The sequence below is a fragment of the Mirounga angustirostris genome, unplaced genomic scaffold (genome assembly GCF_029215605.1).
Source record: "Mirounga angustirostris isolate CCGP_5_RB_7025 unplaced genomic scaffold, mMirAng1.0.hap1 SCAF_1, whole genome shotgun sequence".
Taxonomy (NCBI): Eukaryota; Metazoa; Chordata; class Mammalia; order Carnivora; family Phocidae; genus Mirounga; species Mirounga angustirostris.
In genome coordinates, this window is record NW_026991709.1 from 75,442,324 (window position 1) to 75,730,681 (window position 288,358).

The 288,358-nt window shown below is 36.8% G+C and overlaps 1 protein-coding gene across 1 annotated transcript; it reads left to right on the plus strand.

Annotated features, from left to right (window-relative positions):
- The first annotated feature begins 37,421 nt into the window (after positions 1 to 37,421).
- GMNC (geminin coiled-coil domain containing) lies at positions 37,422 to 164,576 on the plus strand. Its single transcript, XM_064589942.1, has 7 exons — positions 37,422 to 37,465; positions 38,120 to 38,265; positions 46,304 to 46,368; positions 158,931 to 159,105; positions 160,792 to 160,880; positions 162,246 to 162,362; positions 163,956 to 164,576. The coding sequence occupies exons 1-7, from the start codon at positions 37,422 to 37,424 to the stop codon at positions 164,574 to 164,576; spliced, it is 1,257 nt and encodes a 418-aa protein (XP_064446012.1).
- Positions 164,577 to 288,358: the final 123,782 nt, after the last annotated feature.

Sequence of the window (288,358 nt, forward strand, 5' to 3'; positions counted from 1 at the left end):
GTTTGAGTGTAGACAGAGGAGAGGGTAGTTTTGTTTCTCCCAATATGACTAAACAACACTAAATATGATGTTTGTGTCTGTCTTTCATTTAATATATGTCCTTAAGAAAACTAAAACCTGTGAGATTCATTTACTTTATCTATAAACTTGGGCAAATAATAGCTTAAGTTTACTTGCAGTATAGTGAGATTTTATATATGCATAGGCACCAGTCTAAGTGGCTCAGAGTCCAAACCACAGTAAGCACAGCCTTCCAGCCCACAGTAGATAGTCTGCTAATGATCAAAGTGATGAAGTGGTTACAGGAAGGTTAATGTGAGAAAAGGTAAAAGAAATCAAAGATAGGAAAGTGACTATTCTTTTAGTAACCAAGCGTAAGAGCAAGGTGGCTTTCATGCTAATAATCAAGAAGGCTTTTGCTGGACGTTCTCTTCTTCCAGGAAAGGAAATAAAATCATTTTTAAGGTCTTGAGCAACAGAAATGCAAATGATTAAATGAAGAGAGCATCATTATAATCAACTGGAAAAGAGGAAGAAGGCAAAGAAGAGGAAAAGTGGAGCCCAAACAAGGGGAATAGAATGACAAGAATTATTTTACAAAATTCTCCAGGAAGACCAGGAATTCCACATTTAATACAATCTCTCCATAAACCTTATTCTTTCTCTATACAAGAGAAAACTTGGATGGGGGGTGGGGGGAGAAACAACCCCAAAACCTGTGAAGCTCCTGATGTGTTTTCCATTACAAATTTCCTGAAATTTCATCTGCTTGTCAACATGTATATCAGTGCCTTTTCACAAAAAGAAAGACCAAAAACTAAACTCATTTGCAGTGTATTCTGGCTTTTCCATTGACCATTGAGAACTATCACTAAAGAAAAAAACCTGACACTCAGTGAAGCTCATTATTATTCTTTAGTATGCATTTCATGAGAGATGATCTCAGTTTACCTAAGCTCTTTCTTCTGAGCCTTCTTTCCAATGGGATAGGTAGTTAATTTACTCTGCAAATCTGAATAATCTTTTTAAAAACACCTGGGGCCTCAAGTGTCATAATCTAAAGCTAAAGCAATTTTAAATGGCAAGTCAGAAGTTCTTTCAAATCTAAATATCACTAGGGTACAACACATTTGGGCTTAATAGTTTGGAGACCGTTTTGCTATACATTTATATAAATATCTGAGTAGCAACTGCTTAATTATCACTAATTTTTGTCAGTGAGAAATTATTATTGGAGAGTACAAATGAAAAATACTAACATTGTAGCTGCATCAGAGTAGGCAAGTTATTTAACCTCAGGGCTTTAATTGAATTATTTTTAAAATGAAGACAAATAATTTACATGGTTGGAAATTTAATGCTTAAGAGTATCAAAATAAACTCCTTCCTTACCTATATGTTGTAGATTTAGATACTTCTATTTATATGATTCAGAAGAGGAAACTAGAGAGAAGAGAAACATAAAAATAAATTACCTGCTTTAATAATATTACATTACATAAATTTTGGTTGTGGGAGTTGGAGGTTATGTCAAAAAGCTAAAAATGTTGATCAGAAATTATTTTGCTCACTGCCTGTCTTTTGGAGAGGGTTAATGACAGACATTACCTTGTTCCAAGCCAAATAGTTGATAGCAGAGACCAGAGATTCAAACTCAGAATCCAATAGTCTTACCACTTGTGAATTAAATCAAGTCCTTTAACTTCAAATTAACTTTTCATTCAATTAGATAAGATGGGGGTGTTCGGTCTGCAAGATTTCTGGCAGGCGCTGCTCTGTGTTCTCAATCATTCACAGAACTTCTGGACCTGCTGCTGAAATACCAACTCCTCATTTTATCTTTGATACCTACGAAAATAATCCTGCCTAAAACTCATTTAGAAAGTGCACCAAGTTCATAAATCACTGTTATCCTTATTATATTAAATATTCCTCATAACTGCACTATGAGGGAGACAAGGAAGATGATCATTCCTGTCACACTGAGGTTAAGTGATCTTCCCCGTTTTGCAGAGAAACCAAGTTTCCTGTCCCTAATTCTATGGTGTTTTCCAAAACCCCAAACTGCTGCAGGGACACCAAGATGGATGACCTGCTGCCACCAAACTGACACATAGCCTATCTACCTCCACAAAGGTAGGCACAGATGACAGAAAAGTTGGAAGCCTGAAATATACAGTCCCTTCTCTAAAAAATATAAACTGAATTACATAATAAATTACACACTCATTTAAAATCTCATTAAAATGTTTTGAAATAATTTTGCTATTTCCAAATAACATCAGTTTTAGCAGAGGAGAAGAAAGGAGAGAGATGATAAGAGTAATAGAGTCTGGCTCTTGGGTTCTGTGTCAGACAAATTCATCACAGAAGAATCAGATATATCCCTTCCCCCTTTTGGGCCTCCTTATTCATCAAATGAAACTAATCAACCTTGACTAATAACTTCATTCTCAGAGCACATTGGTGAAGAATGGCAGACATCAACAAAGAGTCGGAGAGGACACATGCTGCTTTATACCTGCTAAATAGGTGTCTGAACTGTGTAAACCATATTCTCGTTAACTTGTATCTCAGAAAAACTCCATTTTCTAAATGCATTCACATTCATAATGCATTTTACTTTATTTTTTAAGATCCTAAAAGTATATTTCTAACAAAACAGTTAAAACTTGAAAATATATGTTGTTCTGTAAAAAGAATTCCACTTTTCTATTGATTTCTACTATTCCAGAAAGGCTGTTTCTGCATTTATTATGGAACAAAAATTGTCAGGGGGGGTTCTCTTTCATATATTTTAATCTTCACTGCTCATTTTCTTGTGAGAAATATGCTTATTTCTACACAAACATTGAAATAAAGTGAAAAAATAATTTGGGTAAAAAGAACAAAAATATGACTATACATGATCTGCCAGATCTTTTATTTTAATCTCTACAACCAACATGGGGTTCAAATTTACAACCCCGAGATCAAGAGTTGCATGCTCCACTGACTGAGCCAGCCAGGAGCTCCTAAAAGGAGAGCTTTTTTAAAAAAAAATTTTATTTATTTATTAAAGATTTTATTTATTTGACAGAGAGAGACACAGCAAGAGAGGGAACTAACAGGGAGAGTAGGAGAGGGAGAAGCAGGCTTCCTGCTGAGCAGGGAGCCTGGTGAGGGGCTTGATCCCAGGACCAGCTTGGGTTCCCTGGGATGCATGCTGATACAGAGATTAGTGTGCAGGAAATTCATTAGGGAGTGTTCCTGAGATCAACCCCTATGGTTGGGAAGGAAAGGAAGCAGGATTGAGCAGAGGGAGAAGCTGAACTTTGATGGTCTCAACAGAGACTACAGCCAAAAGCCACTAAGTTCTGAAACTGAGATGAACATTCAGAGTTGTCCTGAGATGGGGTAAGGGGAACAGACCTTAATACTCCTGTGTTGGTCGGTTATTAAAAACACACTGAGTGAAGAAGGGCTCAGGACTTTGGGCTAGTTGACACTTTTCAGCCTAGGCAACCTCTTTAAGTTCTAGAGACTTTCTTCTGGCAGTATTTCCAGAGTAAGTGCAACTTCCTTGAAGGGACGTCTGGGCTGTGAATCACTGCATTTGTTGCGGTCACTGTTTTAGATACATTAGTAAATAATGATACTATTTTCCTGTAAACCTGTTCTGAGTCAAATGAAAAATATTAAAACAACTCTTGTGACATCATTGTCTTTCCTCAGTCTTTTTCTTTTCTTAAATGTGGATGCCATTCAATAGGCACTTCCTGCCTTCTACTTACTCTTCTCTCTCTTCCTCAGGCCAGGGAGGGACCGACCCACCTGAAGATTCCAACCATGTGCTGATTAGTCACATTTTTCTATTTCCATCTTTGAACCCACTCCCATATCTCCAACTGTGTTGAGCTTTTTCATACTGGTGAAAGAAAAGAGAAAAAAGAAAAGAAAAGAAAAAAGAAAAAAGAGAAGAGAAGAGAAGAGAAGAGAAGAGAAGAGAGAAAAGAGAAGAAAAGAAAAGAAAAGAAAAGAAAAGAAAAGAAAAGAAAAAGAGCAGCTGCTGATATTTAGCTTCACCACTAGACATGCTATTCTCCTATTAAACATAAGCCATTTCACAGAATACCAACCCCAGAGAAGATTACACTGAAACCATGATGGAATGAGAAAAAGCAAAGTTACTTCATAATTTTGTATAAGCGCAAACAAAAATAAGACCACTGTGCCATCTACAAAACACCAAACTCTAAAACTATAATTTTATCAGTCTAGTCTCTTCTTTATGTAGATAATATTTATTAAGCTACACAATCCTAGAATTACCCTGCTTTCTAAAACTCACACTTCTTTCAACTATCCCCCCAAATTCTCTTCCAAACCATACCCTAAACCCTCTAATTTAAGATTCTTTCTACCACCAGGGAAAATCACGGGGTGTATTCTCCTTCGTGATAATGAATAATAAAACCAATTTGTTGAATAAAAATATGTTCCTGGTGTCCTTTTTCTGCAAAGCACTGATGATGGGTAATTTGTTTCTATCTACTAATGCCAAAATCTAAACTGATAATATGTGCCCTCAGAAGACAGACTTTTGTATGGTAGAAAGACCAGTGAAATTGAATTAGGAAAATCTGGCTTTATCCCATTTGTCCAATTATATTGGCCAGTTATTAATTTCCTCCAATTGTTAGTACCTTAATCTATTCAAGGGTATAATATTACATGGAGAATAATGTGGCTAATCCATTCATCATGCAAGACTTATTGAGTCTACTATATGCCAGATTTTGTTCTAAACACTTGTGATAAAATGGAGGAAAAAACAGATATGGACCTTCTTTCCCAAAGATTAAAACCTAATAGAGGAGACAGACATTAATCACCAAAATCATGTACAAAATTACAATTGTGGTAGGTGGGTAGGTGAAGGAAACACCAAAAAGGAATAAAGCATCTAACAGAGAAACCCAACATGTTTATAGAAGGTTTCCCTGAAAAAAAAAAAAAAAATTTAACCCGATATCCTATGGGTAATTAGGAGTTTATTGATGAAATGAGGTAGTGGGGAAGACTTTTTTTTTTTTTTTAAAGATTTTTATTTATTTATTCATGAGAGACAGAGAGAGAGAGAGAGAGGCAGAGGGAGAAGCAGGCTCCCAAGGAGCAGAGAGCCCGATGCGGGACTCGATCCCAGGACTCCGGGATCATGACCTGAGCCGAAGGCAGACGCTCAACCATCTGAGCCACCCAGGCGCCCGGGGAAGGCTTTATTACACAGAGGGAATAAGACATCTAAAGATGGTACAGTGAGAGGAATTTGAGAAAGAAAAAAATGCCATTGTTACTAAGGTTGAGAGCAAGGTGGTGGGATCCAAGATGATGTCTGAAGAGTAGGCAGCAGGGGAGGAATATGCAGACCATGTTAAAATTTTTGACCTTTACTATAATAAGTTCCAGGAGTTTCTAGTCATTCTGGGTACATAGTAGGTATTCAATAAATTATTCCATTCTTTATTATGCAATTTATGCTTCCCAGTTCAATTCAATTAGCAATAGAACTTGTTCTTCTGAACTTCTGGAATGTATGCAGCAGTTGATAGATAATCAGACAGCAAAGTCAACCTCTGAGAACGCTACTTGGTAATGTTTCCACAAGCCTTTCCTCTGCCTTATAAGGGCATTTTAGTGTGGTTCAGCTAGAAGACCCACTAGCCATTGTATGCAAATGATCAGATGAAATACTTTTCCTATTCGTTCATGTTCATGAATTTAGAACAGTAAACTGGAATGAATAATTTTATCCCTTACCATCCTACTCTCAATTTTATATTTGGTAAATTCAATCTGAATTTGTTTTGAAAATGAGCTTAGCATTCTACCACTGATTCAATTCTGGAAAGAAATGCATTGACCTTTAATGTGTATTTCCGATTCTTCCCTATTCTAGTAAATGGACAGATATCTACCACGAAAGCTTGGAAATGTGTACCACATGAAATGGCTGAAAAAAAATTTAACAATGAAATAAGAGAGGACTGTCCACACACAAAAAAAGGGTGTCGCTGGTATTTTACCATATTCTTTCCTTCAATCTTGACCACTTTTCTTCAGTTCAACTTTGGTGTTTGCTGAGACAATCTTGCAATTCACATTGAATCTCGTGTTCTCTTCCACAGCCAATTTGGTTTGTTACAGTAATGTGATATTCTTTTTTTCCAGAGTAGCAAAAATAGCTTAGATGTTTTGCTCTTAACTTTCACAGTTTGTTCTCTCAGGATCTTAAATGTATTTTGCATGCAACAAAGACTAAATTGTGTTAGAGTTGGCTACTCTTACTATTTTGTTAAGAAGAAAAGAAAACTTGAAAGTTCCAGGTCCTTCAAACTTCCCAGCTGTTTACCTACTGTCCTCCTTTCTCTCTTTATGTTGCTAGTTATGAGCTCATCAAAATTAAACATGAACTTACCAAAAATTATCTTTCCCATATACTTTAATATGATCAACTAATACCTGTTATTTTTAACCTAGTGTGTATCTTGGTAATTCTAAAGGTTGTGTATCTGGAGCTCTCTAAATGGATTAGTGGTTCTTAAATCTGGCTGCATTACTCTAGGGTGAAGCCTAGACATGTTTAATGTTCCTGATGTGATTCTGATGTACAGGAAGTCATGGGAACCAATAGGCCAGAAGACTTTCATGTTCCTTTCCAGTTCTAAGATTTTATGATCCTAAACTCTTAGCTTAAGATAAGGTTCATTTTAAGATGCAAAATTATTCTTTTATTGTGATATACCAGTTTATGAGTTCCCTTTCAATGGGGGATTGCAAGCTTTTCTGGATATTAACGTATTTTGAAATAAGTATCTCACAGTACTTATAAAGTATAAGTTTTAAAATACTAACTGGAAAGCTGTTCTGAATTTTTTAGTCACTGTATCTCATTAATGCTGTGCTGGTTCATTCTAGTGAATACTTTCAAGGATAATATTCTTTATATTCATGGTATTACAGATTAGGAATGGGATGGGGATAACCTAAAAAAGGACAAAAAAAAGTAATTTTCAGAATTTAGGGTAATTATTTTATATTTCTAGTAATATGCAGATGTTTCAATCCAGCCACTGTAGATCAGTCTTTGCCTGAATTTAATTTGTCCCTTTACAATGGTTATTTTATCTCACCAAAAAACCTATACAACTAAGCATTTCAGAAAAGTTTTTAAAGTAAAATTCCAGTTCTATCTGGAAACCACGCCTAATCTCCTCAGGGATGTGATTTCTCACTCAAAACTCTGGTAAGCCATAGTCTATACTTCTCTTTTGACACACTTACCACACCACTGGTATGGTATGCATGATTTGCATTCCTTCTACAGAATCAGTTCTTTAAATGCTGAGAAGGGGGGGTGGGTGTTTGTTTTTTAATCCCTGGGTTCAGTTAAATTAAAGCAGGAGCCAGGTTCTCATCTGAGTATCTGACTTCCATGAATCATTTCCTGTGAGGCTCTCAGAAGTTCATTTAATGTACCAGTCAAAGTGCTTTGTGAGCAACAGAAATTAAATTGGACTAATTTAAGCTGAAAAAGGAAATGACAAAAGGGTGTTTTATAGCTCCAAGAAGACGGAAGATATACTGATACAGCCTAAGATGCTAAAACAAACCTGAAATTATGTTCTAGAAGGGTTTTCTTGAATATATTCCAGACAGACCACAGATTCTAACATTAACACCATCAATACTGGACAGTGCGTTTATTGCCAGCAGAATACCTCCCTTGGAAGAATGGATTCCTTATCTTTTTAAAATAATTAGTTTTTAAGTCTAGACTCGAATCAGTGTACAAGGTCGGGTACCCATACTTTCATTTTTTTAATAAGAGAAGCTGAGGAAATCAGTATTTGGGATTTTTTTGGCTGCTATGGCAGAACATCTCTGTGTTATAAGAGGGAGGAAATGAGACCAGAAAGGAGATATGATTCTGAGTAGCAAAAAAAAAAAAAAAAGAATAAAAATATCCACTCTAGACATCCTTTTTAATTGTCCAAAGTCAGTGTACATCCTTTTCCAAAACAATAAAAATACCCCATCTACCTTAATTCACCTACGCCTTATACAACAAACAATGCACTTATGCTCCATCATCTACATTTCGTTTTCAGTTAGGATTCTTTTGGCTATGAACACCAAAGAACAAGACTCAATTTATAAATTTATAAATTTATACAACAATAAGTCTGGAGATAAAGCTGTTTGTTAATTAAGTAGCACAGTGATTTGGGAGAAAGAGAAAAGAGGACAGTTTCATGGCACTTCTCACCTCTTATTGGAAGAAAATTATTTTGTAGAACCTTCCAACAGACTTTCCTTATAAATCATTGACCAGGATTATGTCTTCTGAATGAATCACTGGCAAAGAAAAATGGAATTACAAGGATTGGTATAGACCCACAGTCACCCCTTGTGGCAGTAGAGGGCTCATCTTTTCCCAGCATGTTGCTATCTGGTAAATGGAGGAAAAACAAACAAAACAAAACAAAAACAGTTTTGAAATGTAGAATTGCCATTTTGCAGGCAGTATCTGCCACTTTTGACATTTCATTTTTTAAAGTTTCTTAATTTATAAAAGAGCTGGCTTAAATTATCTCTAAGTCTGCTTAAATACTAATTTAAATAGACTAAGGAAAATACTTAGATACTTTCTTTAAAGGTCATTGAAATCTATAACTCTAAATCAAGGCAGAATGAATTAATTTATAGTGATACAAACTGCAATGAAATCATATGGAAGAGACATATTTCTTATATGTAGTAATAAATATGGAACAAAGTAAAAATTTATAGACAGAATATATTTCCATTAAGAATAAAGTATGGAAATCTTACAGGATCCTAAAAATTACTGACCTGTTTGAAATTGAAAGAATGTTTTTATACCTTCTGTATTTTGAATTTATAAAATAACAACAGATGGCAAAAATAACTTTTTTTTTTTTTTTGGACATAAGTCTTTTCCTTAAAATTTACATTTACACTGTCAAGAAAAATCTAACCCATGTGAGAGACTGTTTACAATAAATTTGCCTTTACAGAGGTATATCATTTTTCATTTGAGTATCAAAAAATTACTAGAACTGATGCAGGAATTCATCAAAGTCACAGGATATAAAATCAATGCACAGAAGTCTATTGCATTTTTATACACCAACAACGAAGCAGCAGAAAGAGAAATCAAGGAATTGATCCCATTTACAACTGCACCAAAAGCCATAAGATACATAGGAATAAACTTAACCAAAGAGGTAAAAGATCTGTACTCTGAAAACTATAGAAAACTTATGAAAGAAATTGAGGAAAACACAAAGAAATGGGAGACCATTCCATACTCATGGATTGGAAGAACAAATATTGTTAAAATGTCTATACTTCCCAAATCAATCTACATATTTAATGAATCCCTATCAAAATAACACAAGCATTTTTTACAGAGCTAGAATGAACAATTCTAAAATTTGTACACAACAAGAAAACACCCCAAATAGCCAGAGGAATGTTGAAAAAGAAAACCAAACCTGAATGCATCACAATTCCAGACTTCAAGCTGTATTACAAAGCTGTCATCATCAAGACAGTATGGTACTAGCACAAAAACAGACACATAGATCAATGGAACAGAATAGAGAATCTAGAAATGGAACCTCAACTCTATGGTCAATTAATCTTCAACAAAACAGGAAAGAATATCTAATGGGGGGGAAACAACAGTCTCTTCAACAAATGGTGTTAGGAAAACTGGACAGCCACATGCAGAAGAATGAAACTTGACCACTTTCTTACACCATACACAATAATAAACTCAAGATGGATGAAAGACCTAAATGTGAGACAGGAATCCATCAAAATCCTAGAGAAGAACACAGGCAGCAACTTCTTTGACCTTGGCCACAGCCATTTTTTGCTAGACATGTCTTCAGAGGCAAGGGAAACAAAAGCAAAAATGAACTATTGGGAATTCATCAGGATATAAAGCTTTTGTTTCCAGCAAAGGAAATAGCTGACAAAACTAAAAGGCACCCTACAGAATGGGAGAAGATATTTGCAAATGACATATCAGATAAAGGGCTAGTATCCAAAATCTATAAAGAACTTATCAAACTCAACACCTAAAAAACATATAATCCAGTCAAGAAATGGGCAAAAGACATGAACAGACATTTCTCCAAGGATGGCTAACAGACACACAAAATGTTCAACATCACTTGGCATCAGGGAAATACAAATCAAAATCACAATGAGATAACACCTCACAATGGTCAGAATGGCTAAAATTAACAACTCAGGAAACAAAAGATGTTGGCAAGGATGCAGAAAAAGGGGGGGATCCTCCTACACTGTTAGTGGGAATGCAAGCTGGTGCAGGGAATCTGAAAACAGTATGGCGGTTCCTCAAAAAGTTAAAAATAGAATCACCCTATAACCCAGCAATTGCACTACTAGGTATTTATCCAAACGATATAAAAATAGTGGGGCTCCTGGGTGGCTCAGTCAGTTGAGCGTCTGCCTTCAGCTCAGGTCATGCTCTCCAGATCCTGGGAAAGAGCCCTGCATTGGGGTTCCTGCTCAGTGGGGAGTCCACTTCTCTCTCTCTTTCTCCCTCTGCCCCTCCCTCCCACTCATGTTCTCTCTCTCTCATTCAAATAAATAAAATCTTTGACCTGTACCTCTGAAACAAATAATACATTATATGTTAAAAAAAAAAAAAAAAAAAAGATAGGGCACCTGGGTGGCTCAGATGGTTAAGCAACTGCCTTCAGCTCAGGTCATGATCCCGGAGTCCCTGGATTGAGTCCCACATTTGGCTCCCTGCTCAGAGGGGAGTCTGCTTCTCTCTCTGACCCTCTCTCCTCTCATGCTCTCTCTCACTCTCTCTCTCAAATAAATAAAATCTTTAAAAAAAAAAGATAGTAGGAAGGGAAAAATGAAGGGGGGTGGAATCAGAGGGGGAGATGAACCATGAGAGACTATGGACTCTGAGAAAAAACTGAGGGTTCTAGAGGGGAAGGGGTGGGGGGATGGGTTAGCCTGGTGATGGGTATTAAAGAGGGCACATATTGAATGGAGCACTGGGTGTTATACGCAAACAATGAATCATGGAACAATACATCAAAAACTAATGATGTAATATATGGTGATTAACATAATATAATAAAATAAAATTAAAAAAACAAAAAGAGATTAAAAAATAAAATAAAATAAAAAAGGTATAAAAATAGTAATTTGAATGGGCCTGTGCATGCCAATGTTTATAGCAGCAATGTCCACAATAGCCTATAGAAACTATAGAAAGAGCCCAGATGTCCATTGACAAATGAATGAAGAAGATGTTGTGTGTACACACACACACACACACACACACAAATATTATTCAGCCATCAAAAAGAATGAAATCTTGCCATTTTCAATGACGGAATGGATCTAGAGTGTATTATGCTAAGCAAAATAAGTCAAAGAAAGACAAATACCATATGATTTCACTCATATGTGGAATTTAAGAAACAAAACTGATGAATATAGGGGAAGGGAAGGAAAACTAAAGTAGTATAAAAATAGAGAGGGAGGGGCGCCTGGGTAGCTCAGTCGTTAAGCGTCTGCCTTCGGCTCAGGTCATGATCCCAGGGTCCTGGGATCGAGCCCCGCATTGGGCTCCCTGCTCGGCGGGAAGCCTGCTTCTCCCTTTCCCACTCCCCCTGCTTGTGTTCCCTCTCTTGCTGTGTCTCTCTCTGTCAAATAAATAAATAAAATCTTAAAAAAAAATAGAGAGAGGGAGACAAACCATAAGAGATGCTGAACTCCAGGAAACAAAGAGGGTTGCTGGAGGGGAGGTGGGTAGGGGTGGCATAACTGGGTGATAGACATTAAGGAAGGCACTTGATATAATGAGCACTGGGTGTTATATGCAACTGACAAATTACTAAATTCTACCCCCAAATTAATAATACACTATATGTTAACTAACTTGAATTTAAATAAAACAAAAAATATCAAATATTTCTAAGACTTTGGTTTAATTTCAAAGAAATGACTTCACTCCTAAAAATTTTTCTATAAGACTTCAGAGTTTAAAAATTGTTTTCCCATTCACTATATCATGTAAGGTCCATAAGCTAACTCCTTCTCCTCTGCCCTCCCTCTATTTATGAAGAGAGCACACTACAAATGAAGCCAAAGATCAAATAACTGATAACTCACAAATCTCAATGATTAGAAACAAGCTCCACTGACTCTAAGTCTAATGCTCATTGTGCCTCATAAGTTGGATTTTTCCAAAAGGAAAGTGTTTAATTCCAAAGGCCTGTATTCAATTAAACATTCAGAAACAGCTGCAATTGGATGGGACTTTGTCTTTCCTAATACATTGTCCAAAAAATCAATTATCTATGTTTCACTTTAAAAATAAGAGACCTAATAGAACAATTTTCCTTGAATGGAATGTTAAACAAGTTAAAATCATGTTTAATGAAATATAACCTCTAAAACTAATGAAGATTATTACTGGGATGGTTCTGTACTAGGAGGGAAAAATCTTGGTCTGATTGGTAAAAGAATGGGGTTCATGCCAGATTCCTTCTACTTACCATGTGACCCTCACAGAGGTCATTTTCTCTCTTTAGTGTTAGACAAGATTATCTTTAAGGTCTCTTCCAACACTCATATCCTGTTTCCTTACTATAAATGAAGTAAAATGGATCAAAAAGTCATAGAATATTAAAACAAAAAGAGGCTTCCAAGATAATTTAGTCTAACCATCTCTTTTATAGATAGAGATACCCTAGTCTAGAGAGCGGAAGTGGCTGACCCATAGTCACATACAAAATTAACATGCTTTATTCATCTTTTTATAGCTGGCAGAAGTAGCTGTTTCATAGGGCTACTGGTTCTTCTAACTAGAGTAGATACCAAAGTGAGCAAAACTTATCTAAAAGTTATTAGCTTAGTAGTTAGTGTTTGCTCCTAGGAATAAGAGCCATAGTTTCTACTTCAAAGCAACTAACCAATGGTATGGCCTTATTTACCTTGACTTCAACATCCTCATTTGTAAGAGAAGAGATTAAAATAGATGAGGCACGCATATTAAAATAATTTTTATGAGAACTACATTTATTCATCTATTTATTTAATAAGTATATGAGTGCCTGATACATGCCTCCATGGTTCTTGTCTCTGTTCTAGGTATTGTGTTTGCAAAAGCAAACAAAATACACAAGTTTCTTGTCAACAAGGAAGATACAATCTCCTCTGAAAGGAGAAAAATGATTTAAAGAAAAACAAAGGTAAATAAATAATTAAATAAATTCAGAGCTCTAGGTCAAATATTATGAGGGGCATCAAAATATATAAGTCAAAGATCTGTGACCTTATGAAGATTTATAATCTAGAGAAGAGAAGCTCAAAGTAGGTTTTGCGTGGCTTTTGTAGACCATTGTACCATAGGCATCTAGCAATGCCTGCAAATAGTAAGCACCAAATAAGAGTTTAACAAATGAATAAATGGAAGAGACAATAATATTTTAAATGTTTATTTTCACAATTGTTCTTTCTGTATTTATGATTCCTCTTATATGAAAGGTGTGAAATTTGTGGTATGAAAGCATTAATAAGTCTTTAAAAAGGGTTACTCTCATTGCTTGAGAAGTTGAACTGGAAAAGTAGAAAAAAAATTTTTCATGTTCTTTTAGATTCATATCTAGCTCTACATTTTATTCATCCATTTCATCAAAAATATTAATGTTTTAGGAAAGGTTACTTGTTCTGAATTTGTTCCATGCCATTCTGTTTTGTCTTGGCAGAGGGGTAAGTGCCTTATGATGATTAAAAATATTAACTCGGGGCACCTGGGTGGCTCAGTCAGTTAAGCGTCTGCCTTCAGTTCAGGCCATGATCCCAGGGTCCTGGGATCGAGCCCCATATTGGGCTCCTTGCTCAGTGGGAAGCCTGCTTCTCCCTCTCCCTCTGCCTGCCACTCCCCCTGCTTCTGCTCTCTCTTTCACTCTCTCTCTCTGTCAAAAAAATAAATAAAATCTTAAAAAAAATAAAAATATTGACTCAAAGCAAGAGTGAATCCTTCACTCAAAGACTGTGATATTAATTAACAGTTTAGGATATTTGTCATGCACATTTGCAAGGCAAAACATAGTTCTTTGTGAAAACCAAGAGTGCTATAAATAAAACATTCTCTACCATGGGAATATAAAAGTTTTGTATATGTGAAAGTTTAAATTAGAACAATAAACAGTTTTAAAAAATGGAAAAAATAAGCACATAGCCATAATTTTTCTTTGAATTATGTGTAAATTACAAACCTCAAAAGCAGAGATCAAGTAGCTCATAAACGGGATATTTCAGAGATTTGCAATTGTTATTTATTATTTAATACTTAGTACTCTGAAGCATGTAAACTAAGATGTGTGTGTTTTTTCCTAAAATGTTATGCCTCTTATATTTTTATCAAAATGCCAAGTTCCCTCTAACTATGAGTTTAAGGAATTTAAGTTTCATAATTAGAATTTTTCAAAACACATACTTCTGATCAAATGTTAGTAAAGCATTTCAGAGCATGCTATAACTGTGATCAACCTTATTTCATTCCTAATAAGACAAAATTATCATCCCCATTTTAAAACATTTATTAAAATCATGGAACTCTTGCCCCAAATCTCTCAAGATCATAAATAGATATTTTTCCATATTTTCAATCCAGTTAGATCAACTGTTACACAAAAGCATTATGGTATGCAATGTGAAGGATATAGAATTAGTTCTCTGCCTTTCATTAGCTCACAGTATATTAATTTATACCTATATCTTTATCTTCTAAACTCTCTCTTCTTTTTCTATTTCAACAGTTAAATTCATTGTATCTCCCTACTCTTTAAACTGATTAGAACAGGATTAACTGTTACTCAACCCCAGGTTGAGAAAGATCTATCTATGAACTTTGTGTCCTGTGTTGTTTCATGTTTATAATAAAACAAAACACAACACAAAAGAACCCCACAAAACAACCCTAAGATTTAATACAGAGCGGGAATGCACAACCCTTACAAAATTACAAGTCAAGCAGACCAGCATGAAGCAAACTATATGAATTTAAAAATTAGAAAAAATCCATAAATAAAACATTAAAACTATCTCATATTTTTAAAAGCCCATAGACTATTAATAGAAACTCCCACTTGAGCTATGATAAAGCAACAGGGAACAGATTTATCTTTATACTTAAACAATAGACAATTGAGCAAATTTTTGTGAAACAGCACAGGACTGTGATTCCTGAGAGAACGGATACAAGGTAAGCCGTAAAATTTCACCAGCTCAATGCCTACAGTATGTGCCTAGGCTAAACTCAGGAATAACCAAACAGACCCAATGTTCCTAATGAATTAGGGACAACATTTAATTTTCAAAAAGAAGTCAAAGTTAAGAAAGGTCAAATTTGCTAGACTTTGGGGGCAGAGTACCAGAGAAAAGGGGACTGCAGAAATGGAAGATTTTCTGAGAGGTCCTTTAAGTCTTCAGCTGAGTATTCTCCGTATACACCAAAGGAAACAACCAGAGGTTAGGAGAAAACCAACATAAAAAAGCACAACAATAACAATCCTATCATGGGCTGGGGATAATTCAGTAATTCATCCTCCCACCAGCCTGACAGGAAAGACTTTATACATGGAAATGGATAGCATCCTCAGGAGGGTGTCAACCTAGTAATACAGCTAAGTTACATTCAGACTAAAACCTCTGGATCTTCCCCCAAGAAAATTAAAAGTAAACATTAAAAAGGTTCCAATTTATTTCTAGTAACTTAACTAAGCATCTGAAAAATCCAACAGTTTTTAAAGAAATGGAGAAAATAATAAACAACAACAAAACTTAAAATGTCAGACATCTAATTGAAAACTAGCTGACATGCACAAAGTAGGAAAATATTACTAAAATCACGAAAAAAATAAATCAATAGAAACAAATCCAGAAAGAGGTTTAGGGGCGCCTGGGTGGCTCAGTTGGTTAAGCGACTGCCTTCGGCTCAGGTCATGATCCTGGAGTCCTGGGATCGAGTCCCGCATCGGGCTCCCTGCTCGGCGGGGAGCCTGCTTCTCCCTCTCCCACTCCCCCTGCTTGTGTTCCCTCTCTCGCGGTGTCTCTGTCAAATAAATAAATAAAATCTTTAAAAAAACAGAGAGATTGAACACAGGCATTTCCCCTTTCACTCCTCTTGAAACCCCACCAAAACACCAAAGCAATTTTTAAAAACAGATTAGTTCATTAGGACAAAGAACAGAAGACACATGTATCAAAATGCTGGGGGGCGCCTGGGTGGCTCAGTCGGTTAAGCGACTGCCTTCGGCTCAGGTCATGATCCTGGAGTCCCGGGATCGAGTCCCGCATCGGGCTCCCTGCTCGGCGGGGAGTCTGCTTCTCCCTCTGACCCTCCTCCCTCTCATTCTCGCTCTCTCTCAAATAAATAAATAAAATCTTAAAAAAAAAAGAAAGAGGTTTAATGAAACTCACAAACAAGGATGTTAAGATAGGTGTTATTAATGTGCTCTAAATGTTTAAGCAAGTAAAAGAACATAACCGTGGTTAGAAGAAAAAGGAAAGCTATCTCTAAAGACAAAAGGAAACTACTAGAGAAGAAAAAATCTGATGTGACAATTATATTAGAATTTATAACAGTTTAAACACTGTAGAAAAATTGCTACACATACATATGCACATGGACACACGCACACACAAAACTGTCAAAGATAAAGCACATTCAGAGTGAAAAGATCAAAAAAATGAGGAAACACCATGATTTATATGACAACATCATGTATTTCCCACTTACATGAATGGGTAGATCAGTCAGACAGAAAACTGACAAAGGAAACTTTGGTCTTAAACAACGTTAGACTGGATGGACTTAACAGATATTTACAGAACATTCCACCCAAATGCAACAGAATATAATTTTTCTCAAGTGTACATGGAACATTCTCTTGGATAGCTCTTACATTAGGCCACAAGTCTTAATAAATTTAAGAGGGCTGAAAAAATATCAAGCATATTTCCTAACCGTGATGGTATGAAGTTAGAATTACATGAAGAGAAATGGAAAATTCACAAATATGTGAAGATTAAAAACCATGCTACTGAACAACTGATGGGTCAAAGAAGAAATCAAAAGAGAAATAAAATACCTTGACACCAATGAAAATGGAAATGTAACATACCAAAATTTATGGGATGCAACAAAAGGAGTTCTAAGACGGAAGTTCATGGCAATAAATGTCAATCTTAAGAAACAAGACAAGTCTATGGGGAGTCTGGGTGGCTCAGTTGGTTGAGCGACTGCCTTTGGCTCAGGTCATGATCCTGGAGTCCCTGGATCGAGTCCCGCATTGGGCTCCCTGCTCGGCGAGGAGCCTGGTTCTCCCTCTAACCCTCCCCCCTCTCATGTACTCTCTCTCTCTCTCTCTCTCATTCTCGCTCTCTCAAATAAATAAATAAATCTTTAAAAAAAAAAAAAAGAAACAAGACAAGTCTCAAATAACCTAACTTTACACCTCAAGGAACCAGAAAAAGAACAAAGGCCAAAATTAGATGGAGGAAAGAAATAACAAAGATTACAGTGGAAATAAATGAAATAGAGATTAAAAAGACAATAGAAAAATGTCAATGAAACTAAGAGCTGATAAACAAAATTGACAAGTCTTCAGCTAGACTCATCAAGAAAAAAAAAAGAACTCAAAATCAGAAATTAAAGAGGTGATGTTACAACTGATACCACAGAAATACAAAGGATCCTAAGTTACTACTATAAACAATTATGTCAACAAATTGGACAATCTTGAAGAAATGGTAAATTCCTAGAAACATACAACCTACCAAGACTGAATCATGATGAGATAGATAATCTGAACAGGCTGAATACTAGAAAGGAGATTGTTGGGAGGTTTTTGATTATTGACCAAACTCCAGGAGCATGTGGCTTCACTGTTGAATTCTACTGAACATTCAAAGAAAAATTAATATAAATCTTTCTCAAACTCTTCTAAAAAAATAGAAGAGGAGGGAACTCTTCCAGACTAATTTTATAAGACCAGCATTACCCTGATACCAAAACCAGAGAAAGATACCACAAGAAAAGAAAATTATAGGTCAATACCCTGATGAGCATAATAGCAAAAAATCCCCATTAATATTAGCAAACCAATTTCAACATACATTAAAAGAATCATACACCATGATCAAGTGGGATTTATTCCAGGCATGCAAGGATGGTTCAACATCCACAAATCAGTCAATATTATTCACCACAATAACAAAATGAAGGATAGAAACATGATCATTTCAAATAAATGCAAAAAAAGCATTTGACAAAATTCAACATCTGTTTATGATAAAAATTCTCAAAGCAGGAATAGAGGGAATGTGTTTGAACATAATAAAGGCAATATATGACAAACCCACAGCTAACATTACACTCAATGATGAAAAGCTGAAAGCTTTTCCTGTAAGATCAGGAATAGGACAAGGATGTCCATTCTTGCCTCTTTTATTCAACATAGTGTTGGAATTCCTCTCCAGAGCAATTATAAAAGAAAAGAAATAAAAGGCATCCAAATTGGAAAGGAAGTAAAATTGTCATTATTTATAGATGACATGATATTATATATAGAAAACCCTAAAGACTCCATCAAAATGGTTAGAATAAATGAATTTGGTAAAGTTGCAAGATATAAAACCAATATAAAAATATCTTTTGCATTTCTTTTTTTTTTTTTTAAGATTTTATTTATTTATTTGACAGAGAAAGAGAGAGACAGAGAGTGCACAAGCAAGGGGAGTGGCAGGCAGAGGGAGAGGAAGAAGCAGACTCCCCGCTGAGCAGGCAGCCTGATGTGGGACTTGATCCCAGGATCCTGGGACAATGACCTGAGCTGAAGGCAGACGCTTAACCAACTGAGCCACCCAGGTGCCCTATCTTTTGCATTTCTATACACTAATAACGTACTATCAGAATGAGAATTTAAGAAAAGAGTTCCATTTACAGTGGATTCAAAAAGAATAAAATATTTAGGAATAAATTTAGCCAAAGAGTTGAAAGACCTATACTCTGAAAACTATAAGGCATTAAAGAAAGAAAATGAAGAAGACACAAATAAATGGAAAGATATTCTGTACTTATGGATTGAAAGAAAATTGTTAAAATGTCCATATTACCCAAAGTGATATATAGACTCAATGCTACACCTATCAAAAGTCCAATATAACCTTTCACAGAAATAAAACAATCCTAAAATTCATATGGAACTAAAAAAGACCCAGAGTAGCCAAATTCTCAAACAAGATTCTCAAACAATCTTGAGAAAAAACAAAGCTGGGGGCATCATACTTCCTAATTTCAAACTATACTACAAAGCTATAGTAATTAAAATATATAATACCATCATAAAAACAGACATACAGATTGATAGAACTGAACAGAGAGCCCAGAAATAAACCCATGCATATACAGTCAATTAAGTTATGACAAAAGAGCCAAGGATATACAATGGGGAAGGGAGAATCTTTTCAATAAAAAGTTCAGAAAAATTGGACAGCTGCACACAAAAGAATGAAATTAAACCACCATCTTATACCATACACAAAAATCAACTAAAATAGATCAAAGAATAGAATGTAATACCAGAAACCATACAACTCCTAGAAAAAAACATAGGTGGTAAGCTCCTTGACATAGGTCTTGGCCATGAACTTTTGTATCTGACCCCAAAAGCAAAACAACAAAATAAACAGGTGGGACTACATCAAACTAAAAAGGAAACCAACACAATGAAAAGGCAACCCACTGAATAAAAGAAAATATTTGCCAGTCATACCCGATAAAGGGCTAATATCCCAAAAATATAAAGAACTAATACAACTCAATAGCAAAAACAATTTTGGTTAAAAAAAAATGGTCAGAAGATATGCATAGACATTTTTCCAAAGAAGATATAGAGATGGCAAACTGGCATAAAAATATTCTCTATATCATTAATCAAGGAAATGAAAATCAAAATCAAAATGAAACATTACCTGACACCTGTTAGAATGGCTATTATCACAAAGAAGAAATGACAAGAGTTGGCAAGGATGTGGAGTAAAAGGAATCCTTGTGCACTATTGGTGGATATGTAAATTGGTGTAACCACTATAGAAATCAGGATGGAATTTCCTCAAAAAATTAAAACTAGAACTGCCATACAATCTAGCAATTTCACTTTTGAATATTTATCTTAAGAAAACTAAAACACTAACTCATAAAATATATGCATCTTCATGTTCATTGCAGCATTATTTACAGTAGCCAAGGTAACAAACTAAGTGTCCATCAATGGATACATAAAGAAACTGCAGTATATATTATTCAACCATAAAATATTTGGAATATTATTCAGCCATAAAAAAAGTGTGAAATCTTGCCATTTGTAACAACATGGATGGACCTTAGGGTCATTATGCTAAGTGAAGTAAGTCAGGCAAGAAGCAAAAAATACTGTATGATACATGTGGACTCTAAAAATAAACACTTTTTTTAAAAAAAGCTCATAGATACAGAGAACAAATTGGTGATTCCTGGAGGTAGGGAATGGGGAGGGGCATGGGAGAAATGGGTGAAATATTTTTTGTTCTTAGTTTAAATAAATCAAGTATAAATAGTAATAAAGATAATGTATTTAATCTTTGTTGGTCCCTGACCCAAAGAAAGCATCCAATAAAGCCTAGCTATTTTCCTATTAATAAAAAATTTAAATAAATGAAAAATGGCTAATTGGACACCCAGAGGGATTAAGAGTGGGAAGGAAAGAAAAAGTATTTAAAGAAATATTGCCCCCAAGTTTTCCAAATTTGATGGAAACTATAAGCTCAGAGATCAGAGCAGTTCAATTAATACCAAGTAAAAATAAACACAAAGAAACTCATTCCAAGGCATAAAATGATTTGATGAAAACCAGTGATACAGAGAAAATCTTAAATGCAGCTGGAGAAAATTCATTACATGCAGAAGAATAAATATAAGAATGATAGATGACTTTCATAAGAACTATGAAAGCCAGAAGATAATGTAGATATATCTTTGGAGTACTAAAGGAAAAACAAAACAGTAAAATATTAAAACTGGTCGTGAAATAACTTTTTCAGACACTGAGATAATTGCCATTATACCTGAATAAGGAAAAAATGTTAAAGGAAGTTTTTCAGGCAGAAGTAAAATGATACCATACCACTGGAAATTTAGATCTGTGCACACACACACACACACACACACGTGCCACAGACACACACAATGAAAGGCATCAGAAATGGTAAATATGTAAGTAAATATAAAAGATATCTTAGTCTCATGATTAATCTCTTAGAAACATAACCTATAAAAATAGTAACGAGGAATTACAGAGATTATAACATAAAGGTAAAATGTATAAAATCAATAGCATAAAGATCAGAGGGGAAAATGAAAACATACTGATAGAAAATGTTTATATTATACATGAAGTAAAATATTATTGACTATAGACTCTGAGAAGATAAAGATGCATATCTTAATTCACATGGAAACTACTTAAAAATAAAACAGAGTTATAGATAATTAGCCTGTAATGGGGATGAAGAGGGATCATTAAAAATATTCAATCCAAAAAGAGGAAGGAAAAAGAATAAAAAGAATGAATGAATAGGAAAAACGGAAAGCAAGCAGTAAAATGGTTGAAAGAGAAATCAAAGTCCTCTTTGAAGTCTTCAAACTTTTCTCTCACTAATCAATAGGAGAAAATCAACAATATTGTAGAAGACTTGAACAACTTGACCTTAAAGTCCTTTGTAGATCGCTCTGTCCAAACTTAACAGAATATCAGGAATTTCATGTGCACATGGAACATTCACTGAGTTATACTTATTTCTGGCTATAAAAAAATCATAGTAAATTAATGAGGCTTAAGTGATACAAAATATGTTCTCTGACTACAGTGAAGCTAAAGCAGAAATCTATAACAGAAAGATATCTGGGATATCTCCCAAATATTTGGAGATTAAACAATGGCATTCTGTATAATCCAGGAGTCAAAGAAATCATCACAGGCATTATTAGGAAATATTAACTAAAAAAAAAAAAAAAATTTAGAGCATGAAGATAAAGAAGTACAGGGAAATCTATAGCATTGAAATACTTATACTAGTTTTAGGAAAGGTCAAAAATCAATGGTGTAGGCTTCTCAATATTTGTCATAGGGTAATAGAAATCTATGTTCACACAAAGATTTCACTGAAATTCTCATTGCGGCTTTATTTCATTATAATCCTAGACTGGAAACAATCCATGTATCTTATCAACTCACAGATGCATAAATAAATTATGGGGTATATATGCGATAGAATACTACTCAGCAAGAAAATGGACTACTGATAGACACAACAGCCCGTACTTTTAAAAGCATTATGCTAAGTGAAAGAACCCAAACACAAGCTATTATGTACTATATAATTCCATTTATATGAAATTCCAGAACACTCAAAACTATAGTGACTAAAAACAGATCATTAGTTGCCATAAGCCAGATATGAGGAAAGGGTATGGCTGAAAACAACTATAAAAGAACTTATAGTTGGAGAGACTCTATAATAATTTGGGTGGTGGTTACAGGACTGAGAACATTTATCAAAATTCACTAAATTATACACTTAAAATTGCTGAGTTTTATTATAAATTAGACCCCAGTAAAACTAATTTTAAATTATGAGAATCAATTCCAGAAAAAATACGAATCTATGAACCTGTTTGAGATTCCACCCAAGGAACCAAGAACCATTTAAAGCAATATGCAAGAGTATCTTCTCTTTCAGGAAAAGTCTTCCTTAATTCTCAGTAGTGGAAAGTGCATTCATAGTGTTTCTTTTTCATTCTGAGTTGCCATTGGTAGCGCTGCTGCTCCACGAGCAAATGGGAAGTGTTTGACTTGCTTGATTTGCTCTAGGAGTTAGACTAGAAAGTCTGTATCAGAAAGTACAGCTGGGATGCCTCCTGCAGGTGTCTTTTTAGTTTATTTTCATGATCTAAATATGTTACCTAATTTTATTAGCTTAACTGAATTTCCTTAGAAGCATGTATAATATTTTTTCATGCAACATATACTGCACTCTATTTTTGTACCCAAAGGATTTATTTAGGCTAAACTTGAAAATAAAGATATACACACCCTTATGACTCAGCATTATCTAGCTGGATTTCTTCATTTAAATTTATAAGGCCATAATGAAGAACTTTAAATATAAATGAGAAACAGAAGGAGGAATTACACAAGTTGGAAAAATTAGAAAAGTCCTTCAGGAAGAGATGGCAGTGTTTCATTGTGGAAAGAGTGTAGTCTTTGAAATTGGAATATATAGTTTCCGGAGAGCAGATTTCAAATTTTAGCTCTACTCCTTACCACTTGAATGATCGTGAACAAGTCAATGAATATTGCTGAGCCTCAGATCTGCCAGCTTTGCAGGTTATTGTGAAGATGAAAGGAAATAATGTTCGTGAAAATACTTTGGATACTATAAATTAATGTGCTGAAACATTTTTTTTTTGAGATGAACAAACAAATGGATCTTTATTTTTATGTTTCTATCTCAAATTCCCCTTCCTGTTGCTAACAGGAACTTCATCTTAGGGTAAGCTCAGGCAAACCAGAGTTTCTTTCTGTGGCTTTATCCAGAGAGTTCTATGTCCCACTGAATCTTGTAGAGCTCCTCTGATAAGGAGGACATATCTCATCCACAATCACCATCACCTCTGCACCTGACATCCCCTAGGATGAATGTACATCAGCCCCAGTCCTGGTTGCCTGGGGACATCAGCCATAGTCCTGGTTGCCTGGTTGTCTATCTGCCCCAGCATTCCTGAAGATGTCACAGCTCCCTGTGTGGTCACCACATCTGAGTCTTCTTCTGGCCCATTGGTCCTCTCTCAGATTGGTGAGAGAACTTCTCTAAGGTACATTTCATTTCTAATATGGTTATTTCACAAGTTCAACTTGATACTCAGATATTATCCTTTTTTTTAATTCTTAAATCTGCTACACCCAACATAGGAAAAGCTAGAAAATAGATAGCAACCAGTACCTTTCAGATAAAAGAAGTGGTGTGAATAAAGGTCTAAGCATGGAGAAGAAAAATGTGGAGGTATGATCAGGAAGAGTGAAATGAAAGGTGACTGGGATATAGGGTACTGAGAGGCGAAATGGGGGAAATGGAACTAGGGCAGACATACAGTGGTTTCACTGAAAAAATCCTTAAATGCCAGGCTGAATAGTTTTATCCTAATTTAAAGGTAATAAGTGTTTTAAGGAGAGGTGTAACATGAGGAGAGGTGTAACATGATCAATCAGCCTTTGCATGAGAAAGTTTATTCTGGCACTGTAGAAAGGAGAGTGGAGAGAGAGGGGGATGGAAAACCGCTTGTAAGGATGCTGCTTTCATCCAACACAGCACACTGGGGTTTAACACCCATCCCTCTCCACCCCATGCACCACTATATTTCTCTAGGACACCTGCAGATGCTCACTGAAGTCAGGGAAGGCCCAAGGCTTTGAAAAGTTTAGGGGGTGGGAGAACCACAGTGAAACTCTGTATTTATATAAAGAGCTAACCTCCATAGTAGAAAAGATTTTTTTTACACCCTCCTATCCCAGCTGCCCTGCCAGGTTACAGCCTATTTCAACCCAAATAACAAAAGGTATTTCAAGGTACACTATTTTCCTGGGGGCAGTTTGAAACCATTTTTCAACCACCTGTAGTTCTTTTTGTTGTCCTTTCTTAATCAGTTTGTGAAGGACTTTGTAACCTTTGAAAATCAATTTATGGTCTTGTCAGGAAACTGTCCCTTTAAAAAAACGGATGCAGTTGTCCAATTGGACACACCACAAGACAGAAAATTCTCAAGACATCACAAATATAAAGCAATTAAATCAGTTTAACTGTGTCTCCCAAATCTGATTACATCTGAATTTAGAAGCTTTCTTTTTGAAGGCAGAAATTTTTTTCTCAGCTATTTCCATGTTCCTGCCCAGCAAACTTCCATAAACCCCCCCATTAATATTTAATGAGAGCCCATAGTGATATGCCCAATATTTAGATGGCATAGTCAAAAAGTGCTTCTCTTGTGTAGACAGTATATTTGAGATTACATTGTGGGAAAATATAGCAAAGAAAATAATTCAATCTTTTGTTTCAGATGTTCACAGCTCAAGTGCCATAAAAATCTTATAGGCAAAAATTGTCACTGTAACTAACTTCATAAACAGTTTCAGAGAGGCTCAAAAACATATTTGTCCAAAGTCACACAATTAGAACCCATAGTCTTATTCCAGAGCTCACACGCTGACTTGCCATGGTATTCTGCCTGGCATTGAACTAGCTCTAACCTGTCCCAAATCTTACTGCTCTGTGCACTGAATTTTAGTTAAATGTGTCTAGGTTTCTATTTCCAACACGCTGAGAGAGAATGGCATTGAAAAAGCTTACTTAGAAAAGTGCCTGACACTAAATGTGAATTTAATAAATGAAAACCAATATTAATATAATTAATAAAATAGGGGCGCCTGGGTGGCTCAGTCATTAAGCGTCTGCCTTCGGCTCAGGTCATGATCCCAGGGTCCTGGGATCGAGTCCTGCATCGGGCTCCCTGCTCTGCGGGGAGCCTGCTTCTCCCTCTCCCACTCCCCCTGCTTGTGTTCCCTCTCTCGCTGTGTCTCTCTCTGTCAAATAAATAAATAAAATCTTTAAAAAAAATATATATATATAATTAATAAAATAGAGGGGGGAAAAAAAGGCAAATTTTTGTCTGATGTTATCTAGAAGAGCCTGAAATCCTTAAATGCCAGGCTGACCTTCAAATGTCAGAGGGATTTTGATACGTGCTGTAATTCAGCAACCATAGCATTGGTGGTTGTACAGGAAAGGTTCAGAAGACAGGAGAGCCTTGAATATAGGTTCTAGCTCTATCCTGGGATTGCTTCTTTTATTAATTATTTATGATCATAAGGGCCAAATATTATAGCTAGAAGGGACACTAGAAAAAATTTAATCTATTTTAACTCTACTTATAGGTGGACCCATTGAGACCATAGGTAATATTCAAGAAGGCTATAACCTCCCCCCAAACTTGTAGGCAAGCTTTGGAATGTGTTAGTATATGTTGTTGTTGTCTACCCCCCGCCCCCAAGAAAAAACATCTTCATTGTTTTTATGGTACTATAAGAATTAGGAGCCATTTATCTGGGACAACTTATAAAAAGCTTAGTCCCATATAGTAGAGTGATTATTTTTACACAGCTAGTTAATGACAAAGCCAGAACTAAAATGTATATTGTTTTCTTTTTCTTAGGCCAATAAAAATAATTTTAAAAATATGCTTTTGTATTTATTTTAATGTTCAATCTAGTTTGCTTAACCAATGAAAAGGTGAACAGTGAATGTGAAATTTAAGGAATCAGAGGTTGAATTTGTTTTATTTACAGTGTTCCAGTGCCAAGAACATACCCAACACATGATAGGGTCTCAATAAATAGTTGTTGAATGAATTAATGACATTAATTGGTCTGACTCACTGAATTGTTGCCAGGTTAAATTTCTGAGAACAAAATACATATTACAACCACATGGTGGAGCCATTTTATAGTTTATTTGAAAAACGGAGTTTAGAAGAAACCAGATAATCCAACATACCACCTTTTCCTTGATAAAGTGATTTAAATTCAGGGTATGGAATTATTTAAATGATTTATCTGGCAAATCTACTCATTTAGAAATCCTTCAAAGGTAAAATGGCCAGAATCCTTGAATTACTGATAGAGGACAGAAATGTTGCATATGAGCGGTTTTTACTTGTACTGGTTTAGTTCAGAGAATGTTTTAATCCAAATGACATTTACCTAGTAGGCACTATACTACAGCTCTCCTTTGGTCAATAAACACCCTTGGGACTGACAAAAGCATTCACAAAATAGCTGAATCCCACTTGATCTATAAAGGTGCTGACATGTGGGCCACAAAGGTCTCAGAAGGAGAAACAGTAAGAACTGGAGTTTTCCAAGATTTCTACATTTTATCTCATATTAAGGTAAATCAAAGAACTGGCGACTAACAGGTAGGAAATAAACCTTTGTAAGTGGGCTTAGGTGGTAGAGCTATAGGGAAGGGCAGTTACAAAGTCTACTAGCGCCAGTTCAAAGGAGCAGGGGACTCTCATTTATTTTATTTTTCACATTCAATAACAGGGATGGGGAAATATATGAAAATTCCAGCAACCCTACTCAACACTATTTCAGAGTTGACTTTCTGGTTTTTTTCTAATGTTTTCAGGCTGTCTCTGCACATTCACCCTACCTCCAATACACAAAGGTTCTTTTTACGCTCACACGTACAAACACACACACACGCATGCAGGCATGCACCACATTGCCTTTTTCAACTATGGTCACCTGCCTCATCCTCTGCATAGTGCCCTAGGTCTCAGGTTGATATTGATATTTCAGCTACTAAAATATTACTTCCCACATACATCTCTATGTAAGTGACTTTTATCCACTTTTTCTTTCATTTAAGTTACCTGGTAGAAAGCCCATCATTCTGAATTGTGCCAAGACAGATAGACCTCGAATTCCAAACCACCTGGGGTAGATCTTGAAACTACAACCCCTATAAACTATTTGTGACAGGCAAGTGAAAAGAAACATAAAGACAGTCCCTGGATAGACAATAGGGCATGGCTACATAGATTCCATTTTGGAGATTTTCTTTGGTTCTCTTTAATAGCCTGTTCTAAGCCCTGCTCATACATCCTTCCTTCTCTTTTTATTTTTCTACAAAACCATCAAGGTCCTCATGTAGCCTCCTTTTTTATTCAAAGCTCTAAGATACAGATTCCAAAATCTGCTGCATCAATCTAGTAAATAATGCCTCAAAATTAAAAAAAAAATTCCTTTATCCAATCATATGAAAATAGCATTTCCTCAACGATTCACAGTATTACGTTAAAACATCCATCCCATCAGTAAAATCCCCTTAACTTTCTCAGGGGTTTGCAAACTCAACAAATTCCATTTAGAGGAGAAATGGAGGGTGATGAGAAAGTCTGTGTGTGTGTGTGTGCATGTGCACAATTTGACATTGTTGAAATAAATTCCTCTCTTCTTTGAAAGTCTTACAAAAGGATAGGAGAAGATCATCTATAGCTGCGATCTACATTTTTTTAATGGATATTGGATGGGAGCATACAGACGTAAATAGTTGAAAAACTTGCTTCAAAGAACACCATATTAAGAGTTAGCAGTGAAGACAGAATCTGACATTCCCTGCAAAACTCTTAGGAAGTTCCAGAGGTATGGCTGGCAAGGAGAAATAAAGAAGGGTAAAAAAGAAAAAAAATGGAGTTTTTGATTGTCAGAAATTATGAGGATGTTGGTAGGCTAAACTGTAGGCCAATTATCTTACCAGAAAGAACCATGGAAAGAGACAGTTAAGAAGAGCCCTCCTATGGTCAGAACAAACCTTAAAGACTAGTCTTAAAAACTACCTCCGTTTGGATTTATTTCTATCAGGCTGTAATTCCACTTATGCCCCAGGGCATTATTGAAAACAATAGAGCCATCAGTCAGCAATTAGAGGAGCCTAAAATTGAGTGGGATATTAAAGTAAGCAGACAATTCAACAGAGATCAGACAAAATGTATTGAGGTTATGGTTGCATCATTCTGTGAATACACTAAAACCATTAAGTTTTACACGTTAAATCTGAATAGTGTGGTATGTGATTTATATCTCAAAAAAACTGTTAGTTTTTTTTTTTTAAATGATACATCCTCATGGAATTTCATGAAAATGAGAATGACAAACTTCTAAAAGCTTTTAGAGACAAAAAAAAGGTTACCTGTAAAAGAATAGGAGTCAGCATGGTACTCAAAAAACTTAGTCACACAGGAAAGAGTCAAGATTTCAAAATTCTGGAGAAAAATGTAATTTTCCATTTGATTTACACACCAAAGATATTCTCATTCAAGTGTAATTAGTGTATTAGTTTTCTATTACTTAATAACAAATTACCACAAACTTGGTTTAAAATCATGTACACTGAGCAACTTCCCTGTGTCAGAAGCCCAGGCCTGGTTTAACTGGGTTCTCTGCTCAGTCTCACATAGCAGCAATCTAGGTATTAGCTAGGTTATATTCCTTTCTAGAGCTCCAGGTCCTCTCCAAACTCACAGGGTTGTTGGAAGAATTGAGTTCCTCATAGTTACAGGACAAAGGCCCCCACTTTCTTTCTGCTTTCAAATGGGGGCTAATTTTAGCTCTTCCCCACCCCTTAGATCCTTGCGCTGTGGCTCTCACAGACCCTCTTACAACATGGCAGCCTGCTTCATCCAAGTCAGGATACTCTCCCTATCCAGTCATCTAAGGTATCATCTTTTAGTCACGGAAATGACCATTCCATCACCTTTACTAGAAGTGAGTCATATTTTCCCACCCACAATCAAGGGGAGGGGACTGTACAAGAATTTGACTCATCTGAAGGTCATCTTAGAATCCTTTCTACCATACAGGGTATAAGTCTCAGAAAGTTAATCCTCCTTATGCCTTTTCAGAGCAAGTGATGTCAGATACACTCTTACAAAACATGGTAAAAAAACAAAAAAGAGGGAGTTTTGATAGAAAAGAGGGGGTATGCATCACAAGTGTCATTTTGATAGTGTTACAGTCAGTGAACTCTGGGGTAAGCTCATACCAGGTTACCAGAGCTGATTATTAACATTTTAAGAAATTTTCAGGCCTGTTGTTAAATGTGGTCAATATTAAAAATTAAATATACAATTAAATAAGTTATATTTAAAAACAGATAATGCTCAAACTTATCACTTCCTTGTTATTTTTTTTACATTTTCTTACTACTTATGCTCAAGATTACTTACATCTATTGTATCTTTATGGCAGGCATACTGGACCATAATGAACTGGACATCTCTTTCCAACTCTGCCTTCAATGACTTCAGGATGGTAGTTTGAAATTAGCCATATAGAGAATATTCACACCATGGCACTTGGCAAATATTACAAATAAGACCCAATCCCTTATTGCAGAGCTGGTTGTTAAATATTTAGTATATTATTGATTGTAGACAGAAATTTTAGATTTCAAGGTATTATGCCCTATAGCAAAGCAGCAAGAATTGGCTCTTTATAGCTATGAACTTTGAATAAAAAGATGACAGTAAAAGGTTTTGGGAGTTTTGGAATGGGGAAAAATATTCAAAGGACAGAACAAGGGATTCAGATATGGATATAATATAGGACCCTGACTCCATACTCCAACCTAAACCCTCCATTCCAAAGTATTTTGGAATAAGAATTTCTTAATACATTTGATAAAGATGACTACTCATTAATAGTTCCTACTTCTGAAGGACATTACTAGATGGGCTCCATAGTAAATTCTTTACTCTAGCTGATCCTGTGGAGTAACAGGGAGAATAAGGTGGCTGCTGTAGATGGAGCATACATTTATGAAATCATCAGTGCAGAGAACATAATATTCCTTTAAGCTTCACCTTTACTGAAGTATAAGATTATTGTGGGCAGAGGATCAGCCTTGACTGAAAATTTCTTGAGATCAAGCACAGGCCTTGCACAGAATAGATGCTCAGTAAGTATTGTATGTAGATATCAAAGTAAATTGAATTGAGCTGAACTACCTGGCATAGATTAAGGATGTCCAGTACTTTACACTAAAAATGACTTAAGCATCAGAGATAATATACTTAGAATAAATGTTTATGAACAAAAGTAATTTGATGGTCTCAGATTTATGAGCATACTGTCTAAACATTTTATATATAAAGGGTCATAGTGGCACATATTTATACCTAAAATACAATTTTATTTATTTTATGGAAAACAATTAGAAAGCTCTAAAAATTAAGAACACAATTCTTCCCAAATATAAAGTTTCTTTTTTTTATATGCATTTTGAGTATTTTATCTTTTGACCCAGAATGTTAGGAATGTACCTGATTAACATTGTTTGACTTCGGGGCGCCTGGGTGGCTCAGATGGTTAAGCGTCTGCCTTCAGCTCAGGTCATGATCCCGGGGTCCTGGGATCAAGTTCCACGTCGGGCTCCTGACTCAGCAGGGAGTCTGCTTCTTCCTCTCCCTCTGCTTCTCCCACTGCTCATGCTCTCTCTCTCTCTCTCTCTCTCTGTATCTCTGTGTCTCAAATGAATAAATAAAATCTTTAAAAAAAAACCAAAAAAAAACATTGTTTGACTTCTACTTTTGAGGACAAATTTTTTTTTTAAATCAGAGAACATTAAAATTTACAGTAATTTTCTCATGCCGAAAGAATATGGAGGGAACCAAAATATTTGAAGTGTTTCATTCTTCTGCTAATTTCTCAATGAATTCTTGAATCTAATATCTTGTAAGTAGATATCCTTGTGATCCTAATATTTCAATTTTCATTGTACAGGGTGAAATTTCTAATGTTGTCCTGGTAAATGGGTTTCTTGTTCAAGACTCCAATTTGCAACACCTTTTGTCATCTCCACAAATTGTAATTCAGTGCTAAGTTTTGAGCTTTGCAATACACAAGAACCCTGAACTTGATATCTGATTTCGTTTCATTCAAAATTTAATGACTGCTAACAGGTACACTTACAATAGTTCAACCAATTCACGACCTCTAGTCCTTAATGCCTTCATACTTTCTTTTTTTTTTTTTAAGATTTTATTTATTTATTTGAGTGAGAGAGAATGAGAGACAGAGAGCACGAGAGGGAAGAGGGTCAGAGGGAGAAGCAGACCCCCGCTGAGCAGGGAGCCCAATGTGGGACTCGATCCTGGGACTCCAGGATCATGACCTGAGTTGAAGGCAGTCGCTTAACCAACTGAGCCACCCAGGCGCCCACCTTCATACTTTCATTATCCCATCATCTTCATTTTTCCTCGTGACCATCTTAGACTCCATGTTTCACTACTACAACCACTACTTTGAAAACACCCAGAATTTCATTCTCCTTTCTGCCTCCATCATCCTTACAAAAATAACTCAACCACCCATCATTTCTATGAATATGCCAAAGCAGCTAGAGTCATGCAACTAGGTAGAACAGTATATTAATTTCCTAGAACTGCTGTAACAAATCACCACAAATTCTTTGGTCTAAAAGAATAGAAAATCATTCCCTCACAGTTCTGGAGACCGGAAGTCTGAAATTATTATCACTGGACTGAAATCAAGATGTCCTCAGGGCCATTCCCCCTCCAGAGTATACTGTAGAGAATAGGTTCTTTGGCTTTTACAGCTTCTAGTGACTGTTGGCATTACTTACCATGTGGCAGATGAGTTCAATTTCTACCTCTGGGGTCACATTTCCTTCTCTTCTTCAGTGTATAATGTTCCTCTGCTTCATTCTTATGCCATCATCTACATGGACATTCTGGGGTAATTCCCTCAATTCAACATCCTTAATCACATCTTGCAAAAACTTTACCATGTAAATTAACATTCACAGGTTCCAAGATTGAGGATCCGATACCTTCGGGGACCATTTATTAACCTACCACAAATAATTGCAATTTAAATTCATGATCTCAAAATGCAAGTAGGTGCTAACATTGCCTAGTAATTTTACTATATCAACCGACTCTCCAAGAGGACTGTACATGTGCTCTCTCTGAACTCTTTCATATGATCTCTTCCAAACTTCTCTCTTAGCTAAAGACTGAGTCTACACATGATGTTTTCATTTCCTAGCCCTCCAACATCATTCCATGCCACTGCTTAATTGTGCACTATGCACCAGCCACAGCTCATTCAACACCTATAGCTCTTTCTTAATTCAGAACATTTTACACGTACCATTCCCTCTCAATATGTTGCATTCTACTGCTAGTCTTCCTCTCATCTTTCATCCATACCAAAACCAAGACTCTCCTTACATAATACTGCGGTGTCACAAAATATCACTTTCCATGGGCATTTCAGGTAACACTATCTCATTTCCAATTTCCACTATGGCCACACGCTCCCCACCATCTACATACTTTGTCTATTTAATGTAACTAAAGACCATGATTATTTATTCACCATTGTGTATCTTGTATTTAGTCCAATGTCTGGAACTTAAAAGGCACTCAATGATTTTCTAAATGAATTCTAAATGATAAACTGAACTGATACTAAATTTCACAATTTTATGTTGAAGTATGTATATGGCTGAGAGTGTGAACTTGGGAGTCAGAGAAGCTTGTATTTGAATCCTGACTTCCTCATGTCTTAACTGGAAGAACTTGGGCAAATTAAATAATATCTTGATATTCTACCTACCACAGATTAAAAAACAGTGTCAAGTTACAACTCTACCTCTGATTACTTCTGTGATTACGGACCTTGTCAGACCTCAGTCCTTCATCTTTAAAATCGTGGACCTGGATTCAGTGAGGTCTGACATTCAAATCATGTCCAATATTCTATAACTACATTTTTGTGTAAGATTCTAAATGGGAAAATTCAATAGGACAAAAAAATTAAAATTTCTGACAAAATTTATATAACTATGTTGAATATTTATGACTTTTTAAACATTTCAATGTTTGTTTGGAAGTAAAACATAGGACATAAATATTGGTCATCACAATATCTATCTTTCCAGAGTTTACTGTGCTTGATTGAGGGGTTGACAAGCCACACTATTTGCCAATCATCTTTCATCCTACACATCTGACAGACTGGAAAGCTGTGACAAAGAATTAATTTCAGTTCAGCGTGGGTTATTCTTTGAAACTTTCACAGAACTAGATGGATATGCTCCATGTGAAACAGATAATAGTTTTGGACAACCCATCTGTGAGATGGATAGGTAAGAGACTATGAGTTTACTACGAATTTTTATTTTATACAATGTCAGAATATGGAGAAAAAAATTAACCTCTTTGGTACAAGACAATGTCATATGTAGAAACCACTAGCTACTAATTAGAAAAATATTAAAAAAATTTCAGGTCATCTTTCAGGCAAGAGCTGAAGGCAAGCACATATAGATTATAGACTTTGACATCAGACTAAAGAATGTTATTTAAGATATGCATGCACTGAATAACACAGAGGAAAAAACATGAATTTGGAATCAAGATGATCTGGATTCTAGTTTTGGCCCTGCCATGAGCTTGCTTTATAGCAGTATATCATATAAGAGGTATGTGATGCCAAAGTGTTTTCTCCTGCACTAAGATATATGGACTCAAATATTTTGGGTCAACTCTCCACAATATGTATATCAGTTAAAATAATCTAATGCAAGTAGCAGAAGACTTAACTTGAAAAAATTTACATAATAGAAATATTTGTAATTTCATACAATATGAAGTCTTGTGATCAGGCATTTGATGGTTGTTTGATTCAACGAATCAACAATGTCATGAAGGGTCCAGGTTCTTTTCACCTGTGAAGTCTCATCCCCTCTTAGTTATGTGATGGCTGCAGTGATTTCAAAAGTAGTGCTTTCACACAAAATGCTCAAGACCAAAAGTGACTTTCTGATATCTTTTAAAAAATACAAGAATTGAAAACATTTTTATTGAATACATATGTATGAAATAGAGGGAAGGTAGGTATATGAATGTAGGCATATACTCTATTTGATACCTTAGAAAACTTTGGTCAAACTGAATATAATAAAATCGGTTGGTTACTCCTAATTGTGCTAGACAAAGTGGAGAAAGAAAAGGATAAGTCTGGGATTCCAATTCTCATCTCAAGCCCTTCATAACGAACCTGAAGGTTTCTGTGTCTGCCCTAAAAGAAACCCTTATCTTCTTCCTGTAGCTGCAGAGCTGAAATTGTTGAAAACCAAACCCAGAGCCTTATCCTGAGAGTGGCTGGATTATAATGTAAGTTGAATTCCCAATCTCAGAGTGCTGTTAAAATAAGGGCATTGACTGGGATAGAATAGGATTCTCAAAATGGGAATGGAAACATGGGAAGTTCCTCATGAAGCTGGAGACATTAAACCCCTAAATTCTGGTGAATTGTCTTTACCTGTGAAAACTACCATTGCATCCCCATCTAAGAAGATTAACCCTTCTTTGCTGAGAAAACTATAATGGTCTCCCCTGAAATAACTACAACACTGCTAATTCTCTTTAGGTTTCCCCACTCCCATGCTCTTAGTTTCTATACCTATAACTAGACTCAAGTCCCAGCAGGCCCTGCAAACTGAGGTACAAAGTATGGCCTGTGAAGAGGTGTGTTGTACTCCAAAATAACCACATTGACGATGTGGGATTATGGTAGAAGGGACGTAAAATTTACTCAGGCTTAATTTATTGATATCAGCTCTTTAAGCAGGGAATCTGAATGTAATGTTGCAGTGTAGAGGATTAAAAAGGACTCTGTTTGGTTGGCTGAAACATAGACCAAAAGGTGGCATACCCTACATTAACTTGAAATGCCAAAACTGCCTTGGTAAAAGGATACAAGGGCTTAGGGAAATTGGAATGTTAAAGTGTATTTATCATGTAAGACCTCTTACTCACCCCTGTAAGGTCCAGAGTTCACAGCCTACAACATGACTATGAGAGATAAATTTGTTAGGGAAGCCCCAACATCCTTGAAGAGCTTTGTAGTCACTCTTCTCTAGCTTAGAAATTATAATGGGAGCTGCTACCACTAAATTAAGGAGATGCAAAGGCGATAATTGAATTTCAGGGTGACAGACACCAAGTGAAAGTGCTTAATCAAAGGCAAGGTAAGTGTGGTTGTCCTAGGAAGAACAGAGCCAAAGAGGCAATCAGAATAGGGTAACTAGAAGAGACATATGATGTTGGCTAGTTAAGCATGGTTTTCCTAGGAGTCAATAGATGCACAATCTATTAAATACTTACTCGATTTGTATAAGTAGAAGAGTTATAGGACAAGTGAACTACAGTCTGACTTGAATAATAAAAACAGTCATGGTCAATCAATTCCCAGATTTGAGTCAGTGTACAGATCCACAACCTCATGAGTGAAGGGAAGGGTGGGTACTCTTGAGGAAGAACCCTCTTACTTTGTCAAAAATTTGTCTTTCTTTCACCCTTCCCCAAAGGTACTTCCAGCCTTTTGGAGCCAGCATTCCCCATTGGAGTATGCTACTCCAGTCCATTTACTTAGTGACCCCCAAATCTGCTTGCTTTGAATGGGACCCAAACAAACGAAGGCTCTGTGACATGTGTAGGCTGCTGTACCAGCTGTTTCACCACCGGTGTTATATGATCCTGCAAATCTAGTGGTGTTTGAAGTGTCAGTGTCAGATAGGGATGCTGTTTGAATCTTGGGCTGGCACCTAAAGGTCAATCACAGTGCAGACCCAAAAATCTTTCTTTCACCCTTCCCCAAAGGTACTTCTAGCCTTTTACCAAAATGACTGTACCCTAGGGAAAAGAAAATAATCATGGATTATTGGACACTGGCTCTGAACCTGACACTAATTCAAGGAGACCCAAAATTCACTGTGTTCTACCACTCATAGGGCTAACGGAGATCAGGTGATTAATGGATTTTTTAGTTCAGATTTTTCACACAGTATGTCCCCAAACTGATTTTGCGGTCATTTTCCCAGTCCTGAAATTCATAAGTGAATAGACCTACTCAGCAACTAGCACAACCTACACATTAGTTCCTTGACTCATGGAGTGAGGGGTATAATGGTAAGAAAGACCAAGTGGAAACCACTAGAACTGCCTCTACCCAGGAAAATAGTAAACCAAAAGCAATACTGCATCTCAGGGGGTTATAAAAATTAGTGCTATTATCAAAGACTTGAACATGATTCCCACCACATTTCTATTCAACTTGCCTATTTGGCTTGTGCAGAAAACAAGTGGATCTTAGAGAACGACACTGGATTATCAAAAGCTTAACCAGGTGGTGACTCCAATTGCTACTGTCCCAGAAGGGGGTTTCATTGCTTGATCAAATTAACACATGCTCTGGTAGCTGCAGCTATTAATATATAACACGCTCCTTTCTTCATACCTGTCAGTACACCACCAGAAGCTGTTTGATTTCAGCTAGCAATGCCAGCAATACACTTCCATTGTCCTCCCTCAGGGGTCTCCCCACTCTCCAGCCCTAGGTCATAATTTAGTTCACAGGGATCTTGGTTGTTATTTCCCTTATACTGATCCATCACATTGATGACAGGCTGATTGGACCTAGTGAGCAAGAAGTAGAAACCACTGTAGACTTATTGGTAAGATACTTGTGTATCAAAGGGTGGGAAATAAATCTGACAATATTTCAGGGGCCTCTACCTCAGTGATATTTCTGGAGGACATGTGGGATATTTGTGTGGGACATGTGGAGATAACCCTTCTAAGGTAAATAATGAATTCTTGCATCTGGCCCCTCCTACAACCAAAAGAGAGGCACAATGCCTAGTGGAACTCTTTGGATTTTGGAGCCAGGATTCCCCATTGGAGTATGCTACTCCAGTCCATTTACTTAGTGACCCCCAAATCTGCTTGCTTTGAATGGGACCCAAACAAACGAAGGCTCTGTGACATGTGTAGGCTGCTGTACCAGCTGTTTCACCACCGGTGTTATATGATCCTGCAAATCTAGTGGTGTTTGAAGTGTCAGTGTCAGATAGGGATGCTGTTTGAATCTTGGGCTGGCACCTAGAGGTCAATCACAGTGCAGACCCTTAGGATTTTGAAGCAAAGCCCTGGCACTTTCTGTGGATAACTGGATAATCAAGCATCTGGCTTGATAGAATGGTAGAATGGCATTTTTTGAATACTTAATTACCAGTCATGGTGGCAATATCTTGAGGGGCTGAAGCAAGGTTCTTTGGAAGGATGCAAAGGTGTTAAATCAGCACCCAATGTATGGTGCTATGTCTCCCATAGCCAGGATTCATGCAACTAGGAATCAAGGGGTAGAAATGGGGGTCTATACCACTCTCTATAACTCCTAGTGGCCCACCAAAATTTTTGATTCCTTTCTCATGACCTTATGCTCTGCTGCTCTAGAGGTCTTAGTTCCAAAGCAAAGAATGCTTCTACCAGGAGACGCAAAAATGATTTCATTGAACTGGAAGTTAAGACTGACACATGGCTACTTTGGGTGATCGATCCTGAATACCTGGAGAAAACTGAACTGCTACCCCATAATGGAGGTAAGAAAGTATGTCTGGAATACAGGCTATCTCTTAGGACATCTGTTAGTAACATATCATGATTAAAGTTGATAGAAAACTACAACAACCCAATTCAGGCAACATTATCAATGACCCAGATCCCCTTAGGAAACAAAGGTTTGGGTCACCCTCTAGGTAAAGGGCCATGACCAATTCTGGTGCTTCCTGGGGGCAAAGGGAATATGAGCTGTGTAACAGAAGAAGGTAGTTCTACATACTAGCTCTAACTATGTGACCAATTACAGAAACAATATCTGTAATTTATTATGAATATTTGTTCTTTATTCTGTTGTATGTTTGGGTGTATATGTATGGCAAACATATTTTCTTTCCTCTCTTACTCCTTCATATAAAACTTGTTGACCTTATACCATAGTATTTAAGTTACTGGATATCAAGGAGAAGAGTGAACATCACCCAAGCCCTTCCCATCATCTTTCGGGGAAAGGGTTTATATTTTTGGTTGTATACAGGAGAGTTGTATCATGTTAGGTGGAATTATGACCTTGTTATTGCCCTTACTTGGAGATTATATATGATTTAAGGAGATGTGTATGGGTGCTAAGCTGACAAGGGGTAACCTGTGGTGGTTAATTTTATGTGTTAAATCAGTTAGACTATGGTATCCAGGTGTTTGGTCAAATCTCAGTCTGGATATTGCCATGAAGGTATTTTGTTAGATGTAGCTAATGTGTAAATCAGTAGAATATGGGTAAATCAGAGTATACTTACTAATGGGAGTGGGCCTTATCCTATCAGTTGAAGGCCTTAAAAGACTTTGGTGTTCCAAGGAAGAAAGAATATTGCCTTTGGAATCAAAACTGCAACATCAACTCCCTTGGGTCTCCAACCTCCAGATCCTCCTGCCTATAGATTTCAGACTTGCCACAATTGTGTGAGTTAATTTTTTAAATATCTCCCTTGATACAGACATCCCATTAGTTCTGTTTCTCTAGAGAATCCTAATACATATGATATATAGTTAGAAATAGATTTTTATAAAATTTTCTGTGAAATCAGCTTCCAGCAAGCGTAAGTCCACTTGCCCCATATCTACCTAATTATGGTCATTCCCACAACCCTTAATGAGACCACTATCCTAACTTCTAGTAGCAAATATCAATTTGCTTTTTATATATTATTATAGGGCTATATTTTACTTGGCTTATTTTACTCATCACTATATCAGTGAAATTCTTCAATTTTGCATGTGGTTATAGTTCATTCTCATTTAGTATAATATTTCATTTGAATATACTGGTTTTTAAAATTCGTTCTACTGTTAATAGAATTTAGGTAGTTTTAAAATTTTGTTTAATACTAATAATTTTGCTGTGAAAATTTTAGGACATGTCTTTTGGTGAACAAACACATATATACTTAGTAAAATTGCTAGATAAAGTGTATGCATGTCCAGTTTTAGTAGCTACAGCAAAAATTAAAACATTTTGTTAATTTATATTCCCATCAACTGTGTATAAGAAGTCTAGTTGTTCTACATACTTTTTAAAAATTTTTTATTGTTATGTTAATCACCATACATTACATCATTAGTTTTTGATGTAGTGTTCCATGATTCATTGTTTGCGTATAACACCCAGTGCTCCATTCAGAACGTGCCCTCTTTAATACCCATCACTATGCTAACCCATCCCTCCACCCCCATCCCCTCTAGAACCCTCAGTTTGTTTTTCAGAGTCCATCATCTCTCATGGTTCATCTCTCCCTCCGATTCCCCCCCCTTCATTCTTCCCCCCCCCTTTTTTTTTTTTAAACATATATTGTATTATTTAAACACGTAGTATTTTCTCTTTTTAAACATTATCCCTCTGGTAAGTATGTGTTAGCATTCCATCATGACTAATAAGGCTAAACACTTTTTCATATATTATATACTAGACAACATAATATAAATATGAACAAAATATTTTATACAAATATATGTCGATTTTATAAGATTTTATATAGATACAAAAGATTTTATGTTTATGAATTTTATACATACAAATATTTTACTGTTTTATATAGGGACATATATTATTTCTATTTTTTAAATAACTATCATGTTGTAAAGTGTGTGTTCAAAGCTTTCATCTCCCCCCCCACACACACCCCGTTGGGTTGTCTTTTTTATTTAGTCAGAAGGACTTTTTTGTATATTAAAATTTTGTATATAAAATGATTTCATTTAACTGGAAGTTAATATTTAAATTATAAAATATTTAAATTATAAAATATAAAATTAAATTATAAAGTAAGAATATTTTAAACATCTCCTCCATTTCTGTGAACTATTTTTTTAACCATCTTGTAATGATATCTGGTGAACATCATTAAGAATAGTTCTTAATTTAATATAGTTCAATTTACCAATTTTCCCTTCTGATTAGCACTGCTTTCCACCCTGTAAGTCTGGAAAACAAATAAACAACAGACATTACCTACACACTCCCAGCAAATTACCTCTTCTATCTCATTGGCCAAAGTTGCATCTTAGGTTTATTCCAAAACTATTAAATAACAAGAACAGAATTGCCAGGCCTGACCTAAACTAATCAAAATCAACATCCTGAGGCTGGAGAGGGGTCCAGCTTCCATGTGGCTTTTTTTTTTTTTTTAAAGATTTTATTTATTTATTTGAGAGAGAGAGAAAGAGTGAGAGAGAGAGCGCAAGAGGAGGTAGGGTTAGAGGGAGAAGCAGACTCCCCGCCGAGCAGGGAGCCCAATGCGGGACTCGATCCCGGGACTCCAGGATCATGACCTGAGCCGAAGGCAGTCGCTTAACCAACTGAGCCACCCAGGCACCCTTCCATGTGGCTTTTTATCTGGCTTCTGGACACCAGAATACTACCTGCACAAAAGCAGTCAATAAGTAAGTTCTTTCAATAAGGACGAATATAGAGGAAAAGTCTGTTGGATAATCAACTAAAATTAACCATGCAAAACTACATTTAGTATGTGGAGTCCTTGTCTGCCATCTCAATCAGTGTCCTTTTGCTTTTTTTTTTTTTTAAGATTTTATTTATTTATTTGAGACAGAGAGAATGAGATAGAGACAGAGAGAGCATGAGATGGGGGAGCGTCAGAGGGAGAAGCAGACTCCCTGCCAAGCAGGGAGCCCTATGTGGGACTCGATCCCGGGACTCCAGGATCATGACCTGAGCCAAAGGCAGTCGCTTAACCAACTGAGCCACCCAGGCGCCCGTCCTTTTGCTTTTTTATGAGTCAATTGGATCACTAGCCGCAGTCTAGAAACCTAGAGATTCATGAGATGTATTTTCATATATATGGATTTGACATTTTTAGCAAATTGTACTACATACTTTTCCTTTCCATATTCTTTCTCCTCTTTTTTCCATGTGGATTGATGTTGTCATTACCTTATTTTTTTAGGCTTTTTACAATAGTCTTCTCTCCCTACATTGAAATCCCTCCATACATCCCTCACTACACAGAAACCTATCCCCTCATTTTCTTCCTAATGCATTGTTTTCTTTCTAATATACTTCCTGCTTCCAATCTTTCAATGACTCCCAAATGGCAAAGATACTCTGAGGATTCATTTTACGTGTCAACTTGATTGGGCCACAAGGTGCTCAGATATTTGGTAAATATCATTTTAGGAGTTTCTGTATTTTCACATAATACTGACATTCAACTCCATAGAGTAAAGCAGATTGCTCTCCCTCATGCAGTCAGTTGAAGTTCTGACTAGAACATGGCTGACTAACACTTCCCCCAACCAATAAGATAATTCTTCTGTTTTGACTTCCTTCAGAGTGGGACATTGGCTTTTTCCGGTCTTCAGATTCAAACTGAAAACGGGCTCTTCTCAGGTCTCAAGCCCGCCAGCCTTTGCAATGGAAATACACCGTAGGCCTTCCTGTTTCTGAGGCTTTTGACTCAGACGGGAGTTCCAGTGTCAGCTCTCCTGGATCCCAGCTTGCCGACTCACCCTCCAGATCCTGGGATTGTCAGTCTCCACAATGGCATAAGCCAATTTCTTAGATTAAATCTCTTTCTCTCTCTATATATCCTATTGCCTCTGTTTCTCTGGAGAACTCTAATACAAAGTCCAAAATCCTTATCAGAAATTCAGAACTATCACTACTCTCTAAATTTCTAATAAACCATTTTCGATATTATTTCTCACTACCCTCTCACCCTCGAGAATTTTCCACTCTGATTAAAATATATATTTTACCATTATACACCCTGTGAGTTCTCTCTCAATGCTGCTTCTGTCTCTGTTATAATAAAATACACTAACTCATCTTTATTTGCTGAAATGAAGCCCACTTTCTCTTTGAAACCTCCCTGTTTTTTTTCCTCTTCTGTACTTGTGAGGTACACGGTTGTGTGTGTGTGTGTGTGTGTGTGTCATTATTCACTGTACTTGTTACAATGTGTCTTAGAAGTATTTTACTTTTGTTGTTCTTTCCCAACCAATGAAAAGCAAATTTTCACTGAGAAATTATCATGTGCCCACTCTTACACAGAGTTTTGCCTGCATTACTTACTATAACTACATTCTGAATTAGACAGAATTTTATAGATGAGGAATCTGAGGCTCAAGCATGTTGAATAATCTTTCTCCAAAGTGAACAGTGGAGTCAAGACTCAGGTACAATTTTGCCTGACTCCAAAGCTCTTTCTCAATACCACCATTCTGTAGTGGGACTGATATTTGTGTTTTTACCCTATTTATTTACTACAGTTTTCTATATAGCAGAAGCATAATAAATGTTAATTTTTAAAGATTCATTTATTTTTGGGAGGTTACAGAGGGAGAGAGAGAGTCTTAAGCAGACTCCATGCTGAGCTCAGAGCCCAACACAGGGCTCAATCTCAGGACCCCGAGATCACACACGACCTGAGCCAAAACCAAGAGTCAGTCCCTTAACTTACTGCACCACCCAGCTTCCCCATAAATGTTAATTTCTTGATCTTCATAATAGTAAATGAGATTTCAATTTAAAATGGCCTCTGGTGAGCATTCCATGATAGATTCTCCTAGCTTTGCTGCAAAATAACCATGAAGACAAAAACAGACACAGCCCCCCAGGGTTTGGATACAAAATTGTCATATTGCTATTGATTCTCCTAACTGTAAGTACTGTGAAGATGAATTGTGAATCATGATTTGTACCTTGAAGAAATGCTAAAATGTTAGCAAGGAAGGTGAGGTTGCTCATAGGTTTTCATTTTAACTTAGCATTGGTGTTAAATCTCCCAATGCAGACTTCCCTATCTGTTAAAAGCTAGGGAAATAATAACTAATACTTACATAGCTCTTACTCTATGCCAGACACTGTTCTAAGTACCTTAAACATATTAATTCACTTCATTCTCACACCAACGTTATGACGTGAGCACTAATCATATCCCCCTATTAAAGTTGTGGAAACAGAAGCATAGAAACACATTAAATGACATTCTTAGGCACAGACAGATAGTAAGTGGCATAAATGGATTTGAATTCAGAGTCCTAAAGATTATATGTCACATGCTAATCTTCACAATGCATACTCAGAGGTGATTTCCTCCTATGCTACCTGGCCTTACACTGTAAGCGCTACTCCCTGGCCTCCAGTACCATGATCCTTGGAGCTTCTTGGCTCCAGGGAGCCAGCTGCAAAGGTATCCCTCTAGAGGATGCAGGCAGCAAACTCTGACAGTATCCCTGCATGCCTCTCTGCTGATGCTCTAAACCTATGGGCCCGGGATCACGGCTACCTCCACCCAGCTTTCAAAGGGCAGAGCTGCCGATAGCTTGCAACTCAAGTTGGGGAGAACCCTGGGGGCAAGCCTGGCAGAGAGTCTGCTGAAAGGCTAAACATCCAATCAAACATCCAGCCAAAGATAATTGTTCTTTAGCCTTAAGGTCTAGCAAAGGAATTTGCCCTGTTAGGTTTTAGACTTACTCGGGACCTATCACTCATTTTTCCTTTCCTTTTTTTTCTCTTGTGAGATGGGAATGTCTATCCTGTACCTGTCCTACCATTGCATTTTCGAAGCACATAACTTGGTTGGTTTCACAGATCCGCAATTGGAAGGGAATTTTCCCCAGGATGGATTATGCCTTGGGTCTCTCTTATATCTGATTTAGAGGATATTTAAGTAAGACTTTGGACATAGACTTTAAAGTTGATGCTGCAACAAGTTAAGATTTTAGAAGCTACTCAGGTAGAATGAATACATTTTGAATGTGAAAAGAACATGAATTTTGCAGAATCAAGGATGGAATACTATAGACTGAATGCTAGTCTCCCCACTCTCCCCCAAACTCACATGCTGGAACCTAATCTCCAAAGTGATGGTATTTGGAGATGCGACCTGTAGAGTTGAGAGTGGAGCCCTCATGAATGAGATCAATGCCCATTTAAAAGAGAACACACAGAGCTTGTTTGCCTCTTAAACCATGTGAAGACACAGTAACAAGACAGCCATCTATGAACCAAGAAGTAGCTTTTACCAGACACCAAGTCTGCCAGTGCCTTGTTGATCTTTGACTTCCCAGCCTCCAGAACTGAAACAAATAAGTTTCTATTGTAATAAGCCACACAGTCTGCAGTATTCTGTTATTGTAACCCAAGTGGTCTAAGACACAAGGCTCTGAGATGACTCTTCATACAAACACTCTTAAGTTTATATGTCCAACTTGGACCTTTTGCAAACATATCCAACTACCTACCTGATATCTTTACTTGAATATCTAATAAGCATCTCAAACTTAACATATTAAAAATAACCTGCTGATTGTTCTCTAAAACCCAACTTCTGGCAGTCCTCCCATGCAAAAGGGTTCCTCCATTTGCATTCAAGTCAAAAACCTTGCAATTAACCTTGATGTGCTTTATTTTCTCGCTCAGTAGTTTCAACCCATTCCAAGATATTTTTGGCATAACCGTCAAATATTATGTGGACTCATATGAAATCGCTTACCCTTGAACATTTTTCACCTATAAAAACAAATTTCAAATGGTTCAACCTAACGTATATCCAGAATCAAACCACCTCTATCTCTACCACTACTGTCCTGGTTCAAGTCACCATCATTTTCCACCCGAGTATTACAGTAGCCACTTGATAAATAGGCTTCCAACTTGCCTGCAAACTATTTTCTAGCCAGCAACCCTAGTGATCTGTGAAAAGTATAAATCAGATGTCTCAACTTTGTTTAGAATCCTCCAGTGGCTCCCCATCTCCGTTGGATTAAAAGTTACAGTCCTTACAATACCCTACAAGACCCTTTATGATCTTGCCCTCTGCTATCTTTCTGTTTGTGGATAGATCACATCCCTCACACCTCTGCCTGGTCTCTAAATCCCCTCCACCCATTCTAGCCTCCTCTTGTTTCTCAAAAACAGGAAACACACTTCTTTTTGACATGCACAGTCTATTCCATCTGTCTGCAATTCTCTTGTGCAGATATCTGCATGGCTCCTTCCCTCTCTTCCATGGAATCTCTGCTCAAATGTCACCTAAGCAGAAGGGCCTTTCCTGACCACTCCAGGATGGCATGATCCTAGTGCTTTCTTAGTACTTTGCTTCCATAATATTTGTCACTAAAAATTATGCATTTATAAGTTTATTGGCTTCTTGTCTATATTTATATGTTCTCTGAGGGCAGAATTTTGTTGTGTTCATTGTTCTCTCTCCTATCTCCTTATAAGTCAAAATAATATTTGTGAAAGAAAGGAAGGGAGGGCGGAAGATTAAACCAGCAGTATCATTTGAAATAAAGGATATAAGTGAATAAGTGTAGTTCCCTGATCCCTCTCTTGCTTCTTCTTAGGAAATACACCCAAAGTTAAGCTGCCAATACAGTCTGCTAAGAGTGATATATTCAGTGGGATTAGAGCCAACAATATGTATCTGAAAGATCAATATGACAGAAGCAAGACAATCTAGTTTTGAGTCCTTATTCAGGAGGTTGTGATCAGGTCATAGGACATAGAAAAACATACAATGTTCTGTTCACCAGCATTCTCATTACCTATTCTTCTTATTCCAGAAAATGGTGTGAGAATCAATACAGACACTGCATGCGAAAGCACATTATATATTGTACTCTTCCAGGTAAATTCAGGTAGCTGATAATACTTGAAATTTCACAACTAGAATATTAATAAAAATTTTCTACAAGGAAATAAGGAACAGATTGTTCCTCCCATGTGTTTATCATAAGAACTATGCCTGAAATAATCCATTGAGTATGATATCATTTATCCCCATACAACCTCAATTTGAAGTGTGTGTGTGTGTGTGTATTTACATTTAAGAAAGGTAACTATAAAAAAACAATTATAACACAAAAGTATTTACACAGCTGTACTTCCCGAGTTCAGGGTTTTGTGTCAAACATAGTGATTTCCTAAGAATAAGTGATCAGTAAACATTTGCTGAAATGGTAAATTCTGTTATTGTTCCTATCAGTAACCAAGAGAAATCAAGGATTCACAGTGGCCTATATTTTATATATTTTTTCATTAAAATATATATAAAATGAAGTGAATACCAAATTAGGTGTTTGGGTGTTTTCTCTCTTTCTAAAGTTTCTCAGGAAACCGTGAGGGTATTTGGAAAAGATCCATTGCTTTGGGAAGCTGGACATTGCAAAACTGTGGTTTAAATGCCTTTGTGAACACTTTTCATTTTGGGGGGATTGCATTTAGAAGCACCCAAAAGCTAGAGGACTTGGTTAGGCCCTTCCTCCGTTTGTTCTGGAAGACACCATTTAATACCTCTATTGGTCTCACCCTCAATGTGGCTTCACCCTTGCAGTTGTGTCTTTGGAGCTCTGTTCATTTATTTTTTAAAACTCTCTTCTATTTTGTTTTAACATGGAATTCTCTGGCATAATGAATGCCAAGAACAAAACCATGGATTTACCCTTAAACTTTCCCCTGAACCCCTCCCATTTTTTTTAAACATTACCAGTTGCATTCACCCTTATTTGAATAGAAATTTCTTACCCCCTACACAGCCATTGGCAATGACCGCCTCTGCCTACCTCAGCTTTTGAGATTTGTGTTTATTTCAAATTAGTTCCTTTAAAAAAAAAAATAGAGTTCTGATGCTGGAAAAGCTGGAAGGATTTGAGATACTGATTTAAATACTGCCTATCTGATGATATTTCTGGGCTTTTACTCTAGAGAAAGTTATGTGCACTGGGTGAGGGCACCAAGATAGTGGAATAAGGAGAGAGAGAGGGGCACTGGACTTTCCCAAAGATGGAGTGAAGAATCTGGCTTTCCTCATCTCTCAAAGCTGGAGCCACAAGCAAGGGCATCAATATGCTGCAGGCAAAACACTTTGAAATAGCCTTACTCCTGCCCAGTTTTTCTAAGCCTACTTTCTTAAGTATTAATTAGCAAATGAACCAATCCAAAACCACTTAAATGTTGGCTATTTAAACACTCATTCCCATTTTGTGAAGAAAAGGGATAGGTTAAATTACCTTTAAAAAAAAAAAAAGGTATGGTGGTGCCAACATACTTAGTTGTTTAATTTATATTTAATAAGAAAAAGAAAAGAAAAACTAATTGTCTCTATATTCCCCCTCCCTACAACATGCTCCATGTTTCATACTTTCTGTTGACTTTGTATAGGATTATTCAAAGGGAAAGAATTTTCATGGAAAAGCTATTGCTATAATGTGCTGATTGTTACATTAATTTTCCCCCCAGCTCTATTGCTTGGCAGGAATTTTGGACTTTACTCAGGAATTGCTTAGTGAGCTTGTTGGTGGATGGGATTAGTTTAATCTCCTCTCACAAGCTTCTAAGCACTGGGAAAGGCTGGGGTGGAGGAGGAGCACTGGTAAAATGGGGCGGGCAGGAAAAGAAAGGCTGCTGATGACCAATGCCAAGGTTGATTTCATCTCATATTCATCACTTTGAATAGTGAGGGAAGGGTGGGGCACAGTGATGATGAACAAGAGTGTTAACCTGGGGTGATGATGGTGATGTCTTCTTGATTTCCCTGTGCTTGGAGGGTCTCCAAGCTCTGGGGGCAGGCACATATGAGAGGGAAAGAAAGTGGGGGGTGGGCAGGGGAGAGAAGGGTGATTGGAATCCACAAATGTGGAACATAGAGAAGTGGAAAAAAAAGGAGATTCTAGATTTGAAGAGAGTAGAGGGCCCACCTGAGATTTGACTCACTTGCATTAGTATACCTTACCCACCATTGAGATGGCCTCAGTAGGGATCACAGTAAAATTTTAATGTAGAATTCCTAACTTCTTCCTTCTTGATCAAGATTAAATAAGTTGGACTAGACAAGGTTTGGGACACAAAACCTAGGACACAGAAGAAAGCTACTGTGCAAGAGAAAATAAGATGTTATCACTGCCACTGCTGCATCTGGACATACATGAGACAGATCTGGTTTATATACTTAGACACAGTAAATTCACTAATTTAAAGTTTTAACATATACTGCTTCCTGTCCTAAACAACAGATGATGGAATTTCTCTAGTGAAGGAGGTATGCTTTCTTTTATGTGGATCTTTTATAGACAATAGGGCTTGGCGATTTTTTTTTTTTTTTTTTAAGATTTTACTTATTTGACAGAGACACAGTGAGAGAGGGAACACAAGCAGGGGGAGTGGGAGAGGGAGAAGCAGGCTTCTCGCTGAACAGAGAGCCTGATGCAGGGCTCTATCCCAGGACTCTAGGATCAGGACTTGAGTAGAAGGCAGATGCTTAATGACTGAGCCACCCAGGTGCCCCAGGGCTTGGAAATTTTTAAAAATACTCTGCAATATTCAATTTTGAACCTGGATAACAGTAAATACATTAAAAATATATAGTTTTATTCTCAGTCTGAAAAAGACAATTAGATACTCTCCCAAGATTATATAAAACTCAAGAGGGTAAAAAATGGAGAGGTTTATGGAATTTTGTCTTCTAAATTTTCCTATTAATTATAAGTCATACACTTATGCTTTATGTGTACAATTGCTGAATGGTTTAGATACAAATTTGTAAACAGTGGTATTTTGCATAATTTTCCTGCATATTTCTGGTTTCTTAATAAATTAGTCCATTAGAAAAAATTAATTCATAGCTGAAGAGACCCAGCTAATAGCCATAAAAGGGATGAACAATTAAAATATTGAATCTGGGGCGCCTGGGTGGCTCAGTTGGTTGGGCGACTGCCTTCGGCTCAGGTCATGATCCTGGAGTCCCGGGATCGAGTTCCGCATCGGGCTCCCTGCTCGGCAGGGAGTCTGCTTCTCCCTCTGACCCTCCCCCTTCTCATGTGCTCTCTCATTCTCTCTCTCTCTCAGATAAATAAATAAAATCTTAAAAAAAAAAAAAAAATAAAAATAAAATAAAATAAAATAAAATAAAATATTGAATCTGCTTTTGTACACACTGTTCAAAAAGCTAAATGTTTTTGCTTTTTGAGGATTTACTCCTTGATCAGAGGTAATGCAGCAAATGATTTTCCAGATCTGATTTTTTTTCTTCATGTATATTTTTAAGAGTTTTGTCAATTGTATTAGTTTTTCCCAAAAAATCACTGTACTTGTTCATTTTCTTAGATGTGGAGTAGTTCTCTAATCATTATTTTCTCTTCTTACCTTTATTATTTTTGTTTATTCTTTTCTTTTTTCAGTCTATCTTAAATGCACAGCTTACTAATATTTAGGCTTTTCCATCCAAATCTAATTATTTAAACTTCACATTTTTCCGTTACATTTCTCCTTCCACAACACTGCTTTGTTTCTATAGGTTTCACTGGTCTTAATTATCATTCAGTTCTAAGCACTCTTTAATGATTAATTGATCCACTGATTACTTAAAATATTTTTTAAGTTCCAAATATACATTTTTGGTTGAAAAATTTGTCTTCAATATTTTATATTTCTAACAATTTTGTAGAATGTGAGCTCTAGGATATTTTTATAATAAGCTTGCTTTATGGTCTATGTTGTCATCAGTTTGTATGAATGTTCTACGTTTACCTTAAATTAAATGTACATTCACAGATTGCTCAGTATAAGACAATGTATGTGAACAGAATAGGTTAATTCATTGCTTTTATAATATATTTTTAATCGGCATAACCTATCAATTTCTGTGAGATAGGTGATAAAATCTTCACTGCCACGCTCTCCTTGCCTATTCAGCCAAACTGGATCCCTTACATTTCTTTCTTTTTTTTTTTTATAAATTATTTTTTTAAGATTTATTTATTTGACAGAGCGAGTGGGAAAGAGAGCACAAGCAGGGGGAGTGGCAGGCAGAGGGAGAGGGAGAAGTAGGCTCCCCATTGAGCAAAGAGCCTGATGCTGGGCTCATCCCAGGACCCTGGGATCATGACCCAAGCCGGAAGCAAACACTTAACTGACTGAGCCACCCAGGCACCCCACATTTCTTAAACACTCTGAACACAGTCAAAAGGTCTTTGTTTTTGAAGTAGTTTGGAGTGTTTTTGTCTCCAGATTCTGTATAGCTTTTTCCCTCACTTGCTTTAGGTTCCTTGATCTGTTTAGTAAGAACCATTACGTTAGAATCAAGTGAAAGTACCTGGAACTGCCTCCCCCAGCCCTTGGTCTCTAGCCAAAATAATAAAACAGAAGCAATATATCCTGGAATAATTAAAGAGATTAGTTCCACAAACAAAGACTTAAGGACACAGGTGTTGGAGTCCTTATTCCCTATTCAATTTACCTGTTTACTCCTATAAAAACCAGATGGTTTTTGTGGTAGATCATGGTAAATTACTATATACTTAACGGAAAGTCTCAAATGTAGCTGCTCTGATAGATGTGATGTCTTAACGGAAATGGATCTACAAGATATCTGGCATTGGTCTGTGACTGTTGGTCTGCAATGCATTATTCTCAGTTCCCATCAGCCAAGAAGTTCAAAAATAGCTTATGTGGGGAAAAAAGGCATATACATTCATTGTCTTGCCTCCTGTTGTCACACCATTGTCTGCAGAGATTTGGGTTATGTTGGCTTTCTACAGAATATTATACTCTACAACTACATTAATGATATCTCAATCAGACTTTGCATAAAATATTCTAGAAGCCTTTGCAAGACACATATGGGTAGGAGATAATCTCCACGAAGACTCACAGGTCTGCCATATCAGGAAGTATTTAGGGGTCCAATGACCTGATGTCCATCAGGACAAATTTATTTGGATTCTAGAAGAAGCATATATTACATTTGGTATTATTGTTGTAACTAAGTATTGAGTGACTTGGCTTACATTTTGAGTAGGGTTCAGCAATGTTCCCCAGGCTGTAGTGAAAACTGCCCTTTCTATTGGGCCATATGACCCAGCATATCTCATCGTACTACATAAGGATTATTTATGGAGGCTCTAGAGAACTCTAATAGGAGATTACAGTACAGACTCTGGGTTTCTGGAACAAGCATGATTTCTATAGCAGAGGACTACTTGTCATTGAAGACCAGCTTTGGGCATGTTGCCAGGCCCTATAGAAACTGAGCAACTGATTGTAGAAGTAGACTATTCTTGATGAGCAACACTATCAGAACCATCATGACATAAGGTCAGGTGAATGTTACAATAATGCACTGTTGAATGGAAATAGTGCATTTGAAATTAGGCCTGAGTATATCCAGAGGTCCAGACTCCCATATTCTTTACCTCTGTTGCCTGAGGTTATTCACTCAACTTACCCTTATGACTTCATTGGAGACTCCCTATATCTAACTAACAGAAAATATTTATGCCTGGCTCACAGATTGATTCCCTTATAGTGTTGGCCCTAAAGGAAAATGAAGGAAAATCTCAGACAAAACTATGAATTGTGCACTTATTCACCCCTAAGGACTGCCAGTTTAGAAGCTCTCTTTGCTAAGGAAAGGGAAGGAAGCAGTGCTTTCACCAGAGGATACAGAAAGGTTCCACTGATCTCAAAAACCTGCCTATTATTCATTCGACATTTGGAGTTTCTTATGCCTACAGAACAACAGGTAAAAAGGGGTTATCACCCTGTCAGGGATAATTGACCTAGGTTATACAAGGGAGCTAGGGTTGTTGCTATACAAATGGGAAGAAAGGAGTGAGCCTAGAAATTCACTGGGGCATCTCTTGGTGCCTCCTTGACAATTATAATTGTCTGCATATGTGTGCTTTCTTTTTAAATCATGAATAGGTTTGAGCTATACCAGATAATTTTTATATATACTAAGACAATTTTTTTCTCCCTTTCATGGAGAAATATGTTAGTGGGCTTAGTAACACTGATGACATTGATGAATTTTCAAAAATTAAACCAACCTTACACTGAAACCAACTTCTCTTGATTAAGTCTTACCTTCCTATATATACTCATGGATTTATTTTTTTTAAGTTTTTAAAAGTTTAAGTTTTCTTATATTGAAGGATAATATACAAATCTATACAAATATACAAAAGTGTACAAATATACAAAGTTTACAGACCATGAATGAAGCTTTTGGTGCATGGATGCACTCATTTCTATTGTGTTTCTACATAGGAGTAGAATGACCAAATCTTAGGGCATTATATATTCAGATTTAGTAATTACTACTTAAATATATTCAAGATGGGTGTATCCATTAAAGTTCACAACAGAAATGTATGAGAGTTCTACTTGCTTTTTGTCCTTTACATCTATCTTAACACTTGGTGTCTTTTTTTAAATCTAAATCTTAGCCATTGTAATGGGAGGGTAGTGGTAGCCTTTTTTTTTTCTTAAAGGTTTTTATTTATTCATTTGAGAGAGATAGAGAGAAAGAGAGCACAGAAGGAGAAGCAGACTCCCCACTGAGCAGAGGGCCCCATTCAGGGCTCGATTCCAGGACTCTGAGATCATGACCTGAGCTGAAGGCAGACACTTAACCGACTGAGCCACCCAGTGCCCCAGCTTATTGTAGTTCTACTTTGCACTTTCCTGATAACTGAAGATTTAAAGACATTTTTATATACTTACTGGACATTTTGTTTTCTAAAGTGACTGTTTTCTAAAGTGACTATCCTGTTTTCTAAAGTGACTGTTTAGTATTTTGCCCATTCCTTAAATGAGTTTTATATCCTTTTGTTATTTGTAGGGGTTTGTTACAATATGAGTAGGACATGTATATCACAAATACTTTCCCAGTCTTTCAGTTGATTTTCCTCACCCTTAATATCTTTTGATGAATCACAATTTTCAGTTCTAACAAAGCCTAATTTGTTAATAGTTTATGGTTAGTGTTTAAGAAATCTGTTAAAAAAAAAAAAAAAAAGATTAGACTACTCCAAAGACATGAGTTTCTTTTCTGTGTTATCTTCTAGAAGACTTTTTCTTGTTTTATGGTTTACTTTTAGATCTACAATTCTTCTGGAGTTGAATTTGAGGATAGTATGAGGTGATGTTCCGTATTCATGTATTTTAAAAATATGGGTATTCAGGGTAGCCTGGGTAGCTCAGTAGGTTACGCACCCAACTCTTGATTTTGGCTCAGGTCATGATCAGGGGCCTGGGACTGAGCTCCTTGTCAGGCTCTGTGCTCAGCAAGAAGACTGCTTGAAATTGTCCCTCTCCCTCTGCTCCTCCTCCACACTCCCTTTCTCTCTAAAATAAATAAAATCTTAAAAAAAAAAAACAACACACATGGGTATTCAATTGAACCAGTACATGTATGGAAAGACCGTATCTCTACCCACTGTTTTTGTAGTGTATGACACACACACACACACAGTCTTATATTTAGTAAATATTTGTTTTGTTTTGTTTAGTACATTTTGTTTTTTTATCAAGATATTTTTGGTTATTTTTCCTTTACATTTCCATACATATTTTGGAATCACTTCTCAATTTCTAAAAGAAACACAAGAAAAAGTTTTCTGGCATTTGGATTGGGATTAAGTCTATAGATGAATTTCAATAGAAAGGATATCTTCATGATATTGCATCTTTCAATAAATGAATATAGCAGAATCCTCGTGTCATTTAGACTCCTAATTTCTCTCAAAAATGAATCCTCGTACAGATCTTAGATATTTTCTCATTATCTTAAACATTTTATTTTGCTTGTCGCTGTAGCCACTTTTGCATTTTAGCTCTGCCCTCTAATAATTCCATTTAAGTTATTACTAGAAATACTGAATAGGGCAGAAGCAATAATAGATCACTAGGCATACTGTTGGGGAAGCTTCCTCTAGGTTAATATGAAGATTCAATAGCCATTTCCTGAATAAGTTCACTCAATTAATTATTGATTCAGCTATATGAATTTTCATGCAGCCCTTATTTCTCCAACTTGCCTCAAGTAGAGCATGATATGTTTACTAAATTTTGGACAGATTATGACTATATCATTCCTTTGTCAGAAGCTGGGTTAGAGCTTTTAAATCATTTGCACATGAACATTCAGGAATAAGCAGAAGCAATGCTAGGCTGTCTGAAAGAATTCTCTCAGCAGCCTTGTTCATAACCACCTCACTCTTTTATCTCCACACTCTTCCCACTAGCTTTAATCTCCACCCTTGCAGGTTTCTGGGAATACATTTATTCTTTCAATTTGACTTTTTTTTTTTAACAGACTGGAACATCTTTGTTCATTTGATATTAAAGCCTCCAAATATAACACCTGTTTTGTCAACATCCCAAATGATAATCCACCTGGATTCCTACTTAGGTCTAACATTCTATGCTTCCGTACTGTCTCAGATCTTCAAAGTTAACAATTATATGAGAAAAACTGAAATTTAGCTGGTACAACTAATTTATCCCATATTGCTCTTCATTAGCACCATTTCCTACTTCTGGGAAATCTCATGCTATCCTGTTACCGATTTCCCTTCTGTAATCCTACCAAAGACCAATTTCAAGTTCACAGTGGTAGTTTGTGGGATCTATATATCGCATCTATACATAATCATTAAGTACTCTGTTTTCTATAACCTGCTCTTTTTCACTTCAAATATATATCATGAACATCATTCTTGGGTGACACAACTGATGACCACCAATCTTTCTTTCCTGATTATCTCTTCTAAGATAAATCTTCTAATGGCTCTGAATTGAGAAGATTTGATGAACCACAGAGCAGAGACAGCAACTACTTACTACAGAGATTCAATCTGGAGACATCCAGTAGAGTTAAAAACAACTTATAAAAGAGAAAGTAGAATGGTGGTTGCCAGGGGTTGGGTATGGGGAATAGGGAGATGTTGGTCAAAGGGTACAAACTTCCAGTTATAAAACAAACAAGTTCTTGGGATATAATATACAGCATAGCAATTGTAGCTAATAACACTGTATTATATACATGAAAGTTGCTAAGGGAGTACAGTAAACCTTAAATGTTCTCCCCACAAAAAAAAAGAAATGGTAATCATATGACATGATGGAGGTGTTAACCCTATGGTGGTAGTTATTTTGCAATATATAAATATAACAGATCAGTACCTTAAATTTACACAACACTATATGTTAATTATATCTCAAAGCTGGGGAGAAGAGTAGTTCAGCTGATCCCTGAAGTCCATAGAGTAATTCTTGGACACAAAACCCTATGAACTTTACCAGTCCTGATTCCCTGGCCCAGAGCCAAATCATCAGTTGAAAAATAGTTCCAGTTTCTCACGTATCTCTACCAAGTGTACAAATTTGTGGTTATAACTTATTCTCTGGGGCAATTTAGGATTTAGAACCAGATTCTCAAAGAAATCCTACAGTGTCCTAGTTTCCATAACAAAGGGCAGAGAGCAAGTCCTCTCTTTCACCAAGGCAGTCATTTGCTTTCCTGATTCCATTAACCACTGAAATACTGAATGACAGATTTGTCACTTATATAATTTGCCAATTACAGATGAAATTTTTAAAAACTTAATCTCACAAAAGTTTACTTCCACAGATTCTATTGTTTCTAGCACATTCTATCTGCCACCCCATATCAGCTTCTTTCCCTGAAAATCTGTGTAACTTAAAATCTTCAAAGCTTACAGATTCATTATAAAGTGAGAAAGGTATCTTGGAGAACTTTACCTTGCCAATCCTATTGTATTGAAGGGAGTCTGAGACAGAAGGGAAATTAATGGGAATGACATGTAATTTCACTTTTATATGCTGTTTAAATATGTATATTTAGCACACATTTACAGTAAATATATTTGTTACATATATACACATGTGTATGTTTATATAAACATATGCATGTAATACATTTTCTGAATTGGTCATCATCTTGAATGTTTTATCTCCCTGGGTCCTATAATATGATATGTATAGATAAGATATATTGAATTAATTTGAAGAAGGCCTTTGCAAAATTCTACAGAGACCTCCAAGCTATAAATAGATAATATTTGCTGATCATTCTTGGAGAACAGAATATTATTAGATGTAAAAGTCCTCCTTCAAACTCCTCTTTCTTTTTAATCAGGCTAGAAAATAAGAAATGCCAATAGAACAAGCTGAGGTTTAATAGTATTGATCCTGGGTGCCTGGGTGGCTCAGTTGGTTAAGCGACTGCCTTCGGCTCAGGTCATGATCCTGGAGTCCCAGGATGGAGTCCCGCATCAGGCTCCCTGCTCGGCAGGGAGTCTGCTTCTCCCTCTGACCCTCCTCCCTCTCATGCTCTCTGTCTCTCATTCTCTCTGTCTCAAATAAATAATAATAATAAAAAATAGTATTGATCCTGTTCAGAGTTATGTAGAATAGTGTAAAGGGTCCAAGGAAAAGAAAAGGCACATTCTAGCTCCAAGCATAACAAAATGTCTAGGTGGTTTGTCAATGTGCAGTTAAATCCCCCTCTGAATGGAAACTTTAAAAATTCTTCCCACTGTGCCTTTAAAAAGCCTCTTGTGTGTTAGTTTGGACTCTGCTGCCAGGCCTCACTGGGACATTCCTCATCTCTCACCAATGAGATTCTCTCAATGTCTGTCAGCCAGTTACGGCACTTGCTGAATAGGTCAGCGTGACTTCATGCTCACAGAAAAGGTGGCAAAACAAGCTGGTTGTCTGTTCCCTCTGCTTATTATTTATTTTAGGCAAATGTGAGTCCTTAGGTTTGAGACAGAGTGCTGGTGGTAACTAGAGCACAGAATAATAGCTTAAGGGAGGTGAAGGGGAGGAGTTGGCAGCCAGTTCTCACTTGGGGAAGGATGAGGAGGTGGAGTTTGGGGTGAACAGGGGGAGAAACGTGAGTTAAAAGAAAAGCCCAAGTGTGCGTCTGGAATCCTGAAATGGAGGCAGAATACTGACTAGTTAGGCAAATTAAGTCCTTTCGGGGAGGTCCAGATAAATGATTGGTTTGCATTCAAGCAGAAAATAGCATTATTTCTGGCTTCAAGTAGTATATGTTAGAGAAAAGAGAGGACAACTTCTCTGTAACCTGAATGTTTCGAAAGAGAGAAGAAACGTGCAGGGAAGTGAAGAAGTACTGCTTTTTCTTTTTCCTAGAGGAGACTCTGTTGGGGAAGAGTTTTTTAAAATATCAAATTCATGAAAAGTGAAAAGACATATATTCATTCTGTAGAACATCCAGCCTAAACTGCGGCGGAGGGCATAGTAAAGAGCAATAAAGTCTTCAAGTGATGACTTCCGGGTACTCCTGTGGGCTCAGCTGCACATGGGCAGCTAGCTGGTGTAGGCTGCTGGTACTTAGGATCCATCAGTGTCAGGGTTTTGGTATTTTATATGAACTAGAACCTCCTTTGGTAATCTGAATCAGAACAATCTCAATGAAAATCCCCTTCAATAATCTGAATCTCTGAAGTAAGAACAAAATGTTGAAAGGAGACATTTATGTGTTTATGAAGGAACTCATTTCTCATTAAGTTGTAATGGGTGGTGACAGAAATGGGAACAGATTTACTTTGACTCCTGAGCTGAAAAAACCACAGGAAAAAAAAAAAAAAGCAATTATATACAGTCCATAATAAACTTAGTATGTCAAAATGTCAGTGTTAGTTTTTAAAATACAATACTTATATGTGTTCTGGCTTTTAGAGTCTAAATTAAAAGGAAAAGAGTCATTTTAATTTTGAGTAGACTATGGTTTATGTTCTTAGAAGTTTGTAAGAGCAATTTTTTTCCTTATACCCTTAGATCCTAGGAGATAAAACATTCTATGAAACTGAGTGACTTCATCACAGATGTATATATTAAAGTTGAATATTCACTTGTATGAATAATGTTAAAAAGGTGTAATGCACAGCATCGTGACTATAGTTAATAATACTATATTGCATTTCTGGGAGTTGCTAAAAGAGTAAATTTTAAAAGCTCTCCAAATGTGTGTGTGTGTGTGTGTGTTTGTGTGTGTGTGGCTATGTGTGGTGATGGAGATTAACTAGACTTACTGTGATCATCTCATGATGTATATACATAACAAATCAGTATGTTGTACACCCGAGACTAATGTTATAGTCAATTATACCACAATAAGGAGGTTTCGGTGTGAAAAATGAGCTGAAAGGAATATATAAACACATATCTATTCATTTAATAGATGTAGGATGCGGAATGCACACACCTCTATATTTAAATATAGAAACACAGCAGTACACTGTGGAACTGGATTTAAATCTTGGTGTTATTATATATAGTTGTATGTTTGGACTAATTAGTGTCTCTAAGTTACAATCTCCTATGTAAAGTAAGTATAATAATTCTTACCTCAGACTTGCTTAAATGCTTAAATGATATCATATAGATAAAGGGTTTAGCACTGCCTTGTGTGCATGATAAATGCTCAACTGGTTTTTGATACTTTGAGTTTGGTTCATTGTGTTTTTGGTTGTCTGTCTCACTTAATTAAAACCCCCCTATATTAACAATAAAAGGAGTCAACGAAAAGGATAAAAGGCCTTTACCAGTACAGGCATTCATAGGAAAAGACTAAAAGAGCTTGCTTAAATACGTGCTGAATGTTGTATTAATATTAGTGCATGAGAATAAATAAGTGAAGGTAAGGATGGAAGTGTCTAAGTCTGTTTTAATGGCTACAAGAGGACTAGACTGGGTTAAATGTTCACCAAGTACACATGCCTTTTCATTTTTGCCCCCTTTTATTTATCCGAGTACAGTTTTGGGCCTGGCTCATGTATTAGTTGTCAGAGCATACTCTACCCATCATATACACACCAGGACCGGGATATTGCCATGGCAATGGGGAAGGCTGGCCTGGATTCCTTACAGTGTGAGTGCTTCAAAACAAACTTGCACCATGGACCCACGCAGCCTATTTTAATCAGCATTAATGGCTCTGACAACCAGAGGCTCCTTTATCCGCTCTGTTTGCAACAACCTGCTAATGATAATTAAAAATGCCTGGTGTTTGCCAACAATGCCAGAGCCACCTTCTTTGACTTAAAAAATCAAGAGTAGGGAGAAATCTAAGAATACTATCCACATAAGAAATTTTTGTCTGATGAGTTCAAAGAAGTTTGGAAGGGCTGATGCAGAGGGATAACATGGTTTAGGATTCTGAGGAGGGAGGCTCTATTACATCAATTTCAAAGCCCAAACTGTTGCTGGGATAGAAAAGGTATTTATAAATAAAACTAGGAGCTGGCGTGGAATTTTTGTAGAAAACAGCATATTCGTTAAATGACATAACTGATGTGGAAGTATTATATAATTTAAAGCTGTATCCAGAATTCCTAATCTATAATTCACAGAAAATGAACTGGCTCCAGGAAGCTTATCTGCCTCTGAAATTTTAGACAATATTGTGGATTTAGGCCCATCTGAGACACTTTTTTCTGGATAGAAGATCCATAGCTCAAAAGTTTTTAACATGGTTAGTTACCCATAACAGTTATTATTATGGTCATTATTTTTCAGTCTTTGCATTTTGCTAAATAGTTGAATTTTAAAGTTATTATGTTGGAAAGTAATATTAAAACATATTTCAAGTGAGATTAAAAAACTCTACTCAGGAATTTATCCTAACAATCCAATATAAAAATAAATCAACAAACAAGTATATATCAGTCAAAGTTTTTAGCAGCCTCAAAAAATAGCTTTAAGAAAAAGAGTATTTGTCAGGGTGCCTGGGGGGCTCAGTTAGTTAAGCGTCTGCCTTTGGCTCGGGTCATGATCTCAGGGTCCTGGGATGGAGCCTCACATCAGGCTTTCTGCTTAGCAGGGAGTCTGCTTCTCCCTCTCACCTCTCACTCTCCCTCTCTCGCTCTTTCAAATAAATAAATGAAATCTTTAAAAAAAGGAAAAAGAATATTTGTCATCTCACATTACAAGAAATATAAAGCCAACAGTTGCATAGTTCATTAATTCAGTAATTAATTTATCCCTGCCTCCACTTCTCTGCTTTGCTTCTCCATATATTCACTTACCATTTAAGGTCAGTCTCCCCAAGTATCAGGATGCCTGCAGTAGCTCCAGGAAGTCACATGTAGGCGTAGCGAGGCCTAGAAGCAGAAAGGAAAGAATCTTTGTCATGCGTCTTTACTTAAAGCCAGAAGACTTCCCAGAATCCCCTCACATCCCCTCTCATTGACCAGAACTGCATTACACTCCTTTGCCTAAAACAATCATTGGCAAAGAAATCATTAAATTCAGTCCCTACAGATGGGGAGAGTCTCAGCCTACCTGAAGGACAAGGTTGCTCAGAGAAAGGTAAAACAAAAATTAGAGATCTATTAGACAGAAAGAATATAAGGCAATGGTCATTGCACAGGCAAGCATCAGTACTGGTCACAGTGAAAATGCCTAGGGAATTTCTTTTATTCAAAGGTTTGTGTTTTTGTTTTTTAATGGTTAAATATTTCACTCACGCGGACAAGAATTGATAGTAACATAGCCAGCATCTGTGACCCAAACACTCGCTTAAGTACTAAGATTTGCTCAGATTTTCACTGAAGGGAGAAACCATGTATATATTTGTGATCCCCTCTGTACCCAGCATTGATTATTTTTCCTCCTATTCTTCCCCAGCTAGGACTACTAACCTGAATTCCTATTTCTTTTCTCATGCTTAACTTCATATTTATGCTATACATTTATGTACTTTAAGGAAACTCTAAAATTCATTTGTGATTTTCATCCTTTAGTAAAGAAAATAGAAAAATATCAAGTTTGTGGGGAAAATACAAATAATATTAGATTTCCAAGAATATCTGACTACAGGTTTTGGTTTCTTGTGGTCCTAAATTTGCTTCACCAAGCTCCGTGAGACAAAAGAGTCAGTAAAAATTAGGACTACATTTTACTAGAAATTATTTTTCACAAGCAAAAAGCCAATGATAAATAATCTTCCACTTGTGATCCTAAAAATTTAAAGAAACACTTCAGTGACTATCATGTCCCTATTGCATGCAGGAGTAGCAGGAACAAGAGATAAATGAAGTCAAGTTTCATTATATAGAACACTGCCATCAGGATGATGCTTTGAAATCCAACTAAATTCTTATGCTCTCCATTTTACATATGCAACTGAAAATGGGGACCCAGTAGCACAGAGTCCAGGAGAAAGCCTTCATATTGCCTCTATCACCAGCTATTTTTATTCTGTAGGAGAACTCCTAGACTGTAAGTGTTCTTCATGAATGGGCAGGGAGTTGGTGCCCCTATTTGTTGTGCCATGTGCACCATCCAAAAAAACCCAAATATAAGCCATTTTAAGACTTGGGATTTAACAGTTCTCCAACTGGCTACTATGCATAAGATAGAGAGTTTGGGGCTAAGCATAATTGCCCCCTGCCTATAAATTGATTTAACTTGCTTAGGTACCAAGTAGAGTGTGTCTTATTCATCTACTCTATGCAAGTTATATAAGTAGTCAACAAACAATCCAAGATGAAAGAAAAAAACAGTTCACATATTAAGGACATCATTCTCATTGGGCATAAACAATAGTAATGAGATGTGATAAATGCTCTCTTAAGTGAATTTAACAGGGTGATCACATATTAGAAGTTAAGGTCCACCATGGGGATCTGAGGATGTTTCATGGAGAAATGTTTAAGATCATTCTTGAAGAATAAATAAGAGCTCACCAGGTACAGTAGAGAAGAAGAGAATGCCAGATAAATGAAATATAATGTGTTTCAAATAGGAAACCCAATTCTATTTGGCTGCTGGCCTCTTGAATGTGATCTCTTAGAGTGAGTGCTCTTTTACTAGATCCACTTATTTGGCTCTTAACGGACTGCAAATGTCCCATTTTGAGCAAATGTTCTCAGTTCAGCTCCTGAGCTTCTGAAGCTCCCTTTTAGTCAAGCTTTTCATTTATTTCTTCATTCCATCTTCTGATCTCCTTTTGCCTTCCTATTTGTTTCAGAGGTAATTCTCTTCTTAAACCTAATACTCTTACTAATCTTTCATAATAGACCTTGGTAGTTCACTGGGACCAGAGTATGAATCCATAGTAACTGGAAACTCATTTTCCCATCTTTAAGCACAAAGTAAATTTAATCTTCAATGCTTCATCAAAGCTAAAGGAAAATTCTTGCATCTCAAAGAATGAGAAATGACAAAATAATATCCATGGTAAACCATCTGAATGTGCATATCACATGTGGTACCAATCTCTTCCTCTCTCTCTCTCCTTCTCTCTCAGTGTTTTTTAACAATTTTAAAAAAGTTATTTCCTTCCTAAGGATTCTTTTTAGATTTTTTTCAAGTCGTCCTTCCATAAAATTTTAATACCATAGATACATTGTATATCTATTCATGTACTGTATGTATATCTGAGTTTATTAAAAATTAAGATTTTTTTACCCTTCAAAAACCAATTTTTACCCACTGGGGGGTGATATTGCCCTGTTGAGAATTCATGAATGATAGATCTATATATCTATCATCTATCTATTCATCTATTTATGTATCTTCTACTTTTTTCCAAAGGAAAAAAAAATCATTAAACTTTGGTGAACTTTAGTCATCAAGTTTATAAAAAGTGAAACTTACTCTGACTAATTCACAAAGATATTATTATAAAATACTTTGACTTACACAAGTGTAAGATTATACAGATTGAATTTTGAAGAAATGTGGGCAGAATGAACACAAGTTTTGGCCATCATCTTGGCAGCTTTATGTCTCTAGCATTTTCTCTATGACCTTCTTTGACTAATGATTCATTTCCTTACCAATCTTTTATGGAAGACTGTATGTTATGTATGTGGGTGGATGAATAAGTGCATTTTGCTCATAGTTTGTATAAATATTTCAATTATGGACTTATTTCTAGTTACCTGGATAGATTATATAAGAAATCATTGCTAGTTTGTACAATCCTAATTCAAAAACTGAGAAGCAGAATCTCTTTGGGTAGAAGCTCTAGAATTGGTGAGAAAAGAGCTCCCTCCTCAATCCTATAAAAGTGAGGGAATTTCTGAGGAGTGTTCTTATACTAAATGGTGTTTTGGTTACCTCTGATTTGATTATTTCTGAAATATTAAAAAAATATAAAACCTTCTTACCAAACACATGGTAAGTAATCAGAAGCCACCAGATAATGTTATTTTGTTGATTAAGTATTAAAAAGAATAACTTCATGAAAAGGTAAGACAGATTTCATTTCCTTAAACTCTAAGCAATTAAATGTGTAAAATCTGGCTTCCAATCTAATGCAGTCTCTGCATTCAAATATTGCAAAAGGATTCTGATATGGAAGGAACTAAGGAAGAGTCTCATTCAGGATAAACTTATTTCTATATTATTTTCCTTTTGAAATGGACCAATTCTGTTTGTTTGTCAATGATCATATGCTATGTTTAGTGGATCAATAGCACACTTTGGAGCCATGCGTCTAGCCTTGAATCCTGTATCTAGCATAAAATGGTTGCATGTTTGGAGCAAATGATTCTGTCCCTTTGAACTTTAGTTTCTTCATTTGAAATAATGGAGGTAATATTATATATTTCTAAGATTTGGGGGAAGATTAAATGAGATAATGGGCCTAGCACAAAGGAGACACTAAAAAAATGCGAATGTGTTTAATTTTCCCAGCCATATTTCCCTCCAAGTGCAGAGATTGCACCTGATAAGGATTTGTGAATAAACACCTGTGAACCACCTTCTCTATTCTAAACCAAATCTAAACCCCAAATCCTTGGGGGTTTTAGGAGATTGATAAATAGGAGAAAGAGGAAAACAGTCATTGTTATTATTATTAATATCATTATCACATCATATTAATATCATTATCAAGTATTTCCAAAACATATATACTATAGGTCAAGCTTCATTTAGGCCCTGTGAAGATTTTAGGAATTAATAAAACAAAGAGTTCACTAAAAAGTGGAGGAGACAGATATAAAAAGCAATCAACTTTGAAAGGCAAGGCTTGATAATCTACTGTTACAAGGGTTCAAAAAAAAAAAAATGCTATGAGAGCACATAGAAGGGTGTGTAAAGTTGTATCTGCAGGAAATTTTCCCTATTACCAAAAGAAGAAGCAAAGAATCCAAAAACTATGTCCTATTTAGGGTTAGGCCCATGTCATAAAGGCTACCTTCCCCAGAATCCTGACTCACAGAGAGTTTGCATTTGAAAGTATTTTATTCCATATTTCATGTGCTGGTGTTATACACCCCTGCTGCTTTCATGTTTATCCAACTTGTATGGGCATCTAGGAACTATACCATCAACCTTTGCCAAATGTCCACTAGGGCAGATTAGCTAAGGCTGTTAACAAGGAGCAACTGACACAAGCATTCCTCAAAAATGGCTTGCACTTGGGTTTGGGGAGCACGATTTGCCAAAAGGGAAATTTGTGGGTGCTAAATTTAGAAGTGAATAGAAAACTTGTGGACTACACAGTCCCATTTGGCTCCTAAGCCAGACACAACTTCAGAACTGTGTGGGGCTTTTTCTCTCCTTTTTTTTTTTTCCTTTTTCTGTTTTATTCCCATGGCAGTCTTAGAAGAAGGAGCAAGAATTCCTTTCAAGCAAGAATGTTTATTGCCTGCATGATGCAGTCTTCCATTTAGTTAGAAAAACATGTTTTTCAATTAACTTTCCCTTGATAAACAATGATTTAATTTAAAGGGATGGCTGTTTTGCAAATTGCAATAAAATAGATTTTATGTAGGAGAAAACCTTACTTTTTTTAAAAAAAGGGATGATTAGGTGCCAAAGTTTCTAGAAGCAGGGACTAATTTTTTGTCTCTTATTTCTTCTCATGCCACAATATTTTTAGTAGTGTACCTGAAATGCAAAAGCCTGAATAATCTCACTTGAAGTGTCCAAGTGAAAATGGCATTCATCCAATGTAATCCGTTTGATTTTCATTGGTTTGCCTTTTGGTGAACAGATTCTCTTTGTTGATAGCCATTTGCTTTAAAATTGACACCAGATCTTGGCTCAGTTGAAAATGAATGCCTCATTGTTGTACGTCAAATCTTCACGTTTAATTCTCTTGCTCACTTTTTCTCTTTCTCTCTCTCATTCTCTCCCCCTCACTCTTTACCGTATTTGACGTCCAGGTACATGAGGATTATAGAACATGTGTTCCTTCATTGACTTACCAAGCCAAGTAATACAAATGTAAATCTCCTGAATCCCACGCAGTTATCAGCATATATAAATTTTTAGTCATATTCATATATATGAAGCATATAAAAGGGAAAAAGAAACCCCACAAACATAAAGTGTTAACCTCAATGTAAACCATTGCTTAAAAATTTATAGTAAATCTGTCCATAAAGCCAAATGGAAAGTGTGCCAATTTTATAAGTGACAACCATCATGATGACAACAATAACAGCAGTAGCAATTAACTAAAAAGCAAGTTTTGTCCCCAAACATTCCTCTCTTCCTCACCACCAGCAGAAGCTATGAGAGTGATTCTTATCTAACAACTTAAGCTCTTGTAAGTGGCATTTTAGAATCTTTAGCTTGGTGTTTTCACAACTAAGATAGAAATCATCAGGTAGTATTTGGCCCAGGAAAAGGCTTATTTCTTAATTCTGGCATAAGTGTGCAACTTGAGAATGGGAAGGGTGAGAGAATTGCACAATATTTTAAATAATTATATGAAATGCCATCTTTATTGTGATGCAAATGGTCGTACATACTTGGGAAGCTTTAAGGAAAATGTTTTCCACAAAATATGTTTAGATGCTATTTTTATGTCTTTGAGAAATGAGGAAAACATATGTAAGTCTATATATGTTTATAAGAGATCAAATGGGTTACCTGGTGGACATGAAGAAACCCAAAACTGTGTACAGTTCACATATCTAAAAGGAGCAGATTTGATGTGTTCATGCTTGCTCTGGAATGCTCTCCAAGTCTTGGGGTAGCTAAGCAACCTCACAACCCTAAACTATTCTGTGGCTCTAGGAATGCCAAAGCAACCACAGACTGTCTTGGTGACACTCATGGAGTGTGTTCCTTAATGAATAATACAACTAAACAAAGAAGAATAGGTCCTAGAGGGAAATCAATTCTATTGGGTTCATAGTAGGCTTCCTTAAAAAATGAGGAAGACTGGGGAGCCTGGGTGGCTCAGTAGGTTAAGCATCGGACTCTTGATTTTGGTTCAGGTCATGATCTCAGGGTCCTGAGATGGAGCCCCACGTTAGGCCCTGCACACAGCAGAGTCTGCTTGTCCCTCTTCCTCCTGCTCTGCACCCCCCACCCTGCTCCCACTTGTGTGTGTATGCTCTCTCTCTCTCTCAAAAGAAAATAAATAAATAAAGTATTTTTTAAAATGAGGAAGATTTGGGCACCTGGGTGGCTCAACTGGTTGAGTGACTGCCTTTGGCTCCGGTCATGATCCTGGAGTCCCAGGATCAAGTCCCACATCAGGCTCCCTGCTCAGTGGGGAGTCTGCTTCTCCCTCTGACCCTCCTCCCTCTCGTGCTCTCTCTCTCATTCTCTCTCTCTCTCTCAAATAAATAAATAAAATCTTTAAAAGAAATGAGGAAGATTTATAAAGTGAAAGTCAGAAACAGCTGTGAGTTTGGATTCTTTCTAAATGGTAATGTCTGAAGTCAGATCAAGACAGCTATGAGATTCCCCTAGTGAAAGGTTGAACCTTCCTGAAAATTTTTCATTCTGATTATGGGAAAGTCAAGTACAGTGCAATTATAATTGTTAACCTCCCTTACGTGATTTAGCTATCCCAACCATTCAGCAAATTTTAGTATACCTACACAGCAGCATGTGATGGTTTTGCAGAGGAAAGATGCCTGTGGAGAGGGAGAAGCAGTTTACGACAGTGATTATAGTAGTGAGTTTCAGATAATTAAGAGAAGTGATGTGTTTAGTAGACCCCACAATGCTGAAAAGCAACTGTCAGCTAGATGACTCAGAACCATCAAATTCCAACTGAATCTTTGCCAATATATAACAGAAGAACGTGACACTTAAAGGGGAGAGAAAACTGACACTTGAGTTAAATTAAAAATAGCAAACACTTAGTATTTAGTATGTGTTGGGTACTCTGAAAATATGATGTCATTTCACAATTCTGTATTAAAAATAGAAAGCCTATAACTTGACATCTAATAGTAAAACTTACGAGTCTCAGAGACAAAGAGAAAATCCTGAAAGCAGCTTGGGAAAAGAGATCTGTAACCTACAATGGTAGAAACATTAGATTGGCAACAGACCTATCCACAGAGACCTGGCAGGCCAGAAAGGACTGGCATGATATATTCAGAGCAGTAAATGAGAAAAATTTGCAGCCAAGAATACTATACCCAGCTAGGCTGTCATTGAAAATAGAAGGAGAGATAAAAAGCTTCCAGGACAAACAAAAACTAAAGGAATTCGTAAACACAAAACCAACCCTACAAGAAATATTCAAAGGGATCCTCTAAGCAAAGACAGAGCCTAAAAGTAACATAGACCAGAAAGGAACAGAGACAATATACAGTAACAGTCACCTTACAGGCAATACAATGGCACTAAATTCCTATCTTTCAATAGTTACCCTGAATGTAAATGGGCTAAAAGCCCCAATCAAAAGACACAGGCTATCAGATTGGATAAAAAACAACACCCCTTGATATGCTGTCTGCAAGAGACTCAGTTTAGACCCACAGACACTGGATTGACACCCCCAGATTGAAAGTGAGGGGGTGGAAAACCATTTACCATGCTAATGGACACAAAGAGAAAGCTGGGGTGGCAATCCTTATATCAGACAAATTAGATTTTAAACCAAAGACTATAGTAAGAAATGAGGAAGGACACTCTATCATACTTAAGGGGTCTATCCAACAAGAAGATCTAACAATTGTAAATATCTATGCCCCTAACATGGGAGAAGCCAATTATATAAGCTAATTAATAACAAAAGCAAAGAAACACATCAACAACAATACAATAATAGTGGGGGACTTTAACACCCCCCTCACTGAAATGGACAGATCATCTAAGCAAAAGATCAACAAGGAAATAAAGACTTTAAATGACACACTGGACCAAATGGACTTCACAGATATATTCAGCACATTCCATCCCAAAGCAACAGAATACACATCCTTCTCTAGTGCCCATGGAACATTCTCCAGAATAGATCACATGCTGGGTCACAAATCAGGTCTCAACTGGTACCAAAAGATTGGGATAATTCCCTGAATATTTTCAGACCACAATGCTTTGAAACTAGAACTCAATCACAAGAGGAAAGTCAGAAAGAACTCAAATACATGGAGAATAAAGAGCATCCTACTAAAGAATGAATAGTTCAATGAGGAAAATAAAGAAGAATTAAAAAAATTCATGGAAACCAATGAAAAGGAAAACACAACTGTTCAAAACCTTTGGGATGCAGCAAAGGCAGTCCTAAGAGGAAGGTATATAGCAATACAAGCCTTTCTCAAGAAACAAGAAAGGTCTCAAATACACAACCTAACCTTACACCTAAAGGAGCTGGAGAAAGAATAGCAAATAATGCCAAAATCCAGCAGGAGAAGAGAAATAATAAAGATCAGACCGGAAATCAATGAAATAGAAACCAAAAGAACAGTAGAACAGATCAACAAAACTAGGAACTGGTTCTTTGAAAGAATTAACAAGATTGATAAACCCCTGGCCAGACTTATCAAAAAGAAAAATGACCAAAATATTTAAAATCATGAATGAAAGAGGAGAGATCACAACCAACACCAAAGAAATACAAACAATTATAAGAACATATTATGAGCAACTCTATGCCAGCAAATTAGATAACCTGGAAGAAATGGATGCATTCCTAGAGATGTATCAACTACCAAAACTGAACCAGGAAGAAATAGAAAACCTGAACAGACCTATAACCACTAAGGAAATTGAAGCAGTCATCAAAAATCTCCCAACAAACAAGAGCCCAGGGCCAGATGGCTTCCCAGGGGAGTTCTACCAAACATTTCAAGAAGAATTAATACCTATTCTTCTGAAATTGTTCCAAAAAATAGAAATGGAAGGAAAACTTCCAAACTCATTTTATGAGGCCACCATTATCTTGATCCCAAAACCAGAAAAGACCCCATCAAAAAGGAGAATTACAGACCAATATCTTTGATGAACATGGATGCAAAAATTCTCACCAAAATACTAGCCAATAAGATCCAACAGTACATTAAAAGGTTTATTCACCACGATCAAGTGGGATTTATCCCTGGGCTGCAAGGTTGGTTCAACATCCACAAATCAATCAATGTGATACAATACATTAACAAAAGAAAGAACAAGAATCATATGATCCTCTCAATAGATGCAGAAAAAGCATTTGACAAAGTACAGCATCCTTTCTTGATCAAAACTCTTCAGAGTATAGGGATAGAGGGTACATACCTCAATAGCATAAAAGCCATCTATGAAAAACCTACAGTGAATATCATTCTTAATTGGGAAAAACTGAGAGCTTTCCCCCTAAGGTCAGGAATGTGGCAGGGATGTCCATATTCACCACTGCTATTCAACAGAGTACTAGAAGTCCTAGCCACAGCAATCAGACAACAAAAAGAAATCAAAGGCATCCAAATTGGCAAAGAAGAAGTCAAACTCTCACTGTTTGCAGATTATATGATACTTTATGTGGAAAACCCTAAAGAGTCCACCCCATAACTGCTAGAACTCATACAGGAATTCAGTAAAGTGGCAGGATATAAAATCAATGCACAGAAATCAGTGGCATTCCTATACACCAACAACAAGACAGAACAAAGAGAAATTAAGGAGTCGATCCCATTTACAATTGCACCCAAAACCATAAAATACCTAGGAATAAATCTAACCAAAGAGGCAAAGAATCTGTACTCAGAAAACTATAGAATACTCATGAAAGAAATTGAGGAAGACACAAAGAAATAGAAAAATGTTCCATGCTCATGGATTGGAAGAACAAATATTGTGAAGATGTCAATGCTACCTAGAGCAATCTACACATTCAATGCAATCCCTATTAAGATACCATCCACTTTTTCCAAAGAAATGGAACAAAGAATCCTAAAATTTGTATGGAACCAGAAAAGACCCCGCATAGCCAGAGGAATGTTGAAAAAGAAAAGCAAAGCTGGTGGCATCACAATTCCGGACTTCAAGCCCTATTACAAAGCTGTCATCATCAAGACAGTATGGTCCTGGCACAAAAACAGACACATAGATCAATGGAACAAATAGAGAGCCCAGAAATGGACCCTCAACTCTATGGTCCACTAATCTTTGACAAAGCAGGAAAGAATGTCCAATGGAAAAAAGACAGTCTCTTCAACAAATGGTGTTGGGAAAATTGGACAGCCACATGCAGAAGAATGAAACTGGACCATTTCCTTACACCACACACAAAAATAGACTCCAAATGGTTGAAAGACCTCAATGTGAATCAGGAGTTCATCAAAATCCTAAAGGAGAACACAGGCAGCAACCTCTTCAACCTCAGCTGCAGCAACTTCTTCCTAGAAACATCGCCAAAGGTAAGGGAAGCTAGGGCAAAAATGAACATTGGGACTTCATCAAGATAAAAAGCTTTTGCACAGCAAAGGAAACAGTCAACAAAACCAAAAGACAACTGACAGAATGGGAGAAGTGTTTTGCAAATGACATATCAGATAAAGGGCTAGTATCCAAAATCTATAAAGAACTTACCAAACTCAACACCCAAAGAACAAATGATCCAATCACGAAATGGGCAGAAGACATGAACAGACATTTTTCCAAAGAAGACATCCAAATGGCCAACAGACACATGAAAAAGTGCTCAATATCGCTCGGCATCAAGGAAATCCAAATCAAAACCTCAATGAGATACCACCTCACACCAGTCAGAATGGCTAAAATTAACAAGTCAGAAAATGACAGATGTTGGCGGGGATGCAGAGAAAGGGGAACCCTGCTACACTGTTGGTGGGAATGCAAGCTAGTACAGCCACTCTGGAAAACTGTATGGAAGTTCCTCAAAAAGTTGAAAATAGAGCTCCCATACGACCCAGGAATTGAACTACTGGGTATTTACCCCAAAGACACAAATGTAGGGATCCGAAGGGGTAAGTGCACTCTGATATTTATAGCAGCAATGTCCACAATAGCCAAACTATGGAAAGAGCCAAGATGTCCATCGACAGATGAATGGATAAAGAAGATGTGGTGTATATATACAATGGAATATTTTGCAGCCATCAAAAGGAATGAAATCTTGCCATTTGCAATAACGTGGATGGAATTGGAGGGTATTATGCTGAGAGAAATCAATCAGAGAAAGACATGTATCATATGACCTCACTGATATGAGGAATTCTTTTTTTTTAATTTATCTTTTTTAAAATTTTTTATCGTTATGTTAAACACCATACATTACATCATTAGTTTTTGATGTAATGTTCCATGATTCCTCATTTGTGCATAACACCCAGTGCTCCATGCAGAATGTGCCCTTTTTAATACCCATCACCAGGCTAACCCATCCTCCCATCCCCCTCCCCTCTAGAACCCTCAGTTTGTTTTTCAGAGTCCATCATCTCTCATGGTTCATCTCCCCCTCCGATTTCCCCCCTTCATTCTTCCCCTCCTGCTATCTTCTTCTTTTTTTTTTTTCTTAAGATAAATTGCATTATTTGTTTCAGAGGTACAGATCTGTGATTCAACAGTCTTGCACAATTCACAGCACTCACCATAGCACATACGCTCCCCAACGTCTATCACCCAGCCACCCCATTCTTCCCACCCCACCCCCCACTCCAGCAACCCTCAGTTTGTTTCCTGAGGTTGATACGAGGAATTCTTAATCTCAGGAAACAAACTGAGGGTTGCTGGAGTGGTGGGGGGTGGGAGGGATGGGGTGGCTGGGTGATAGACATTGGGGAGGGTATGTGCTATGGTGAGCACTGTGAATTGTGTAGGACTGTTGAATCACAGACCTGTACCTCTGAAACAAATAATATATGTTAAAAAAAAAGAAGAAGAAGAAGATAGTAGGAAGGGAAAAATGAAGGGGGGGAAATCGGAGGGTGAGACGAACCATGAGAGACTATGGACTCTGAGAAACAAACTGGGGGTTCTAGAGGGGAGGGGGGTGGGGGGGATGGGTTAGCCTGGTGATGGGTATTAAAGAGGGCACATACTGAATGGAGCGCTGGGTGTTATACGCAAACAATGAATCATGGAACTCTACATCAGAAACTAATGATGTAATGTATGGTGATTAACATAATAAAAAAAAGAAAAAAACAAAATCTACCAATTTCAGCATTTATTATATTTAATATGTTAGGTTTTAATTTTTAAAGAAGGAAACCACTTCAGATATTTCTGAAATCTGCTGGTAAGCTTCACTGACTCATTCTTTTTATCTGTCTCTCTTTCCAGAAGGAACCAGTGTTCTGAAGTTGAAATTTATCATTCCCATTGGTGTTTTTATAAATTATATTATATATAATATGTATGAATTTAATTATACATGTGTATATATGCATTACACATAAGTATAACATACATATATGTGTATACACAGTTTTGATTGTTTTAACTTTACTACAGGGTATTTTTCTGTACCTAGATTTAAAATAAAAACCTCCAGGTGCCTTGCTGGCTCAGTCAATAGAGCATGTGATTCTAGATCTCAGGGTTGTGAGTTTGAGCCCCTCATTGGGCATGGAGGTTACTTCAAAATAACATCTTTTAAAAAAAGGAAATAAAATAAAAACCTCAACATCTTATTTTTAAATCCTATCTACATTGATAAATGTAGCACTGATTCATTCTTATGCCTGTATAGTAATAACATGTATGAATTCAATGCTATTTATTTGTCTATTCTCCATAGATGGATATTTTTATTATTTCATATTTGTTATTACAAACAATGCCATAATAAATATACCTGCTACTTTTGTGTGCTTGTGCGAGAGTTGCAAGTGTCTAGAAGAGAGATCAATAGGTCATACGGTATATGGGATTAAAACTTTAATAATTGTAACCCTCCTTAGTAGTAAGTAAGAGCTCCTGATACGCCACATCCTTCTTACCAACTGCTATTTTCAGAGGTTTAAACGTCTATCAAACTGATGGATATTCAGCGGTATTTCCTTGTATTATTAATTTTTATTTTCCTGAATTACTATTAAGGTGGCACATGTTTTCTCAAGTCTTTTGGCCTTTAAGGCATCCTCATCAGAGGTGATTTAAAATATGTGGACAATTTTTTGACACACCTGTAAAAGGTGGAGCTTAATTTTCCTCCTCTTGAGTGTGGTATAGACTCTGTGACTCACGTATAACTAATAGAAAAAGAAAAAAGGAAATTATGTTACTTCCGAGACCAAGTATAGAAAGTCACTGTGGCTTCCTGCCTGCATCCTGGGGATGGGGGCGTGTGGAGCCACATCATGAGTCCACTCAAACAATCTATGGACAAGTCTGGGTAGTAAGAAATTGAGAATTCTTGACTACAGGCAACAAACAACTGACACCCCCTGCCAACAACTAGCAAGGAACTAAGGCCTTCTTCCAAGGGTGAGCCATCTTGGAAATGGTCCTTCTAGATCCAGTCAAGGTTCTAACACCTGTAGCCCTGGCTGATATTTTGCCTTAAACCTCATGAGAGATGCTGAGCCAGAACCACCCACCTAAGCCACTCAAACTCCAGACCAAGTGAGTAATGTTTACTGCTTTAAAAAATTAAGTTTTTGGATAATTTGATGTACATCAATACAGCTTTTGAAGCATCCTCATCAGAGATTTGTTAGTTTTTAATCTTTCTCAACTTTGTATTAGATTATTTTTCTTTTTCTAATTGATTTAAAGTTTTTCATCTATTTTAGATATTCATGCAAATAACTTTTCCCAGTCTGAATTTCTTTCCAAGTTTTCTTATGGATTATTTTGTCATATAAAAGGTATAGATTTTAATGCATTCAAATATAACAATAATTTCCCTTATTATTAGTGGCTTTTAAGTCTAGTGTAAGAAAACTTTCCTGGAACAAGTAATGATAAGTACCTTTTAATTTCCTTTTAAGGGCTTAAATTTTTGTTTTTAACATGTAGCTACTTACTATATTTTAAAAGTGTGTGTGTGTGGTGTGTGGTATAAGTCTATTTTTTTAGTATGGATAGCTAATTGTTCCCAAAATGATATATTCTCTTCCCCTTAACCTAAAATGACACTTCTATCATATGTCATTTATATATATATATATATATATAAACACACACATACACATATATATGAATATGTTTCTGATTATTCTATTTTCTTCCAATGTTTTCTATATTTGTACCAATAGCTCACACTATTTTAATTATTTTACAAAAAATTATAAAACTTCCTCACATCATTTTTGTTATTTGAAATATTCTTGACTCATGTTGACCTTTTCCCCTCCATATAAATTCCATTAATATTCTTTTTTATGACGTATTGAATTTATAAATTATCTTTAAAAGAATCGACATAGTTTTATGGAAGGAAGTTTTCTCATCCATGAACATGATATACTTTATTGGGGTGTTATTTTGTTTCAATTAGATTATGTCATGTTAATAAATATTTTGAACATCTTTTGGTAAGATTTATTCCTAAGAAGTTTATAATTTTATTACTCTTTGAAATGTTTCTTATTTTATTATGTCACCTTTTAATTACATTTTCCAATGGATTATTGATTTGGGTGAGTTGATATAGTTTTGAGCAAGCTAGCTGAACTCTACTTTTCTGCCCTATCCCCACCACTGTGGACTCTCTTGTTTTTATATAGATTCTTATATCCATTTCAAATAAGGTTACTTTTATTTCCATTTATACAATTATCATTGTTTTATGCATTGTGATGTCCTACAGTAAAATTTGAAGGAATGTGGGGAGCACAGTGGGTGACTTTGTCTTTGAAGTAAATGTTCTAAAGTTTTACTACTACATGTTAGTTGTGCTTTTTTCTTTGATAGACTCTTTTGTCATATTAAAGAAATTCCCTTGTATTTTAAGTTTGTAATATGATTTTTTCAATTATAATTTAGTGTTGCATAGTATAAGATATTATTTCTACATATCTGTTAGAGACTCATAATTTTGCTTACATGTTTCTTAAAAAGTTCTTCTATTTTCTAAAATCCCTCTTATCTCTGTTTTGTGGGTAAATTCTTTGGTATTATATCCTGTTTCTTCAATCTGCTCAACTACTGTATCCATTCCAGAGTTCATTCTATCAGTTTTTTGATGAAATAAGTATGTTTTAAAATTTTTTCATCTTTTTTTCATTTGTGGTTCTTTTGTTTCATAATATCTTATTCCATTTTTTATATTATTATATCATTTACTTATCCAAAGCTCTCAACCATATAATTTTATAGTTATTTTCATATTGTAGTATTTTCATATCATTTATAGTAAACCCATCTTGAATTGTTGATTTTTAGAAATAGCTTTAGTATTCCGGGTGGTTATTGGCATATTGATTCTAAGGCTCATTTTGAATGGGAGGTCTCTCAGTCTCTTGGCCCCAACATTTTTCCTATCTAATAATCTTGTTGTTATTGTCGTTATACTACTTCATGTAGCCTCTAATCTAGAACATCATTTTCTACGTGGGATTCCCAAATCCTCTCCTGAGACGATAATGGACAATCTCTCAGAGTTGGCCCAGGTTCTCTACCTGAGCCAGTGTCTGCTGCCTCCTGCATCCCACAGCACACATCTCCACATGAGCCCTAGAGAGCTCCAACAGATGCTTTTCTCAGTTTCTTTCATTGAGTTGGAGAGTTCTGCAGAACTCCTAGCTTTAAACCATGCCCCAGGTGTCAGTGCCACACCTCAAGTGTAGAAGTTTTATTCCTTGAGAACAGAAATTCTGGTTGATTCTGATTTTTGACCTAGAGCCAGGGAAAACTTAAGCTGTATTGATTTGTGTCATAGAATGTTTATTGTTTTTAATGTGACCAAATCTTTTTAAAGTTTCATTTTACATTTTATATATCCTTGCTATGTATTTAAAATTTGAAGGTTGAGGGGATGGCTACAAACCAAAAAATTAAAAACACTGAGTAGAAGTCTAAATTATTGTTGAAGGAAAAACAATTATATTAATCTTTATCGAGTCAAATGAGAAAGAAACTGAATTATCACATGTACCATATGTTAAATATTAGTTACATGTTATTTTGTTTAAACTTATAACAATTTGCTGAGGTAAATCTTATCACATTTTATAAATAAATGACTGAATACTACATGATCCTGTAATTCTACTACTGGGTATTTACCCAAAGAAAATTAAAACACTCATTCAAAAAGATATATGCACCCCTATGTTTATGGGGTGGCCAAAATATGGAAGCAACCCAGCTGCACATTGATAGGTGAATGGATAAAGAAAGTGTGCAATATATATATATATATTACATATGATATAATGATACATATAATGGAATATTATTCAGTCATAAAAAAGAACATGATCTTGCCATTTGCCACAACATAAATAGACATAGAGGGTGTTATTCTGAGTGAAATAAGTCAAACAGAGAAAGACAAATACCATATAATACTACTTATATGTGTAATCCAAACAAAACAAATGAATAAAAAATAAACAAAAAGCAGAAACAGGCCCATAAATACAGAGAATAAACTGATGGTTACCAAAGGGAGGGGGTGGGGGATAGGCAAAATGGGTGAAGAGGAGTGGGAGGTACAGGCTTCTAGTTATGGAATGAATAAGTAATGGGGATAAAAGATACAGCATAAGGAATATAGTCATTTATATTGTAATAGCATTGCATGGTAACAGGTAGTAGCTACATTGGTCGTAAACATAGCATAAGGTGTAGACAAGTCAAATTACTATATTGTACACTTGAAACCAATGTACATTGTGTGTCACCTACAATGCAATTAAATAAATAAATAAATAACTGAAAATATTTCAGATTTGAACTCAGTTTTCTTTGTTTCAAAACTAAATGTTTCCCTACTACCCCATGAGTCAATTAGATAATTTTGTTTGCTTTACTTGCATGCAACAATACCTATTAATAAGGAAGATCCAATCCATGGACACATTTATCTTTTAGATATAGTCAGATAAAGAAGTAAGAAAAAAGTCATAAAGAAATATAGAAATAAGAAAAAAAAAAAAAAAAGAAAAGGAGAAAAAAAGGAAAACCCTAACATTTGTACAGCTTTATAGGTTATGGTGAGCTTTTGCATAACTACCCCACCTGGTGATGCTTTCACCAACCCCATGCGGACTGGTACCCCCATTTCACAAGTGAGGCAACTGAGACTCAGAGCAGTAAAGTAACCTGACCAGATCATCTAAGTGGTAAGTAGTAGAAGAGCTGCACTGAAGACCTAAATCTGTTAACCCCAGATATTGTCCTCTTTCTGCTATATCACACATTATGTTTTTTTTTCTCTCTGATATAACCTGACTGGCTTTCCTTGTCTTCCCTTATGTTGGGAAACTTCAGTGATTTACCAGGATACTCATTAAAATTTCAAGGAATATCTTTGAAATGTCTATTTTTATGCTTCTATGATGTTACCACAGTACAAACATGAAATACATTTATAATATATAATAATTTAGGGGTGAGTTGCTGGAGAGGTGTGAGATGCAGAGGCAAAGAACATTCTTTATGAGGCTACCTTGTGGTGATTATTCTTGATAAAATGGTTAGATTACAAAATTTTTAGTGTTTCTAGGTACACAGCTTCCACTTTTAAATGTTTTTTCCCTTTAAAACCCTTCTTCTTTTTTCTGTGAACCAAATGCCCAAATGTCCTTGCTCCTATTCCCAGGCCTTTTACCATACTTTTAAGGCTTCCAGTGTTTAGAACCCACCCCTATACACAGAGATTCTCAGAATAAAGAAATGCCCTGTAAATAACAAGAGGAGTCCTACTTTAGAGTGGCTACCTTTGTGGATGGGAGTCTTTTGATTCCTGAAGGTGTACAAAAAAAGAGGGAAAGAATCAGTTTTCCTCCAACCTCTTTAAAAATTTTCGTAAAGATCAAGCTCTAGAAAGGGTCAATGGAAAAGCACATTGCCCCCACCTGGTGGAGATCCAGGATGGTTACCAGGCTGACTCTGCGTCGTGCATGTACCCTTCCTGGACCATTTTCTAGGGGGTTGGGGAATTTTATACCTATATCCTGAGCTTCTCAGTATGTGCCAGAGTCCTGCCAACTGCTACAGATTGATTTCTCCTCATTCCATCATCTGATGGAATGATGGGTCTATATGATGACCCATATATAAAGTTCTGCCTTCCTGGAGGGGGCTCCCTAGATTGGATACTGCTGGTGTTTTATATCTCTAGCCTTATTTTATCTTCTTAGAATCAAGACTCTACCAGATGAAGTCTAAGGGAAGCATAACACTGACTTTGGGTTTCTGAAGGTGTCCCTACTCTGTTTAATTAAAACTGCCTTAAGGCCTTCTAATCCAATTTTTTTTCTTGGATTCACAATATATTACTAAAATCTGCTGACTGTTTATATTTCAGTAAATAACTTCTCTTGCCTCAGGGAAATAACTTAAGCACCAAGGTATTTGGACAAGTAGAGATTTTTCCTATTTGAATTGAGAATTGTTTCATCCAAGATAATGGCCTAATAATATGATGGAAAATAAAAATTTACTTCAAGAAAATTAAATTTGTCATCCTTAAACTTTGCAAAAGATAAATCAGTAATAAATTGCTATTTCCTGTATGGGGATGAAGCTAAATTTCGTATATTACACAAATATTATCAGAAGCTTTGATCCTGATGGAGATGCGGAAACCAAGATAAAATTATTGATAAGACTTGGTCCAGTTTACATGACTTAGAAGCAGGATGGTGATTGTCTAAATTCAAGTTCGATGGTATGAAGACTCAGGCTTTATTCATTGCACCATGCAACCTTATGTACTGTGATACTGTCAAGACAGGTGTCTGCTTTACTCTTGGAAAACAAATCCCTCTTTCCCAATATAATATATTAAATTTATTACAAATGCTTAAGAAACATGAAGTGCTAGTACAAGATAAGCACAGTCAGTGTGGAACAGCCCCTCTCCATCCCCAAACTCCAGTTATGTGTCTATTCAGTCATAGAGTCCTAGATAAAACCTAGAGTTAAGTCTGTGATTCAGTGTGTTTTGCTTTTCCAACTGACTTGATGTGCAAATTTAGCTACCTTTAACATCTGGTCTTTTAAAGATCGATTGATTGATTAATTTTAGAGGGAGAGAGAGAGAGAGTGAGAAGGGAGCAGGGGCAAAGGGAGAGAGAAACTTAAACATACTCTGTGCTGAACACAGAGCCCAATGTGGGGCTTGATGTCATGTTCCTGAGATCATGACCTGAGCCAAAACCAAGAGTTGGACGCTTAACCGACTGCACAATCCAGGTGCCCCTAACATCTGGTCTTTAAAAACAAAGGTGTAAAGGGTATGTTTGTAAATAACCTAAACACATTTCCCGGGGTCAGAAGTTTTTATCATTGAAAATGATCATGGGCAAAGGATGATAAAGCTGGGTAACACTTAGTTATATAGACATGAAATTTTTATGTGTGTATATATGTGTGTTTTTGAAAACTGGACTCAAACTGGACATAATCTTGGTAGCCTATTATGACTATTTCCCCAGATTCACTTGCTGTTTTAAATTATGAAGAAAGAATATAAAATATCATTATGGTACAAAGTATAGCACATACTACAAAAAGTATGCAATATGATGTAGTAGATAAAAGTGTGGGTTAAAGATGAAAAAAGGCTGACTCTCACTCTCTAGCTATAATGACTGTGGATAAGTGACTTAACTTTCATAGGTAAAAATGCAGATAATAATATCTTCCTCATGGGAATGTTATAAGCATAAAATGAATAAATACACATTAAACTATTAGGACCGTGTCTGCATATAAAAGGCATTTAATAAGTGGTAACTCTTGGATACCATGCTTATACATGTGTGTCTGTATGTGTGTAGTTTAGAAGAGAAGCTGAGTAGGAGTCTCTTGTAAACTGTTATTGGGGGACCCATGTCTTGTTCTCTAGGGCTGAGCCATAGAGGCTAGGGAGGGAGTGCATGTTTCTCTCCACATATTTTGATTTGCTAATAAGTTATCCATTCTTCACAGTTTTCTTTTTCCCAAATCTATACTCTGTATTGAATAATCACGAGGGGAAAATTATATTCTGCGCTTTAGCTTCAAAAGATGGAATAACATGTTAGCTGACTCTGGAATATAGACACACACCCATGAACACAAGTACATGTACACGTGCACACACGCACACACACACAGGTCATATATGCCAAGATATGGTTAAATATAATTCCTATGGTCTAAAGTATTTTAAAAAATCATTATGGCATCACTGAGTAATGAAAACCGAGAGAACCATTTCACTGCTGTGTGAGAATATAGAGCTTTCTCTTAAAATCCAAAAGAGAGTGATAGGGATGCCTGGGTGGTACAGTCAGTTAAGTGACTGACTCTTGGTTTCAGCTCAGGTTGTGATCTCAGGGTTGTGAGATCATGCCCCATTTCAGGCTCTGTTCTCAGTGTGGAGTCTGCTTGAGATTCTCTCTCTCCCTCTGTCCCTCCCATGTGTGCACGCTCTCACTCTCTCTCAAATAAATAAGAAATCTTTCTTTAAAAAAAGAGAGAGAGTAATAATTTTACTTCCCTCAAATTCACAGACTCAAACTTCCACTGAAGGCAATGATATGGACCAACAATCACGTAATGGATAATTCTGCTGTGAACTGACAGCCAATACGGCACTTGCAAAGGTTTTCATAAGACGTCTCATATTTCAGGCAGATGAACAAATGGCTATGCTAATATGCTTGTAGACTCCAAGTTCCATTCCTATACTGTAAAACAATTAGAATTGGAATTTAACTGTTCAGGCTCCTTGATCTCAATCCCTAGGGAAAAAAACTGTCTCTACCACTTTATCATTTATCATTGCTCCTTCAGCCTCTACAGATGGTCTGGATCAGAATTATTCTTTTGATCTAGATGTTGCATAGGACAAAAAAGCCACTACTCATTCTGTCCCATATACAAGAGATCCTTAGGTACATTCTAGTTTGTATTTGGTTTTAAGAAAAACACATTTCTTACGATAAAGGTCTTATCTTTCCTTTTCTAACAAGAAAAATATTTAAATGTTTTTCTTTTCTTCTGCTCTCGGTAATTAAGGATTAATCATATAAAAGTCATTTCAGGTGCTTAATAATTTCATTAAAAGGTTCTTACTTTTTTCCCATATAATCCTTCTGTTTCACAATTTATTATCACTTCTTTATTCTTTTTAATTGGATAAGTTTTTTGGATGTTGGTGGTGCATAAATTCTGAGAGTCAAAGATTTCAACATTTTGCTTTAATTTGTGGCATTTCAAAATCATGCTGAAAAGGGAGAAATCTCTCATTGGAAGTGAATATTAAGATAGTAATTGAAAATTCAAAGTCTCCCATTTAATTTAATTAAATATATAGAAGATAAATTCTCTGCTGCCCCAAAATATCTTCAAGACCTGTGGCATTTTTATGAATTTGTTAATTGGATATATGATACCTGACTTTAAACCCTTGCTTTTCCATGATTGTGTTGAAGAAGTTCAAACAATTTTGAGTGTCAGATGGATATGAATTCAATAATAATTCAAATTAGGAAAATATGGCTTTTTGTTTACTCACACATTTTACTTAATTTGCATAAAAGTTTGGTACTGAAAGAATATTAGTACTCCTTGCTTCCTCTTGCCAATTATAAACTCCCCAAACTTTGCACCACTATTAAACTAAAACATCACTTTTCTAGGTTATGAATGATATTATTATTTATCTACCACTGCATAACAAATTGCCCCAAAACTTAATGGATTAAAACAACAAACATTTACTATATCATAGTTTCTGTGAGTCAGGAATTTGGAAGTGCTTTTTGGCAAGAGGTCTCTTGTGAGGTTGCAAAATGGATGTCAGCCACTATTGTAAGTATCTGAAGATTTGACTAGGGCTACAGGATCCATTTCAATGCTCATTCATGTGACTGTGAAAAGTATGTCTCACTTTCTTGCTGGCTGTTGGCCAGAGGCCTCAGTTCACCACAAAGCCAGCCCCATAGGGCAGTCTGAGTGCTCATAATATGATAGCTGACTTCCCCCAGAGTGAGCCATCCAAGAGAGAACCTGACTTCACAATGTCTTTAATGACCTAGCTTACACACCAGCACTTCTGCCACATGCTATTAGTAAGAAATGAGTCATTAAATCCAGCTGATACTCAAGAGGAACAGGTTGAAATTTACCCTTTGAAAGGAACAATATCAATTTGTAGACACAATTTTGTGGATGCAAATTTGTGGACTACAATCTACCCTCTGGTTACAAATTGTTAACATTTATCTCACATGAAAGATAAACATATGCCTCCTCAAGATCCTCACTTCCCCCACTAATGCTTTTACAGCATTAGTTCAAAGCTTAAATTCTGTCCAGGTGGAGAAGATATTCCTTGGTGCAGATGAAAAACTGTGGGATAAATAGACAAAAACTGTCCCATGGCCCAGTATATCATGATGTAGACATTTGTGTTTAAAAAGGAGGGTGTCTCAGGGCACCTGGGTGGCTCAGTCAGTTAAGCATCTACCCTCAGCTCAGGTCATGATCTCAGGGTCCTGGGATCGAGTCACGTATGGGGTTCCCTACTCAGTGGGAAGCCTGCTTCTCCCTCTGCCTCTGCTGCTCCCCCTGCTTGTGCTCTCTCTGTGTGTCAAATAAATAAATAACATCTTAATAAATAAATAAATAAAAATAAAAAGGAGGGTGTGTCCATCTTTGTACCAGGAAGAGAAGGGTGATTCTAAATCTCTAGAAACTTATCAATGAAGAAGACAAGGTCTTCAATCTTCATAACAACCTAACCCTTGTTACTGTGCTTTTCTTGGTAACCTCCCATAACTGACTACCCACCTCTAGCATCTTCTTTGTCCCTAGCAGGAGATGTTATTTAAGGTGTGCCTTAGGCCATTTCTGGAAGTTACTCAGTTTTCCTGGGTATCTCCCATGTATACATGTTATTAAACTTCTATTTTTCTCCTGTTAATATTTTATTACAGAGGGGTTTCAGCCAAGAACCTAGAAGGGTAGAGGAAAAATTATTTTTCCTCCTCCACAAAACTCTGGTTTGTTATACCATGAAACACTTGTTGTCTTTCTACTTCACCAATTCTGACATGGCCCAAATTACCACTTCTTAGTGCAAATATTCTCACTTGACCACTGATGCTTTACAAAGAATCTTTTCTTTCCCAGGTCACTATTCTTTGCAAGTTGGTTTAAAGAGAATTAAATAAGAAAGGGTGATATTAAGATAGGGAACCAGGTCTACTTCCAATTTGCATTTTTTTCATCTCTTAGGAGCCTCATTTGTCCATTTACTACTCTTTGACCACACAGTGTTCCAGGCTTGATAAAGTTTGTTAAGTATTGAATGAACTAATTCATTAATCTAGCTACTTTCCCGCCCTACCAGCCTATAAGTCTATCATCATACTGAGAAGGATTAAAAACAAAACAAAACCTCAGAATAAGAAAAAAAGTAGACACTACAAGAATGCCTGAGCAGTGAAGGGACTCTGTAAAAAATGTTTCCTGTGAATTTACATCTTTAAGAGGATTACTTCTGGAGGGATATTGGTGCCTTTTTTTCCAGAGTAAGCAGTTGTGGGGCAGTTTGGGCTCACCTTTTAGCCTCTGTTTCATTAAGAGCTCAGCTCCCTGGGTGGAGAACTAGCTGGGCTGTTTGGCACCTGAATGAGAAGAGCTTTATTATACTGTGGAAGGGGAGGAGCCACGTACAACCTTGACCATGCAGCTTTGGACACCAGAAATCCTCAAAAAGCTTTCTAGTGGTTGCTGTTCTTTAAAATAAATTTTATTAAGATAAAATTTAAAAAGAACCATTTTAAGGGTACAGTTTGATGAGTTTGGGCAAATATAGGCATCTTTGGTGTAAATGCCATCACAAGCAAGATCCTAAACAGTTTTTTCATGCTGCTTTGCCTTCAATCCACCCTCACTCCAAACCCAAAATAACCATTGATCTATTTTTTATCACAATAGATTAGTTTTGTCTTTTCTAGAATTACATATGAATAGAATTATCCAGTATATACTCTGTGCCTGGCTATTTTTCTCAGCATAATGTTTTGTGATTCATGCATGTGGTTCCATGTAGTAATAGTTCATTGTTTATTTATTTTCACTGGTGAATACTATTCCCTTATGTATATACTACAATTTACTTAGGTGTTCACTTGGCTTCTAATACTTGGTCATTTCCAATTTTGGTTATTAAATAAAGCTGCCATGTACATTTATGTATAGGTCTTTGAGGGAACTTATTAAAAGTTTTTCCTTGGGTAAAAACCAAGGAATGGAATTGCTAGGTCATATAGTATGTGTATTTTTTTTTTTTTTTTTTTTGCTTTTCTAGAAAGAGAGAGAGCACACACGTGTGCATGCATATGCCTGCAGGGGTGGGGGAGGGGCAGAGGGAAAGGAAAAGAGAGAATCCCAAGCAGGCCCCACACCCAGTGCAGAGCTTGATGCAGGGCTCATCTCATGACCCTGAGATAATGACCTGAGCCAAAATCAAGAGTTGGACACTTTACCAACTGAGCCACCTAGGCATGCCCCAGTATGTATATTTCTTTTTTTTTTCCCAGTATGTATATTTCTAACTTAATAAGTAATTACCAAACTATTTTCCAAACTTGTTTTATAATTTAGCAGTTCCACTGGAAATACGAGAGTACACTTGCATATATTGAGATGATCCTATGTTTTTTTTCCCTTTTTTCTGTCAATATTTAAATAGCATTGATTTATTTCTGAATGTTAAACCAAGTCTACATTTTTAGGTTAAATCTCACTTATCCTATTTATTTATCCTATGATATCAGTTTGTAGTTTTCTTTTCTGGTAATGTTTTTGTCTCATTTTGGTATCATAAGATGACTTGGGAAATTTCCATTCCTCCTTCATTTTCTGAAGGAATTTGTGAAGGATTTGTATTATTGCTACCTTAAAAGATTAATAGAATTCACCAATGATGCCATTGGGTCTGAAATATATTTTTTATTAGGAACCCAGTTTCTTTGAGTTGTACTACATAGGCTTTCTAAACCTTTTTATGTTATATATATATTCGAGGAATTTGTCTATTTCATTTAAGTTGTTGTCTTAGTCAAGTCAGGTTACTATGACAAATTGCCCCAGCCTAGATGGTTTATAAACACATACACTTATTTCTCACAGTTCTAGAGGCTGGAAATCTGAGATCAGAGTGCTGGCATGTTTGGGTTCCAGTGAGAGCCCTCTTCAGGGTTGCAGAATATGGTCTTCTTACCTCACATGATGGAAAAAGAGGGTAAGAGCTCTCTGGAATCCCTCTTATAAAGGCAATAATTCCATTCATAAGGGCTCGACCTTCATGACCTGACTACCACCTAAAGGACAGACTTCCTAATATCATCACATTGGGGAAGGAGGATTTCACCATATGAATTTGGGGGGATACAAATATTCAGTTCATTGCAGTTGTCAAATCTATTGACATAAAGATGTTCATAATGTTCTCTTGCTATCCTCATGTCTGAGGATCTATAGTGACATACATCAGTCACTCCTAGTATTGGTAACCTGAGCTTCTCTATTTTCCTTATCGGTCTCCCTAAAAATATGTCAATTTCATATCTCTTTAAAAACAAACCAGATTTTATTTTATTGATTTTTTTCTATTTTTTTCCAGGTTCTATTTGAATAATTTCTACTATTATCTTTACTATTTTTTCTTCTTCTACTTACTTTCAGTTTAGTTAGGTCTTCATCTAACTACTTAGGTGGAAGCTTAGATCATTGGTTTTCTACCTTTTTTTTGCTAGGTTATTTTCATTTTCATTCAGTTCTAAATGTTGTATTTTCTAATTTCTAAAGTTGGGAGATTTTTTAAAAAATATTTTTCTTTTGTTGATTCTAAACTAATGGAATTTTGATTGGAGAACATACCCTTTTAAATGTATTGATTTTTTCTGTTTTTTGTTTGTTTTGTTTATTTGTTTTATCTATCTTGATGAATGTTTAATGTGGACTTGAAAAGAATGAATTCTGCATTATTCGTTGATAATTGCGTGGAGAAGTTTAAATAAAAACTGAAGAACTTTCTAATAAAGTAAAATTAAGGAACTTCTTTGTTGGTTAGCAACCCATCCAGAAATAACTAAATATTGATCCATGTTTCACCACTATTTACCTCTTGGGATGTCAATCTCACTCAAGATAGAATTGTAGACACTTTTCTTGTTCCTGAAATCAGTGCCATATTCAGTGATAGGAGGGCATCTTCAATCCAAACAATGTCTCACCCTACTTCATCAGTATCTAGTTCAATGTGGAGATCAATAGCAAGGAAGCAACACCCAGGCTACCTATTATTCATTTTTCATAGTCCCTCTTTAGAAAACAGCCCTGTAAAACCATAATGTTTCATATAAGTGATTATTCATATATAAATTCCAGGGAGATGGGTGACATCATCAAGATGACAACATACGTCTTTCCTGACTTCAGTCCCTCTAAGACTAACTAGCAACTGCTTATAGATAAGACACCACTGTGAAGATCCCAGAAACTGGAGAAGAAGCTGAAGCATTCCTTGGAACACAGGGACAGAGAAGGACCATATTAGAAGGGTAAGAGAAGTGGCTATACTCTGATCATATCACTCCCCCAAACCAGGCCAGCATAGCACTGCATCAAGAAACCCCTCCTAAAACTATGGTTTATCCAAAGGGAAAAGAGAGCCCAAAGTGGACATCTGGCTGCCCCAGCATTGTGGGATGCTTCCCAGGAAGCCCAATCAGGTCTTGCCCCATGTGGATCACTGGGGGAATCTGTGGGGTTTGACCTGTGGAGAGCAGATAGAGATGGAGAAGGGGGATGGGATTATAGCAACCAGGGCTCATATCTTGGCCCAATTCATTCCTGCTTATAGCAGCAGTTCCAAAGAGTGAATCTGCCCATCTACAGAGTCCAAATGGTGGTCCAATCTGACCCGGCAGCAGGATTGTTAGTACTGTCTTATTTGGGTCTTCAGCCAACAAGCTGTATTAACCATGGAGCTTGTACTATGGCTCACCTGGGTAAGGAAGCAAATTTGCAGCCTCATTCAACTGTCTAGTATAGTCTTTAGTCCCTCCCAACCAGGAAGCCTGGCCAGAGAACACAGGCAGCCACAGGACCCATCCTAAAGCCCCAGTTGGGCAAAAAGCCAAGCCAGCAGCCTTACCCAACTGTTAAATATAGCCTCTAGCCTGCGTAACCAAACAGCTTGAATAGTGACCCTGGGTAGCCTCAGAGCCCAGCCTAGGGTACTGCCCTGTATCAGAAGCCAGGCTATGGTCTTGCTTGGTTGCTGAACAAAGCCTATTGTCTCTCCCAGTTGAGGAACCCAGCCGGTGACTCCACCCAATCGTGAAGCATAACCTGCAGCTCCACCCATTGAGAGAGCCTAGGTAGTGGCCCTTTGGTAACGCAGAGCACAGTCTCTAGCTCCACCCAACTGCAAGACAGAGCTGAAGGCCCCTCTATACCGGAGAGCCTAGCCAATGACCTTACCCAACAGTGACACACAGCGAGAGATCTACTTAATCATGAAGGCCAGCCTGTGGCCCCACCCAATTTCTCAACACAGAGTCCAGCCAGCAGCACCACGGGAGACCCCATCTGACCAGGAGCAATTGTGGAGCTCAGCCCACAGCCCCCACCCAATAGCAGAGTCCGGCTGGTATACTACCCTATGAGGGAACACAGCCTGTGATCAAGATGTGACTGGAGGTGAATGTAGTCCCCAGCTAGTGACTCCACCTGACCACAGGACACAGCCAACAGCCCTGCTTGAATGTGAAGCCCAGTCAGGAACACCCCTCCTGTATTAACCATGTAGAGCACAGTCAGTAACCTCACCTATACTAGAGACCCCAGTAGCAAGCCCCATCTGTCCATGGACACCACCAACCCATCCAGTACCCCAAGCTGAGCTGACTAGTGAAAGCCTTTCATTATAGTGTTTTCTTTAATCATGAAAGGGGGAAATCGGAGGGGTAGACGAACCATGGGAGACGATGGACTCTGAAAAACAAACTGAGGGTTCTAGAGGGGAGGGGGGTGGGAGGATGGGTTAGCATGGTGGTGGGTAATGAGGAGGGCACATTCCGCATGGAGCACTGGGTGTTATGCACAAACAATGAATCATGGAACACTACATCAAAAACTAATGATGTAATGTATGGGGATTAACATAAGAATAAAAAAAATCATGAAAGTCTTGTATTACATAATTTTATGTGATCTGTCTTCCCTCCTTCCATCCATAGCTTCCCACATAAAATGTTTGAAGTTCAAGTTAAGGATTTATTTACTTAAGAGCTCTATCACAACAAAGATGGGCTGAAATAGGATTCTTTATTTGGCCAAATAAAAACATTTAACTTTTTATGACTTCGTTCACACACCACTATTGAATATTTCAGAGTACTTTTTTTTGCTTAGTACTTATTAAGAACAAACACTCAAATCCTCTATTTTTGTTACCTGGCTTTTTCCTTTGGCACACAAGAATGAGGTCCAGCTTTGGGCTACCACAAATTCCTTGGTAGTAATTTTGTGAAAGTCCATGCACAAAGAGGCACAGAAGATGCAGGTGAGACTGTTTATGAAGCTTGTAATAGTGCGCTCCAGGGCAAGCTGTTAGGATAACCAGCTAAGGAGCAAGCTGCTTGCAAAAGTGAGAAGGTGATGACTGCTGTAGGAAAAATCTCCTGGAAAGTGACGAAAGGTTTCCAAACAGAAAGTGATCTGAGCTTCTCATTTAAACCAGAAAATGCAGTTTTTTGACCTAAAGTGTTAGTTAATAAACCAAAGTAAATATAACTTGAGAACCAATAGACAATGGCCAAGTTTAAGCAGTAGATCACTAACAATTTTTATTTTTATTTTTTAATTTTTTAAAAGATTTATTTATTTAATTTGAGAGAGAGAGAGCGAGCAAGAATGGGAGGGGCAGAGAGAGTGTTAAGCAGACTGCACGCTGTGCGCAGAACCGGAAGCAGGGACTTGATCTCAGGCCCCTGAGATCACCTGACTAGAAACCAGGAGTCCAACGCTTAACAAACTGTACCAACCAGGCACCCCATCACTAACAGTTTTTAGATAGAAAACAGGGACGTCTGGGTGGCTCAGTCGGTTAAGCATCTGCCTTCCGCTTAGGTCATGATCCCAGGGTCCTGGGATGGAGTCTCACACTGGGCTTCTTGCTCGGCGGGGAGTCTGCTTCTCCCTCTGCCTGTCGCTCATCCTGCTTGTGCTCTCTCTCTCTCTCTGACAAATAAATAAATAAAATCTTTAAAAAAAAACCAAACCAAACAAAAACTGAATTCTTAAAAAGCTCACTCAGCTTTTCTCAGAATTAACACGTTGCTGATCATTCCAACTTTGGGGTAATTATAAGCTCACATGAGTCAGGATTCTCCAGAGAATTAGAACCAGTAGGAGATTATATGTATATTTACAATTTTAAGTATATATATATATATATATATATATATATATATATATATATAAAAAATTGGTTTTTATTAAGCAACTCACGAATTGGGAAACATCCCACCCGGCAAGTAGAGGGGAGCTCCAAGGAACTGTACAAAATGGAAGGTTTTCGTGGGCAGGAAGGTGGGGCAAGAAGTTATGAGCAAAAGAAACAAATGGTTGCTTCAGGCAAGGTCACCTTGCCTTCTAGGAAAGAGCAGGGCTCTTTTTATGCAGATTACCTCGTCTTCCTTTGGGTGATGGAGAGGGCCCATGTGACAGATGACCTCATTGATGCTTATCAGAAAATTCCTGACTGACCAGTTGAGACTACATTTTTGCAGGAGGTTGAAACTGCATTTAGGTTAGATACCAAGTCCAGATTTGACAACTTGCTTAAGTGATGCCATTTGGGGCCTGTGCTTGCCTTTTCAAAGAGAGAGAAAAGTTGTAGATTATTTTTGAATATCAATATTTCTTAAAATAATATAGTCAGTGGTCAATGTCAAAGTTTAACCAATGGTTTCTTCCTGCAATTTAGTGAAAATATCAGGTATAGTTTAAAATAAATACTGGACCCAATAAATTTTAGCTTGGATTACTGTTCAAAAAATTTGCCACGGTTAGTCTTTAATAAGTATTTTCAGTTCATTTATTCTCACTAATTTATTCACTTGTTCTAAATTCTAATGTACTAGGAAAGTGTAATAACTCCTCATATTATAATAAGATGACCCTAAAGTGTCCTTTATACTTGGTTGCTCCCATTCAATCATTCAACAATTAAAGATTTATATTGTAATTAATAATCTGAGGTTCTGATAGACAGTGGTACACAAAGTCAATTAAGATGTGCTTCCCATCTATTAAATATTTAAAAATAAAGAGTAGAGAGAATAGCAAAATTTTCATTAGACACAATGCATGACTGATATTGAGTACATACCAGTCTTTTTAAAGTACTGTGTACCTGGCCAAAAATGCAGTGTTACACACACACACACACACACACACACAGCATGCATATAATTTAATAAACATCATACAACATATAACATAGGTAAAATCGTATGTATTATATAACAAATAAAATTATAATAATGTTTTGATATTATAATATTGATTTTGCTCATGAAAATCAGTATCAAATTAACATTAATGTTACTTCCACAAAGCCTTAATTGCCAGCAAATAAAAGATAAAATAAAACATAAGAAAAAAATAATTAAAAACAGTTTTATATATCATATGTTCATGTAAAAAGCATTCAAGCTGACAGATTATTTTAATAACTTAACAGAATATTTGTTTTTTTTAATTCATTCAAGGAATTCTTGAGTGTAAAGGAGAAATTTAATGAAGGAACAATAACTATTAGGAATAACTTATTTATATCACTTCCAAATTATCACCTTCACAAAATACTAAATATTAATTAAATATCTTAGTTTATAGCATATTATTTCATTAAAAGATTGAGAAAGTTATACCTCTACATGAGGAAAAAATTTTTTATGAAATAAAAGATTTTTAATTGGTTATTAATTCTAAAGCCAGTTATTTGATTTCTATTATTCTTTCTGTAAAACCAACAAAAGGCTAATTTGGGGGGACAGAGATCAAGATCAGTTGAAGATTGATGCAATACAAACCACCTAGATTTATTAACATTATGATCATGTTATTAATCTCTTGCTAGTGAAAATTACTTAATATTTTTGAGATTTAGAATAGATTCCTTGGTAACCTTTGTTTTTGAGTTCCAAAAAGCCAATATTTAACAATGGTATTTTATGCTTAAATGACGAGGTTTCATGATTATGCTTTATTACAGTTTACTTTCACCCACTCAGATATTTCAGAGGGGATTAAGGCATAGAAAGGAAACTAAGTCACGATGAACCCAGACCAGGAAACTTAGAGACCGTCATCTTATCACTTCATTACATTGTTTGTTCGAACTTATATTTACATTTCAAAATAAGCGTGTTTGAATATACTTGCCAATAGATCAAAATAATTTATATTTCTTTTAACTCTAGAAACATTTTGAGACCCTTTTTAACAATATATGCAGTCAGTAATGATTGTAAATAATATAAATATGAATTAGGTGTTTAATCATCTGACTTTCTAATTAAGGCAAATGGCCTCAGCCAACAGGGCGGGAGTAGCACCTAAAGCAGTAATCTGTTCCCTTCACACAAATAGCTGCCGAAAGGCAGATGGACGTGCCAGTTGTGTCGGGTGCAGGTGATTACTGCCCAGCCTGCACGCCACCAGGTTGTTTTTCTCTCCACCAGAAAACTGTCCATTAACTTTCCTAAGAGCCAAAAGCAAAAGGAGAGGAATTTATGAAGTCCCTAGTCCATATGGCTGGTAGTGAGTTAATCTGTGTCTGAGCAGCAGGTAGCATGAGCCAGTCTGTCTGTTGGGGCTGTTCGTAACCCAGGGGCAGATCAGAGAACAGCAGGGAACAGGATCAACTCAGGCTGCAAATACAGTCAGGAATGTGGCAGGAAATTATTTCTTGAAAACACACTTTGCAGCATAAGGGCAGTCATCAGATGCTACATGATAATCTGTCTGCACTTTGTATACTTCGATAATGATATAGAACTGTACGTGTAGGAGTAAATTTAACACATAGTTATAGATATATAATTATCATGAGATTTTCCTTTATATAGCTTCTTGCATTAAAATAATCATTTCAAGTGTTCCTTAAAAATCAGATATGTAGGCATTGAGATCTTAGAATTTGGGAAAAAAAGAGAAATTGCTCTAGATTAGCTATATTATAAAAGGAAATGGATTTACTCAAAAGGTGAGCTCTCTGATATATAACCAGGAGAAAATTAGGGTTAAATAACATCCTGTGGATGAAATAGCAAAATAGGGAAGAAAAAAAGCAAAATACTTTAAGAATTGTTTGAAAACACTCAAGGAAGGCCGAGACATGGGAACAATTAAGTACTAATATTTAAATAAGGAACCATGGAAATGGTAGGGTGATTGAATGATGGCCATTAGTTCCTTCCTTCCTTCTTTCTTTCCTGCCTTCCTTCCTTCCTTCCATCTATGTATCTATTATCTATCTATGTATCTATATATATCGATCTACCTACCTATCATCTATCTATTCATCTATTATCTATCTATATATGGTAATGTGAAGACCAATGTTAAGATTTGATATATTCTGTATTCATGGGGTTAAAATTAAGGCATTTACAAAGATGAACTAAAGCAAGGAATATGCTTATAAGTAGTCTTTTGTTTCTTAGTCATGAAAATAGAGCCACTAATTTTAAACTTACTTACATTAAAGAATCAGAACATTGTTGTCATTCTTTAAATATTAAAGAGAAAAGTCAAATGCTTAAATTATTCACAGAGGGAAAGAGAACACTGAATTAGAGTGGCTATCCCCTCCCTACAAAAAGACCTATCTCTTAATTAGATTATTTTAAAATTATTTATAATAACTTCAAATTATCTTTATCAGTATTCCTGTTTTAATGAGTGATTATAGGAATTAGAGTCAGGTTTAGAATGTCACGATATAGAAGAGTCAGGTTTGGAAGTCAAGATACAGAAGAGGAATATTTTACTTCCTTTTTCTCCTTCTATTAGGAAAGGAATTCACTGAGCATCTAACATGTATAGTGTAATGTTCCCAGGCAAATACTATGAGAGATATAGAGATAACCAAGATATTACTAGCCATTGTATAATTCATAGGTAAAAAAATAAATGTGTATTTCTATGACATTCATAATTAATACTGAATGTGATTACTGAAATATTTCTGGAACACTAAAACTGTTATTTGTTTTTAATAATTAACCTTTTTGATGCCATAAACTTTTGCTCAAGCTCAGAACGTATTCAATGGGTGTAAAGGTTCAGTTATGCAAGATGATTAAATTCTAGAGATTTGCTATACAATATTGTGCCTATATTTAACAATACTATATTATACACTGAAAAATTTAAGAGGATAGTTTTCATGTAAAACAAAAAATTCTCCAGACAAGGAAAGAATTGATTAGAAAAGGTCAAGTCTATGCCCCATGGTCCAAATGCAGCACTGTCTTCCTTTTTCTGAGATCTGCAGTCCTTAGTTTCAATGCACTGCATCTCATCTTCTGTTACATCATAGTTAAAAGATGTTTAGCTAAAACTAAAATTTAATTTTAGTTAAAACTAAAATATTTATGGGGCACCTGGGTGGCTCAGTCGGTTAAGCAGCTACCTTCAGCTCAGGTCATGATCTCATGGGTCCTGGTGTGGAGCCCCAAGTCAGGCTCCCTGCTCAGTGGGAAGTCTGCTTCCTCCTTTCCCTCTCACTTTCCCCCTCATGCTCACACACTCTCTCTCAATAAATAAATAAACTCTTTTTTTAAAAAAACTAAAATATTTACTATTTTTATGGCTCTATAATCTGATCCTAGTAATAATGTTTGGCTGTTTCCACCATGAAGCATTTTCTACTTTTCCTAGTAGAAACCGGGAAAGTGAAATCGTTTTACTCCTAGCACATAATAGTTGCTCTGAGATATTTGTTGACTGAATGAAAGAATGAATGAATGAGCCAATAAATGATACCTCTTAACTGTCCTCTGACACTTATGTAATTGGGAGTACTCCCCGGCATGGACCTCAGAGACCAAATCAAATTTTCTTCTCTCATTTTAAATTTGAACAGACCTCCAAACAAATTTTTTAGTGTGGTCTAGAAAGGCATTGTGAGCAAAATGGCAGCTGACCTGGGCCTTGGAGTTTTTGGATAACCAGAATGGAAGGAAATAGATAGTCCAGGTCAATACATTTAAGTAGCAAGGCATAAAGGAGGAAAATACCAGGATGTGTGAGGGGGACAATGCAGAATGGTATGATAGCTAATTTTGTTTATAAATTCTTTCTGAAATTATAATGTAGAGGGTTCCTGAAATATAAATGTCAAATTAGTGATAATTTCAGAAGGATTTTTGAGTGAGAGAGCAACAAACCCTGGAAGTGTTGATTTGGAAGAAGCTTGATGATTCCTGATGATGAAGGAAAAGGACACCAAGAATAACAATCAGAAAGATGCATCCATCACCAACAAGCTTTATGGTAATATTTGTATATGTATGTTTGTAGTAATATTTAGGGGTATGTATCTAAATTTCATAGAAAATATTAAAGTGTACATTGAAGGAGTTTCTATTTTATTAAATGGGAGCACTTTGTCTTTTGTTTGTAGATATATTATTTTCTATGTGTGTATATATATATGGATGCACAGGTTATATAGCAATTTCATATTCATTACGTTTTATTCCTATAATAATAATTTTCCTTAAATCATGACTCTCTAATAAATTCCATTTTATTATAAAAGAGCCGAATTGTGTTTTACAAAAACAACAAAAACTAAAGTTTTTCATCCATGTGATCTCTTTGTTTTTTTTTTTTTTTAAAGATTTTATTTATTTATTTGAGAGAGCGAGAATGAGAGAGAGCACATGAGAGGGGGGAGGGTTAGAGGGAGAAGCAGGCTCCTCGCCGAGCAGGGAGCCCGACGCGGGACTCAATCCAGGGACTCCAGGATCATGACCTGAGCTGAAGGCAGTCGCTTAACCAACTGAGCCACCCAGGCGCCCCCCATGTGATCTCTTTGAAATGCACCAATGTTCTTTGATTTTAAAGTTACCGTCAAAGTAATATACAGGCATGGTTAAAAGCAACACTGCTCACCCATTCCCAATCCTAATTTCTAAAGGCAATGACTTTTATTTAATTTTGTTGTTATTATTTACCTCCATATCTCTAAATAATATGCATGTACAACTACTCTTTGGTTTATGAAAAGATATTTATTGTCTATTGTCTTCCTGGTATGACCAAAAAAACTTGGCACATTTCAATTACCTTCTCATCTCTTCTTTCCATGCACTACCAATATGGCTATATCACTATTTTTAAGTTTTCTTTTTGCTACATTTTTATCACCATCACCTATTTTATCATTATCACCTACCACCTACATGGAAAAAAGACTACAAATTAATATAAAAAATACATATGTGACCACTACCCAGCTTCAGAAATAAAGTATTGTCAATATATTGAGGTCTTTCCTTCTTCTCCCCATAAATTTCCCTCCCCTTAAATTTGGCGTTAGTTATTCCCATACAATTCTTTAATTTTTTTGTGCCTGGCCATCACCTCTTATTCAAACCCTATGTGGTCATATGTATTTTGGAAATCAGCAGTTTTCAGATTTAAGAAAAGTGTTACTTTACAGATATTGTATATTCTGTATACAATATCCCTTGCATGGTCTGGAGCAGACCCTACAATTAAAGTCTTTTACTGTATTTCTTCAGCAAAAAGTATAGATATCCACAACAAATGTGACAAACAAAATTCATAAATAGCCTCATGTTATTTTAATCATATTTTACTATATTTTATTACCAAATGAGTTAAGATCAGGTAAATATTTGTAGCCAATTGACTTAAGAGAAAACAAACTCCTGATTTTCAGAGCTCTTAGGATTTTGGAATTATAGATAAGAAATTGTGGGATTGTATTAAAGAATGTATTTTCTCCTTACTGTCATCACAGAAGTCATTCCGCTCCCCACTTTGAAATGAGGTTACCAGCAACACTCCACTTCTAGTGCTCTTCCCAAATTTGCACCTCTAACTCTTGATCTCTCTGGTCTGATAACACTTGTCTTTTGTATCATCGTAAGTGTGCTTTCTTTTCTACATCTATAGGTTGATTCTGAAGATATGATGTCAATATAATGCTTAGATGACTTTGATTATATGAATATGGGTCATGCAGAGCTGGTGATCACATCCATGTCAGTTTTAATTCTGTTTTGTTTTACTGCATTATTTCCAGGAAATATATCTCTAACTCCATCCAAAAATTTTCATGCAACTATGTTTCCCAATCAACTCCCCCAGAGAGTCCTGAAACTCTCTGGGATTCTGCATTAAAAAGTGATCCCCTTCAAAAAAAAAAGTCATCCTCTTCTTGTTGCCATTGCCTTCTGTGTCTGAGGCAAACTCATCTGTGCAATTTAACCTTTTCTTTCCAGTTTCCCATGATGTCCATAACTACTCTTCCATCTGCATTTTATCATTCAGAAATTTGTTGAAATATATAATTTGCTAATGACCTCTGACTTTTCTATTTATGTTGGGTTCTATTATGTTCTATTTATGGAGTGTACATATATATACTGTATAGTGTGGTCTCAGGAAGGAGAGTAAATAAATTTATATTGCTATCTTATTTCTTCTATTGAATTTAAAAACAAAAATTTCCAAACAACAATAACTGCAAAGGACCATATTATCTAAGAACAAGATGCTGAGGTAGAGAACTCAAAACAATAATTTTTATTTTAAAGTAAGAAATTCAGTACAGAAAGCAATAAAATTGCAGTAAAAATTAAGATGCACTTTGAAAATATGGGTAAATAAAAACAATTTCCTATTTTTTCACAAAGAAATCAAAATGTGAAACTGATTCTAGAGTCCATGTCTATTGTCTCATTTTGACACAATAGAAAGAAAACACAAATACTAAGAAAAATAAAATTATAAAACAAACTGATTCAGTAAAAACTGATCCTTGTTACACATTTCCATTGGTGATTTGAAGTGAATTCAGAATTTCTGAGTTCTCAACTACATGGCTAAGTTCATTTACTTGGGGAAATTATAGCAGTCTATTCAGAAAATATTAAGGAAGTAAAGCAGCTGCTCTTGGCACCCCACTTGTATTTCCTCTTCTTTACCACTGTAGTATTCCTACCCCACTTCTAGAATGTGCACATCTTTATCCGATTGCTAAAGCTCTCTTGCTGACCCGTGTGGTAGTCCAGAAGTGCCAGAAGTGATGGGAAGTGATATATAAATTTCTCAGCTCGTGATAAGAGATTGCATGTTTGTGTCCTTCCAAAATTCATATGTTGAAGGCCTAATTTCCAATGTGACATATTTGGAGACAGAACCTGTGAAGAGGTGATAGAGGTTAAATGAAGTGATAAGTGTGGGGATCTAATCCAGTAGGGTTGGTGTTGTAATGAAAAGAGGAAGAGACTCCAGAGATCTCTCTCAGCTTGTGCTCAGAGGAAAGACCATATGGGGATGCTGAGGCCAACTGCAAGCTAGGAAGAGAGCTCTCACCAGAAACTGGATCCTGCCTGAATCTTGTTATTGGATTCTCCAGTCTCCGGAGCTGTGAGAAGTAAATTTCTAATGTTTAAGCCACCAGTCTTGGTATTCTGTTTTATCAGTCTAAAACAGCCCTTTGTGTGGGATAACTGAGTTGTGTGTTCCTCAGGTGTTAGTTCTTGTCATCTGCACTGAGACTGACCTTCAGTCAGGTGCCTACATAGGACTTGAAGATTTACCTTTGTTGGCTGAAGTCTCTTCTCTATCTTACTTCCCAACTCCTATCAATGTTTTCTTCCACTTCCATTTTCACTCTATCTTTTATCTGAGTTTCTACTTTTGGAGTAACTCAAACTGGGACAAGAAGCATACTCTAGGCCCAGGTCTTTTGAACTCCATATTTGTTGTGCATGAGTGGGCAACCGGTGGCTGGGCATGGACAGAAGAGGCAGGGAGAAGAGCTTGATTATAGCTTACTTTTTCTATATGCCTTATTTCCAAAGGATTCATAAGTAAATAGCATTTTTTTTTCACATACTTACCCAATTACTCTTCAAAATGCAATTTTTTAATAAGGATTTTACTTATTTATTTCAGAGAGAGAGAGAGCATGAGCAGGGACAGAGGCAGAGGGAGAGGGAGAAGCAGACTACTTGCTGAGCAGGGAGCCTGAGGCAGGGCTGGATCCCAGGACCCCAAGATCATGACCTGAGCCAAAGGTAGCTACTTAACTGACTGAGCCACCCAGGTGCCCCTCAAAATGCAGTTCTTAAGGAGTAAATGATCTTCCTCCTCCTCCTCCTCCTCCTCCCCCTCCTTATCCACCTCCTCCTCTTCCATCTTCAGTGCACTGGAAAGAGAAATTCAATAAGAAGTTCAACATAAATAGTTATTTGACAGGAAGAGTGGAAAATAACCATATTTAATTAGAAAGACACTGTCTAAACAATGTGGCTGCTACATTTGTTATGTGATATTCACAGAGAAAGGCAGTTTTAGAGGTAAATAAAATATAATTTTATTAATGCCAGAAGTATTGAAATGCTGGGGCTTTTAAAAAAGACAGATCTTTGATTGAATTTATGCCAATGAACTGCCTGGGTAAATTTTGTCAAAAAATAAGTTACTGAGTGGAACCACTAATGTTCCCTCGGTGTAGCAATGAATTTATCCCTATACTGATAAGAAATGGCCCAGGTATATGATGTAGCCAATACATTGTGATGGTCTTTCTAACCAAAATCTAGTTCTTATTTCTTATCTTCTTAACATCTCTGTATCTCTATATCATCTTAGTCTTTCTAAGAAAAGCATCTTTTTCCTTACTCTCTTTTGCCTTTTCCATTATCCATTCTTTGCTATTGTATACTTCAGAATCAGTGTTGCATTATTCGTGTTTGAAGGATAAATGGAAACTTTATTCTGTGGGATTCCAAGTGCTTTTTTTTCTTTGTTTTCCATTAAAATCATCCAAGTTCTCTATAATTACGTTGGTTAGGGAGTTTTATTCAATAAAATACCACTATTCAAAAGAAGCACATAGAAGGTAGTCTGCTAGGCTGGTTATTGACAGCAAGAGCCTGTTGTCTGTGTTCAAGATTGAGTAATAATCCATTGTTATAGAGTTTATTAATTCCACTAAAGCCTCTAATATAAGCTCATATTAATTGTATCTTTAAGCTTCATTCCTCAGCTTAGCAATGCTGAAATTTCCTAATTGGAATCTGGACTGTAATTATAACTTACTTAGCTGGAATTTACAAAGTATGCTGCGTCTTATAACTCTTAAAGTTGAACCCCAAGTCAAAACTTTTGAAACAAAGGCATGAAAGGGCCTGACCTATGTTTATAAAATGTTGTCATTTTATACACAATATCCTCTCTTAAAGTATGGTCATTTACACTCCTGCAATACTGTCTGCATAGGTAAATGTTCCTTTTCAATTTTTTGAAGAAAAAAAGTCTTACAAATTCAGTAAATAAAGCTGAGAAGATCCTTAAAAATGTTGAAAATACAAAATCCTCTCAAGGAGAGCTCCTTTAACTTGTATCACACATCTCACAACCATCTTATGTGTTGAAGCTTTTCAGATGAGGAACATACCAGCAGGGACTCAAGACTCAAATCCTTGGGATTTGAGACTTATGCTTCACCATCAGCATAGGGAGTTGAAGTCAATAGGACACACTGTTTCTGAAAAATACAATTAACACTGAGAGAATGGCCTCAGACACATGGTGCTACTAAAAATTCAGTGATGGATTTGACCCCTATACATGTGTCTGCTGGCTTCTCCCAAATTCTATAATCTAAAATATAGGCTAGTTAAGATGGTGGTATTTTTATGGCAAGGAGCCATGACAAGAATTCAAAGTGCAAGCATTTCTGATAGTACATTAGAAATACTGTCTTCACCAAAGGAAGACAGTAAATTCAATTAATCTGATTATTCTAAATGATATTTATGTAATCTTCTAATGTATAAAATGATAAATACATGTAGAAAATACCATAGATAAATTTTGAACTAAACATTCAGAGACAAATAGCAAATTTAAATAGGATTGGGATATTATTTGATATGTTCCACTTTCTCTGGTTATTTCTCTTATTTAGAATTATGGAGTGGGGGAAGAGAAGCAAACACAAGATGCTGGGCTAAAATGTATTGACAATTCAAGCTTGATATACTTATCTGTTATTGTTGCCATTGTTAATAATGACTATAATTTACTGAGTATAACTACAGACCAAACATTAAACAAAACACATTTATCATTTGTTAAACAAGTAAAGAAACTAAGGTTCAGAGAGACTAGGTAACATCTTCATATGTATACTTTACTAGATAAAGGTGTATCTGGGTTTGAAGGTAGCCTTTTTGAATTACAAATAATTTTGAATAGTATTTTCAGAGAGAGATAATAAAATTGCTACACCATAGATTATAAGAATCAAATAAAATGATGTGTCTGAATAAGCTTTGTAAATAAGAAAGCATGAAATAACACTACTATTATCCTGCATAAAGAAGACTAAGCGTGCAATCTAGTAGATAAGGCTTACACATGAATACCAGATAAGATGTAAAGACCATTGGAGAGGAACAAGAGAATGTACCACAGTGTTCTGAGGAGGTACAGGTCTTGTCTAGCTAGGGCAAAGGAAGATTTTTCAAGGTATTACTATTTAAGCCAAACATGGGTATTTGAAAATGAAAGTGAGTGAGGAAAGGCAGTGCCAATTAAAGGAAAATACTGAAGGAAAGCTTCTAGTTAAGATATTTAGTGCTATATTTAGTATTGTAAGAGACATAAATAAATTTTAGATATAGCCCCTGATTTCAGGATCAAGGCTTGTTCTCTGAAAAGTGACTTGTATTCATGAAATAATTGGATGATAGTGCATATGCATGCCAGTTGGGTATCTTAATGGATATCTCTAACTAAAGTTCTGAAAAGAAATTTATTTTCTACTGGAATCTGAGGGTACAGTTTGATGACTCCTCCAGCAGAATTAGGCAGTATCATTTTACAAATCATTCAAAGTTCTAAGGTTAGACATTTTCTTTTCCTTCAGCTGGTCCTTATATTTAACTATGTGAATAATTTCATGTCATGGTTGTTTCAGAAATGTAAATAGAATAGTTAAGATTTACAAAGAAATACCCTTGCTAAGTCAAAAACCATAAAAAATTCTGAGCCAAGAGGAGTTCTGGAAGAAAATTTTCTTAGTGAGAATGAAGAGAAGTAAAAGTCTCCAATTTTATCTTCCAGAATATTTCCTTCCCTTTGGGGTTCTCAGACTTTGATTCTTGCTACTTATCTATACTCTATCAAAATGGGGCCTCTCACTATATGTTCTCATACTTCTCTTTCATTTCATTTCATAGTATTTTGTAAATATTAATAATTTACTTTGCATGAGACACCATGCTTTGTTACATTATAAAATTTATCTCATTGAATCCTCACAAAACTGTAAGATATTGTGTACTTTTATATATTATTATAATTTCCATTTTCATCTGAGGAAAATTTAGATTGGAAGAGATTAAGCAACCTGCTCTAAATTACACAGGAAGTAAGTGGTCTTGCTAGGATTCAAATCAAGATATCCTCTTGCTTGCTATTTCACACTCATTTACTCATGATCATATGTGCTTAATACCTATCTCTCAGACTGTCAGTCCCTCAAGGTAGCATGCTTATTTGATTTACTGTTTATTTCCAAGGTCTATCCTGGTGTTTCATACATGGTAGACAAAAAATAAAGATCTGTGTTGCAGGATTAAAAACCGAATAATGGCATAATGAGAAAATGAACTTAAAGGTCATAAAAATGAAAAGGACATTTTGAAAGATTTCCACTTCTGGCCAAGATGGATAAAAAGGGGCCAGATAGATCTCATGACTGAAACAACTCAGGCACTAGATAAATTATATTTTTAAAAATGTTTCTAAAGATATTTGTACATAAGGCAATAAAGGATAGCAGTCCTTAATATGAGAAACAGAAGAGGTTAAGCCCTACAATCATTCTACCTTAATGTCTGAATGTTTCCAGGCAACAACACAGGAAAGGGGAACCCAGGTGGAGCCAGGTAGTCTCCTTGCATTGAGAAAGTAGACCTTAGAGTCCAGAAAGGTCAAGGTAGCTAAAGTTCACAGTGCAGAGACCAGGATAAAAGAGAACTCATCAGAGTAAAAACTCTGGAAATCAGAAAAGGGTCCCCCTTGAAGACTCAGCTGTGTACTGAGTACTGATTAAATGGTACTTAATTGTGGAAGCTATCCAAGAACATAGAAAGAACCACCTGAAAGAGTTAGGAGAAACAATTTCTAAAATTCACACAGAGCACACAATGTTTCTGTTCCTATTCCGCTCAGTCAGAGTAGAAAACCTCATAATCCATAGATCATCAAAGAGAGTATTCATTGGTTTTATCCTCAGTAGTTTTGAAAAATTAGCCCTATGCTAAACATGCTCTGGTCTTGTTTGCCAAATCTTAAAAGTAAGAATGAAAAGGATCAATCAGTTTCCAAGTAACTTAATTGCATCCTCAAAATAATTCAAGGACATTTATAGAAACAAAATATTTTAAATATACTCCTCAATAAGGTAAAATTAATAATCTCTGGAATCCCACCAAACATTCCCTGGCATAAAAAGAAGTAAGAAACACAATTTATGGGACACCTGGGTGGCTCATTCATTAAGCGTCTGCCTCCGGCTCAGGTCATGATCCCGGGGTCCTGGGATGGAGCCCCACATTGGGCTCTGTGCTCAGTGGGGAGTCTGCTTCTCCCTCCCCCTGCTCATGTGTGCTCTCTCTCTCTCCCCCTCTAAAATAAATAAATAAAATCTTTAAAAAAAAAAAAAAAGAAACACAATTTATAAGAAGGGGAAAAAAATCAAATGAAACAGACCCAGAAATGACACAGATGATGGAATTAGTAGATAAGGGCATAAAAACAGTTATTACAACTGTATTCCATATGCACAATAATCTAGAGAAAAAATGAGCATACTAAACAGAAATATGGAAGATATAAAAAGACATAAATCGAATTTGTAAGAATAGAAACTATAATGCCTGAGAAAAAAATATGTGGAATTGGATAAATGGCAAATAGATACTGCAGGAGAATATATTAGTGAATTTGAAGACATAGCAGGGCTATAAACCCACAGAAGCAAGATGCTCCATAAACCCGAATCACAAGAAACATGAAAAAATGAAAAAAAGAAAAAAGAGACAAAACAAAACAAAAACAAACGATAACAAAAAAACTACACCAATGTACTTCAAAACTAACTTACTTTAAAACCAGTGATAAGGCCATTTTATTTTATTTTTATTTATTTATTTATTTATTTAAGGATTTTATTTATTTATTCGACAGAGAGGGAGACATTGAGAGAGGGAACACAAGCAGGGGGAGTGGGAGAGGGAGAAGCAGGCTTCCTGCTGAGCAGGGAGCCTGATGCGGGGCTCGATCCCAGGACCCCGGGATCATGACCTGAGCCGAAGGCAGATGCCTAACCGACTGAGCCACCCAGGCGCCCCTGATAAAGCCATTTTAAAAATGGTTAAATGAGGGGCGCCTGGGTGGCTCAGTCATTAAGCATCTGCCTTCAGCTCAGGTCATGATCCCAGGGTCCTGAGATTGAGCCTCGCATTGGGATCCCTGCTCTGTGGGAAGCCTGTTTTTCCCTCTCCTGCTCCCTCTGCTTGTGTTCCCTCTCTGGCTGTCTCTCTCTCTGTCAAACAAATAAAAATAAAATCTTTAAAAATAAATAAATAAAATAAATAAATAAATAAATAAATAAATAAATAAATAAATAAATAAAATGGTTAAATGAGGGGAAACATTACATATGGAGGAAGAAAAATAAGAATAACAGCAAATATAATCCTGGAAACAATTGAAGCCCAAAGACAGTGGAGCAACATCTTTAAAAAGCTGAAAGGGCACCTGAGTGGCTCAATTGGTTAAGCATCTGCCTTTGCCTCAGGTCATGATCTCAGGGTCCTGGGATCCAGTCCCACATTGGACTCCCTGCTCAGCAGGAGTCTGCTTCTCCCTCTCCCTCTGTCTTTCCTCCCTGCTCGTGCTCTCTTTCTCTCTCTCAAATAAATAAATAAAATCTATAATAATAATAGTAAATAATAAGAAGAAGAAGAATAAAGAACTGAAAGAAAAATACGTAACTACAAAATTCTCTACCCAGCAAAAATATTTAAAAAAAAATAAAGGTGAAGGAAAGACTTATTTTAGACACAGAAGCTAAAGGAATATGTCACCAGAAGACAAGCACAACAAAAATGTAAGGGAAGTGCTTCATGTCAAAAGGAAACTATCTCAGATGGGAATCTGCATCTACATGCATAATGACAATCACCCAAAATGGTAGCTACTTGGCTAAATATAATGTTTTTAGGTAAAATCTCTTTAAAAAATAATTGGCAAAATAATTGAAATATAGTACAAAAGCCTCAACAGAAAAAAAAGAAGTATACTGTTGGAAAGTTCTTATACTATATAAGAAGTTGTATGTTATCACATGGAAATCATACAAATTATACAAAAAGAATGATTATTTAAATTGCCAAAATCAGCAATCAATGAAAGACATCAGTACTGACTGAAATAAATTTTAAAAAATTATAAGAAAAATCATCAACATTTTTTAAAAATTGGACAATTTTGACAAGATGGACAAATTCCTACAAAAGTAAAAATTAGCAAAACTGACTCAAGAGGAAATAGAAAGTCTGAATACATATATAACAAATAAAGAAAATTAAGTAATTAAAAAGCTTCCCACAAAGAAAAGCTGAGGCTTGCATGCTTCAAAGGTGAATTCAATCAAATATTAAATAAAAAGTAGTAACAAGCTTTGACAAATTGTTTCAGAAAACAGAGAAAGCACAATTTCCAACTCGTTGTATGAGCCAATATTACTCTGATATCAAAACTAGACAATGACCTCATAAAAAAAGAAAAATACAGATAAATAACAATTGTGCACATAGATTCATAAATTGTTTAACATAATCCTAGCAAAACAAATCTAACAATATAAAAAATATTATATAAGAAAATACCATTTATAATTGCATCAAAAAGAATAAAAAACCTAGAAATAAATTTAACCAAGGAGGTGAAAGACCTGTATTCTGAAAACTATAAGACATTGATGAAAGAAAGTGAAGATGACACAAACAAATGGAAAGATATATATGTTCATGGATTGGAAGAGTTAATATTAAAATGTCCATACTACCCAGAGCAATCTGCTGGTTCAATATAATCCCTACCGTATATTTGAAGACAAGAAAAGGGAAATTTATGGAGAGAGATATCAAATGTTGGAGTGTGTAGAAATGTTCTCTACTCATTGAAAGATGGGTTTGTAGTAGGCAGATGATCCAGTTACCTATTGCTGCAAAACAAACCACACCCAAACAAAATTATTTTTATCATACTTAAGATTCTGTGCATAAGGAATTAGGGCTGGGCTCAGAAAGCATGGTTTGTCTTTGTGTTCCACAGTGTTTAGAGCTTCAGCCGGGAAGATTTGAAAAGCAGGGAGCTGGAATCATCTGGAGACTTCTTCACTCACATGTCACAGGCTTGGGCAGAGATGACTCAAATGGCTTCCTCCCTCCATATAGTCTCAGATCTTCTGAATGTGGCTGGCCTCTCTATTATCAGCTGTCCAGGGATGGTGGCCTCAATGTAGTAGGATTTCTAACACTGCAGCTCAGGTCTCCAAGAATGAATGTTTCAATGAACAAGATGGAAGCTTCATGGCTTTTTTAAATCCACCCTTACTTCGCACCCCTTCCACCTATTTGTCAAGGAAGTCACAAGCCCATCCAGATTTAAGGGGAGGGAACATAGATACCTACCTAAAACCACAACAATTTTAGAAGAAAATCACAGATTCATGGAAGTGATGGATAATTAGCACCCTCCCCATTTTCTCAGCAAAACACATGACACATTTAATTGTTAAAACATGCATGGGGTCAGGGGGTAGATGAGGATGAGAAAAAGAAGAACTTGTGATTTGATATGAGGGGAAAAGTTCTGGAAAAGCCACTATGATTGAGAAATCAATTAGCAAAATGTGCAAATTCTGAGATTCTTCTGGGACTGAGAAAAATAGTGTAATTAGAAAGAAGTTTAAAATTCAATTTATTAATCAAACTCATGGAGAAAATACCATTAGCAAAGTAAAAATGTAAACAAATTGGGGGAAATACCTAAAAATGGACAGCCATTTTTTAAATATTGAAAGATCTCAAAAGTTAATAAGACCAATAGCCCAAGGTAGAAGAACATAGAGTTCTAATAATGAACTAACATCAGATGTAAGCCTGCAGCATTATGTGAAAACTAGGCATAACTTCTTATATGATTATTAGGTTAGATTAGAAAATAAGAATTAAAAAAGGAGGCTCTTTCTCAGGTTTAAGAATTTCTTTGTTAAGCAGTTTTTAGACGATGACTATGAAGCACAAGAGAAATTTGACATCTTTTCATCATGTTTGCTGAAGGCATCAGGAACATACTTGAGTTTCAAACAAGCCTTGAGTAGCATGTACTTTGTTATAGGAGATTTTATGTGGGAAAGTTGGACAATATTTCTACTGTGAACAGAATAAGAGAAGAACTTCATAAACTTTATTACGAAAAATATGTTTTGAATAATTTTAATTTATTACACTCACAGAACACATGAATATGCACACTGGTAATTGCTGCATTTGTAAGTTCATAAACTCAGGTTTCCCTTTGAATAGCAGAATACAGAGAAACCATCCGTTCCCAAATGCTGCTCTCTCTTTATCCCAACAGGTGGGCTTCAGGCTTTTCTATACACGTAGTTATTGCTGGACAAATCTTTCTCCCTTTCTCTAAGCCATTTGCCCCTCCCTTGAGCTCCAGTTCTTTATGATGAGATGACTCATTAAGCTTTCTTCCCTGCAGGGAGCTGACACCCAATTAATGAGCTGACACTGTTCTGTGTCCGCTCTCACTAGTGCAATAAGGCTCTGTTTACAAACACAGGCTGTTGTGCCTGTTAGGGAGGGCAGGTTAAAATCCCCCTGCTGGGCCAGTTTGTTCAAAATCATAAGGCTTCTTTAAACAATGTCTTTGTGCCTTAAACATCAGACATACTGCTTTCAGCAGGATGCAAGTCACCCTAATGGCAACACCTTGTTTGGCGGGAAAGGGACCAATGGCCAAAGCTTTTTGATTATAAATATTATAAACAGTAATATTTTATTGCAAAATTGTTCTCAATGCTATATAATGGTAGATAATTGTGTACTTTTAAGATGAAATTTCAGGTTTGAAGACTTTTTTTTTCCAACTAAAAGTGTGGTTAAATCTAAACTCCATCTGTGTTTTCCTCCCTCCACTTAAAATTCCATCTGCCCTTCTCCATTTGGCAAACTACTATCTAACCTCAGTCCCCACATAAAATATCATCTCTGTGAAATCCTTCTTGAATTCCTCAGGAAGGGGTAACTCTCTAAAGAGTTTCTGCAAGAATTGTTAAATAGTCCTATAGTGGCATATCACAATTAGCTCCCTTTTAATACTTCTTCATTAAAGAAATGGCTAAGATATAGCATAGTGCATGACACATAATATGTGCTTGCTTAGGATTCCAGTACTGTGAATATGGGTTTCCTACAATTGTGCTCTATATCTATTGGTACCACTGTTATTTCATCTTATACCTAAAGAACTCATTGCTTACTAAAATCATTTCTCTTTCTATTTAGTCTATATTCCATGTCTTTCCCACATGACTAGTTATCTAGATCAACCATATCAGCACCTGTGTAAAACTAGTAGGCAGGTATAGTGCCAGCCATGAGCCTTCTCCTTCCAGCTAAGTTTGGTATAAAGAATGTAACAGACTTCAACAAATTCTGGGCTATGAATGACAATTGGAACTGACCTCTAGCTATGCATGTCACAATTGTCATGTCTCAATCTCTGAGGTCAGTGTAACTGGATTTGAGAGAGAGAGGGAGAGAAAGTGAGAGAGAAAGAATTCAGAAGTGAGAGTCCAAAAGTGCTAGATGTAGATAAAGCACAGGTCATGCTGAGTCTAACAAACTATCTTAAGGATTTTAGTCTTTATCATCAGGACAATGTGAAAATATTAGATGGTTTTAAACAAAGATAGATAATAAGATGAAATTTACATTCTTAAAATATTGTTTTTGTAGCATTGTGGAGTTTGGATTGGAGGAAGGTCTCAGTGGATATGGGAAGACCCAGTTTGGAATCTACCAGCAGATGAAGATTAGGTAGATTGGGCAAGTTTGATGGTGGTGGTGAGTGGTATGGTTGTGACAGAGGTGAAAAGATGTGATAGGTTTGAGACATATTTAGGAGATTTAAGTACCAGTTGTTGGTGATAGATGTTATATGAGAAATAAGGTGGGGAAGTAAGATTTGTCACGATTTCTAGCTTTCATACTTGGCTGGATGGTGGTGTCACTGACTGAGTGAGAACACACTGGATAAGGTCCATATTTAGGGGATGGGAGCGGGATGCAAGAGCAGGGGTGGGGAGTTGCTGACAGATTCCTGAGTTCACTTTTGTATATGTTGGATTTGAAGTGTTTTGAAGATACCTAATTGGATTAGAAGGCGTGGTAGATTTTTGCATCTAGAACTAAGAAAAAAGTCTACACAGAGATATGTATTTATAGTCCCCTGCTTATAGTTGGTAGCTGAAGGCATGGACATTGATGAAAAAACTTAGGAAAAGGGTACAATGTAAAGATAAAAAGGGCTAGGGTTGAGTTTTGAAAAATCTTAATGTATAATGGTCAGATATGGGGGAACAAAGGATTGGTAACAGAGAGGAGTCGCTCAAGGGGAGAAAAACAACTCTAGCTGTATTGCATCAAGAAACAAGGGATGAGGGAATTTCAAAGAGAAAGAAAAAGTTACCAAATGCTGCTGAGAGGTCAGTTAAGGTAAGGATTGAAAATTGCCCATTGAATTTAGCAACATGAACTTATCTGCTACATTAGCAGGAGCTGTTTCTGTGATGGAAGCAAAATCCAGACTGGAGAGAGTTTAAGAATTAGTGCAAGATGAAGAAATAGAAACATTTAACATAAGCAACTTGTTTTGTTTTGTTTTTAATTGTGGTGAAATATATATAAACATAAAACTTACCAATTAAATCATTTTAAGTGGCATTAACTACACATTTTTATACAACCATCACCACCAGCCCTCTCTAGAAGTTTTTTATCTTCCTAAACTGAAACTTAGTATCCACTGAATGCTACCTCCCCATTCCCCTTTCCTCCCAGCAATTTAAAATAAATGAAAACAAAGGGAGGAAATAGGCAAGTGGTAGAAAAGGACAAGGAGTTGGGAGTGCTCCATCACCTTTCTTTTTTCTTTTTCTTCCTTTCTTTTTTTTTTTTTTTGACAGAAAGAGACAAATGTTTAAAAGTTCATGAGAAGAATCCATCTGAGGCAATCAATAATGCAAGCTTCCCAAGAAGAAATAATGAAATGAGATCTATTAACAATGGAAATTAAAGCCTTAAATAGAAAAAGGGACCCTTTCTTTATGGAAGCAAGGAAAAGGAAACTAGAGAAGCTACAGATTTAAGTAAATTAATGTTTGGCATCAAGAAAACTGGGAAAGTCCTCTGTGGCCCTTTATATTCTTTTTATGAATTTCAAGGAGGAGATCATGAAAGAACTTTGAAGGGGTTGGGAGTTTTTGGAATTTTGAACAAAGTAGAGCTGGTTTGATAAAGTTGCTATAGACCGTAGCAGAATGATTTAATCAGAACAGGAAAGTTGCTGAGTTGACAACAGATATTCCATCACAGAGAACTTCTCACATGTTAGATATATGTTCAAACAGTTCTTTTTTTTTTTTTATTTTAAGATTTTATTTATTTATTTGACAGAGAGAGAGGGAACACAAGCAGGGGGAGTGGGAGAGGGAGAAGCAGGCCTCCCAACAAGCAGGGAGCCTACGGGTGGCTCGATCCCAGGACCCTGGGATCATGACCTGAGCTGAAGGCAGATGCTTTAATGACTGAGCCACCCATGTACCCCCAAACAGTTCTTTTATACAACATCTATTAAATGAGCTGCATGACACCAGACAATGTACTACTCACAAGTGATCACAAAGTGAACAAGATAGAGCCCATTCCCTCAAGGATTCCATAAAGTCAGATAACAAATAACTGTCATTTATCTACTTTGTACTGCCTCTGAATACTAAGGCCTGGGTCCCTAAGATATTTCTCTGGAGATAGAGATAAATAATATAGGCAGAAAAACAATTTGTCATGGTGTTTCCACTGGCTGAAAAGTAAAAGCCTAAATAGAATTTGGAGGTTAAAATATTACTGCAATAAAAGTAAAGACTAAGCAATTTGTTTTTCTTTTCCAAAATTCTGATATTGACCAAGTCCAAACAGAGATTCCAATGTATTCAACAGTCTCCCAGTGAATGTGGAGTCAGTGCCCCAATTCCCATTTAGTGTACTCTCCAGTTTCTACAAATCCTGATTATAAAGAAGGCATAGGAACAGTGAAAGAACTCAAAGCTATAAGATTAGAAACAACAAAATGAATTTAAAATTTGAATAAGAATTGTTTTATTCAATGAAATAGCCATGAATTCAAATTAAATCATAATGTATATTGAGTTCATACTGTAAACTAGGAATTAATCTAAAAACCTTACATGAATGAGCTCAATTCTCAGTACATACTTTTGATACTATTTAGATGCTATTCTTATTCTCATTTCACAAATGAGAGAACTGACATTAAGAAAATCTAAGAAATATTTCTTGGGATTCATAGTTAGTGAGTGGTAGAGGCAGACTTTGACCTGAGAAATCTATTTTAGAGTTTGGGTACTTTATACCATCTCTCAGCCACTACTCTATGCTAGATAAATACTGAAAAATATGAGAGCCAGCATATACTTCCTCAAACTGAAAACAGATATATACCTCCCTAAAGGAGATATTCTGGCCCTGAGAGATTCATCCAATAGTCCTTTGGTCAAGACAACGAGATACCACTCTAGACCTTGTTTCACTCAAGAAATCTTAGGTTGGAAGACAAATGAGAATGAGAGAGTTTTTATGATCTTAGACCTAGTCTCTTTTTTATTGAGAAAGTATGTTGGAAGCAAATGGGGAGAAGGAGGAAGAGAAATCTGGAACTTCTAGATCTTAACTTAAAAAATCTGTAGCCAGATGGTTTATAAGTGTCCAAGTCTTAAATCTTAGTTGGCTGTGAACTATGGCTACCATATTGCTGCCACACTTCAGTCTTATTTGAATATCTTGCTAATTTGAAAAGTCCTCTGTGGCCAAGACTATCAGGAAGTTTGGGTTTGGATACTGATTTGATATAGTGATCTGAGTCACATGAATCTCTAATGTTCTTTCCACCACTGAATATCTGTAATTTATTAAATGTATTCTTCAGGTTTCAAAATTTAGGCAATTTATTGCTAATTTGTGCTTTTTCAAAAAGATTTATTTAATTATTTGGGAGAGGGAGAGAGGGAGAGAGAGAGCAAGTAGGGGTAGGGGCAGAGGGAAAGAATCTCAAGCAGACTCCCCACTGAGCACAGAGCCGAACGGGGGGCTCCATCTCATGACCCTGAGATCGTGACCTGAGCAGAAATCAAGAGTTGGATGCTTAATTGTCTGAGCCACCCAGGCACCCCTAAATTTGTGCTTTTTAATTTGATTCTGCAAGAGTCCATTATGGTCATATTGTGTAGTCAATTTGTGTATAATGGAAACATTGATATACAAGTATTTATTTTTCATATATTCCTTCTGCAAAAATTTATTAAGTGAGACTTTAGACATAGTGTTAATTAGTGAAATATAAAGATATATTAAAGTAATATTAATCATATTACAAAATTATAAATGCATGACACTCTGTATATTTTATCATATCATCCTTGCAAGAATCTGTAAGGTTATTAACATTGTTATTTTATGCCAAAAGAGACTGAGACTGAAAAGTTAAGCAACTTGACCAAAGTCCTAGAGGTATTTAGAGACAAAGTCAGAATTTGAATCCAGTTTTATCTACATTCAAAGTTCATGTTCTTAATAATTATAAAATATTTTCTATCCTACATGATTGAAGCTGCTTAAGGATATATAGGGAGACACTTAGAGCTGGCATCAAGGAATGCTTTAAATACACTAACAGAGTTCAGAGAAAAAGGAATGACTGCTTCCTTGCCAAAAAGAGAACTATGGATCTGGGTTTTGAAGAACAAGTAGAAGATTTCCAGTCAGGGAAACAAAACCAAAACCAAAAACAAAACAAAGCAAATCACTGCACATGCAAGAACAAAGGAAAGTGTGGTTTTACTTAGAGAGCATGGAGTGTGGATAGAGAATCGCCAAGCCTGTGAATGATGGAAATATAAGCCAAGACTTGAAAGGAAGTGAGAGCCAGATCATTAAGATTCATGAACACATTACAAAGCAATCAGAGTTTCACTTTTTCTGAGCATAACTATCAAAGCTGTTTAATGGAAACTTCAGGAAATATTGAAAGTGCTTTCTTTGGTTCTTTTTGCTTAACAATGTTTCCACCATATCACATCACACCAACCAGCTTACTTAAATTTGCCAGGCATTGGTATCTCCTCAAGATGCGATTCCTAGTTTTTAATTAGTCTATAATGTAGTTGAAAAGTGACATTACACACACACACACACACACACTACTTAAAACTATGTGTGTATATATATATATATAATGTTTAAAATGAAATCATACAGTATATATAATTTTCTATGAAACAAAAAGTGACACTTATATAACATTAATAAGTGAAATATGGTTCTGTATGCTAGGACCCTACAAATGGTACAGAAAATATATGAGCTACATTAATTCAGGTGCAGGAGCAAGCTCTTTGAATAAAATGGGTCATGGAAATGTGCAAAGTGGTGAAGAGCATGGGTACTAGAATCAGATCTAAGTTCTAACCCCAATAACTTCAAAATTTGTGTGACCTTGAAGAAATTACTTATCTTTCAGTTTCTTCACAAATAAGTTAACAATTATAGTAAATACACTGCTTAAAGTGTAATAAATGATCAATAAATATTGGTTAGAAAGATCGGAAATTGTTGATAGTCATTGAAAAAGGAGGAAAATAGGAAATGAGACAGAGGAGAGAGGTATGTCCAAGGCTGTGAGTAACTGGAGTGAGTAGAGAAGTTGAGAAATCCAGATAGAGTTGGGTATGCCAGGATCATAATGGAGGCAGCCTAGGAGCATAATGGAGAAAAAACTGAATTCCCCACTGGACCATTTTAACAGTTTTCTACCTCAAGCAAGTAGCCATTCTTCTGAAACTTAGTTTGTTGATCTGTAAAATAGGTTTTATTATTCAGAAGCATTTAGGAGAGTATATAGCATAGGAAAAAATGTATTATTAAAACATGTATTATTAAGACATCTGTCTTACACTGAACACTTGTGTGACAACCTTGTTCATATCTATCACTTGCATGTGTATGATCCATTACTATATTGGAAGATAGACCTGGCTCCAACATTTAGCCATTGGTGAAAATGTCTTGCCACCAAATTAGTGGTAAAGAGCTCTTTCCTACTAGTCAGGTCTACAAATTTTAGAAAAGCATCCTACCAAGATTTAGGATCAAATGAAGGCAGTCAAGTCCCTTTAGGTCTAGAATCACCCAGAGCCACAATGTATATATATCATACATGTTAAATAATTTTTGAAATTCTGCAGGAATGAAGTCTTCTGAACTCTGTTTATTCTGACTTCTTCACACTTATTTGAGCCCTGGGCTATTTTTATCATTAAGTATTTACTAATATTTAATGGAACTATGGAACCCGTGGCCCTACTTTGTTAGAACCAAAGGACAGAGCTGCAGTCTTCCTAAAACTTGACTGGGACAGCAGGATCTGCTTCCACATGGCCATTCACAGAGGCTTCAATACTTCACACGGGCCTCTTCCTGTGGCTGCCTGAGTGTCCCCAAGACACGGCTGTTGGCTTCCTCCACAATGAGTGATCCCAGAGAGATGGCAAGGCAGAAGCCATGTTTTTCATGAGGAAGTCTTAAAGTGACCCATGTGATTATGTCTGGCATAATCCATTTGTTCCAAGGAAGTCATTAAGTCTAGTCTTCACTCAAGGACAGAAGCATTGGGCTCCATCTCTTGAAGAAAGGAGTGTCAGAGAAGTTGTGAACATATTTTTAAACTACTGTATTGCCCTTTTGAATGTGAGTGAAGAAACTCAGAAGCCTGCCTGTGTGCTTGGTCACCTCTTTGTTCCTCACTACCACTTTAGGTTTTCACTAGAGAAATCCCAGTCTCCCTCAGAAAGGAGTTTAAAACCATTATTAGCCTAGATAATTCTTAATGCAAAAAATGTTTCAGTTGCAAGTAAATAATGATGTTCCTTGTCTACTTTAACATAAATAATGATTTTTGTGAATTCTGGTAAAATTTTACTGAGAAAGACTTTAATCACTTAGATATTTTCTGAAGTACAATCAGAGGGTCCTAGTTTTGTTTAGTCTTCAACTGAATAAAAAGTTTTACTAGCCATGAAGTCTTGACATCCTGAGACAATTGATAAACGTAGGAAGTTTGATTTAAGAATGGCTCCTATGCTAATCATTAAAACAACAAAACATGCCCTAAGCAAGATAAGGTTCTCTTATTTATACATAAAATTACAGTAATAACAACTTGATTTTTTTTATCATAAGTCTACTGTATATTTCTATCCAATTATTCTAAAAATTTAAATATACATATAGAACTTTTCATGTAAGAAACATGTGACAGACATTCTGGGTTTTGGTCTCAATTGTGTGAACTTGAGCATCACATCACTGTAATCAATCTGGTTCTCTTCTGTAAACATAAAATAAAAAAAAAAATGTTGTTGAATTAAATGATCTAAATGCTCTCTTGGCAAATAGTCTCTGGTCCTAAAATTCCCACTTCTAGTTTAAAGTAAAGCCTGGAAAAATCTTAAAGCTATAGGCAGTTATTTCTAAGGGGACAAGTAGAGGATATATGGTGTGTGTGTGTGTGTGTGTGTGTGTGTGTGTTTTAGAGAGATGGAGAGAGAATGGGGTGGGGGGCAGAAGGAGAGGGAGAGAGAGAATCTTAAGCTGGTTCCACACCCAGCATGGAGCCTGATGTGGGGCTCTCAATCTCATGACCCTGACATCATGACCAGAACTGAAATCAAGAGTTGGACACTTAACCAACTGAGCCACCCAGGTACCCCAAGGATATATGTTTTAAATGAATAAAAATACATGAGATAATATTCAGGAAAGCATATTTTTTAATTTGTCTGTTAAAAGCAAAATATATAATTCAAATGTTACACATGATTCCATGGAAAACACACAGGTATTCTTAATATTGATAGAAAGTTTTATCTTTATACAAGCTTCAAATAGATATTTTCTCCATTAAAATAAACTATCTTAATGATTGAAATGGCTTAATGTAAAAGAACAAACAATAAAGCAAACTACTAGGGTGTAGGTGAGTAATAGACATTTATATATATAAGAAAAAGTGAACTGATTTATGCACCCAGGTCTCAAAATAATACATTGCAGGCACTCGGCCCACAGTTCACTACAAAATAAGCAAACAAAAGTAGATTTAGTAGTAGTTCAACATTAAAGAATTAGGACTCTTTTGGGTATGATCTTATTATTGATCTGCTCAATAAACTTCCATCAGCTGAAATGAAGGCTCTAGAAAAAAGGATTATTTTCAGAAGCAAATATATAACACCTGCTGTAGGCAGGGCACCACGATCAAGTGGCGCCAGTCAGCTAATCAGACCAATCACATAGATAGTCTGATGAAAACCCATCCTCTTTTGGCCCTATTACAGGTGTTTTTCAAAAATTAGAAGCTCTACAGAGATAGAGCACTGATCTGTGAGTTCCCAGTGTCACCTCTTAGTGTGGGGCAGGCAGGTATATTATTGGGAGCAAACTTCCCTTCACCTAAGAGACCCTATTGAACGCTTTTGCTCTGTGCGATTTCTTTACCTAATGACGTAAATAAGTTCTGTTTTTAGACTTGATAGATCCTCAACTTTTTTGGATTCCCTGTTTCTGTGAAATATACTCTGAGGTTTCAGGCCACCTAAAGACAGTTAGAACTATATGAGAATAATGCATGTCACTGTCTGTCTCATTTTTAGTGAACATATATTTGTACAAAAATTGTGCCAGGCCTGATGATAAAAACTTTATGTACATTAACTCAATTCATCCTTACACCCACCACCTGTGGTAAATCAGGTAGGACAGGTGCTATTTACAGATGAGGAAATCGTAACATAAGGAAGTTAACAATTTTCTCAAGGTCACATTGTTGCTAAGTATTACATCCTTGCCCCAAACTAGCAAACTACAGATCCCATGCTCTATACTGTCACATTTCTTGTCTTTCTTATTCCAAGTTTCCTCTGATTATATTTTCATCAAGATGTAGAATTTTGGGTATTTAAACCGAATTATAGTTAATTCATAAAAGAAAGTCTGCATAAACCATAATCAGGAAAACAATAACCATATTCACACACACACACACATACACATATTCACTCACACCCAACACTGTTCATGTGTATTTTATGTAATGGCAGAGCATAGAAATGAGTCTACTTAGTCATATCGGTAACTCTTCTCCCATCTATGAGTTCACTAATAAACGCTGTAAAGTTGTTAGTGACACTCTAGTAAGGGAGGCTACATAATCACTTTTATATAATTATCTATGCTATTTGAAGTGATCTGTAAAACATCTATATTATCTACACTACCCTGAGCAACTAACATAAGAAAATCAGTAAGTAAAGGACAAAGATTTGAAAATATTTAGCAGATCTTTCAAGAGCAGTGTTTCCTGGTAGCTAAACTAATCCTCCATAGACATTGTGGAAGTTTTTGTTTTTTTTGTTTTTTTGTATCCAGGAAATTTAGTTTTAGATTAAGTTGAAAAAACTCAGACAACAGATCTAAGAGTCAATGAACAAAAACTGACGATATCCCTATTGATTATGACTGACTTTGAGTGGAAGTCTTTATGGTACAGAGACTACAACACCCTAAATATATGGGGATAAGTGATGGATACCAAGTACAAGTATGGTATACAAATTTGTGGATAATGGAAAAGATATCTTTCTGGTTACAGCTATGCAGCTGAATACCAAACGTGTGTGATTTTCCAATTTATCTGACAGACATACAATTTAAAGAATATTTCAATCTCCCCAATAAATTCTCAAGAAATCTTCCTTTTCATACAATTGAAAATCCACTTTATTCTTCATCAGACCCAGTCACAATCTAGTCTACTATGTCTCTTCCCTATCCTTTCTACATCTGCCTTTTTCTCTAGGTAATTCAAATACAAATAGTGTACTTGCATGGCTTTTGCTGAAGGCTCTCCTGCAGCCCTTATTCAAGGCTTCTCCTATGGCAATCAGGCCGTAAGAGAATCACGCCAATAAAAGATGACATCTGTGCCTCAGATCATTGTGAACCCTTTCAGGTAGGCCATGTGTTGTACCTTGACCTAAAATCTCATTTCTCTTCCCACCACTGTGGCCAATTAAATGGGGGCCTTGTAAGGAGCCAGTTGACTGGTCGTGTGCCGACTATCACCACAAGAGCTTAAGGGCCACAAATCTCTGTTATTACCAAGCTGTTGCTGCCAGAAGCATGCTGATTCCTGACAAAAAGAATAGATTAGGATCAATCAAATCTCCCCCAGGCTTGTCAGTGGGACTTTTAACCACACCTTCTACCTCAAACTTTCCCCTTTACCTCCTTCCAAACACCTACGCAGCAGCAAGCTAACAAGGTGTCTGCCAAACCATATGTTCATAATTAGTTAACTTCTTGTCTGTCGCTAGAGGCACCACTGATTCAGCAACAGCCCTCAAGGGTGTTGGGCATCCAATAAGACACCACCGACCAGCAAACGGCCCCTCCCCTCAGCGGTAGGAGAAGAGGCATACTTAATTCCAGCTGTGGCATTGTTAAGTGAATTAACTTTATCCTCAATTTAAAAAGCCAGCATGAAATCAAAGGAGACTCCAGAAAAGAAAAATAGAGAAAATGAAAGAAAAAAAAAAAGCTTGTAAAGGTTAACTCAACAAGTCTGATGAATGAAACTCAACTGGTTGGCCCCATTTAGCCAATCACTGCAAAGCAGGTTTCTGGCACCGTTGTCACTTCTGGCATAATTCTTCCTTTTATTTCCCAGTTCTGTGGCTAAGGTCTCTTGTTACACACAGAGGGGACTGATATAATTGTTTATGAGCCAGTGGAACACATTTTTAGTTAGTAGTGAGGTTACCAGGCAATGAGAAATTAATGTTAGAAACAGCAGTGTACGATGCTGGCTAAGAAATCTCATCTCAAGGTAAGAAGTGCTACATGTAAATTATATTTGCAATCTACTCTTTGAGGCTATAAATGTTTGAGTATGTCATTTTCTTTATGAAAAAGAGTTGGCAAATAACGTTTTTCAAAAAGTTCTAGGGAAATAAGAATTAAGAATATTTTTTCCCATTAAGGAAAAATATCTAATACTTTGATAAAAATGTACATTTATTAAATTTATTTAAATAAGAATCACTAATGAATTATTCTTCTTTCAACAAAATTATTTATGTAGATACTCCAATAAATTTATCAATATAAGTTTGCTTAAAGGATTAGAAGTTAATACTAAAGGCATATATGATCCTGAAGTTTAATAGCCAAAATTTGACAGTCTCATTTCTTGTTTTGAAGGATTTGGGGAATAAATCTCTAAACTTGAAAAAACTTAAGGGTACTTTTTTTATAACTTAAATTTCATGAACTTTATTTTAATTTATATAAAATAATGTAATTATCTAAATTGGAATAAAATATTAGTTAAGTAAAAATATGTATTCTTAATGTATACACTTAAAATAAAAATTGCTATAAAATTGAGGGACAAAATGCAATTGGGCAAACAAACAAACAATATTTATGTTTCTACAAACAATACTCATGAGACCAAGATTGTGGATATAAACATACAAGAATATAGAAAAGTTAAATTTAAAAAATAAGACTAGATAATTTCTGTCACAATGAATTATAAAAGAGAAACCAGTTTATTATTTAAGCAATGCTACTCTTAGACTATTGTGATTGTGATGCTGTACTTGATGTTATTAGGAAATCCTTCTGTAAAGTAATCTAAGAATTTTGGACAATGTAAGGGACAGGGGCAGAACAAATCCAAGATCTAGATATCTACCTAGGATAGGTCACTGTTTTTGGTATCAGCTTGAGATCTAATTTCATTGTCAATCACATAACCTTTGCCATTATATTAAATAACCACTGAGGTTGGCAAGGGACTCAGGGGTCTTGAGTAACAGATATTGTCATGATGATATGTGGCTTAAGGTAAATTAAGAAACAACTGATGTGGTTTGGGACCAGGGAATTAGAAAGCATAAGCCAAAGGGAAAATGCAGAAACCACAGATTAGTACAAGTTACGGGCAATTTTCTTAATAAACCCCCTTATGATAATGTCAGACAAGACATTTCAAGCGTCTTCCCTATCCTCTATGGAACAAACAAATTAACAATCACTGCCAAATGTTACCTTTCAAAGACTAGTCACCATCCTAAAAAAAATATATTTTTTTACAACTTGTTTGTCTTTAAACAAGCTAACACTTAAAGAACAAGAAAATAATCTGCTAAAAAATGCCCACTGATTAATAAACTCCTTTTTCAGTTTAATCTCTCCAAATTTTCAATTTTGATGTATTTTAAATAAAATAAAGCATGATGTGACTAAAAATGTAATATTGATTCCATAGCCAAAGATATTATTTACAATTCTAAAGTAGGAGGTCTTTATTTTAGCTTTCAATGTGATTGACTTATGATTTAATTTATAATGATTATTGTACTATGGGACATAGAGATATTCAGACTAGAAATGGGAAATAATGTTAGTTAGATTTTAAGAACTGATTTTGAGGAATTTTAACATCTCACAGTCCTGTTACAATAAGAAATAGTGAACCACAGAAGAACAAAAAATGGGGATGTAATGATGAATGAGATGCTTTAATAAAAAACTGGCAGTGGTGAGCAGTGCAGATTGGAGGAAAGCAAAAGGCTGTTGAGATGCTGTGCTCTATATCCGTGACAGGCCCTTGGGCAAGGAGAGCTGAAATAGGACTAGATGGAAAGAGACAAATATGAGATATATTATTAAGGACTGTATCAGATGGCTGCAGCTAATGAAAGGAGAAATTCAAGATGATAATGCCAAATTGGCAAGCTTGGTAGCAAAAACCATGACAGTGGCAAAAGTGATGTGAAGACAAGGATATTGGAAGTCAGTTTTTTTGACAGAGGAAATAGTATAGTTTTAGTCAAATTAAACTTGTGGAGTGATATGCACAATGGGAATAAGTATCTGACAGGTCTAGGTTCTGTTCAGCAGAGGGGGAACATTTTAGTCTGAGAGTTACTGATATGATGAGGATTGCTGGACATGTGTGAATGGTGCACTCTTCAAGGGAGGGGATATAAACCAAGAGGAGCAATATGTCATGCCTTAGGTGTTAATTCCCAGGATAGAGGGGCAGAAGAGAAAGAAGTTAGGAATGAGAACATAGGAAGAGAGCTGAAAAGAGTCAGGTAATGGAAACTACTAGAATTAGTGAAATCCGAAAAAGCAAAAAAAAGGTAAAAACATGTCGTGGAGCATTAAAAAAATGGCTAAAAGTCCAGTTAAATCCAATTAAACGTCATTGGAAGTTTTCAAATTCCATTTCTCAAATATGAGAGCCAGTGTGGTCAAAAGTATGGAGTCAGTGTTATACAGAGAGGCAAGATTTTATAATGTATTATTTACTAGTTTATAACCATGCTTATTAGGGGAATGGGTCAATAATTCTCCTTTCTTATGCTTTTTTTGTTCTGGTTTGGATATGGCAGTTATACTAGCTTGATAAGATGAACTGGGGTATCTTTTCTCTTTTTCTCTTCTCTGCAACTATCTGCAATAAATTGAGATTATTAGTTCGTTGAAAATTGGATTAAAAATTCGCCTATAAAACCATCTGAGCCCCAGTATATACGTTAGGCTTTTAAAAATTTTTTTATTTATTTATTTGTCAGAGAGAGAGCACAAGTGGGGGGAGAGGGAGAAGCAGGCTTCCCGCTGAGCAGGGAGCCCGATGTGGGGCTGGATCCCAGGACCCAGGGATCATGACCCAGGCCGAAGGCAACCACTTAACTGAGTGAGCCACCCAGGCTTTGCCCCCAGTATATATGTTAGAAGGGGATTTTCAACTATGTATTTAGTTTCTTTAAAAGTTATCCAGTATTTTTAGTTCTTTTTCTCTCTTGAGTCATTTTATTAATTCATATTTCTTTTTTTTTTTAAAGATTTTATTTATTTATTTGAGAGAGAGAATGAGAGAGAGAGAGAGAGAGCATGAGAGGGGGAAGGTCAGAGGGAGAAGCAGACTCCCTGCCGAGCAGAGAGCCCCATGCGGGACTCGATCCTGGGACTCCAGGATCATGACCTGAGCTGAAGGCAGTCGCTTAACCAACTGAGCCACCCAGGCGCCCTAATTCATACTTCTAAAAGAGTGATCACTCCAAGTTTCCAAAGATATTTGCATTAATAAATTCATAGTATGTTATGAATTTAAAAGATTTATTTATTTACTTGAGAGAGAGAGAGAGCATGTGGGGGTAAGGGGCTGAGGGGGGGGGAGAGAGAGAGAGAGAGGGAATCTTTTTTTTTTTTTTTTAAGATTTTATTTATTTGAGAGAGAGAGAGATAGAGAAAGCATGAGCGGTGCGGGGCGGGGGGGGGGGGGGAGGTGCAGAAGCACAAGCAGATTGCCTGCTGTGTGCAGAGCCCTGACCAACCAACTAAGCAGGACTCCATCCAAGGACCCTGAGATCATGACCTGAGCAGAAATCAAGAGTTGGAAGCTTAACTGACTGAGCCGCTGAAGCACCCCAGTATGGACCTATATATGTCTATTGGATTAGTTTCTTTCAAAAAATTACTATTGAGCTTGTTGATTAACCAGATATTTTTTCAGTTCTTTGTTGTAATTACTCCTTTTCTTTCTTTATAATTCCTTTTCTTCTACTTTTTAAAATTCTACTTTATTCTGGGGTTTTTTTTTTAGATTAAAAGGTTAGTTAATGTGTGATTTTTCTTGTTTCCCAGTATTTTCATTTAAGCTTGTGAATCACAATTCTAAATCTTTATTTCACACACATTTTTATGCAAAATTATTTTATTCAGTTCTAAACCTTTTATGATATTTGTTGTGATTTTTTTCTTTAGTTTATTTATTACTTAGACATGTAGACATGGGCTTTACTTTTTTCAGGTGTATTGGCTTTGGCTTTATATTCTGATTTCTAATTTTATTAAAGGGCCAGTAAATTGCTAGAGATTACTCACTAATCTCTGAGTTCAGCAAGGTTAAAGAGTGAGTTCAGCAAGGCTAAAAACTGAATTGTCCAAGATAAAAAAATGACAGAAGCTTGGACCATGGTGGTGGGTGGGAATGGAAATAATTGGAGTCTTGGGAAGTCATTTAGGATTGAGACTTCATGACTGACAGTAGAAGGTGAGGGTGAGGGAGGAGTCAAGTATGAATTCCTTGATAGATTCTGGCTGGAGCGGCAGAATGGTGGTGTTACCCTTTATCGACCTGGAGAAGGTTTAGAAGGATAGCAACAGTTGCATTTAGGTTTGGGCAAGTTGTGCCTGTGCTGCCTCCAAGATAGCAAGTAGGAGATAGCAAGAATGCAATAAATATACAGTCCTTGAGATTCCAAGAATTGCTCAGGCTAAATATATAAATTTTGAAGTCATCAAGATGTAGAAAATCATTGAAACTATGGTGGTGGATCAGTTTGCTCCAGAAAAATTTGTAGACTAAGAGAAGTGATGAGACTGAAAGCTTGAGCAATTCCAGTGGTCTGCTAGAAGAGGAGTTGGCAATAGAGATTCTGAAGTCACAGATAGACTGAAGAGGAAGAGGACTTGTGGTATCCTGGTACACAAGAGAAGGAGGTATTTTGAGAAAAAGAAAATCGTGAGCAAAGAGATGTCATTAACAATAAAGTTAAGATGAATAATTGAGAACTATATTAATGCTTAATATATATTATAGTAAATTGAATTATAAACCTATGATTTTCAAACTGAAGTACCCTTAGTATTATGACTAATATTAATTACGACTAATACTAGTATTATGACTATTACTAACAAGGATTTTAATTTAAGAAAGTCCTATGAATAGTACATATTTTGTTGACAGGATTAAATGGAGTTGTCAGATCATTACATCTAGTAGAAATTCTAATAAGAAAATACCATGTAGTGAGTGTCTACCATGCTTCCACAAGAGTGATAATCACTTTACACAAAGCAACTTTGAAAAAATTGTCATTTCTAGAGCACAAAATGATTTTAAACAAATGCTTTAATATAGTAAATCTCTCAATTTTGTTTTGCGATTTCTACTTTGCCAAGCACTTTTCATGTTGCTTAATTTGTCACTCTTGTTGAAAGAAAAAAAGAGCTCTCATCTTCTCTTCTCTTCTCTTCTCTTCTCTTCTCTTCTCTTCTCTTCTCTTCTCTCTTCTCTTCTCTTCTCTTCTCCTCTCCTCTCCTCTCCTCTCCTCTCCTCTCCTCTCCCCTCCCCTCCCCCCCCTCCTCTTCTTCTCATGTATCTGCCTTAACCCTAGAGAAGGACACCTCTGTCGACAATTCTAACTTCTTTCTTCAGTCCCTTTCTTGTGTCTGCCCATAAGAAGAGGGGTTGGTCATTGACTGTACTGAACATGAGTCAGCTCATATTTTGCTGGTAGGCAGTTTCATTTCTGTAAGAAGGAGGCAAATGCTCTGCTTTCTCTTTAACTTCTTGAAATCAGGTGCCAAAATCTTTATACTTCCTATTCCCATGTGAAAAACACAGCTAGTCACATAGTTATGAGGGTCTAACTTTGCAGTGAGGCCATACATTTACTCTCTCTTCTGTCTGTGCTACAAGGTGAAGGAGAGCAGCTATAAACAATCATGTCATTAATTGAATAAGTGGAAGTTGTTCCACAAAATAGCCATTCTAGATTTAAAGAAATCTCACTTAGACATCCAGTCCTAAGTACATTCTCTCTTCATATTTTACTGGAGGAACCCTGTGTTGGAGTTTATCAGGTGAACACCCAAATTAGCACGTGCATGTGCACACACACACACACATTCGTTTCCTCATTGGCATATTATTTTTGTATGTGTGTACACTCCCTTAGCAAGTAAGCTCAGGAGAAGAAACAAATTATTATTCATATATTACAAATTTAAAAACTGAAGTCCTGAGGTCTTAGAACTTAACCAAGGTCAAACTGTTAATAAAAACCAGACCTAGGATTTAAATCCAAATTTTTTCAGTTTACTTTTAGTCTTCTTATACCTAATCTGTATTTTTTCACACAGACATTATGTAATTAGTTAAATTTGATTAATCAAAATGTCTGTAGCATTTTTTACATTCTTATATAAGATCTTTGTCATTTTTATTTGTCAAGAACTCAGGTATATTATCTATTTTACTAACACCCAATAATATATGCACTTTATGGATTTCAGAAAAAAAACAGTGTTCCAAACTGGAGGAACAGCATTTTGAAAATGGGAGTCAAGTGAGAGAGAGGGGATAACAAACATTAAATGTTAACATAATTTCCATACCTGAATAGGAAATGAAATATCCTATAAGTCACTGGCTTGTCATCTTTACACAAACATTATCAAAATATGAGGTCCTGGCTGATGTTCCCACATCAAAACCTTTACAGATCAGAAAAGACAAGGAGAACAAATGCAGAGTCACACTTAACAAATAGAACAAAACTATAACCATCTCAACCTTGAAATATTATAGTCAGAAATGGCAGCTGATAGCTTCATGGGAATGATAATGAGTTCACAGTAAAAATCCATGCACCTTCTGAGGAGTGTAAACATTCTGGGAGATAAAAAATATATTATCTGATACTAGAGAAGATAGAGCTAATGGAACAGAAAAAAACAAATATTTAAAACATGGATATAAATATTCTTCGAATTCTAAGGGAGATGTTAGAAGACAAGAAGCAAGAATTAGAGATACTGGTTGTCAAAAATTTAATAGCTGAAGTAAAAAAAAACTGAAAGAATTAGGTAAGAGAATGATACTGCCTAATATTGATATGGATGTTAGGCAGAGACATGTCAGTACTTTCATACTAGGAATACAAGTAATGAAGAAAAATAATGCAAAGAAAGCAGTAAATTAAAAGAATAACTGAGAATTCCTCATATTGAAGCCATAAGATCTTAGACTGAAAAGCTTGGTAGAGTTTCAAGCCTTAAAGGGAAAAAAATCTCAACATCTTAAAGATATACTGATATATAAGAATATCAAAGATAAAATCTAAAGGATTCAAGAGCATAAGAAAGTAGTTTTTAAAAGCAGCAAAGAATCAGATTGTTAGCTCTTCTTGATCTACAGATATGTTGGACTATTTCTTAATAAAAATAAAAATACTAATTAACTTTTCATCTTAACCTATCTTATCCATAGGAGCATAGGTAGATCTCTCTCTCTCTTTTTAAAAGATTTATTCATTTATTTGAGAGAGAGAACATGCAGGGTGAGGAGCAGAAGGAGAGGGAGAAAGAAACCCAAGCAGACTCTGCGTGGAGTGTCTGGAGCCAGAAGCAGGCTGATCTCACTACCCCAAGATCAGACCTGAGCCAAACAAAGAGTCAGTCGCTTAACTAACTGTGCCACCCAGGGCCTGGGAAGATTGGTAGATCTTTATTTGTTCACAAACTTCCCAAAACTGCTTTTTTGGGGATTTAAGAAATAAGCTCATAACATTTTAATTTGAAATGGGTCTTTATCAAATTGCACTTCTTTATTTTTCATAACATGTTCTTCAAAAAGTACACAGGGACATCATAACTCTCTTTTTATAATACCATCAAACAAAAAAGTATCTTAGTTGTGAATAATGGCTTTCAGAATCCTACTCTTATGATTGTACTTCTCTTCCATTGGCTTCTAAAACTGCTTCCTCTTACGTTCACAAATTTGAAGGATAGACTATTCTAGACCTGGTTGGTATTTAAAGCAAATTAAATTAGCCTCATGCTAGAAAGTCATATTAATACAAAATGTCATATTTGCTGAAACATATTTTTTCACGTTTATTTTAAAGTAAAAAGTAGAATCACAATTCTCAGTCAGAATGTGGACTATTATTAAGAGACACATATCCCTTACTTAAATCTGGCTCCATTAAAAAAGTCTTCAGGAAGCCCCCTCTAGTGTCTGAAGGATGCAACAGCTCACTGGCAGAGGATTTGAGAGACACACGGATGTGAGAATTTTAGATTGTCTCCTCTAACTTGGCTCTGTGGGACCACGGAGATCATCAACCCCAGTATCCATTCTGTTTACAAATTGGAAAACTAAATGTTCAGTAAGAAAGTGCCTTGTCTAAGGTCACACTGAAAGTCAACAGTATTTATCATGTAGTAGAACTCAGGTCTCCTGACTCGGAGTTCCCAGAAAAATCTATTCTGGCCTGCAGACTTGCATTTGGGTCAAGCAGGCCCAGAGCAAAATAAAAGTAAGGAGTTTTGAAGATGTGGAGTTTCTTTTTTTTTTTTTTTTTTTAAGATTTTATTTATTTATTTGACAGAGAGAGACACAGCAAGAGAGGAAACACAAGCAGGGGGAGTGGGAGAGGGAGAAGCAGGCTTCTCAGAGCAGGGAGCTCAATGTGGGGCTCGACTGTGGAATTTCTTTTAAATGGAAAAGATATAAAAATGAGGAAAGAGCCATTGGGATAAAGGAGATAAAGGAGAAAAACAGAAAGTTAGCAAAAAGGGCAAGGGAACCATAGTTCTTTAAAGAAGAGAAACCCAGGGATGGGGGAGAAGGATGATGAGTTAAGATTTAACGTACTTCAGAATTTATTGGTAGGTGATTGGAAATATTCTTAAAATATTTTATTTGTGGTTCTGAAAATAAGATCACTAATGAAATTTAGCTACTCATTTCCCACTTATTAAAAGTTGTCACCTAAGGGCACCTGGGTGGTTCAGTCGTTAAGCGTCTGCCTTCAGCTCGGGTCATGATCCCACGGTCCTGGGATCGAGCCCCACATTGGGCTCCCTGCTCTGCGGGAAGCCTGCTTCTCCCTCTCCCACTCCCCCTGCTTGTGTTCCCTCTCTTGCTGTGTCTCTCTGTCAAATAAATAAAATCTTTAAAAAAAAAAAAAAAGTTGTCACCTAAAAAAAAGTTGTTACCTAGCAATTATTTTTATTCTTGTCACCTATCTCAGTAGAGTTTACTGATAATGCAGAACATGCAAATGTCATAACAAGGCAAGAAACATTGATTTTCCACCCCACACCAGTTCATGATGATGGACTGGCAATGGTGGTGTGAGCTAAGCTAAAAACAGTGCTCATATATTATCATTGAATAGAATCTGCAACTTTTGGTCTCTTCATCCTTCCCTAAAAATGTATAAAGGGCAAGGCTCCTCTGGAAAATACTCCAAGAATTACCCCTAAAAATGTCAAGTTTGAAACACCCTAGTTACTTTATCCCTGAGTATGACTTTTCTCTGCATACTATTGCTAGGATTAGTCTGCATAAAATATTTAACTATCTCTTGTTAATGAGCATTGAATGTGATAGTGTGCTGTAGGGGTAGAGATGTGCACTGAGGAGGTCATGGTCTCGTGGGGAAAACACAATAGTATGGAAGAGAAGATAGGAACATATCGTGTCTAGTACCTTTTAATTCCAGCCTTTTCTATGCCTTAGAAATGATGGAATGTGATGCTGGAGCACTCTAGTGATGTGTTGCCAATATTGCCAGGTAACTTACATACGAGTTCTTTTTCACCCATAATATGGTATAGAAGGTGAGTGAACAAAGAAGATACATCTTGAACAGCAACTTGACAGAAAGATAAAAATGTTTTAGAGACGAAGCTGCCCCATGGAACAAACAGTATGAGCAATGAATTAAGAAAGTGCTAGATATGTTTGGGGAAGAGCATGTAAATGGATGAGAATTTCTCAGTCTCTATAATATATTTCATGGGATGGAATTACAAAACTCCTTAAGACTGGCTTATTTACTCATTAATTGAGCTGGTCTGTGCCGGACAAGAATGGTAGGGACTTGGAAACAAATGAACTGTGGTTGCCTCTACTGAATCTATCTATAACCACTCTCATCATTTGCATCACACTGCTGTAAAGTCCCTTTTAAAAATAAAAAGGACTTCATAGGAATTTCATTCTCCACCTCATCTTCAATTTTCATCATCATTATCATAGATGAAGTTAAATACCAAATAAGTAAATTATACTGAGAGCCAAACCTGTGCCATGCACTGTTCTGGGTAGTTTCACATGCATTGTCTCATCTTATTTTTATAAAAAACTCTCATCAGTGGGCAGTCCCTATTGGCCCACTGGTAAAAGAGAAACAAACAGTCAAAGCATCAGAGCATTCCCAGCAAAGGTTCTCCATCATATCTCTTAGCAAGTTGCTATATTTAAGATAGTATATACAATATTGTATGATTCCTATATTTATGAAAGATTTTATTTATTTATTAGCAAGAAAGAGCACAAGTCGGGGGGAGGGGCAAAGGGAGAGAGAGAAGCAGGCGCCCCATTGAGCAAGGAGCCTGATCCAGGACTCATCCCAGGACCCTGGGATCATGACCTGAGCTGAAGGCAGAAGCTTAACCGACTGAGCCACCCAGGCACCCTTGATTCCTGTATTTTTGTGAATCTCACAGAGTTATACCTATGAAAATTTTATGAATCTAATTGGAATACCACTAAAACTAAAATGCTATAAACATTTTCCAACCAGCGAATGACTCTATCACGCTTTAAGATATATGATACCTACTTGCAAAGTATAAGGAAAGTATGATGGGTACACCCACCCTGGTGGAAGATGCGACACACAAGAGATCTAAGTTCAAATTGCAATTCTACCCCTATGACAAATAATATTTCCTTCAAGATTCCATTTTCCTACTTTTTATTTTTTTTTAAGGTTTTATTTATTTGAAAGAGAGAGAGAAAGCATGGGGGGGGGTAAGGAGCAGAGGAAGAGGGACAAACAGACTCCCTGCAGAGCAGGGAGCCCAACACAGAGTGAGGACTCCACACTGAATGAGGACCCTGAGATCATGACCCAAGCAGAAGTCAGAAGCTTAACCGACTGAGCCATCCATGCACCCCTCCATTTCTCTACTTTTTAAAACACAGTGGAATAACCACCTCATCTCTAAACCACATTATAAAAGCTCTAATTACCTCAAATATTGTTGATTGTTTTCACTCTTTGCCACAGCTTCCCTTTCTTACCCACATTCACCATCCTACCCAGAAGCATTCACTTAGTCATAAGAGGGACCCAAATCCAGCAAATTATTCTACAAATGAGTACCTGAAGGGATAGCTAAAGTAAGTTCTACACTGTATTCAAGAGGAAGAGATCAAAATACATTTAATTAGCTTTGGGACATCTTTCATAACTTCATCTTGTCACATTATCTGACAATAATCCACATCTTTCCAGTATTTTGCTCACTTATTCTTACTATGTTTGATTTCTGCCTTCAATAAGGCATCTAGTTTCTCGACTGTTCTCCCCAATTCTTTCAGTTCTCTTGAGACATTTTTCCTTTATGATCCAACACTCCTACCACTCCTTTACCAAAACCTTCAAATCTGTCACTATATTGAAGTTCCTATAAAACTTTTCAACTAGGGTGCCTGGGTGGCTCAGTCATTAAGCATCTGCCTTCGGCTCAGGTCATGATCCCAGGGTCCTGGGATCGAGCCCCGCATCAGGCTCCCTGCTCCGCAGGAAACCTGCTTCTCCCTCTCCCACTCCCCCTGCTTGTGTTCCCTCTTTTGCTGTGTTTCTCTCTGTCAAATAAATAAAATCTTTAAAAAAAAAAACCAAAAATCAAAAAACAAATTTTTCAACAAACCATCAAACATAGATCAATCCACACATGCTTTTGATCTGTCTCTACTCCTATGTTACTGATCACATAATTTAGTTACTATACACCCATGGTCTTTCTCTTTATCTGAACCCTAGAGCTGATGGTCCTTGCTCTCTTTTCCTTCTGTGGCAATTTTTAACCTTCATAGCTTTCTACAAGCCTGTATCTCTATCTCTCAATGGATTTATTGTGTCCTTCTTTGTAGAGAAAAATAGAAATTACCAAGTAGATACTTTCTTAATCTTCTATCAAGAGTTGTGTCACATCAATTTTCCACATCTTTTTATCACTAATTAGCCCCTCTACTTATTGAAGTTCTAACCCCTATGCTTTTTATGGATTTTGAATCATATCCTTTCTGTCTTGAAAGGCAATTATCTTATTAAAATTTTGCATTTGGATACACTATGTTCATGTTTATAAGACACAATGTTGAGGGGCGGAGCAAGATGGCGGAGGAGTAGGAGACCTGGATTTCGTCTCCTCTCAGGAATTCAGCTGGATAGGGATCAAACCATTCTGAACACATACAAACCCAACAGGAGATCGAAGAAAGGAATAGCAACAACTCTCTGAACAGAAAAGCGACCGCTTTCTGGAAGGTAGGACGTGCAGAGAAGTGAATCCGAGGCGATATTCGGGAGGATAGACGGCGGGGGAGGGGCCTCCGTCGGCCGCTTCTGGCAAGTGATAGAGCCGCGGAGCACAAAATCGGAACTTTTAAAAGTCTGCTCCGCCGAGGGACGTCACCCTGGTGGCTAAGCGGGGGGTGGAACCCTCCGGGACAGTGTGGTCTCAGGACCCTCGGGGTCACAGAAAGACCGGGGGTGCCTGAGTGCGGCAGAGCTCCCAGGTAACGGAGCAGGGAAGCCGGCTGCAGAGGCGGAGCCCAGGCGCGGGCTCTCAGCTCGGGGTGGCCATAAACCGTGATCCGCGGCAGGTGTCGGGCCACTGCTCCTCCAGCAGGGACCCCACAGCGGCAGATCCGGGGAGACTCACCTTCCTTCCCCGGGAGGAGCCGCGCGGGAGTGCACCGCAGGGATCTGCTGGGTTTGGAGACTCCACACGGGGTCGGGTGCCAGAGATAGAAACGTGCGGTCACAGGCCGGGTGAGGACGGAGTGCAGCCGGAGACCGGGGAGATGGGAGTGACTGATGGCTTTTCTCTGGGGGCTCACTGAGGAGCGGGGCCCCGAGTTCTCGGCTCCTCCGGGGCAGAGATTGGGAGGCCGCCATTTTCACTCTCCGCCTCCAAAGCTGTACGGAAAGCTCGCAGGGAACAAAAGCGCCGGAGAGCAAACCCGAGCAGATTACTTAGCCAGGAGGGGGCAAGGGCGGGGCAATTCTGCCTCCGGCAAAGACATTTGGAAACCATGGCAACAGGCCCCTCCCCAGAAGATCAGCGAGAACAGCCAGCCAAGACCAAGTTTACCGATCAATGAGAACGGCAGAACTCCAGCTCTAGGGGAATACTGCACATAGAATTCATGGCTTTTTTACCATGATTCTTTAGTCTTTCAAAGTTAATTTTTTTTAACGGTCTTTTTTTCTTTTTTTTTCTTTTTGAATTTTTTTTTCCCTTTTTCAACCAACATCTTATCAATCCCTTTTTTAAAAAAAAAAACATTTTTATTTTTCATTTTTAGAGTCATATTCTATCCCTTCATAGTAGTTACCCGTATTTTTGGCTTATATATATAAGTTGTTCTCTCTTTAAAATTTTGAGATAGTTTCTTCTAACAGATTAAAATATACCCTAAATCTCTAGTATATGGTGTTTTCTATTCCCCTGCCTGATCACATCCTCTCCCTTTTTTTTTCTTTTTTCTTTTTTTAAATCCTCTTCTTTCTTTTTTCAAACAACTTCTTCTCAAGTCCTTTTATAAAATTTTTTATAATTTCCATCTTTACACTCATATTCCATCCCTTCATCATATCAACCCTTATTTTTGTACATATATAAGTTTTTCTTTCTTTAAAATTTTGGGAGGAACTTTCTCCTAAAAGACCAAAATACACCCCAAATCTAGTGTGTGGCACTGATCTATATACCAGCCTGATCATATTAGATCACATTCTGTTTTTTTGTTGTTGTTGTTGTTGTTTTGTTTTGTTTGTTTTTGTTTTTATCTTTATCTTTTTCTTTTTTTTCTTTTTCTTTTTTCTCTCTTTCCCTTTCTTTTCCCACTGCTTCAGGTCTTCTCTGATTTGTTTAGAGTATATTTTCTGGGGACGTTGTTACTCTGCTAGCATTTTGTTCTCTCATTAATCTATTCTCCTCTGCACAAAATGACAAGACGGAAAAAATCACCTCAACAAAAAGAACAAGAGGTAGTACCGACTGCCAGGGACCTACTCAAAATGGACATTAGTACGATGTCAGATCTAGAGTTCAGAATCATCACTTTAAAGATACTAGCTGGGCTTGAAAAAAATATGGAAGTTATTAGAGAAACCCTTTCTGGAGAAGTAAAAGAACTAAAATCCAACCAAGTAGAAATCAAAAAGGCTATTAATGAGGTGCAATCAAAAATGGGGGCGCTAACTGCTAGAATAAATGAGGCAGAAGAGAGAATCAGTAATATAGAAGACGAAATGATGGAAAATAAAGAAGCTGAGAAAAAGAGAGATAAACAACTAATGGATCACGAGGGCAGAATTCGAGAGATAAGCGATACCATAAGACGAAACAACATTAGAATAATTGGGATCCCAGAAGAAGAAGAAACAGAGAGGGGCAGAAGGTATAATGGAGCAAATTATAGCAGAGAACTTCCCTAATTTGGGGAAGGAAACAGGCATGAAAATCCAGGAAGCACAAAGAACCCCTCTCAAAATCAATAAAAATAGGTCAACACCCCGACATCTAATAGTAAAACTTAACAAGTTTCATAGACAAAGAGAAAATCCTGAAAGCAGCTCAGGAGAAGAGATATGTAACCTACAAGGGTAGAAACATTAGATTGGCAAAAGAGCTATCCACAGAGACCTGGCAGGCCAGAAAGGACTGGCAGGATATATTCAGAGCACTAAATGAGAAAAATATGCAGCCAAGAATACTCTATCCAGCTAGGCTGTCATTGAAAATTGAAGGAGAGATAAAAAGCTTCCAGGACAAACAAAAACTAAAGGAATTTGCAAACACAAAACCAGCCCTACAGGAAATCTTGAAAGGGGTCCTCTAAGCAAAGAGAGAGCCTAAAAGCAACATAGACCAGAAAGGAACACAGACAATATACGGTAACAGTCACCTTACAGGCAATACAATGGCACTAAATTCCTATCTTTCAGTAGTTACCCTGAATGTAAATGGGCTCAATGCCCTAATCAAAAGACACAGGCTATCAGACTGGATTAAAAAACAAGACCCATCGATATGCTGTCTGCAAGAGACTCATTTTAGAACCAAAGACACCCCCAGATTGAAAGTGAGGGGGTGGAAAACCATTTACCATGCTAATGGACACCAAAAGAAAGCTGGGGTGGCAATCCTTATATCAGACAAATTAGATTTTAAAACAAAGACTATAATAAGAGATGAGGAAGGACATTATATCCTACTTAAAGGATCTATCCAACAAGAAGATCTAACAATTGTAAATATCTATGCCCCTAACGTGGGAGCAGCCAATTATATAAGGCAATTAATAACAAAAGCAAAGAAACACATCGAAAACAATACAGTAATAGTGGGGGACTTTAACACCCCCCTCACAGAAATGGACAGATCGTTTAAGCAAAAGATCAACAAGGAAATAAAGACTTTAAATGACACACTGGACCAAATGGACTTCACAGACATATTCAGAACATTCCACCCCAAAGCAACGGAATACACATTCTTCTCTAGTGCCCATGGAACATTCTCCAGAATAGATCACATCCTAGGTCATAAATCAGGTCTCAACTGGTACCAAAAGATTGGGATCATTCCCTGCCTATTTTCAGACCACACTGCTTTGAAACTAGAACTCAATCACAAGAGGAAAGTCGGAAAGAACTCAAATACATGGAGGCTAAAGAGCATCCTACTAAAGAATGAATGGGTCAACCAGGAAATTAAAGAAGAATTAAAAAAATACATGGAAACCAATGAAAATGAAAACACAACTATTCAAAATCTTTGGGATGCAGCAAAGGCAGTCCTAAGAGGAAGGTATATAGCAATACAAGCCTTCCTCAAGAAACAAGAAAGGTCTCAAGTACACAACCTAACCCTACACCTAAAGGAGCTGGAAAAAGAACAGCAAATAAAGCCTAAACCCAGCAGAAGAGAAATAATAAAGATCAGAGCAGAAATCAATGAAATAGAAACTAAAAGAACAGTAGAACAGATCAATGAAACTAGGAGCTGGTTCTTTGAAAGAATTAACAAGATTGATAAACCCCTGGCCAGACTTATCAAAAAAGAAGAGAAATGACCCAAATCAACAAAATCATGAATGAAAGAGGAGAGATCACAACCAACACCAAAGAAATACAAACAATTATAAGAACATATTATGAGCAACTCTATGCCAGCAAATTAGATAACCTGGAAGAAATGGAGGCATTCCTAGAGATGTATCAACTACCAAAACTGAACCAGAAGAAATAGAAAACCTGAACAGACCTATAACCACTAAGGAAATTGAAGCAGTCATCAAAAATCTCCCAAAAAACAAAAGCCCAGGGCCAGATGGCTTCCCAGGGGAATTCTACCAAACATTCCAAGAAGAATTAATACCTATTCTTCTGAAACTGTTCCAAAAAAATAGAAATGGAAGGAAAACTTCCAAACTCATTTTATGAGGCCAGTATTACCTTGATCCCCAAACCAGACAAAGACCCCATCAAAAAGGAGAATTACAGACCAATATCCCTGATGAACATGGATGCAAAAATTCTCACAAAATACTAGCCAATAGGATCCAACAGTACATTAAAAGGATTATTCACCATGACCAAGTGGGATTTATCCCTGGGCTGCAAGGTTGGTTCAACATCTGCAAATCAATCAATGTGATACAATACATTAACAAAAGAAAGAACAAGAATCATATGATCCTCTCAATAGATGCAGAAAAAGCTTTTGACAAAGTACAGCATCCTTTCTTGATCAAAACTCTTCAGAGTATAGGCATAGAGGGTACATACCTCAATATCATAAAAGCCATCTATGAAAAACCTACAGCGAATATCATTCTCAATGGGGAAAAACTGAGAGCTTTCCCCCTAAGGTCAGGAACACGGCAGGGATGTCCACTATCACCACTGTTATTCAACATAGTATTGGAAGTCCTAGTCACAGCAATCAGACAACAAAAAGAAATCAAAGGCATCCAAATTGGCAAAGAAGAAGTCAAACTCTCACTCTTTGCAGATGATATGATACTTTATGTGGAAAACCCAAAAGACTCCACCCCAAAACTGCTAGAACTCATACAGGAAGTCAGTAAAGTAGCAGGATATAAAATCAATGCACAAAAGTCAGTGGCATTCCTATACACCAACAACAAGACAGAAGAAAGAGAAATTCAGGAGTTGATCCCATTTACAATTGCACCCAAAACCATAAGATACCTAGGAATAAATCTTACCAAAGAGACAAAGGATCTGTACTGAGAAAACTATAAAATACTCATGAAAGAAATTGAGGAAGACACAAAGAAATGGAAAAACGTTCCATGCTCATAGATTGGAAGAACAAATATTGTGAAGATGTCAATGCTACCTAGAGCAATCTACACATTCAATGCAATCCCCATCAAAATACCATCCAGTTTTTTCAAAGAAATGGAACTAATAATCCTAAAATTTGTATGGAACTAGAAAAGACCCCGCATAGCCAGAGGAATGTTGAAAAAGAAAAGCAAAGCTGGCGGCATCACAATTCCGGACTTCCATCTCTATTACAAAGCTGTCATCATCAAGACAGCATGGTCCTGGCACAAAAACAGACACATAGATCAATGGAACAGAATAGAGAGCCCAGAAATGGACCCTCAACTCTATGGTCAACTCATCTTTGACAAAGCAGGAAAGAATGTCCAATGGAACAAAGACAGTCTCTTCAACAAATGGTGTTGGGAAAATTGGATAGCCACATGCAGAAGAATGAAACTGGACCATTTCCTTACACCACACACAACAATAGACTCCAAATGGTTGAAAGACCTCAATGTGAGACAGGAGTCCATCAAAATCCTAAAGGAGAACACAGGCAGCAACCTCTTTGACCTCAGCCGAAGCAACTTCTTCCTAGAAACATCGCCAAAGGCAAGGGAAGCAAGGGCAAAAATGAACTATTGGGACTTCATCAAGATAAAAAGCTTTTGCACAGCAAAGGAAACAGTCAACAAAACCAAAAGACAACTGACAGAATGGGTGAAGATATTTGCAAATGACATATCAGATAAAGGACTAGTATCCAAAATCTATAAAGAACTTATCAAACTCAACACCCAAAGAACAAAGAATCCAATCAAGAAATGGGCAGAAGACATGAACAGACATTTTTCCAAAGAAGACATCCAAATGGCCAACAGACACATGAAAAAGTGCTCAATATTGCTTGGCATCAGGGAAATCCAAATCAAAACCTCAATGAGATACCACCTCACACCAGTGAGAATGGCTAAAATTAACAAGTCAGGAAACCACAGATGTTGGCGGGGATGCGGAGAAAGGGGAACCCTCCTCCACTGTTGGTGGGAATGCAAGCTGGTGCAGCCACTCTGGAAAACAGTATGGAGGTTCCTCAAAAAGTTGAAAATAGAGCTACCATATGATCCAGCAATTACACTACTGGGTATTTACCCCAAAAATACAAAAGTAGGGATCTGAAGGGGTACATGCACCCCGATGTTTATAGCAGCAATGTCCACAATAGCCAAACTGTGGAAAGAGCCAAGATGTCCATCGACAGATGAATGGATAAAGAAGAAGTGGTATATGTATACAATGGAATATTATGCAGCCATCAAAAGGAATGAGATCTTGCCATTTGCAATGACGTGGATGGAACTGGAGGGTATTATGTTGAGTGAAATGAGTCAAACAGAGAAAGATATGTATCATATGATCTCACTGATATGAGGAATTCTTTTTTTTTTTAAATATTTTATTTATTTATTTGACAGAGAGAGACACAGCAAGAGAGGGAACACAAGCAGGGGGAGTGGGGGACGGAGAAGCAGGCTCCCCGCAGAGCAGGGAGCCCAATGGGGGACTCGATCCCAGGACCCCGGGACCATGACCTGAGCCGAAGGCAATCGCTCAACCGACTGAGCCACCCAGGCGCCCAATATGAGGAATTCTTAATTGTAGGAAACAAACTGAGGGTTGCTGGAGTGGGGGGTGGGGTGGGGTGGGAGGGATGGGGTGACTGGGTGATAGACACTGCGGAGGGTATGTGCTCTGGTAAGCGCTGTGAATTGTGCAAGACTGTTGAATCTCAGATCTGTACTTCTGAAACAAATAATGCAATATATGTTAAGAAAAAAAAGAAGAAGAAGAAGAAGGTAGCGGGAGGGGAAGAATGAAGCGGGGGAAATCGGAGGGGTAGACGAACCATGAGAAACGATGGACTCTGAAAAACAAATCGGGTTCTGCAGGGGAGAGGGGTGGGAGGATGGGTTAGCCTGGTGGTGGGTATTGAGGAGGGCACATTCTGCATGGAGCACTGGGTGTTATGCACAAACAATGAATCATGGAACACTTCATCTAAAACTAATGATGTAATGTATGGGGATTAACATAAGAATAAAAAAAAAAGACACAATGTTATTAGGATAACAATTCTTCCAAAAATGATAAAGAGATTCAATATAATCCCAACCAAAACCCAGCAGTCTTTGGAGGAAATTGACAAGCTGACATTGAAATGCAAATGGCTAAGAATAGTCCAGATATTTTTTTTTTTTTTAAGAGAGATAGAGATTGAGAGAAAGAGAGTGCGAGAGGTGGAGGACAAAAGGAGGGGGAGACAGAATCTTAAGCGGGCTCTATGCCCAGGGCAGAGCTGGATGTGGGGCTTTATCTCTTGACCCTGAGATCCTGACCTGAGCTGAAATCAAGAGTCAGAAGCTTAACTGAGCCATCCAGGTGCCCCTAGCCTGGATATCTTTTGAGAACAAAAGATAAGATTTCAAAACTTAGTATAAAATTATAGTGATTAAGACAATGCATTACTGAAGCAAAAAACAAACAAAAAACAAGATGAATTGAACAGAATAAGAAATATAAGTTAAACTCAAATATATGATCACGATTTATGACTTGTGAAAATGGTAACACTAAAGTGCCATGGAGAAAAATTTCAATCATCTTAACAAAAATACTGAATCAAGTGGATATCTCTGTGGAGAAAGATGGATCTTAACCTCTACCTAACACAGTAAAACATTACATCAGATAGACTTCAGATATAAATGCACAAAGTAAGACAACAAAACCTTCAGAAGAAAAGATAGGGGTAGCCAAAGATTTGGGGTAGCCAAAGATTTTTAAAACAGGACACAAAGAATTACCATAAAGGAAATATCGATCAATTAAACAATTTTAACATTCAGAATTTCAGGACATCAGAAAACATCAGTCGGAGTGCAAAGATAATACACTAAGTAGGTGAAGATATTTTTGTTGATAATGAAGCAAATGCTCCCTTAACTTTTGATAGGATTAATGTATGATAGATGGATTTTTGGGTCTCATTAAATATTTGATTACTTTGGAAACTATTAAGTGCCCAGTAAATGACAGGAGCAGGGTACTAGCATCTTTACACATATTATTTCATTTATTCCAAATCATAACCATGTAAAACTGTGTGGTAATATATTTATAAAGAAATTAAGAAATATATTTATAAAGGATTTAGTAATTTGCTCCCAGTCTCACTTCTAGTAGGAGACAGAGCTATGATTTAAGCCACAGTCTGAATTCAAAGTGCAAATTCTCTATAATGTGTCTTGGTTGACTTTATTCAATAGCTAGATGTGTGTGTATTCTGTGTGACCCACTTCACAGATAGAGTGTATCTTAAATTCTAAATAGAAAGAGATTTGAATGTCATTTTTATGCCATTATCCTCAGTGGATTCTTAAATTTGAATAATCTAACAGCTAAGTGGATTTACGACAATGCTGAAGGGAAACCAGAAGAAGAAAGGAAAACTTCAGTGAAAGAGAAGAAAAGGGGATCCAGAAAAACTCTGATATAAAAAGACATAGAAATGAATGGGAAGACATTATATAGCCCAGAAACAGAAAGTGGTATTTCTGTGTAATGGAAAGACTCTACTAGCCTAGAAATATGGAGAAATATATCCAAGAAAGAGCTGTGCTAGGGTCTCAAGTGTGAGCCTGGCAAAGTCCCGTGATCTTTCTGCTAGTAAGTTCTCTGTCTACAAAAGGAGAGAAATGGACCAAAGGATCTCAAATGTTCTTTGCATCTCTGATATTAAATGCATCTCTGTGTGTCTACCAAGTGCTACACATAGGGCAAAGGACATACAGAGCCATTGCAGAGTAAACCAAATTTGTCTACAACTGATGCTTTTCTTTTCCATTTATTTTTCAAAATTATGGATTAGTCATATTTAAGTCAATGCTTTAAAGAATTATAAATCACAATGGTTTTTTTTTTCCTATAAACTTTTGGTTTCACTTCTACCAGGCATGTGTTTTATATTAAATTGTATTGAGTTCAGTATTAGGAGGACAATGATACTGATTTAGTGGCCCATGTGACTATCTTGGCCATTTTAACATACACTTCTTTCACATGTACACCTTATATTTAGATTTCTTTTGTGTAGATAAATACCATTGTGCAAATCTCTGGGCCACATATATACATGCATACATGCATGTATGCATGCATACATTCATACATAAATAGAGTGTGAATCAGCCAAAATCCCATAGAGGGCAGTATGGTTTTAGCTGACACAGTATTAAATCCTATTTTGTTGTAAAGAATGTAATAACTCTTTCTTTAAAAAATAAAAGGGTGAGGGGCAGAAGACTTCCAATTATAAAGTTACATATAATCATTGTAAAACCTTTGGAATATACCAAAGTAAATATAAATTTTAAATAAGCAGTAATTGATGTTTTAAAGACACACACACACACATATATATAATCATTTCAGTAATATATATATATTGAGTAATATATGGTAATACATACATATATATATAAACATTTCAGTAACTCTAAACGGTGAGCAACAACAGGTATTTAATGCTGTCTGGATTAAAAAATGGTTAACTTTACAGAACAAGCAAGTTAAACAAAGTAAATATAAAGACTAATTCTTCTGATTTCTTGGATCTTAGAAAGATCAATGTTCATCAGTATGAAAATAAAATGAACATTATTCTGCTAAAAATAGCAAATCAATAAAAGCATAAAATAAAATGAAACATACAAATGTTTTATCAATTATTATTTAAATTAGAAATGGACTGCAGTCTCCCATAAAAATACTTGTTTTTAAACTGTATTTAAAAAAATCAGTTTTATGCTATTCATAAGAATCAGAATGAAAATTAATGAAAATCTTAAAGCAAAAGCAATTGAGGCAGAGGAAAGGAATAGCAATCTCAGAAAGTGGATTTTATAGTGAAAGCACTAAAGAAGATATACAGTGGTCTGGCATGTATTAACAAAAGACATGGGGACCTGGGTGGCTCAGTCAGTTAAGCCACCGACTCTTGATTTAGGCTCCGGTCATGATCTTGGGGTCATGAGATCAAACCCCGCTTCGGGCTCCACACCCATTGCGGAGACTGCTTAGGATTCTTTGCCTCTCCCTCCATCCCCACCCGCCTTGCTCTCTTTCTCTCTCTCTCAAATAAATAAATAAATAAAACATTTTTTTTAAAAGACATTTTGTGAGGAAGATATGCAGTCATAGACCTTTGTATGACAATACAGTAGCTAAATATATGAAGTACATATTAGAATACTGGCAACTTGATGAAAATATACTTAAAATAAGAACTTCCATTATGTTTCTTTTGAAATTTGAGTAAATCTAAGCACTTCGTGAAAATTTACTCATTTAATCCTCACCATAATAACCCTGTGAAGTGGACACAATCATAACCTCTATTTACATTTGAGAAAAAATACAAAAGATAAACTATTTTTTTAAGAAGTCCAATAAAAATGATAAAGCCTTCATAAGCCTGTTTAAGGACAAAAGAATAGGAGTAAAATATGTAAGATTAGGGATAAGACTTAACTGCAGAGGATATTAAAAGAATAATGTTATGATACATAATTATAGGACAACATATTTGAGAACCTAAAGAAATGAATGATCCTTTGGCAAATTGTATAATTACCACAACTAAATGAAAAAATAAGTGGAAATTTTTAAATGATTACTAATAACAAAAAAATTGAAGGAGTGAATTAGATAGAGATGTTGAAAAGAAATTTGATAAAATTAAGTGGTCATTCTAATAATAACACCAAATAAAATTAGAAGAAACTATTAGATTTAATACTTCACTATGCAAGTAAAACAAGACATATTGCTATAAATAGCAAAGCTTTACATTGTTTTATGTAAGGCAACAGACTGGCTAGGGAAGCCTGCTTTTAACGTGAGTTTTCAATATTGGCTGGAGGTGTACTGAAAGCAATAGGGTAAGGAAACAAATTAGTATTAATATTGGAAAAGAGAGAGTTTCACCTCCTTCTGCTGTTTTCTATGATTGTATCCATCCAAGGATATTCTAGAAAAATCTATTAAAATTAATATGAGCATTTGTTAGAAGTCTGGATGCAAGACATACATTAAAAGAAACAGTGGTTTTTCTCTTTAGCCCTGAAGCATGTAGGAATAGAAAGAGAAAAAAAATCTCATAGTCATAATAGCACACATACATAGACAACTGAAAATATTTAGAAATTAGCAGAGTAGAATAGGACCTATATGAAATATATGTATTAAATATATATTAAATTATATATGAAATATGTATGTATATATATAAAAATATGAATACATAAAATATTCTGAACAAATGAAAGAAGGTGAAAGCTGCTAATTGAAATGTGAAGTATTGCAGCCAATTTAAAAGAAGCAATCTAGCAATATCTATTAAAACTATAAGCCCTTTGACCCAGCAAATACTCTCCTGGAAACCTAGCCTTAAAAAGTAAATCACTCCTACGTAAGGATATATGCATGGGAAAAGTTTATTCTATAATATTTATGGGGTGGGCGCCTGGGTGGCTCAGTTGGTTAAGCGACTGCCTTCGGCTCAGGTCATGATCCTGGACTCCCGGGATCGAGTCCCGCATCAGGCTCCCTGCTCAGCGGGGGGTCTGCTTCTCCCTCTGCCCTCTTACCTCTCGTGCTCTGTCTCTCATTCTCTCTCAAATAAATAAATAAAATCTTTAAAAAAATATATAATATTTATGGGGAAAATATGGAAATAATCTGAATATCCTTTGAGAGAAATCATTGAATATATTATATAATATTATATAGCCCAATATAATATTTTAGCCAATATATTATTTTATAGCCAACAAAATAAAATATATTAAAATTATTTATTTATTTCATTTCTACAACATATCAGTGAGTGAGAAAAGAAATATTATATGGACAAATCTATATACTATCTTTCTATTCTTATGTAACATGATGTTAAATGTAAAATAATGTTAAAAAGAGCCATACATGGTATGTGTGCATGTATTATATATAGATGTCTATGTATTTAATTATGCAGGCATGGATAAATTACTTATATGAGGGGTGTTGGTGGGCGACAATGTCCAGGACAGGGAGAGACAAGTGATCACTATGACTGTATAACAAATAACCTTAAAACTTAGTGGCTTTCATCAAAAAAAAAAAAGAAATCTTGCCATTTGCAACGATGTGGATGGAGCTAGAGGGTATTATGCTGAGCAAAATAAGTCAATCAGAAAAAGACATGTATTATATGATCTCACTGATACGAGGAATTCTTAATCTAAGGAAACAAACTGAGGGTTGCTGGAGTGGTGGGGGGTGGGAGGAATGGGGTGGCTGGGTGATAGACATTGGGGAGGGTATGTGCTATGGTGAGCACTGTGAATTGTGTAAGACTGATGAATCACAGACCTGTACCTCTGAAACAAATAATACATTATATGTTAAAAAAAAAAAAAAAAGAAGATAGTAGGAAGGGAAAAATGAAGGGGGAGAAATCAGAGGGGGAGACTAACCATGAGAGACTATGGACTCTGAGAAACAAACTGAGGGTTCTAGAGGGGAGGGGGTGGGGGGATGGGTTAGCCTGGTGATGGGTATTAAAGAGGGCACATACTGCATGGAGCCCTGGATGTTAGACGCAAACAATGAATCATGGAACACTACATCAAAAACTAATGATGTAATGTATGGTGATTAACGTAACATAATAAAATAAAAAAAGATGTAAATTTAAAAAGTTAAAAAAAGAACAAAAAACTTAGTGGCTTAAAGCAGTGATTCTCAATTGGGGCTGATTTTGCCACCCCCCCAACAGACATTTTTTGATTGTCATCATTTACAAGGGAGTTACTATAGGCAGGAGGCCAGGGATGCTCGTAAATGTCCTGCAATGCACAGAACAGCCCTCCACAACAAGGAACTGTTCTGTCCAAAATATCAGTAGGGTGAAGCTGAGAAATCCTAGCTTAAAGAAATGACAATATTTATTTTGCTCAGGAATCTGCAATTTGGGTAGGGTAGAGCTCAGGAGAATGGCTCACTTCTGTTCCACCCTGGGTCAGGCTAAAAGACCAGGCTGAAATCATGTGAATGCTCTCTCACTCATGTGGTTTGGTTTTGATACTGACCATAGGTTGGGACCTGAGACTGTCAACTGGAATGCCTGTCTCCTGTAGCCTGGTCTTTCTCATAGCAGTGTGGCTGGGTTCCAAGGTTGAGTAGTGAGAGGAGGAGACAGAGAAATTAAGAAAGAAGTCATAACACCTTGTGATGTTTATTTAGTTGAGGCAGTCCCAAAGTCCCATGCAATTTCAAGAGGAAGGGAAACACACTTACATCTTGATGGGAGTGGCAAGTTTCTAAAAGCACATATGCAAATGGAAACACTACTGTATCTCTTTTTTAAAAATATATCTGCCACACAAGCAACAAAGAATGATACATATTTTTAAAATAACTTCCATAAAATTATCTATAAACGTGCATGTGGACATTTTAGAATTCCTGGTAAGGTTAACAATTTTACACATCAGTAACCATTTGTTATTTTCTTCTATGAATATTCGTGTCTTCTGCACATTTTTTCTATTGTGATTTTAGAGTTTATTTATTTCTATATATATTTTATTATGAATTTTCCTCCACATCTTCCAGAAAAACATTTAAACTTCTTCAGGGGATAGAAAAATACAAGAATCTGGCATAGAAAAAACAGGAGAGACAGAAGAAATTAAAGAAACGCAAAGTTGTCGATGAAGACCAGAAGAAGGGTAAAAATTAGTGTGATGAAAACCTTTACCTTCCTATAGGCTCTACACTTACACAGCCAATGGAAGGAGGGAAATCTGGACCAAATTCTCAATATACATATTTATTTTGATATAAAAGACAAAACTGACCAGGGGATGGGTGGGGAACTGTGAGAAAAGAATATAATGTGTAATGAAATACAATGATTTCAATGAAATGACAAGCTTCACAGCTGCTCTTAACACAGAATTGGAAACCAAACCTTCCCAATATTGTGTGCCTTGCTCTTTGTTCATAATGTTATTTATGGAATATTATTCAGCCATAAAAAGAAGGAAATCTTGCCATTTGTGACAATATGAATGGACTTTGAGGGCATTATGCTAAGTTAAATAAGTCAGAGAAAGATAAATACTATATGATCTCACTAATATGAGGAATCTAAAAACAAACAAACAAAAAACCAAATTCATAGTTACAGAGAACAGATTGGTGGATGCCAGAGGTGGGGGGTGGAGGAGTTGGGGGAGTGGGCAAATGATTGAAGATGGTCAAAAGGTACAAACTTCCAGTTATAAGACAAGTAAATCATGGGGGTATGATGTCTAGCATGGTGACTATAGTTAATAATACTGTATTGTATATTTGAAAGTTGATAAGAGGGCAGATCTAAAAAAGAAAGAAAAAATGTTTTTATGCTTAGAAAGTCCTCCTGCAGCCAGAGTCCAGATTAATATTAAGAATATAGTGCTTTTTGTGTTAGAAATAGATTAAATAATGATGCTTAAACAAGTGGCATAATATGGCTAATATAACTGCACTTTAATTTCAGGATATTATATAAGTTTTTCTGATGTTATTTAGAATACTCATTAGAATAACTTTTTAACAGTTCTGAATTATTATAAAAGAAAAACACAATAGCCCAGGACTTCATATTTAAAATGTGATTGCCTAATAAACACTGCAGAATTATTACAATCACTAATCATTCATAAAATAGCAACATTAATTAATAGCAAGATTGGAAGGACATTTAGAGATCCAGGTTCTGATTCTAGCTTTGCATTAAACAATAAGTAGCCTTGGGCAACTCGTTAAAACTCTTGGCTGTGTCTTAGGAGATGAGAGATCAGATGATGAGATGAAGTCCAAAGCACCTTGCTATTCTAAAAATTATGAATCTACATATCTTAAACTTTGGGAATAATACAGGAAGAATGAAAAAGAATATTTTTGTATTGTTTTTAAATGAGAGCTAGTTCTACACAAGGGTTTGGGGACCTGTATTGTCTAAGGTATAACTGGTTGGAGGAAGCACCTCAATTTGTAGACCCTCAAATTTGCAAGGCCATTCTTTTATCCAGTATTTGAAGATTTGGAAAGAAATCTAACTGCACTCACCTTGTTAAAACCTTTCAATAATTTCCCACTGCTGTTAAAATAGAGCATGATGCTGACATGACTCCATCTCAACCTACCACTCCAGCCCCATTACTCACCAACGTTTCTGTTTCCGGTATGTGTTTCAGGGCTTTTGCAGGTGCCCTTGAGTCTTCCTGGTTGCATATTTGTCTCTCCTTCTCCACCTGTTCGATTCCTACTCTTCCTTCAAGTTTTTGCTAAAATATAGTTTCCTCAGGAAAATGTACCTAGACACCTCAGTCTACTCTTAGCTTTTTTTCCCTGGGACAAATAGGTTAGGGATGCGGTTCAACACTCACAAGGCACTTTATAATTCCTCCCTTTTTGTGCTTATCACAGTTTTAATTTATGTAAATATGTGTGCAATATTTCCTCCTAGGGTATAAACATAATTAAGACAGAGACTATGTATATTTTGTTCAGTGCTTTCTCCCCAGTACTTATGTAAGGCAGCATGAAATGGAAGAGAAGCTCACTTACTTTTTGAGGGAATCCCTTCTTGCCTTCACTAACTAACCTCCCTGCTTTCTGACCTTTTAAGGAATATCTCCAGGGTTGGAGAACCCACAAATGCCCAAGAGAAACTTTCTTTTTTGACAACTCTATTAGAAGGAGCTTTAACTATTGAACGTAAAGCTGTATCCCTGTAATTTTTATGTTTCTGTTTTGACCTCTGCCTTTACATAGAAAAAGTGATTCTTGAGGGTCTTCAACTATGTAGGACTTTCTCTGTTCCATACATATATTTTCAGCCAGAACATAATCGTATTTCTAATGTAAAAGAAATAATGCAAGCATCATGCCTGTAGGGAAATGGCTAACTTTAGAAGAACAAAAGATGAGACCAAACTTTGTTCCACAAACAGCAAAAGCAATACACTTAACTCACGGTTTATTAGCCTCGATAAAATAGAGAATTTAGTGAACCAGTTTTCACACTCTCCTTCTCTTCTGATTGCCCACTTTTTGGACAATTTCCTCCTTATATTCTTTAATTTATTTTTTAAATTTTACATTTTATGCAAGATATTGTCATCTACTTTAACTGTGTATTTTTTTTTTTTTAATTTTCTAGAAATCCTGGTCTGCTCACAGTCTGAAGTTTTCACAGGCATCAATGTGGGAGGAAGCTCAATTTGGTGACTTTTACCTTTGACTTGAACACTGATAAGGGATCTAGACCTGAAATCATCTGTATGATTTCATATATATTTGGATAACTTTTTTCTGATTATGAAAGCAAAACATGTTTCCTTTAAAATTTCAGGAATATGCAGGAAGGTGAAAATAGAATCATAATCACACTTCTCTTACAAAACCACAAACATCATTAATATGTTAGTATATTTTCTCTTTGTTTATTTAATTTATATAAATATGCTTGTATGCTTTTAATACATTTAATATAATATTGTTTGTCTATATCTTTAACTTTTTCTAAAAACATTTTCTATGGATATGCAATCCATGATATGGACATACTGCAATTTAATGAAAGAGTTTCTTATTATTGGATGTTTAGAAAGTTTTTACAAGTGTTTTTTATACTGATAAGATGAACAAAGTTGTACATGATTTTTGTTCAAATTTATTTCTTTTATAAAATTTTTTTGTGCTTGCTGACAAAATATATGGATAGTTTAAAGTTCTCAAAATATATTTGCATATGGCTGAATTCCATGTATATTTTTTCTCCTGATTAATTATATTTTATTACATAGCATACAATTATTTCTTCATATATTTCTTTACATATAATCACACTCCTTTCTTACTCTACTATGTTAAGAAACAAGCAACAGACACAAAAGGCAGGCACATGGAAATAAATGTTACCTTTATCACTTCAAGAAGTTTACTTGTCAAACATGACTTACATTTGTAGTTTTAATAGGCTTTCTAATATGCATTTCTGAATACTATAGATTTAATTGCCCTATCACAGGTGACACTGGCCAGCCAACCCCCAGATGACGCTGTCTAACTGGGACAGAGCCTTCCCTGAAAGCTTTCTCCAGGGGAAGATGCTGTAGATGTTGACATTAATGTGGAAAACACATTTCCTTTTCTTCTTCCAATTTTTTTAAGATTTTATTTATTTATTTGACAGAGAGAAGCACAGAGAGAGAGGGAACACAAGCAGAGGGAGTGGGAGAGGGAGAAGCAGGCTTCCCGCTGAGCAGGGAGCCAAATGCAGGGCTTGATCCCAGGACCCTGGGATCATGACCTGAGCCGAAGGCAGACGCTTAGCGACTGAGCTACCCAGGCACCCCTCTTTTTCCAATTTCATCAGTCAAATAAATCTGTTTTTGTGGGAATCATTGCCCTTGTATAGAAAAGCCTGGAGTGGAGAATGAGTCTTTGTTTCCCAACACCTTTACACTGCCATCTGCAAGTATTTCAAAGCAGTGGGCCTCAGGGATTCCTCCAGATACATGCACGTGTATATATGCAAATATAAAAACATGTACATTTATACACTTCTAGATAGAATATGCAAAGAATATGCAAAGAATAATTGCTAATAAAAATTTTTAAAAGATGTGGGGCACCTGGGTGCCTCAGTCGGTTAAGCGGCTGCCTTAGGCTCAGGTCATGGTCCCAGGGTCCTGGGACCGAGCCCCGCATCGGGCTCCCTGCTCAGCGGGGAGCCTGCTTCTCCCTCTCCCTCTGCCTGCTTCTCTGCCTACTTGTTCTCTCTCTCTCTCTGTCAAATAAATAAATAAAATCTTAAAAAAATTTTCTTTTTAAAGATGCAACTTCTACGATATGCAACCTGAGTTTTTACCAAGTGTATGCTAGGACGGTAAACTGTTTTTTAAAGAGCTTAGTCAATTTGCTTGCTTATTGACTATAAATGACTTCACCTATAAATGAAGCTATTAAAATTTTTTGTATGTTTAAGATTGGCTATGATTTGGTCATGCAGTGCTAACCCTGCTGTTCCAAAGGTGGCAGCCAGTAAGGCTTCTGGTTGGATGAAGCAAAAACTGTGTTCACCATTGCCCTCTAAGGATTTTGGAGTTTTACTTTATTGCTGGCATGGTACTTTATTCATATTTGAATGCTTCTCTGTATTCATTCTAATGGCGTTTGGCATTATTAATTTCATAGCAATTACAATTCTTGGTATTTTCTCAAGATTGTTTTATTTTATTTTATCGTTATGTTAATCACCATACATTACATCATTAGTTTTTGATGTAGTGTTCCATGATTCATTGTTTGTGTATAACACCCAGTGCTCCATTCAGTATGTGCCTTCTTTAATACCCATCACCAGGCTAACCCATCCCCCCACCCCCTCCCCTCTAGAACCCTCAGTTTGTTTCTCAGAGTCCACAGTTTCTCATGGTTTGTCTCCCCCTCCGATTTCCTCCCCTTCATTTTTCCCTTCTTGCTATCTTCTTCTTCTTCTTTTTTTTTTTTTTTTTAACATATAATGTATTATTTGTTTCAGAGGTACAGGTCTGTGATTCATCAGTCTTACACAATTCACAGTACTCATCATAGCACATACCCTCCCCGATATCTATCACCCAGCTACCCCATTCCTCCCACCCCCCACCACTCCAGCAACCCTCAGTTTGTTTCCTGAGATTAAGAATTCCTCATATCAGGGCACCTGGGTGGCTCAGTTGGTTAAGCAACTGCCTTCGGCTCAGGTCATGATCCTGGAGTCCCAGGATCGAGTCCCGCATCGGGCTCCCTGCTCAGCAGGGAGTCTGCTTCTCCCTCTGACCCTCCCCCTCTCATGATCTCTCTATCTCATTCTCTCTCTCAAATATATAAATAAAATCTTTAAAAAAAAAAAGAATTCCTCGTATCAGTGAGATCATATAATACATGTCTTTCTCTGATTGACTTATTTCACTTAGCATAATACCATCCAGTTCCATCCACGTCATTGCAAATAGCAAGAATTTTTTTTGATAGCTGCATAATATTCCACTGTATATATATACCACATCTTCTTTATCCATTCATCTGTTGATGGACATCTTGGCTCTTTCCATAGTTTGGCTATTTTGGACATTGCTGCAATCGGGGTGCATGGGGTGCACGGGGTGCACGTACCCCTTTGGATCACTACATTTGTATCTTTGGGGTAAATACTCAGTAATGCAATTGCTGGGTCATATGGTAGCTCTATTTTCAACTTTTTGAGGAACCTCCATACTGTTTTCCAGAGTGGCTGCACCAGCTTGCATTCCCACCAATAGTGTAGGAGGGTTCCTCTTTCTCAGGTTCTTTTTTGAATGTATAAATGCTTCCACTGACTAGAGATTGGCATTATGCTTTCATTTTGTGAAAAAGAAATGTGCGAAACAGAGTTTGGCTAGAAATAACCAAATTTCATTATTACAAACTTCAAGTTTCTTTGATTTGACTATGAGTAAGGTGATTTTTGTCACAAATTATTGGGTTAATAAGAAACCAGTTAACATTTTATAGATTATGGATTTCAAAAATATGGAACGTTAAATTCACTATAGCTTAACATTTTGTATGTAAATATATTTCTTTGTCTTCTGTTCATGAAAGATGTCACAATATTGCAGATTCTCTGATAATTCCAGGGCTAGAAGGAATCCAGTCCCAGCTGTCCTGTTTTGCTATTACACTCTGAACTAAGCTTTTTGAAGAAACCAGGCAGTGATGTCCTTATTTCTATTATCTTCAGGATGAAATTGGATGCCATGGTCACTGCCAATTCACCTTTCTGGTTTTTAATGCCTCATCAGCAATTCATCTACCAACCACTAGATCAAAAATCCTTAAGAGGGATTTCAGGATCAATAAAGGCTCTGAAGCCTAGTTTATGAAAATACTAGTGTAACAAGCATAAATTCCTTTTTTTTTTGAAGATTTATTTATTTGATTGAGAGAGAAAAAGAGAGAGAGAGAGAGAGAGAGAGAGCGGGAGCATAGAGAGGGCAGCAAAAGGAAAGAGAACTTCAAGGAGACTCCAGGCTGATCTAGATCCGAGATCATGACCTGAGCCCAAACCAAGAGTTGGAGGCTCAACTGACTGAGTCACCCAGGAGCACCAGAAATTCCTTATGTTTCAAATCACAGCCAGATGAACATATCTCTGATGTATAGTAACTATAATAAGTTATTATTTTCATTTTTTCTAATGTGGTTGGAGTAATGAGGAGTAGAGTTGTATTTGGTTTTTTGTTTGTTTGCTTGGGATTCCACATCTCTAACCTTTGTAGTAATGTAAATTTAATTTCATTGTTTTGTATGTATTTTTATACTGGTGTTGAGATAATTTTATTCCAATTTGGCCAGACAGGCTATCACAGAGCAGAGTTTCCCTCCTAGTGCACCAAGGCATGATGAGTTAAAACCCTGGGAGATATTGGTGACCCGTCCTCAGGGTGGCCTGACAGCGTCTAGAAGAAATGGAAACCCTCAAGCCTGTCAGGATAAACCTCAATTATTTAGTCCAGCATGCCCACAAATATTATTTTCAAGTGTCATTTTATTGGAAAAGCCAGAAAACAATGCTACAGAGTGCAGGAAAGGCCTGCTTCACTTTGTACAATGAACACAGATCTTTATCCTTTTGCTAGTTATCCCTCAAATATGACATAAATAGTTAATATTTGAGAAATCTACCCTTAGACTTGAGAATCTTCAAATCTGTGAATATTATTATAGTGTATGATCTGCCTTAACATAATACAACCAAATACAACTGAAACATTAAGCAATCACTTAATGAGTCAATAAATAAAGGGTTAAAGCTGGTTATAAAGCTATTAAAATAAATTCTGGCTGGAACAACCAGAAAGTAGTATCATAAATTTTTATCTCCTTGCCCCCCCCCCCCAACACACACACACTTAGCTCTAAACTACACAAATCTAGTCAGGCCCTAATTAAATATTTCACTCTTTAATTTGTTCAAGGCCTTTCTCTTTTCGGTTAATAACCTGATATAATTTTCTTAAACCTATTTTGTTCCTTTTCTGTTGCCAGAATTAACCATTGACTTTCTTTTGTATAAATACCTTTGTTCATGTAGAAACAGATTTACCATGGCATGTTATTGCATGTGCATGGTTACTAGAAGCTCTGCTGCTTGTGGCTGGTAGGTAGTAGGCAAGACTCTGCTCAAATCAGCATGATTGATTTCCACACATAATTCTGGAAGGGTAAAACTCAAAACTATGCCTCAATGAACTAAACATGTCATGGTTCTCCAGACTTGCTAAAATAAAATATGCAAGGGGTAAGTCTCCCAGTGTAAATCATCTACTGAACTGAATTTTCTCTAAGAGTTCTGCTTTTCTTTCCTGACATGTGAAAGCAGAAATACAATCTTTTTTATTGCCTGGAGATCCAGCTGTTGAAGCTATAGGGAAAGGCCATGTTTATAAAGAGAATTTCTATATTTTTTTTTATTATATATGCTACTGAATTCACTAATGAGGTAATCAAATAAAGTGTCCTCCAGGGGTGAAATAAAAGAACATTCCATATGCCAATCTGTTTATTTCCTTGGTCCACCACTGATCACACACTACCCTTTCCTGTCTGCAGACTTGGTTTGTGTGCAGGTCAAATTACCTTCTATTTTATTATTTCTTTGCCCTGGCAGGAGGTAGTACCCCAATTCAACAATTGGGCTGTTATTAGCTACCTCCCTTTTAACACCATCTCTTCAGCCACAATACAAAAGACAGTTTTTACTGATCTTATTGTTTATAGAAGAAAAAATAATCAACAAGAAGTTGCACCTCTTTCTTTCAAAAACGTGAATAAAAAATGGCCAAAGGATTTCACATTATTGCTTACTTGACTCATTGAAAAAAAAAAAAAACCTTCAAATAAACAACAAAAAAAAAATAAGGCTTATACCCAAGCAGTACATCTTTTGTTTTAAAATTTTATTTATTTAGGGCACCTGGGTGGCTCAGTTGGTTAAGCTACTGCCTTCAGCTCAGGTCATGATCCTCGAGTCCCGGGATCGAGTCCCGCATCAGGCTCCCTGCTCATCAGGGAGTCTGCTTCTCCCTCTGACCCTCCCCCCTCTCATGTGCTCTCTCTCTCTCTCTCATTCTCTCTCTCAAATAAATAAATAAAATAAAATTTTATTTTATTGAGAGAGAGAGAGAGCGTGCGCATGAGTGGGGGGGGAGGGGCAGAAGGAAAGGGAGAAGCAGGCTCCCTGCTGAACAGGAAGCCTGAGGTGGGGCTCCTGCGACTGAACCACCCAGATGCCCCACCTCGCAAGGAGTAGATCTTAAATAAAAAGATACGCTTAAATCAGATCTTAAGGATTTGGAAAATTTTCCATCGGTTTATGATTTCAGGTAAGCATTATCTTCTGACTTATGTTCAATTATCAATAGCTTTTCACGGTTTAACTTTAGGGATCCCCTTACACCATATACACTCCCATTCCCACTAAGCTAAAGTAGCTAATGATTTCTGAAATGTCTCTGTGCTAAAATCCATCAAAGACTTTAAAAAAATATGTTTAGCTCTCAAAAAATCTGTTTAATAAATGTAGCTTTTATTTTCAGTTATTTTTAGCAGGCAAGACACAGCAGCATATACGTTCAGAGAATCTTCTACATATAACAATATGGGCTGCTATTTGTGACTTAGGCAGTGAATTTGGAGTTTTCACGCATTAGTGGTCAGCTTTTTAATAAGCTTCTCAGATACAGAATTTTTCCTTAATTTACCATAGGAGCTGAGAATTTAGAGACCATGATAATATAGCCCCAGGTGTTTCAGGCTCAGAGAGTAGAACAGACCGCAGGTATATTTGGACCCAAAGCCTAGGCCCTTTTGTTTCATGTCATGTTTGCTCAATTGCCCACTTTGTGTCATTTTTAAGGTCAAGAGATCGTATCTTCCAGAGGTTCACATATCCAATTTATGAGTTTCCAAAAACAAAACAACTCAGTTCTCCTTTTTCTTCCCCTGGCTCTCATCAAAAAAATGATTAGGATTTTCTTTGCCATCAACAAGATCATCAATTCTCATAACCTAAATGGGTTTTTATCTGTTTCCCCCATCATCTCAGGGTCATATTGCCAGGGTATCCCCAACCCTTGTGCCACCCGCATTTAGTCACTCGTTGAAATGCGTCATGTCGTGTAACCCCGTGTAAGACCCATGAGTCCTGCAGGCAGTGATCCTCAAAGCTGGTATTATTCACTTAAAAATGCTTGTGAACAAGCAGTGTGAACAGGAGAAAGGGTATCGATCAAGTCTGGTGTCTTCTTCCTCTTCCTCTTCTATTCCTTCCTTAATGTCAGACACAGAACACTTCAGGAGCATTTGCCGTGTTAGCCATTGCTAAGTTTTTTGGATGCTGAGTACAATCCAGTGCAAAATGAATAAAAGTCAAACTGGTTTAGAAAGAGGACTATGAAAGCCAGATTCTGAAGTTTTCTCAATCCCTACACGATGCCCGCATTAGTTTGCTAGGGCTTCCAGAACCACAGATGAGATGGCTTAAACAACATTTTCTCACATTTCCGGAGGCTGGAAGTCTAAGACCAAGGTGTCAGTGGGGTTATCAGTTTCTCCTGAGGCCTTTCTCCTTGAGGCAAATGGACACCTTCTGGCTGTGTTCTTACATGGCCTTTTTTCTGGGTACATCATGTTCCCGGGTCTCTTCCTCTTCTTACAAGCACCAGTCTTACTGGATTAGGGCACCACCCTTATGATCTCTTAACCTTGATTCTCTCTTTAGAGGCCCTATCTCCAAATACAGTCACATTCAGGGTTGGAGATTCAACCTGCAAATCCTGAGATAATATTACTCAATCCGTAAAAGTGCCCATTACAGGAATTGCTATAATGTGCAGTGAGAAAAAATAAAATAGAATTATGATAGTTAAGAGCAAGGATGCTGGAGCCAGAGGTTCAAATCCAGAGTCTGCTACTTGCTAATTGTGTAATCATCGGCCATGTTTCTTAACTTCAGTGCTTCATTCATCATCCACTGAAACAGGGACAATAAGAGCACCGGACCCCTAGGTTATTGCCAGTTGAAATAAGAGTTGGCTATTAGTAGTAGATGGATGGTTTTAAAAATGATATTACTCTTTTTTCTCCTGTGGATTATAACATCATAGGAATCGTGAGAATAAAATGCAAGAGAAAAGATGGGGGGGGGGAGGAACCAAATACTTTGAGAAGTATTTTTCTTAATTGTAATAACTTATTCTATATAATCGTAGTTGTGAAGATAGGACCAACACAGACACAGACACTTTAGGTTCTTAAATTTGTAGCTTAATTAATTCTTTATTGAACACCCATGACAGGTTAGGAATAGTTCCAGGCACTTTGGAGACAACATTGAACAAAATGGATAGGAACGGCTCTTCCCCCGAAACTTTCATTCTAGAATGGATACAGATCATCTTGACATTTCACACCCACTTCAGGAGTTGAGGAAACTTAGATCTATCAAATAGTAGGGAAAAAGCCAATCAATTCACAACGTCATTCAGTAATTTGGCACTGATCACGTGGCCAGGAAATACACAGGAACAGTATTAAGTCTGGGGGCTGCTGCATCTGCACCCCAAGTGCTGCTCTGATCCCCGAGACCCTGCTTTAGGCTTCTCCGACCCGAACGCCCTGGCGGGCAGGACCGACCAGTCCGCTCCGCCCCGCCCTGCCCGGGGAGCCGGGTTCGCCCCGTCGGGCCGGCCTCGCGGTCCCCTCCCACCCCAACTCCCCGCAGACCGCGGGCAGGCAGCAGGCACCGAGCGGGCGCCGCGCGGGTTTCGAAGCCGCACAGCGCACCGGGACGCTGAGCGCCGCGGCAGGTCTCAAGGTCCCCGCGCGGCGGTCGCCGTGAGTGCCAGTGACTTTGGCTTCAGGTCTCCTGACCCACGTCACCAGTTTGACAGCCTCGCACCAAATCAGAGGGCGGCGCTCGCCGGGAGTCCCCCGCGTCCCTGGGAGCTCCCGCAGATTAGAACTCGCCTCTCCTAGCTCCTCCCCTCAGTCCCATTTAAAGCTCCCACTGGCTTTCCGAAAAATTGAGGGCTCAGTTTCTGCAGCGCCTTCTTCCACTGCAAGATGGTAAGTGAGGAGCCGGCGTTTAGGTAATGCGCTGGGGAAACCCGGGGGCTCTGAGAGCTAGTAAGCTTTGCATTTATAATTTCTTCCGCCTTGGATGCAAGATTTCTCTGCTACCTGCCCATTAAAAGGGCCTTCTCTGCTGCCCCATCTGCTTTTGCTTCTCCCCTTCTTCTCTCTCTCTCCCCCTCCCTCCCTCCCCCCCCATTCCCCATCTCTCTCATCCTTTCACCCTCTGTGTTATTTCTACTCTCTGTACTTTCTCTCAACTTTCTTTCCCTCTATACTTGCACTCACTTTTCTTTCCACCTGTTTCCTCTAGATTATGTGCATATTTGCAAACACTTGGATTTGAGTTAGTCTAAGGGTATTTGAGATTTGTTTTCTTCTCAGGTGTCAATTGCATAATAGTTCAGATTTGATTTCAATAATAACCTCAGGGAAAGAGCCTATGAACATGCTTTTAGAATAAAAGAAAAATAGTCCTTGATAAACTTTGGGCTGAATTTCTTTGGTCTGCACTGCCCAAGCTGGACTTGCTTCAAGACTGGATTTTTTCAAAACTTACTGGGAATATTAACAAATTGTGACTTAATTAACTTTTCTCCGTGTCTCTCTCTTATTATTATTTACTTTCTCTCTGTTTATATTACGCCCAAGAAAGTCCTCAAGTCAACAAAGGACTTGTAGTGGTCAAAAAGAGTTTGTCCAAAGCTGGGCTCTGCTGAAATGAATGGCTTTTTACCTGATTAAACATTGACAAATAATTAAGAATGGGCTGTTGTACAAATTAACCCAGGAAGGCTGCATACCTGCCCCTGCTTGGACATTTGGAAAGAGTGTGTGTTTGAAGTTTAAGGAGTCGGGGGCAGGAGGGTGTTCACTGGCTCAGAACACAGTGGAGAATACATGCCAGGCAGTTAGTAGTGGCAAGATAACTTTGGAAGGGCATAGAGACCTAGTGCTGGAGAGACCTAGAGCCTGCTGTCTCGGCTGACTAACATATTTCAGCTTTGATGATATGTTTACTTGGAGTGACTATATGTGACCGTGCTTGGGGTTAGGAGCAAAATGTATTTAGTTATCTCTGGAATATATCTATATGTCTATACATCCATATCAAACCATTTGGACCACTGTAGGATCCAGCAGCATTTAAAGCCAGAGGAAGGAGGAAGGAAGGAACGGGGCAAGTTTATAATTGAGAAACTAAGAAGCTAAAATAAGGAGATTTCCTTATATGTCATGTTCAGTCCATTTCAGCCTTAGCATTCTGGGCTCTTTGTCTTTCAAGGATATTAGAAATATAATTAAGGTATTTGCTAGAAAGAGCTAAATAGTTCTTACATCTTTCAATCGGTAAGTAGAATTCCTTTTACTTAGATCCTGGATAGCCTATTAGATGACTCAGTCATGGCAACAGAAAATACTCTTGGATATTTACAAATTTGGTCCATCCAATACTAGCCTGTTCTTTGCTGGGAGGTCCTAGGGAAGGTACTGGGTAAACCAAGATGCTGATTCCCTTTTAGTAATTATGTATTTTGACCACTTGAATTAATCTGGAATCTATGCTTAACACCTGTACTGTTTTTGATTCATTGCATGTAATTTGTGCCCTTTTCTCCCATCCTTATTCCGCTCCAAATCCCAATCACCCCATCTCCTGGGACCCTCCCCACCCCCGCCCCAATCCCTCATACTGACTTCCACAGAACACTGTTCTGCCTTGCCAAGACCAGTACTTTGTAGGAGGCCAGAGCTATAATTGCCCGTATTCCACTACAACGTCAGAATCTAGTGTTGACGTTTCCACGGAGACTTGGGTCTCTTTCTGGGCTGCTGGTCTCCTGGACAACAAAGAGCCCCAACAAGCACCACAGGCACAGGGTAAGTTCTGCTCTTCTGCTTTCCTGGTAGGTCTGAAGCCCTTTTCCAGCACCCATAGTTGCAAAGCATCATGGCCTAGAACCCTGTAGAAGAAGAGATTCTATGGGAAGTTGAAGAAAGCCCAAAGACTCCTGCATTTTACAACCTAAATAACCTGCTTTTCTATACTTGCCAAATAGTGAAAATGGGAATCACCCCCTTGTCCACTGGACAATATGTATTTCTCCCCACACTTAACAGTTCCTGGAGACTTCCAACCCACTGAAGGATTTTGGGTTGGGTCAAAGTTTTATAAACAATACTATGAGATGCTTTTGGAGTCAAGATACCAGTTGGACCATTTCTTTTGGAATTCAGGAAAGTTTCCCTGGGTATAAGAGAGAAGCAAGGAAAACCACTAACTTACTCTTTTATTTCCTAAGGAAGTCCCATGAACGATGTCCTATAAGTGGAAAAAAAAATTATTCCTTTTTGCCCAAAGAAGACTTCAACTTTGGAGGGGGAGATAACCCTGTGATGGAAAATTATGTATTAATTATCACCTGAGGCTGAGTAAATAGTATTTATAAATATTAAAGGAATTTATATATTAACACTCTGGTTTCTAGAAAAACTGGTAGGCACTTCAGAATTAAGTATCTATCTGTATTCCTGGTTCTACCACATTATTTTGTGTATGTGTGAATTTGAGAAAAAAACAAACAAAAAGCCCCAAAATATTGAAACACACTTATATGTCAGGAAGGGAGTTGTTCAATTTCAGCTTTCTACCGCAAACAACAGAGAAGACAGAATGCCCAAGAATATGAAACCAAACTGTATAAAATTTGACTTCTGTCTCCTTACTCATCATTCTAATTTAGTCAAAAATATTTCAGTAATATGTCAGTTTCAGTGGAGATGGGCAAGAGGCAGACTGTACTACATGAGGAAAATAAAATAAAAGTAAACCAATATAGCATGCCCACGCATAGTTTTTATTCATAGTTATAGTTTGCTATCAGAAATGGAAGAAAAAAAAACTCTACAAAAGCATGAAACATATACAAATGATGACATTTGAAATACATGAGTTCAGGGTACAGTTTTGAGATTTTCATCAAGGTCTTCAGAGAAGCAAGGTCCAAATTATTTTAAAGTAGGAAGTGCTACCACTTATAATTCTGAATACGCTCCATCAGTTTTAACTGGCAAGCAAACAGGCAGAGATTTTCATCTGGGGAAAAATGGTAGGCATCAAGAATAGCATTTGATTCTAGAGCTAAACACTACAAGCACTAAACCTTAGAAAATAAGATAGAACCTTGGACAACATAGTGGGGTTGCAATGTTATGCCGAGTGGGGGAAGGATCAATAAATATTTGAGTGAATTCATAGTGCAGATAGGATGGTTTTTGTAAATTTAGCCAGTGGGAATTTATATGTAAGGAAGAGATGTGACCTCTTAGCTCCTAAAAATTCACCCCTTCAGCCATTTTGGCATAAAGTCTGTAAGTATTTGTCTTTCGTAGCATGTTTATCCCTTCTGAAGGGCTTTAAATATGTTGTTTCTTGTGTAGAGGCAATAGCTATTTTTAGAAAGGTAATTGAATCTATTAAACTGTCTGAAATCCTTCAGTGAGCCCTGTATTACACAAAAACTGCAAGTGTGTTTTCTCAATTATCCGTTTGGTATTTTCACAAAGAATCATCCAGTGACTCCGGTTTCCCTGTTCCTAACTCATGTTCGTGGGAAGAGGCTCAGCTTTCCTCCCAGCTCTACAGAAACAAGCAGGTATGTGTAGATCATCAGAACCCTGAGACTGGACCGACGTGTTCTATGTAGTCTATTCTTCTTCTTTTTTTCTTTTTAGTTTTATTTTCTGTTTAATTTCTTTTTTTTTTTTTTTTTGAGTTAGTTTCGGTGTATAACATAGTGATTCAACTTCTCTATACATTATAATCATTGCAAGTGTGGCTACCATCTGTCACCATACAACATGACGACGGTATCGTTAACGGTATCCCCTATGCTACCTTTTATTCCCGTGACTTAGTCACTCCATAACTAGAAGGCCGTACCTCCCTCTCCTCCTCACCCGTTTTGCCCATCCTCCTACCTTCTTCCCTCTGGCAGCCATCAGTTTGTTCTCTATAGTTATAGGTCTGATTCTGCTTTTTGTTTGCTTATTCATTTGTTTTGTTTATTAGATTCCACATATGAATGAAATCATATGGCATTTGTCATTCTCAGTCTGACTTATTTCAGTTCGCATGCAGTTTATTCTTAACATCGTCCCTTAATGTCACCTTGCTTCTTTTCCCTTGTTAAATTCATATGTTGACTTTCAGCTTAGAACCAAAGTGGATATATGTCCAGAAGGATGGACGTGAAGATAGGTGATCAGTGTCACAGGGAGAAACAACAACAGAGTCAACAACAATATCCAAAACCCTCTAGGAGAACCTACAGTCAGGCCCTGACTTCATACATTGTAGTTATATGACCTCTTGAATCCTCTTTTACCTTACCTATGACACTGAAAGATTTATGCTGCCTTCCTCAGAGGGCTGTTGGAAAGACCATATGATATACTGAATGTGATTGTATTTTTAATCCATAAACATAGCTTATCACTTGGAGAAGGGAGGATGATTATAAAGTTTTGCAAAGACTGCTTCATTTTCCATGTTTTATTTGTTGATGTTCCTGACAGAGTAATTTAATCTAGTGGATATACAAACAGATCAATCTGAAGAGAGGGAAGCCAACCCCTCCCCCTTGTTTTTCTTCTTTTCTTAACGTGCAAGGAAGGAGTCCAGTGAAATCTTTCTAAACACCTTTTTCTATATTTAAACAGTTGCACGCAGCTCATTTTCCTACAGACCTTCCCGATTCCCTTGTGGTTACAATCTTAAAAGTCATATAATCTCTTCAAATACTTTGCAGTGAATAAAAATTTCAGAGCACAAAAATGAACAATGGGGTGGTAGGTGGGTGTAGATTGAATTTAGGCCTTAGAGGACAAGGGCCCCCTGAGGTTTGGTTCATAAATAGAATAATAATCAAGTTTAAGCAGGTTAAGGATCAGTGGCATTATTATAAGGTTACAAAGTCAATATAGTAGAAGGGCCTTCACCATTGTATGCTTTTTTGCAGCTCCAAGATACTCTGGTGCAGAAGGAAGAAGAACTTGCTAGGTTACATGAAGAGAATAATCATCTCAGACAATACCTGAACTCTGCTTTGGTTAAATGTCTTGAGGAAAAGGCCAAGGTATGTAACTATCCCCTTTATAAGAGCAGAGCAGTGATCTGAGAACAGAGACCATTTGGGTAAAACTGCTTGATTAAATGTAGGAGGTATATTGAACAGCATGACTTCAAAGGCATTCATAGGCTAGATGGATTTTTCTGAAAGAAATACAGCACTTCCTCAAGAATTTTTATGTATCATTTCTTGGAAGTATCTAGACTGCATATTTTAGCCATTTATTACAAAAAGAGTTGCTTAAGAATCAAAAGACAGTCCAGGGAATTGCTAAGACAGCAGAGGTTAATCAAAAGACAGAGTTAAATGGATGGACCACTGGAGTGGGAATCAGATCTGAAAGACACTCTGTTCTTTTAATTATCTGCTTGACTTTTAGTAAATCTCTCTGTCACTTAGCTTCACTTACCTTCATCTGTAAATGCAGGGGCTAAAAGATCCTTTAAGAATCTCCCCAGCTCTAAAATGTTATGAATAGGACTGGAGCCCAGATCTCTTCACTGACAATTATATATTGCCAATTACATTATCTTTTAGTGAATGTTTTTTTCTTATACTTTTAAAATGGACTATTTGTAACTCAAGGACAAACAGCTTGTCCACAATCTCTTTCTATTCTTCTTCCTTTCTTTTGGGTTTTGTATTTTTGTTTTCTTTTTGCCATTCTGTTATCATTATTGCTTCTGTCATCAATCTTTACCTTGCCGCTAGACAAGCTGCATTATTTGATATTATTTAATTTAAATTGATGATGCATCTTACCATTTTCACTGGAACTAACAGTTCAGAGAAAAAAGGGTACCATATCTGATTCCTTTACAATTCAGTTACAATCCAGTCAGCTTTGTTAAGAAAAGGAGCACATTTCACAGTTATTAGCTTGGGCTCCTAACTCCAGCCACCATTTTATAAAAAAGGACATGTATTAAATTAGTAAATGATATTGATTAGGCAGGTTTTTTTCTCTCTTTTCCCCAGTTGTTCAAGATGTGGGATAATACATATCACATGAGAGTGCTATGAAAGTTAACAAAATAAGAAGAAGCAGTGTCATTGTTTCAATCAGTTGCTCTGTCTAGATTCAGATGACTTAGATTTAATTTAGGCTGCATGATCCTCAATAAGTCACATAGTGCCACTATATATGCCTGAGGCATATCCACTAAAGTGGATTTTATAAAATGAGATTACTATGCATGTAGTCAGTGTTCAATACATGATGGTCGCTATTATTGTCATTATTATAAAAATAATTACTTCCCTGAATTGAAAATTTAAAGACATTATTTCTTTCAATGTTTTTAAATGATTCGTAAATAACATGAATTGTGGTTTCCAGGTAGTTACTTGTCATTATAGATTTTAATTTAGAAATAGAAACCAATCCAATTACTTTTACGTATGTGTGTGTGTGTATGTGTGTGTGTGTGTGAGAGAGAGAGAGAGAGAGAGAGAGAGAGAGAGAATAGAATTTTAATCACATTTTCTAAGGAATTAAGGTGACTAATAAATATATGAAGGAGTTTTAATCAGACAACAGTAAAGAAAATGATCTTGGTTGACTATCTGACTGTATATTTTCAAATACTACTTCCTTAGAAATTGCTGTCATCAGATGAGTTTTCCAAAGCATGTGGACAATTCAGAAAGGGAAAGAGGAAACCCAAAGAGCAAAGATATTTTCCTCCTGAGATCCCCCATCACAAAAATGCCAAGAGAAACCTCTCTCGTGAGTTTGCTAACTGTGAAGAACAGCCTGGGCCCCCTGTGGACCCCTGGGTTCTTCAAACACTTGGGTTAAAAGACCTCAACACCATCGATGACACTTCATCAGCTAACTACAGTGCCCACTCCTCTCATCCCAGAAGAATTGCCAGCACATTTCCCCCATTTCTGGATGATGCAGTTGATTATGAAAATGTCCCCAGGGAGGATCTGCCGATTGACTATGGAGATGACCGAGCAACCCACTCACATAGCACTGCCAGGCACAGGGAAGATTTTCACTTCCTTTCTCAACTTTCAAATCCGCCAGGAGGGCTGCAAACTCCTCCTTACTATACTTCTGATGTGTCACCCAATAAAACAGAGATGGCCTTTTCCACATCCCTAAGCCCTCACTGTAATGTGAAAACTCATTCCTTCCACCAGGGACAAGCCTTTGTTTGTCGAGATGAGGAGGGAGGCTGGAAGTTTACCTGGGTCCCTAAGCAGTCTTAGTGACCCCCTTCTATCACAAAAGGCTGCCATAAACTCTGTTTACAATGAACCTCTCTTGCACTTGAACCTGACTATTTGGAACATGGAAGCTTTTGCCCCGAATGTCTCCTACCACTTTAAATGTCACTCTCAATTACCCACTTAAACCTGCAGAGAACAGCTTCCAAGAATCCATAATGAAACATGCCTACTCTTCTTTCACCTAAATTTTACTTGTTTGCACACCAACACCTGCTGTTGACTTCCTCCCTTCACCCTGTACCTGAAAAGGTATTTTCTGATTGCCTGAATATTCCTTTGAGGCCTCCATCTACGGTTCCAATTATAGCAAGTCTTAACAGCTTTTCTCCTTTCATCAAGCAGTTTAAATGTTCACAGCCTCCACCCTCGCACTTTTATCCTGTCCTGCTCCTCTTCATTTCTGAAAACTGCCTTTAGAGTGAACACTACTATTGCTCCAGGTGCCTGTTATTGAGTGTTCAGTTTGTGGGGGTGAGGTAAAAGCAAGAGTCTCTGGCCATCATCATTCCCAAAGACATAGTATATAGATGTGAGCAGGTAAGTGTCCCGTGGTGGAGTTGACAAAGAGCCTCTTCAAAGAGCTGTAACTCTACTGAATAAGAAATACTACTGATAAATTAAAAGATGAAAGAGAATTAAGAGGACTTCAAAAGGCGCCACGGTATATCAGCTTCTGTAGGCACCTGGCATTGCCTCTTTAGCCAACATGACTCAAACTAGAACATGTTTGAGGGACGTTTGGTAACAACACGTTACCATCCGAATTGCCCATATGCTGTCAAGCTTCTGGTACTGCAAGTATAGTCTAGCCCAGCTCTGCCGTTGTCTCCCTCATTCATTCACTTATTCATCTAATCATTTTTTCATTCATTGGCCCATGCAAAATACTTGTACAACACCTACCATGCACCCGGGGCTGTGCTATGGGGTGGGGTGGTGATAAAATAAATGTGAGCAAGCTAGACCTTGTGGCCATCCTCATGAGACTTAGAGCCACTATTTTGCTGTGACCTTGAGAAACCCACTTCCCAAGTGTGAAGATTCAGTTTTCCTGGCTGCAGAATACAGAAGCTGGATGAGATCATCACTAACATTCTATAAACTGAGGCTGGGTCCATCAACTTTACTCCAACACTGCCATCCCAGCTCACTCTTCTCTTTAGTTTTGATAGACACTATAGGTATACTGGGTGAGATTGACATACAATTTTTTTAAACGTGAGCCATTTGTAGTTGACACAAGAAACCATTGTCTGATCACAGTCTTCTTTTCCTGGTATGAGCCCATGTTGTAGGTTAATTCAGTCTAACTATGTGAGAGTAACTTGCATCTAACAAATAGAGACATTAATTTTTAAATAAGTGTGCATAAATTTAATGAAAATGTTGACATCAAAGATTTCTCTCTTTCTAAATAAAAAAAAATATATTCTTAGTGCTCCTGTTAGTTCTCCTCAAGCTCCATATCTTTTGTGGAATAATTTACATATCAAAGATATGCACTCTGGTTTTTTGGAGAAAAGTTCAGTTAGCGATAAAATCCACCATGTTGAACCTCTTTCCTGTTTTTCTGTTTTCCACCTCTCAATAAGTCATGTTGTACCATCGTGCCTGAAAACATGAGTGTGTGCCCTTTGGGATTCTTTGTAACCAAGACATGACTTTTGTTGTTTTTGCTATTTGGTTTTTCTTTATTTTGGTGATTGTGAGCCAGTAATCTGTTTAGAAAGTTTCCTTACTACCTAGTTTTCTTTATAATTCATGAAGGAGAATCTAAGATATTAACTAATATTACTCTCCAGAGTATTTTCATAACTTAGGAAGAGATAAAACACATTCTATTTTCTAAAAAAAAACAAAACAAAAACAAAAACAGTAACAAAGAAGTGCCTTTTACACTGCAGGATCTGTGCCCCTGGTGGGTGTAATTTATCTTTTTAAAATAACAAATTTAAGATAAGATTAAAGAATTAAAATTGGTTGTACTTTAATACCCTAGGAATCAAGAAAGCAACATAACTACTTTAAAATTTTAAATGATCTAGCTGTAAAACAAAATTGATCATTCAACAAATATTTATTTCGCATTTTTGTGTGCTTTATCATGTGCTATGTACCATGAGGAAAACACCCAGGCTTCCCACAATGCATTTAGTAGAAACAGAGCCTCATAAAGTGTAACCATTTTTAAATGAAACTTGGTCTCAGCCTGGTTTAAAGAAATTATAGTACACTTGTGATAAATTATGGTAACTTGCTCTGGCTTATACCATGGATGAAAGAAAATTACCACATCTTCTTGAGACTACATATCTATAGACATTTGATACTAATTTGCATTATGTATAAAAATTCTTTTGTTGATGTTTGAGAAACTGAAAATTTGTCTCACCTAAGTATATGTTCTAACTATTATGGTTTTACCATGCCAATCCACTAAATCACAGTTAATATTTTATTAATGTAAAATGAGAAATAAAAACTTAATACTTGTGCTTGTGATGGATACCTTTATATTGTGTATAACATTTTCCAGTCATGGATTTTCTTCTCCTAGGTTTTAACCATGATCCTATTGATCTGTACCTTTTTTGTATGATGTGTATGGCCAGACCAATCTTCAGCATTTAAGATTGAAGGGTTCTTTTCCTTATCTAGGATACATTAGTAAGGCTTTCAGATGTTAAGGGGCCTAAAGGGTCAAGTGCTTTGGGGGCACAGCAACCTAACCTCCCATAAAGACGAGTATCTGACATCAATTTTTAAAATTTGATGACATTTCCTATATTCTCTGATCATCTGAAAATAAAGCTTACTTATATCTTGCTAATATCTGGAGAATAAGGGCACTTGAAAGCCTCAGTTATGCAGGTGACACTTAATGAATGGGATTAATTTAAAACTGCAGTGATGCTAAACTATAATCTTGAAAAACTGGAAGAAAAAAGAACTGAATCAATGGGCAAAAATTGTTCTATTTTATCTATTTCAGAAAAAAAGATTTTTTTTCAATGTGACAAATGAATTCAACAACCAACCTACATCATAGGTTCAAAGAAAAGTGTATAATTTAGACACCCAGTGATAATTTTTTATAAGCCTACTTCTTGTCTATAAAGTCAGGATACACAAATTTACATTTGTTTCAGTTTACCAAAAGATTCATGTGGGTAAATATTAGATGCATCATTTTTTCTTTATTTTTCATGAAACCAAATAAAGTTGGTTTACAAGCTATAGATGCATGACATAAGTATATTTCTTAACATATTTGTCATATTTTTATCTACATTTTTTGTTATGTGAGCAAAACCAGACATCCAGTTATAATTCTTATGATGGATATTCTATAAATGTAAAATATAATTTAACATTTAATATTTTAAGTGACTTTGATTTGTGATTTAAAATATTTCTAATCATATGTGAGTCAATTTTGTAATGAATCCATGTCTAATAAATAAATAAATGGCAAAAGCTTACTTGCTCCTACTTTTGTACCTTATTTTAGAAATGTTTTTCAGTGAATTGAACAACAGACTAACAAATTTCTGCCACAAATATTATGCATAGAAACAATATGTATTTTAATTTCCAAATAGTGGTAAGATTAATAATTGAGGTACTTACTCAAAAGATAATAGCCCGTGTCCAGCTCTGCAGAAGATAAGGGATAAAATATGTGCTCAAACCAACTTGCCTATAAATGAGAGAAACATAAACATGCTTAATCAAAGCAAGGGAATAATTAGCTCTCATAACTGACAAGTCTATGCTTTAGCTATGGCTGGATCTAGGTGCTCGAGGAATATTGTCAGGAATCTGGTTTGGGATCTAAAAGAAGACTGATGAATAGGAATGGATTCTGGAAGGGTGTTGAGATAGTACTTGCTACACAAAAGCATGACAAACCAGGATGGGATAGGTTATGTAAATTTGAAGAGCAGCAAGCTATATCCCATAAGATGTTCTCCAGTTTTGTGACCTTCTCCTTGTCCTTCACACTGTAATTCCCCAAGATGAATAAAATACCTTGGTTAAATGTTCTAGTTACAGAGTCTGGCATATGAAAATCATGGGCAGATTTCCCCTAAGTTCACTAGATAGGCTGTATATCCCTAAGAGGAAGATTAATATTGATAGAAAATGGTTTGAGACTTGCATATCAGGCCAGAAACCCACTGCTATGTGGAGATTCTCCTATTACCAGTCATGGATAACCTGGCTTTTATTTAGTGTCCTTACAAGGATATTTGGTTGATTTTTTTCTTGGAGAACATTACACCTATGCCTCCCTCACTTTAAATGACCCTTGAATGTCATCAGGACAGGTTATTGGAAACATCAGGAAGAAGTAAGTATCGGGGTGCCTGGGTGGCTCAGTCGGTTAAGCGTCTGCCTTCGGCTCAGGTCATGATCTCAGGGTCCTGGGATCGAGCCCCGCATTGGGCTCCCTGCTCAGTGGGAAGCCTGCTTCTCCCTCTCCCACTCCCCCTGCTTGTGTTCCCTCTCTCGCTGTGTCTCTCTCTATCAAATAAATAAAATCTTTAAAAAAAAAAGAAGTAAGTATCTTGATCCCCATTTTATAGGTGAGAAAACTGGCTCTAAGTTTTTTATGGATCATGTTATAATAAGTAGTTGAGGCCCAAGGTAAACCCTGGCACTGACTTTGGGTCCAATTCTCTTTCTACTATATCACACAATGATGATGTTTGGGACCAGTAAATGGGCTTACAGTTCTGTCTGTTACAAACTATTGTAGGTCTCAGAGCCAGGGGCCTGGAAGTGTGGAGGGGCTCTGACATCTTTGCTTACATTCACTGGAGGGCTCACCTGGGTCCAGGTCTCTTAATCCTATCATTGCTAAAAGGGACTGTTCACAAGACACCTAATTCATCCTCTATCATTTCATTAAAAAAGAAGTGAATAAATTGAAAATTATTGCAGAAATTTGAGATAAAAAGGGTAGGATGGGAAAGGTATAATACTCATGATAAAAAGTATTAATATGCTTCTTAAGTGAAAAAAGTTGGATTAATGAAAAGAGAAATATCTCTTCCAATTGCTTCTGCTAATAGAAAGGCTTAATGTAGCACTTCATAAACAATGCTCATGCAGGCTCTCTCTTCTCCTCTTGTATGGGAAATAGATTTTATACCTGTTTGAGTAATTGCCTTACTCCCTTTCCTGGAAATCCTTTTAAGTATAACTCTAAGGGACATTAAAGTAATTGAAGAAGCATATTTACAGTGCTGATCCCACTCCTAACACACAGGAAGCATTCAATACGCTCACTTTGGAAATCAGGGGTTAAATAATACCTTTTCAGGGAAACAGCAGATTTTTTTTTCCCTCATCTCTCTTCCAAGCTTATAATCTGAAATAATAAGGCACAGAAAGGGTGTTTCAAGGTGATTTCCTAATACCTAGTGGCTGGTCCCTCTGGGATGAGACCCAGGATTTCAGATCTATAACCATGAGCTTTCTAAAGGTAATGTTTCCTCAGGGACCCCAATTTCTCTGAACCTGAGAGCAGAGGCCCTTTAGTAAGTGTGCAGTGAGAAGTCAGAACCTCTTGTTTCATTCAGGCAAAAAGCCAAAAAACGCCCCCCTTTTCATTTGGTCTCCTGCGATTTGCTACCTTACAGAAGCCACAAAGTCATTCTTCCATCCCTGGCATGCAGGGGAGTTGTCATGGGTGGAACAGGGGAGTGGCATCTGCACAGTGCAGCCCATGGTCCCATCCATTACTAGTTGTGTGCACCCCAGGAATCTCAGCCTCCTTCAGCAGTGGAGCACCATACTGCCAGAGCTTTAACCTTTCTTTCTCTTGCTTCTGAGGATCATAAATAGTTCACCCAGCCCATTCTAGGGTCCTCACTACACATTTCTACAATAGTTTTAATGAATATGCTGCTTTCTTTTGAAATGACAGAGGATGGATGGGGCTTCTTGTGAACCATCCTGTTAGCAACAATGGAAGAAAAAGGACTGGAGACCTACAATAGCCCTTTGACAAATGCAAATAGTATCCTCTCAAGGACCTTAGAGTGAGCTCTTAGGAGATTGTTTAGTATCTATGATAATTCTTAGAATTTATTCATGTCAGTAGATAAGAATACAAAGATTCACACTCCCCTTTCTTATAGCGAAGTGATATCATGAACAAAGAGCTCTGCTCAACCAATCAGATTCCTTCACTCACAGCTGTATGACCTCAGAAATTCATTCAATCTTCCTTAGCCTTGAACAACATGGACATGAACTGCACAAGTCCACTTATATGCAGATTTTTTTGGATAACTATAGTACAGTACGAAAATGTGTTTCCTCATCCTTATGACTTTCTTAATAACATTTTCTTTTCTCTAGCTACTATATTGTAAGAATACTGTACATAATACATATAACATACAAAAGATGTATTAATTGACTTTATGATACTGGTAACACTTCAGATCAATAGTAAGCTATTAGTGAAGTTTTTGAGGGGTCAAAAGTTGTACACGGATTTTCAACTATGCAGGGAGGTCAGTACCCCTAACTCCCATGTTGTTGAAAGGTCAAATTATATTCACCTGTAAAATGGAGATAATGTTTGCTCTATCCCACAAATTTTTGAGTCAATCTTGTAATATTGAAAGATCACGTGTAAGTTAAGATTCAGTCATAAAAGTCCATTTCCATTTAATTTTTGAATGGGAAACTTCATACTTCATAAAATGCAACACTAAAAATCAGTTATACATATTTCTACGATACACTTCAGTAGATACTCACTGTTTTCCCACTATGTTCAAAGTACAGTTTTATGTTCTATGGCCCATGGCCCATGTCTTAAAAGAGTTTACAAGTTGGTAGTGGAAGGAAACTAGGAAAGGATTCATTGAACACTTGATGTCAAAGACATTCATTGGGTATAAAGTTAGAATTGCATCAGTAGAGGTAAAGGTAGGAGGAAAAAAAAAAGAGAAGAAAATCTCAACAGGCAAAATATGAGGAATATTCAGAGAATGATGACTAGCCCAAGTGACTGCAGGGTAGATTTTTATAAAATAAAGTATCTCTTTTGGAATCCAGCAAAAATTTCTGTACAATGAAACATGCTGTAACCTCTAACAATGTTCTGTTAATAATAAAAGTAAGGTGAAACCTATAAAATCGAAAAAGGTAAGGACAATAACTTAGCTATATTATTTGCATCCTTAAAATCAACTCAGTCATCACCTTTCATGCTTATTTACAATGGTATTAGAATAGTAACTAGTAAGTGTCACTTTTTATAGATTTCTTTTAAAATGCTCTCAATTTCTTAAGACTGAGTCAGGCTGACCCTTCACAGACAAAGGTCCGGGGATGTAGGTAGTAGAAATTACCACTTGTCCCTGATTCATATCACCAGTTTGGTTTCAAAATCCTAAGTTTTTTGTTTGTTTGTTTAATAGGCTGTTCTAAACTTTCTTTGAAGATCTTAAATGTGCTGCACATGTAACATGAGGACTAGGGAGAATATATAGTGATAGTCATTATATTTTTGGAATCTTCACTGATAAGAATGCCTACCACAAGCACTTTCCCATTAAAATTAAGGTAAGGGAATTTCCCCCTTGGAGCTAATGTAGGTATGGAAGAGAATCATGTAAAGATTAAAAAACACAAGTGAGAAAAAAGATGTGAACTTTTGCTTCTTGGATAGACACTGGCTGCCGCAGTATGATCTTGCATGCGAGGGAAATGAAAGAGGAGGCAGCAGAGCAACTGGACTCCCAATGTTGTTCAAGGGAAAGGGATTCCTGGGGGGTTGATCCACATGGCAGAAGCTGCTGAGTTTGAGATCTCCATCTCCTAAGCAATGGACGTGAGAGGCAAGAGACTCTAGGTTAGACATCTGGTGGCATGAACTGAAGTTAGAGGAAGAGGGTTTGTTAGAAGGGATTAAGTCAAAGCTGTATAGAAGTTCTTCTCCCCTAGAAAGTCCACATAAATATATCCCACAAGGAGCATGGTCATACAATTTACTGTCCAATCTGTGACTTCTTTAGAGTGATAAATACTAACCTGGAAGGAATATCGGGACAAGAGATATAACCTTACTCTCTTGCAACCAAACCAGACATATGTCCAAAATATATAGAAAAATCAACATTTGGATGTCTGCATAGAGGACATAGAGGACAACAACAGACAGTCATATGATCCAGGAAAGCAGCAACTATGAATAATCATAGGCTAAACCTCATCTGGTTATGTAGGTATGTACCCAAATTAAAAGAAGAAAGCAAGAGCAGCTCTCCCTATTCTAAAGTGCCTTGAAATTTAGCCTACATTTTCATGAACCTGGGCTTATTTTCATGAACAAAAATGACCTAAAACTGATGAGATCCACCCCCAAATGGAAAAGGTAATTCAGTGCAACAAGGCTGAAACCATCAAAAGGGAAAAATAAAGCTACATCATCTCAATACTTCAATGAGTTCTTGTCTCCCAGTAAACGATTTGCAAGTGTTTGTGGGGAGCGAAAAGTAAGTTGAACAGAGAAATACTATAGGCTCTTTTGAAAATAACAGGGGCTCATTTGTAGCTGGTAATCAAAATGTATAGTAAAATAAATGTAGGTTACAATGCATCTTTCTTCTGCATTGATCAAGTGTTTAGAAGCAAGTTACAAATTACCAAATATATAAAGACCAAAAAAGAAAAAAAATTAAATTGCAACAAATTACTTCACGTCACATATTTGTATACACATTTACACATTTCATTAAAAACATGCACTGAAAAATATGTAATAAAATGTTATGTATATATACACTAAACGATCTGTATATTATATATGCAGTGTTACACCTTTCTTATGAAATACTAGCATTTTTTCTGATTATTAAATTCTTGTACAATATGATTTTCAGTTAATATTTAGTATGACTATTGTGTGAATATACTATAACATATTTAACTAATTACTTATTCTCATATATGAAGATTGCTTTCTATTTTCTTTGTTACCTATAATGTAACAGTGTACATTCTTGTGGGAACATATTTTCCCAGTTTATTTCTTGGAATTGTAATTGCTTTATGAAAAAATATTTACACTTTTAAGGATTTGAAGATAAATGGCAAAAAATCTCCAGGCCTCATGGTGGAATCAGAGTGGCTAAAAAAGTCCCCATTTAAGCCTTCTAGTTTTGAAAGACCAGAAAGAAATTCTTCAAAATCTTGTCCAGGAAGAATTTGTTGTCTTATGAGGCAAAGTCTTGTGTCTAATATACACATTTGTGTATCTGCATTTGTTATGGGCCTCATATATTGAAAGGACACTCAAAAAAAATCTGAAGATGAAAATTTCAGGTATTGTTTAGAAGTTTAATTCAACAAAATCACTTCTATCAATAGGACCAACACCTTTTTTTTTTTTTGCTAAAAGTTCTGATTAAGACCCTTTAACCCTCTAGATGATTCTGTCAATTGACAAGAGTTTCAAATTTTGAGTTCTGAGGGGTTAATTGTGAAAATAAGCTACATTATTTTCTGATTATACATGCAATCCATGCCCTTCATTCTGTCCCAACCTTTGTATCCCCACTCCTAATTCTCCTATTCCCTCCTCTCCAAACTACCACTTTACACTTATCTTTTCTTTTGGAGGATTTAGACTTCCCTTTTATTGCAGTATCATATCACCTCACCTATGGTTCTTTCTTACTCATATGGTTTAGGAATGGAGAGATTTACTCTCCTTCTGACAACAAACTAGTCTCAGGCATGGATCCAAGAGTACCAGGCTTAACTAAGAATTGTTAATTTTGAAAATAATCTACACTATTTTCTGATTATAGATGCAACCCAGGCTAATTTTCAAGGACTATATTTTATGAGATAATTATTATAAAATGAAAGAAAGAAACAATGAATCATGGAACACTACATCAAAAACTAATGATGTAATGTATGGTGATCAACATAACATAATGAAATAAAATTCATTAAAAAAATAAAATAAAATAAAATGAAGGAAAGAATCTCTGGGGAGATTGGGTGGCTCAGTCGGTTAAGGGTCTGCCTTCAGCTCAGGCCATGATCCCAGGGTCCTGGGATGGAGCCCTGCGTTGGGCTCCCTGCTCAGTGGGAAGTCTGCTTCTCCTTCTCCCACTGCCCCTGCCCCCCTCGTACTCTCTCTCTCTCTCTCTCTCAAACCAATAAAATCTCTTTAAAAATAAAAAGAAAAGAATCTCATATATTGTGGGTAACAAAGTAAATTATTTTATCAACCCCACTTTTTCTTCTTTTTCCTCCAAAATATTAGAAAATGTAAAGAGCAGTGATTTTTGTTATTTTAAATGTATTCAACTTCATTTTATTTTTTTTTAAGATTTTATTTATTTATTTGAGAGAGAGAGAATGAGAGAGAGAGAGCAGGAGAGGGGGGAGGGTCAGAGGGAGAAGCAGACTCCCTGCCAAGCAGGGAGCCCGATGTGGGACTCGATCCAGGGACTCCAGGATCATGACCTGAGCCGAAGGCAGTCGCTTAACCAACTGAGCCACCCAGGCGCCCCTCAACTTCATTTTATATATGTGACTATTTTAAGGTTTCCCTTTGTGTTCTCTATTTGCTAAAAATATTAGAAAATCATGGCCCATCTAAAAGTCTGAAGCAATGTCGGTTAGTTTTTCTCTAAGATTCTACTATCATCCCTTGCAGATTATTATATTTTTTAGCTTGATGAAAGATACAGAATGTCAAAAACTGTTTCCATGCAAAATATTGAGAAATATCTTTTCTGGTGCTATTAATTAACCATCAAATAATAGTTTTATGAAAGTTCCCCTAATAATATATTTCATTTTTATATATGCATATGCATTTATATACTTTACATTCCACTTTTTATATACAAAGGAAATGAGTCATGAAATATATGCTAAATGATAAAAACATAAACATAATTGTAACTTCATTACATGAAACAATTTAATAAAAATGTATACATAGGGGTGCTTGGGGGGCTTAGTGGGTTAAATGTCTGCCTTCAGCTCAGGTCATGATCCCAGCGTCCTGGGATCGAGCCCCGCCTCAGTCTCCCTGCTCAACGGGAAACCTGCTTCTCCCTCTCCCACTCCCCCTGCTTGTGTTCCCTCTGTTGCTGTGTCTCTCTCTGTCAAATAAATAAATTTTAAAAATCTTTAAAAAAAAGTATACATAAACAGAGCAAAAAACGGAAATGAGATCAACAATAAAAAGTTTTTTTGTGTGGGGAGCACCTGGGTGGCTCAGTAGGTTGAACAGCCAACTCTTGATTTCGGCTCAGGTCATGATCTCAGGGTTGTAAAATCGAACCCCGAGTCGGGCACTGTGCTGAGTAGGGACTCTGCTAGAGATTTTCTACCTCTCCCACTGCCCTTCCCCCCCCACTCTCTCTCAGATAGATAAATAAATCTTTTCTAAAAAAAGTGTTTTGGGTCGGAACCAGTGGAGGAAAGGAGAACTTTGTATGACATTTTTTTCTCATTTATATTTCTGTTACTATCCAAACCAAAACAATTTGCAGAAAAGCTAAAGAGACATAATAACAAAAGATAATGAACAGAGGTCATGGTGATGAACATGTGATAAATTTCCATCCTCCCAAAGCAATGAATCAAATAGATGCAATGAAAAGTGGAAAAAAAAGTTATGTGACTGAGTTAGACATTCAAGCAACAAATACTTGAGCTGTTTCATTCTTAGATGAGACAATGATTTCTAAGCCATGGAAGGGAAGAATTCCCGATTTTTAGTTATTTAAATAATTCTTTTAACTATCCAATTATGTATTTTGAATTCATCGCAATTTTTAATAAAATAATACCACTAAGGTTAATATTATTAATTTACTAAATTGCATTTAATATCATTGTTTATTAAATTTTAAATACTACTTATGCTGATTGATTAAAATAAAAAGCAGCCAGTGTCTTTATATATAGTGATCAAAAACTCATGTGTGCCATGAAAAAGTGCTCAACATTGCTTGGCATCAGGGAAATCCAAATCAAAACCTCAATGAGAGGGGGCGCCTGGGTGGCTCAGTCGTTAAGCGTCTGCCTTCGGCTCAGGTCATGATCTCAGAGTCCTGGGATCGAGCCCCGCATTGGGCTCCTCGCTCTGCGGGAGGCCTGCTTCTCCCTCTCCCACTCCCTCTGCTTGTGTCCCCTCTCTCACTGTGTCTATCTCTGTCAAATGAATAAATAAATAAAAAAAAATCTTTAAAAAAAAAACAAAAAAACCTCAATGAGATACCACCTCACACCAGTCAGAATGGCTAAAATTAACAGGTCAGGAAATGACAGATGTTGGCGAGGATGCGGAGAAAGGGGAACCCTCCTAACTGTTGGTGGGAATGCAAGCTGGTGCAGCCACTCTTGAAAACAGTATGGAGGTTCCTCAAAAAGTTGAAAATAGAGCTACCATATGACCCAGCAATTGCATTACTGGGTATTTACCCCAAAGATACAAATGTAGTGATCTGAAGGGGTACGTGCACCCAATGTTTATAGCAGCAATGTCCACAATAGCCAAACTGTGGAAAGAGCCAAGATGTCCATCGACAGATGAATGGATAAAGAAGATGTGGTATATATAGACAATGGAATATTATGCAGCCATCAAAAAAAAAGATATCTTGCCATTTGCAATGTGAATGGAACTAGAGGGTATTATGCTAAGCGAAATGAGTCAATCAGAAAAAGACATGTATCATATGATCTCACTGATATGAGGAATTCTTAATCTCAGGAAACAAACTGAGGGTTGCTGGAGTGGTGGGGGGTGGGAGGGATGGGGTGGCTGGGTGATAGACGTGGGGGAGGGTATGTGCTATGGTGAGCGCTGTGAATTGTGTAAGACTGATGAATCACAGACTAGTACCTCTGAAACAAATAATACATTATATGTCAAAAAAAAAGATAGAAGGGAAAAATGAAGGGGGGGATTGGAGGGGGAGACGAACCATGAGAGACTATGGACTCTAGGAAACAAACTAAGGGTTCTAGAGGGGAGGGGGATGAGGGGAGGGGTTAGCCTGGTGATGGGTGTTAAAGAGGGCACTATTGAATGGATCACTGGGTGTTATACGCAAACAATGAATCATGGAATACTACATCAAAAACTAATGATGTAATGTATGCTGATTAACAAACATAATAAAAAATATTAAAAAACTCACGTGTGCATGTTTGTGGGTTTAAAAAAAAAATATGTGATAAGGAACAACCTCTCGAAGGAAAAGGAGTCAAGTTTACATTGTTGTGTGGGAGGGGGCCTGGATGCAATTTCCTTCCAGAATCTCAAAGCGAAAACAGGGCAGAAAACTTTGTCATTTATGCTGTTGCCATTCACCTTCAACTTTAATATGGCTTCTCTGTCAAAAAGAGGAGATTGTAACAAATATCTGACCATCTGCTTTTCCTTTCCTTTCCCCTTCTCCTTTCTCTTCCAACTTGTCTATAATCAAGCCCTAAAATCCTGCCAAGGAAATAATTTTTTCTCCCTGAAGTGTGGCTGTCAATCTTATGATCTTTCTGCAATATTATTTGGAAAGTCAAAGCTGAATTTCCACACTTTTTTCCTTTCATATTACTATCATGACAGCTCTGACCCTCTACCAAATCAGAGACAGATGACTCAGCTTGTCTAGAGACACCGTGTGCAGAAAATATAAATAAAAAGCATATTACTCTCCATAAAATATTTTCTTAAATCTAAAAGAACTAAGAAAGTTCTCAGTGCATATTTACTATCTCATAAATTTTTGTAATCTGATCAATAGGCTTTGGGATCTACTATAACCAACACTGAGAAATACTGACATTTTGGATGACTTTTATTGAATATTGAGTCTCCAATTCTACAAAGACCAGTTAAAGCAATCTTCACATAATGTCTGGAGTCAACTAAAACTTAAAACTATTAATTGATAAGTTCCAAAAAAGGCTGATTTCCTCACAATTTAGAACGGATTATCATTTTCTTCTTAACAGTTGTGTGGGTTTAGACACATTACTTAAGCTTTTTAGGACTTTGGCTCATTTATAATATTGACAGTATAATTGTGCCTAACTCAAGTCTCGAGGCAAAGAGTAGATCGGTTATACTGAAATATTTAAAATTGCTTCTGACACATAGTTAGCACACAGAAATGCTAATTATCATTATCACTGTCATGATCATCTATAAAGAAAGGTATCAGCATAGAATATGAAAGCCTGGAAGTAAAAATTATGAGATCCGGAAGATATTTTCAAAACCATCTAGAACAACTGTTTATAGCCCTTGTTTCAAGTACAAACAGAAAGTTGGTAATTTAAAAATGGACAAGGACTCTGTGACTAGGAAGAATGGTCAACTAAATTGCTATGGCTTGTTCTCAGGATATCATTATGCTCTTAGGTTGGTCTCTTTACCTTTATTGTCACTGCTGCTATCAAAATATATTAGACCCATGAGGGATGTGACTTACTTAAATCTACGATCACTGATAAGGCTCCTGCTTCACTTTAGCATTGCAAGAGCAAGCTAATGATTTATTTTTAGCAGAAATATGTATTATTTTTAAAATCACACACTTGTGAGAGAAATAACAGAAAATAAAGATAAGAAAAAAGAACAAGAACAACTCTGAAACCACCACGCACATTTCTCTATACTTCTCTTTCCTTCTACACACAGATGTGTATATTTTATTTTTAAAAAATCAAAGGATTGTGTTTCTTTTCTTTTTTATGTAAAATTGTTTGCTTAAAAATAACTTCAGTAGAAGTGTTTGTTCATATACAAAGGGAGGTAGGAATTTTGGAATAGATGATCTTCATGGGTGTTTTTTCATCCTGAGGACTCTATGATTGATTTTTTACAAAGATGTTTATTAGTGGATACTTATAGAATGATTTTGGTTGGCTTTTATATCCCTTTGCCAATAACTTTTGAATATGCATTTATTGGCATAGAGAAACAATATTTGCCCTATTGAAGCCAACTGGTAGAAATACAAAAAAAAAAAAAAAAAAGTGCTCTTAATCCTATTGCTCTGACCAAGGTGCTGAAGTGGGCCTCTGACATTGCATCCCAACTGTCAAGAGGCATAGGAAAGTGATAATTCGGGGGGCCTGGGTGGCTCAGCCATTAAGCGTCTGTCTTCGGCTCAGGTCATGAACCCAGGGTCCTGGGATGGGGCTCCCTGCGTCGGGCTCCCTGCGTCGGGCTCCCTGCTCAACGGGAAGCCTGCTTCTCCCTCTCCCACTCCCCCTGCTTGTGTTCCTTTTTGGCTATCTCTCTCTCTGTCAGATAAATAAATAAAATCTTTAAAAAAAAAGTGATAATTGTTTTCCATTGTATTTCTAATCACATCCAAATGAAGCATATAGTAAGGTATTAAATAATTCTCAATATTAACTTCCCCTATCCTGGCAAAGAAAAGCAGGCTACTATAACCAAAATTATAGCTGAAGATTAATATCAAAGCCATGTTAAAACCCATTTAAAAATACTGATGTTTGGAAAACAAGCAAATTTATATGACACATTGAAGAGACCATAACACAAACATATATACACAAGGGAAATTGAAATCCTTTCTATTTCTAAAGTCTTCCCTCATTATTTACATATTTTACCATCTAAGTGTCATTAAATACATTTCACATATATATCTTAAGTGAGACAACTCAGTTTCATGGCTGGTCACTCAGCTATTATGTTGTCAACGTCCATCTATATTTCATTCACTCAATAAAAATTACTTAGCACTACATACCAGACTACGTATTGAAGGTAAAAAGAAGAAAAACAAAACAAAACAGTGAGGATGGGGGATAAGACAAATACAAATATGTTTAATACACATGTTTTAAAATAGTACATTCCATAAGAGAAAAAATCGTGGCATGGGCCCTAAATATAGAAAGAGATTAATGACTTCTACCTTGCGAAGGGTAGTTATTAGAAGAGTATGAATAAGGACTGGGGAAGTGGCATTTCATCTGGGCCCTGAAGGATTGTTAAAATTTTGACTAATGGAGATTGGAAGAGCATTTGAGAGGAAAAGAAATAGAATAATATCATGCAGGAAGAAATTTAGGGCACATGAATAAAGTGATGGTAAATAAAACTGGGAAATTAGGTGGTAATAAAGTTTAGAGAGCCTCCGATTCAACTAGAAAAATTTTACTAAGTTTAGACTTATCCATTAGAAAACAGGGATTCATGCAGGCTTTTGAGAAGGAGAATTATTCATTCACAATTATATTTTAGGAAGATAAAGATAGCAATAAATGTAGTGGGCAATGAAGAGGAATTAGAAAAATTGGGAGTTATGTGCATACCTGTATTGGTAGCAATACAGAAAGGAAACTCAGAAAGGATGACATGCATTCTTAACAACTTTTCTAATATACTGCAATTCCCATAAAGAAAATACTTGAATGTTAATTAATTATGATCATAATTTTTAAATGAACTGGAAAGTATTTATCTATCATGATAGTTATTCAAAAGTTACTCATTGAAAAAATATAATGTTAATTGAATGTTTAATATAAGATAGTAAATTTGCTCAATTTAGGGAGTAAATACACCTACGATATATACCCTTGTCCTCAAGAAGCTTATATTCTAGTTTGGGACACAATGTATAAATATAAAACTTATGTACCACACTATATAATAACATAGATTAAAAAACATATTGAGAGGATTTATCAGTATGATGTAAAGGAAAGAACACTACAGTGAGAGTCTGGAAGTCTGAGTTCAAACTCTGGATGTCACTTATAGTTTGTGTGACTTTGTGTCATAAGTCAGTTACTTCAAGAAATAGATTCTGATACAGAGGTTTGCATGCAGGAGATTTTCATGAGCATGTTCTCAGGAGCAATATATCTAAGGAAAATACATGCAAGTCTTGGAAAAGAGAAAAAAATTAATGATGTTGTGGTCAAAACAAAGTCCTCAGCCAAATACGAGGGGAGCTCCAGAGCTGAGATGGCCCTTTAGAATTGAAGCAAGAAGCTGAATTTTTGTAGCCTGACCTTAAAAATAAGATTAACCTTGGGTGGGATGGCTTCCTTTCAGCTGAAGTCAATTCCTGGAGAATGTGAGGGAAGGAGACCTTGATCTTGAAAAAGATTTTGGATGATGCATCAGCTATAGCACGCCTTATGATGTACTCCTTGCAACTGCTTAGATCCACTTGCTTTAATAATAAGTTCATCCCATTTGGAAGGCAGCTATGCTCACCACTATACCACCAACGCAGACTGTTCATCCCATTTGGAAACATCCCCTATGATATTCTAGTTGATATTTTCCTGGAGAACCTTAGAAGAAGAATTTTAAAACTACGGTGACCACATAGAAGCTCATCTTGGGACTGCAACTGATACTCATCATATCTCTTATTTATTATCCATTCTAGATGCACTTAAACTTTTGCTAGCACTTCTGTTCATCTAGGTGACTCACCTTATAGTGAACCAGACTGTAATCCCTGTGTAGTATGAGACCCTGATCACCATGATCTTCTCACCATGGTTAGCTACAACTGATGCACTTGTCCATTTACCATCAAATTGGTCAAGAGAGTACTAAGAGTTGCTACAGTGAGTGAGGAAGATGCCAAGCATTCCCTGTCAGCACTGTGTAACAGTCGCCTGCTCTTCTCCTGATGACCAGGATAAACTACCCATGCCAGTGTTGTGATTCTTTTCCTTATCTCTTAGTCACTTGGCATAAGGAGCCCAAATGGCTTGGCAGCACCAATAGTTTAAAGTTTAATAGGATTTGTACTGTTCTGTTGTTGGAAGTGTTCCTCCTCTAAGAAGATGGCATCTAGAAAACAGAGACTAAAGCACAAATTCTCCAAGTGGCTCAATGGGAGTAAGGGTAAGTGGAACACTCTTACCTCCTCTCCTTTGATCTGGACCCATATATTCTATCTAATGGGGACCTAGTGCCATAAATCGGTCACTGATTTAGGATATAAGCTACATCTTGAGGGACAACATATCATCCTTGTGGGTTGTCACCTCCAAGTTGGTGCCTCATCTGCATCTACTCTATCAAGTTGGCAGATTGTGGGTGGGGTAGTATGTGATGATTCATATGTCCACTTCCATACCTCTTTTGGTAGTTTCCTTTTTCTGAGGTAATATTGTGCAGTATTCTAAGTGCTAGATCAAAACTTCATATGCCCTTAGATAGTGGTGCTGGCCAAGGCCCTGAGGACTAAAAGGCAGGCCTCTAACTTTAATGTGTATCTGCCTCAGTCAAAATGAATTGGTGCCTTTTTGTGATGGAAGCGGTCCAATGTAGTCATCTTGAAACCAACTAACTAACTGGTCTCCTTGAGGGGAGTTCCTGCTCCATATTGGTCTCTGTTGATGGCAGGTTTATATTAAGCAACGGCCAGAGCTAACTCAGATTTGGGTAGTTGAAGACCATGTTGGTAGGTTTATGTATGGATAGCCTCCATCTCCACTAGCAAGGCTGCTCCATTTGGGAGCCCATTATGTTGCACTGTAAGCCAGTGGGGCCTCTCCCATGGTAGATGGTGTTAACTTGTAATAAGATCTTCACAGCTCATGTCCATGCCAATAAGGGACTTTTGGTGTATTATTGTGTCTAAAAGTAGGGTTGGGGACAGAATCAGAAGTTTCCACTCTACTTTCCCCACTTCAATAGCTCTGGTCCCATAAGCCAAGAAATCAATATGGGGTTCTTCTAAGAACCAAATACATCCATTCCAATTAAGCATTCAAAGAGCAGACAAATAATTTCTGGGATGTCTGTGAACCACAAAGATTTAATGTCAGCTAACCCTGAGCCAGAACTCCACTTATTATCAGGTCCTCAGATGCACCTACCTTAACAGCAGGACCATGATTATGACTCAGGCTTTCAAGTGTTAACATCAGCCTGAACTGTGTTCCACAGTTCTCAAAATGTCACAGCATTCACATTTTAACAGTGAATGTTTATCTGATTAAATAGCTGTAAGTCCTTTGGGATATTGGAGGAATCATAATTGTATACACATGCCATGATGTTCAAAATCATTCCTCATGGGGACACAGCCTCTCCATTAATCAATGGATTAATTAATGGGGTTCAAGAACAGGCTCAGATTGGAAACTGGGCAAGGCATCCGAATATTTTATTGGAGTGACTGCTTGTACCCTTGTTGGCTGACTATCTATATTTCCCATAGAAACACTGTGTCCTTTGAATCATCTACCTAATTCTTGGGCTGCACATTGACATGGGCACTCATCACTATAATGACTTCAAACTTACTGTCATCTGGCTTCTCTAAATAAGAGTATCTTATCCCCATTGCTACCAGTGAGCCAAATTCTTAGCATCTCTTACCTACCCTGGATGAGAGAGGATGGCCATCACTGAGCTTTTCAAATGTGCTAGTTTCACTCTCATCAGTGCATTGCTAATGACTTTGGTAAACAGAGTCATGGGGGCTCTTTTGTAACATAATCAGCTATTGTGTTTTCTTGTCTCACTTAGTAAATCCACTATAGCATGCCCACTTCTCTAATCATCCCTTCACCATTTGCCTTAGTATTTCTTGCATTTGTAGTTTGCTTCCGTGCAGGCTATCATTTCTTTCCAGCATCCAACAGCCATTTTAACAGTGTATTGTACCATGATTCATGGTTCTTCCTAAAGTGTAAATCTTGCATCACTTACCTTTATCAACTTTCTGCTCCTCTTTGACCCAACACATTTAAGATCCATTTCACTATGTATACCCAAGATGCCCTTATGCATATTTTAAAATAAAAGCCAAGATTCAAGGCATAGAAAGAGGGTTTATAAATGATAATTATCTTTTGAGACTTAATGTATAGCTACTGGCATTCTAGGTTAACTGGATGATCCTCATTTACATATATTTTATGCTTTTAGAATGTGGGCACATGAAACATAAAGCCTGGTGCATTTTTCACTAGATCACCACTTGCAGTGTGCACAACTTTGAGCATATGCATGCATGCACACACACACACATTCACACATTCACACATATGTGTATACTACACATTCTCCTTCATCCTGGACTGAGGAGTAACAACAGGTTTAACCTAGGTCAAGGGATGAGGGGGAGAGAAGTTCCAATCCTTTAATGTTTAAGTGCCTCCAGTTATGCATGAATGAGAAGAGTGAATTCAACTTGCCAAATAGGTCAGCAGACAGTACTATGAAAGATCAGAACAGTCTGGTCATGGATCACCTTTTCCAGCACTGGTCCATTACCTTCCATTTTAATTGATGAACATTACCCATTATATCAAGCCTGGATTATCTAAGATGAAATAGTCTATGCTGCCAGAAATAAGGTGGGCACAGGAAGACAGAGAATTTGTTAATTTAAAATTGGAACTCTTTGGAACCTAACTTACCAAGGCCAAGTTAGAGCACCATGAGGTCATAGAGCCACAAGAGAAAAGCAGGGATGAGATATATTGCCAATTTCAAAATAGCTTTTACATATGAAATTAGCAAAATTGATCGTGACTAGGTGTTAAAAAGCAAATACTACTAATTGATAATCTCTTCCGAGAAACTAAGTTGATTTTTTAATGATTATCAGAGTTTCGGGGGTTCATCTTACTGCTGAACTATGCCAAAATACTGTATTTTAATGAAATCTAAGTATTTATGTATGTCTTTGACTTCCATAATTTGGCATTTTATCTATCATATTTAATCACGTAGGGTCTTCTCCTTGTACCTTTCCCCATCTCTGCATTTTGAGGAAATCAATGTTGTCTTTTCAGCATAAATCTCGCTCCCAAAATTTTTTTTTTTGCCCTGGTTTGGTTGGAATAATTAGTCCTTATAGTGGTTTGATAAGAACACTTGAAAATAGAAGAACATTGATTTCATTAAATGAATAAAAGGAAAGAGGGCTTTTAAAATCTCTTTAATTTCATTTAAAGTGGCTCCATTAGGAAAAAAAGTTTTCATATAAGAGATGGGGAGGTTGGCATGACTAAGGTTACCCTCATCTGTAGGACCACGTATTAAGTTGAAATTTCCATTTCTATTGAACAAATATGGCCTAATATTGGCAACGTCATATATTTTAATCTACCTGCATAGGCATCTGTAATATATTTTAATGGAAAAGTATCTGAAAGTGCCTAGAAAATTAAACTGGTAAACAAAGTATATAATCAAAGAGCTAGAAGTGACTACTTCACATTTGGTACCATATAATTGAATTTAATATTTCTTTTCTGTGAATGCTTTCCTTGACTGTAAAATAATGCTGTTTAATTTCAAAATTGACAACTAATTCAGATCATTTGTAACCATTAAATATACTTGAGAATCAAGTCCAAATGTAAGGCTAATAATCATTACAAAATGCCAATCCGACCCACAATTTGCTTGTTACTTAAAAATTCTGTCTCAGATTTTATTGAATGAAAAAACTTTCCTCTACATACAAAAGTGAATGTCTTCACCTGGAGACCTTCAACAGACTCTGTAGTATTCCAAATGTGTTAGATTAGTTATTTATAGTCCTCAGTAATAAAAGCAAAGCCTCTAACTCAGATAGCCTTCTTGTTTTTTATGAATCATTGCTAACATTTTTGGAACGATACTTTAGAGGAATATACATATTTGCTGCTTATCTTGAAGCCACTCCATTGAAAAATCTGTCATTTACATGTGTACTTAACTAGCCAGGTCTGTGCACCCCAGTGTATGGTGACCTACTTTTATTCTAATGGTGCAAGCAGTGAAATAAGGAGACACATAAACCAACAGGTAAGTGACTTCGGTGGCTAAAATCCAGTGTCTGAAATTACCAATGTCCTTCTGTGCTGCAGCAAATATAAAAGTAATTGCTCTAGAATGATTGTCTTGCAAAAAATTGTTCTCTAGATCAGTGCGCCAATTTATGACAAAGAAATATATGCCAGGGATATCTCTAGATATAGACAGCGAAGTAGCTCCTCATATTCCCCTAGCATCTAGGACAGTGATGAAAACATTTAATATATATCCAGAAAGGGTTCATTAAAATAACAAAAGAATAAATGCATTAATTAATGAACTCTTTAGTGATCAAGTAGTACCTCATGTGTATGCAACACCTTACCATTTATCAAACATTATTAAATACATACAATATAATTGGATACTCAAAGGATGCATGATGTACTGAAATGCACATAAAACTTGGAATGAAAGGATTAAGTTTTGAGTTCTGTTTTTATAATTTTTTCTGCTAAGATAACTTTGAATAAGTAAACACGCTGAGTCTTTTTTTTTTTAAGATTTTATTTATTTATTTGAGACAGAGAGAATGAGAGACAGAGAGCATGAGAGGGAGGAAGGTCAGAGGGAGAAGCAGGCTCCCTGCTGAGCAGGGAGCCCGATGCGGGACTCGATCCCGGGACTCCAGGATCATGACCTGAGCCGAAGGCAGTCGCTTAACCAACTGAGCCACCCAGATGCCCAACACGCTGAGTCTTAATTTCCACATCTGTCAATAGGATTGATGGAAACTCTACCGTAAGTGGTGTAGCAAGAATTGAGAGATTACATGAAAACAACAACAACAACAACAACAATTTATAAAAATAATTTAAGGGTTAGAATGTCTAATCAGAGATTGGGGCGCCTGAGTGGCTCAGTTGGTTAAGCGACTGCCTTCGGCTCAGGTCATGATCCTGGAGTCCCTGGATCGAGTCCTGCATCGGGCTCCCTGCTCGGCAGGGAGTCTGCTTCTCCCTCTGACCCTCCTCCCTCTCATGCTCTCTGTCTCTCATTCTCTCTGTCTCAAATAAATAAATAAAATCTTAAAAAAAAAAAAGAATGTCTAATCAGAGATGAACAATCTTCACCTCTGGAAATTAAGTTACTTGACCAAAGTCCATAGCTACAAATCTAGTTTCCCAGATGTAGGTTACAACAATGCCCATTTTTGTCATTTTTATGAACCCCTGATGACATACAGTGTTCATATAGTTATAGTGGAGAAGATAGTATTTTATTGTGAACATCATATTTTAACATTTCATTCAAGGCTTCAATTTTCCCTCTTTTAATGATCATTATAGGCTTCTGTGAGTGGTTTGTATTCATAAAAGGAATAAGGACCAGATACTGAGATTTTCCTCCCCTGACTAGAGAGTGCATCATTTGTACAGGCAAATGAATGGTAGGATCTAGGAATTAGTTCCCAAGAAAACTTCCTTTCCAAACCCTATCATCAATGGACAGATCATTACTCTTCCCTCTGTTCTTCCTATCTCAACATACGTCTGTTCCTCCTTTTAATTTACATTCCTAGCTTTGTGCAAGCCTTTCTAACTGGTTCTCACAATCATTCAGATATTTGTTAGTATCCACTCTGTGTGGGATTCTATGCAAACAGCACTAAGGAATACCAGGAAGGATTAGATTTTGGAATAAAATTTTGGCCTCTGGAGATCTAGGAATAGGTAGCAGTTACTTTTTATAGTTTAATAAACAAAAAGTGCCTCTGATCCTTGAGAAGATTAAGTGTTCAATTCCATTAAACTACTTCATCTTTTCAGCTAACTTTATTTGAAAACAAGGGGATATTATCATTGATGAACTTATTAATAATTCCACATGGAAGTTTCAGTTTTTAAACCTTCTTATATTTTTTCTACAGATTGCAACCAGATACAGCCTTCCCCTTAGAGAAACTTTTTCTTGTGCCTTTCAGATTAAACTAGATTCTCCCGATTTTCTCTCCCACGGGACTCTGGATATTTTCTTCATGGCAATTCTGACAGTTTGTAATGATGCACTTCATTACAGTGAATAGGATAATGCCTATTATCCTATTAAAGCATGAGTCTCTGAGGGCAGGCAAGTTCCTAATATTATTCATCTTCTTTTGGCTCAGGGCCTATGACAGTAACTGGGATATACTGTTGTCCAACAACTGTGTTGAATGACTGTATGCACCTTCCAGAGTGTTTGTCTCAATGACTTCCCCTTCTGTTAACATTCCTTACATCAACCGGCTAGGAAGGAATCCAAGGAAGATTTCGTATTTTAGCCGAGAAAATAAAAACTCCATCAGGGTTAGATATAGAACAGGGAAATTAGTTTAATGTACCAATTCCTCACAAAAGCCATGAGGGAAAAGTTTAAAGTTAAAGCCTTTGAAACTAAACAAACTCCCCCCTTTCTTCACATATTTTCATACCATGTAGAAATCTTCCCCATCTGATTCATCCCAAATCCGAACTATAACTAAACCTACACATACCTATGATATCCTGCTTTCTCTTTTGGTGTTGCTGGTAGGAAATTCAAAGATCTTGGAGCCTTGTCCCATCAGGAGGACATATGTGATTGTGTGTGTGGGGGGGGTGTGTGTGTGTGGGTGTGTGTGTGTGTGTGAGGATAAAGGGGACATGGGACAGCTGAGAATGACATTGCAAAATATGGCACTAGAATTGGAATGGTCAGGGGTTCTAGGATAGAAGTCACCCTGTTTTCAATGTAGGGAAGATAGACATGGAAGTCTGGTGACCTAGGGGATTAATCTCTCCTCTAAGTGATTCTGCATTCTTTCCTTTTTTATTTCTTTCTTTTTTACTTTTCTTCTGAGCTGCTGTGGATCTCTTTGGAATGTGCTGTTCATTTCAGCATGGATGCACTCAGCAGTCTGTGGCCCGCTGGGCTGTTTTACTTCACTGCTGGGTCATACTTGCCAGCTTTTGTTGAGAAATAACAGGAGGTCAAACACAGTGTCAAGAAAATGTTGGCATAGTTAGAGAAACAGGTATTGTATTAGTTGCAATGAATTCAGACCTACTGATGGTAGGATTAATGAAATCCATGTCTGGCACTCTCTGTTGCTCAAGGGAGCTTACAATGAGCATAGCCTAGACACTAGAGAGGCCCAGCAAGCCCCCTGGCCTGTGGCCTGCTTCATCAACCCAGATTGGCCCAAGGTATTCAGTAAGTAAGTGAAGGCCTCCTAAAACACCTACCTAGAAAAGTAGGAGCAGACAGAGGTGAAGAAAAGAAAGATGGATGAAAGAAAAGAAGGAAGGAAAGAGTGGAGGAAGGAAGAAAGGAAGGAAGGAGGGAAGGAAGGAAGGAGGGAAGGAAGGAAGGAGGGAGGGAAGGAAGGAAGGAAGGAAGGAAGGAAGGAAGGAAGGAAGGAAGGAAGGAAGGAAGGAAGGAAGGAAGTCTTAAAGACTTGCAATCTCAGAGCCTTGTAGGTTCCTTCAGGATCCAGTCTGTTTCCTAATCTCATAGACTTGTAATCTTGATATCCGACAGTCTTAAGTTTTAGAAATATTAAAGTCTAAAGTTCTCAAAGTCTTACAATTTTGAGATCTTGCAGTCTTGTAGTGGTTTACCATAGATCCTACCCAGGGGAGAATCCTGAACTCATCTTTTATTTCATTGTTTAGAGAATTTAACCCACCAAATTTCTGATATGATAATTTACTAAGTTATTCCTTGTGACCTAGCATCTAACTATTGAAAAATTATATCTGTCTACACACATACTCACAAACATGATACATCTGTTTCTTAGGTTTAAAACTTAATATAGCTCTTAATTCAGTGTTAACAATTTGATTTCTGTATATCCTCATCCACATATCCTCTGCTGTATGTCATTCTACACATTCTCCCTTGTGATATAATCCACTCCCATGTTTTTAATTACCAAACACAGATCTTTGAACTAAATCCCTTTGTTAAGCTTCATACTTACTTGTTTACTTGATCTGTCTACTTCAGTGTCATTCATACTTCAAATATTAAAATGCAAAACTGAATTCTTCATCTACTCTCTCCCCATTCCACCTCAAATGGCCCTTTTCTCTCTCTCATCACAGAGAATGGCATCATCCAGTTTCCCAGGTCTAAATCGTGGACATTATCATAATTGACTCTTTTTTTCTCTCTTATCCTTACATCCAAATGATTACAGAGAACTATGATTTCTACCCTGTAAACATATTTTGATGCCATCTACTTCTCTTTAATCCCTCTACCACTAATAAGTCTCAGTGGAGCATTGAGGGACCCTTGATGGAGGCTAATTATTTGTTGTGCCTCCAGACAGGCATTTTTTATATATCTGTTCAATAATTATTTGTAAAGGGGAGAATAGAGAAATAGGACCACTGGAGCTAGGGCTCTACCTTTCTTTTATTTTCCTGATTCTCATCTCTGATTCCAAACTCACATACAGGTCAGCAAAACAAAACTTTAGCAGCTAAGAGACTTAGCATCCTCAAGTGGCATGTTGCCTTTCATCTGTGGTCACTTGAGTTTGCTGTCTGAGGATCTCTATCATCATCCTAAGCTGCTTATTAAAGTATTCTTCCCCCAAACATACGGCATTCTCCCAGGGAAGAGCTTTGATAATTATAGATTTCCATATTTTCTTATATTCCCAGCAATGTTTTGTTACCCTGGTGATATTTTATTTGTCCTTTTAGGTTGGCATCCCCCCATAAAGCTTTATTGCTGGCCAAGCCCTTTATCCCTGTCTGCCCTTGATCCCAGCAGCAGCTGCAGCATTTCACATGAGTTTTGCAACAGCTCCCTAGCTGGTCTATCTTCCAGTATGGCACCATGCTCCTTTCTACCACTTACCACACCTATACCAAACACAATTTAGTTTCCATACTTCAGTCAGAATAACTGAAAAATACAAATCTAATCACATCATTTTCCTGCATGAATTTTTATAATGAGTTTCTTTTTCTCTTACACAAAATTTCAAGACCTACCAGGACCTAAATTTCCAACCTTATCTTTTGACATTCCCCACTGCAATATTTTCCAAGAGAAATGAAATTTTTCTTTTTTTTAAGTCACTCGTATATCCAGTGCCTTTTTCAAATGTGGTCCTCTTTTCCTGGAACATTCTTAAGAGATAGCAATTCTTTACTCATCATTCAGATACAAAATTAGACTTCATCTCTTTTGGGAAGTTTCTCCTAACTCCTAAAACCATCTTCCACAGGACCCAGTCCTCCCATGATAGTATACCTACCACACCAGATTTTAATCACTTAACTGCCTCTTATTTCCTATTCTAGATCATAAGCTCTGTGACCAAGAGCCTAACAGGTACTCAATAAATATTTTTTTTTTTTTAAAAGGCGATTGAACATGTGTATAGAAACTCTACTGCTAGGTCATAGTACAATTTACTGATCAATTATTTAAAAACATTAAATAAGCATTTTTTGAACAAAAGCCAAGTGCTGGGAATGTTGAGATAAAACAAATAGAATCCTTTGAGCTATCACTCTTGTCAGATATAATTTCAAGAAAAATATGAAGTAGATCTGGTCCTTAAATAATAGAAATAAAGGTTTTCTATGCATGAGGAACAGAATAGAGGAATGAGGAAAATAAGAGGAAGAGAAAAAGTTCTCATATTGGGAAATAACTGGACAATTATTTAACATTTCAAGAGTTAGATTGATGTCAACAGTTTTCAAACATTCTCCTGTATTAGTGAACATCTCTCCAATGGGGTGAATAGAATTTCTATTTGACTTGACTCACCAGCACTCTTCTAATAGATAAAAGCTAAATAGGAGTTGTTTCAAATGCCTTATTTAAAAGTTAACTTACATTTTTGTACCCTTTTTCTATATCACACATATGTGCCTTTTTCCTGCATCAACTAATCAACTTTCCCCCCTCAGACAATATTAGTCTCATTCACCTTCCCCCCCTTGATGTCCCAAGCAGGATGTTTGCTAATGCACAGCGCCATCTTCTGGCAATAATTTGGAACCAACAGCAGGCTTGCACAAAAGATTGAGACTTATTTCCTGTGGAAAAACTTGTTTAGTCCTCACTATGGGCAGATTTTTGCTGACATAATGATATTAGGAAACTCGAGCAAAAACCACTGTGGAAAAACCATCCCCTTTATTAGAGATGTGCCTGTGTGACTTGGATTATAGAGACGGTGATATCTTTGCTTTTGTGCGTGCCATTACAAATACATAATGGATTACAGTATATGTATTTGCAGTATAAAGTCAATAAATACTGGGTGTTGATAGTACTCTGACATCAGGAATAACATAAAATGTCTCTGTATTTGAGACTGAAGAAAAAGCACTCATCTAGAGTCAAATAAACCCCCTGAATTTTAGCTGTGTGAACTTTAGCAAGTGCCTTCTTTTTCGTAAGTTTCTGATTCCTTATTAAATCTCTCCCACCTGTCTTGGGGTGCTATTCTGGGAATAAAGTGTGATTGAAATTGATGTGAAAATGTTAGTGAAAAGCCAAACATATAAAGTGACATATTTTAGTAGTCATGGTTAGCTATTGAAATTGGATTACAGCTTGCAGGACACAATTCAGTCTGAGCTTTGATACCATTTCAGGCAGGGATTACAGCTATGATGTCTTATGGAGTAGATAAAAATGGAGTATAAATATTATTAATAAGTTTCCTTGTCATTTGGGGAAAAAACAGATGATCCATCCCTCCAAGGATAATATTCTCATTCCCTTAACTTCTGTGTTCAACAAGGATGGGTGGTGTCTCAGATAAGGAGCCTATCCTCCCCTGGAAAGAAGTAGCTTCACCACAGAGTGACAAAAAATTCTATGTGAGGATCCACACACGGTCAGTATAGCTTTATCCTCTGCCCTTATCCCATGTCCACACAGATAGGACCCACAGAACCGTCTAGGGGAAGCTCTTCATTCCATGCCCTAGCCACAATTTCAAACTCTGCTTTTAAAAATTACCTGTTAATGCGCTTTTTGTCCTTTTGAAAATGAAGGTTTTGAGAGGATTTGTGCTTAGGACTCTAGAGAATAGTGAGTCTAGGTGTTTTCTTTCACAGATGAGGAAACTGATAACCACAGTAGAAACAACAAAGATTTCCTTTTGACATCACAAAGATACCAGGTATATGAAATTACCAAAAGGTATTTTCTTTGTTTTGGTTTTATAGTACCAGGTGTTGTCCTGGCTTTGTATATCTTTTTATCTATACTCCAAAAATGATTCTGATTATTGAATGTTAACATTATAAAAAGATATCATCTGATGGCCAAATACCTACCCTTGGCTTACAAACATAGAGCACAAACATGGATCAGAAGTTGTGTCAGTGGTGAAATATCCAGTGAGTACTTGGATATCCATAGGAGAGAGGCAGCAGAGAAGGATAAGCTGAACTGCATGAAATAAAGAAAGGCCAGCAAGGTTGAAAACAGGGTCCAGAGACCGGCAAATGTTGGCCACCCACATAGGTGTTTGGTGTCGTGAAAGTCAAGGAAGAGATTATCCAGTTAATGACCAAGTGTGTCAGCAGGCCAAGGGTCTGGGCCCAGGAATGCAATGGAACTTTTAGCTGTTAGGCAGCAAAACCAGAATCATGATGTCAGAAGTCAAAACTAGCAACCCTTCTCAGTGAAAGACTGGACATCTTGGCTGCTTATCAGAGCGGAGTCATCTCCTCTTAATTTCCACAAACTACCCCACATAGTCTGGGGGACAACTAAATTTGATTCCAAACCAGGAGCAACTCTTATAGTCTCTGACTCCAGGCAGCGATGACCACAGTGGCTGCTGACCCTGACATTATACTTGAATTGGTAGAGGGCAGAGTTGGAATTTTATTAAATTTTGACATCTACTCAAGATCTAAAAGGAAGCTGGGGTCCTCAGGGATCAGGTGCAGGGAAGACTTTTGTAGGGTTCACCAGCAGCCTTCGTCGCTCAAGCTCAACTCTGAGAACATGGGCCAAATCCTCCTTGAATTCACTCTAGCTGGAGGAAACTGAATGCGGTACTTGGAGAATGATCTCATGTGTCTCTGCACTGCTTCTTCTTCTTCTTTTTTTTTTTTTTCGGTGCCTATGATCATATCTGTTTCTGGACCCAAAGGCTGTAAAAGCCGAGCATCAGACCAAGAGACAAGATGGCAACTTACATGTGCATTCAAGTTTGAGGATCCTGAAAGCCATGGATGCAAATTCTGGAAGAGAAACGTCCTTCTTTCAGGTGTTCTTAAATCTTATTCAACTTCAAAAAGGTATTCAACAGAGGCATCTGAATTTTACCTAAAGGAAATAAGGAAGGCACATGTATTGCTAGAGACAGAAGTGCCCACTGCAAAGCATGAGCTTGAGCAGAACCAAACACAGGGAGTCCTGGTCCTTCCTATCCTAGACAAAACAAAGACAATTACTTCTAAAGGTCTGTATGAGTGACACTCAATCTGCATGGTTAGTTATTAACACTGGCAGCACGCTCAGGGCCCCACAAAGCATAGTGGAGTTCTGCTGTTGTTTAAATTACAACCTTGGGCCCTGTGTCAGACAGCAAGCCAAGGAGGATGGGGGCATCATAATAAGTAAAAGGAGGCTTGAGGCACAGAACAAAATTCCTCTGCTTCAGCTATTCATTTTGGAGCCTTTGATGTTTAATATTTAATGGGTATGGATATAATTGGTCATTTTAAGTCTTTGCTTATTTGCACAGATTTTAAAAGCAACTGACTCAGTTGCCTGTCTGTTGACCCTGTGGGGTAACTGTTCCTGGTCAGTGACCTGGGAGCAGGCTGACTTACTCACAATAGAAACCTTCCTCTTCAGATTAAGTGGCTTCTTAGGAAAACATTAAAGCCTGATCTGGAATCACTCACTGTTACTAGGATAACATTGGGCTTGAAGTCAGACAAGTATCCCAAGAAGAATTCTAAGAGGAAAAAGGGTGCCTTTTTAGAGTAACCTCTGGGCACTGTTAATTTTGGATTCTATTATATTCAACAGACATTTATAAGAACCTATTTTCAAGATGGGCTGTAAGAACTAAATGACAAAACTGAAGGGAGAAGTGCCTAGCAGAGCACTCAGAACACAGTGGCTAATATATATGTTAAAATACATATCTTTAAGGTAACAAATATGTAAGTAGAAATTTCAGATAGCATCACAGATAATAAAATCACCATCAATCTCATGTCACAAAGATAATCCCTCTTAACATTCTCAGTCATTTTCCTAGGGTAATTATTATTATAATGAGAGATATATAAATTATATTTTCCACCTGCTTCTTGGATGCCATGATAGCACATTCCTGAGAGACTTGGTGAAAAGACTATTGAATCAAAGTTGGGAGACTAAGGTTTTAGTCTAATCCTGCAGTGAACTAGCTTCTGACCTTGAGGGATTCTCTGAAGACCCTGTAGTCTTCATTTTCACCTCTATAAATGTGCAGGTAGAGCTAGACAATCAGTAATGGTCTTCTCGACTAAATATGAATGTGAGGAACAAGGTACTATTGTCCTCTTTTCTCTGTTTCAATATTTTCACCCTAGCATGCACAGACATAGAAAGGATAAAATCAGCTAAGGTCAGAACTATGATTTCAAAAAACTACAAGTAAAATTAATCTCATATATTTATATTTTTGATTAATGATCATGTACATATAGTTGCAAATATATGTACACACACCCATATTCTTGATAGTACTAGTCACCAGTAGGTCAAAAAGATACTCAAATATAAGACCTGACACAGTTTCAGCAATTAGTGAAGCTAAATCTACTTGGTCGCTTAACTTGCCAGTGAAAAATTGATGAGTTGTGCCTGCTCAAGCTCTGGGCTAAGGTCTAAGCACCCTTGAGGAGACAGGAAAAAAGAGTAAGTGATTTACAGATAAGACCAGTAGCCTTGGCACCAGGAGCTTTTGTTTTCTTAGCTGTAGTCCCTGGGAGAGGAGTGTGCCTCAGCAGGCACAGAGTGTTCCCCGAACAATGTTAGACACACGCTAAATTGAAGCCCAGCCAGGTTCCAGCTCCCGCACCGAATTCCTGCTGTCTATGGGCACACACAAAAGGCAGGTCCAGGTTACCACAGCCTCTCAGGTAAGGACCAAAGCTGCTATTTGTCATCATTAAGTGAATGGGCCATTCTTCTGTCTCCCTTCCTCAAATCAATGGCAGTGAAACTAGCCTGGAAAAAAAAGTGGGACAAAGAACAGCTCAAAATTCTGGACTTAGGTAAGAGTGAACTCCCTTCTCTCAACTGCTTCTACATCAGCAAACATCGCCAGATTCTACTGCTTTTTCTCTATGTCATCTTGAGTTATTTATTTTTCTAAATAGCTATATAAATATTAATGCCTGAATATGAAAGTTATGGTTATCTTTGTAGATAGTTTAGAAAATCTGAAGTGTCTAAGAAAGAAATTAAGAAGCTTTATAATCCATAACCCAGCTCTGACCACGATGATCATTTTGGTGTATATTATTCTGATCATTTGCATGTGTTTGATGTACTTATATGTAGCTTGTACCATAAGTGAGGAGGTGAGGAGAATCACTGTTTCCATAATTTGTAACACACTTCGCATTATATTTTGTAATTTTTTCCTTCAACAGTATATCTGTTTGTAGTCATTGAGAAATTGTAAAATTACAAAAATAATATCTTTCAGTGTTGGTATAAGTATTAAATAAATAAATGTAAAAGTTTCTACGATGGTACTTGACAATGGTAATCACTGATGTAATGCTAATGCCATTAGAATCTAATCAACATGAAATTATTTTTCTGTTTAAAATACTCAAAACTATATCTGCAAAGAGGAGGAGGGAGAAGGGTTTTGCTGAAGATCAAAGGACTAAAAATGGGTGGCCTCAGAGTGGTTGATATTGCCTCAGTCCCCATCCGAAAGAGTGGGCCAGATTATATCTGAGCAGCGTCCACTGGCAGAGAAAACATTAAATACTAACACTTCTGTTGTCTGGAAGCTTTAGTCATTAGAAAATTCTATCTAATGTCAGGATCAAATTACATCCTTATATCAACCCAGTGATCTTAGTTCAGGGTGTTTAACAATACAAAAAAAGATCTAATTTTCTTTGCTCAAGACTAACTGTGCAGACAATGTAGGACAGTAAGGCTCAGAACTGAAGTTGTACTCCCCTGTGTTTTGTCTAATAGAGAGGACTCTTTTATGTTCTGGATACTTTGCTTACATTTATGCAGCCCGATAGCTGTGAATTGTTGACTCAAATTAGATTTCTTGTTAACTAAGAGGTCAGAGTTTTCTGAAAATGACATCAACCTTGTGAACAATACTGTGCAAAGTAACATGATTAGCTCTATGGTACCAGAGGAATAAAGAACATATTTTTTTTTTCAGATTTTTTTATTTATTTGAGAGAGAGAGTGAGAGAGAGCACAAGCACAAGCAGGGTGAAGGCAAAAGGGAGAAACAGACTCTGCTGAGCAGGGAGCCCAATGCAGGACTTGATCCCCAGACTCTGGGATCATGACCTGAGCTGAAGGTAGATGCTTAACAGACCGAGCCATCCAGGTGCCCTGAAAGAACATCTTTCGAAAGCCCATGATTAAAACAATGTATAGTGCTACATAGATGTGTGAGCCTCTAAGTTACATGAAAGTTGTAACATGCTCAACTCTGAGCCATGGCTGGGAGGATAAGGTGCCATTACCCAACAGCAAAAAGTTCTGGGAAAGTTTAAAGCAAATGGAAAAATATGGATGTGACTTTCCAGCCTTTCATTCTATTATTCAATGATTATTTTCTATATATACTAAACACTGTAATTAGAGCTTTCTATATATGCAATGCTGTTTAATTAATTTCATTTAATTCTCACAGCAATCATGCATTTTAAAGATGAGGTAAAATGAAACAGTTGATATCCATGTATTTAAACTTTAAAATAACTTTTCCAAGACTACATAGCTAAAAAGCAGTAGTGCTGAGTTTTCAAAGTTCAAAGTTAATTATATGTTACCATAGCTGGAATAATTCCACAAATTTAAAAACAGTGTTGCATATACACTATCATCTTTTCTATTTACACACACACACACACACACACACACACATACTCCACTCCTTAGGATATACCCAAAACATCAAAACAATAAAGGTGTATTTTCTTCTCATCCTGACTATTGTCTTGACCTTGTAGGTGATCTCCTTGCCTGCAGTGGCTCCTTTTAATACATCCAATACACTCTGGCAAGACTGATCTTTCCAAAGCATAGGTTTGATCATAACTATTCGCTCCTTAAACAAACAAATAAACAAATAAACTCACTGGATCTTTTTTGCTTTTAGAAAAAAATCCAGATTCCATTGATGAGCATACAACTCTGCAGCTCTTCAATCTAGCCCAGCCCAGGCTTGCATTGTCCGTCATGCGCAGTCCTTCACCAAATCTCTCCTTTCCCTCTATAATCTGTCCAAACAGAGCTCCTCAGCATCCACCAACCATGGTATCTCCCTCGTGTCTTGCGCATGCCATTCCCTGAGGGTTGGTGCCCCTGTTGTAATCCTTCCCACTCGTATCACATGCTATTTCCCTGGTTGTCTTGTTTCCATGATCCCATTCGGAAGGAATTATTTTCTCCTCTCTGCTCTCACACCACTTTAATTTATACTCCTATCATAACATGAGTTTCATTCTGCCTTATAAGCTCTACAAGGTCAAAGACAGTATACTAGATACCAGAAGTAAAGAAATACAAAGTTTGATCCCCGCTTTCCAAGTGCTAGCAATCTGGTGTGAGCAAGACTCTTCATCCTTTCTCTCTCCTTTCGGCAGGACAACTCATTTTATCTGCCTCTTTGTCTTTACTTCTGTGATATTCTGCAGTTGCACCATAATGTGTCTAAAGGCTTGTTTATTTTTATTTATCTTTCTTAGGTCTTGGTGGGGGGTCCTCTCTCTGCCTAAAGACTTAGGTAGTTCTTCAATTCTAAAAATTCTCAGTTGCTATCTCTTCAAAGATTCTTTCCAAATTCTCTCCATTCTCACTTCTCAGTGAGCCCATTAAACAACAGGTGTGCTTTTTCATTCTGCCACCCATGCATCTTTATTTGTTTTCTATATTTTCTATTTCGTTAACATCTGTATAGGGAGTCATTCCCCCACATCTAAATTCCAGGTCACTAAGTCTGTCTTTGGAACAGCATATAATCAGCCTTAGTTTTCTATCCAGTCTTAATAATTTTGTTTGTGTGTTAAAGGAGGCAATAGTCCTTTTTGCATGTAATGGGATTATATCTAATTTTTATTCATATATACTATTTTCCTACTTTGTCGAATTTCCTCAATTTTCTGCCTCCTCTGAAATGATTAAATATTGAAAAATATTTTTCCTCTCTTTTTGATTGTCAGTTACATCTTTACACTTCTTGTTTTGAGGGTTTTTTTTTTTCCTAGAGAGTATAGCATACATTCTCAACAAGGTCTAATATTAATAGATGATTTTAACCTCTTTCCACCTATAACAAGGACCTTAAGAGCTCTTTATTTCTATTTTCCCAACTGCATTGTATACCATCATTTTAATTCTCCATTTATTTAAATCTAATCACATATTACATTTACTACTTTAAGTAGTCATTATTACATTTGCTGTTTTTAAACAGCTAAATACTATAACAATTACAGTAAATTTTGTGTCATCTTGAATAATTCCAGTTCCATGCCTTTTTTTTTCCCACTTCCCCATTGTGGGCACTAGAACCTGACCATCAATTCCTGGGACCTGTATTTAGATCTGAACAGTCTATGGGTCACTACTTTGTTAGTTCATAGTTACCAAAATGACTTTGAGGGTTTTTGTTGTTGTTGTTAATTCCTAATCCTGAAGATTTTATATTTTATTATTGAGCCCATGGTCGTATCTATAAGATAGTATCAGGCATTTCTAAGTGCGAGTAAAAGGAGAGGAACAGCCACAGCAGCATATTTAACATGTGGCTCCTACTTTTGTTTGTAATTGTTTATAAGATTACTTTTTTTATTTTGTTATGTTATGTTAATCACCATACATTACATCATTAGTTTCTGATGTAGTGTTCCATGATTCACTGTTTGTGCATAACACCCGGTGCTCCATGCAGAACGTGCCTTCCTCAATACCCACCACCAGGCTAACCCATCCTCCCACCCCCCTCCCCTCTAGAACCCTCAGTTTGTTTTTCAGAGTCCATAGTCTCTCATAGTTCATCTCCCCCTCCGATTTCCCCCCCTTCATTTTTCCCTTCCTGCTATTTTCTTCTTCTTCTTCTTTTTTTTTTTAAACATATAATGTATTATTTGTTTCAGAGGTACAGGTCTGCAATTCAACAGTCTTGAATTAATGTTTTGTTCAAGCCAAAAAAAAATGAAAAAACACATATTATGTACACTCTTGTAGTGAAACAAATGTAAAACCGCCCCACTACTGGCCATTGTCATCCTGCACGCTTGGAAATCTTTGAGATTTGTGATATTTGCCATCTAAATGAATAATAGGTGAAGTGTACTTATCACTTTAGGATGCTTATTTCTTTTTTTTTTTTAATTTTATTTATTTTTTTGACAGAGAGACACAGCAAGAGCGGGAACACAAGAAGGGGGGGTGGGAGAGGGAGTGGGAGAAGCAGGCTTCCCGCTGAGTGGGGAGCCCGATGCGGGGCTCGATCCCAGGACCCTGGGATCATGACCTGAGCCGAAGGCAGACGCTTAACGACTGAGCCACCCAGGCGCCCCTAGGATGCTTATTTCTTGAGGGGAAAAAAGATATCCTATAAGGTGCTCAAAACTGAAAAAAGTATATAACAAAGACAACAAGAAAATCCCAAAGATACAAATACAAAAATATTATAGACATACAAGGAAAAAGGAAACACAAGTTCCTCTTCTTCAGTAATTGTCTTAAGCAGATCTAAATAAGTTTATTAGCTTATGGCTGTGATAGCCTTGGATTAAGTGTCTGCGTGCTTAAGTTACACCAGTAATGTAGAAAAACACATTGTTTCATCATGGATTGGGTAGACCCAAGATTCCAAAATTGAAGTAGTTGAAAAAAGAGATGAAAACAAAAATATGAGTAAAGTATTATCCCAGACACCCTACCTATCTGAGAAAAAAAGCCCACATTAAAATTGATCTTGGCAGTCCTTTTTTTTTTTTTTTCCTTACATAGGTAAAGGGTTGATTTGTGAAAGAACAACCCAGCATATTCTATAATTTCAGCGAGCTGATGGCTAATGGGTCATATGTTTTGTTTGGCTTCTTTAAAAAAAAAAAAAAACTGGATTACTCAATCATATTTAAAAACATAGAAGATTCCAGTAAAATGAAGATTTAGCCTTGTCTTTAAAAATGAGAAAATCTGGCAACACTACACCAGCAATCCTCTGTGGCAATAGAGCTAATAATAATCCCTAGACTAGAGATAATTCTAACCCTTTAAGAAAGGACATGTGCTCTCCAGTGGACCCAATGACATGACATTTTATTGGGTATTTGAGGCTACACCTCCTAATGTAACCACATGGGGTAAAATCAGGACCAATGTCTCAATGGTTTGATACACCCTTCAGTGCAGGAAATTCCTTTAGCAGAGGGAGCTGTTGTAGAAGAGAGTATTTTCATAATATCACACAGCCACAAAAAGGTATGTTCCCTCACCCTTTCTCCAACGAGCAGATGCTTGTCCATAGGCCCTTTCAGTAACTTTCTGTTCTTTCACCAGAGCGTGAGGGACCTTGCAGGCAATATGCCATGAAACACCAGGTTCCTACCTCAAGCTCATCTACTTGTCCTCCTCTTACTAATACTGATATTTCCACATTATACCTCTCACTCTGGGCCAACACGTTTTAGAACCTCTGCTACCTTTCTTTATACTTTTGAATTCTTCCTATCTGGCTGCAACTGAAGTACTGTGGGGAGGTAAAGATCCTGGCATTTGACCTCTTCCATCTAGCTCTGTTTCCATTTTTCTTTCATACCCCATGAGGGTAGAAATGGCAGGCTACCTCTGTCTTTCTCTTGATATAAATTTTCCATTTCTGTATATCTTTTTCTTCCTAGGACACCAAGGGTCAGGGTTCAGCATCAATAGTAACTGTTGAGATCTTCAAGTATGTCTGAGTTTGGAAATAGGATCATATGGGACATATGCTTTAAGAGCCTTCCAAAATTTGCTTGTATTTAAATTACAAGTGCTTGTATTTAAATTACTCCAAAGACACAGAATGAATTGAAATTTCATGCAGGTATCCAGGTCAATAACATTATAATAAATGAGTGGGGAAGATGGGTCATGTATTATGCAGTTCACTAGAATCTAAGTTCACTTTCAAAATCTCTTAAAGATTTTTAGAATTACTTACATTTCAATATCTAAATTGCTTTCAATTCCATGTTGAAGTTAAATATCTTAGAAATGTTAAAAAATTAATGATATATTAAAAATGACATTAACTATTGGGTACATTCTCTATTTACCACTTTCTCTTTTATATGATCTATTCAGCTATGTGTTGCTAGCATACAGTGAGTCCTATGTCCACTATTTATTCCAAATTCTTTGAAAGGATATTTATCTAGCAAAGTAATAAATGCCCCATAAGATGTTGGGCATCAAGCTTAATGCATAAAATCCAATCACTGCCTTGAATTCACCTCTTGGTGTCATCTAATGTCCAAAGAATGAATTAAACATCCAAGTGTATTTATGAAATTTGGTGTGTTCATAACATTTTTGTTATGTATTATTAAATTTGGCCACACAATTCTGACAGCTGTCAGTATTTTCTAAATTTATTAGTTATCTCCAAGCAAGCACAACCAATTCCAGTTGTTGATTAAATGTCCATTAGGACAAGTTTCCATCAATATTTTCTATATCAGGAGGTCTGACTGTTCAGTAAGATAGAGGGAGGTGGGACTGGGCAGGCTGCCTGAGTATGGCATTGTGTTCTAGTAAGTGCTCCAAACATTAACCCCCCGCCCCATAGACTATTTTTACTACAACTATTTGGTGAAATCAACAGGATTTTACATGAAGATACAAGATACAACCACAGGACACAGGACCTTTACATAAAGGTTAAGATTTATTTCAGTTAGCACTGAATCTAGGTGTTTTCTTCCCAACAAAAGAAACACAACATTTTGTAGCTTTTTCCTATGCTGCACTAAAGCAGCTAACTTACAAATAGCATATTAGCAGATTTAGAAGCAAATAACATATACTGCATTATTAAAAAAAAAAAAAAGAAGCAAATAAATTCTTATAGCCTTCAGTGGATACTAAGATTTTGAAGTTTCCTGCTTATTTGCACTCAAAAGCCATTCACAGACCCCTTTTCAATTTCTTTTCAATTGTCTTCCTCTATTTTAAAGTCTAGAAAATAAAAATATTCCATTTCTTTTGTTTTCCTGAAGTTAAGCATGACCATGTAACCCTCTTTTGGACAATGAGATGCAAGAAGTTTCTGGACTAGTTTCTAAGAAAAGTGTTTTGTTTTGTTTTTGTTGTTGTTGTTTATTTTTTGTTTGTTTGTTTTGTTTTGTTTTATGTTATAAATTTGTACAAAATTGTTAGGAAGCCTGTGTCAGTTCACCGAATCTCAGCTTTTCTGCTTTTTTTCCTTCCTTGATAGCAGATGTGATGCTGTGAGTGTGGCAACCATACTGCGATCATGAAATGAAAGTGACAGACTACTGATGGTGGTTCAGGATAGTCTAGATCCCTGATGACACCTTGAACAGCTGTTTCAGTGATCAACCCTTTATTCTGAACTTCTTGAGTCTTGAGAAAAACCACTCTTCTGTTATAGCCATTGTTATTGTTGTTGTGTCATTTTCTGTCAGTGTAACTGTGACTGATCTACTGCCACCACCATTCAAGTATCAGTAACAACTGCCTTCCTCTTCACAGTGGTTCTCAGAGGTTCTCAAGCTTTTTTAGTTCAAAGAACTTACTGATGTATTTGTGATTTCTTCATAGTGCCCTAGACCAAAGAAATATCTAACAGTTCCACTTATTAAGTAATTAGAGCCAAACAACAGTTGTAATTCATGTGGTATCTATGTTTCCTTCAAATATGTAAAATGTTCCTCTACAACCCTGTGAATGGATGGCAGTGTCCCAGAGCACTTAAGTACAAGATTTGGGAACCATGTTCAGTTTTGCTTTGCTAGAACAGAAAAGTGAACTTGAACCTCTTAAGCCCTATTGCCTGGAGTGGGGATCTGGTGTAATAGGGCACAAACAAACATTCTAAGATGAGAAACTGATCTATATCTTTTGACAATAGTGTTACTTATTCAAGTTTTTAGAAATAATAAAAATTCATAATATTGTGCACATAAATTACTTAATATGTTACAGGTAAATGCACTAATGGTGGTAGCTAGGACTGATTGTTGAAGGAGAGGATAAGACCCAAAATGTCAATGCATACTGATCTGCAATGTACTCCAAGTAAAGAATACAATCACTAAACAGCATAAAAGTAAGGATATGCATCACAGCCAAAGACCTCACCAGCAAAAGATCCTAAAATCCAAGCAAGGGCTTGGATTTTGTATATGGGGTGTGTGGATGTTTTCTCTCTTGAATCAGGAACTACCAACGTATGCACAGCACACCTTGGAACCACAGAACCCGTAATTGAATCTTGACTGGGGTTTCTTTTTTTTTTTTTTTTTTTTAAGATTTTATTTATTTCACAGAGAGAGGCACAGCAAGAGAGGGAACACAAGCAGGGGGAGTGGGAGAGGGAGAAGCAGGCTTCCCGCTGAGCAGGGAGCCCTATGCGGGGCTCGGTCCCAGGACCCTGGGATCAGGACCCGAGCTGAAGGCAGATGCTTAACAACTGAGCCACCTGGGCGCCCCATTGACTGGGGTTTCTTATATTCTGTTGGCCACATAGGCATATTCTTGATATGTAACCAGACCCAGTGGCAACACTCTGGGGGTTTCACCAAGAACAGGTAAAAGTTATCAATCTACTGCTGATAAACTGGTACAAACCATCCTCAAACTTCTTGGGCACATGGTTACAAAATGATGGTATTAATAAATATATTCCATACTTTGAGCATGATTCAGTACAAGTAGTTCACTAATACAGCTCAGGCCAATTCTGGGTCTGCTGGAATTGACTCTTATGGCATAGTAAATAACATCTTAATTAACCAAAAACAAACAAAAAACAAAACAAAAAAAGATTATGAACTGTAAATCACTATACAAATACAATGAATTATATAAGGTAATTTTTGCTTTGCACTGTTCCATGGTAATAGAGGGCAATGACACCTTACTAATATTCACAAGTTTCAGTTAATGTAATATCATGCAAAGTAATGGCTGCCTATAGCATGATTATAAATTTATAAAACTGATTTTGGTAAGCCATGCAATAAAATTAATTTCATTAATTTTGATTATATATTATAGTAATGTGAAAGGGTTAGTTAAAATTACCAGGTTCTGTAATAGCTTGATCTTTGACTTAATCATGAATTTATTCTGTTTGTAGGCCAGGGAACATACAGAGGAAGTTGATCAATTACTCTTAAATATTAATTTCATCCTCTGTAACATCCTTGTTATCTACAAGACAACAGTCTGGTCACGACTGAGAAAGAAAATGCATGTAAAGCACTAGGCATACGGAGGCATTCAATAAATGTTAATTACAGCAATGGCGTCACAACTATGCAGTCACATAGGGCCCAGGCTCAGAATGGTCCAATAATTGGTTTATTGCTCTGCTATCACTATGTTGAAAATCTTAATGATCTATGAACTTTGAACTTGTGTCTTGTAAGTGATGTTCTAATGAAACAATGAACTATAAAGAATACATATGCCCTCTCTTCCATAGACACGCAGTGTTGGTGATACCCTGTGAGCACAGAATTCTGGTGGACCCAAGACACATGGGAATTTAGCAGGACTCAGATATGTACAAGATAAATGTACTATGTCTACAACTAAGAGTGACACTGACATCCCCAAGAAACCATGCATTCTAATCAAACCAAATCTTGGTTTGAATGAAAAAAGAAGTTAAATGTGTTTTAAGACAGGTAGATGACCAAGAAATTCCACCATATCCTTTCTTACTTATGTTACTGCCCTGTACTAGCCAATCACCCTAAAAATAATGACATAAAAGGAAAGGGAAAGATAGGCAACACATAGTTCCTTCCAGTTTCAATCTTCCCTACTCATCAGTAAGTTGGAAGTAGAGTGTGTTGATAGGATGTGCAAGAATCAAGAAGTAATATAAAAGCACTTGAGTTAGTTTTGTGCAACATTTCACTGTCCTAGCAAGAGTGAAATATTTATGCATGCACAAACTATAAACTACAAATTGTGTAATTTCAATGAATTCTACATTCAATTTCAGTGCTCTTACAATGGTATTAAAATTGGCATTGTGCAAAATAAAGATGTACAGTAAAATGCATATGAAAAATATAAAGTTTTAATTTTCTTTTGACTTAGACTGGCATAATATCAATTAAAAAAATATGTATGGTAAGTCAAGAGAAAAACCGTGGGAGAAAGGAAAATGCCAGTACTTTTAATGACAACTTTCCCCCTGCTTTTTGAAAACACACTTTCATTTTGCATTCAGCACTGTAAACTATGTAGCAGGCCCTGGGTAACTAATATCATTGCAGCAAGTATACTTGATAAAATAGCTACCTCATGCTGTGGGTGAAGGAGTACTTGGATCAAAAGGATATCATTCATTCAATCCGCATATCTTTTATTTATTTCTTGAGGGAAATTGAAAAATGGAATATAAAAAGAAATAGTGAATATTGACCCAACTAAAGTTCTGAAAGAAAAGACTGCATTAGGAAATGTCAATAGTTTATTTTGTAACCAAACCTGAAAGGTGGGTACTGGCTAGCAAGTACATTCTGGGAAATGGAAACATTGGTGACTTCAGGTTTCCTTGGTGATAGGTCTTTCTTTTCAGATACATTGTCTTTGTAAAGGCAGAGTTGAAAGGTTTGGGTGCTATTTCCTCATTCTGTTGCCTTCAACTTTTTCACGGTACTAATAATGTGGAGGTCAGATGTGAAATGATAGTAAAGCAACATTCCAGAGAGTTTGAGAAAAACTTCTATGAAAACATGGTTGAAGATATCACTTAATATATGTCCAGTATACATTTAAGAATTCAAATGCTATATTTCTGCTCAAAGCCTTTTTTTTTAGAAAAAAATATTTTGAATGTGGTTTTTATCTTTATAAAACACAAATTAATAATCTAGTGTGGATAATTTTTTTTCTTTACATAGCAAAAATCTTAAGACATAATCAGTAATTATTGTATTCTCTTCAATACAGGTGTTCAAATCATTAAATTTTTTTCTAATAGAATTTTTTTTTAATTTTAATAAGTCACTGAAGCTTAATCTCTTTGTCACTTTTTAAATATATATGTATGTATGCATGTTTATAAGTGTGTATATATATATGTGTGTATATATGTATGTGTGTGTATATATATATATATATATATATATATATATATATATATATATATGTATGTATGTATGCAGGTATAGCTTGGCATTTGGGCCAGAAAACAGAAAACATGGAAATAGTCTGGGAAAAAATCTTAACTGACAACATTTTAGCCTTGAAATGACCATCTAAGACCTTGAAACAGGATGCTGGGTTCAGAGAAAGAGGGAGCCTAATACAATATCTTACTGCCAAATTAATGGAACTTATAAAAAGTGCTCATATGAATAGATGGGATATACAGGCTTCTGAGAACTGAAATGATCAATCAATCAAAAACAAAAGTAACTCAACTCCCAAGAAATGTAGTTACACAAATACTGAAGGAAAAATTGAATATGATTTTCACTTCAAACTCATTCTTTAATATCATGAAGTTCTTTTAACAATAGCACTGATTTTTCTTTCAACCATGAAGATCGCAGTGGTAGAATCCTCCAAAAGATGAGGAAAAAATAATATTACATTTGCCTAGTTTTATAAAGATATTTTCAGACAAAAACTACTTAAAAAGTCAATTGTGTCTTCTTTTTGTGTTGTTTAAGGAAAATGGTATGATTTTCCAATTTATGCTATTTGAGTAAGAACACCTAATGTCATAAAATAAGAGTGTGTTGACAGCACATGTTTATTTTTCCTTCCTTCCTCTCTTCCTTTCTTTCTTTCATTCTTCTTACCTCCCTCCCTTTTTTCCTGCCTTCTTTCTTTCCTCCCTTATCTGAACATGGGGGTGCAGATATCTCTTTGAATAGTGATTTCATTTCATTAAGATATATACCCAGAAGTAGGATTCTGGATCGTATGGTAGTTCTATTTTTAATTCTGGTGGACAATTTTTTGTTGTTGTTGCAATTCCAAAGAGCTGCCACCAATTTCACCATCTTTTGCTATCACACAGAGTTGGGTGCCAGCTATTATCATTTATAGAACCCTGTATGGGTACCACCAGAGGCCCTCAAGACTAGATCAACTCCATCCAAATGCTAAGACATTGTCATTATCAGCTAATACTAAAGCATAGAAGGTACTTTTCATTCCATTCAGGAAATGGGAGAATTCTGCTCCCCACCCGCTTTTTTAATAATCTAAATCAAATAAAGAGACAGAAAAGAAAAGAAAAGAAAAGAAACAGACACAGACACAGAGAGACACAAAGGGAAAGCCATGGAAGATGAAGATAGAGATTGGAGTGATGTATCTACAAGGCAAGAAACACCAAGGATTGTAGAAGCTACGAGAAGTTAGGCAAGAGGCATGGAGCAGATTTCCCACAAAGCCTCCAGAAGGAACCAATACTGCCAACACCTTGATTTTGATTTCTGAACTCCAGAACTATAAGAGAATAAATGTCTGTTGTTTTAAGCCATGAAGTCTGTGGTAATTTGTTATGGCAGCCCTAGAAAACTAATACATTTGGCATGTTACACTTGTTAAGCTCGTTCAAGACAATTATTTTCATTGGCTCACAAAAGCCATTTAGGGCACATATTATTGTCTTGATTTTATAGGTAAGAAAGCAGAAACCAGTGGTATGTTGACATTCCTAAGATAAGATAGTGAGATATTTGGAGACCTAATCCACTGCAGTTTTCTAGCTATCCATGATCATTCATTCACTCAGCAAGTATTACCAACTCCATCTTTTGTTCCAGATATTGTGCTTTTGCTGGGAAGAGATAAGGATAATGAGGATACACTCTTTGCTGTCAACTTGCTTGCAGTCTATGTCATGACATACAGAAAATAATGTAAGCTTTGTAGAGCTGTAAAGTCTTGAAGAAGATTCTTACCAGTCAGTGGGGGGTGGGGGGTGGGACTGGGTAACAACGTGAGCTGTGGCCTCAGGATACCAGGATTAAGTCAAAGAAGTAGAAAAAAGGTATAAACTAATTTAGGTTTAACAATGATTATTATTTGTAAAATGCTTTAAAGGTTTTAAAATACTTTCACATAATGATCTTATAATAAGTGAGCATCAATGTAATTAAGTGACTTACTCAAAGATAAGGAGGCTGGGATGTGGTAAATTGGTAAAGCTATGAATTGAACTTGTGTCCATTTCCTCATATTAGTATATCCTACCAAACTGCCAGGAAATTCCATATAATAAATAACCTACATTTCCTTTATTTTCTTTTCCATATTAATATCATTAGAACATTGCATCTCATATCCTTCCATGTTAGCACTAATAATAATTATATTTAAATAGTTATGTACTTTGTTTCTGTAGTAGGATCCAATTCACAAGCACATGTTACATTTAGCTATCAAGTTTCTTTAGTTTTTCTTTATATAGTATAGTTCCTCAATCATTTTCTTTTCTTTCATTGGCTTGACATATTTTTAAGAATGTGAGCTATTTATTTTGTAAGGTGTCTTCAATTTGGGCTGTCTGATATTTACTCATGATTAGATTTATGTGCATTTTGGCAGAAATACTACAATTGTAATATTGTATGTATCTCAGTGCATCATATCAGGAGACACCTAGTAATCAGTACACCTAGTATCACTTAGATCTTGGTTCCTAAAAACTATTCTCCACTACAATGAAACATGGCTCCTTGGAGAAATGCCTAATTTCAGAGCCGGGTCTGGAAATATTCAGAGTAACTCTGGAACAATTTGTTATGCCAGAAGGTAAGGGAGTTCTTAAATAATCACGATTACAAGCCAAAAGAACACAAAATACAGTTTTAACAAGCTTTCACTGGACAAATCTGTGAAAATTTGAGGATTAAATTAAGGAATAATAATAATAATGAGTTATAAACGATTAATTAAAATAAGAATCCATGAGGGATGCCTGGGTGGCTCAGTTGGTTAAGCAACTGCCTTCGGCTCAGGTCATGATTCCAGGGTCCTGGGGTCAAGCCCCGCATTGGGCTCCTTGATCAGCAGGGAGCCTGCTTCTCCCTCTCCCTCTCCTACTCCCCCTGCTTGTGTTCTCTCTCTCTCTGATAAATAAATAAATAAAATTTAAAAAAAATAAAGATAAAAAAATAAAATAAGAATCCATGAATCCATTACAAATAAATAAAGGAAACAGAAATGTTCTTTTAAAATAATATATGTAGAAGAATTTTTTAATAAAAGTTACGACGCCTAATAATTTGTCAGATTTATTTGTTTTTTTTTAATTTATTTATTTGAGAGAGAGAATAAGAGACAGAGAGCACGAGAGGGAAGAGGGTCAGAGGGAGAAGCAGACTCCCCGCCGAGCAGGGAGCCCGATGCGGGACTCGATCCCGGGACTCCAGGATCATGACCTGAGCCGAAGGCAGTCGCTTAACCGACTGAGCCACCCAGGCGCCCCATCAACGTCCACTTTAAAAAAATAAGAGAAAATTAAATCCAAAGTAAGCAGAAGAAAGAAAATAATCAAGACCAGAACACAAGTAAATGAAATAAATCATAAAAACAAGTGAAACCAGAAGCTGTTTCTTTGAGAAAATTGATAAAATTGATAACCCTCTAACCAGACTGATCAGGAAAAAAAGAGAGGAGACATAAACCACCAATATCTGGATGAGAGATGTGACATCACTATAGATTCTACGGATATTAAAAGGATAATAAAGGAATGCTGTGAGCAACTTTATGCTAATAAATTCCACAACTTTTTTTTTTTTTTAAGATTTTATTTATTTATTTGAGAGAGAGAGAATGAGAGACAGAGAGCATGAGAGGGAGGAGGGTCAGAGGGAGAAGCAGGCTCCTCGCTGAGCAGGGAGCCTGATGCAGGACTCGATCCCAGGACTCCGGGATCATGACCTGAGCCGAAGGCAGTCGCTTAACCAACTGAGCCACCCAGGCGCCCCTGTCAGATTTATTTGTGACTTATACATAGCAACTAACACAGTGACTAGCACACAGTAAGAACTCACAACATGACTATTCACCATATAAATGATTGAATGAATAAATGAGTGAACAGATGAGCAATAGATTCTTGTCATAATTTTATTTTTGAAAAATAGTGTGACCTTGACCAAAATATCATCTATTTTTAGGTCACAGTTGCCCATGTGCAAAATAATGGCTGATGATAATCTTAACATTTGAAGCAAGATTCTAGATCAGGTATTCCTTCTAGATATTTGAGTCTGTATAAACCAGTATGGGTTTTTCCTGAAGGTACTTCATGGTATGCCAAAAGTGTTCCTTGGGACTTTCCGTTATTACAGTAAGATATTCAAGACACAAAGTAATGTTGAACAGTACTTCCTGCAATGTTTATTTAGGCATAATAGATGTGCACCTGTTTCTGTGATCATTGTTAAATTTTTTGTTACATTGAAAACCTGCTTGGTGTTTACATATTTTACACTGATTGTTAAGTTCTGAATTTGTATAAGTTTAACCAAAAACAAGATTCATATTTCACTACTTTCTTCATGCAAAAAGCTAGACTATAATTAAGTCATTTATAATTAAAGATTTAGGATTACAGGAAACCATACAAGTGAGGACATTGAATAGCTTATAAAAAATATTCCTCTGAGGAACAGTTTTGCAGATCATTTTATAACTATGCTACTGTCTACATTGCAAACCATTAAAAAATTCAACATATTTTGTAAAAATTCTATCTCCCTTTATATCTTACCCCATATTAGAGAGTGGGAAGGTGAATCATTATATGGGTCATTACAAAAGGGAAAATTTGTAAGTTAAATTTCCAAGGAATCAAAGAAAATCAAGGTTGAAGAGATGATACATATTATTAGTAAGGAATCTTTGGATAGCAAAGGCCAAAAGCCAAATTTAATCTAACTTAAACCAAAATAAAAGTTTATTGTAAAAGTAGTGAGGTGTTTCATAGAATTTGTGGAATAGAATGCAGCTGGTATCTGGGTCTTTCAAACAGTTGAATCCAAGGAATTGAATATTAGAAATATTTTGCACCTTGGGAATTCTCTCTGTCTCTCTTTCTCTGTCTTCTCTTTGTCTCTGGTATTTAAAATAGGAAACATGATCGCTGCATGCAATTTCTGAGCTTTAAATCTTACAACCACCAAGTGTCTACCCCTCCACAGGATGTTGCTTGGAGAACATAGACATGGTATACAAAATGACTTCACTTTCTCTAACCATTTGGATGGAGGAGAAGAGTAGGGAACTGTCCAAAAAAAAATGTACAGTATACTGCAATTATTGAAGGCACATAATTCCAGGTGCTTTATGTCCCAGTTATTACCCACATTGTCAAATGAGGAAATAACAGCTCTGAGAAAAGACATAAACTGCTCATGGCACTTAGTGAGTGGTGGAACCACTCATTTGAACTCATATCTATTTGACTCTAAACAAATGTTTATGTCTTTGCTCAAGTTAAATAAAAATCAGTCATGTTTTTGGGGTGCCTGGGTGGCTCAATTGGTTAAACATCTGACTCCTGATTTTGACTCAGGTCCTGATCTCGGGGTCATGAGATTGAGCCCCATATTAGACTCCATGCTTAGCGAGGAGTGTGCTTGGGATTCTCTCTCTCTCCCTCTCCCTCTGCCCCTCCCCTCCTCTCTCTTTGAAATAAATAAATCTTTTTTCAAAAAAATCAGTCATGTTTTCATTAATAGACAAATTAAGAAAGGACTAATAGGCATTTAGAGAACAGAGAAATAAGAGATTATTAGGAGCATAGAAATTGAGTTGTTTTCTTTGTAAAACTTATATTGGACTTCAAGTTCTGGCCATAGTAAAGTAACAGATTTAACTTTCACACTGTAAAAAAAAATAGAAAACTGGGTAAAATATATAAAACACAGTTTTTAAACATTAGAATATTCACCAAGAGAGACCATATTCTAGGTCACAAAATGAGCCTCGACATATTTCAGATACTGGGAAGTTTTAGAGTATGTTCTCTGAACATGATGGAATCACACTAGAAATCAGTAACAGAAAGACAACTGGAAAATCTTTACACTGAGAAATGCCTAATAATCCATGGGTCAAGGAAGAGGTCTCAAAGGAAATAAAAAATATAGAGAAAGGAATGAAAATGAAAATATAACATACCAAATATATGAAATTCAACAAAAGCCTTAAGTCAGTGATCTGTTTCTACCTTAAAAAAAAAAAAAAAAAGAAAAGAAAAGAAATACCTAAAGCAAGAAATAGGAAGAAAACAATAAAGATGCAAACAGAAATCAATACAATTTAAAACAGAAAACCAATAGAGAAAATCAATGAAGATGCTGGTTCATTAGGGAGGTGGGGAGGGACTACAATAAAATTGATAAAGCTATACTTAGACTGGCAAAGAAAAAAAACTAGCAAAGACATAAATTACCATTATCAAGAATGAGACAAAAAAACAAAACAAAAACAACAACTAAAAAAAAATGAGGCAAGAGACATCACTATAGATCTTATAGCATTAAAAAGATAATAAGAAAATACTACAAACAGTTCTGCACTCATAAATTCAATTTAGAAGAAATGGACAAGTTTATCAAAAACCACAAATTGCCAATAAAGACAAAATGGTCAACTTAAATAGTCCCATTACCTTTAACAAAGTAGAACAGGTAATTTAATCGTGTTCCAAAAAAACAAACAAAAAACCCAGAAAACAAAAAACAGAACCAGTTATTTCACTGATTTCTACCAAATATTTAAAGAATTGACACCAATTTTACACACTCTCTTTCAAAATATAAAAGAGGAGAGAACATTTTTCAACACTTTGTATGAAGCTAGTATTAACAAGATACCAAAAGCAGGCAAGGATAGTACAAATAAAAAAACAAACAAACAAACAAACAAACAAAACAAAAACAAGGTACATACCAAAAATTCTCATGAGGTTAGGCATAAAACTGTCAGCAAAATATTAGAAAATTGAATCCAGCAATGTATAAAAAGAATCATCCATCATTACCAACTGGAATCTATTCCAGGTATGGAAGACTGGTGAAGCATTTGAAAAACAATCAATTTAATACACCATATCAACAAAATGAAAAAGAAAAATCTGATGATTATATTAATTGACAGAAAAAACTTTACAAAATTCAACATTAATTCATAATAAAAACTATAAGCATGTTTGTAGTAGAGTGGAACTGCCTCAACCTGATAAAAAGTATCTACCAAAACTTCTATCATCATACCTAGGAGTGAAAGACTGAATATTTTACCTTTAAGATTAGAAATAAGGGGTGCTTGGGTGGCTCAGTTGGTTAAGCATCCTACTCCTGGATTCGGCTCAAGTCCTGATCTCATGGCTCCTGAGATGGAGCCCGGCGACCAGCTCAGCAGGAGTCTGCTTGGATATTCTCTCCCTCTGACCCTTCCACCATTCTCTCTCTCTGTCAAATAATAAATAAATCTGAAAAAAAAAAAAGATTGGGAATAAGTTAGGGATGCCTGCTCTCACTACTCTTATTAAACTGGGAGTGCAGTGCAGTAGGGTGAGAAAAAGAAACAAAAGGCAAACAGACTGGAAAGGAAGAAATAAAATTATCCCTATTTGCATATGATATGAATGCTTTGAAAATCTGAAAGGCTTCAAAAATATATACATATACTAAAAAAACCCACATGGAAATCAAACTTTAAAACACAATACCATTTATGATTGATTCAAAGAAAATGAAATTCTTAGGTATAAATCTGATAAAACATATAGAGGACTGTATCCTAAAAATTACAAAATGTTGAAGAAAGAAATCAAGGGGAAACTGCATGGATTCATGATTCATCAATTTGCATTCATAGATTGCAACACTCACCATTGTAAAGACGTCAGTTCTCTCTAAATTTTTTATAGGTTTAATGCAATCCTGTTAAAAAAAATAATGTGCGTGTGTATGTAGGTGTGTGTGTGTGTGTGTGTGTGTGTCTGTGTGTTTGTGTGTTGAAGACATATTTGATGATTAGGTACTTTATATACTGTACATGTACACAGAGATTGACATTTTATATGTATTTATAGACATAAACTTTAACAATTTAATTCTATTAATGTCGTTAAATTTTCCCCCATTGGTATGTCATAAATATTATTTAATTAACTTCTTGCTAGGTTGAAAGTGTTAATCAAACATCATTTGGGATTAAGAAACCTGTAGATTTTGACTGATTTCCAATTTACTTACTGCATTTGAAAAAATGTTATTTGACAATATTTTTAATGCATAGATTCTAAGATTCGGCTTTTTATTTAACAATTGTATAATTAACCCAATGGGAGACAGTGGTGAGCCCTGAGCAAGTCTTTGGTTTTATTCCCAGGTTGTGATACTAAATCTTGAGATCATCTTCATGTGCTTTTCTTCCATGGATGGTAAAACCATTTATTTTTAAATGTTTGGAATCACATCATTCCCTTTTGATCTTCAAAACTCACAGTTATTAAGGAATCTAGATCTTTGAAATAAAATCGAAAAATCTGCCAATTGCATTAAATAAAATCTAAATGTGACTTTCTTAGGACTACATCTTTCTACTGAAAGATTTACATCAGTTTTTTTTTTTTTTTTTTTCTCTCTGTATCTGTGCTTGGTGGAATTGAAACTATTATCAGCTTCTTGGCTTAAATTAAGGAATGGCTCACATTTATCTAATTCAATTTATTTTTATAAGTGGTCTCAAAGTGAGGTAATCAGACATTGAAACAACATAGAAAAGTTATTATCATAATAAATTTATGTGCACTACTTATCCTCTTTATTTTTTTAAGATTTTATTTATTTATGAGAGAGAGAGAGAGCAGTGGGGTAGGGGGCAGGGAGGAGCAGAGGGAGAGGGACAAGCAAACTCCATGCTGAGCACGAACCCACATGGGCTGGCTCGATCTCAGGACCCTGATATCATGACCTGAGCCAAAACCAAGAGTCAGACACCCAAGCAACTGAGCCACCCAGGCGCCCTCCTTATCCTCTTTAAAGGTCTGTGAGGTCCTTGCCTTACCTGTGAGACCTCTCTGTTCCCAGACTCATGTTCTATTTTATGCATCAGTATCAGAGAATACTCTCACACTCAAACCAGTTCAAGCAAAAAAAAAAAAAAAAAAAAAAAGTTAATTTATTGTTTCACATAACTGAAAAGTCCAGGGACCAACTTAGAGTCTTAGGAAAATTGAATCAAAAATACCGTCAGAATTCTATTTCTGCCCCTCAATTCTGCTCTCCTGTGAGGCTCTCACCACAAAGCAGACCCTGGAAGCCTTATACTTACATTCTACAGGACTGTAAGCCTGATGGAAAGAATGTTCCTCCCTCTAATAAATCCAGTTACATTTCATGGATTGAATGATAAACCTGGTGTGAGTTGATTGTTGATCCGTAGTCCATTTACCATAGATAAGATGTGTGGTGTTCGATTGGATGTCCACCTAAATTTATAGGGGTGTATGGCATTGGATTTTTTTTCTAGATATTATTTCCTTTTGCATAGCAAAGGAAACAGTCAACAAAACCAAAAGACAACTGACAGAATGGGAGAAGATATTTGCAAATGACATATCAGATAAAGGGCTAGTATCCAAAATCTATGAAGAACTTATCAAACTCAACACCCAAAGAACAAATGATCCAATCAAGAATGGGCAGAAGACAAGAACAGACATTTTTCCAAAGAAGACATCCAAATGGCCAACAGACACATGAAAAAGTGCTCAACGTTGCTCGGCATCAGGGAAATCCAAATCAAAACCTCAATGAAATACCACCTCATACCAGTCAGAATGGCTAAAATTAACAAGTCAGGAAACCACAGATGTTGGCGAGGATGTGGAGAAGGGGAACCCTCCTACACTGTTGGTGGGAATGCAAGCTGGTGCAGCCACTCTGAAAAACAGTATGGAAGTTCCTCAAAAAGTTGAAAATAGAGCTACCGTATGACTCAGCAATTGTACTACTGGGTATTTACCCCAAAGATACAAATGTAGTGATCCGAAGGGGTATGTGCACCCCAATGTTTATAGCAGCAATGTCCACAGTAGCCAAACTATGGAAAGAGCCAAGATGTCCTTCAACTGATGAATGGATAAAGAAGAAGTGGTATATATATATATATATATATATATATATATATATATATATATATACACAATGGAATATTATGCAGCCATCAAAAAATGAAATCTTGCCATTTGCAATGACGTGGATGGAACTAGAGGGTATTATGCTAAGTGAAATAAGTCAATCAGAGAAAGGCATGTATCATATGATCTCACTGATATGAGGAATTCTTAATCTCAGGAAACAAACTGAGGGTTGCTGGAGTGGTGGGGGTGGGAGGGATGGGGTGGCTGGGTGATAGACATTGGGGAGGGTATGTGCTATGTTGAGCACTGTGAATTGTGCAAGACTGTTGAATCACAGACCTGTACCTCTGTAACAAATAATACATTATATGCTAAAAAAAAGAAGATAGTAGGAAGGGAAAATTGAAGGGGGGGAAATCAGAGGGGGAGACAAACCATGAGAGACTATGGACTCTGAGAAACAAATTGAGAGTTCTAGAGGGGAGGGGAGTGGGAGGATGGGATAGCCTGGTGATGGGTATTAAAGAGGGCATGTACTGAAAAGAGCACTGGGTATTATATGCAAACAATGAATCATGGAACACTACATCAAAAACTAATGATGTAATGTATGACAATTAACATAACATAATAAAATAAAATTAAAAAAAAAGAAATTACCAAACTGATTTCTAAAATGTCTGTACCATTTTGCATTTCCACTATTAATGCCTAAACATTCCAACTCCTTCACATTCTTGCCAGTATTTGGTATTCTCAATTATTTCTATGCTTTTAGAATTTCATAATTTTTAATATTTATAATTTTTAAAAAGTTTATAATTTTGGGCCCCTGGGTGGCTCAGTCGTTAAGCGTCTGCCTTCGGCTCAGGTCATGATCCCAGGGACCTGGGATCAAGTCCCACATCGGGCTCCCTGCTCGGCAGGAAGCCTGCTTCTCCCTCTCCCACTCCCCCTGCTTGTGTTCCTGCTCTCCCTATCTCTCTCTCTGTCAAATAAATAAATAAAATCTTAAAAATAAAAGTTTATAATTTTAAGTTCGATATTTATGTTTATCACCCATTTCAAGTTAATTAATCTTTGTGTGGTTCAAGGTGGAATTGAGAGGGGCTTTGCATAAGAATATCCAAGAGTTTCAGCCCTACTTGCCTAATTGACTATCCTTTCCCCATTGAACCGTGTTCAGGTTCCTAGTGAAATTCAGTTAACCATATATGTGTAAGTCTATCTCTGGGCTCTTTATTATTATTTTACAGGTCTATCTTTAAGCCAATACCAAACTGTGGCAGATTAAAAAGAATAATTAGTAATGATATACACATATATATACAACAATTATATATAATTATATAAACATTTAACTTATTTTGTTCATTTAATACTTATATAGTTTATAATGTTCATATAATTATACATAATAATTATACATATGCCAAGAATAATATAAATCCATTAAACATACATGGAGTATTTATAATTGTATTTTTAGTAGGCCACAAAGAAATTCTTTTAAAAATTTTCAAACCCTTGATAGCAGATAAAGCACCTTCCATGATTAGTGATCAAAAATAAGAAAAATTGAAACTTAGAGGGCTAAAAATTTGAATCAGGAAGCTAGGGAAAAAGAAAACACACACACACACAGATGAAGCCTAAAGTACATAGATGAGAAAACATAGTAAAGATGAAAGCATAAATTAATAAAATACAATTGTATAATATTTCTTATATTATTACAGAGAATCAGAAAAGGGGAATGTGTGTGGCTAATTTTATGAGACCAATAAAACTATAATATCATATTCTCTAAAAATGCACATTTAGGTAATAAAAATACAACAACATTGGCCGGAAAGGATTTCAAATGTATCAAATTTTAGGGCGCCTGGGTGGCTCAGTTGGTTAAGCGACTGCCTTTGGCTCAGGTCATGATCCTGGAGTCCCGGGATCGAGTCCCGCATCGGGCTCCCTGCTCGGCAGAGAGCCTGCTTCTGCCTCTGACCCTCCCCCCTCTCATGTGCTCTTTCTCTCTCTCTCATTCTCTCTGTCTCAAATAAATAAATTAAAAAAAAAATCTTTAAAAAAATGTATCAAATTTTATCATGGTGGCTACTCTGGGAGAGACAGGGAAAGAGGTAAATGATACTGGGCTGGAGAACAAAAGAGATTTTGAATTTATCTATAGTGATCTTTTTCTTTAATTAAAAAATATGAGTATGTGTTTGTGTGTGCATGAATCATTGATATTTATAATATCATTCTAAGCATTTTCTGTGATTTTAAATATTTTGAAGTAAAACAGGAACTTTTGATGTTGTTTTAAGATCAAAGTAAGCCAGTAAATGCAAAACTTGTCATAAAATTATAAAGCACTAAATACTAGTAAGAACAACCCTTATTTAAACAAAGTTTTAGGCAAGATCATGTACCCATTTCCCATGAGGTATTGTTTGATAAATGAATGTATTTCCAAAATTTTTTGATCCTTTCACTCTTTATCATGTAATTGATAATTCTTAAGTGAATAACCAGTGACCAACTTACAAGTGCTCAGAAAATATGACAATAACAAAGTAAGGGACCAGACGGAGGTGGGAGTGGGAATGTGGAGGTATGCATGCCTTGCCAATGTTCCACTCCAGGCTTAGCTCACTGTCGACACTCAGTAAATGTTAAACAACAACAATAATAACGGGTACCATCTGCATGCCAAATTTAGAGTGGTAGAAACATCCAGGATTGACAGCCCTAAAGGCCAGACTTCCCTTACTGATCATTCCCAACATGTACAGCATTTTTCTTAGCTCAGTTAATAGCATAAATAGTCTCTCACTCAGGAAAAAAGACACTATTATCTTTAACTCTATCCTTTCCATCATCACTAAGGAACCCTTCCAGAAACGTACCTGTCTCCAGTCTGCCTCTTCTAACACAAACTTAACCTTACTGTCAGTTGTATACATTAAAAAACATCAAGTCTAGTTATATTAATTATTTCCTTAGAAAACCACTGATCACGCTTCATTGCCTAAGAGAAGAAAATCTTAATATTTTAACTTGTATCTAAGACTTCTTAATGTATTGCTTCAACTCATATTTCCAATGTAATAGCATGCTACCTCACTTGAAAACCTCCTGCATCCTGCGTGCAACACACATGAGGCTAATTGACATTTCCCAAATAAAACATTCCATGCATTTGTAAGTACCCACACTCTTTCCTCATCATGAAATTATCTTCTCCTTATCTCTCTGTCTGTTGGATTCTTACTTATTCTTCAAAGCTCAATTTAAAGTCTTTTCCTCTGTGAGAGTATCACTGATCCTCCCAGGAGAATCTAATTTTTCTCTTTCATTTCCTTTTTAACACATCATTTGTTTCTTTCACACCATATTATAGTCTACCTTACCTTAATGATTATAGCTAAAATTTATTAAACACTAGGCATCAGGCATTCTTCTAAGTTCTTTTTGTTATTACATTAATATTATTATAACATTATATATTAATTCACATAATCTTCACAACCCAAGAAGAGTATTATTAGCCATTCTACACACTAGAGAACTAAGGTATAGAGAAATCCACTAATTTGACCACGGCTAATGACAGAGCTGGGATTTGAACCTGAGTGCCTGCTCCTAACCACTGGACTAGTGGTGAGCTACCTGTCTTGCTACTGGATTCTAAGTTACTTGGGAGTGGTGATTGCCTTATCATCAGTTCACCAGTTTCTACCTTGATCCTATTCCCCACTCCACGTAAACATCCAATTCCTCATAGCACCTAACAGAGCTTCATATAGCTAGTAAATAAGTTAAGCTATTGAAAGTAAAAAAAAGAAAAAAAAAGTTTCAATCGGTATCATTTGAAGACTGTATTATTATTATTATTTTTATAGTAGTCCCCCCTTATTCATTGGGGGTATATTCCAAGACTCTCCCAATGAATGACTTGAAACTGTAGATAGTACAAACCCAATATAAACTATGTTTTTTTTTCCCTTACTAGATACTATGATAAAGTTTAATTTATAAATTAGGCACAGTAAGAGATTAACAATAACTAATGACAAAAAAGAACAATTATAACAATATATTATAATAAAAGTTCTGTGAATGTGGTCTCTCTCCCTCTCAAAATACCTTATTGTACTGTACCTACCCTTCTCCTTGTGATGATGTAAGATGATACAGTGCCTATGTGATGATGACATGAAGTGAGGTGAGTGACATAGGCACTGTGATGTAGCATTAGGCTACTATTGACCTTTTGATGATAATTTCAGACAACGGTCAACCATGGATAACTAACACTGTGGAAAGCAAAACTGTGGGTAAGAAGGGACTACTGTGTTCAACTAATATTATCTCAACAAAGAAAAATTAAGACATCTCTCATGTCTTCTATCCTTTCTCCTCCAGGAATGGAGACCAAATAGGCCTTGGAGTTCTTTAGTTCTAGGTTATCTTCTCCTCAAGGAGTAATTAATAACTATTTTGTGTTTCATGCCTTCAAACTGGAGGTGTAGCTCTGAAGACATTTTCAACATACATAAGGAGTGTTTTGGAAAAGTTAGGCCTTTGAGGGAATTAAATCAAGTTATCTACCAGGAAATCCTAGATTGTACAAAAGGAGAACGTCATGAATTGAATGTTTGTGTCCAACCCTCCAAAATTTATACATTAAAGTCTTAACCCCATTGTGATGGTATTAAGAGGTGGAGCCTTTGGGAGGTAATTAGTTCATGAAAGCAGATACCTCATGAATGTGATTATTGATTTTATAAGAAGAGACAGGAGAGTTTGTTCCCTCTCTCTCTGCTCTGCAACAAATGAGGAGGTGGCCATCTGCAAACCAGGAAACATGCCCTCACCAGACACTGGATCAGCCAGCACCTTGATCTTGAACTTCTCAGCTTCCAAAACTGTGAGAAATAAATGTTTATTGTTCAAGCTACCCAGTCCATGGTGGTTTAAGATAGCAGTTGAAGTTGACTAAGAAATATGCGATCTGGAATCTGGCTAGGTATAGTCTCTTAGGAAATAGATGGAAAATAGCCATGTGGATTCCTTCAAAGGCTATGCTCAAAGGACTTCAGCACTGGGGAAGGTTGAGAACCTTGCTATTCTATGAAGACATCAACCATCAAAGTCGTCTTTCATAACACAATGACTGAGAAACCAAGGGAAACAATACTGATGGAAATAACCAGACTCTTAAGACTTCTCCACATGAACACACTTGTTAGGACCATGTAAGTTCCAAAGGGGGTAAGAGTCCATTAAAAATTGATAATCAAGTTATTGCCAATCTTAACAAGTTGGGAGTATATAAGAAATTATCATTTGATTTAGAAAAATAAGGCAATGCTGTAGAACATTTAATGCCTATTAGAGTTAATGAGTGAATTGATGAATCAAACCACAGTTTGGAAATCATTTATAAAATACTTAAAGGTTTATAGAGAACAGACAATATTTTTGTCTTGTTTGGAGGTTTTTTTGTTTGTGTTTTTATTAATCTTGAAATCTATTGGTAGATTAATAATAGTGTCAATATGGTTAAATCCATCAAAACATTGATGAAGTCACATAATTTTATATAGTAAGAAATTATAAAAAAGTTGAGTATCTTTTCTAAAAGAGTTAATCACAGACAAAAAAAATGGAAGGATTTACAAATTATTTTTAAATATCTGTACTTGACTAAATCCTAGTCTTGTTAATTCCTCCTATAGTAATAACATCATAGGAGTAAAAAGCTATATATTAAAAGATGTCTATCACTGCATTATTTGTAAAGTCAAAAGTTGGTAACCAAAATTATATAATTCATTCAAATCAGGACATGATTTAGAGAGAAAGATGTCACTAAAAATAAATAAGTACTTATTGATCTGTAACAGTTATATATTAGGACTATCTCTAGAAAACTAGAAGCTATGGTAATAGCAACAATGAATTTAGTTAGGTAAATACTTATTAGAAATATAGGCTATGAAGACTATGTTTAAAATTCATATTCAATTCAACTCAATAAATCTGTATTACACAGTGGGCATATAGCAGTGAAAAAGACAGATACTATCCCTGTCCTTAGGGAGCTGAAATTTTATTGGCTTAGGAAACTATATCTATAGTGTGATTTTACAATGTAAACATTGTTAGGATATGTACTAATAATTAAAAATAAAAAAAGGAAAAAAAGACCTAGTGCCTGACTCTTAAGGTAGTGACTAGAATTTTGGGTGATTTTTTTTCCCACTTTTTATTGGTGTTAGTTCTACAATATTGTTTAAGCAACACATTTAGAAAAAATAAATGATGACTAACGATTATTCAAACCATTGGCATTAAGTTTTTTAGCTCTATTATGTAACAGGTATCATGGTAAATGCTTTATGAATACTTCCTATAATCCTTCTAATAACTGCATAATAAACTTGAGGTTCAGAGGAATTAAATCATTTGCCTAAGATCAAATATACAATAAATGTCTAAACCCAGCATCAAATGGCTGATTCCAAAAGCTCTGCTCTTAATCATTATTGCTCACCTGCTGGAGAAGGCCCTGTCTTCCCTGTGGATGTTCTACACCTCACTTAATAGCCTGTTGGTTCCATGCTAACATTAAATACTCAAAATAACAACCCTAAATCTGGCTGTGACCCAATGCAAAGTCTCCCAGGAGATTGCTGGCCCCATATCAGAGATCCCAGATGGGAAATCCATACAAGCCTCCTTCCTAGGCCTACTTTGGCAGCATATATTTCAATCCCAGATGGAAATGACAAGTGAACAAAACCAAACTGAACAGCTCAAATAGGCAGGATTGATTTAAGTTCTGTAATTTTAAATTAAAAATTTTTACAAAGTTAAAATCAGGAGATAGATAATTGATTAGAATTTTTTTCATGTTTTCTCTTAATTATAAAATGTAGCGCTCTAAATCATAGTGACTAACTGGAAAAATAAATATGCATTTGCAATACATTTTACCCCTTTGACAAGCCACTTTTATGGGTTTTCTCTTCGGTCTTTGTGTTTTCCTCATGTTTTTTATTCCTATTTCACCTAACCATATTTTATACACCAGGCATGCATCATTTAATAAGAAAGCAAAGGTTTCTTCCTTCTCAATAATGGAATAAACCCAAATGTCAACAGAAATAAGATTTTCTATTTATAACTTAACCTTAGCTGTAGAGGGTAGGTTCACTCCCAGCCTATCCTACTGCCCAAACTAATATTCCCAAGGATGCAGTATTAATATCAGCACCTAGTAAATGCCCTGCCTTCTGCCAGTGGAAAAGACATACTTTTTAGTGTAGAAATATTCTAGGCTAAATCATTATTCCATCAGTCATCTAGCTGTGTAACTTTGGACAATTTCTATAATCTCTCTGACTTTTAATGTCAGTGAGTAAGGGGACGGACTAAAGGTAAAGATGGTTTAGTGGATAAAGGTCAGTTTATAAATGAATTTGTCTCCTAAACACCAATATCTCAGATTTTATTCTGCAGGACAAATGTTATTTCTATGGGAGGCTTTATTTTTCTTCTATAAGCCCTGACATTAATGGCTGTGTCTAAGTGATGTGTTGTGTCTCTTAAGATGATGTGAAAGTCTTTATTTTACTACCATGAGCTTTTGGTGTCTGTGCCTGTGGACTATATTCTTTTTTAGTGACTGCCCACTTTGATATTGAATGATCCTTCTTTGCTTCAAAGAAGTCTCACTTGAAGTTTACATTTTATCAAAATAAAAATGCACAACTGCTGAACAGAAACAAATATATAATATAAAGTGAAATTAAAAATTTCCTCTTCACCTCATGAGGCTCCACCAAAAATGCAGGATGTCCCGCTAGTCTTAGTGCAGGTCCATATAACCATTTCATGTACGTGTTAGAGATCATGTGTGAGTGCATACGGAGAATGGAAGCCAAAAATCACTGAGTAGAAAATGGAAGAGGTTATCATTCACACTTTAAAAAAATTCATGCAAGGCTACCTTTAAGAGAAATTTCTTAATGTATGCAAAAGATGTACTATTGTTGGTAAAATACTTTAAAGTATTCCTTCCTCCCCTATACCCCATATTGTTACAGAAAGGTTAGAGGTATCTTATAATAAAGGACACATGACATGGTAAAGCTAAATATTAAAATGGTCTGGGGGAAGGGGCTGACACTAGGGAAAGTATACAGTTATTGAAAAAAATTAACAATAGTTACTATAATTAAGCATTGAATTGAGCTCACAAACATTTTAATGGGGAACATGTAGAATTACATTTGTGTCAAGATTTCCATTGAAATGATAATGTCTGACACTTTCTTATTGCTTCAGGAAGATTAATAACTTTCTCTGGATTTTAATTGTGGAAGAAAAGTCCTATCCAGCTCTCTGAGGAAGAAAGTTGGAGGAAAGAGACAAGTATCTGGGCAGTGAGAAACAGAGACAGCCAGACCTGGAGGGAGAGTTGGGTTACACTGTCTGTAGAGTTATAGAAGTGCCAGAGCACTTATGGGTGACAGGAGCTTGTACTCTACTCCCACAGAGAGAACTGGCTGGATAACTGGGGGAAGGTCAGGCCAACCCACATGCAGGATGGCTTTTCAGCACAACTCCTTTAGAGTACCAGTAATTGTGCCTCTCGGCTTAGCTTCAGAGGAAGGAAAAAAAAAAAAAAAAGCAAAGGATTAGCATTCACAGTAGCATTTTATAGGGGAAGAAGCACAGTATGGTGACTGCAACAGCAAAAGGACTAAATAGTTTCCCATTATCTTGACATCAAGTAAGTTTGAGAGCCACCATAATGAGTAATACTGGATATTCTCTTAGGTTGGGAGATAGTGTCTCAAGCTAGGTTTAAGTTAATCTAGGGGGAAAAAAACGTAAATGTGGTGATTCTCACACACAAGTTTTATAGAACAAATTCATACATGCTACATGTAAAATGAGTTATATCATCATAAGATTTTCCTACTGAAAAAGCCACATATGTCATCCACCAAAATGTTAAATCTCTACCATCTGCAGATCTGTTTAAATACTTTTGAAAACAAGCTGCTTTGGAAGATTTACAAAGTAAAAGCTTTAAGCAGAAATCTTATTTTCAAAGATGAAGTATTTTCTGTTTGAATATTCAGCAAATGATGTGATGTAGGGAAAAAATTTAGGAGAGTATGGACATTAATGTAAATATCAACTGCTTTTTCAGGCGGGTGTATGGATAATCTTTGCTGCATGGCAAAGTATTTGCCCACCCACCCAACTATGGGGATTAGATCCCATCTTACTTTCCATTAAACAAATTCTCAGACCACTTTTCTGCAATCTTTATGCAGATGTCAAGACAGTCTGGTGCTAGACATCTAAATGGAAAAGATATGAATTCCAAAATCTTTCAGCTAGTACTTTTGTATAATTTTTCATTAATATTAATTATCTCTGTTCAGCAGGAAAACTGGTAGTAAAAAGATTAATGATCAATTTTTGGACAAACCAAAAATCTCCAGATTTTTGGCAATACCGAAGAGATGTAAATATTTAAGTAAACACATTTTGAGTGTGCTACGTGTGAAATATTCACCTAAACATTATTCATACATTTTTATTGTATAATTAGAAACAAATCCCACAACCAATATTTGTGCTTTTGAGACCTGTAAAAGATAATTCTTCATGTACTGTTTCAAAGTTTCTTGCCCTCATTTGTCTTTTGTTTGTGTTGTCTGCTATGGATACCAGCTTTGCATGAATTAGGATAGCACTGTTCCATCTCTCTGTGCCATGCATCTCTTGTTTCCTGTCCTATGATTCTCCCATTGACTGAAATGCCTGGGAAGCAATGGCATCCAACTAAGCATCCATGAAATGCAATTGAGAATTACCCAACCTTTGGTGAAATATTGATGAATGGGCAACAGGAACTAGTGAGTAATTCTCCTTCCCCACCATCCCTAAGATAGGCTGTCTAGGGATGCAGTTTATGCAGATTATTGGTGGCTGAGATGTCAGCAATCAATTACATTTTGCATCATCCAAATCAATAACATGTCCTGGTAATTGGCTTTTTCTTTTATCTGCTTCATTCACCTTTCCTCTCAAACCTGCTCTCTGGTATTGCACTTCCCTGTAACACAGTCTCAGATAAACACTTTAGTTCAGGCTCTGCTTTCTGTAGAACCCAGAAATAAGACTCTTTATATATTCCTCTGCCTATTTATTATTCAATTTTTATATATTACTAAAATGCAAAATGTATTTTCAATCTATTTTTAATTTTTTAAAAATACTGTATAGTCAAATTACTTTGTAAAGTAAATGATAAATTATAATTACAGAAGAAATGCATTATCTCTTTTTATTGTCAATTTATTCATACATAATTATGATGTGGGTTTCTATAAATGAGGATTGTTTTTAAAAGTGCATAATTTTTATAAAAGCATTCAGTGCAAAAAAAAAAAAAAAAACAAGACTTAAGATAAAATATTACAGAATGGAAAATAAGTAGACAGGTAATTACTTGTATTAGGTGTTTTGGGGAGTCCCAGTCCAAAATGGTGACAAAGGAGGCTCCTGAACTCACCTCCTCCCCTGGACACACGAAATCTACAGTTACACATACACATACATAGTGTTACACATGGAGCAAGTCACTTTAAAAAAATCCAGAAACTAGCTAAGTGACTTCTACACATCAGACAAATAAGAAACTACTCAAAACAAAATGGGTAGGAAAGGTTGAGACACACTGTCTTAGGCTCATGAGGACTCACTATGGCTATCTCCCCAGGGCTCAGTGCAGAGGCTACAGACAGAAACTCCAACTCCCACTCTTTTCCTGAAAGAGGCCTTATTTGCATATTTAAAAGCTGCTGCCTAAGGGTCAGGCTTCTAATTTAGCACACCTCTAGGGGCTGACTTGGATCCTCCCTGGAAACCAGGGAAACCAGCAGGCACCATCTCCACGTTATCCCTTTGGCCTGCTCCTGGTCACTGTTATCACCCAGGAAGGAGTTTGTGCACATGGCTAGCACTCTGGCTCATGTGGCTGCTACCCTGAGCATATACATATGTTGATTACCTGGCCCTGATGGCCAGTAGAATTTGTGTTCATGGGTCCCTCAAGGCCGTAGTAAACAAAGAAACAGGGCAGTGGAGTTCATCCAATCAGAGGATCAAGAAGAAAAAAAAAATGAAAAAGAATAAAAATATCTTAAGAGAGTTATGGAACACTATCAAGTAGACAAATATTTGCATTATAGAGGTCCCAGAAGGAGAAGAGAAACAGTAAGGGGCAGAAAGATTATTCAAAGGAGTAATGGCTGAAAATTTCCCTACACTAGGGAAAGAAACAGACATCCAGATCCAGGAAGCCCAGAGAGTTCCAAATAAAGTTAATCTAAAGAGACCCACACAATGGACATTATAATTAAATTGTCAAAAGTTAAAGACAAAGAGAGAATCTTAAAAAGGAAAAGAAAACCAACTTGTTACAAACAAGTGAATAGAATGGCTATTCTTGTCTAAAAAGACAAGAAATAACAAGCGTTGGCAAGAAGTGGAGAAAAGAGAAACTTCAGGTAGGGGAGGAGGAGCAAGATGGCAAAGGAGGAGGAGACCTGGATTTCATCTGGTCCCAGGAATTCAGCTGAATAGGGATCAAACCATTCTGAACACCTACGAACTCAACAGGAGATTGAAGAAAAGAATAGCAGCAACTCTCTGAACAGAAAAGTGACCACTTTCTGGAAGGTAGGTTGTGTGGAGAAGTTATCCAAGGCAATATTCAGGAGGATAGATGGCAGGGGAGGGGGCCTCCATTGGCTGCTTCTGGCAAGTGATAGAGCCACAGAGCACAAAATCGGAACTTTTAGAAGTCGGCTGTGCTGAGGAACATCGCTCCAGTGGCTAAGTGGGGGGTGGAACACTCGCTGGGACAGTGTGGCCTCAGGACCCTTGGGGTCACAGAAGGACTGGGGGTGCCTGAGTGTGCCAGAACTCCCAGGTATCAGAGCGGGGAAGCTGGCTGCAGAGACGGAGCCAAGGAGTGGGCTCTCAGTTCGGGGTTGCCATAGACCCTGATCTGCGGCAGAGTCCAGCCCCTGCTCCTCCAGCAGAGACCCAACAAGCAGCAGATCTGGGGAGATTCCCCTTCCTACCCCAGGAGGAGCAGTGCGGGAGCACACCGCAAGGATCTGCTGGGTTTGGGGACTCCACACAGGGCCGTGTGCCAGAGATAGAAACACTTGGTCACAGGCGGGGTGAGCGTGGAGTACAGTTGGAGACTGGGGAGATGGGAGTGAGTGACTGCTTTTCTCTGGGGGCTCACTGAGGAGTGAGGCCCCGAGTTCTCGGCTCCTACGGGGTGGAGATTGGGAGGCCGCCATTTTCACTCTCATCCTCCAAAGCTGTACAGAAAGCTTGCAGGGAACAAAAGCTCCCTAGAGCAAACCTGAGCAGATTACTTAGCCCGAACCTGGCAAGGGGGGGCAATTCCGCCTCCAGCGAAGACATTTGGGAACCACGGCAACAGACCCCTCCCCCAGAAGATCAGCAAGAACAGCCAGCCAAGACCAAGTTTACTGATCAATGAGAATGGAAGAATGCCAGCACTGGGGGAATACTGCACATAGAATTCATGGCTTTTTTCCCCATGATTCTTTAGTCTTTCTAAGTTAATTTCTTTTAACTTTCTTTTTTTTTTTATTTTTCTTTTCCCCCTTTTTAACCAACATCTTATCAATCCCTCTTTTAAAAAATCTTTTTTATTTTCATTTTTAGAGTCATATTCTATCACTTCATAGTAGTTACCCTTATTTTTGGTATATATATGTAAGTTGTTCTCTCTTTAAAATTTTGGGATACAGTTTCTTCTAACAGATCAAAATATACCCTAAATCTCTAGTGTATGGCTTTGTTCTAGTCTCCTGCCTGATCACATTCTCACCCATTTCTTTTTAAATCCTCTTCTTTCTTTTTTCAACTAACTTCTTATCAATTCCTTTTATGAAATCTTTTATAATTTTCATCTTTACATTCATATTCCATCCCTTCATCATATTAACCCTTATTTTTGTACATATATAAGTTTTTCTTTCTTTAAAATTTTGGGAGGCACTTTCTTCTAACAGACCAAAATACACCCAAAATCTAGTGTGTGGCACTGATCTATGCACCAGTCTGATCATATTTGATCATATTCTGGTTTGTTTTGTTTTGTTTTTGTTTCTTTTTATCTTTTTCTTCTTCTTTTTTTTTCTATTTTCTTTCTTTCCATTTCTTTTCCCCTGGTTTCAGGTCTTTTCTGATTTGTTTAGTGTATATTTTCTGGGGACATTGTTACCCTGTTAGCATTTTGTTCTCTCATTCATCTATTCTCCTCTGGACAAAATGACAAGACAGAAAAAAACCACCTCAACAAAAAGAACAAGAGGCAGTACTGACTGCCAGGGACCTAATCAATATGGACATTAGTAAGATGTCAGAGTTAGAGTTCGGAATGATGATTTTAAAGATAATAGCTGGAGGTGCAATCAAAAATGGATGCTCTAACTGCTAAGATAAATGAGGCAGAAGAGAGAATTAGTGATATAGAAGACCAAATGATGGAAAAGAAAGAAGCTGAGAAAAAGAGAGATAAACAACTATTGGATCACGAGGGCAGAATTTGAGAGATAAGTGATACAGTAAGACGAACAACATTAGAATAATTTGGATCCCAGGAGAAGAAAAAGAGAGAGAGGGGCAGAAGGTATCTTGGAGCAAATTATAGCAGAGAACTTCCCTAATTTGGGGAAGGAAACAGGCATCAAAATCCAGGAGGCACAGAGAACCCCTCTCAAAATCAATAAAAATAGGTCAACACCCCGACATCTAATACTAAAACTTAAGAGTCTTAGAGACAAAAAGAAAATCATGAAAGCAGCTCAGGACAAGAGATATGTAACGTACAATGATAGAAACATTAGATTGGCAACAGACCTATCCACAGAGACCTGGCAGGTCAGAAAGGACTGGCAGGATATATTCAGAGCACTAAGTGAGAAAAATATGCAGCCAAGAATACTATACCCAGCTAGGCTGTCATTGAAAATAGGAGGAGAGATAAAAACTTCCAGGACGAACAAAAACTAAAGGAATTTGCAAACACAAAACCAGCCCTACAAGAAATATTGAAAGGGATCCTCTAAGCAAAGAGAGAGCCTAAAAGCAACATAGACCAGAAAGGAACACAGACAATACACAGTAATAGTCACCTTACAGGCAAAACAGTGGCACTAAATTCATATCTTTTAATAGTTACCCTGAATTTAAATGGGCTAAATGCCCCAATCAAAAGACACAGGCTATCAGATTGGATAAAAAAACAAGACCCATCAAAATGCTGTCTCAAGAGACTCATTTTAGACCCAAAGACACCCCCAGATTGAAAGTGAAGGCTTGGAAAACCAATTACCATGCTAATGGACACCAAAAGAAAGCAGGGGTGGCAATCCTTATATCAGACAAATTAGATTTTAAACCAAAGACTGTAATAAGAGATGAGGAAGGACACTATATCCTACTTAAAGGGTCTATCCAACAAGAAGATCTAACAATTGTAAATATCTATGCCCCTAACATGGGAGCAGCCAATTATATAAGCCAATTAATAACAAAAGCAAAGAAACACATCGACAACAATATAATAATAGTGGGGGACTTTAACACCCCCCTCACTGAAATGGACAGATCATCTAAGCAAAAGATCAACAAGGAAATAAAGACTTTAAATGACACACTGGACCAAATGGACTTCACAGACATATTCAGAACATCCATCCCAAAGCAACAGAATACACATTCTTCTCTAGTGCCCATGGAACATTCTCCAGAATAGATCACATCCTAGGTCATAAATCAGGTCTTAACCAGGACCAAAAGATTGGGATCATTCCCTGCCTATTTTCAGACCACAATGCTTTGAAACTAGAACTCAATCACAAGAGGAAAGTTGGAAAGAACTCAAACAGATGGAGGCTAAAGAGCATCCTACTAAAGAATGAATGGGTCAACCAGGAAATTAAAGAAGAATTTAAAAAATTCATGGAAACCAATGAAAAGGAAAACACAACTGTTCAAAATCTTTGGGATGCAGCAATGGCAGTCCTAAGAGGAAGGTATATAGCAATCCAAGCCTTTCTCAAGAAACAAGAAAGGTCTCAAGTACACAACCTAACCCTACACCTAAAGGAGCAGGAGAAAGAACAGCAAATAAAGCCTAAACCCAGCAGGAGAAGAGAAATAACAAAGATCAGAGCAGAAATCAATGAAATAGAAACCAAAAGAACAGTAGAACAGATCAACGAAACTAGGAGCTGGTTCTTTGAAAGAATTAACAAGATTGATAAACCTGTGCCCAGACTTATCAAAAAGAAAAGAGAAATGACCCAAATCAACAAAACCATGAATGAAAGAGGAGAGATCACAACCAACACCAAAGAAATACAATTATAAGAACATATTATGAGCAACTTTATGCCAGCAAATTAGATAACCTGGAAGAAATGCATGCATTCCTAGAGATGTATCAACTACCAAAACCGAACCAGGAAGAAATAGAAAACCTGAACAGACCTATAACCACTAAGGAAATTGAAGCAGTCATCAAAAATCTCCCAACAAACAAGAGCCCAGGGCCAGATGGCTTCCCAGGAGAATTCTACCAAACATTTAAAGAAGAATTAATATGTATCCTTCTGAAACTGTTCCAAAAAATAGAAATGGAAGGAAAACTTCCAAACTCATTTTATGAGGCCACCATTACATTGATTCCCAAACCAGACAAAGACCCCATCAAAAAGGAGAATGACAGACCAATATCCTTGATGAACATGGATGCAGAAATTCTCACCAAAATACTAGCCAATAGGATCCAACAGTACATTAAAAGGATTAATCGCCACGACCAAGTGGGATTTATTCCTGGGATGCAAGTTTGGTTCAACATCCACACATCAATCAATGTGATACAATACATTAACAAAAGAAAGAACAAGAAACATATGATCCTCTCAATAGATGCAGAAAAAGCATTTGACAAAGTACAGCATCCTTTCTTGATCAAAACTCTTCAGAGTATAGGGATAGAGGGTACATACCTCAATAGCATAAAAGCCATCTATGAAAAACCCACAGTGAATATCATTCTTAATGGGGAAAAACTGAGAGTTTTCCCCCTAAGGTCAGGAACATGGCAGGGATGTCCATTATTACCACTGCTATTCAACATAGTATTAGAAGTCCTAGCCACAGCAATCAGACAACAAAAAGAAATCAAAGGCATCTGAATCAGCGAAGAAGAAGTCAAACTCTCACTGTTTGCAGATGATATGACACTTTATGTGGAAAACCCTAAAGACTCCACCCCCAAACTGCTAGAACTCATACAGGAATTCAGTAAAGTGGCAGGATATAAAATCAATGCACAAAAATCGGTGGCATTCCTATACACCAACAACAAGGCAGAACAAAGAGAAATTAAGGAGTCAATCCCATTTACAACTGGACCCAAAACCATAAGATACCTAGGAATAAATCTAACCAAAGAGGCAAAGAAACTATACTTGGAAAACTATAAAATACTCATGAAAGAAATTGAGGAAGACACAAAGAAATGGAAAAATGTTCCATGTTCATGGATTGGAAGAACAAATATTGTGAAGATGTCAAAGCTACCTAGAGCAATCTACACATTCAATGCCGTCCCCATCAAAATACCATCCACTTTTATCAAAGAAATGGAACAAATAATCCTAAGATTTGTATGGAACCAGAAAAGACCCCGAATAGCCAGAAAAAAGCTGAAAAAGAAAAGCAAAGTTGGCGGCATCACAATTCTGGACTTCAAGCTCTATTACAAAGCTGTCATCATCAAGACAGTATGGTCCTGGCACAAAAACAGACACATAGATCAATGGAACACAATAGAGAACCCAGAAATGGACCCTCAACTCTATGGTCCACTAATCTTTGACAAAGGAGGAAAGAACGTCCGATGGCAAAAAGACAGTCTCTTCAACAAATGGTGTTGGGAAAATTGGACAGCCACATGCAGAAGAATGAAACTGGACCATTTCCTTACACCACACACAAAAATAGACTCCAAATGGTTGAAAGACCTCAATGTGAGACAGGAGTCCATCAAAATCCTAAAGGAGAACACAGTCAGCAATTTCTTCGACCTCAGGCGCAGCAACTTCTTCCTAGAAACATCGCCAAAGGCAAGGGAAGCAAGGGCAAAAATGAACTATTGGGATTTCATCAAGATAAAAAGATTTTGCACAGCAAAAGAAACAGTCAACAAAACCAAAAGACAACTGACAGAATGGGAGAAGATATTTGCAAATGACATATCAGATAAAGGGCTAGTATCCAAAATCTATAAAGAACTTACCAAACTCAACACCCAAAGAACAAAGAATCCAATCAAGAAATGGGCAGAAGACATGAACAGACATTTTTCCAAAGAAGACATCCAAATGGCCAACAGACACATGAAAAAGTGCTCAATATCACTCAGCATCAGGAAATCCAAATCAAAACCTCAATGAGATACCACCTCACACCAGTGAGAATGGCTAAAATTAACAAGTCAGGAAACAACAGATGTTGGCGGGGATGTGGAGAAAGGGGAACCCTTCTACACTGTTGGTGGGAATGCAAGCTGGTGCAGCCACTCTGGAAAACAGTATGGAGGTTCCTCAAAAAGTTGAAAATAGAGCTACCATATGACCCAGCAATTGCACTACTGGGTATTTACCCCAACAATACAAATGTAGAGATCCGAAGGGGCACCTACACCCAATGTTTATAGCAGCAATTACCACAATAGCCAAACTGTGGAAAGAGCCAAGATGTCCATTAACAGATGAATGGATAAAGAAGAAGTGGTATATATAGACAATGGAATATTATGCAGCCATCAAAAGGAATGAAATCTTGCCATTTGCAATGACGTGGATGGAACTGGAGGGTGTTATGTTGAGAGAAATTAGTCAATCAGAGAAAGACATGTATCACATGACCTCACTGATATGAGGAATTCTTAATCTCAGGAAACAAACTGAGGGTTGCTGGAGTGATGGGGGGGTGGGAGGGATGGGGTGGCTGGGTGATAGACATTGGCGAGGGTATGTGCTATGGTGAGCGCTGTGAATTGTGCAAGACTGTTGAATCACAGATCTGGTCCTCTGAAAAAATAATACATTATATGTTTAAAAAAAAAAAAGAAGAAGATAGCAGATGGGGAAGAATGAAGGGGGGAAATCGGAGGGGGAGCTGAACCATGAGAGACGATGGACTCTTAAAAACCAACTGAGTGGGTGGGAGGATGGGTTAACCTGGTGAAGGGTATTAAAGAGGGCACGTTCTGTATGGAGCACTGGGTGTTATACACAAACAATGAATCATGGAACACTACATCAAAAACTAATGATGTAATATATGGTGATTAACATAACATAATAATAAAAAAAAGAAAATAAAATAAAAAAAAGAAACTTCATGTGGTTTTAGTAAGAGCACAAATTGGTACAGCCACTATGAAAAACAGTGTGGAGTTTTCTGAAAAATTAAAGATAAAACTACCATATGATCCATCAATTCCACTTCTCAGATAATAACCATTAGAAATTAAAATAGGATATCAAAGAGATATCTACACTCTCATATTCATTGCAGCATTATTCACAATAGCCAAGATATGGAAACAACCTAATTATTTATCAATAGATGAATGGATAAAGAAGATACGGTATGGGTATACACACACATAATGGTGTGTATATATAGATATAAAGTTATAAATATAATGTGTATGTATGTGTATTAGATTATTCATCCATGAGAAAGGAAATTTTGGCATTTAAAACAACATGGATGGCACTTGAAGGCATTACACTAAGTGAAATAAGCCAGACAGAGAAAGATAAATACTGTATGGCGTCATTTGTATATGTATTTTAAATGATATGCCTAGGTGTAGGGTTTTATTGTTACTGTTGTTTGGTGCAGCTTGGTGTTCTCTGAATTTTGTGGATCTGTGGCTTGTGGTCTGACATTAATCTGGGAGAAATTCTCATTCATTATTATTTCAGATATTTCTTCAGTCTTTTCTCTCTTTTCCTTCTGGTATTTTTACTACATGTATGTTATGCCTTTTGTAGTTGTCCCACAGTCCTTGAATATTCTAAGTCTTTCTTTTATTTTTTGGTTTTTGAGGATTCTATTGATATATTTTCTAACTCAGAGAGTCCTTCCTCAGCTGGGTCCAGTCTACTAATAAGCCAAAGACATTCTTCATTTCTATTACAGTAGTTTTTATTTCTGGCATTTCTTTTTGATGTTTTCTTAGGATTTCTATCTTTCAGCTTACATTTCCCATCTGTTCCTTCATGCTATCTTCTTTATCCATTAGAGTCCTTAGCATGTTAATCATTGTTGTCTTAAATTCCTGGTCTGATCATTTCAACATCTCTGCCATTTTCAGTTCTGATGTTTGCTCTGTCTCTTCAAATTATGTTGTTTTGCCTTTTGGTATGCCTTGTAATTTTTTCTTGATAGCCAGATATAAGGTACTTAAGAAAAGGAACTGCTGTAAATAGGCCTTTAGTAATATGGTGGTGAGGTATGGGGATAGGGAAAACGTTTTATTGTCTTATTATTAAGTCTCAGTCTTGTAGTGAGCCTATGCCTCTGGACTGTGAAGTTCACAAATGTTTCTCCGTTTTCCCCTCCTCCTTTAGGTGGGCCATAATAGCTAGAGTGGGCTGGAGTGGTATTTCCCTTTCACAGACAGTCAGGTTCTGATAATACTCCAGTTAACCATTTTAAGTACTCTCTGGTTAACTAGTTGCCTCTGCAGACAGGCCTTGTCAAGTAGCACAGAGAATTCTGATGTATTTCAAAATGGTTCCTTTCCCCCTCCCCTGCTGCTAACCCCATACTTACTGTGGGAACCTGATCAAGCTCCTGGAGATAAATCTCACAATATTTTGAGAACTGCCCTATGACAGATCCCCCTGGAGTTTTTAACTTTCAGAGTTGTCTCTACTGAGCCTCCAGCAATTTGGCAATTACAGTTCAGGTTTCCCCACCCTGACACTGGTTCCCATAGTACTTTCCTCTTGAAAGTTTGCTCTAGTAAGCCATGATTCCCTATATTCTCCTGTGGGTATCTCCAATTCTGGCAGCAGCAGTATGCCCTCTGTCCTCCACTCGCTTATGGTTTCAAGAAGTGTCATTGATTTTTAAGTCTTTTCAGCTTTTTATTTGCTGTAATGGAGTGGTAATTTCCAAGGTCCTCACATGTGGAACTAGAAACCAGAAGTCTAGCTTTGCAATTTCTTACAAAACTAAACATACTCTTACCATGCAATCCAGCAGTTGTGCTCCTTGGTATTTACTCAAACTAGTTGAAGACATATGTCCACACAAAACTACACACAGATGTTTATAGCAGATTTATTCATAATTGCCCAAACTTGCAAGCAACCAAGATATCCTTCAGTAGGTGAATGGATAAATAAACTATGGTACATCTAGACAATGGAATGTTATTCAGTATTTTAAAAAGAGAGCTAGCAATCCATGAAAAGACACAGAGGAAGTTTAAATGCTAAGTCAAAGAAACCAATCTGAAAAGGCAGCCTACTGTAGATTTCAACTATAAGACATTCCGGAAAAGGCAAAACTATGAAGAGAGCAGAAAGATCCGTAGTTGCCAAAAATTAAGAGGAAAGGAGAGATGACTAGGTGGAGGATGAAAGATTTCAAGGGCTGTGGAAGTACTCTGTATAATGCTATAATGATGAGTACATGTCATTGTATACTTGTCAGAATCCATAGAATGTACAATACCAACAGTAAACTCTAATGTAAAATATGGACTTTCAATGACAATAATGTGTCAGTGTAGGTTAATTGATTATAATTAATGGACCACTCCAGTAAGAGCAGGTTTTTTTTGTTTTTTTTTTTAAGATTTTATTTATTTATTTGACAGAGAGAGACACAGTGAAAGCAGGATCACAAGCAGGGGGAGAGGGAGAGGGAGAAACAGGCTTCCCGTGGAGCAGGGAGCCCGATGTGGGGCTCGATCCCAGGACCCTGGGATCATGACCTGAGCCAAAGGCAGACGCTTAACGACTAAGCCACCCAGGTGCCCCCCAGTAAGAGCAGTTTGATGGTGGCAAGGCTGTGCATGTGTTGGGGGGAGTAAATATATAGGCATTCACTGTGCTTTCTACTGAATTTTGCTGTGAAACTAAAACTTCTCTTTTTAAAAAGTCTACCTTTAAAAAAGAAAGAGAAGGATGACTCCGAAGGTGAAGCCAGGAGCCACAGAAGATTATTTCCAGGACTTGAAACTTCATGGAGTTGATCTGATTGGCTTTCAAAATTTCTTAGGACCAGTTATTCCTTTCTTCCTTTCATTTTCTTCCTTTTAGGATGGGAAAGTCTGTGTCTGTTGTCCTAGGCCTGTCCCAATAATGTATTTTGAGAGCAGATAACTTGTTTTCTAGTTTCACATGTCCACAAATGGAGTGGAATTTTGTCAGGATAAACAGATCATACCCAGAGTCTCAACTACACCTGACTTAGAATATTTTTTGTGTGTGGGATATGCACAAAGCTTTAGAGGCCACAGGGCAGTCTGCGATAGCCTGAATAATGTCCACACTCTAATCACCAGAACCCATGAATATTATTTTATATGGCAAAAGAGACTTTCCAGATATAATGTAATTAATGATCTTGAGATAAACTGAATATCCCGGATTGTCTCTATGGGCCTGATATAATAAAAAGGGTCCTTATGAGAAAGATGTAGGGGGAATCAGAACCACAGAGGAGATCATATGGTAATGGAAGTAGAGTTTGGAGTAATGCATTTTGAAGATGGGGGAAGGGAACTGTGATGGCAAATTTTATGTCGGCTTGGCTAGGCTACTATGCCCAGATGAGTAGTCAAATACCAGTCCAGATATTCCTAGGCAGGTATTTTTTAGATATGATTAAGATTTAAATCAGTTAGACTTTGAGTAAAGCAGATCACCTTCCATAATCGAGGTAGGCCTCATCCAATCAGTTGAAGGTCTAAGAAAAAAGACTGAGATACGAAAGGGAGAAGGAATTCTGCCTCTAGACTGCCTTCAGACATAACATAACATCGACATTACACTGGAGTTTCAGCCTGGGATTTCAGCCTTTCAGCCTGCTCTGAAAATTTCAAATTCACCAGCCTCCAGAATTTCAAGAGCCAATTCTTTAAAGTAAATCTCCCTCTCTCTCTCTAGATTTATAGATAGATAAGATAGATAAGATAGATATAGATAGATATAGATCTCCAGATCTTCCTTGATTTATGATGGGGTTATATCCCAATAAACCTATCATAAGTTGAAAATATTGTAAGTTGAAAATGCATTTAATACATCTAGTTTACTGACTAACATAGCTTAGCCTAGTCTACCTTAAATGTGCTCAGGACACTTACATGAGCCTACAGTTGGGCAAAATCATCTAACACAAAGCCTATTTAATAATAAAATGTTAAATATCTCATGTAATTTATTGAATACTGTACTGAAAGTGAAATATAAAATGGATATAAGTGTATCAGTTGTTTATGATCAAGTGGCTGAATGGGAACTGTAGCTCAATGTTGTAGCCCAGCAACACAAGAGAATGTTGTAATTCACATGCTAGCCCAGGAAAAGATCAAAATCAACATTTGAAGTATGGTTTCTACTGAATGCATATCACACACCACTGTAAAATTGAAAAATCCTAAGTCCAACCATCATTAGTCGGGGACCAATGATGTACATATATGATATATACATACACAGTGAATCTCTTTCTCTGCAGAACTCTAATAAAGGGACATAAACCAAAATATGGGTGGCCTCTAGAAGCTGGAAAAGACAAGGAAATATATTCTTCTCTACAACTTCTAGAAGGAACTGGAGTTGGCTGTGTTGACACATTGAATTTAGTACAGTGAATCCAATTTTGTACGTCTGCTCACCAGAACTATAAAAGAATACATTCGTGCTTTTTTAAGCCACCAACTTTGTGAGACTTTGTTACAGCTGTCATAGGAAACTAATACAGAACCTTATCCCCAAAGTAAAATATTCCTGTTCTAACATATGTTCTTTTAGATAATACCTTCCCCCTTGTTTAAATGACAAGTGTAACTGACTCACCTTGTGTCTCACTTCACATTATTTCAGCCCTCCTTTTTACTTGTTTTTACAGTACCAACTTACTGTGTGCAAGTGTTATTCATAGCACCTCACATCAGCTGCATGGAATAACTTTTTTTTTTTCCTGAGCTTCACTATCACTTCACTGTGGGACAATGGCCAGAAAATTGTGAGCCATTCAGAAATGGAGAAAATCTCAAATTTTGAGGGAGTTAAACTATGTGGCTACTTTTAATCAACGAGGGCTGGGTGCCAGTGAATACTTCCTTTTTCTGAAATTCAGGGGTAATACACAAACATTTTCTACATGGTTCCTGCAAGGTATCTAGCAAGACAGATCTCTGGTTTCCCTCTGTGTTGATTAGTATGATAATTTACTCTTAGACTGGCCTTCTTTCTTCCCTTTTATACCCTACCCACTCCCCTTCCTATTTCACAGGATCACTTTCAAAACTAAATTATCTGCATGGAGACCCATATTTCACACCTGTTTTTTGGGCAAACTGGCTTAAATTGGTTGGTAACAGAAAAGACCCTGGAAATCACACCTTCAGAACAGTTTTGTAAAGCTAGAACACTCAACAGATAGCTGTAAAGACTGTGTTGCTGGTGGTAAGCGAGCCGGTGATAACCCTTGCTTACTGTCACTAAGGATTTCACCAACAATGGATTGGAATAAGGTGCACATAGAAGGTGAAGTTTTAACTTCTGAGGTAGTTCTAAGAGTTGACATTTAAATTATATAGGGTAGGGGCACCTGGGTGGCTCAGTTGGTTAAGCTTCTGCCTTCAGCTCTGGTCATGATCTCAGGGTCCTGGGATACAGACCCCGCCCCCAGAACCCCAGTGGGTTCTCTGGTCCGCAGGGAGACTGCTTCTGACCTCTCCCTCTGCCCTCCCCCCCACTCTCTCTTTCTCTCAAATAAATAAATAGAAGAAAATAAGTTATATAGGGCAAAAGTAATTCTAAAGATGGCGATTTTGCTGTCTTTTATTTACAGCTTCCAAAGTTTTAAAAAATACAGTGATAGACTCAGGTAATTATACTTTGAAAATAAGAAAGCCTCCATGGCAACATTTAAAAAGACCCTCCTCTCCTACAGCTACAAGGCAGAGGCCCACAGTTTAATTATAAAGGTAGCACAGTTACAACTAATTCTATACACTTGATAGGTCTTTTATGCCAAAAACAAGGTGCTAATAGAAAATGAATGAAATCTGAGGTCTGCAATGGGGACATTTGATTGAATGAGCTGAGGACCTTGAACCTCCAGATTCTTCTGAGTCCTCAGACCCAGCAGAAACATTTCCTTTCCCTTGAAACAGAAAAGATGTCATCCCCCAGAGTTTCTGCAAAGACACCAGGGGCAGTTGCCTTACAAGATCATGGGTTTTGATTTTGTTTTTTAAACCAAAAATGTCCACATTTTGGTGCCTCCACGATACTTAATATAGCCAACCTGAATGAGAGAATAAAGCCCCCATTTCACGAGGAAAAAGACAAGAGAGAGAAAGACAGAAACACAGAGAGAGACAGACACACAGAGAGAATCATCAAGCAAATAAGATAAAATGCTAAATGATGAATCTGGGCAAAATTTATATGGATGTTCTTTGTACTATTTTAATTTCTGAAACTCTTTTAGGTTTGAAATTTTTTCCAAAAAAAAATTTTTAAAGTACATATTTTCCAAACTGCACTCAAAAGAAATGAGGGAAAAATAAGGCTTTTCCTCAAGAAACCCCTATATGCTGCATCTCTAAGGAGGACAACATTTCAACAAATATTCTTTGATTTTAAAATGTTATGGGAGTTTAAAATCTTTTTAAGTTCACACTCAACATCCCCCAACACATTTCAGGAATAAGTCTTAGATGATTAGTTGGATGAGTAGTTTTTTATATCTAATAAAACCACTTTCGTTAGACATGCCAGAGCAGGAGATTGTGAAATTGGTATGAGCTGGTTCAAAGGTAATCCCAGCCCTTGCTTGCATTCCAAACAAGCAACATCGAAAAGTAAACCCAAGGAGCAAGTTGTTACTTACAGCTTTGACTTCTTTGACCCTCAGAAATAGCTGAGTTATATGGGGACAAAATAGTGCCCACAAGTTTAGTTTTCTAAAACTTTAAAATGTAAGATGCTTTGTAAGTATCCAAAATGAATCACTTTCCTAACTTTAGCTAAAAATTATTAGGAGTGTGTGTTGCTTTTTTTTTCGGTTTATGCTATACAACAAGGAAAGCAATTTAAAAAACATCTGATATTGTTTTAACTGGTGAAATATTTTCACCCACTTCTATAATTTAATGTCCAAGTTACAAATGGTAAAACACTTCAACTAGTATATAATGTCATTTTAGCAGAACCATTTAGGATGTGTGGCTCTTTGTTTCTCTCACCTGACCACTGCTTATATGCCTCTTTGCTGCAAGATCAGCATTCTATTTCCACTGTGAAAGTAAAAAGGTGTTTTAAACCTCTTATCGTGGAAGAAATCTCATCAGGCGTGACACGTAGAAATGAAAACATATTTCCTATTGCAGAGATGATAATTCCTACGGAAAAACTCAACAGCTCTTTCTCCTTTCTCTCACTTTCCAGAGGCAGCAATTTAAAACTGAAATGTTTAATCAATTCAGGCCCCATATTAGGTGAGCTATACCAGCAAATTAAGACTTCTACATTGTGCTAAAAATATCAGGGGGTTCCCTGCCCTGAGATAGGCAAATTACATTTGTCCTTTAGGTCATATTTTTAATTCCTAAGCTTTATTTTAACCCACTAACTTTATATAGAAATAAATTGTGGCCAAAGCAGGGGAAGAAACTTGTCCAAAGCAGAGTTGAAATTAGCATCCAGACAGCCTGTCTTGGTCTAACATTATATGCATCACACCTAGAAAACTGCTTTTGTTTATTCTGAATTACCCTTCTCATGACTTCAGCCTGAATGCAAGGAGCTTTGATTCCCTGAGCTGATGATGATACTTGGATAATTGTCGATGTTTTGGTTTTAATGAGAAGCAGGATTGTTCCCATGTGAAATCTAACTGGCTCTGCAGAGTTCAAATTAGTTGTAACTTTCTGGTGGTTGATGCTTGACCTAAGCTCGAATCCTTAACATATATTGTTCTCACTATTAAAAATTGATTTTTTTTTTTTTTTGGTATTTCAAGAATGAAATCAACCATTTTCTAAATTGTTGATATTATCAATCTCACCTGGTAGCTAAAAGTTGAATACTCTTATTTACATAGATCCCTGCTTTGGGCTGAACCCAAAATGGCATCAGAGAATGAATGTAGAGCAAGATGGCAGAAAAAGTTTTCAGCACTCACCCCTAACACAGAAACACTGATTTGGACAACCACCAACAGAGTAATTTTGTGGAAGCCTGGAAGTCCAGTGGAGAGGCCCCAGAACCCTATTAAAGCCAATAATATCCAAAAATAGATGCACTGAAGAGAATAAGACAAGTTTCACTTTACCTGTGTCCTTCTTCCCCCAAAGTAGCTCAGTACCAAGAAAGACTTTTTTGGCCTATGATTTCTCTAATGGGGAAAAGTAGAGAACATAGTAACTGGCTTCCCCAGCTTGTGGGACACTGCCCAAGAGATCCACTCCTTTATTGCTTCACATAGAACACTTAGGGGATCAGCATAGCTGAAGAGTCTGAGGATTGTTAGGAGCAGAGAAAGGGGGCAAGGACTCACAATAGCCAGGGTAAACTCAAAAAGGCACATGGTTTCTCCTAACTCCCTGGCAGGCTCCACCAAGATACCTGCCACAGACTTCATAGGATGCACTACCTGAGGGCCCCCAAACTAGTCCACATGCAACCCCAGTACTCTGAGCACTCCTCCTGCTGTTGCATGCCACCTGTAGATGGCACACAGAAGCCTCTGCAGATTATACATGAGCACAAACATTGGGCTCAACTCTACTGAGTTGGGAGAAGTGTATTACTCTGAACATTTCAGGGCATTGCCCTAGAGAAAACAAATGGGAAGCTGTCAGAACCAGTCTGGCTTGGTAGGGTTGAGAAAATACTTCCTTTCCAAAGGGAACAAGATTGGAGTAGGTACATTCATAGAAAAGATCTAAGACCCATAGAATTCCTAGCTGGGTTGACTGGTAAAGATCTTTCCCTCCTGAAGGCAGTCAGTGTAAGACTGCTGAAGGTGGCTACTTCTTCAAAGACAACAGTATTTCAAAGTCAACAATAACTTCAAGGAATTTGGAAAAAAAAAAAATGAAAGATGACACCATCAAAAGAACACAAAAATTACCAGTAACGAACCCCAAAGAACTGGAGATCTATGAATTGCCTGATAAAGAACAAAAATAATAGTTTAAGGTTAGCTCAGCAAGCTGCAAAGAACACAGATAAACAACACAACAAAATCAGAAAAATAATACATGAACAAAGAAGTTCAACAAAAAGAAATCATAAAAAAGAACCAAACAAATTGTGGAACTGAAATATATAATGAATGAGATGAAAAATTGCAATTGTGTCAATAACAGCCTCTATCAAGCAAAAAAACCAAATGGTGAACAGTGAGCATTTTTTTAAGAGGGGAGTTTATAATGAAAAATTCCCACACTAAGGAAAAAGATCTCAAATAAACAGCCTACCTGTACACCTCAAGGAACAACAAAAAGAAGAAACTAAGCCCAAAGTTAGCAGAAAGAAGGAACTAATAAAAATGAGAGCAGAAACAAATGAAATAAAGACTAGAAAAACAATAGAAAATAACTAAGTTGTTTTTTTAAAAAGATAAAGGAAATTGACAACTCTTTAGCTAGCTGAACTAAGGAAAAGAGAGAAAAACTCAAATAAAATTATTAATGAAAAAGGAGACATTATATCTGATAGCACAGAAATTCAAAGAATTATGTAAACTACTATGAATAATCATACAAATTATACAAATCAAACAAATTGGGTAACCAACAAGAAATGGATAAATTCTTAGAAACCTACAATCTACCAAGACTGAAGAAAATCTGAACAACCAAGAACAAGTAAAAAGATTGTAGGGCACCTGGGTGGTTCAGTCAGTTAAGCATCTGCCTTTGGCTCAGGTTATAATCCCAGGAGTCCCACATCTCACTGGGCTCCCTGCTCAGCGGGGAGTCTGCTTATCTCTCCTCCCCTCCCTCCACTTGTGGGCTCTCTCTCTCTCTCAAAAAATGAATAAATAAAATATTTTAAAAAAGAAAAAGAAAAGTGAGAAGATTGAATTAGTAATCATAAACCTCTCAGGAAAGAAAAGCCCAGGACCAGATGACTTCACTTGTGAATTCTACCAAACATTGAAAAAAGAACTAACACTAATCTATCTCAAGCTCTTCCAAAAAATTGAAAGGAGAGAACACTCTTGGATTGAAAACTCATGCCCTGATTTTGTATTCTTCCAAAGAGGATTTGTGTTTCCTTCTGCCAGGTGACTGGGGACATTTTCAACCTGGGAGCTTTTAAAATAAAAATCTGACCTTAGTTTTGTTGGTCCATATAAGTGTGTAACTCTGAGTCACATAACCATATGAGAGTCAATTTATATTTGTGAATTTTTCAGGAGATTTTTTTTCCCTTTCTCAAAATTCAAGATATAAAAAAGCAAGTTTTTTTCTCCCATTTTCTGAACATTGACCTTTTTCCCCTCACCCGCTCTTTCTTTAAAGCTATGATCATTTGTAGTCCTAACCTTATACTGTGTTCCCTAGTTGAGTGTCCACCTCAGCAGGCCTTAGAATTCATGTCATGTCTCCATCACTCCATGCAATCCTCAAAATGGCAGATGAAATATCTTTGGATAAAAATTGCCTCCCAAGCTTTCTTATCTCTTTTGATTCCTGCCTTGACTTTGGTCTGGGCCTTTGATAATGTTTTATTTTATTGTAAGACTACCTAAAATTTGCATTTAAAAAACCATTGTTTATTTTATTTTATTGGGAGAATCATTAAGTGTATATCTATTAAGTCCTAAGTAAAAGAACAAATTGTTCTAACCCCAGATTAACTGAAAGTTAAACTATTCATTGAGCCAACAAAGATTTATTGAATTTTTACATCCTACCACATACTGTTCAAGGTAACAGCAACTCAGAAGTGAACAAAAACAAGTACCAAACTTCTTGACTCTTAAAGACTAATGGAAGAGAAATAGATCATAAATAAATATATAAATAGATGTGGGGGTTTCCCTTTCTAGATCATTTATACCCAGATCTTAGTCTATCTCGAACTTTCCATGGACCCTGATGGGAGAAGGAGGGACAGTAAAATGGTGAGGGAGCTTCATGTGGTAGCTTTCTTATAAGAGAAAAAAAATTAAAAGCTGAGTGAGGTTAGTGGCAGAAAGAAAAATTATAACTTTTATTTACCTGAATGATAAATTCAGCTTATGAAACCCCATCTCCCCACTTTGCAAATGTGAAAAAAGACCAAAAAATTGTCATGATTTGTTATAATTTTCTTTTCTAATTCAGCTGCCAACAATTGTTGTTAACTTTCAGGAAATTAAGGCTTTCGTTCTTCCACCAACTGAATCTTATGTTTCTACAATACACTAGCACTTGACAGAGACTGAGTCTTTTGAAAATTATGAAAATATCAACAGCCCTTATTGATCATATGCTTAAATTATTCATAACATTTTCTACATGTGTTTTGATGGGATGCATTTCATTTCTTAAAGCTGTTTAACTTTCTGTCTACTGCTTCCTATCCAAATACCTAAATTAATTTCCCTTCTTTTTTATTTTTTTAAATTTTTTTAATTTTTTTTATTATGTTATGTTAGTCACCATACATTACATCATTAGTTTTTGATGTAGTGTTCCAGGATAAAACCCAGTGCTCCATGCAGTACGTGCCCTCCTTAATACCCATCACCAGGCTAATCCATCCCCCCCACACCCCTCCTCTCTAGAACCCTCAGTTTGTTTCTCTCATGGTTTGTCTCCTCCTCTGATTCGCCCCCTTCATTTTTCCCTTCCTACTATCTTCCTTTTTTATTTTTCTTAACACATAATTTATTATCTGTTTCAGAAATACAGGTCTGTGATTCATCAGTCTTACACAATTCACTTCCTTTCTTTTTTAAAAGGATATAATACAGTTAGATATATTACTCTCCAAATGTCTATTTGAATTTATCTCTATTTTCACTAAGATTTTTTTTTTTTTTTAAGATTTTATTTATTTATTTGAGAGAGAGAGAGTGAGAGACAGAGAGCATGAGAGGGAGGAGGGTCAGAGGGAGAAGCAGACTCCCCGCCGAGCAGGGAGCCCTATGCGGAACTCGATCCCGGGACTCCAGGATCATGACCTGAGCCGAAGGCAGTCGCTTAACCAACTGAGCCACCCAGGCGCCCTTCACTAAGATATTTTATAAAAGTGTAACTCAATCATATTTGTTAACTCTAACGTAGGGTATAAATGGAAATAAAATATTGTATTTAAAATCTGTATTTATTTAGTTTTAAATAGTGTTGAGTCAGCAGATTAGCCATCAAAGAGCTAGTTTTACTTTTTATATAAAATTTAAAAGATATAAAAATCTTGTCTTCACTTGCTTTATTGATTCGATACTTAATTACTGAAAAACTAGTATTGGAGATATAAATATGTAAATTAGACAATGTATCTTATTTCTAGCAGCTTACATGCTAATGTAGGTGACAGATAATCATGATGTAGTATGATAAGCACCATAATAGCATATAATGTCATCAAGTGAGGATGAAGTCAACTCACTGAGTGGTGTGGGTGGTATGGATAAGTCTCATGATTCTTCATAATGCATGTGACCATTGCATTGAGACTTTAAAAAAACAAGTAATAGGGGCACCTGGGTGGCTCAGTCATTAAGCATCTGCCTTCAGCTCAGGTCATGATCGCAGGGTCCTGGGATTGAGCCCCACGTCAGGCTCTCTGCTCATTGGGAAACCTGCCTCTCCCTCTCCCACTCCCCCTGCTTGGGTTCCCTCTCTCATTGTCTCGCTCTCTCTGTCAAATAAATAAATAAAATATTTTTAAAAAACAAGTAATAAAGGGGCGCCTGGGTGGCTCAGTTGGTTAAGCGACTGCCTTCGGCTCGGGTCGTGATCCTGGAGTCCCTGGATCGAGTCCCGCATCGGGCTCCCTGCTCGGCGGGGAGCCTGCTTCTCGCTCTGACCCTCCTCCTTCTCATGCTCTCTGTCTCTCATTCTCTCTCTCTCAAATAAATAAATAAAATCTTTAAAAAAAAAAAATAAAAATAAAAAAATAAAAAAATAAAAAAAACAAGTAATAAAGATTTTCTAAGGTGTTTGGAAAATAATATCACAATTATGAAGCAGAAGAGACAATCACTGTAGAGCTTTGAATGTCACACTAAGGACTTCTAAGTTTATTCTGTATAGAAAGGGTGGTGAGATTTAATGATGTGTCAGACAGAGTAGATACCACGTGCAAAGTCAGGAAGTTATGAACGTTTAGAAACTTGCAGACACCAAGTTCTACATGAATAGATAGGTAATTAGAGAGTAGATTTCTATGTATGTGAGTCTTAAAGAAAAAGCACAAGTCAATTTAAAGAGGGTATGACTTGCTAAGAGTATAGAATTTGTCCTGCTGAAATTTTGAGTCAAAGAGCAGTCTTACAAAGTGGGATTGACATGATAATCATCGTTTTTAGCTGAATGCATGTGATGTGCCAAGATACCCTCCCTCTGCTCATTTGATTTCAGTATGACTGTGATGGAATATTCTATGTACTTCATATGCTCCCCATCAAGAATATGCCTCAAAGACTCCCTGCCTGGCTTTCTTTGAAAGCTGCTCTGTCATGCCCAGATGCAACCTTTAATTATAGGGGAATCAATACTGCTGAGGAAACCCTCAACAAACAGAGCATAGGAATGGGTAAATCAATGCCCCCAGGATTTTTATCCACTCTAAGGGCAATTCTGAAGTACATTCAGCTTAGTTTCTTATTTGGGCCCAGCAGAATTAAGCCCTGATTCCCCATAGTGATAACTGACTTTTCCCTCTCCTTTGTCTCACTTTTCCCACTCCTTCACTTCTGATTCCTGGGATCACAGATGCTTGCCTTGAGGTTTGCCTGGAGACTATATGAAGATCTTATCTGAGGTGGAGATCTTGCAAGAGGGGATGCTTTTCCTTCTTAAAATCTGTCCCTGTCTCTCCTGATTGCCTGTAGACCAATAACTAGGGTCAGATTTCAGCATAGGCTGAGCAGGAAATATATTCTCTGCTCGGACAGTAGATAGCTTTATTATAAAATTGTTCCACATTCTAGCTAATGTGTATCAGAGGGAACCAAGAGAATATATGAGACTCCTAAGAGTGGTGGGTCAGGATGTAAGTGTTGAATATAAGGCAGCAGAAGAGAATATTTATTGATATAGAAGAACTCTCTGTGACTCAAGATTTAACCTTATTACAAAGGCATTTAGAGTTGGTTCTAAAACATTGCTAGAATGGTTTCTTTAGGTCTTGGACACAATAAACATGGCAAATAGTACATGAACAAGAACTGTTTTATCAGAATGTTGTAAAAGGAATCAGAAGGTGGGCAAGTTAGAACGGGTTTAATTCGTGAGACAAGAAAATCAATTACTTCTCTGTGTTACTTGAGAAGACCCAGATGACACTCTCTTCCCTAAGACAGTAAAAGATGCCTATGTGAGGGGACCACTGGCTTTACTGAGAATGTTAGTGCTGACTATTCTCTTCAAGCCAGGGTTGACTGTAGGAGATGATGATGGAGCTGGGATCTTTAGTTTCAATAGGGATGATTGGATGTGGAAAATAGGAAAGGCCAGATGTTGGCACTTAATCATCAGAGGTGACCTGAAAATACCTATAAAGTTGGGGTGGCAACCAGGGGGTCTAGAACATTAGGGATCTGCGATTATAACTAGCTGACCACAGTGATTCTAAGAATGAGACAGGGGCTATAACTGTAAAAACAGAAAAAAGTTAAATGTTGAGCAGAAAGCTTATGTCAGTAATTGCAAAGGAAAATAGTGATCCCTTATCCAGTTTCTTTATATGAGACAATCTTAGACCCAGAATCTATCCATTGAAAAAGAGGCAGAGTCCTGTGGAGAGAAAACTCTGCAATCCCACCCCATATATATAAAATAAATACCTACTTCATTCTTCTCCAAAGAAACCAACAGCCATTTATAAAAATAAAACAATTCACTGGAGAAAAGGAAATACCCCATCTTTCTAGAGCAGTAAAGGAAGCCCAACTGATCTAACCATGGGTTCTGAAATGAATTGTGCACCCCCCCCCACCCACTTCTTGTTCGGATAAGGACTTATGGAAGCCAGGTGATAAATGGAATTATGCTCCAGATACATCTCACTATGTGTGCAACAGGTCTTTGGACACATACTCTAGTCATTTCCTTAATCCCAGTGCATAATTGAGATGAATATATTTAGAAGCAGACAAAACCCTCATATTGATTATCTTGACTGTGAAATAAATACTATCGTGATCTTAAAAAAATATGTAAATCATAATTCCCATGACTGCATTCTTTCAGTTCTTAGTTTCATAGCCATTTTTTTTTTTTTTGGCAGATGTGAAATGCAACTATAATGTAGGATATCCTTTGAGAATGCATTCTTTATTTAAATAAAGGGTTCATTTTAAAGCTAATGGTTTCAGCTGATGTTTTGGATTTGCCTCACATTGTTAATGCTTTAATAGAAGTTGGAAAAGCCAATTTTACATTCTTTTGCTTGTAAGCAGGATAAATTCCCCAAGAAGGATGACTGACCTAACTCAGCTTTTGTGCCTTTATTTGTTGAGGAAGTCTAAAGTGCCGTGAGATTGATTAAATCAAATAAATAGGTTGGGGTTGACACTTTGGGTAATTTGTTCATTTCTCTTTGTTTGGTCCCTTTTCTAAGTACTGCCAATCCTGTTGCCATGCAGACAAACCTGATCGTTTGCTGGTAAATTATCACTTTTTAGAAACTGAGCTAACGCTAGTTCCTCATTTTAAAAAAAATGAAAGTTAAATCTAATATAAATACCTAACAGCCCATTCCTGTTTGTGTTTCGGTTTGGTGGTTTAAATGGCTTATGAATTTTGTTTTCTTCACATAACAAAATCAGCTTATTCTCCTGGCTTCTAACTCAAAACTAAAAACTATTCTTTTGAACACAAATGGAATGATTCTGAGTTTCTTGCCACAGATTTAAGAAAAACACTTCTTTTTATAATTACCATTAACCCATACGTTTCCAAGCATTTCCGTGGGTGGCACAGTGAGTAAAACAAAACACATAACGGCTTTGTTCAGTGAAATTCAGGCATCTGTTGAACTCTTACTAGACTCCAGAACCTATGCTGGGAAAGAGGGATAAACCTCTTTATCTAGGGAAAGAGAATAAGCCTAGTTTCTTGCATAAGGTTGCTTACAAAGTAATGGAGAAAAGAAAGAAGCATAATTTATTATGACTCAAAACAAAAGCGAGGTGGCTCAAGAAAGAAATTTGCCATAAAGTTTCCTGCATGAGAATGAGCAGCTTTTATTAAGGAAGATTTTGTGAGCTCATTTGAACAGGTTTGAATGAAGAAAAACATGAGGAAGAGGAATTGAGACCCAATAATAGATAAGTAATCTTCTTTCCAAGTGAATCAAATGCACTAATGAATTTTAAAAGGCATATGTTTTAGACTACTGGAATGTTTTAGACTACTTTACAGCAATTATTTTTATAACTAAATTAGGTCATCCATAAAGGCTTGATTTTTCAGGGACACTGGAAGCATATATCACTGTAAAATCTCCAGGGAAGCCTGACCTGATACTGCATATAATTGAGATATTCCTGCTTCCTTCAGGGAGTAAATCGGTTGATCTTCAACTATTTTATTCACCTCTAATTTAAGTGTCCTCTTTCTAAATGGTAATTTGACCCAGAACATCTCTGAAATGTCTGAGACATTTAGCAATTCCTCAAGGGGCCGTTACACCTGTGAGTCATGATGAATTCAGAAGGTAGAGCAAGTTAATGACTTTTGGAAGGAAAAAAAAAATGCATTTGATGTGGTAGGATTCACTTCCAGGAAATCACTTAGCATAAAATCTAAAGGTCAGGAGGATGGAAGGTAGCAACATGATTACCTACCACCATTTCCTTTAGTGTTAAATAAAGGAACATTTTTGAGTACTTATTAAAAGAGACACTTTCACAAACTAACATCATAAAGACAGCATGATACTGTTGGAAGGGGACTGAGGTGGGAACTGAGAGCCCTGAGATCTCTGACAGTGCTACCTTATCATGCATTTGATCCTTTCATACTTTTAAAAGTGAGAATTAAGATGCAGGCCTGGCTTGAATTTATAGGCTTGAAAAGTTTGGAAGCTACTCTATAGTAGTGAACTCGGCAAAGCCAGACCACAATTTGAATTGCATTAACAATGAAGCTGAGAAAATCAGAATAGATCACTTGGCCACAAACCAGCATCTAAGAACTTAGTGTTGAAAGAAACAGAGTGTACTAATAAGTAACATAGTTTGAGGCTTTGCACTGAATTTGAGGCTCTGTTTAAAAGTCATGAACTAGCCACTATGTTTGCAAAATCATAGGCCTAGCAAACTACAGGGAATTTAACTGAATTAAACCATAAACTTTTAAAAAAGAGTGACTCTTCTGATTCTAATGATAATAGGTATAGCATATTTAAATGGAAGTCCAGAAAATTGATTCAGAAACTGGAAATATTAGTGTTGGATAAAGTTTTGAAAAATACCTGGCTGACACATTTGTTTTATACATGGAGAAACTGAGGCCCCACAGACATTTCTTTAAGGGTGTATGTATATAGAGAGAGAGAAAAAGAGAGGGTTCATTTTCAAAATATATCACAGAGAATTAAGAGTTAAGAATAAGAATTGGAGGCGCCTGGGTGGCTCAGTCGCTAGTGTCTACCTTCGGCTCAGGTCATGGTCCCAGGGTCCTGGGATCAAGCCCCACATCAGGCTCTCTGCTCAGCGGGAAGCCTGCTTCTCCCTCTCCCACTCCCCCTGCTTGTGTTCCCTCTCTCGCTGTCTCTCTCTCTGTCAAATAAATAAATAAAATCTTTAAAAAAAACAAAAAAGTTAAGAATAAGAATTGAGAAAGTAAATCATCATCTTCTGTAGGAAAATAAGGCTTAGTCATGCCATGTAGCATGGCTGTCCCAGGGAATTATTATAACAGAGCTGTCTAGGACACACTGTCTTCCCCAAAACTTCCTTGGGCAGGTATCATCCTCCACTTTCCCTTCCAATGGGTTAAACAGCTGAACGTTGATTGTCCTTAGCTCTGTAGTAAATGTTCTCTGAGTTTTCAATCAAACGTCAATGAACATTTTATAAATTTCAGCTTCAAAGAACTATCAAAGATATGAAAATATTCAAAGTACACCTTAGTGACAAACACAGGTTGCAAGTGTCATCTGCATGTGTATGTATAATAATAAAAAAAGACCATAAAGATAAAGACCACAATCAGAATAGTGTTTAGCCTTAGATAATGGAAATTATGTCATATCTATTTCTTCCTTTAAAAATTAACTGCATATTATAAATTTATTCTGAAAGTATAGTGTTCTGAAAGTGTGTGTGTGTGTGTGTGCATACTTTGAAAAAAATGGAGAGCTCAGAGTGTTTCTGAGAAAAGCTACTGTTCTCAGCATTGAATTCCATGTGGTTCTCTGCTACCTTCAGCTGAGCCACTTTTGGGGAGGCTGTCTATTCACTAGCCAGAATAGCAGAAATTATCGGGAGGAATCTTGACCAGACAGACATAGACCTGACAAATTCAAAAGGTCTCACAAAACATTTAGCTGCAGAAAAAAAGAGAGACTAGCTCTCTGGTTTGAATATTATTGAGTAGAAATATTTGTCTTCCTGGTTTGAAATTGAATATGTAAATTTATTGTAATATGTGAAGTGTTGGGTAAATTCCAGGGATTGTTAGTGTATTAGCTCTTCTAAAGTTATCTGTGCTTTAGAAAGAATTCCTGTAGTTGTAATGACCTTACTTCAAAGGACTGACAGATTTACAAATATTACGCACAGTAGCAAGACTGGAGTAGTAAAATTTTTCAAACTGGATTCTGAGTAGAAGCCTGAAAATTGAATTTCACTATAGAAGGCAAAAAAATACTAACTTTAGAAGGATAATTCAGGGATGCTTCATAAATATGGTACTGAGGATTGATTTATAACCTGATTAGGATTTTATCAGGCATATCAAGGAGGAAGGACCCCTCAGAAGAAATTATTACATGTGGCAAGATGCAGGTTGTTTGAAGAGATGGCTGATACATTTGAGGTACAGTGGGGAGAGTGTTTACAGATGGGCCTGAAGATAGAAGTTGAGGCGAAAAGAAGAAAGAGGCTCATTTGCTGAGGTGTTTGGATTTTCTCTTGTAAGCACTGGAGTGTCAAAAGAGGTTTTTAAGGACAGGAAAAAGAGATCAAATCTGCTCTCTAGGAAGATAGCTTTGGTGAAAGAGCAGAAGGCAGAGTGGGGGAAAAGTATCTGAAATTCAATGTCATGTTCTTTTCAGAAGCCCGGAAATGATCATTTTTTCCCAAGCAAATCAATGAAAATAAAAATATAATATATAATCACTCAGATTCTGTGCTCTTTGGTACAAATCTTTTTGGATTTGGATGTAAAGACTGTGAAGAACAAGCAAATGGCCTTGAATTTTCTAGTTTGGAAACAAATGGATTCTACACCATTTTTCAAGATTAAGACAACTTGATTGATGATTGTGAACAAGCAAATTTGCACTACTCTGTTTTCTGTTTTTTTTAATCAATTTTTGTTTATTTATTCCTGTTATATGCTAGGTACCAAGAGACCTATAGGGCTGTAGGTATTTCTCTACCCTTAGCAGACTTTTAACCCACTTAGAATGATGGATGTGGATATAGAGACACAAGAAAAATGCAATAAGATTATGGGATCAGTATAAAGTACAATGTAGCCCAAGGAGAAAGGCATTGATATGCACTGCTTATACACTGGGTCTGTATCTCTGCAGTTAAACTGTGAGCAGCTTGAGGTCAGGAACTGCGTGTTATTCATCTTCAAATTTTTGAACCTAGCCCAGTGTCTGGCCCCTAGTTGACATTCAGACAATATTTATTGATTGGAATTATTTGCAAATAGATTAACAGAGAAGCTTGTTGTACACAAAACTTCAGTTCAGAATATGTGTTAATCTCAATTAATTTTCTTATAGTCTAATAGAGAAACTAGGGGAGTGAAAACTGTTTTGAAAGAATATGGATGGTAAAAGTTAATGTCTGGTCAAGAATAATTCAGAAGAAATGTATTTTGCATGGATACATCTTCTGTGAAATGAACAGTTGGTTTAATTGGGCACAACTCTAAGGCCTTCTCAAATGTTTGAGTCAGAGTTTTGGGAGACAGAGTCTTGCCCCCCATTTATTTTGTTTCATAGGTGATCCTGATATATGTTACCTAGTTGAAACTAGCGTTCAGTGTAATAACTTGCTAGATGAGACAGAATCATTTTCCCATTAAAACAAACAAACAAAATACAAATATAAGACTCACTATCTACCTACCTGGCCAGTTATTACATAGGACATGTCTCCTTAAATTCTGATGATTCTGACCCTTGTTCACTTAAGATAAGCAATCGCATACATAGAATTTTTCATTTAAAAGTAAACTCCCTACCTCATCTTGCTATCTATAATTTTTATAACATTTAATTAGCTCATATGAAAAATACTCCAAAGAACTTGATGAGATTAGAACATTTTATTTTTTAAAATGAGATACCCTCAGTAAAATGAGATAATTTTGTTTACCAGTCAGGAGCTGGATTTCTTTTTCTATCTTTAAGCTGTCTGTAAATTTTTCTCTGCCCCTACCTTTTTTAGCTGAATAGCTCATAAATGCACACCACAGACCCCAGTGTGTACCTGTCAGCATTGCTTACTCCTGTTAATGCACCTCTACTTGTTCTAACCACAAACCCCGGAGTAGCCACATACCAGTGGCTACTTCCCAGGCTAATCTCCAAAAGAAAGTTGGGAAGAATTAGTTCCTTAATGAATATCTTCAATATCCCTAGTTATTTTTGAATGATTTACTTCTCAAAGGACTTGAAAATGAAGTCATGCATTTCAGCTATGAAAGTTGCTCATGAAGACAGGCTGCCAAATCCTTATATCATGATGATGTGATTGCCAGCATTTCAAGGCAAGCAATGGACTCATGCTCTCTGGCTGTACATAGTTCAGAAACATTGGGATTTGAACAAGCTGGCTATGAAAATACCAGTCGTGGAGTTCTATGGCTCAACATTAATTCTTGAAATAATGGGATTTCTGAGCAGGCGTCAAAACATCTAGTATAACACTTCATATTCTGAGCTTTTGAAGGGAAAACAGTTTCCATTCAAACAAAAAAGGGAACTTTCTTCCTATATATACCTATATTTCTTCCCAATCCCAATTAAGTATGTGTTTTAATGTCCTTTGCGTGGAGAAAGGAACTGCTCCACCCCACTTCACAACATCTCCAAGAAAAGATATAGGTAAAAAATATTCCCAAAATGTAATAAGACACACTCTTAGAAAAAAAATTATTTCATCAGTTTAAAAAAATTGGAGGTTGATCATTCTGGAAATATGGTATCAACATTATAAAAATTACTATTATCATTATAATGATAGTGGTAGCAGTTGTAAAAGTATTATTAATTTTTTACAAAGTGAATAGGCTGTGTTCAGGTAAATGATTCCTTCTTGTTAGGGCAAATCTTTGTTGAAGGTTGGAGTTTAAGAGTAAGCCCATACAGTTTTAAAGCTACCGTAATTTCAAAACTGCTGGTATTTTACTTAGAACACTGTATAATATTCAAACATCTAAAGGAGTTACTGCATCACCCTTAGATCTTTAGTTCATTCTCTGCAAAGTATCATCATTATCATCCCTTGAATTTGAAAATATTTAGTAAGGTATAAATATTTTAGATAAATGCTCATTTAACATTTATGAAGATTCTGTTAGGTGGATATTATGATCCTTATTTTACACATAGAAAAGTAAAGTTCAAAGATAACATGTCACTTGCCCATTATAACACAATATTAAGCAATAGAGGTGGGAGAAAGCACCCAATTTCTGACTTGAGTATATTTATTAAGAATAACTTATCCAAAGCAAATAAAATTATACAACAGGAAAACAGGTAAATAGCATCAATCCAAATCACCCACTTTGACCTAGTTAACTGCCTGACATCCAAGCTGCCAAGACCATTTATTGCACAGTCAACTAGATATCTCTTGAGACTCTAGAGCTCTTTACAACACAAAAGGCTATTTCAACCTTAGATTGTTTTCTTTATGAACTTGAAGTTTTCATTCCAAGAAGAGGAACTCTTAGATAGCAAGGTAATGTCCTAGAATGAAAGAAAAATAGCAGACTTGGGACCAAAGGTATGAGTAAGAATGTAAACCTTCTGTTTTCAGGAATCAGAGTATGCTCTTGTTAGGAGACTGTTATACAGATATTATTTACTCAAGGTCACACAGAAAGCTGTCAAGAGTGCCAGGACTTCTAATCAGATATCCAGACTGTGTATAGTGTTCTTTCCACTGTCCTAGTATATAACTGCAATCTTCATATTGCACGGACCCATAGCCTCCTAATTCCAAGTGATAGATTTAAAATGTCCTTGCTCAGTTCAAACTAAGATGAGAAAATAAACCCTCCCAGGAAAAACAGTATTGACATTACAATTCTTATTGGTCATTTGATCTAGAAGGGTGAATTTATACCTTCTATTTTTATGAGAAGTCATCCAAAAAATACTAGTTCTTCATCACATGGTTACTAGTGCAAATACATCATTTATTGAAAACGCCAATACTCAAAAGCCATCTTTAAGAGAAAGAACTACCTGTGATCTTGCAAATGATAAGCTAGTGTTAGCTGACAATTGTTTTAGTAACTGTATCCAGCATCATATTTACATTTCTATAATTAGTTGCAGCTATTTGCATGAAGATCTGTCTCTAGTTTAATGCGTTCATTATTATCAGTCAGTAAATATTAAGCTTGAATTCCACTGATATGTTTGGAAAGCATTAATTTTAAAAGAATAGCTTTCTAGTGGTGGCCTAATCTCAACCCGTTAACAATTACTGAACTCCCACATTTGGCAAGGAATAAGCACTGTGAAAAGTTTGGACCAGGGACTGTGAAGCGTTGGAATTCGTAGACCTCACCCTTAAAGAGCTTACAATGGTGCTGAATAAAGTGACATAATAATGTAGAGCCCCATGTATGGTAGTAAATGGTAATACATGATATCATAACCTATGGCAGTCCAGATGAATGGTATGAACTGTAGAAGCTCAGAAAAGGAAGAGGTTGCTGTTAACCAAAGAGAGAGAGACTGTGAGAATATGCCACTTCCTTTAATAAAAACAAAGTCTACTACATATAGCAATATTTTATCTGTAAGACTGAATCTAAGATTTAAGTGAGGGCTTGAACTTGGGCAGCAGACTCCTAGTTTAGCCTCATTTTGTGCAACACTTAAGCTCTTACTAGTCATAAATTTAGCAAAATTTTAGGATCTTATTTTCTTAAAAAATTTACTTTCTTCTCTACTTTTTTTTTAAAGATTTTATTTATTTATTTGAGAGAGAGAATGAGAGAGAGAGAGAGAGAGCATGAGAAGGGGGAGGGTCAGAGGGAGAAGCAGACTCCCTGCTGAGCAGGGAATCCGATGCGGGACTCGATCCCGGGACTCCAGGATCATGACCTGAGCCGAAGGCAGTGGCTCAACCAACTGAGCCACCCAGGCGCCCTTTCTTCTCTACTTTTATCTCAATATTATTTTGTATCTCCAGAAAGGAATAATATTTCCTTTACTACACTATATCTGGTTTATAGAGAATGCTTGAGGATCATAAAATAATTGAAGTTTGGACTCATTAGCATTCATTTCTTCATGTTGCACCATCACTTTCTCACCTAAGAAAGCAAAGAGCTGAGCACTTTTTTTTTTTAAGATTTTTTTTTTTTTTTTAATTCATGAGAGACAGAGCGAGAGAGAAAGGCAGAGGGAGAAACAGGCTCCCAAGGAGCAGGGAGCCCGATGCGGGACTCGATTCCAGGACCCTGAGATCATGACCTGAGCCGAAGGCAGATGCTTAACCATCTGAGCCACCCAGGCGCCCAGAGCTGAGCACTTTAAAGCTGGCATCACTCCCCAGAGAGGTTTGTTCTCTGCACTGTCCAGCCGTCAGTTCAGCCATTTGTCTCTTCTTAGTGAGGGGGGAGAACATTTAGCAGTAGCTTACCTCTTACTAATTATAGCAGTTCTTTAAGAAACTCAAGGAATGTATTGAGTGAGAGACCACTTAACTCATTCCATAGTCAAAGTTACAGAAGCCATAGTGGAGAGATCCCTAATGACTCCAGAAAGATCCTGGGAGAAGTTATTCTGGTACAGTAAGCAGTTTCACTCCCCAAAAGTAAAAATTTTAGGGGCAAAGATTATCTCTGTACACTCCCTTCTATGTGTATGCAATGAAAGCTACGGGACATTGCACTAAGCTCAATGACTGTGTGCTTAGTAAATGAGAGATATTAGAATACAATACAGCAATTAAGAGCATAACTTTGAAATCAAGGCCCATCTCCTCCACTAAGCAGTCATTAATCATTGGAAATTAACGGCTAGAGAGGCAGAGGCATGCAATGCAGCAGTAGGAGGAGGACTCAGGAACCTGAAACCAGCAGTTCAGACCCAGCTCCACCTCTTATTAGCTGAGATTTTGAGCAATTACTTAACCTCTCTGTGCTTCTATTTCCTCATCTAAAAACTGGAACTAATAATATCTACTCGGTGGGTTTTATGGTGGATTAAACAAGTTAATACGATTGTGCTCTTAGAACTAGGGCCTGATAAATAATAAATATGGATAAGAGTTTGTTATAATGATTATTATTATCATTATTTGTTTATTTAACCCCCCCTCCACTTTCCTCATTTATTAAATGGAAAGATAGATAATACACCTACCTCATAAGATTGGTATTATAATGAAAAAAATTTCATAGGTAGAAAATTTGTAGTGCCAACATATAGTGTACCCACATATTTTATCTATTAGTATTATTATTGTTATTATATGGAGCACTGACTTTATTAAAATATGATATTTTACAAAATGATTAATTGCCTGATACATGTGAGTGTCCTGTTGAATACGCACACCAATCAGCTTGTGGTTCTCTAAATGTCATCAGCCTCTTTCTGTAACTAAATCTGGGTTGTGATCATCAGAGCTCCTTCTGGTGATTTTCTCTTCTGAGTAGCAAAGGAGTCTTAGGTGTCTTTCAGGAGATTAAGTGTTTTTAATAGCTTGGCAGGGGAAAAAAAAAAAAAGTTTACTTTAGTCTCAAAAGATTGTCCTCACATGCCACCTCTGTTTTGAAAGAATTACTCCCTTGGGTGACAAATTCACTAAGAAAAGTTTAATAAAACCATTATTTTGTAGTGGAAATAGGTAAAGAAATAATCCAGCAGGAAGAAAAATATAACAACTTGGTTCATAGGAAATGCTGTTTGGATAAATGCACAGGGAAAACTCTATTTTCCCTTTATATAGTCTTTTGGCCCTGGTAAAAGATATTCCAAAGAGTAGTCTTTTGATCAGCCTTTAGCAGCAGACTTGGTCTGTACAGAAACAAGATGGGACAGGAAGCAAAGACAAAGTACAGTCTTAGGGGCTGTTTTCTGATGTGAAGGCCAAAGGTCATTCTTGGTACTGGTAAGATCCGTATCTTGCCTTAGATAGAAAATACTCAAATTCAGCTTAACAGAAAGAAAGAACCAGATAATACAAATTTGTCCATCTTGTCTAAAGAGATGACTCTTTTGCATACAACAAGTAGCAGAACAAGAAGGAAGCAATATATTTGTTCTGAAAGGATTTTTGCCACTTCACTGGCGTGGATACACTTGAAACCAGATAGCCATCAAAGCTTTCTGACAGATGAGTTCAGAAAAAGAAATGTAAGCAGTGGGTTTAGGATGTTCTAATCGATGCTCTTCATATATGATTAAATGTATGTGTAATTCATTCAGAGATTCTTAAAACAATAACAAATAATCAGAGATACTCTACTTTTCAGGTCTATGTAAATGTGTTGATGGCCCTAATAGTATCTACTGATTAAAAAAGTTGGTAAGGCATTCTATTAGGAATATAGATTAGGCTCTGACTCTTTTCCACTGACACTTAACAGAATTTTGAACTAAAATATAGCCATTTTCTCCAACTTAAGAAAATTGTGCTGATATTTTCAGTGAATGATTTGGACCTAGGTTAACTAGAAGCATATATGTGTACAAATATCAAACTTGGCTTTTCCAGGTAATAAATTCATACCAGTATCTAGTAGTGGCTTAACAGATGGAAAATTTGTCTGCATAGAATTAATAACAGATTTAGATTGCCCAAAATGTTGAGCTTCACTTAACATACTCTGTCAGGTTGAACAAAAATGAATACTAATCTTTTAGATTAATTTAACTGGGTCTGTGAATTCAGTTAGTTACTAAAGCATACTTAGATCCAATTTCCCTTCCACTTCATGGAATAAATCAGGAGACCAGCTTTTTAAATGATGGGGTCAAATTGTAATATCTTGGCAGCAATCTTTAGAGGACTTTTCTTAGGAAGTTGAACATATTCCAACATCAAACCTTCAGTGGAAGAATTAAGTAGATTCAACCTTAGAATTTTAATACACATCATAAGAAAAAATGGAAATTTACCTTTTTCTTTTCTTGAGGCAACTCTAGGAAATTAAGGCACCTAAATACTAATTTTAAACTGCTACTGCCAACCTCAGACACAGAAGTTCCCTATGTGTTCCTAGATGACACTTTAAATGATGAACTACTCACTCTTTTTTACTGGTTTCCCTTAGTATTTAGCTAATACTAAATTTCCAAATGATTATTTCAACATAATATTGCACGTAGACTATAGAGATCTGTCCTTTTTCCCTATCTCCTAATCTATGACTTTTTAGGTCACTGATGAAAATTTGACATAAATAACCCAGGAATGTTTACCATATTTCATAACAAAAGGACTCAGATGGCCAAACATTAAAAGGAATGCCTTAGCTCTCCCAAACAATGTTCTTCCAACCACAAAGATGTATACAAACATAGAGTTGTATCTCATGACAGAGTAATAAATAAACCTGAGTTCAAAGGAACTATTTATATAATTCTGTAAGTATTCAGGCAAAAAGTCATAAATCTACAGCATGCTAAGATCCTTTAGTGTAAATACTCACTTACCTCCTTATTTGCTCCATTTAAAAATCTCAGGAATCAACCATGACAGACTGAGGAAGACCATCCAACTGAGTGTCAAGAGTATTCATCAGTACAGAGCTGAGGAGAAACCACAGTTTGAATGCCTGTAGAGAGGGAAATACTGATGTTCTATCTTTCCAGCAGTGTAAGTGATAAAAGTGTCCCAAAAGAGAAACAAAACATGGAAAGGCATATTTCAGATGACTGATCCTTCTTAGATAAAATGGAATGAATTAGATATGAAACCTGTTTTAACTATAAAACATCCTAAGTTAAAGATCATAAAGATTGCTTAGTTTTTGCTATTGAGCCAGCCCATGTCTTATGGGGCACTCCTTAAGAAACATTGTCAGGGAAGGAACTATTACATAGGCATGTTGAATTCCCATAACATTGTAGGAGACCTGGTGCCCAGTTAGTGTTCAGCAAATATTTTAGATTAAACAATGCTGTTTATCTCCATGTCCTTTCCTTTAAAACAGTATCTGACCATAATAGGTGCCTAATTGTTTAAGAGTGTGTTTGTGTGTGTGTGTGTATATAAATAATGACAACATAAATAACTACTGTCTTTCAATTCCATGTGTATCTACTATACATTCTGTGCTGAGTATTATGGTTGTCTTTGGGTACTCAGAAGATAAAACTAATCCCAAACATAGATCTTCCTTTGTTATTAAAGCCTGCTGCATACTTTGTCTATTCATAATGGGTCAGGCTAACCCTTTCCAGTCATTGAAATATGACAGAACTCCTACTTTGTCTTCATCATAAGAGGGCTTGAGCCATTTAAGAAGGGGTGGGGTGGGGGGAATGCAGTAAATACTGAAGAGTAAGTATTCTACCATTCCCTCTTATATGCAGGTTGGGTTAAAGAAATGCAAAACGATATATGAGGACCAAGTGTCTACAAGCACTCTGAAATAAGTGAAACATCACGCTTGACTTACTGTGGGAGGAGAGCAAACACCAGAGCTCATGCTTGGCTTCTCAGGCATGACGGAGTGTTCTTTCATGGATTTGTTGACTTTCTGGTTGTATAGTATAAAAGAGCAGAAGCTTCAGGTGACAAGAGGACCTCCTTTCTATAGGCCTCTTCAGCAAAGCCCTCTTCACTGTGGGAGGCCAAGAAGACAGTCTTGGGAAAGATGTTGTTGTGCATTTTTACCTTTGTCCAATAGGATGTGTCAGCTTTGGAAGGTTTCATTGGGAAAAGACCTTGAGCATCTATTATGTACGTGGCATGATGCTTTTAATTGTATACAAGCTCTCTCTTAATCTTAACAACAATCCTATAGGATACAGGATGAGGAAAACGAGGCTTGGGGAGAAGAAATAACTTGCCCTACATTAAATATCTAGTAAGGTAGATATGCTTTCCATTTAAAATGACTATTGAGGGACGCCTGGGTGGCTCAGTCGGTTAAGCGGCTGCCTTCGGCCCAGGTCATGATCCCAGGGTCCTGGGATCGAGTCCCACATCGGGCTCCTTGCTCAGCAGGGAACCTGCTTCTCCCTCTCTCTCCCTCTGCTTGTGCTCTCTCTGTCAAATAAATAAAATCTTTAAAAAAAAAAAAATAAAAAAAAAATAAAATGACTATTGAAATAGTCTTTCTTAGATTGTGACCCCTCCCCCTTCTTACTCCAGTCCTCTTTTACAAGTACACACAAACACACACATGCACACACACACACATGCATGCGCACACACAGCACTCTTCTTTCATTACTACCAAAATGATCATACTAAAGCATAGATGTGGCTATGCCCTCGTTACTGTTAAAAACAAAAACAAAACATGTTTAGTGACCCACACTGTCACTCTTGTGCTAAATAACCATCAAGGCTTCCTCCTGCTCATGATAGAAAATGTTCTGTTTAACTCTTAAGGTGCTTCATAATCTAGCTCTGACCCCAAACCTCTCCTTTTCAAGTATTTCATGCCTCAGCCAAACCCATTCCCCCAAGTATCTTATCTGAGGTGAGAAACCTCAGGAATTTCCTCACATGGTTTTCTCAATTTGAAGTACTTTTCTTTCTTTTTTTTTTTTTTTTAAAGATTTTATTTATTTGACAGAGAGAGACACAGTGAGAGAGGGAACACAAGCAGGGGGAGTGGGAGAGGAAGAAGCAGGCTTCCCGCTGAGCAGGGAGCCAGATGCAGGGCTTGAACCCAGGACCCCGGGATCATGACCTGAGCCGAAGGCAGACACTTAACAACTGAGCCACCCAGGTGCCCCTCAATTTGAAGTACTTTTCACCCAACTCTACAACTGGCCTACAAACCCATTGATCTTTTAAGACACAGTTCAAATTTCCCTTAAGACATCAGAGGATTGAAGATTCAAATACCTTCCTTACCTGCTAAAAGACAAAGATAAGACCGTGAGGTGAACACTATAAAATTAGTGGTGATGGTCACTATAGACAAAGCAAACAAAAAAACACTAAGATATATCTGTGCACAGAAAGTAAAAGAAATGAACAAATAAATTCTGATTTGAGGTGGCTTTCTATACATGTAAGAAATGTATGTTGCCTACCTAGTCATATATATATATAGATATATGTATATAATGACTATTATATATATATATCATAATAGTGGTCAAATAAAGTATGCATTCTTTTAAAAGTTCCATTACTGCAGATTTTTGTATTGGTTATATCTCTTTTTTCTTCCTCAAGAATTAATCTATAGTTTTTTTAAGGCTGAAAGATCAGAGTATTTACATCTCATTTATTTTTCTGGAATCAACTAGTTAAGGCACCCTGACCACCCACTAAAACTCTTTCTAGATAGGTGAAATTGCATAATAATGCTTGTGTATATATGCCTCACATAGATTTTTGTGTGAATCAAATTGTTTAGCTTATTCAACATGCATTTACAGCATAGTTATATATGCCAAGCATTGTGCTTAGAAGAAAAAAATATGAGTTGTAATTATTTAAGGTCTCACAATACAGATAACAGATAACAGTAGACAAGAAAGCCTTTTGGAAAATTCTTTTTTTTTTTTTTTTCCTTTTGGAAAATTCTAAAATGCTTCACATGTATAAGGAATTATCATCACTATAAGTGTATAAGGAATACTTATAGTACTTAAATTAACCTTTGAGATTAATGTCATAACAACTTCCATATGCTTGTCAACAACTTGTCCTTTAGAGAGGCTGCTGTTAAAAGGACTCTGCAGAACAAGACCCACTGCTCATTGGTCTCATTTGGCATGGCTTTCTTAAGTTCTTATAAGTTTGCTTAGTCCTGGTTTCAATCGTGAGATTTCTCCTAAAGGTATAATCAGTAACATATTACTAGTAGTCAAGATCAAGCCCTTTTAGTTTTGTAAAATATTAAAATCAGTATCGTTAAGAGCTTCCCAAGAGCTCTCTGGAGTCATAGTTAAAATGTGATGAATCTGGATCCACTCAGGATTCTCCTTGAGGATAACTTCCTATGGTTGGTACTGGGAGAAGACAGAAGTCTTTAGCAGACTAGAATGAGCAAACATTGCCCTCTCACTGTTGATAAAGCTGTCAGTCAACTGTAAATTAAAACTTGAACTTTCTTCACTAGTGCCTTCATTCAGCCTTCAGGGTTAGCATCACAGCTGAGGCAACAGGCTAATCAATAGTGTTTCCTTTCCAGCCATTACTTGAATATTGGTTTGTGGCCATCCAGGAGTCTATCCCTATGCACATTTACAGGCAGTTGCATATTTAGAAAACACCTTTTTTCTTTTCACAGTTTTGAGGATGCTTCAGTTTTAGGCCCTTTCATAGTAACCATTGTAAGACTCATCCCTCAGACATTTAATTACGTTTCCATTTTCTGAATTTTTTTTTCCTGTGGTACTTTTAGAACATCATTTCTCTCACAGCAACTGGTGTACCCTCGGGAAACATAATTTAACTTTAATGTAGAATTACAATCAATACAAAAAAATTCTTTCAAGATTTCATTTATTTATTTATTTGAGAGAGAGAGAGAGTAGGGGGAGTAACAGAGAGAGAGGGACAAGCCGACTCTGTGGAGCCCAACATGGGGCTCTATCCCACAACCCTGAGATCATGACCTGAGCTGAAATCAAGAGTCTGATGCTTAACCGACTGAACCATTCTCAGTGCCCCAGTATATATTAAAAAACTTATGAAAGTAAATCTAAGCCTACTCCAGGAAGTTATCTTGCTAAAAATAAAAATTAAAAATTACCATGTTTTAGGATTTACTTTAAATTTTTGAAAAATTTTACAGAGCTTTTGGCACTATTTGAAAATCATTTGACACCCAAGTGTTAAAACAGACGGCCACAGAATATTGAGCCAGAAGGTTCTACAGGAATTGTTCCAGTCCAAAGTCTTCATCTCAGAAATAGAGGAAGCCCATAGAGACAATCTGACTTGAATGAGGTGACTAATCAACTTGGTGGCAGAGCCCAAGCTTCTGATGCTCACTGTCCCAATTCATTTCATTGTCTCATATCAACTGGGTTGTTTAAATCTCACTTTGTAAATTAATAAGAGCACCCTCTCATCTGATAATATATGCTTCTGACATTTGTATTTGGAATAAGAAGCAAATATACACAATGGAAGGTGTGACTGTTCAGATTGTCTAGATTCTTTTCCTGATTGCCTAGATACTACATGCAGAAAGCCTGAAACATTATAAGAAGCATAAAGGACCTAACTAACATGGGGCATTACCAGACCTCTTGAGGACCTGATTTAAGATGAGTGCTGAATGAGGATTATGTGGTAGCCGCAGGATGGCAGCAATGGGAAGAGCATTTAGAGCAGACAACAGCATAAGCAAAATCCTTAAAGCAGGAAGTCTCTAGGTACATTCAAGGATTTGAAATGAAGCCATAAAATCTAGAGCATGATGAGTGAAGTAAGAGCAAAGTTTGGAGAAATGAATAGATATCAGCCTATGCAGGCCTTGTGGACCACATTAAGGATTCATATTTTACCTTTTTGTTGTTATGGAAAATATTTAAAACATGTTAAGCAGAAAAGGCCATGATGCAAGTTTTAGGAAATATCTCTTCTAGGTTCACTATACATTATATGTAAAGAGTGGACAAGAATACATGTGAGGTGATCATGTAGAAAGCTACTATGATAATCTTGGAAAACATGAGTGATTAGTGACAAAAAGATGGCAATGGAGTTGGAGAGAAATGCACACACTTGGAGTTTAGTTTGAATGTAGAACCAACATATTTAGAATGCACATCTCTGTTTAAAAGGATTAAAAATGCCCAAAGTTATGTAGTCAAATAATATTGTTTCTCACTTCCAAGTGCCTTTGTATTGATTCCCTCTTCATCCACATATATACAAGGAATTGTCAGATCCTCATAAACTAGCAGAGAAACTGTTTTCTAGGCTTGCACCTGCTCTCTGTTCCACACATCTTTAGTATAGTGTCTATGAAATCAGCCTCCCTTGTGTTCAAATCCTGACTTATCCATTCAAGTTATGAGAAGATGGACAACTCACAAAACCCATTACTTCACTTCCAAGAGGGTAAGATTAACACTTTCCACCTACCTACCCCCGTCTTAGTTTGCTTGAGGCTTAATAAGATAACGAGACTAGTTTAAAAACATTTTGATCATACCTCCTCACCTCCAAAAAAAATTTAAAATACATCAAAAATATGTTTTAAGGCATTAAACCCACAATGACAATATTGAAGGGGTCTTTTCTTCCAAATTGACCAGCCTAAGGAGAATGACTAACATCACACCAAGAGTTCAGGTAATAAGACCCATCCAAGCACTCAGGAAATCCAAACCATTTTAGGGTTCCCCTTCTTAAACATGAACACACAACCACCAGGAATGAGCATATATTTGAGGGAAATCTCTAACAAAAAAGAAACAAGAATAAACCGGAAAAAAAAAAAAAACTTGAAAGGGATAGAGCCTATGTGAAGAGAAGTATATTTAGGAAAAACTTTAATTTTCATGTTCAGAGCCATAAGAAAAAAATTTACCAGAAATTAAAAACATGAAATAGCAGAAGTGAGGAGCTCAACAGAAAAGTTAAACAGATTTAGGAAAATGGAGAAGAAATGATTTAAAAAAGTAGACAATGAGTTTAGGATGTCCAACATATAAGTGAGAGGAGTTCCAGAAAGAGGGAACAGGGAGGAGAGAGAGGAGGATAGTGCTTATAAAATTTGTCCAGAAATTTGGGAAATTTGTCCAGAAATAAGAACTATGAATTGATATAAAATGGAAGAAAATAAATCCAAATTGAAGAAATATAAGAACTCAGGATACAAAAAGAGAAATTTTACAAGCTTCCAGAGAGGAGCAAAATGAAACTAGATATTATGCATAAGATTGGGATTCAGAATGGTTTGGGACTTCTCAACAAACAACACAGGCAGGAAGAAGAAAATGGAATAATGCCTTTAACATTCTTAGTAAGTAATGAAAAATCTAAATTTTTAATCCAGTTTAGTAAAAAAATTAAGTCTGAAGATAAGACAGAAACATTTTAGTTCACAAAAGAAAAAAAAAAACAAAAAACCCACGAACCCTTCTTAGAAAGCTTCTGACATTGTCTTCCACTTCAATATAGGACTCAGGTGATCCAACACAGGAGACAGATATAATCAATCCCAGGAAGACAACTGCACGAGACATAAAGAGCAACCAGCCCAGATTCAAGCAACATGGCCCAAAGAACAGACACATTAATGGCTGTCATCACAAGATACCTTCTGCTCTGGTGAACCTCTATCAGATTCTTATGAACGTGGGCCATGTGTTAAAGTTCTTACTCTCACTTTCCAGTCACTGCTGGCAACTGAGGACATTCATCCCACCACTTCCTGAGAACTGGAAGTTGGCCATGGTGAGCTTAGAAATAAAGATCAAACATCTCACTCCCCATCCATATCCAATATCCAGCTTATTTTACAGATCTGCCAGATGCCAGATTATGGAACTTTCTCTATTTCCCAAGGTTCATTAATTGCTTTTTCCAATGAATTCCCCAAAAGAAACTCTTTGACCTTAAAAGAAAACTGAAAACCAAACCATGATCCAGACTCCATGTAAGTTATCTTCTGCTAGGATTATTGTTCTTATGACAATGTGGTTCTTTTTATAGAGTTGTTTGTGCTTCCTAATCAATTTGTATAGGTGTATGCTTTCATATTTATATGAAAATAATTTAAAAACAAGGAAATACCACTGAGAAAAGGAGGTGATATATGAAGTTTTTAACATAGTGACTGATATATAATAAGCTCTTAATAAATCACAAGCACAATTGTTATAATTTTATGTAGTCTTTCCATTCCCTGGTATCAGTTATTCTTCTGAAATGCAGTTTGGGTGAAAAACCTTTCGAATAGTCATATAATGACTTCATTGTTTAGCATTTGTACAGAAAATGTCCTTCTCCTACTACTAAGGAACATGATGCAAACTTCCTTGAAATGTTAACATGACAAAAAAACTCAATCATATTAATGTTCATAAATAAGTTTTATACTAATTCTAATAAGATATTAGATGAATGACCTATATAAAGATTTTAGCCCACATTCAAATAATTGTGTTCATGTAGAATATACATAGATATAAACTAGACAAAAGATGGGGGTGCCTGGGTGGCTCAGTTGGTTGAGCACCTGACTCTTGATTTCGGCTCAGGTCATGATCTCAGTGTGGTGAGATCAAACCCCACATCAGGCTCCATGCTCAGTGTGGAGTCAGCTTGAGATTTTCTCCCTCTGCCTCTGCTCATGCTCTCTCTCTCAAAATAAATAAAGAAGATCTTAAAAAAAAAAAACTAGACAAAAGATGTAGTGAAAAAGCTACCCAAGCAATCAAGAGACCTTGAATCTTGTTCTGACTGTCTCTCTACCTAAGTCATCAAGCCTGGTAGGGTCACTTCCCCCAGGGCAGCAGATTTCTTGTCTGAAAGATTAGAACATCAGACATCCTGTGGATTGTACCTTGACAACTTGACTAAGGCCGGAAACAACATTTCCCAGAATCTCTTTCTCTTTATGGTCTTTTTTTTTTAAGTTTTATTTATTTATCCAACAGAGAGAGAGACAGCGAGAGAGGGAACACAAGCAGGGGGAGTGGGAGATGGAGAAACAGGCTTCCTGCAGAGCAGGGAGCCCGACGCAGGGCTCGATCCCAGGACCCTGGGATCATGACCTGAGCCAAGGCAGACGCTTAACAACTGAGCCACCCAGGTGCCCCTCTCTTTATGGTGTTAAACTAGAGTTGACAAAAGAGGGATCATTACTTTTAGAAGGTTGTCTGGTTCTGGCATGGTGTGCTGAGCAGATGCAGAAGTGTCCAGTAGACCTCAGCTTACACTCTGCTTATAGCTGTGTTTCCTTCCACTCTGCTTAGAGCTCACCTTCCCTACTGCCAGCCCCATGGCCCAGGCCCACTAGTAAGAATATGGCTACAGTCTTACAGAGGCCTAACTTCCTGAAAGGTTGGAGATTTCCATTCAACCCCTTAACAGCTTCCCGCCTCGTGGTCTTAATTCACAGACTAAAAGTGTTTGATATCCTGAATTTCCAAGAAAGCTTCTATTTGTCCACTCACATTAGTGCTTAAAGTGGACTGATCAGTGATCTTTTCATGGATTTTCCAACTCCCCTCTAGACTGTCACTTCTTCCCTTCCTCCCACATTTGGGTAAGGTCTAATTCCTACTATAAATCCCTCTTTCAAGTGATACGTACAGTGGCTCTGTTTCCCTGAGAAATGTGTTAATGAATTCTATGGCCCCTTCCAAATATGATTTTCTAGGATTCTCAGTATGATATTATATGATCTACATATATCTCAGTAAACAGTTGGGGCAGATTCAAGTCTCTTTGTTTATTTGTAGCAGACAACAGGGAAGTTAAGCCATATTGTAAGCTGCTTGCATGTGACTTCCCAGAACACCAACAGAGTACTGAATTCTTGGATTTCAAATATATAACCAATAAAAGGATTTACAGTGACTGCATATGGATTAAGTAGACACACAGGCTCACCTCTACATAATAGTATATATTTAGAGCATAGTGCTTAAAAAAGAAATTAAATAAGAAATAACAAATACTCCTATTCATGCTTCTTAAGTATACAAAGATAAAATAGAAGCTAAAGATTTGTTCAATGGCCAAGACCACAGCTGAGTCCCACTCCCAGCTCCTTCCCATTAGTACTCAATTGTTGCAAAAGTATTTCACTTGTACGTAAAGGAGAACAATATCTCAGAAACTATTCTAAGACAATAAATCATGAGAGCTGGTTTGTTCACATTTTTTTTTCTTTTCTTTTCATTCTTGAGGTAAACCTCCCACAGAGAAAGCTATACCAAGCAAGGGATTCAGAAAAATGAATGAAAATATATTTATATCACTCATGGATTACTTTTCTGTGGCACAAATCCAATCAATAGCCCTGAAGGGAAAAAAAAGCAAAAAAAAAACGTGTGTGTGTATATTTGTGTGTTGTATGGTTCCTTAACTTCATAATTGCAGCTGTTCTAACATTTATCATTTCATGTTACAAAATAAGGAATTTACTGAAGCACAGAGAAGCAGCATACTTTTCCATCAATTTAGCATTTGTCTTGGGAGTTAAGCAAAATAAATTAAGAATGCACGTGGCTTTCACATAAACTAATTTTATGTCTTAGAAACAATTCCAAAATTATCCTTTCTTTGCTACCTCCTTCTGCTGAAAGCATTACCAATTCATCTTTGCCTGCCACATTAATTATAAAAGTTAATATTGGTATATTATGCTGCAGTTTAGAAAATGATTTTGTGCACATAAAATAGATCATCAAGGCTTATAGGAAAAGACACGGCTTAGGAGTCCAAGGATCCTTACTAACTGCAACAGAGTGGATGGAACAGAGGTGGGGAATCACTGCTATTCTATAAAACTTAGATGAGATCATGGATATGAAGATGATTTGTGAAAGGTCTGGAATGAAACAAATAAAGAGCATGAAATCAATTTGCACTACATAGATGAGGAACAGCCACTAAATGATTCACCCAGAATTAAATAGAGGTGTATCAGGACCAGAAATCCAAAGTCTACACTCCTGGTTGTAATATTCTTTCCACTCATCTCACTGCCTCTCATTTGTTAGTTTTGTTTATAAACAAAAACTGTGGGGCGCCTGGATGGCTCAGTCGTTGAGCGTCTGCCTTGGTTCAGGTCATGGTCCCAGGGTCCTGGGATTGAGCCCTCCATCGGGCTCCCTGCTCTGCAGGAAGCCTGCCTCTCCCTCTCCCACTCCCCCTGCTTGTGTTCCCTCTCTCGCTGTGTCTCTCTCTGTCAAATAAATAGATGAAATCTTTAAAAAAAAAAAAAAAAAACCTTTTTTTTTTTTTAGTATGGACTACATCATTTCATGTAGAAATTTAGCAAGAAGCAACATATTTTAAAGATTCAAGAGATTGCAATCCAAACTTTCTGAGTTTAAATCTGAGCTCTCTCTCTCTCACTTTGTGACTGAGTAATTAACTTCTCTGGGCCTCAATTTCATCATCCTCAAAATCAGGATAAAATTAGCATCAATATCATAGGGCTGTTTTGAAGATTATATGAGTTAACACATATAAAGCCCTGAGAATAGTGCCTAGTACATAAGAAGCATTCATTAAATGCTAGCAACTGTTATGTAAACACTCTTAAAGAGGCACTATGCTGATGCAATCTATTATACCAGACTGGCCATTAATAGTCATAACAACATGACTAGTATCCTGGTATCCTTAAGAGCATTGGGGATGAGGTGAGGAATACATGTGCAGGATGATGCTGACTTCATTACCAGAGCCTAGGCAGAATTTCTAAGAAATTCCAGCTTCAAAATGAGCAACACCATTCATTGCTAGAAAATCCAGAATTCATGGAACAATCATATCTGAATAAAGGTATGCATTACTTATTTTTTCCTTTTTTCAGTAAAACTGTAGGAATCTTGAAAGGGTAGCAAGGACTAGAAAATATCAAGATAAATATACTGAGAGTTATTTACCAGATCAAATAGGAGTCCATTGATACAACATATCTAGTAAATGCTGTGTAGCAGAAGTACAAATCCTGGAATATTACAATGGGAAGAGAATTTAGGGTCTATCTGCTCAAACCAACCCTCATCCCATAAAACAAATACCTTCCTTTTCCAGTATCACCTATAACCAATGTTTTAGCCACTATTTAATGTTTCAAAGGACAGGAAAATTCTCACCTCCCAAGGAAATTGTCTTACCCCCTAATAGTAATAGATTTTTAGAAAGTTTCTCTTTACTTTGAACACAATTTTGTTTCACAGTAACTTTTATCAACAGGAACTCATTCCTGGTCCAAAGAGTATAAAAATATTTCATAAACAAGAAGGACTGTGAAAAAGTACTACAAAACTTAAGTTGTTATTAGTAAGCATTATAAAATAAACTATATTTGGGTATCACGAAATGGTCCTGACCATCATGGCCCTGAATATAGTCAACTGAAGCTTCTTACCATCATCTTGTGCTTTTCACACTGGATATGACCTATACCTGCTCTCATTTTGGGTCAGATACAAGGGTCCAATCTACAGCTTTCATAAATGAACCCACAATATAGTTTGCATAGACATTTATCTCCTCCTGATCAAATTCATTTGTTCTTGCCATATTTGTTTCTATTTTACCATTTTGATTTCCATTTCCATTAATGTTGGAGGAGGTCATCAGGAGGACATTACCACCGGTTGACCCATCAGCTGAACCTGGGCAATCAAAGCCTCCTTACCCCTCCTCTGTCCTCAGAATGTACACCTTGGCCATTGTTCCCATAACTGGAGCCATTTCAAGGATGCAATCCCAAAGGAGTAATGTGTGTGGACTGTATATGTGACTGAACCCTGGTAAAGCATCTATATAAACTGTTAAGATTCTGACAGGTTGGTGCCGAGAATTATTTGACTTGTGACAAGCCTTGTATGTAAGTTCCCAAGACAAGCCTTGTATGTAAGTTCCCTTGCTTATTAAAACTGCCACCTACCAGTCAAAATGATCTCCTTTTCCTTTGGTCTCTGCTTGCCCTCTGTGGATGGGGGCCAGCTTCAGATTTCATCCAGGAAACTTCCAAAGTTGCAAGCCAATAATTGGTGAGCCAGCAAGGAGACATTAGAAATAGGTCTTGGGAAAGAGACATCTACAGGGGAAACTCCAGGTTCGACATTAACATCTAGGTGGGGAAGGGTGGCCCAAATGTCAGATGCTTGTGGACTACCGTATGAGTATGGGACCACCCCCAAAAGGCTGGCTGGTCTAATGTATTTGATTAAGGAATTGTTCACAGCATACCACCCACAGCAAAGAAAGGAAACCTATGGCTATGGCTGCCACAGTGGGATGACCTCTAATGTAGGCAGCTAGGCTGACTACCCAATGTCCAATTAGAGGTGGATGCTGGAGTTAAAAAGGTGGAAGATAAGTTGAGGTTAGAAAGGAAGTGTCTACCACTCTGCTAGCTTCCAGGCTGGCAGACAAGGTGGCATCGGAAGAGCAGGATAATATGTTGGAGGCTATAGCATGCCAATTTGCATAGCTAGGAGTGCATGAACCACCTCAGATTAAGATCTAGGGGCTTGTGACAGAGCTTAATTGGGACACTAAAAGGTGGAATCTCTGGGAAAGTGGGAGAGCCAAGAGGAGTGTGTTGTGGTGATTGGCAGTGAAACAGACAAAGCTTCCCATACCCTCTGACCTGTAATACAAATGAAAATTTTAAATAGTAATTACCCAAGACTTCTGATAATAGAGAAATATACCCCAAAACTCTTCTGAGAAAATCTTGCATTCTTTCTCTGTCCCTTGAAAATGTAAATCTTAGCATATCTTTGAAATGTAAATACCCCAGGAGATAACTAAAACACTGCCCACAGAGACCAAGGAAAATAAAAGGGGGAAAGAGGCTTTTAGAATACAGAAGCTCCCAGACCTGTACCTCTGAAACATGTAATACATTATATGTTAAAAGAAGAAGAAGATAGTAGGAAAGGAAAAATGAAGGGGGGGAAATGGAGGGGGAGATGAACTATGAGAGACTATGACTCTGAGAAACAAACTGAGGGTTCTAGAGGGGATGGGGGTGGGGGATGGGTTAACCTGGTGATGGGTATTAAAGAGGGCATGTATTGAATGGAGCACTAGGTGTTATACACAAACGATGAATCATGGAACACTACATCAAAAACTAATGATGTAATGTATGGTGATTAACATAACATAATAAAATTAAAAAAAAAATACAGAAGTTCCCTTGCCCAAAATGTAGCCCATAATCACCATAAACTACTTGTCAAGGGCAAGTACAAATCTTAAAAGTCTTCTCCACAAAAATTAATAAAAAGCTATAGCCATGGGAGCAGGAAACCTTAACTTGACATAATTTGGATTCAACAGTTATTTATAAACTAGTGAGTTTTGTATTGCTGTATGTGATTCATGAATAAAATTTTGGAATGAAATATATGATATTTGTATGTTTATGTGTGTCTATGGATGTATATTATGCATATATAATTCTATCTCCACATGGTATTGTCAAAATTTGTAAAAGAGGTCTACTTAATTGGCTTAAACTAAGTGCATAAATAAAGTATTCCTAAAACTCTCAGAAATATAGAAAGTAAGGCAAATGCTTTTCAAGTTAAACTAGTTTAAGTTTGGTGGCTTAACTAAAATAGATCTATCTTCAAATTATCAGCATTAGAATTAATGCAGGCATACACCTTTATTCTACCTGGGTTTACTAGTTAAATAAATTCACTTAATCTCCATTACAAAATTTGTCAGCAAGAAAAATAATTTAAGTTGATGGCTACCTCTTTAATTAAATTTTCATGAGTAATCTAAACATAATTGTTAACAACAAGTGAATCAAATAGATGTAAATGGATACAAAAAGTTGGAGGAAAAGAGAATTACCATGCATAATGAAGCTGGCTAAAAGTGGATGAATCTGGGGGGGGCGGAGAAAGATGGCGGAGGAGTAGGAGACCTGGATTTCGTCTCCTCTCAGGAATTCAGCTGGATAGGGATCAAACCATTCTGAACACCTACAAACTCAACAGGAGATTGAAGAAAAGAATAGCAACAACTCTCTCATCGGAAAAGCGACCACTTTCTGGAAGGTAGGACGTGCGGAGAAATGAATCCAAGGCAATATTCGGGAGGATAGACAGTGGGGGAGGGGCCTCCATCGGCTGCTTCTGGAAAGTGATAGAACCACAGAGAACAAAATCAGAACTTTTAAAAGTCTGCTCTGCTGAGGGACGTCACTGTGGAGGCTAAGCAGGGGGTGGAACCCTCCGGGACAGTGTGGTCTCAGGACCCTCAGGGTCACAGAAAGACCGGGGGTGCCTGAGTGCGGCAGAGCTCCCAGGTATCAGAGCGGGGAAGCCGGCTGCAGAGGCGGAGCCCAGGCGCGGGCTCTCAGCTCGGGGTGGCCATAAACCGTGATCCGCGCACAGTCGGGCCCCTGCTCCTCCAGCAGGGACCCAACAAGCGGCAGATCCGGGGAGACTCACCTTCCTCCCCCGGGAGGAGCCGCGCAGGAGTGCACTGCAGGGATCTGCTGGGTTTGGAGGCTCTACACGGGGTCGGGTGCCAGAGATAGAAACGCTCGGTCACAAGCCGGGTGAGCACGGAGTGCAGCCGGAGACCAGGGAGACGGGAGTGACTGACGGCTTTTCTCTAGGGACTCGTTGAGGAGCGGGGCCCCGAGTTCTCGGCTCCTCCGGGGCAGAGATTGGGAGGCCGCCATTTTCACTCCCCGCCTCCAAAGCTGTAGGGAAAGATCGCAGGAAACAAAAGCTGCGGAGAGCAAACCCGAGCAGATTACTTAGCCGGGAGGGGGCAAGGGCGGGGCACTTCCGCCTCCAGCAAAGACACTTGGGAACCACGGCAACAGGCCCCTCCCCCAGAAGATCAGCGAGAACAGCCAGCCAAGACCAAGTTTACCAATCAATGAGAACGACAGAACTCCAGCGCTAGGGGAATACTGCACATAGAATTCATGGCTTTTTTACCATGATTCTTTAGTCTTTCAAAGTTAATTTTTTTTAACTGTCTTTTTTTCTTTTCTTTTTTTTTTGAATTTTTCTTTTTCCCTTTTTCAACCAACATCTTATCAATCCCTTTTTTTTTAAAACATTTTTATTTTTCATTTTTAGAGTCATATTCTATCCCTTCATAGTAGTTACCCGTATTTTTGGCAGATATATATAAGTTGTTCTCCCTTTAAAATTTTGAGATAGTTTCTTCTAACAGATGAAAATATACCCTAAATCTCTAGTATATGGTTTTTTCTACTCCCCTGCCTGATCACATTCTCTCCCTTTTTTTTTCTTTTTACTTTTTTTAAATCCTCTTCTTTCTTTTTTCAAACAACTTCTTATCAAGTCCTTTTATAAAATTTTTTATAATTTCCATCTTTACAGTCATATTCCATCCCTTCATCATACCAACCATTATTTTTGTACATGTATAAGTTTTTCTTTCTTTAAAATTTTGGAAGGCACTTTCTTCTAGAGACCAAAATACACCCCAAATCTAGTGTGTGGCACTGATCTATATACCAGCCTGATCATATGTGATCACATTCTGTTTATTTTTGTTGTTGTTTTGTTTTGTTTTTTGTTTGTTTTTATCTTTATCTTTTTTTTTTTCTTTTTTCTTTCTTTCCATTTCTTTTTCCACTGCTTCAGGTCTTTTCTGACTGGTTTAGAGTATATTTTCTGGGGACGTTGTTACTCTGCTAGCATTCTGTTCTCTCATTAATCTATTCTCTGCACAAAATGACAAGACGGAAAAAATCACCTCAACAAAAAGAACAAGAGGTAGTACCGACTGCCAGGGACCTACTCAATACGGACATTAGTACGATGTCAGATCTAGAGTTCAGAATCATCACTTTAAAGATACTAGCTGGGCTTGAAAAAAATATGGAAGTTATTAGAGAAACCCTTTCTGGAGAAGTAAAAGAACTAAAATCTAACCAAGTCAAAATCAAAAAGGCTATTAATGAGGTGCAATCAAAAATGGGGGCACTAACTGCTAGGATAAATGAGGCAGAAGAGGGAATCAGTAATATAGAAGACCAAATGATGGAAAATAAAGAAGCTGAGAAAATGAGAGATAAACAACTACTGGATCACGGGGGCAGAATTCAAGAGATAAGCGATACCATAAGATGAAACAACATTAGAATAATTGGGATCCCAGAAGAAGAAGAAAAAGAGAGAGGGGCAGAAGGTATAATGGAACAAATTATCGCAGAGAACTTCCCTAATTGGGGGAAGGAAACAGGCATCAAAATCCAGGAAGCACAGAGAAGCCCTCTCAAAATCAATAAAAACAGGTCAACACCCCGACATCTAATAGTAAAACTTACGAGTCTCATAGACAAAGAGAAAATCCTGAAAGCAGCTCGGGAGAAGAGATATGTAACCTACAATGGTAGAAACATTAGATTGGCAACAGACTTATCCACAGAGACCTGGCAGGCCAGAAAGGACTGGCAGGATATATTCAGAGCACTAAATGAGAAAAATATGCAGCCAAGAATACTATATCCAGCTAGGCTGTCATTGAAAATAGAAGGAGAGATAAAAAGCTTCCAGGACAAACAAAAACGAAAGGAATTTGCAAACACAAAACCAGCCCTACAAGAAACATTGAAAGGGATCCTCTAAGCAAAGACAGAGCCTAAAAGTAACATAGACCAGAAAGGAACAGAGACAATATACAGTAACAGTCACCTTACAGGCAATACACTGACACTAAATTCCTATCTTTCAATAGTTACCCTGAATGTAAATGGGCTCAATGCCCCAATCAAAAGACACAAGCTATCAGACTGGATTAAAAAAAAAGACCCACTGATATGCTGTCTGCAAGAGACTCATTTTAGACCCAAAGACACCTCAGATTGAAAGTGAGGGGTTGGAAAATCATTTACCATGGTTATGGACACCAAAAGAAAGCTGGGGTGGCAATCCTTATATCAGACAAATCAGATTTTAAACCAAAGACTATAATAAGAGATGAGGAAGGACATTATATCCTACTTAAAGGGTCCATCCAACAAGAAGATCTAACAATTGTAAATATCTATGCCTCTAACATGGGAGCAGCCAATTATATAAGCCAATTAATAACAAAAGCAAAGAAACACATCGACAACAATACAATAATAGTGGGGGACTTTAACTCCACCCTCACTGAAATGGACAGATCATCTAAGCAAAAGACCAACAAGGAAATAAAGACTTTAAATGACACACTGGACCAAATGGACTTCACAACCTATTCAGAACATTCCATCCCAAAGCAACGGAATACACATTCTTCTCTAGTCCCCATGGAACATTCTCCAGAATAGATCACATCCTAGGTCATAAATCAGGTCTCAACCAGTACCAAAAGATTGGGATCATTCCCTGCCTATTTTCAGACCACAATGCTTTGAAACTAGAACTCAATCACAAGAGGAAAGTCAGAAAGAAATCAAATACATGGAGGCTAAAGAGCATCCTACTGAAGAATGAATGGGTCAACCAGGAAATTAAAGAAGAATTTAAAAAATATATGGAAACCAATGAAAATGAAAACACAACTGTTCAAAATCTTTGGGATGCAGCAAAGGCAGTCCTAAGAGGAAAGTATATAGCAATCCAAGCCTTTCCCAAGAAACAAGAAAGGCCTCAAGTACACAACCGAACCCTACACCTAAAGGAGCTAGAGAAAGAACAGCAAATAAAGCCTAAATCCAGCAAGAGAAGAGAAATAATAATGATCAGAGCAGAAATCAATGAAATAGAAACTAAAAGAACAGTAGAACAGATTGACGAAACTAGGAGCTGGTTCTTTGAAAGAATTAACAAGATTGATAAACCCCTGGCCAGACTTATTAAAAGAAAAGAGAAATGACCCAAATCAACAAAACCATGAATGAAAGAGGAGAGATCACAACCAACACCAAAGCAATACAAACAATTATAAGAACATATTATGAGCAACTCTATGCCAGCAAATTAGATAACCTGGAAGAAATGGATGCATTCCTAGAGATGTATCAACTACCAAAACTGAACCAGGAAGAAATAGAAAACCTGAACAGACCTATAACCACTAAGGAAATTGAAGCAGTCATCAAAAATCTCCCAACCAACAAGAGCCCGGGGCCAGATGGCTTCCCAGGGGAATTCTACCAAACATTTCAAGAAGAATTAATACCTATTCTTCTGAAACTGTTCGAAAAAATAGAAATGGAAGGAAAACTTCCAAACTCATTTTATGAGGCCAGCATTACCTTGATCCCCAACCAGACAAAGACCCCATCAAAAAGGAGAATTACAGACCAATATCCTTGATGAACATGGATGCAAAAATACTCACTGAAATACTAGCCAATAGGAACCAACAGTACATTAAAAGGATTAATCACCACGACCAAGTGGGATTTATCCCTGGGCTGCAAGGTTGGTTCAACATCCGCAAATCAATCAATGTGATACAATACATTAACAAAAGAAAGAACAAGAATCATATGTTCCTCTCAATAGATGCAGAAAAAGCTTTTGACAAAGTACAGCATCCTTTCTTGATCAAAACTCTTCAGAGTATAGGCATAGAGGGTACATACCTCAATATCATAAAAGCCATTTATGAAAAACCTACAGCGAATATCATTCTCAATGGAGAAAAACTGAGAGCTTTCCTCCTAAGGTCAGGAATGAGGCAGGGATGTCCACTATCACCACTGCTATTCAACATAGTATTGGAAGTCCTAGTCACAGCAATCAGACAACAAAAAGAAATCAAAGGCATGTAAATCGGCAAAGAAGAAGTCAAACTCTCACTCTTTGCAGATGATATGATCCTTTATGTGGACAACCCCAAAGACTCCACCCCAAAACTGCTAGAACTCATACAGGAATTCAGTAAAGTGGCAGGATATAAAATCAATGCACAGAAATCAGTGGCATTCTTATATACCAACAACAAGATAGAAGAAAGAGAAATTAAGGAGTCGATCCCATTTACAATTGCACCCAAAACCATAAGATACCTAGGAGTAAATCTAACCAAAGAGACAAAGGATCTGTACTCAGAAAACTATAAAATACTCATGAAAGAAATTGAGGAAGACACAAAGAAATGGAAAAACGTTCCATGCTCATGGATTGGAAGAACAAATATTGTGAAGATGTCAATGCTACCTAGAGCAATCTACACATTCAATGCAATCCCCATCAAAATACCATCCACTTTTTCAAAGAAATGGAACAAATAATCCTAAGATTTGTATGGAACAAGAAAAGACCCCGAATAGCCAGAGGAATGTTGAGAAAGAAAAGCAAAGCTGGCGGCATCACAATTCCGGATTTCAACCTCTATTACAAATCTGTCATCATCAAGACAATACGGTACTGGCACAAAAACAGAAATATAGACCAATGGAACAGAGTAGAGAACCCAGAAAAATGGACCCTCAACTCTATGGTCAACTCATCTTCAACAAAGCAGGAAAGAATGTCCAGTGGAAAAAAGACAGTCTCTTCAACAAATGGTGTTGGGAAAATTGGATAGCCACATGCAGAAGAATGAAACTGGACCATTTCCTTACACCACACCCAAAAATAGACTCCAAATGGTTGAAAGACCTCAATGTGAGACAGGAGTCCATCAAAATCCTAAAGGAGAACACAGGCAGCAACCTCTTTGACCTCAGCTGCAACTTCTTCCTAGAAACATCACCAAAGGCAAGGGAAGCAAGGGCAAAAATGAACTATTGGGACTTCATCCAGATGAAAAGCTTTTGCAAAGCAAAGGAAACAGTCAACAAAACCAAAAGACAACCGACAGAATGGGAGAAGATATTTGCAAATGACATATCAGATAAAGGGCTGGTATCCAAAATCTATAAAGAACTCATCAAACTCAACACAAAGAACAAAGAATCCAATCAAGAAATGGGCAGAAGACATGAACAGACCTTTTTCCAAAGAAGACATTCAAATGGCCAACAGACACATGAAAAAGTGCTCAATATTGCTCAGCATCAAGAAAATCCAAATCAAAACCTCAATGAGATACCACCTCACACCAGTTAGAATGGCTAAAATTAACAAGTCAGGAAACCACAGATGTTGGTGGGGATGCGGAGAAAGGGGAACCCTCCTCCACTGTTGGTGGGAATGCAAGCTGGTGCAGCCACTCTGGGAAACAGTATGGAGGTTCCTCAAAAAGTTGAAAATAGAGCTACCCTATGATCCAGCAATTGCACTACTGGGTATTTACCCCAAAGATACAAAAGTAGGGATCTGAAAGGGTACGTGCACCCCGATGATTATAGCAGCAATGTCCACAATAGCCAAACTGTGGAAAGAGCCAAGATGTCCATCGACAGATGAATGGATAAAGAAGAAGTGGTATATATATATATATATATATATATATATACAATGGAATATTATGCAGCCATCAAAAAGAATGAGATCTTGCCATTTGCAACAACGTGGATGGAACTGGAGGGTATTATGCTGAGCGAAATAAGTCAAACAGAGAAAGACATGTATCATATGATCTCACTGATATGAGGAATTCTTAATCTCAGGAAACAAACTGAGGGTTGTTGGAGTGGGGGGTGGGGTGGGAGGGATGGGGTGACTGGGTGATAGACACTGGGGAGGGTATGTGCTCTGGTAAGTGCTGCGAATTGTGCAAGACTGTTGAATCTCAGATCTGTACCTCTGAAACAAATAATGCAATATATGTTAAGAAAAAAAAAAAAGAAGAAGAAGAAAAAGGTAGCAGGAGGGGAAGAATGAAGCGGGGGAAATCGGAGGGGTAGCCAAACCATGAGAGACGATGGACTCTGAAAAACAAACTGAGGGTTCTAGAGGGAAGGGGGGTGGGAGGATGGGTTAGCCTGGTGGTGGGTATTGAGGAGCGCACATTCTGCATGGAGCACTGGGTGTTATGCACAAACAATGAATCATGGAACACTACATCTAAAATTAATGATGTAATGTATGGGGATTAACATAAGAATAAAAAAAAAACATATGTCAAGAAAAAATAAAGAGTGGATGAATCTGTGATATTGTTTGTCTGTTTATTTATTTTGATGTAGTGTCCCATGAATCATTGTTTGCATATAACACCTAGGGCTCCATTCAATACCTGCCCTCTTTAATACCCATTACCAGGCTAACCCATCCCCCCAACCCCTCCCCTCTAGAAAACTCAGTTTGTTTCTCAGAGTCCATAGTCTCTCATGGTTGTCTCCCCCTCCAATTTCCCCCCCCCTTCATTTTTCCCTTCCTGCTATCTTCTTTTTTTTTTTAAACATATAATAAATTATTTGTTTCAGAGGTACAGGTCTGTGATTCATCAGTCTTAAACAATTCACAGTGCAAACCATAGCACATACCCTCCCCAATATCTATCACCCAGCCACCCCATCACTCCCACCCCCACCATTCCAGCAACCCTAAGTTTGTTTCCTGAGATTAAGAATTCCTCATATCAGTGAGATCATATGATACATGCCTTTCTCTGATTGACTTATTTCACTCAGCATAACACCCTCCAGTTCCATCCACGTCATTGCAAATGGCAAGATTTCATTCCTTTTGATGGCTGCATAATATTCCATTGTCTATATATACCACTTCTTCTTTATCCATTCATCTGTTAATGGACATCTTGGCTCTTTCCACAGTTTGGCTCTAGTTCCATCCATGTCATTACAAATGGCAAGATTTTGGGTTTTTTTTTGAGGGCTGCATAATATTCCATTGCATATATATACCACTTCTTTATCCATTCATCCATTGATAGACATCTAGGCTCTTTCCATAGTTTGGCTACTGTGGACATTGCTGCTATAAACATTGGGGTGTACATACCCCTTTGGATCCCTACATTTGTATCGTTGGGTTAAATACCCAGTAGTGCAATTGCTGGATCGTAGGGTAGCTCTGTTTTCAACATTTTGAGGAACCTCCATACTGTTTTCCAGAGTGGCTGCACCAGCTTGCATTCCCACCAACAGTGGAGGAGGGTTCCCCTTTCTCCGCATCCCCACCAACATCTGTGGTTTCCTGACTTGTTAATTTTAGCCATTCTAACTGGTGTGAGGTGGTATCTCATTGAGGTTTTGATTTGGATTTTCTTGATGCTGAGCAATATTGAGCACTTTTTCATGTGTCTGTTGGCCATTTGAATGTCTTCTTTGGAAAAAGGTCTGTTCATGTCTTCTGCCCATTTCTTGATTGGATTCTTTGTTCTTTGTGTTGAGTTTGATGAGTTCTTTATAGATTTTGGATACCAGCCCTTTATCTGATATGTCATTTGCAAATATCTTCTCCCATTCTGTCGGTTGTCTTTTGGTTTTGTTGACTGTTTCCTTTGCTTTGCAAAAGCTTTTCATCTGGATGAAGTCCCAATAGTTCATTTTTGCCCTTGCTTCCCTTGCCTTTGGCGATGTTTCTAGGAAGAAGTTGCTTCGGCTGAGGTCAAAGAGGTTGCTGCCTGTGTTCTACTCTAGGATTTTGATGGACTCCTGTCTCACATTGAGGTCTTTCAACCATTTGGAGTCTATTTTTGGGTGTGGTGTAAGGAAATGGCCCAGTTTCATTCTTCTGCATGTGACTGTCCAATTTGCCAACACCATTTGTTGAAGAGACTGTCTTTGTTCCATTGGACATTCTTTCCTGCTTTGTTGAAGATGAGTTGACCATAGAGTTGAGGGTCCATTTTTCTGGGTTCTCTACTCTGTTCCATTGATCTATGTGTCTGTTTTTGTGCCAGTACCGTACTGTCTTGATGACGACAGATTTGTAATAGAGGTTGAAATCCGGAATTGTGATGCCGCCAGCTTTGCTTTTCTTTCTCAACATTCCTCTGGCTATTCGGGGTCTTTTCTTTTTCCATACAAATCTTAGGATTATTTGTTCCATTTCTTTGAAAAAAGTGGATGGTATTCTGATAGGGACAGCATTAAATGTGTAGATTGCTCTAGGTAGCATTGACATCTTCACAATATTTGTTCTTCCAATCCATGAGCATGGAACATTTTTCCATTTCTTTGTGTCTTCCTCAAATTCTTTCATCAGTATTTTATAGTTTTCTGAGTTTAGATTCTTTGCCTTTTGGGCTAGATTTACTCCTATGTATCTTATGGTTGTGGGTGCAATTGTAAATCGGATCCACTCCTTAGTTTCTCTTTCTTCTGTCTTCTTGTTGGTGTATATAAATGCAACTGATTTCTCTGCATTGATTTTATATCCTGTCACTTTACTGAATTCCTGTATGAGTTCTAGCATTTTTGGGGTAGAGTCTTTTGGGCTTTCCACATAAAGTATCATATCATCTGCAGAGTGAGAGTTTGACTTCTTCTTTGCTGATTTACATGGCTTTGATTTCTTTTTGTTGTCTGATTGCTGTGGCTAAGACTTCCAGTACTATGTTCAATAGCAGTGGTGATAATGGACATCCCTGCTGTTTTCCTGACCTTAGGGGGAAAGCTCTCAGTTTTCCCCACTGAGAATGATATTCACTGTGGGTTTTTCATAGATGGCTTTTTTTTTTTAAGATTTTATTTATTTATTTGACAGAGAGAGACACAGCAAGAGAGAGGGAACACAAGAAGGGGTAGTGAGAGAGGGAGAAGCAGGCTTCCTGTGGAGCAGTGAGCCTGATGTGGAGCTCGATCCCAGGACTCTGGGATCATGACCTGAGCCGAAGGCAGATGCTTAATGACTGAGCCACCCAGGCACCCCACATAGATGGCTTTTATGATATTGAGGTATATAACCTCTATCTCTACACTCTGAAGAGTTTTCATCAAGAAAGGATGCTATACTTTGTCAAATGCTTTTTCTGCATCTATTGAGAGGATCATATGTTTCTTGTTCTTTCTTTTATTAATATATTGCATCACATTGTTTGATATGTGGATGTTTAACCAAACTTGGAGCCCAGGAATAAATCCCACTTGGTCGTGGTGATTAATCCTTTTAATGTACTGTTGGATCCTACTGGCTAGTATTTTGGTGAGAATTTTTGCATCCATGTTCATCAGGGATATTGGTCTGTAATTTTCCTTTTTGATGGGGTCTTTATCTGATTTGGGGATCAAGGTAATGCTGGCTCATAAAATGAGTTTGGAAGTTTGCCTTCCATTTCTATTTTTTGGAACAGTTTCAGAAGAATAGGTATTAATTCTTCTTGAAATGTTTGGTAGAATTCCCCTGGGAAGCCATCTGGCCCTGGGCTCTTGTTGGTTGGGAAAATTTGATTACTGCTTCAATTTCCTTAGTGGTTATAGGTCCGTTCAGGTTCTCTATTTCTTCCTGGTTCGGTTTTGGTAGTTTATACATATCTAGGAATGCATCCATTTCTTCCAGATTATCTAATTTGTTGGCATATAGTTGCTCATAATATGTTCTTATAATTGTATTTCTTTGGTGTTGGTTGTGATCTCTCTTTCATTCATAATTTTATTTATTTGGGTCATTTCTCTTTTCTTTTAATAAGTCTGGCCAGGGGTTTATCAATCTTATT

Excerpts from the sequence above, each read along its gene's own strand:
- GMNC (XM_064589942.1), top strand. The coding sequence starts at position 37,422 with ATGTGGGATATTTGTGTGGGACATGTGGAGATAACCCTTCTAAG. Across the intron at positions 46,369-158,930 it reads TATATATTGTACTCTTCCAG|AACACTGTTCTGCCTTGCCA; the intron begins GTAAATTCAGGT and ends TGACTTCCACAG. Across the intron at positions 160,881-162,245 it reads AGCTCTACAGAAACAAGCAG|CTCCAAGATACTCTGGTGCA; the intron begins GTATGTGTAGAT and ends GCTTTTTTGCAG.